The following is a 266,490-nucleotide window of genomic DNA, read 5'->3' as shown; positions in this document are numbered from 1 at the left end:
CCATCTTACAACAAAAACCTGAAAAAAACAAGTGAAATGATTACCTATATGACAAGCTAGAAGCCCTGAACATCAAAGGCAAAGTTAGAAAATGGACTGAGCAGCAGGGGGAGGGAAAGGCAGTTCAGAAGTGGTGAAGAGCTGCCGGACCTGACTCAGGGGGCACCCTCAAGCAATATCCCTTGGAGCGACCATGGCAGGGCTGGCAGTAGTGTTCCAGACTCAATTTCCTCACAGAGAGAAGCAAGCAACACAGCCTACTCACACCTGTGGAACCAGAGAAGAAAGATGCTCTCAGCAGAAGCTAAGTACTTGCTTTATTTTACCGTGCCCCAGCCTCCAAGCCAGCTTCAGTGGCTGTCGATTTCCCTGAGCCTGAGATAGGGCCTGCTGCACGTCCTAAGCCATTCTCCTGGCTGTGGAGAAGGAATAAATTAACAATTGGGGAAAAGATAATCTGCCACTTCCACTAACCTGGGGAGTTCAGGACAGAGGCAGCTCCTGTCCAGGCACAAACGGGCCACTGACTTTGAATACCTTTCACCTCTGCATGGACCTGTGTGGGCCCATTTCAGGAGAATAGGCCCTTGTTGGCAGAGTGCAACTGTTTCAGCTGTGCAGCAGGGAGGTGGGTGTTTGATGTTTGACACCACTTTGCCTATTTAACAGGGTCCTCACCTACTCACATCAGGGGCCTAAGGACTGGTGGCTCCACTCAGGTCACCTAGCCATCCATGACAGAAGTCCAAGGATAAGTGGTATCTTCCAGTCCTTACAACCAAAAGCATTGGGTGCCCATGGCCTGGCTGCAGAACCCACCCACCTGTGCACTCTAGGGAACAGGGACGTGTTTTCCTCACAGACACTTGGAGGATAGTTGTCAGCCCCCTGCTTGTGCAGAGCATGACCCTCTGCTGTAAGCAGATATCTGTGCCTACACGAATCACCCCGTCCCTCTAAGACTGTAAAACAGAGCCTGTACCACACACTTGATGACCAACTACCCAGACACCTAAGCTGAATCCATACAAGAAAAATTACTGGACTCCTAGGCTCATATACCTGGTAACAGCTCTAGCCATCTGGTGACAGGACGTTAGAGCTTCAAAGGTGAAAATAATCAAGCTAGCTCACTCAAGCAGCCTATTGGGGCATATCAAAACAAAACAAAGTAAGAAGCTAGGATACGGTAAGCAAACATAAAATAAACTAATACAATAACTTATAGATGGCTCGGAGACAACAGTCAATATCAAATCACATAAAGAAGCAGACCATGATCATGTCAACAAGCTCTCAAAACACAGAATCAAGGAATCTTCCAGATGAAGGTGTATTCCTGGAATTACCAGATGTAGCATACAAAAGATTAATATACAAAACCCTTCAAGACATCAGGAACGAGGTCAGGCAATATGCAGAACAAGCCAAGGAACACACAGACAAAGCGGTTGAAGAAATTAAAAAGGTTATTCAAGAACATAATGAAAAAATTAACAGGCTGCAAGAATCCACAGAGAGACAGCAATCAGAAATTCAGAAGATTAACAATAAAATCACAAAACTAGACAACTCAATAGAAAGTCAGAGGAGCAGAATTGAGGAAATGGAAGGCAGAATTAGTGAGACTGAAGATAAAACACTTGGCACCAACATATTTGAAGAAAAATCAGCTAAAAGAATTAAAAAAAAATGAAGAAACCCTAAGAATCATGTGGGACTTTATCAGGAGAAATAACCTACAAGTGACTGAAGTACCAGAACAAGGAGGGATAACAGAAAATACAGAGAGAATTGTTGAAGATCTGTTGGCAGAAAACTTCCCTGATATCATGAAAGATGAGAAGGTATCTATCCAAGAAGTTCATCGAACTCCACATAAGGTAGATCTCAAAATTATAATCAAACTTGCCAAAACCAAAGATAAAGACAGAATTTTAAGAGCGGCTAGGGATAAATGAAAAGTCGCCTGCAAAGGAGAGTCAATAAGCATAAGCTCGGACTACTCGGCAGAAACCATGCAGGCAAGAAGGCAATGGGATGATTTATACAAAGCGCTGAGGGAAAAAACTGCCAGCCAAGGATGATATATCCAGCAAAACTGTCTCTCAAATATGAAGGTGAAATTAGGACATTTCCAGATAAACAGAAATTTAGGGAATATGTTAAAAAAACAAACCAAAACTACAAGAAATCCTGAAGGGAGTTATCTACTTAGAGAATCAATAATATCATATATCACCCCAAGACTTGAACAGAGCAACCAGGAGTCAACCCAGATAGGGAAATCACAAAAATAAACCAAGATTAAAAAACACTCAAAACAGGGAAACGATGATGTCATTCCATAAAAAAGGCAACATTAAAACAATAAAGAGGGACTAAAAAATGTAGTCATAGATCTTTCATATGGAGAGGACGTCAAGGCAATATAAAGAAATAAAAGTTAGGATTAAACTTAGAAAAATAGGGGTAAATATTAAGGTAACCATAAAGGAGACTAGCAATCCTACTCATCAAAATAAAATATAAGAAAAAAATAAAGCCTCAGCAAAAACAAAATCAAAAACAATGAATAAGAGGAAAAGACAATATAGAAAGATAAGCTACTCGGCACAAAAGATTAAGTGGGAAAAAGAAACTGTCGACAACACACAAAAAAAGACATCAAAATTACAGCACTAAACTCATACCTATCCATAATTAAGCTGAATGTAAATGGACTAAATGCACCAATAAATAGACACAGAGTGGCAGAATGGATAAGAAAACACGATCAGTCTGTATGCTGCCTACAATAGACACACCTTAGACTTAAGAGACACAAACAAACTAAAACTCAAAGGATGGAAAAAAATAAGCAAACAACCATCAAAAAAGAGCAGGAGTGGCAATATTAATTTCTGACAAAATGGACTTTAAAGTTAAATCCGCCACAAAGGATAAGAAAAGACACTATATAATGGTCAAAGGGACAATACACCAGGAGCATATAACCACATTAAATGTTTATGCACCCAATGACAGGGCTGCAAGATACATAAAACAAACTCTAACAGCATTGAAAAGTGAAATAGACAGCCCCACAATAATAGTAGAGCTAACAGAACCACTTTGGGTAAAGGATAGAATATCCAGAAAGAAGCTCAAGAAAGACACGGAAGGCCTAAATGCCACAATCAACCAACCTGACCTCACAGACATATACAGAACACCCCACCCAACAGCAGCCAAGTATTCTTTCTTTTCCAATGCACATGGAACATCCTCTAAGATAGACCACATATTAGGCCGTAAAGCAAGCCTTAACAGAATCCAAAACACTGAAATATTACAAAGCATCTTCTCTGTCCATAAGGCCATAAAAGCAGAAATCAATAACAGAAAAAGGCAAGGAAAAGAAATCAAACACTTGGAAACTGAACAATACCCTGCTCAAAAATGACTGGTTATAGAAGAAATTAAGGATGGAATAAGGCCATTCATAGAATCCAATGACAATGAAAACACTTCTATCAGAACCTTTGGGACACAGTGAAATCGGTGCTCAGAGGTCAACTTATGTCAAAAAATCCACACATACAAAAAGAAGAGAGGACCAAAATCAAAAAATTATCCCTACAACTTGAACAAAGAGAAAGAGAGCAACAAAAGAAACTTTTGGGTACCAGAGGAGAGCAAATAATAAAGATTAGGCAGAATTAAATGAAATAGAGAACAGAAAAACAATTGAAAGAGTTAACAAGACCAAAAGCTGGTCCTTTGAAAAAATTAACAAAATTGATAAACCACTGGCCAAAAGAAAAACAGGAGAGGAACCAAATAACCTTAATAAGAAATGAGATGGGTGATATCACAACAGGCCCAAATGAAATTAAAAGAATCATATCAGAATACTATGAAAAATTGTACTCTAACAAATTTGAAAACCTAGAAGAAATGGACGAATTTCTAGAAACACGCTACCTGCCTAAACTAACACAAACAGAGGTAGAACAACTAAATAAACCAATAACAAAAGAAGAGATTGAAAAGGTGATTAAAAAAACTCCAAACAAACAAACAAAAAAAAGCCCTGGCCTGGACAGCTTCACTAGGGAGTTCTACCAAACTTTCAGAGAAAAGTTAACACCAATACTACTAAAGGTATTTTAGAGCATAGAAAAGGATGGAATACTCCCAAACTCATTCTATGAAGTCAGTAATGTCCCTGATACCAAAACCACATAAAGACACCACAAAAAAAGAAAATTACAGGGTTTGGGGACCATGGTTTCAGGGGACATCTAGGTCAATTGGCATAATAAAGTGTATTAAGAAAATATTCTGCATCCCACTTTGGAGAGTGGCACCTGGGGTCTTAAACACTAGCAAGCAGTCATCTAAGATGCCTCAATTGGTCTTGACCCAACTGGAGCAAAGGAGAATGAAGGACACCAAAGACACCAGGTAATTATGAGCCCAAGAGACAGAAAAGGCCACATAAATCAGAGACTACATCAGCCTGAGGCCAGAAGAACTATATGGTGCCCAGCTACAACCGATGACTGCCCTGACAGGGAACACAACAGAGAACCCCTGAGAGAGCAGAAGAGCAGTGGGATGCAGACCCCAAATTCTCATAAAAAGACCAGACTTAATGGTCTGAAGGACCCCAGAGGTCATGGTCCCCAGACCTTCTGTTAGCCCAAGACAGGAACTATTCCCAAAGCCAACTCTTCAGACAAGAATTGAAAATTACACTGGTTAGGAGTGAGCTTCTTTGCTCAAGTAGACACATGAGACTATGTGGGCAACTCCTGTATGGAGGGCAGATGAGAAGGCAGAGAGGGACGGAAGCTGGCTGAATGGACATGGGGAATACAGGGTGGGGAGGAGGAATGTGCTGTCTCATCAGGGGGAGAGCAACTAGGAGTATATGGCAAGGTGTATATAAATTTTTGTATGAGAGATTGACTTGATTTGTAAACTTTCACTTAAAGCATAATAAAATTTTTTTTAAAAAAGACATTAAAGTAGTTGAGTAGAGCTGGTACAGAGAGTGCAAAAATAGGGGTAGAGGTGAGGGGTGGGATTGGCACAGGTAAGGATGGCAAAAAAGCCTGAGGCTTAAGACTTTGTAACGTGACAAAACTGTGGGAACCATACTGAGAAAATCAAAGTGCATCCTGAGGGTAATAAAAAAAATAGAGGACCATTAAAAGGCTTTAAAATAAAAAGACAGCATCAGAATTTTGTTGTATAAGACCAGTCCAGCTGCATTTCGGACACTTAATAAGAGGGGGCATGGAATTAGACTGGAGGTGAGGAAGGGTGTCAGAGAGAAACTGATCTACAGAAGGAAATGATAGTGGCTTGAATTAGTAGTGCATGTGGAGTTGCACAGAGGAGTGGAGAGGGTTGAGAGATATTTAGGAGGTAGTACTGTCATGACTGGAGCCCTGGTGGCTCAGTGGTTAAGAGCTACGGCTAGCTATGGCTGCCCAAAAGGTCGGCAGTTTGAATCTACCAGCCACTTCCTGGAAACCCTATGGGGCAGTTCTACTCTGTCCTGTAGGGTCACTATGAGTCAGAGTTGACTCAACAGCAATGGGTATGGTTTGGCTTGGCTCAGCTCGGCTCGGTCTTATTTTTTGACTGTCAAGGCTAAGTGACTGACTAGATGAAGAGGTGGTGAAGGGATGAGTCAAGGATGGTGGCCAGATTTCTGCCATGGGCCACTGCAGGGTACCAGTAAATGAAATAAAAGATATTGAAAATCAATCAGGTTTGAAGGTAAGATAAGAAGTTCACTCTGGGGTATGTTGCATATTCAAAATCAGATTTCCAGTGGACTATAAATATACAATGTTGGTACTCAAGAAAGATAGGCCATTACATATCGATTATACTGAAGTCACAGAGAGCCTAGTGCGTATACAGGGTAGAAAGAGAAGAGGACATAGGATGGAACACTAAAGACCACTGACATTTAACAACTAGACAGATGTAAGGAGGTGGCAAAGAAAACTGAAAAGGAATGAGCAGAGAGGTGGGAGAGAAACCAACAAAGTCAGGGCCACAGCAGCAGTTCAAGAGTGAAGAAGCAGTCAAAGGAGCAGGTAAAACAAGGACAAAAAAGGTTATTGTATTTTTGGACAACTTCACCATTATTGACCTTGTTAAGAGCAGTTTCATTTGCATAATGGGAAAAAAAAATCAACTCCAGGATGCTGAGGAGTGAGTGGGAAATAGGTAAATGGAGACAGTGAGTATAAATAACTTTTTAAAAATGTGACTATAAAAAGCAAGAGATGATAAGGTGGAAGCCGACAAGAAAAGCAGGGTTGAAAAAAGGAATTATTTAATATGAGAAAGACTTAACTATATTTAAATATTAAAATGTAGAAATAGATGCAGGCACCATCCGGAGCAAGGGAGAAGGAAGAAAACCAAAGACATAAGGGAAAGATTCGTCCAAAGGACTGATGGACCACAACTACCACAGCCTCCACCAGACTGAGTCCAGTACAACTAGATGGTGCCTGGCTACTACTACCGACTGCTCTGACAGGGATCACAAAAGAGGATCCCAGAGAAAAAAGTAGAATAAAATTCTAACTCACAGGAAAAAAAAAAAAAAGACCAGACTTACCAATTTGACAGAGACTGGAGAAAACCTAAGAAGATGGCTCCCAGACTCCCTTTTAACTCGTTTCTGAAGTCATTCCTGAGGTTCACCCTTCAGACAAAGATGAGACAGAACCAAAAACAAAATAAGACTAAATGGGCACACTAGCCTAGGGGCAAGGACAAGAAGGCAGGAGGGGACAAGAAACCTGGTAATGGGGAGCCTAAGGTGGAGAATGGGAGGGTGTTGACATGACATGGGGTTGGCAATGAATGTCACAAAACAATATGTGTATTAACTGTTTAAAGCTACTTTTCTCTGTAAACCTTCATCTAAACCCAACCAAACCCATTGCCATTGAGTCGATTCCGACTTATAGCACCCTTATAGGACAAAGTAGAACTGCCCTATAGAGTTTCCAAGGAGCGCCTGGTGGATTCCAATTGCCAACCTTTTGGTGAGCAGCCACAGCACTAAACCACGACCGCCACCAGGGTTTCACCTAAAGTACAATTAAAACAAATAAATAAAATAAAAAGAAATAGATGCAGGCAGTTTGTAGTTTTATATTATAATCATGGCACTTCACTTATATTCTCCCTTCTTCTTCACAGGAGGTCTAGGAGGGAAGACATGCTAGAATGCTAAGTATTTTAAGTCAGACCTGCTTCACTGCAGACTTGACTTATCAATATCTTTTCACACAGGGTACCACTAACACCTTCTTTAAAGTCTGCCCTCCTACCAGGTCTTTTCTCCACTTAGGGCCACACAATCTAAAATTACCTATTTTCTTGTCATCTTTAAAATGGTCTATATTCTTCTAAAATAATTCTTTCAAAACTATAAGTAGTTGCCAACATAAAAAATCCAGTGGAGACATGGAAATGGTTGCCCCTTTCTCTACACTTCTCTGGGATTGCTTGTTTGTTATTGTTGTTTTAAGAGTTTTTAGAAAAGCTGTAGTTTCAAAAACGGAAAAGGGAAGAACCTGTAAGAGCATAAATGCACAGGAGTGTTGACCCTAGCGCTGACTCAGGAAGGACATCCCGCCTGCCCACTGGGCAATTACTCAGAGATATCACCCCCTTTCTGCCTAAATCTTTCACCTTACTTTATGAAACTGCTTGATATTTCACCCAATTCATTTAGCAAATGACTCTGGGAAGGGTAGGGAGCTTTTGGCACCCCTGGGTGGTGTAAACAGTTAACACACTCAGCTGTTAACCAAATGGTTAGTGGTTCGAGTCCACCCAGAGGTGCCTCAGAACTAAGGCTTGGTGATCTACTTCCAAAAAAATCAGCCACTGAAAACCCTACAGAACACAGCTGTCCTCTGACACACATAGGGTCACCATAAGTCAGAATCAACTTGCTGGCACCTGGTACCTGAAGGGGGCTTTCAACTATACATGCATCATACTAGAATCATTTGTACAATCCGACTGCTTATCCCCCACAACCTAGCTCTGACCTATGACACTGAGTCGGGAGCTTTGATGGGGTGCGGCTGGTAAGAGGACTCACATCCAAGGAAAATTTAGGCCTAAAGTGAGGAACAGGGTGGGCTGGGTCAGGTACTACAGTGGAGGGCTAAGGGTGGCATGTAAGTCCTACATGACTGAAGTCTTGGAAAAAGGAGAACGGTTCACATGAAAAGTGTTCAGAAGCTGAAAAGATATCAAAGGTCAGTATCATTTTTAATGTGTGCCTCGTGTTTAACCCATTCCAGCAGAAGTAGAGAAAACTCTTTTCCTTCCTCTGAAGTATTTCTAAAATCCAGAACCTAAGTTAGTGGTACAGTTCAGCCACATCATTCATTCAGCATTTGCAGGGTCCTGTGCTACACACTACAGATAATCATAGCTAAATTAGATACGATCCTTTACTGCCAGTGGGGATAAAAATAATAACCCAATGGGCCTAGCTTTTAACAATGGATTATCTAATACAATAACAAAAGCATAAACAGCAAAAGACCAAATAAATAAATGAGACATCCTAAAAATTAAACACTTTTGTTCATCAAAAGACTTTACCATTGTATATCAGTGTTCATTGCAGCACTGTTCACAGAAACCAAAAGGTGGAAGCTACCTAAATACTCATCAACAGACGAATGGATAAACAAAATGTAGTACATACAATGGAATACTATTCAGCCGGTGTTGTTGTTGTTGTTAGGTGCCATCGAGTCGGTTCCGACTCATAGCGACCCTATGCGCAACAGAACGAAACACTGCCTGGTCCTGAGCCATCCTTACAATCGTTGTTTTGCTTGAGCTCATTGTTGCAGCCACTGTGTCAATCCACCTCGTTGAGGGTCTTGCTCTTTTCTGCTGACCCTGTACTTTGCCAAGCATGATCTCCTTCTCCAGGGATTGATCCCTCCTGACAACATGGCCAAAGTATGTAATATGCAGTCTCGCCATTCTTTCTTCCAAGGAGCATTCTGGTCGTACTTCTTCTAAGACGGATTTGTTCACTCTTTTGGCAGTCCATGGTATACTCAGTATTCTTCACCAACACCACAATTCAAAGGCATCAACTCTTCTTCGGTCTTCCTTATTCATTGTCCAGCTTTCACATGCATATGATGTGATTAAAAATATCATGGCTTGGGTCAGGCGCACCTTAGTCTTCAAGGTGACCTCTTTGCTCTTCAACACTTTAAAGAGGTCCTTTGCAGCAGATTTGCCCAATGCAATGCGTCTTTTGATTTCTTGACTGCTGCTTCCATGGCTGTTGATTGTGGATTCAAGTGAAATGAAATCTTTGACAACTTCAATCTTTTCTCCACTTATCATTATGTTGCTCATTGGTCCAGTTATGAGGATTTTTGTTTTCTTTATGTTGAGGTGTAACCCGTACTGAAGGCTATGGTCTTTGATCTTCATTAGTAAGTGCTTCAAGTCCTCTTCACTTTTAGCAAGCAAGGTTGTGTCATCTGCATAACACAGGTTGTTAATGAGTCTTCCTCCAATCCTGATGCCCCGTTCTTCTTCATAGAGTCCAGCTTCTCGCATTATTTGCTCAGCATACAGATTGAATAGGTATGGTGAAAGAATACAACCCTGATGCACACCTTTCCTGACTTTAAACCAATCAGTGTCCCCTTGTTCCGTCTGAACAACTGCCTCTTGATCTATGTAAAGGTTCCTCAAGAGCACAATTAAGTGTTCTGGAATTCCCGTTCTTTGCAATGTTACCCATAATTTATTATGATGCACAAAATCGAATGCCTTTGCATAGTGAATAAAACACAGGGAAACATCCTTCTGGTATTCTCTGCTTTCAGCCAGGATCCATCTGATATCAGCAATGATATCCCTGGCTCCATGTCCTCTCCTGAAACGGGCCTGAATTTCTGGCAGTCCCCTGTCGATATACTGCTGCAGCCATTTTTTAATGATCTTCAGCAGAATTTTGCTTGCATGTGATATTAATGATATCGTTCTATAATTTCCACATTTAGTTGGGTCACCTTTCTTGGGAATAGGCATAAATATGGATCTCTTCCAGTCAGTTGGCCAGGAAGCTGTCCTCCATATTTCTTGGCATAGACAAATGAGCACCTCCAGCACTGCCTCCATTTGTGGAAACATCTCAATTGATATTCCATCAATTCCTGGAGCCTTGTTTTTTGCCAATGCCTTCAGAGCAGCTTGGACTTCTTCCTTCAGTACCATCAGTTCCTGATCATATGCTACCTCTTGAAATGGTTGAACATTGCCTAATTCTTTTTGGTATAATGACTCTGTGTATTCCTCCCATCTTCTTTTGATGCTTCCTGTGTCATTTAATATTTTCCCCACAGAATCCTTCAGTATTGCAACTCAAGGCTTGAATTTTTTCTTCAATTTTTTCAGCTTGAGAAACGCCGTGCGTGTTCTTCACTTTTGGTTTTCCTTCTCCAGCTCTTTGCACATGTCATTATAATACTTTACTTTGTCTTCTCAAGAGGCCCTTTGAAATCTTCTGTTCAGTTCTTTTACTTCATCAATTCTTCCTTTTGCTTTAGCTGCTCGACACTCAAGAGCAAGTTTCAGAGTCTCCTCTGACATCCATCTTGATCTTTTCTTTCTTTCCTGTCTTTTCAATGACTTCTTGCTTTCTTCATGGATGATGTCCTTGATGTCATTCCACAACTCATCTGGCCTTCGGTCACTAGTGTTCGATGCGTCAAATCTATTCTTCAGATGGTCTCTAAATTCAGGTGGGATATACTCAAGGTCATATTTTGGCTCTTGTGGACTTGCTCTGATTTCCTTCAGTTTCAGCTTGAACTTGCATATGAGCAATTAATGGTCTGTTCCACAGTCAGCCCCTGGCCTTGTTCTGACTGATGATATTGAGTTTTTCCATCGTCTCTTTCAACAGATGTAGTCGATTTGATTCCTGTGTGTTCCATCTGGTGAGGTCCATGTGTATAATCGCCGTTTATGTTGGTAAAAGAAGGTATTTGCAATGAAGAAGTCGTTGGTTTTGCAAAATTCTATCATTTGATCTCTGGAATTTTTTCTATCACCAAGGCTATATTTTCCAGCTACTGATCCTTCTTCTTTGTTTCCAGCTTTCACATCCCAATCACCAGTAACTATCAATGCATCTTGATTGCATGTTCGATCAATTTCAGACTGCGGCAGCTGATAAAAATCTTCTATTTCTTCATCTTTGGCCCTAGTGGTTGGTGTATAAATTTGAATGTTACTCGTATTAACTGGTCTTCCTTGCAGGCGTATGGATATTATCCTATCCCTGACAGCTTTGTACTTCAGGATAGATCTTGAAATGTTCTTCTTGACGATGAATGCAACAGCATTCCTCTTCAAGCTGTCATTCCCAGCATAGTAGACTATATGATTGTCCACGTGTCTGTCAGTTCCCCCACTTGTCTGTCAGTTTGTCATACTGTGGGGGCTTGCATGTTTCTGTGATGCTGGAAGCTATGTCACCGGTATTCACATACCAGCAGGATCACCCGTGGAAGACAGGTTTCAGCCGAGCTTCCAGACTAAGACAGACTAGGAAGAAGGACCCAGCAGTCTACTTCTGAAAAGCATTAGCCGGTGAAAACCTTATTAATAGCAGTGGCACATCGACTGATATAATGCTGGAAGATGACCCCCCGGGTTGGAAGGCACTCAAGAGATGACTGGGGAAGAGCTGCCTCCTCAAAGTTGAGTTGGCCTTAATGATGTGGATGGAGTTAAGCTTTCGGGACCTTCATTTGCTGATGTTGCATGACTCAAAATGAGAAGAAACAGCTGTAAACATCCATTAATAATCAGAACCTGGAATGTACGAAGTATGAATCTAGGAAAATTGGAAATCATCAAAAATCGATATCCTAGGCATTAGTGAGCTGAAATGGACTGGTGTTGGCCATTTTGAATAGGACAGTCATACATTCTACTATGCTGGGAATGACAACAATTCAGCCAGTAGGAGAAATGAAATCTTGATACTTGCTACAGTATGGATGGAGCTTGAAGACATTATGCTGAGTGAAATGAGTCAATCTCAAAAGGACAAATATTGTATGACCTCGCTTATATAAAAAGACAATAAAAGGCAAATGTATAGAGACCAAAGTTTATTCGTGGCTACCAGGGGCAGGAGGGAGTGGGGGAAAATGGGGGCTAACACTGACAAAAAATCTCACTGATTAAGAGTAGGATCACACAGCCAATTATTGTAACTGCTGTAAATAAGTTGTACACCTGTCAAAAGTTGAATTGGCAAAAGTTGTGTGATAGACACATTTACAACGATGACAAAAAAAAAAAAAAAAGTAGCTGCTGAGGCCGCTTATGTACAACCAAACGGCTCATGGGATTTGGTTTCTTGGTTTGGAGGTTTAGGGTGATGGTTTCATGGAACATCCCAGTTAATTGGCCTAATAACATGTTTAGTGCTTCTGTTCTACCTCCTAGTTTGTGGCATAATGCCTGGGGTCTTAAAAGCTTGCAAATGGCCATCCAAGGCACAAAAACTGGCCTTTATTCACCTGGAGTAACAGAGGAAGAAGGAGAGTCAGAAAAGAAGGAGGATATGGAATGTGTGGCTAATTCCCTCCATGAACAACTGCCTCCTTTGCCATGAGACCAGAGAACTGGATAGTGCCCGGCTACCAATACTAAACATTTTGATCAAATTTTCTATAGAAGAATCCTGATCAAAGGAAGCAAATGCAAACCAGAATTTCAAATTCTCATGGACTCCAGAACTTTCTGGAGCCACAGAGGCTGAGATAATCTTTAAAATTTAAACTAAAAATATTCCCTAAAGTCTTCTTAAAACCAAAGAATAGTTTAGCTTAACTAGTAAAAATTGGCTGCCTTGAGTATTATGTCCTTTTAAAAACTATCTATATGGGATCAGAGTGACAACAGCAACTCAAAAGATTAGATATGAACCATAGGGAGCACTGAGTTTATGTTAATGGGTGAGAAACAACTCAGAAAGGAGGGTGAGAATGGTTGCACAACTTGAAGAATGTAATCAATGTCACTAAATTGTGCATGTACAAATTGTTGAATTGGTGTATGTTTTGTTGTGTATATTCTCAACAACAGCAACAAAAATAAATTAAAAAAAAAAAGATATAAAAAGGGCTATGAGATGGCCACAGCTACCACCACCCGGTTTCCAGGGGTGCTCTTCCAACCACATAATTAGGCTGGCTAGGTAAGAATGAAAAGTTTTCACTTAGTTCAGTCGGCTAACTTTAATTTTTCATTTAGGAACTACTGAAAAAACACGAAAGAATAAAAAAAGAAATTTTTCCAGCGAACCATAACTAAATCCTAAGCAGAGAATTCTCACTGGATACTGTGTGCCTGGGTCTGAATACCCTTGGACAAGAGGTGTGGCTCCTTGGGCCCCTTAAGCTGCTCCCGACAGGTTTGGCCTGATTTACTTTTCACTCCCTCTCACTCGACCCTCAGGCAACACTGGTGCAAGCTGGGCAGGATCTCACCGCTGGACCTCTTTCTGCCCTCTAGGTTCCTTTGCTAAACTTCAAGCAGGTCTGAGCACATCCCACAGCTGCTTCCTTTGCCCTACATAGAGATCACTCTAACTCTGAGATCCTGAAAGTTCCTCTGCCCCCTGAGTGAGTCCTATGCCTTATGCCTGGCCTTTGTCAAGGAGAGTTCTACCCTTTCAGATATCTCAACATTTTTCACCAAGGACAACATCTGGGCCAAGCTCCAAGGGCACATGCAAGAGCAATAGAAACAGCCTCTCTCATGGATTGAATTGTGCCCCCAAAAACACATGCATCAACTTGGCTAGGCCATGATTCCCAGTGTTGTGTGATTGTCCACCATTTTGTCATCTGATATGATTTTCCTATGTGTTATAATCCTATCTCTATGATGTTAATGAGATGAGAGTAACCGCAGTTACGTTAATGAGGCAGGGCTCAATCTACAAGATTAGGTTGTGTCTTAAGCCAATCTCCTTTGAGATATAAAAGAGAGAATAGAGCAGAGAGATACGGGGACCTCATACCACCAAGAACAAGAGCCAGGAGAATATTGCAACTTTTGGACTCAGGGTCCCTGTGTTGAGAAGCTCCTCAGCTGGGGAAGGGGGTTGACAAGGACCTCCCCGCAGAGCCGACAGAGGGAAAAATCCTTTCGCTAGAGCTGGTACCCTGACTTTGGACTTCTAGCCTCCTAGACTGTGAAAGAATAAGTTTCTGTTTGTTAAAGCCATCCACTTGTGGTATTTCTGTTACAGCAGCACTAGATAACTAAGGCAGCCTCTTTTCCTGTTTCATACTCCCTTACCCATCTCTTATAATCCCAGCGGGAGTACAAAACTTTAAAACAATACCAGTCCATTTCAGCTCACTAATGCCTAGGATATCAATCTTTATGTGTTCCATTTCATTTTTGACAATTTCCAATTTTCCTAGATTCATACTTCATACATTCCATGTTTCAATTATTAATGGATGTTTACAGCTGTTTCTTCTCATTCTGAGTCATGGCCATCAGTAGATGAAGGTTCTGAAAGCTTGGCTCCATCCATGTCATTAAGGTCAACTCTAGTTTGAGGGGGCAGCTCTTCCCCAGTCGTATTTTGCGTGCCTTCCAACCTGAGGGGCTCATCTTCCAGCACTATATCCGACAATGTTCCACTGCTATTCTTAAGGTTTTCACTGGCTAAGTCTTTTCAGAAGTAGACTTCGGGCTCCTTCTTCCTAGTCTGTCTTAGTCTAGAAGCTTAACTGAAACCTGTCCGCCATGGGTGACCCTGCTGGTACTTGAATACCGGTAGCTCCCAGCATCACAGCAACATGCTAGCCCCCACAGTACAACAAACTGGCATAGTGGAAGTTAGAATGAAGAGGCCTAAATATGATACTCTGAGAAACTGCAACCTCTCTTCATCTATAACATGGAAATCATATCACCTAAACTACTTGAGGAGTCTGTGGTGAGGAGCAAATGAGATAATGGCTGTGAAACTATTATGTAAATTGGGGAAACCCTATGCAATATTCAATCTGTATACTGAGCAAATAATCTAAGAACCTGGACTGTATGAAGAATAACGGGGCATCAATATTGGAGGAAGACTCATTAACAACCTTCGATATGCAGATGACACAACCTTCCTTGCTGAAAGTGAAGAGAACTTGAAGCACTTACTGATGAAGATCAAAGATCACAGCCTTCAGTACGGATTACACCTCAACATAAAGAAAACAAAAATCCTTACAACTGGACCAATAATCAACATCAAGATAAATGGAGAAAAGATTGAAATTGTCAAGGATTTCATTTTACTTGGATCCACAATCAACAGCCATGGAAGCAGCAGTCAAGCAATCAAAAGACTCATTGTATTGGGCAAATCTGCTCCAAAAGACCTTTTAAAAGTGCTGAAAAGCAAAGATGTCACCTTGAAGACTAAGAATTTCTCTGTACCTCAATTTCCTCATCTAAAAATGGCAACTACAATAGCACCTAATCCCTAGAGATGTATGAGGGTTAGCTGAATTAATAACTGTAAAGTGCTCAATACACGTTAACTATTGTAACTATTACGTGGGCATCATCTCCATTTTATAGATGTAGCAACTGAGTCTTAGAGAGCTTAAGTCACTTGCCCAAGGTCACACAATTAATAAACAGCAAAGCACGGATTTAAATCCAGGTCTGATCTGGCTAGCTCCATCAAAAGGCACCTAGAAACCTAAGACACCCGTGTGCTGGAAGCCTCTATATATGTCTCTCTCTCTCTCTCTGATCAAAGAACTACAATAGGACAGAGAATGGTTCCCAGGGTCACCCTGGAGAAGTGGGAATGGGCAGGGCCCAAAGCCAACCCTAAGAATGTAGAGTCAGGAAAAAGTTCACTCTCCCTCTCGTCAATGACTTTACACAAGTGACATAAAGCTAAAAGGAACATCAAAGGCAGTCTTGAAGGGGAAAAGAAGTCACAAAAGGGCAACTCGAAGCCTGAGAACAAGTGAAAACAGGGAGAGGAAGTTCAACCCACGTTGCTTTGGTGCCTTGGTGTGGTACTGGGGACTCGAGTTTAGCGTGGGAGGGAGCCTCAGAAAATGCTTTTGGCACCAGTTGGTCTGAGCGTTTCTTGTGTATCTTTCTCCCTACCCCACTCTTAGCCTCTTTCCAGCATCCTGGTCTGAATAGCGTGAAGTAATTGTGGTTCCCTAGAAACAACTCTGCAGGGCCTTAAATAGCCCTGCTCTCTCACTGCTAATATTCTTCTGGACAGCTAACAAATTCCACTTCCAGCCCCCCAGGGAGCATGCACTCATTCTCATCTCTAGGAGTGCTTGAGTGCATGCTTAGTTTCTTGAGGAACGAGAGACAATGAGTGACCATCCCACACAATACCTATCACAGTGTCTCCTAAGGAGCCTGGTTTCCTACCTCCCCACGGTCGCTGTGCTCCTGAAAGGAAGAGTCAGAAAGTAGCAAGGGGCTAGATCCCTGCCCCACTCTCCTGTACCAGACGCTCCAGCAGCTGACCTTACCTGTCTGGTTCTGAGAGTTCCCAAAGGTTTACTAATGGGACAAATTTGGGTACTGAGAGAATTGGGCCCAGAATGCCTTGTGCAAGAAAATATAGGTCATTGGCTCCTGAGGAGTAACTGTGTTTCATTTATCTTTGAAAACGCAGCACCTGGCATTTGGTAGGTACTTGACAAATACTAGTGAAACTGAATTGTTTTTAAAGGTAGAATGCCTAAATACCGGCCAGAAATAAGTCACTAATCTGACCAGTTTCCTGCTTGACAACTTGTCTCTAATCTTTGCACAACAGGATGATACCTCTGCCATAGAAGCTCTCAAGTCCTCTGGGTCCTACTCATAAAACCTAAGATAGTGACGGCTAAACAATCAATGCCTACTTTCTGTAAACTGACCTCAGAATGACTGTTCAGGAAGGTCTGGGTGTTTCATCCTCTGCCTCCCCAGACCTCTCCCATATTACACACCCTTTCAAGAGTCAAACACACAGGTGGATTTCAGTCTGGATTAAGGAAATGTTTAACATTTATTTAGCCCTCTGACAACACAAGTTACCGGTTGTTGTTGTTAAGTGCCGCTGAGTCAGTTCTGACTCACAGCAACCCTTCCTACAACAGAACGAAATACTGGCTGGTCCTGCACCATCCTCACAATCGTTGCTATGCTTGAGCCCATTGTTGCAGCCACTGTGTCAATGCATCTCGTTGAGTTACCAGTACATTGGCAAAAAAACTGAGGCATAAAGAGAGCAACCCAGCTCCTGTATCACTTCCTCTCAGCACTCAACCAACACTCATTAACCCCACACTCTGCCCCACAAGCACACACCCACACACTCATGCACATCCACAGCATCCACCCCAAATCCTTAGGTGGCAGTGACGTATAGGACATTAAGGACACCACATAGGTTCTCATGGTGTGTGTTATAACACCACCCACCCCGCCCTTCCCGAATATGGATGCACACATCTGTCTCTCTGTTCACTGTGTGCTGTGAATGCCGAGATCTAGAGCGTGCACATGTGTCTCTCTGCGTGCTGTGTTCTCTGGAGGAAGAGAAAACATGAGAGACAGAGAACTGATGGCTATGAAAAGGATTTCCTGCTGTTTGTTTCAGGGAATCGCAGGCAGGAAACAGCCAGGAAAGTTATCTAACCTATCATAGCCTTCTCGGGAAACTCAGGGCTAGGGTGTGGAGGAGATGCCTAGAACTCACAGGCATATGTGACATAACAAGGAGCATTCAGGCCTCAGCCACACCTGCCCCTGCCTCCCTACTACTTATCAGAGAATCTGAACTTGAGAGCAAGAAGGAACATAAGAGATTATCTCACCCAAGTCCAACAATTCACAGATAAGAAAACTCAGGGCCAGAGTGGGTGAGCGGTTTTCTCACAGTAACAGAAAGTTAGTAGCTTAGCAGACACAGAACCAAGCCTCCTCACTCCCAGCCCATGGCCCTCCTCACCGCCTCTGGATCTCCCTGAGACCAGAGTATGTGAATATCGCCCAGACTGAATTGCATAAAACTCTCCATTGCCCTCGCTCAAGGTAGGGGTGTAACTGGATCAGTCCTCCAAACTTGCTAATGGATAAGATGGAGGGAAAAGGGCTCCTATTTCCTCCTGCTTATTGGCATGGCCTGGCTCAGGGCCCTCAAAAGATCAACCCTCCATCTCAGAAAAGATGCTGATTCATGCAGACCGCTGCTGTGGGTGAGGGGATTTCCACTTTACATTCCAGGCTGCAACTCCACTGTCCCCTTCATCCACTGACCGCAGCATGTCCCCACTCCTGAACAGACCAAGGTGGAAGCAGTTTGACTTCACATAAACCTTCACCTCCACATTGAGTGTGGCAGGCAGGGCAAGTGCTGCCAGGCCTAAGGGGAGCCCCAGTGTGACTGCTCCTGTCCCAGTGCTCCTGCCCCACCAGGCACCAAACCACACACGCTACTCTCCCCACCCCCAGGTCTCTGCCCCCACCCAGGTGGTAAGCCGCCCCAGGGGACAGGCAGAGTAGTGGAAGTGGCAGGTGGTAAAACATCCTGGAGGGGGAGGAGGTGGGGAGGGAGTGGGCAGGGAGGGAGTAAAAGGGTAGAGAAGCAAATGAAGGGTGAAAGGAAAATGTGAATGTGAGATACTGCCTCAAACGCCTGCTCTAGCAAAGATGCCAGCATGAGTTCAGCCGTCATCGCACCTCCCACACCACCCTCCACCAGCTCAGAAAAGAGAGCGTCAACTACACTGTTGGCTTCACAGAGGAATAAGGCTCAAGCTGTGGGTGACTGGAGAAGCTGGGATTCCACTGCCTTCCAAAACCCACCCAGACACCCAGCCCCACCTCAGGGAGTCTCAAATATCAGTGTTTGAGAAATTCTGCTTTTAAGGCAAGGCTAGAGATCACAATTTTTAACAAACATCCCAGATAATCTAATGCAGACGGTCAGATGTCCACTCTGTGAGAAACCCTACCTTATCTCTCTCCCCAGTCTTCCTACTGTTGACATGGGAGTCCTCCCATCACACTTTCCATACCTGAAACTGAATCTTATCTATGTCTTTTCGTAAGACAAAAAAGAAGAAGAAGAATGTGAACTACACTGGACTGCTCAGTGGTTAAGAGCACACGCTATAAAGTCTCCCAGGCAACCTGGCTTCAAATCCTGACTCCAGCATACGAGCTGCAAGACCCCTGACAAATGCCTGTACCTTAGTTCTCTCATCTATAAAATGGAGCTAAAAACAGTGCCCACCTTGCACACTGTTGTGAGGATCAAATGAGATAATCTAGTTAAAGTGCTCAGTGCACTGCCTGGCGTGTAATTGGCACACAAAAATTGACGGCTAGTGTCTTAGTTATCTATTGCTGCTATAACTGAAATATCATAAGTGGATGGTTTTAACAAACAGAAATTTATTCTGTCACATTCTAGTAGGCGAGAAGTACAAATTCAGGGCACCAACTCTAGGGGAAGGCTTTCTCTTTCTGTCAACTCTGGAGGAAGGTCCTTGTCACCAATCTTCCCTTGGTCTAGGAGAGTCTCTGCACAGGGACCCCAGATCCAAAGGATGCGCTCTGCTCCCGGCACTACTTTTTTGGTGGTATAAGGTCCTCCTGTCTCTCTGCTGGCTTCTGTCTTTCATATCTCAAAAGGTATTGACTCAGGATACAACCTAATCTTGTAGATTGAGTCCTGCCTCATTAACATAACTGCCTCTAATCCTACCTCACTAACATCACAGAGGTAGGACTCACAACACAGGAAAATCACATCAGATGACAAAATGGTAGACAATCACACAATACAGTGGAAATCATGGCCTAGCCAAGCTGATACACATTTTGGGGGGACACAATTCAATCCACAACTGCTAGTAATTGTACTACTATTTACATAGCAATAATGTTTAATGTGTATAAGGAACTCATTACTCCTAAGAGACTGAACAGGCCAAGTGATTTCTAAGCTACAGCATACCTTCCAAAGAGATTTCTAGATCTAGTAGCCTAACTTTTAGCTTAATCCTTCTGGGTTATTATTCCCCTTTGCCCTCGTAGCCTCATCTCCTCTTCTGACCCGTGGACATGTTCTCAACAGAACTTTACGTTTACACTGTGCTTTTATGGTTTACAATGAATGTTAAATTGTTTTATAGCACGTGTTTTAATATGTCTGCCCTTTCCTATTATTTCTCCAAAAGTTCTTCCTTTAGACACTTCTCCTCCCCTTTCCTCCTCTCCCTGATGGATTCATAGCCCCCATTTTCTAAAAGTCTATAGGCAGTTAACATGTGACCCCCAGGCTAAGCATATCTATCCGGATAAAACTCTGAAAAATCACTCTGATCAACAGAGAAGATTGATCCAGAGTAGAACACAGCCATGTACCACAAGATGGAGAAGACCAGCCACAGCCACACAGCACTGAAACATTGACAGAAGCAGAGACTCTTTGCGCTCCCTTGCTCCCTGCTCTCCACTCCGGCCTCAACCACTCCCTCGCTCTAGCCCCAGCTTTGCTCTAGAACTTCATCTGTGTGCCTCCCACAGCCCATCCATTATGCCCATCTGGATGGTCCATAGGCACCTCATCTACACATATCCAAAATTGAGTTTAGCACTAGCAAGTGGCCATCTAAGATACATCAATTGGTCTCAACCACCTGGAGCAAGGAAGAATGAAGAACACCAAAGACACAAGGTAATTATAAGCCTAAAAGGCAGAAAGGACCACATAAACCAGAGATAACATCAGCCTGAGACCAGAAAGACTAGATGGTACCCAGCCACAAACGATGGCTGCCCTTGACAGGGAGCACAGCAGAGAACCCCTGAGGGAGCAAGAGAGCAGTGGGATGCAGACCCCAAATTCTCGTAAAAAGACCAGACTTAATGGTCAGGCTGGGACTAGAAGGACCCTGGAGACCATGGTTCCCAGACCTTCTGTTAACCCAAGACAGGAACCATTCCCAAAGCCAACTCTTCAGACAGGGGTTGGACTGGAATTTGGGAGGGAAAATGAAACTGATGAAGAACCAGCTTCTTGGATCAAGTAGACACATGAGACTATATTGGGATCTCCTGTCTGGAGGGGAGATGAGATGGGCAGAGGGTGCCAGAAGCTACCTGAACGGACACGAGGAGAGAGAGTGGAGGGAAGAACTGTGCTACCTCATTAGAGGGAGCACAATTAGGAATGTATAGCAAGGTGTATGTAAATTTTTGTATGAGAGACTGACCTGATTTGTAAACTTTCACTTAAAGCACAATAAAAAATAATTAAAAAAAAAAATTGAGTTTAGCATCTCAGTCCCTATCCAGCCTATCCCTTATCCATGCCTTATCTCAAGGATAATGGCATCTGATCCACTCAAGAGCCCAAACTAGACACAGATCTAAGTCATCTTCAAGTCACCTTCAGAGCCACCCCTCTCCTCCAGTCACTCACCGGACCTGCCATCTCTTCCTCAATGGCTCCCACTTGTTCCCTGTTCCCCATGCCCTGGAGCCCTGGTGGCTTAGTGGTTAGGACCTCGGCTGCCAGCCCAAAGGTCAGCAATTCAAAAGTACCAGCTACTCTCTGGAAATACTATGGGGGAGTTCTCTTCTGTCCTATAAGACCGCTATGAGTCAGAATCGACTCTAAAGCTATGGATTTGGGTTTTTGTTTTTTTGGTTTCTCCTACTACTGTTGAGATCTCAGTCTCTCATCTGGATTATCCACAGCCACAGTTCTCCCAACAGACTGGCTGCCAGAGTGTGTGTCCTAAAACAGATTTGACCAGGCTACTTCCTGCTTAAAAGGCTTCGATGGTTCCTTGCTCACCAGTGTCCAAACTCCTTAGGCTGGTAGTCAAGACTTTCACAGTCTGGCAGGAGCCTCCTTCTCCTGCTACTAAAAAGATCCCCCAAATAAGATGAGAATATCCACCCATTCCATACTAGCCTAAAAGGCCCATCAACTGAGAGTATTGTCCTCAAAAGGTACATGATGCCTGAGAGACAGTGCTCTTGCATATGGACATTAGCCAAATTGATTTTATCTGATGGTATGGATCCTTGGGCCCTGAAGGGATGAACCAGATTTCAATGAGGAAGAGGAAAGAAAAAGCAAGGCCAGAGGAGTCAAGCTGTAGGGCTCGAGTTCCCCTAGTCAAATCTCCTCCTTTTGCAGAAGGCAAAGTTAGACCTAAAGAAGCACATCAACTCATTCAAAGTCAGAGTTCATCACCCAGACCAGAACCTGGGTCCCTTGGCCTACAATTCTGCTGCTTCTGCCAACAGGGCTAGAAGACTCATCCAAGCACAACTGAGAAATTCTTGAAATCTTTCCACTCCTTTCCCTGGACCCCTACCCCACCCCACAAGCCTGAGGATTCCAAGATGACTTGGAAGAACAGAACCGGAAGGCGCAAACTTTGGCACCAGTTCAGAGTGGAACTCCTGAGGCCAAACACAAGGGCCTTTGACTTTAGAAAAGAATAGGCCCATTGTCTTGGTGGGTGGAACCAAACTATAGTGGGAGCTAAGAAATCAGTTTCTTTGTGCACAGGGATCAGGACTTGGCCCTAAAATATTAGGGAGTGGAGGGAGGAGGGGAGAAAGTAACACATACTTTAAGAAAACAAAGGCAATTACAAGAGTTCTTACCAACCCATATTTGATTTTTTTCCTCAATTAGCTCTACTTGGCCTTCTATGTCTCCTAGGGTCTAGGAAAGCCAGGAAAAGGCGTGGCTCTCTGGAGGGTAGAGAAGATAGGAAGACACGTAAATGGCTCATTTATGAGGCGGTTAGTAGAGAAAGGAGTCGCTCTACCGTTTGGGGGTCTTTTTCTAATTGCCAGTGAAAAGAGTTTAAAAAAAAAAGAGCGACGCACCCAGCCGTCAACAAAGGAAACAAATCCTCCTACAAAATGCAGGGGACTTGTGTGGAGATCAGGGCCTTGCCACCTCATTACTGCAAGAAACACTAGGAGCAAAAAGCATAAAAGGTTGAGCCTTAAACAACAAAGGCTTCACAAGCACTTGTTCCCAGACACCAAGTACGCAGCTACTTGATATGATTCAGGGTTGCCAAAATGTCTCAATCCCCCTACCCCCATAAGAGCTCTCTGACCAGATTCCTTAATGCCTAGAGGCTCATTCTTTGGGTTTGATCCACTGAAGCAAAGAGTCATTCAGATGGAAGGATGGTCCCATGCTTACCCTCAGGACAAGGTCTTTCATTCCTGCCTCTGCACAGTTGCTCCTCTACCTGGGACATCCTTCCCCTCCCCTGCCCTTAGCAAATCCATCTTTGGACTCAAATGGCATGTTCTCTCAGAAATATTCCAGGAGCCCCCATAGGCAAATGAGGGGTTCCCTCCTTGTGCTCCCACAGTACATTGACCATACCTCTATCTATGATGTCACAATGTAGTGATTTTTAATTTTTTATTTTTGAAAATAAAAATATAATATAAAAAAGAGAATAGCTTTCACTCATATTCCACCCATAATCTAGACTTGATCATTGTTTAACACTGGCATATTTCTTTCGGTCTCTTTTTTCTGTATGGCAAACTGTAACCATATATATATATTTTTTGTCTATGTATCCTCATTCCTCCCAGAGCCTACGCAGCCCCTGACATAACAGCTTCATAAATGTTTGGCTGATAAACAAAGAAAAATGTTTCATGAGGACCCTGAAAACATGAGTTAGGGTGGAGTTACTACTAAGGGAAGAAAGGACATGGTTGGGGAGTACTATATTACTATTCTATTGATACCATGAGGAGCCTTGGTGGTGCAGTGGTAAAAGTGCTCAGCTGGTAAACCAAAAGGTCAGCAGTTTGAACCCACCAGTCACTCCATGGGAGAAAGATGTGGCAGTCTGCTTCCATAAAAATTACAGCCTTGCAGACCCTCTGGAGCAGCTCTACTCTGCCCTTTAGGGTCGCTATGAGTTGGAAACGACTCGACGGGAGTGGGTTTTTTGAGTTGATTCATGCTGTAACAAATTACACAAACTTGAGGCTTAAAACAACACAAATTAATCATCTTACAGTCCTGGAGGTCAGCAGTCCAAAATGTATTTCACTGGACTAAAATCAAGGTGTGGCAGGGCAACGTTCCTTCTGGAGGCTCCAGGGGAGAATCTGTTTCCTTGCCTCTTCCAGCTGCTAAAGCGAGCCTGCATTCCTTGGCTTGTGGCCCCCTTCCATCTTCAAAGCCAGCAAAGACTGGCCAATAGAGTCTTTCTCACGCTGTATCACTCTGACCCTGACTCTCCTGCTTCCCTTTTTCCTTTATAAGGACCTGTGATTATCCCGGATAATTCAGGATAATCTCCCCATCTCGAAATCCTTAATCACATCTGTGAAGTCCCTTTTGCCACGTACAGTAACATATTCAAAGGTTCCAGGAATTTCTTAAGAGGCCATTATTTTGTCTACCACGGGTACCTTTTATAAACTTTACCCACAACAAAATTTGCTTTGTCTTCCTTCTGTGTCTTTCATGTTTCTGTCCGACACAGAAGCGGGAGCACAAACTTTGAGGCGAAACGCACAAACTCTCTGCCAGGAGCTATGTAAACAGAAAAATTCCAAACTCACCAAGGTGGGGTAACTCACTCCCTCCTAGCCAAGTAACCTATCCTTTACATTTCAAAGGACTTCAAGCTGAAGCTGATCTTATCTGTAAGCAGTCATTAACTCCCTACTTTTCCTTTGTTCTGTATGTATATAGACCCCTCTCTCACTTGAATGGTCCGAGTGCTTTGTATTTTTACTTGGGATTTTTTTTTTTTACTGCCCAGCTCCAGTTGTATTATTCCTCAATAAAACTTTTCTTTCACACCTTAGAGAGTACGAGATATTCTGTGACAGCCTCCTAGACGGCTCTGCACCTGTCATTTCACCTCTCTCCCTCAGTCTCTTCTTTCTCACTTACAAGGTTAACTCTTAGTGCTTTAGGAAACGACAGTAAAAGAGTAAATTAAGATATGTATGGCATTAAACACAGTGCCTGGCATGTGGTAAGCCCTCAGGAAATATTTCTTTCAATTATTTCCTTTTGCCATCCCATTTTCTCTCCCCCTTGCCCATTTTCTCCTTCATTTTCTTTCTCTTCAGTGATTTAAAAAAAATTTTAGTCGTTGAGTCTAACCTACCACCTAACAAAGAAGGTCCTACTACCTACCTCTTGTGATTTCTGCTTACACGCTTGTTGTGATTGAGTCTGCTATCCACTCAAGACAGACCACCATAGTTATAGGAAGAAAATCCATTGCCATCAAGGCGATTCAGACTCAGGACAGGGTAGAACTTCCCCAGAGGGTTTCCAAGAAGCGGCTGGTGGTTAGCAGCCGAGCTCTTAACCACTGTGCTACCAGGGCTCCACTTATATGAAGAGGTCTGTTTAAAAAAAAAAAAAAAATCCTTTCACGTTCATATAAAATTTATACACACTTCCTGTTAACTTATACATACTAGTCCCAGTTCTGTCCCTTAAATTTATACATTCATTTCCTTATTTCATCCTTCTTCAGTCTTTCTCTTAACATGTTATAAATAAGGAGAGTACAGAGACAAAAATAATGCCCGGACCACAATGGGAAATTCCTTTAACAAGATGAATGCTTTCTGCAAGATACCACTAAAGCCTGTTTCTAGGCTTGGCTTTCAGCAAATCCATTTAACTCTCAGACACGTTCCCAAATCCCCAGGGGATAATACCTGTGACAGAAGCAACATACCCTCTGGGTATTCCTGCCCAAAGGTTAAGGCATTTTCACAGATGGTTTTTCGTTGTTCATGAGTTACTGCTCTTCAATCCCACCCTGGAAGTTACGCGTCCCCTTACCATTATCTCCAGCTGGCCTGCCAGGACCTTGCCTGGAAAATGCCTCTGCACCCTGGATGACCAGAGTGGTATTTCTGCCTATTCCCGTAATTACACCAGCTCTCACTTACTCAGCACTCACAATGTGCCAGACACTATCTTATGCACTTTACACATATCTACTGTCTTCATAGAAAATCCTGTGTGTTATCACCACCATTTTTAGAGACACAGAGAGGTTAAGTAACTTCCTCAAAGCTGCACAACTCCATAACTTAACCTCATCCCCTACCCACGTAAATTTTGATAACCAAATCTGGGCAAAGAGCACCCTAAGCTTTCTGAATTAAATCCACCTTCCAGAATTATTTTTGCCCCCTCCACATTCAGGATTCTACAAACAGCCAGCATTTTGCTTTCTGTCCTGTGGTGTTCCATAACACCACATCAAAACCATACAGCCCTTCAGCTCTGTTTGATGAGCCTCAATCTCTTTTAGGAAGAAACATGAAATGTTATTTTTACTGACATTTCAAATATTTGCATAGGCATTCTCTGGCCATAAAAGAGGTGCATTCGCTAAAGAAAGCATAATGAGAAGGAAGTAAGAAGAGGGTGTTTCCCTGGAAAGGTCACAAAGGGGAGGAGGTTCCAAATGTAGAGACAGTCATAAAACACACCCAGATTAGTGGCCTTTGAACAAAGGCAGCCCTGCCTGTCTGTTTCCATCCATACCTGTTGACAACTGACTTCTTTCTGGGCCTGCCCCTCCCGGACTTGCCTTCTTCCGCCAATAAGAAACACCGGGAACTGGACCCAGACCACAGCACTGTGACCTGAGCTTTGAGGGTGGGGGAAACAGGAAAGGGAGGAGAATGTCCGACGCATAGGGAACCTGACTCACCTATGTATTTAATACCTGGGCAGGGAATGGATTAGCCATGGCTTGCTATGCAGGACTCACGGTTTACGGAGTTTTGCTGAGGAGTTGTACTTGCTCCATGCCCTCTGAATGAGGGCAAAGAAATGGGTGTGGACAGCATCACAGCTTTCTCCCCTTTAGAAATCCATTGGCCTTGTCTTCTCCCTCTATTGGATTATATTCCTCCATCCATAGGTCACTTATTCATATAGCTGGGTTCTAGAAAAAAAAATCTGAGTTAAATTTCTTAAAGCCCAAAACACTCAATTCAGTTCAACAGTGTGTGTCATCTTAAGTGATGACCAGACACAAGCATTTTTAAAAGGCTCTGCAGGGACTTTTGATGAACACCTTTACAACACGCACAATCCCTCTGAGGACCACTGAGCTACTTCTGACGACGGAGGCTACTATGTGTTGGGGACCGTTATGTCTGCACCTCAGCTAACCCTCAAACAACGCTTTGTAGCAGGTGCCTTTATCTTTACTTTGCAAATGAGGAAACAAACTCCAAGAAGTCAATTAACTTGTCCCTTATCTCAGAACTGGTAAAAGGTGGAACCAAGATTCAGAGTCACGTATTTCGAAATCTAAAGTTCGTGTTTTCACTCCATACTATTCTACCTACCAGAATTCAAAGAAAAGAAGGACGATCGCTTCTAATAGAAATAATCATACAAGGCTTCAGTGAAGAGACAGGATCTGAACTGGGCCTTAAAATGAAGAACAATGCAGAGGACTGAGCAAGGAGAAGCATTTTATAGAAAAAGAAAAAGAATTAGGATAACTATAAAAACCAAAACCAAACCCATTGCCATGGAGTCCATTCTGACTCATAATGACCCTATAGGACAGAGTAGAACTGCCCCATAGAGTTTCCAAGGAGTGGCTGGTGGATTCAAACTGAGGACCTTTAGGTTAGCAGCTGAACACTTAACCACTGAACACTTAACCACCAGGGCGCCTAGGATAACTTCAGAAGTGCAAAAATCAGATGTGGGTTCAGATGCCACAAGGTAGATCAAGGGAGTTTTGGGCCCATGCTATGGAGGTTTTGAAACACTGCCTAAGGAATATGAACTTGCTACTGATGACAGGAGTCACTAAAAAGCTTCAAGAAGGTTAGAAGCCTCCAACATTAGTGGCACGAATCAAGAAACAGAAAATAACAGATGTTGGAGAGGCTGCGGGGAGATTGGAACTCATATGCACTGCTGATGGGAATGCAAAATGGTACAACAATTTTGGAAAATGATATGGCGCTTCCTTAAAAAGCTAGAAGTAGAAATACAATATGATCCAGCAATCTCACTGCTAGGAATATATCCCAGAGAAATAACACACAAATAGACACATGCACACCCATGTTCACTGCCACATTATTCACAATAGCAAAAAGATGGAAATAACTTAAGTGCCCATCAACAGATAAATGGAGGCAAATATTGTATGACGTCACTATGGTAAAAAACTCATGAAAAGGCTTACACATAAAAAGAAACAATCTTCGATGGTTACAAAGGAGTGGAGGGGTAGGGAGGGAAAAACACTAAATAGACAATAGATACGTGGTAATTTTGGTGAAGGGTAAGACAGTACACAATACTGGGGAAGCCAGCACAACCTGTACAAGGCAAGGTCATGCAACCTTCACAGTCACATCCAAACTCCCTGAGGGCCCATATTACTTAGCTGAGGGCTGGCAACCATGGTCTCGGGGGACATCTAGCTCAACTGGCATAATATAGTTTATAAGGAAAACGTTCTACACCCTACTTTGGTGAGTAGCATCTGGGATCTTAAAAGCTTGTGAGCGGCCATCTAAGATGCTCCACTGGTCCCACCCCTTCTGGAGCAAGGGACAATGAAGAAAACCAAAGATACAAGAAAAAGATGAGTCCTACAGACTAATGGACCACAACTACTATAGCCTCTACCAGACTGAGTCCAGCACAACTAGTTGGTGCCTGCTTACCACCACTGACTGCTCTAACAGGGATCACAATAGAGGGTCCCAGACAGAGCTGGAGAAAAATGTAGAACAAAATTCTAACTGACAAAAAAGAAAAAAAAAGACCAGACTTACTGTTCTAACATAGACTGCAGACACCCCAAGAATATGGCCCCCAGACACCCCTTTAACTCAGAACTGAAGTCACTCCTGAAGTTCACCCTTCAGCCAAAGGTTAGACAGGCCGATAAAACAAAATGAGACTGAATGGGCACACCAACCCAGGGGCAAGGACATGAAGGCATGCGGGGACAGGGAAGCTGGTAATAGGGAACCCAAGGTTGAGAAGGGGGGAGTGCTGACATATCATGGGGTTGGCAATCAATGTCACAAAACAAAATGTGTATTAATTGTTTAATGAAAAACTAATTTGCTCTGTAAACCTTCATCTAAAGCACAATAAAAAAATAAACAATAAATTTTTTTTTAAAAATGTCAGAAACTTGACAAAACAGCTTTTCCAGGAAGGTTACTCTGAAAAAGTGTTAGGCAAGATGACTTAGGGAAGTGGTTTTCAACTCTGGCCACTCATTAGAATTACTTGGGAGATTTCTGTTCTTTAAAAACTTTTCATTTTGAAATAATTTCAGATTTTCACAAAGTTTCTAAAAATAGTCAAAGTTCCCATTTATCCATTACTCAACTTTCCTAAATATCACCATCTTACATAGCCATAGTACAATTACCAAACTAAGAAATTGTCATTGATCTATTGCAATTAATTAATCTACAGACCTTATCCAAATTTCCACAATCATTCCACTAATGTCCTTTTTCTGGACCAGGATCCAATCTAGAGTCACACATTGCATTTAGTTATTTTGTCTCTTCAGGCTGGGAGAGTTCTTCTTTTACGTTTATCACCTCAGCACTTTTGAAGAGCTGGTCAGTTATTTTGTAGAATGACCCTCAGTTTGAGCTTTTCTGATGTTTCCTCATTATTAGAATCAAGTTACCCATTTTTGGCAAGAATTCCACAGAAATGATGTTGTGCCTTCTCAGTCCATCACTTCAGGAGACCCATGATGTTGGTATCTCTCATTACTGGTGATGTTAACTGAGCATTTGACTAAGGCTTCTCCACCGTAAAATAACTATTTTACTTGGAAGCATTTTTAAACTATCGATGCCTGTACCACACCATAAACCAAAAGAAAAACCAAACCCAGTGCCATCGAGTCAATTCCGACTCATAGCAACCCTATAGGACAGAGTAGAACTGCCCCACAGAGTTTCCAAGGAGCGCCTGGCAGATTTGAACTGCCGCTCCTTTGGTTAGCAGCCATAGCAGTTAACCAGTACGCCACCATAGGCCAATTAAATCAGACTCTCTGGGGTTCAGGCACAGGCATCAGGCACAGGCACCTCCTTCAGGTGATCCTAATCAACACCCAGGATTGACACTGAAGATTAGAATCCTGGAAATCACCAAAGGACTAATGGACCACAAGTACTGCAGCCTCCACCAGACTGAGTCCAGCACAACTAGGTGGTGCCTGGCTACCACCACTGACTGCTCTGACAGGGATCACAATAGAGAGTTCTGAAAAAGCTGGAGAAAAACGTAGAACAAAATTCTAACTCAAAAGAAAAAAAAAAAGACCAGACTCGCTGGTCTGATAGAGACTGGAGAAACCCTGAGAGTATGGCCCCCACACTCCCTAGTAACTCAGTACTGAAGTCACTCCTGAGAGTCACACTTCAGCCAAAGGCTAGAGAGGCCCATAAAACAAAACAAGACTAAATGGGGACACCAGCTCAGGGGAAGGATGAGAAGTCAGGAGGGAACAGGAAAGCTGGTAAAGGAGAACCCAAGGTAGAGAGGGGGAAAGTGTTGACATGTCGTGGGGAGGCAAACAATGTCACAAAGCAATATGTATATTAAGTGTTTAATGAGAAACTAATTTGCTCTATAAACCTTCATTTAAAATACAATTTAAAAAAAAGCAAAAATAAAAAATGAGCAAAGGATGTGAACAGACACTTCCCAAAAAGACACCACAGATAAATAGATCTCGACTTTGGCATGGACTCACTGCAGGGGTAAGGGAAGGCCAGGAATACCCTGATTAGGAAAGTGATACACGAGTACGCTGCTGTCCAATAAAAAGAGAAAGCAGGATGATGAGTAAAATGTCCTGGTCTATTTTCTCTCTGGACCTCGGGGCAACTTTTACTGCACACACCATATAATTTTACTATCATAAGCCTGACATAAGCTCCTAATTGCCACTGGCAGGGAGGGAATTATGGATCATGTGACATAAGTATCCGACCATATTTGTAAGCAAAGGTGTACACCTCTGGGTGTAGCTGAATGAGTAATCCACAGAATCTGTAACCGAGGTGACCTGCCTTAAACAACCCTGCCTTCCCACTTCCCTTGGTCCTTAATTTCTCCTGAAGTAAGAGGGTAAAGACTGTTGTAAATTTCACAAAATAGGAAAATGTGCACATCTCCTGTTACCAACCTGCTGAAGCAATAACATACTGTGCTCAACTTCCTTAGAATTATTATCTTAGGGTTTCCATAAAAGGATGTAATAACTCCTTGCTTGTAGGGGTCACCCAGTAACATGCAAAAGGAAACACCAGTTTAACTAAAACCCAGCAGCAGGAAGGACCCTGACAAGAACCCCTAAGGTATTCCATGATTATCAGGGTCTGGTGCCGCTGGTGCCGGAGAGAAGGTAGCTCTAACACTCCAGGAGCACCAAAAAAAAAAAAAAAAAAAATTAACTATCACAGAGAAAATTAACCCTCAAGCCTCTCCGTAGGATCTCAGTGAGGGGGCTGGCACATAATTAAATGCTAATACATGGATGAAATAAGTGGATGAAATAAGTTACAGAGAGTGAGCCAACGGGGTCAGCAATAGCTGAGAAAGGTTTCGTGAAAGAGGCAGAATTCAAGTTAGGCGTTCAAAAGGTCTCCTTACGGAAAAAGCAACAAGGAGACACGTAAGCAAAAGGAACCAGGTGTTAGGCAGTATAGTAGATGCTAGGGTCGCTTTTAAGTTTTTTTTTTTTTTTTTTAATTATTGTGGTGAAATTATACACAGCAAAACATACACTAATTCAACAATTTTTACCTATACAATTCGGTGACATACATTACATACTTCAAGTTGTGTAACCATTCTTGCTACCCTTTTCCAAATTAATCCACCACCATTGACACAAACTCACACTGCCCTTAAGCAAAACTCCCTCTTTCCCCTTCCTTCCCATCCCTGGTAACTGCTATTAATTTTTGGTCTCCATCTATCTGCTTATTTCACATAAAGGAGATCGTACAGCGTTTGTCCGTTTGCGGCTGACTTATCCCACTCAGCGTAGTGTTTTCAGGGTTCATCTATGTCGTGGCATCAGGACTTCATTTCTCCTTATGGTTGAGCGACATTCCATGGTGGGTGTACATATACATACATATACCACCTTTTGTTTATCTAGTCATCTGTAGATGGGACATTTCAGTTGTTTCCACCTTTCGGCTATTACAAAAAGTGCTGCAATGTACATTGGTGTACAGGTTGTAGACGCTTGTTTTGAAGGGGTTATCAGGAGTGGGAGCAGGTTTGCGTATGTTATTTTATTTATTCCTCTCAACCACCGTATGGGGTAGGAAGCAGCAGGATGCTGACCCTCAGCAAGGTGAAGTTACACGCCAAGGTTGGAATGAATCCGGGACTACAAGCTAGGTGTGTCTACCTCCAAAGCCAATGCTATTACCACTACTACAGAGAGAGGGACTGAACACAGCACCATTGTCCCTTGGTATCAGCGAGGAATTGGTTCCAGAACCCCTGCGGATACCAAAATCCAGAAGGCTCAGTCCCCTGTATAAAATGGCATAGTGTTTGCATATAACCTATGTACACCCTCTCGTATACTTTAAATCATCCCTAGATTACTTGTAATACCTAATACAATGTAAATGCTATGCAAATAGTTGTTATACAGTACTGTATTGTTTAGGGAGTAATGACAAGACGTCAGCCGAACAATGCTGGAGAGAGACTGAGGTTCTGTGAAATGGCGGGAGGCTACTGCAGGATATGACTACACATCATTTCTCCACATGGATTCAGCGTGGTGTTCCACGCAGCAAATTTTAAAATTCTTTTTAGAACTTTTTTTCCTGAATATTTTCAAGCAGTGGTTGGTTGAATCTGTGGTTGTGGAACCTGAGGATGCAGACGGCCGATTGCAAGTTTAAGGAACAGAGAGAGCGCAAAGGAATTGGAAACTTAAGAAACAGGGAAGTTAGTCAGAAGATTAGATAGGAACCTTGGGGGTCAGTGAGTTCATCTTAGCGGGGGAGGAACAACTCAGAAAAGGAGGGTGAGAATGGTTGCACAACTCGGAGAATGGAATCAATGTCACAGAATCGTAGAAAGTGTTGAATTGGTATAAGTTTTGCTGTGTATATCCTCAACAACAACAGCAAAATAAATAAAATTTAGGGGGAACAAGAAAATTAGGTGAGCTTGCCAAAGTGGAACCATATGTTTTAGGACATGAAAACTAGTCAGAGACATTTGAACTCGATCTTAAGTTATGAAGAATCACTGACGGTTTTGAGTAGGGAAGTGATCAATAAAAGTTTCACCTTAACCAAGGAGCAAAGGGGCTGGTGAAAACGAAAATTCTGAGTTCCTAAGCTAAACAGATGCCACTAACAACAGTAAAGGGGCCACAGGATACAGTGGATCGAGCACTGGGTTTACATGCAAGCTCTCTGGACCCAATTCTCCAACCACAAGTCAGGTGAAGTGAGGAGAATTATCTCTAAATGACTTCTAAAGCCTTGTTTCTCAAAGTGTGGTCCACCAACCAGAAGCGAAAATACAGAATCTCAGGCCTCGTCAGAAAAAATCAGAATCTGTATTTCAACAGTAAACCCTGGAAGGCGTAGTGGTTAAGTGCTATGGCTGCTAACCAAGAGGCCGGCAGTTCGAATCCGCCAGGCGCTCCTTGGAAACTATGGGGCAGTTCCACTCTGACCTACAGGGTCGCTATGAGTCGGAATCGACGCCACGGCAGTGGGTTTGGTTTGGTATTTCAACAAGATCCTTTGGTGATCTGTAAGCACATTAAAGCTTGAGGAGCACATCTCTAAAGTGTCTTCCAGATCTAAATTCAATGATTCCACATTCACCTCAACTCTGTCACTTCACAGGAAAGCAAACAAACAAAAACACACCCTTTACCTACTCCTCTCTTTTGTGCCCTCTTCCGAATCCTAACAGCTACTACACCCAGACTTGCCCACATCCAAGTGAAGGTCTTAGGAAACATCAGTGAGGCAGCGCTGCCACCTTGTGGCCGTGATCAGTAACGGCACCTAATTCTCACTAGCAAGGGTGGGCGTCGGCAGAGAGGGTGAAGTCCAAGTCATGGATTGGATAAGAGAATCACAGGCACCCACAAGGACCAGAAGTAACTGTCAGAGAGAGCGCAGCCTGCATCACAGAACAATGTCACAATTAAGTCAAAGAGCAGTTTTTATAACAGAAAACCTGGTCCTGAGTCAAGCTCTGCCCTTGTAACCTTGAAGATCACCGTGACAGGTATTTTCAGGCATCCAGCTCTTGCCTGAACTCCGGGGCCTGTAAACTTGTGATTTTCCAAGGAAACATACTTTACTCCGTGACAGTTCTTTGTCATTCTGAGCCAAAACGTGTCTAATGCATACTCATCATAGTCCTACTCTCTGCGGGCCCCAAAAGAAAGGCTAAGGCCTTTCCATACAAGCGACCTTCAAATATTTGTAAGCAATCAACATGCCCCCATATCTTCCTTCAGCCATTTCTCAGATGACATCATCTGAAGCTCCCGCACTCCCCTGTCACTTCCAGAAGGGCAAGTGAAACGTGGCGACCACAGTGGGAACTTGGAATTCCGGGAGTGTTCTGGCTAGAGCAGCTGAGCCACAGGACTCTCCAGTTCCCCATGCTGGACACTCCAGAAAACCAAACCCATTACAACTGAGTCAATTCTGACTCACAGCAACCCCACAGGACAAAGTAGAACTGACCCACAGGGCTTCTAAGGCCGTCATCTTTACAGAAGTGGATTGCCACGTCTTTCTCCCCAGGAGCGGCTGGTCTGTCCAAATCACCGACCTTCTGGTTAGCAGGTGAGTGCTTTAAGCACTGCAACACCAGGGCTCCTCACCTGTACTTAGGAAGCCAAATACCACATCAGCTGATTTGGGGATACTGACTCCTCCTACTTGTGCTGCTGCTCAGTCATCCCATATCTTGTGTAGGTTTTTACTTTTTCTTCAGTGTTTTTTGTTGTCTTTTTTTAAGAAATATTCATCGGCGCCTAGTAGGTGTACTACACAATGAAGAGATAAAAATGAATACGACCTGGCTTCTGCTCTCATACATCTCCAGGCTATGGAGAGAAACCAATTCAAAGCCAGGCAATTTCAATGGAGTGAGAAATGCCCTGACACAGGTAAACACAGAGACTTTTTTTTGCCCACCTCATCGATCCCCTGTGAAAATTTTCAACTCTTTGTTTTCTGGGCTCAGTTTCCCTTGTTTCAAACCCAAAGTAAAACAAGGGAATGCAAATATCCCAGGCAGCCCTTTTTGCAGTCACGGCTGGGCCAGGCACGTCCCTCTGGCTAGCCCAAGGTGTACGCTGGTTTCCACTCCATCCTGTCGTCCCTTCCCTGCTGTAAGAGCTCACCACACCTGCACGAGCAGCAGCAGCGAGGCAGCTGCACGCTGATAGAAATCTAGCAAGTCAAGAAACTTGTTTTTTTAGACCTGTGGCTTTGAGGTTAGCTGACTGTATGATGTTGGGCAAATCAAAACTTCCCTACACTTGACTTTCTCCTTCTGTAAACTGGTACATACGGTTAGATTAGACCTGCATGGGTCTGTGTGCATAGTGACAGCTCCTCAGAGACGGCATCACAACAGTTCTTTGTGTTTCCAGTATCTACAAAGTGCCTGGCAGGTATTAGGCATTCAAATGTGCACCGAATGTGTGTATGAATGAATGAGTATTATTAGAGCAAGATGAATCAAGGGATCAATCACCAAAGGTCAGCAATTCGAATCCACCAGCCGCTCCTTGGAAACCCTATGGGGCAGTTCTATTCTGTCCTATAAGGTTGCTATGAGTTGGAATCAACTTGATGGCAACGAGTTTTTGTTTTTTAACCAAGTACAGTGGTCCCTGGATGGCACAAATGATTTGTGCTCGACTACTACCCTAAAGGTTGGCAATTCTAACCCATCCAGCAGCACGGCAGAAGAAAAGTCTAGTGATCTGCTCCCATAAAGAGTACAGCCCAGGAAACTCTATGGGGCAGCTCTACTCTGTAACACATGGGTTATCATCAGTCTAAACTGACTTGATGGCAATGGGTGGTGGTGGCGGTAGGCCAAGTACAACGCAGAGAAGAGAAATCACATAACTGGTAGGATGATGTTTTCTCCCCACCTTCCCCCTTACCACCTTCCTGGAGGAGCCTTTGGTAAATCAGACTCTGTTCACATAAATAATGCTTTCAAGATGGGATATAAGAACTTGTCAACATCATCAAGAGAAAGGGCTGTTTGTCTTGGAGATGTTTTATTTCAACAGACCTGAAGGACCCAAAGTCCCCTCCAGTGACACAAAGGACCCTACCTCAAGTCCATCGGGGAAAAAAAATATGGAAGGAGGCGGGGCCAAGATGGCAGAATAGTCAGAAGCTTCCTGTGGCCCCTCTTACAATAAAAACCTGAAAAAACAAGTGAATTGATTATATATGGCAGTCTAGGAGCCCTGAACATCAAAGACAAAAGTCGAGGAATCAGACTGAGCACCAGGGGGAAAGAGAGCACTTCAGAAGCATGAAGAAGTGGCAAGTCTGACCTAGCCAGCATCCTGCAGGCTAGAACATTTGGCGCATGTGGGCTGAGGCAAGCAGTAGCATTCAGGACACCTTTTTACCACGTTGGGAGAAACCAAGAAGCAAAGACTCTGCACAAACCTCTGGAGCCAGGGGGAAGCGGCGCTGGGCTGCTGAAGTTAAGTGCAAGGGTCTAACCTACTGCACAGGATCAAAATAACACTTCACCCTGTGGCAAGTGCCTCTCTTCCCCTCACCCTTCCCTTTCCCTCTCTGCTCTGGTACCAGTCCGGTAGTGTTCAGCTGTAGCCATGCCCCCTAGGCCAGAAGTGGGACCCCTCATGCCCAAGCCAATCTCCCAGCTTTGGAGAAGGAACAAGTAAACAAATGCACAAACAAAAAAGGAAACTGCCAGCTCCCCTAAGCTGGAACCATGCCCAAAACAGTCTTACAGCTTTAAAAAATTGTCACATTCAACACATGATTTCAGGGGATGTCAGCACAACACTAAACCTAAAGCTAAGAAGTTTCCTGAATACAACCACACTTTGAGGGTAAGAGTAGCAGAGATGGGGTTCTGGGGACTATGGTTTCAGGGAACATCTAGGTCATTTAACAAAACAAAGGTAATTAAGGAAATGTTCTTCATCCCATTTTGGTGAGTGGTGTCTGGGGACTTAAAAGTTAGCAAGTGGCCATCTAAGATACATCATTTGGTCCCAACCTAGCTGGAGCAAAGGAGAATGAAGAAACACCAAAGACACAATGAAAATATTAGCCCAAAAGGTCACATAAACCAGAGACTCCATCAGCCTGAGACCAGAAGAGTTAGAAGGTGCCCAGCTACCACCAATGACTGTACTGACAGGGAATACAACAGAGAGTCCCTGATGGGAGCGGGCGAAAACTGGGGTGCAGAACTCAAATTCCAGTAAAAAGACCAGACTTAATGGCCTGACTGAGATTGGAGGGACCCTAAAAGACATGGCCCCCGGACTCTCTGTTAGCCCAGAACTGAAACCATTCCCAAATCCAACTCTTCAGACAAAGATTAGACTGGATTGTAAGACATAAAATGATACTCGTGAAGACAGTGCTTTTTAGCTCAAGTAGATGCATGAGACTAAATGGGCAGCACCTGTCTGGAGGCGAAATGAGAAGGCAAAAAGGGACAGAAGCTAGTTGAATGGACAAAGGAAATCCAGGGTGGAAAGGAAGAGTGTGCTGTCACATTATAGGGAGAGCAACTAGGGTCACATAACAACGCATGTATAAATTTTTGTATGAGAAACTAACTTGAACTGTAACCTTTCACTTAAAACACAATTAAAAAAAATTGTCACACGCCCTAAGCCAGGGACTCAGGGCAAGCACTTTCCCTTTGCCTAGGCACAAGCATAAGGGGTCCATGGACTTCAAATGCCTTTCAGCCCTGCCTAGGCTTGTGTGGGCCCATTCAACAGCATAGGTGCTTATTAGCATAGTACAGCAGGGTATATACCTGAAGCCTATTTTCAACTGCAACAGCTAAGGGGGAGTGGCAGATTAATGACATTTGACCCTGCCCTGCCCATTAAGCAGAGTCCTCACCCACCCGCATCAGGGGCCTGAGGATTGGTGGCTTCACCCACTACAACTAGCCACCCACCACAGGGGTCCAGGAATAAGTCATGCCTACCAGTCCTTACAGCCAAAAGCACTGGGTGCTCAAAGTCTGGCTGCAAAACCTACCCACCTACACACTCTGGGGGACAGGGACATGCCTTCTACCTACTCACTAAGGGACAGCCATCAGCCCCCTACCATGCTCAGCACATAACCCCCCTACTGCAGCCAGATGCCTGTGTCTGTGCCTGCTCCAATCACCCTACGATAGGTGACAGCCTGCACCACACAACTCAGTGACTGGCGGCCTAGACACCTGAGCTGAATCCACACAAGAAAAGTAAATGGACTCCCAGGCTCACATATCTAGTAACAGCTCTAACCACCTGGTGACAGGACGTGAGAGCTTCAAAGATGCCTGTAATAAAAGTAGCTCACATACCCAGCCTATATCATATCAAAACAAAACAAATTGAGAAATTAGGACACAGTAAGCAAACATACAATAAATAAATATAATAACTTATTGATGGCTTGGAGACAACAGTCAACACCAAATCACATAAAGAGGCAGACTATGATGGCTCCAGCAAGCAACCCAAACAAAGAACCAGAAAACCTCCCAAAGAAAGATAAATTCCTGGAATTACCAAACTAATATACACAGATCTTCAAGAGATCAGGAAGGAGATCAGGCAAAACTCAGAGCAAGCCAAGGAACATACAAAGTAATAGAGGAATATAGAAAAGCTATTTAAGAGTAAAATGACAAATTTAACAGGCTGCTAGAATTCATAGAGAGACAACAAATAGAGATCCAAAAGATTAACAATAAAATTTCAGAATTAGACAACTCAGTACAAAGTTATAGGAGCAAAATTGAGGAAATGTAAGTCAGAATTAGTGAGATTGAAGACAAAGCACTGGACATCAATTTATTTGAGAAAAAATCAGACAAAAGAATTAAAAAAAATGAAGAAACCCTAAGAGTTATACAGGACCCTACCAAGAGGAATAACCTACAAGTGATTGGAGTACTAGAACATGGGGGAATAACAGAAAATACAGAGAACTGTTCAAGATTTGCTGACATAAAACTTCCCTGATATGGTGAAAGACAAGAGGATAACTATCCAAGAAGCTCATCAAACCCCACACAGGAATAGCCCAAAAGAAAGTTACTAAGACGTATTATAATCAAACTTGCCAAAACCAAAGATAAAGAGAATTTTAAGAGTGGCTAGGGATAAGCCGGAAAGCCTGGTGGCGTAGTGGTTAAGTGCTACGGCTGCTAACCAAGAGGCTGGCGGTTCAAATCCACCAGGCACTCCTTGGATACTCTATCAGACAGTTCTACTCTGTCCTATAGGGTCACTATGAGTCAGAATCAACTCGATGGCAGTGGGTTTGGTGTTTTGGTTTAGGGATAAGCCAAAAGCCACCTACAAAGGAGAGTCAATAAGACTAAGCTCTGACTACTCAGCAGAAACCAGGCAGGCAAGAAGGCAATGGGATGACATATATAAAGCCTTGAAGGAAAAAAAACTCCCAGGCAAGAATTATATATCCAGGAAAACTGCCTCTCAAATAAGAAGGTGAAATTAGGGCATTTCCAGACAAACAGAAGTTAAGGGAATTTGTAAAAACCAAACCAAAATTACAAGATCTACTAAAGGAAGCCCTTCAACTAGAGAATCAATAACATCAGATAACAACCCAAGACTAGAACACAGGACAGAATAATCAAATAACCCTAATAGGGAAGTCACAAAAAAAAGTCAAAGTTAAAACACTGAAAATAGGGAAACAAAGACGTCAAGACGTAAAAGATGACAACATTCAAAAAAAAAAAGAGGTACTAGATAGTGTTGTCACAGAACTTTCATATGGAGAAGTTAAGACGACATCAAGAAATAAAAGATTGGTTTAAACTTAGAAAAATATAAGTAAATTTTAAGGTAACCTCAAAGGAACCTAATGAATCTACCAATAAAAAAGAAGAAAAACATAAAGACTTAGCAAATACAAAATCAACAACAATGAAAAGAGAATACATAAAGAACAATGACTCAGCGCAGAAAATTAAGTGGAACAAAGAAACTGTCAACACCACAAAAAAATAAAAATGACAGCACTAAGCTCATTTAAAAAAAAAAACTGATACCTATCAATAATTACACTGAATGTGAATGGACTACATGCACCAATAAAGGGAGAGTGGCAGAATGAATAAAAAAACTGTCTACATGCTGCCTACAAGAGACACGCCTTAGACTCAAAGACACAACTAAAACTCAAAGGATGGAAAAATATATCAAGCAAACAACAATCAAAAAATAGCAGGAGTGGCAATATTAATTTCCGACAAGGAAGGACACTATATAATGATTGAAGGGTCAATAAGCCAGTAGGACATAACCATAATAAATATTCACGCACCCAATGACAAGGCTCCAAAATACATGAAACAAACTCAACCAGCACTGAAAAGAGAAATAGACAGCTCCACGATAATAGTGGGAGACTTTAACACACAACTTTCAGTGAAGGATAGAACAACTAGAAAGTAGCTCAATAAAGACACAGAAGATCTAAATGCCACAATCAACCAACTTGATCTCATAGACACATACAGAACACTCCACCCAACAGCAGCCAAGTATACTTTCTTTTTCAAAACACGTGGAACATCCTCCAGAATAGACCACATATTGGGCCACAAAGCAGCCCTTAACAGAATTCAAAACATCGAAATATTACAAAGCATCTTTTCAGACCATAAAGCCATAAAAGTAGAAACCAATAACAGAAAAAGCAAGGGAAAAAGATTTAATACATGGAAACTGAACGACACCTTGCCCAAAAACTACTGGGTTATAGAAGAAATCAAGAAAGGAATAAAGAAATTCATAGAATCAAATGAGAATGAAAACACACCCTACGAGAACCTTTGCAACACAGCAAAAGCAGTGCTCTGAGTTCGATTTATAGCAATAAACGCACACATCCAAAAAGGAGAAAGGGCCAAAGTCAAAATATTAACCCTGCAACTTGAACAAATAGACAGCAGCAAAAGAAGCTCTCAGGCACCAGAAGAAAGGAAACGGTAAAAATTAGAGCAGAAATAAATGAAACAGAGAATTGAAAAACAACTGAAAGAGTCAACAAGACCACAAGCTGGTTCATTGAAAAGATCAACAAAATGAATAAACCACTGGTCAAACTGACAAAAGAAAAACACGGAAGGAAGCAAATAACCCAAATAAAAAATGACATGGGCAATACCACAACCAAGCCAACTGAAATTAAAAGAATCATAACAGATTATACTCCAACCAATTTGGAAACCTAGAGGAAACGGACAAATTTCTAGAAAACCTACAAGAAATGAACAAATTTCTAGAAACACACTACCTAACACAAACTGAGGTAGAAAAACTAAATAAACCTAGAACAAAAGAAGAGATGGAAGAAGTAATAAAAAAAATTAAAAAAAAACTCCCAACAACAACAAAAAAAAGCCCTGACAGCTTCACTGGAGAATTCTACCAAACTTTCAGAGAAGAGTTAACACCAGTACTACTAAAGGTATTTCAGAGCACAGAAAAGGATGGAATACTACCGAACTCATTCTATGAAGCCAGCATAACCCTGATACCAAAACCAGGTAAAGACACTACAGAAGAAGAAAATTACAGACCAATAACCCTCACGAACATAGACACAAAAATCTTCAACAAAATTCTAACCAATAGAATTCAACAACATATCCAAAAAAAACTCATCATGACCAGGTGGGATTCATACTAGGTATGGATGGTTCAAACTAGAAAAGCGATCAATGTAATCCATCACATAAATAAAAGCACCACATGATTTTATCAGTCTCTGCAGAAAAAGCATTTGACAAAATCCAACACCTATTCATGATAAAAACTCTCAGCAAGGAGGTCCTAGCCAGAGCAATTAGGCTAGGTAAAGAAATAAAGGGCATCCAGATTGGCAAGGAAGAAGTAAAAGCTATCCCTATTTGCAGATGACATGATCTTATACACAGAAAACTCTAAGAAATCCTGCAGAAAACTACTGAAACCAATAGAAGAGTTCGGCAGAATATCAGAATACAAGATAAACATACAAAAATCAGTTGGATTCCTCTACACCAACAAAAAGAGCATCGAAGAGGAAATCACCAAATCAATACCATTTACAGTAGCCCCCAAGAAGATAAAATACTTAGGAATAAATCTTACTAGAGATGTAAAAGACTTATACAAAGAAAACTACAAGACACTACTGCAAGAAACCAAAAGAGGCCTACGTAAGTGGAAAAACATACCATGCTCATGGATAGGAAGACTTTACATTGTAAAAATGTCTATTCTACCAAAATCCATCTATAGATACAATGCAATTCTGACCCAAATTCCAACAACATCCTTTAATGAGATGGAGAAACAAATCACCAGCTTCATATGGAATGGAAAGAGGCCCCAGATAAGTAAAGAATTACTGAAAAAGAACAAAGTGGGAGGCTTCACTCTACCTGATTTTAGAACCTATTATACTGCCACCCAGAAAAACCCAGTGCCATCGAGTCAATTCCGACTCATAGCGACCCTATAGGACAGAGTAGAACTGATACTGCCACAGTAGTCAAAACAGCCTGGTACTGGTACAACAACAGATACATAGACCAGTGGAACAGAACTGAGAATCCAGATATCAATCCATCCGCATATGAGCAGCTGATATTTGACAAAGGCTCCAAAACAGTTAAATGGGAAAAGACAGCCTTTTTAACAAATGGTACTGGCATAAATGGATAGCCAACTGCAAAAAAAATGAAACAAGGGAGGCGGAGCCAAGATGGCAGAATAGACAGATGCTTCCTCTTTACAACAAAGACCCAAAAAACAAGTGAAACGAGTATATTTGTGACAAGCTGGGAGCCCTGAGCATCAAAGGTAAGCTTAGACAACGAACTGAGGGGCAGGGGGAAGAAGAGGCCGTTCAGAAGTAGAGAGGAGTTCCCGGACCTGAATCACGGGGAGCCCTCAGGCACCATTCCTGGAGCGGCAGCGGCTGCTGCACCAACAGGCTGGTCCTAGCGTTTGGCCGCAGTTTCCTCAGGGACAAGCGGCCAGCCACACAGCTTACTCACACCTCTGGAACCCGAGGAGAACCACGCTCTCGGCGAATGCTAAGTACTTGCGTATATTTTACCGCACCCTCCCCCACCCCCAAGCCGGCTTCAGCGGCTGAATCCCTGGGCCTGAGATAGACCCTGGTGAGCACCTAGAGACAGCCTCTGGGCCTTGGGGAAAGAAAAAATTTGCAATTGGGGGAAAAAGGTAATTTGCTAGCTCCAGTAACTGGGGGAGCTCAGGACAGAAGCAGCTCCTGTCTAGGCATAAACCGTCCGTGGACCTTGAGCACCTTTTCCTTCTGCATGGACTTGTGTGTACCTATTTTGGGAGAATAGGCCCTTGTTGGCAAACTCCAACCATTTCAGCTGTGCGGTGGAGAGGTGGGTGTTTGACGTTTGACACTGCTTTGCCTATTAAACACAGTTCTCACCGACCCACATCAGGGACCTGAGGACTGGTAGCTCCACTCAGGTCACCCAGCCACCCATGACAGGGGTCCAAAGATAATTGGTACCTCCCAGTCCTTACAACCAAAAACTGTGGGTGTCCATGGTCTCTCTGCGGAACCCACCCATCAGCACACTCTGGGGAACAGAGACATGTTTTCCTCAGAGACACTTGGGGGTCGGTTCTCAGCCCCCTGCCTTGTTCAGAGCATGACCCCCTGCTGCAATCAGATACCGGTATATACCCCAATCACCCCTGCCCCTCTAGGACTGTAGGACACAGCCTGTACCACACACTTGATATCAGCTACCTAGAAACCTGAGCTGAATTCATATGAAAAAACTGAATAGACTCCTAGACTGATATACCTGATAATAGTTCTAGCCAGCTGGCCACATGACACCAGAGCTCCAATGGTGAAAATAATCAAACTAGCTCACTCAAGCAACCCATAGGGGTATACCAAAGCAAAACAAAGCAAACAGCTAAGACACAGTAAACAAGCATAAACTAAATACAATAACTTATAGATGGCTTGGAGACAACAGTCAATATCAAGTCACATAAAGAAACAGACCATGATCACCTCAACAGGCTCTCAAAACAAAGAATCCAGGGATTTTCTAGATGGAGGTGCATTCCTGGAATTACCAGATGCAGAATACAAAAGTCTAATATACAGAGCCCTTCAAGACATCAGGAAGGAAATGAGGCAATACGCAGAACAAGCCAAGGAACACACAGATAAAGAACTGAAGAAATTGGAAAGATTATTCAGGAACATAATGAAAAGTTTAATAAGCTGGAAAAATCCATAGATGGACAGCAATCAGACATTCAGAAGATTAACAATAAAATTACAGAATTAGATAACTCAATAGAAAGTCAAAGGAGCAGAACTGAGCAAGTAAAAGCTAGAATTTTGGAACTCAAAGATAAATCACTTGGCACTAATAAGAAAAATCAGATAAAAGAATTTTTTAAAAATGAAGAAACCTTAAGAATCATGTGGGACTCTATCAAGAGAAATAACGTACAAGTGATTGAAGTACCAGAACAGGAAGGGATAACAGAAAATACAGAGAGAATTGTTGAAGATTTGTTGGCAGAAAACTTCCCTGATATTGTGAAAGATGAGAAGATACTTACCCAAGATGCTCATGGAACTCCACATAAGGTAGATCTTAAAAGAAAGTCACCAAGATATATTATAATCAAGCTTGCCAAAACCAAAGATAAAGAGACAATTATAAGAGCAGCAAGGGATAAAACAAAAGTCACCTACAAGGGAGAGCCAATAAAAGTAAGCTCGGACTACTCAGCAGAAACCATGCAGGCAAGAAAGCAATGGGAGGACATATTTAAAAAATTGAAGGAAAAAAATTGCCTGCCAAGAACCAGATATCCAACAAAACTCTCTTAAATATGAAGGTGAAATTAAGACATTTCCAGATAAACACAAGTTGAGAGAATTCATAAAAACCAAACCCAAGCTACAAGAAATACTAAAGGGAGTTCTTTGGCTAGAAAATCAATAATATCAGGTATCGACCCAAGACTAGAACACTGGGCAGAGCAACCAGAAGTCAACCCAGACAGGGAAATCGGAAAAAAAAAAAAAAAAACAAGACTAACAACAACAAAAAAAAAAGTCAACACAGGGTAATGGTGATGTTATTGTATAAAAGAAGACAACATTAAAATAATAAAGAAGGACTAAGAAATGTAATCATACACCTTCCGTATGGAGAGGAAGATACGGCAATACAAAGAAATAAAAGTTAGTTATAAATTTAGAAAAATAGAGGTAAATAATAAGGTAACCACAAAGGAGATAAACTATCCTACTCATCAAAATAAAATACAGGGAAAAAATACACACTCAGCAGAAACAAAATCAACAACAACAAATATGAGGAAAGGACAATATAAAAAGAAAATCTACTCAGCACATAAACTCAAGTGGGAAAAAGAAGCTGACAACACACAAAAAAAGACATCAAAATGATAGCACTAAATTCATACCTATCCATAATTACCCTGAATGTAAATGGACTAAATGCACCAATAAAGAGACAGAGAGTGGCAGAATGGATTAAAAAACAAGGTCAGTCTATATGCTACCTATGAGAGACACACCTTAGACTTAGAGACACAAACAAACTAAAACTCGAAGGATGGAAAAAAATATATCAAGCAAACAACAATCAAAAAAGAGCAGGAGTGGCAATAGTAATTTCTGACAAAATGGACTTTAAAGTTAAATCCATCAGAAAGGATAAGGAAGGACACTATATAATGATTAAAGGGACAATACACCAAGAAGATATAACCATCTTAAATATTTATGCACCCAATGACAGGGCTGCAAGATACATAAAACAAACTCTATCAGCATTGAAAAGTGAGATAGACAGCTCCACAATAATAGTAGGAGACTTCAACACACCACTTTCGGTGAAGGACAGGACATCCGGAAAGAAGCTCAATAAAGACACGGAAGATCTAAATGCCACAATCAACCAACTTGACCTCGTAGACATATACAGAACACTCCACCCAACAGCAACCAAGTATACTTTCTTTTCTAGTGCACATGGAACATTCTCTAGAATAGAGCACATATTAGGTCATAAAGCAAGCCTTAGCAGAATCCAAAACATCGAAATATTACAAAGCATCTTCTCTGACCATAAGGCCATAAAAGTGGAAATCAATAACAGGAAAAGCAGGAAAAAGAAATCAAACACTTGGAAACTGAACAACACCCTGCTCAAAAAAGACTGGATTATAGAAGACATTAAGGATGGAATAAAGAAATTCAGAGAATCCAATGAGAATGAAAACACTTCCTATCAGAACCTTTGGGACACAGCAAAAGCAGTGCTCAGAGGCCAGTTTATATCAATAAATGCACACATCCAAAAAGAAGAAAGGGCCAAAATCAAAGAATTATCCCTACAACCTAAACAAATAGAAAGAGAGCAACAAAAGAAACCCACAGGCACCAGAAGAAAACAAATAATAAAAATTAGAGCTGAACTAAATGAAATAGAAAACAGAAAAACAACTGAAAGAATTATCAGGACCAAAAGCTGGTTTTTTGAAAAACTCAACAAAATTGACAAACCACTGGCCAAACTAACAAAAAAAAAAAAAACAGGAGAGGAAGCAAATAACCCGAATAAGAAATGAGATAGGCGATATTACAACAGGCCCAACTGAAATTAAAAGAATCGTATCAGATTATTATGAAAAGCTACACTCAAACAAGTTTGAAAACCTAGAAGAAATGAATGAATTCCTAGAAACACGCTACCTACCTAAACTAACACAGAGATAGAACAACTAAATAGACCCATAACAAAGGAAGAGATTGAAAAGGTAATCAAAAAACTCCCAACAAAAAAAAACCCTGGTCTGGACGGCTTCACTGCAGAGTTCTACCAAACTTTCAGAGAAGAGTTAACACCACTACTACTGAAGGTATTTCAGAGCATAGAAAAGGATGGAATACTACCAAACTCATTCTATGAAGCCACCATATCCCTGATACCAAAATCAGGTAAAGACACCACAAGAAAAGAAAATTATAGACCTATATCCCTCATGAACTTAGATGCAAAAATCTTCAACAAAATTCTAGCCAACAGAATTCAACAACATATCAAAAAAATAATTCACCATGACCAAGTGGGATTCATACCAGGTAGGCAGGGATGGTTCAACATTAGAAAAACAATTAATGTAATCCACCACACAAATAAAACTAAAGACAAGAATCACATGATCTTATCAATTGATGCAGAAAAGGCATTTGACAAAGTTCAACACTCATTCATGATAAAAACTCTCAGCAAAATAGGAAAAGAAGGAAAATTTCTCAACATAATAAAGGGTTGACTCGACAGCACTGGGGGCTTTTTGGGATACAAAACCAACAGCCAACATCACCCTAAATGGAGAAAGCCTGAAAACATTCCCACTGAGATCGGGAACCAGACAAGGACGCCCTTTATCATCACTCTTACTCAACATTGTGCTGGAAGTCCTAGCCAGAGCAACTAGGCTAGATGAAGAAATAAAGGGCATCCAGATTGGCAAGGAAGAAGTAAAAGTATCTCTATTTGCAGATGACATGATCTTATACACAGAAAACCCTAAGGAACCCTCCAGAAAACTACTGAAACTAATAGAAGAGTTCAGCAGAGTATCAGGATTCAAGATAAACATACAAAAATCAGTTGGGTTCCTCTACACCAACAAAAAGAACATCGAAGAGGAAATCACTAAATCAATGCCATTTACAGTAACCCCAAGAAGATAAAATACTTAGGAATAAATCTTACCAGAGATGTAAAAGACTTATACAAAGAAAACTACAGTACACTTCTGCAAGAAACCAAAAGAGACTTACCTAAGTGGAAGAACATACCCTGCTCATGGATAGGAAGACTTAACATTATAAAAATGTCTATTCTACCAAAAGCGATCTATACACTTAATGCAATTCTGATCCAAATCCCAACGACATTCATTAATGAGATGGAGAAACAAATCACCAACTTCATGTGGAAGGGAAGGAGGCCCCGGATAAACAAGGCATTACTGAAAAAGAAGAACAAAGTGGGAGGCCTTACTCTACCTGATTTTAGAACATATTATACTGCCACAGTAGTCAAAACAGCCTGGTACTGGTACAACAACCCATACATGGACCAATGGAACAGAATTGAGAATCCAGACATAAATCTACCCACATATGAGCAGGTGATAGTTGACAAAGGCCCCAAAACAGTTAAATGGAGAAAAGACAGTCTTTTTAACAAATGGAGCCGGCATACCTGGATATCCACCTGCAAAAAAATGAAACAAGACCCATACCTCACTCCATGCACAAAAACTAACTCAAAATGGATAAAAGGCCTAAATATAAAATCTAAAACGATAAAGATCATGGAAGAAAAAATAGGGACAACGTTAGGAGCCCTGATACATGGCATAAACAGTATGGAAAACGTTATAAAGAATGTAGAAGAAAAACTAGATAACTGGGAGCTCCCAAAAATCAAACACCTATGCTCAGCCAAAGACTTCACCAAAAGAGTAAAAAGACTACCTACGGACTGGGAAAAAGTTTTTGGCTATGACATTCTGATCAGCGCCTGATCTCTAAAATCTGCATGATACTGCAAAAACTCAAGTGCAAAAAGAAAAATAACCCAATTAAAAAATGGGCAAAGGATATGGACAGGCACCTCACTAAAGAAGGCATTCAGGTAGCTAACATATATATGAGGAAATGGTCACGATCATTAGCCATTAGAGAAATGTAGATCAAAACTACCGTGAGATTTCATCTCACTCCAAAAAGGCTGCCATTAATCAAAAAAACACAAAAAATAAATGTTGGAGAGGCTGTGGAGAGATTGGAACACTTATACACTGCTGGTGGGAATATCAAAGGGTACAACCACTTTGGAAATCGATTTGGGGCTTCCTTAGAAAGCTAGAAATAGAACTACCATACAATCCAGCAATCCCACTCCTTGGAATATATCCTAGAGAAATAAGAGCCTTTACACGAACAGATACATGCAAACCCATGTTCATTGCAGCACTGTTTACAATAGCAAAAAGATGGAAACAACCAAGGTGCCCATCAACGGATGAATGGATAAATAAATTATGGTATATTCACACAATGGAATACTACGCATCGATAAAGAACAGTGAGGAATCCGTGAAACATTTCATAACATGGAGGAACCTGGAAGGCATTATGCTGAGCGAAATTAATCAGTGGCAAAAGCACAAATATTGCATAAGACCACTATTATAAGAACTTGAGAAATAGTTTAAACTGAGAAGAAAACATTCTTTTGTGGTTACCACGGGGGGGGGAGGGAGGGAGGGAGGGAGGGTGGGAGAGGGGCATTTACTAATTAGATAGTAGATAAGAACTACTTTAGATGAAGGGAAAGACAGCACACAATACAGGAGAAGTCAGCACAATTGGACTAAACCAAAAGCAAAGAAGTTTCCTGAATAAACTGAAAGCTTTGAAGGCCAGCTTAGCAGGGGCAGGAGTCTGGGGACCATAGTTTCAGGGAATATCTAAGTCAATTGGCATAACAAAATTATTAACAAAATATTCTGCATCCCACTTCGAAGAGTGGCATCTGGGGTCTTAAACACTAGCAAGCAGCCATCTAAGATGCATCAATTGGTCTCAACCCACCTGGATCAAAGGAGAATGAAGAATATCAAGGACACAAGGCAACTACAAGCCCAAGTGACAGAAAGGGCCACATGAACCAGAGACTACATCATCCTGAGACCAGAAGAACTAGATGGTGCCTGGCTACAACCGATGACTGCCCTGACAGGGAACACAACAGAGAACCCCTGAGGGAGCAGGAGAGCAGTGGGATGCAGACCCCAAATTCTCATAAGACCATACTTAATGGTCTGACTGAGACTGGAAGGACCCTGGTGGTCATAGCCCCCAGACCTTCTGTCGGCCCAGGACAGGAACCATTCCCGAAGCCAACTCTTCAGACATGGATTGGACTGGACAATGAGTTGGAGAGGGATGCTGGTGAGGAGTGAGCTTCTTGGATCAGGTGGACACTTGAGACTAAGGCATCTCCTGCCTGGAGGGGAGATGAGAGGCTGGAGGGCGTTAGAAGCTGGCGAAAAGGACACGAAAAGAGTGGAGGGAGAGAGCAGGCTGTCTCATTAGGGGGAGAGTAATTGGGAGTGTATAGCAAGGTGTATTTGGGTTTTTGTGTGAGAGACTGATTTGATTTGTAAACTTTCACTTAAAGCACAATAAAAATTATAAAAGTAAATAAATAAATCATACATTTAGGGACTCATACACACAGGGTAAAAGCAAGGAAATATTTTTTGTAACAAGTAGATCAGTAGTTATTTGTTCGAGAAGGGGTTGTATGAGCAAAGGGAGGAAGGAAGGGCTTCTAGGATGCTCATTAGTCTTCTTTTTTGGCGTAGACGTGGGTGTTTGCTTTATAATTTTTTAGTTTATATATTTATGTTTTGTGTACTTTATTTTGTGTGCTACGTTTACAGTAAAAAAGCGTTTAAAAAGAAAAAAAACTACAATGAGATTCCATCTTCAACAAGGCTGCCATTAATCCAAAAAACACAAAATAATCAATGTTGGAGAGGCTGTGGAGAGATTGGAACACTTATACACTGCTGGTGGGAATGTAAAATGGTACAACCACTTTGGAAATCGATTTGGCGCTTCCTTAGAAAGCTAGAAATAGAACTACCATACGATCCAGCAATCCCACTCCTTGGAATATATCCTAGAGAAATAAGAGCCTTTACATAAACAGATATATGCACACCCATGTTTATTGCAGCTCTGTTTACAATAGCAAAAAGATGGAAGCAACCAAGGTGCCCATCAACAGATGAATGGATAAATAAATTATGGTATATTCACACAATGGAATACTACGCAGTAATAAAGAACAGTGAGGAATCTGTGAACCATTTCATAACATGGAGGAACCTGGAATACATTATGCTGAGTGAAATCAGTCAGCTGCAAAAGGACAAATATTGTATAAGACCACTATTATAAGAACTTGAGAAATAGTTAAAACTGAGAAGAAAACATTCTTTTGTGGTTACAAGAGAGGGGAGTGGGGGAGGGTGGGAGAGGGGCATTCACTAATTAGATAGTAGTTTAAGAATTGCTTTAGGTGAAGGGAAAGACAGCACACAATACAGGGGAGGTCAGCACAACTGGACTAAACCAAAAGCAAAGAAGTTTCCTGAATAAACTGAATGCTTTAAAGGCCAGCTTAGCAGGGGCAGGGGTCTGGGGACCATGGTTTCAGGGGACATCTAAGTCAATTGGCATAATAAAATCTATTAAGAAAACATTCTGCATCCCACGTTGAAGAGTGGTGTCTGGGGTCTTAAACACTAGCAAGCAGCCATCTAAGATGCATCAATTGGTCTCAACCCACCTGGATCAAGGGAGAATGAAGAACACTAAGGATACAAGACGATTACCAGCCCAAGAGACAGAAAGGGCCACATGAACCAGAGACTACATCAGCCTGAGACCAGAAGAGCTACATGGTACCCAGCTACAACCTATGATTCCCCTGACAGGAAGCACAAGAGAGAACCTCGGAAGGAGCAGGAGAGCAGTGGGATGCAGACCCCAAATTCTCATAAAAAGACCAGACTTAATGGTCTGACTGAGACTAGAAGGACCCCAGAGGTCATGGTCCACAGGCCTTCTGTTAGCCCAAGACAGGAACCATTCACAAAGCCAACTCTTCAGACAGGGATTGGACTGGACTATGAGATAGAAAATGATAACTGGTGAAGAATGACCTTCTTGGATGAAGTAGACACATGAGACTATGTGGGCAGCTCCCATCTGGAGAAGAGATGAGCTGGCCAAAAGGACACAAAAATAGAAAGTGGGAGGAAGGAGTGTGCTGTCTCATTAGAGGGAGAGCAACTAGGAGTATATAGCAAGGTGTATATAAGATTTTGTATGAGAGACTAACTTGGTTTGTAAACTTTCACTGAAACCACAATAAAAATAAAAACTCTCAGCAAAATAGGAAGAGAAGGGAAATTCCTCTACATAATAAAGGGCATTTATGCAAAGCCAACAGCCAACATCATCATAAATGGAAAAAGTCTGAAAGCATTCCCCTTGAGAATGGGAACCAGACAAGGATGCCCTTTATCACCACTCTTATTCAACATTGTGCTGAAGGTCCTAGCCAGAGCAATAAGGCAAGAAAAAGAAATAAAGAGCATCCAAATTGGTAAGGAAGAAGTAAAAATATCCCTATTTGCAGATGATATGATCTTATACACAGAAAACACTAAAGAATCCACAGAAGAACTACTGGAACTAATAGAAGATTTCAGCAAAGTATCCGGATACAAGATAAACATACAAAAAATCAATTGGATTCCTCTACACCAACAAAGAGAGCTTTGAAAAGGAAATCACCAAATCACTACCATTTACAGTAGCCCCCAAGAGATAAAATACTAGGAATAAATTCAACCATATGTCTTAGTCATCTAGTGCTGCTATAACAGAAATATCACAAGTGGATGGCTTTAACAAACAGAAATTTATTTCCTTACAGTAAAGTAGACTAAAAGTCCAAACTCAGGGTGTCAGCTCCAAGGGGAGGGTTTCTCTCTCTGTCGGCCTTTTAGTCAATCTTCTCCCAGACTAGGAGCTTCTCTGTGCAGGGACCCTGGTCCAAAGGATGTGCTCTGCTCTTGGCACTACTTTCTCGGTGGTATGAGGTCCTCCGTCTCTGCTTGCTTCCCTTACCTTTTATCTCTTATAAGATAAAAGGTGGTGCAGGCCACACTCCAGGGAAACTCCCTTTACATTGGATTAAGGATGTGACCTTAGTAAGGGTGTTACAATTCCACCTCAATCCTCGTTAACATAAAGCTACAATCACAAAATGGAGGAATCATGGCCTAAGTTGATACCTATTTTGGGGGGACACAAATCAATCCATGACATTCCACCCTTTGGCCCCCAAAAGTTCATGTCCTTGCCACATGTAAAACACATTTACCCCATCATATCATAGCAAAAGTCTTAAATCAGCTCCAAATCCAAAATCCAAAAATTCCTCTTCATCTCTGAAATCTGGAATACAAATTATCCACTTCCAAAGTACAGTGGTAAAACAGGCACAAGCTAGACATTTCCATTTACAAATGGGAGAAACTGGAGAGAAAGAAGGGATAACAGACACCAGGCAAGTCAGAACACATTACATTAGCCCTCAAGGCTTTGAAAATAATCCTCTGTTCTCTGAAACCATTTACACAATACCCCTGCCCTCTAGACTCTAGGTATTGGCCACCCTCTCCAGATTCTAAGTGGAGGCTCCTCAGCCCTGGGCTTCAGCTCCACCTTCCAGGCCCACTGGGATGGCAACTCTGCTCCCTCGGCTTTAGGCACACAATTCTCCTAGTCCATAAGAGTGGCGACTCCACCCTTTGAAACCCCAGAGGTCATGGCCATACCTTTTGAGACTGAGGCAGCTCGGCTTCCTGTGTTCCTTGGCCTCTTGGCCCTCGGACCTCCCACTCACATCTGCCCTGCTCGGGCAAGTGTGTCAAAGTTCCATAGCTCCACCGATAAGTGCCTGGAGGCATTCCACTCTGCCAGAAAGCCTCTTGCACACAGGCACTCAGCTCTCTCGCTCCGTGGGTTGGCACGCCTAGCTACTGCCATTTCTCAGCATCTACTGGCATACCCGACAAACAACCTGTTGTCGAGTCAATTCCAACTCGTAGAGACCGTATAGGGCACAGTAGAACTGCCCCATACAGTTTCCAAGGAATGCCTGGTGGATTTGAACTGCCAACCTTTTGGTTAGCAGCTGTAGCCTTAATCACTACACCACCAAAAAATTGGCATAGCAAAGTTTATTAAGAAAACGCTCTGCATCCTATTTTGGTAAGTGGCATCTGGGTTCTTAAAAGTTTGTGAATGGCCATCTAAGGTGCATCAATTGGTCCCAACCCACTTAGAGCAAAGGAGAATGAAGAACACCAAAGACACAAGGAAAATATTAACCCAAGAGACAAAAGGGGCACATAAACCAGAAACTCTATGAGCCTGAGACCAGAAGAACTAGATAGTGCCCAGCTACCACCAATGACTACCCTGACGGAGAACACAACAGACAGCCCCTGATGAAGCAGGAGAAAAGTGTGGAACAGAACTCAAACTCACATAAAAAGACCAAACTTAATGGTCTGACTGAGACTGGAGGAACACCTGAAGCCATGGCCCCCAGACACTATGTTAACCCAGAACTAAAACTATTGCCAAAGACCACTCTTCAGACACAGATTAGACTGGACTACAAAACATAAAATAATGCTCGTGAAGAGTGTGCTTCTTAATTCAAGCAGATCCGTAAGACCAAAGGGGCAGCTGTTCTCCAGAGGCAGGATGAGAAGGCAGAAAGGGACAGGAGTTGGTTGGATGGACGCGGGAACCCCAGGATGGAAAGGGGGAGTGTGATGTCACATTACAGGGTTTGGAACTAGTGTCACATGACAATATGTGTATAAAATTTGATATGAGAGACTAACAAGCTATAAACTTTCACCTAAAGTTCAATAAAAAATAAATAAATAAGGAAGAAAAAAAACCTTATGAATTGAACTGGCATGGAGCCAGGGCCTGGGGAGAACAGGGGAAGGTCAGAGAGGAGCTCCCTGAGCCTTTGGTGGGCTCTTGTGGACAGCTCAATGGGAAAAGTAAAGAGCCTCCTTCAGGCTCCTTGTGTTTGAGTGATCATTTATCAGTAAGATATTTTCTGGTAATGGACTGTACTTCATACTCTTTCTGACATTTAAGGTCTAGTCAGGGGCTTACAAAAATATCATTCAATTCAGCAAACATTTATTGAGAACTCCCAAAATGTGAGGTCTTACATGAGTTCAGGGAATACAAAGATGAACAACAGACAGGCCTTGCCTTCAAAGTTCCCCGTCCAACTAGCTCCAGAGAGCACCTCTATTACAACATGCCCTTCTCTGCAGTGCCTTCCCCTCTGCTCCCCGTCACCCCATATTCTATGCCACCAGTCCCTGGAGGTGTAGTCCACAGTGAACATCTTTTACTTCTGAAACTTGACTGCTCTTACATTTGAGGTACATACCATCTTCCTGGTTAGACTTGAGGACAAAGGCCGTGTTTAGAATCTCCCAGAAAGAAGCCACATCAGTGGTTTGGATCGGACCAGGCCAAGCCTTTAGCTTAGGACAGTAAGTCTCACTGCTTGGCACAGTGCCTGGCCCTCTGCAGCTGCCTTATAAATTTCGTGGTTACAAAGTCTATAATCAACTCGCTAATGTGCCAATACCTGTTGCCATAGCATCAACTCAGACTCATACGGATTACTTGAAAACTGAGAGGGTAAAAAGGACCAAACAAAAGTCAAAAAGGGTTGGACTCATGCCTTGCCTGTTCCCTCCTCTTAGGTGAAACAAAGTCATACCACCTTTTCTCATTCCTGCCGGGAAGCTTTCAGTTAGGACTTCCTGGTCAACCTTCCCTTCAGCCCCCACAAAAACCACCCAGCACTCAATCCACCTCTCCTCTTTCTCTAAGTACATTTCCTGGAGACTCCGGAATAGGAGTCAAGTCTAGCAACTGCTGCTGTTCAGTAACCCTTCATGTTTCCTACGAGTATCTCTCTTCCTTTGCCTTGGGCTGTGTCCAAACAAGGTCTGGAGCCAGGAGCCCCAGCAACCTGGAAAAGCACATTTCAAGGGTTTCTTCCCTCCTGTGGCTCCTTTTTTTTCAAACCCTCTTGAATCTTAAGCCCTGGGAAGCTTCCAACAACCCAGTTCTCGCTCCTTTAGGCTGGAGCAACTAATCCACAGCCACCTTCCAGATGAACAACAAGAAGGCCTGGTTTTACCCACTGTTCCAGGGGCAGTGTCTTGGGCAACAGAGAATTGCCTCTTCCCCTTGGTTCTGCTCAGTGCAACTTTGCAGGCAACAACACTACTATTGCCTATATTTTGCCAAAGACTAATGGGTTCAGGAGCACAGGAAGACAGAGCATGTCATCCTCTCTTCTGTCAACCCTTAGTAACTACTTTTCTGCTGGATATTAAGCTAGAGAGAGTCACTGAAAGGTATAAGGAAATCCAAACGAGAAAAAAGACTTGGGGAAAAAAATTCTAACACACAAGGGGGGCAGGGGGAGGGACAAGAACAAGGCTTGCTGCCAAGTTATCAGTCACCTTCTTATGTTCTTAAGAATGTTTCGTTTATTTTGTTTGACCAGTTTTACCTCCCAGATTCCCGTAAAACACACGGTCCAAACTGTTACCTAAAAACAAGGCCAGCGTCACCTTAGGTGTTCTCAGCCTCTAATAAGAACACTGGCCTGGGATTAAAGCACAGACTGCCAAGCCAAGTACCCCAGCCTGAATCATCCCCAAAAGTGGGGGAGCCTCTCTAACTGGGAACCTCCATACGCTCATCAAGGCAATCTTCAAGCAACTTGCAGCAGCACCGACGGCCAGAATGAAAGTTCTAATCTTCTTCTTTCTGTTGCTGCCACTAACACTGATGTCCGTGGTCTCTAGCAGTCCAAATCCAGGTAAATAAGATTAATTTTCTATGAAGGGGGAAGTGGTGGGAGAAGAAAATGAAGTAAACAGAAGAGCACGTCTAACTGCAGCCCCTTTTACCTACAGGGATTTGGGGCAAGTTATTAGGCTTTCTGAGTGCCAGTTTCCTCATTGACAAACAAGGAGGAAACTGTTCTTACATCCAAATGGGAATTGTGAGAATTAAATGAGATACCGTATGTGAAAGTGTCTGCAACAGGAGCTGGCCAAAAAAATACTGGCTCAACAAAGGTTTGCTCCCTCGCTCTCTCCCCCAGCCCCTTTTCCAGAGAGTAATGAATTTCCCCAGGCCCATCGTTGTGGCGGCAGTGGGAGGCTGTTAAAGGTAACTGTACATTTGTAGAAGGGTCGCAATGAGTCAGAATCGACTCGACGGCAGTGGGTTTGGTTTTTGGTTGGTTTAAGGAAGCCCTTTATATCCTTTATAGTGCACGGGACACGCCACCAATAACGTTTAATGATAAGGTAAGAAACTAGAAAAATCTTATCACCAGGTAGTATCCAGATTTGAAGGTTTTCCTATACCTAGCCCTGTTCTAACAGCTCTCCTTTGAGGAGGCAGACATTTGATGGGTTCCATATCTGCTCTAGTTTTTGCTACAGTCAATGTGGCCCAGCCCATAGGAGGAAAGCCATGCAGAAGAAAGCTCACCCCCTGTGGGTTTCACCTCAAGAGGACCTTCTCCCCAAACACTACTTTAGGGCGAATATCTTTGTTACAGACTCAGCATCAACTCCATCCTGAAGTCAGGAGAAATTCATCCTACTCTACCCCAGTTTCAAACGTCCCCTTTCCTGTAGAGGAAGCTCTCTAGAAGCTGCTGAGCCCCGTAGCCCTAGGGCCTAGATCACCATTCTGGAAGAGAAGGCTTTTCCATCACTATGGCAGCCACCAAGGGGAGAGTCCTCAGCATGGAGTCAGAGCTCTAGGCCCAACCTGCCTTTCCAGTCCCTCCCCTCCACTCACTAACAAATACTGTACGTGCCACCCAAACTAAACTGTTTGCTGTTCCCTGAACGGGTCCTGTGCTTTCCCACCAGCTCAGCTTTGCTCACACACCCAGCTAGAAAACCACCTCCTGCCCACAGCCTTGATTCCGCCCACAGCCAGATGTGAGTGCTCCCCCCTGTGAACATGCTGAGCCCTAACTTGACTCTTTCTCTCTCTCTCTGCCTTATATGGAAGATGTGGGTATGCCTGCCCTGCCTCCACCTCCTGCCCTTCTAGATTGCAGCCTCCACAGTGGCACAATCTGGCATATTGTTTCCGTGTCCTTCACACTATCCAGCGCCATGTTCGGTAAATATTTGCTGAATGAAAGGATAAATTCTCAGGTTTCTAAGTTCAGAACCTTGCCCTTTTAAGATTCTACACCAGGGTTTGATAACAGCTTTCTTGACGTTTGGGGCTGAATAATTCTTTGTTGTGGGGGCTATTCTGTGCATTGTAAGATGTTTAGTAGCATCCACGGCCTCTATCCACTGGACGACAATAGAAGCCCACTCCCCAGTTGTAATAGCCAGAACTGCCTCCAGAAATTGCCAAATCTCCCCTGGGGAACAAAATCACCCCTGGTTGAGAATCACTGTTCTATACCAATAGTTCTCAAACCTGACTACATATTCAGATTCACCTAGGGCTCTTTTTTAAAAAGAGGGTGGGGCGGGGCCCAGGCATTAGTATTTTTTACAACGTCCCCCGGTTATTCTAATATGCAGACAGAGTTGAAACCACTGCTTTAAACCAGACCTGAAAGGGCATGCTCAAAACCTGGCTTGGTGCCTACTACGAACACTTAATAAGTTTATGTTGAGAACGCTGACCACTTTTAGGTTGATTTGCTCCATTAAAAAATATCTGCAAACCCTAATATTCCGAATCCATAACAAAGACTAATTTTAAAACAATCTTTAAAATTACATGTTTCAAGTGGTTCACTGTTGTTTGTAAGACTGAAAGCTTAAGTTCAATTAGTTGTAGAAAAGTAGTATCATCCTCCTCCAGGTGGAAAAAAAAAGGTATATTGAGTCTAAAGGTATATTGAGATCGTTTCTATGATTAAAGATCAAATCACGTCCAGACGAACTAGATGGTGCCCAGCTACCACCACCGACCACTCTGACAGGGATCACAATAAAAGATCCCGGACAGTGTGGCAGAAAAATGTAGAACAAAATTCACATTCGCAAAAAAAAAAAAAAAAGACCAGACTTACTGGTCTGACAGAGACTGGAGGTACCCCCAAGGCTATGGCCCTGGACACCCTGCTAACTCAGAACTGAAGCCACTCCCGAAACCCACCTTTCAGCCAAAGATTAGACAGCCTATAAAACAAACAATAACACACATGAGGAATGTGCTTCTTAGGTCAATCAAGTTTATGAGACAAAATGGACAACACCTGCCTAAAGGCAAAGATGAGGAAGCAGGAAGGGACAAGAAAACTGGACGAATGGACATGGAGAGCCCAGGAGGAGAAGTGAAAGGGGGAGAGTGCTGACACATTGTGAGGATTGCAACCAATGTCACAAAACAATTGATGTATAAATTTTTAATGAAAAACCAATTTGTGCTGTAAACATTCACCTAAAATACAATAAAACTAGAAAAAAAAATCACAGTTGTAGAAATCAATGTTGTAGAAATTTGAAGACAGGATTTCATAAACACTTTTGTGGTACTAGAATTTTTTTCACAGAAATATTATTTAAATTGAGTGGGTGGCTCACTGGCTTAAAACTGCTTTTACAAGAGATTTCCCTTATGAGGGTATATACAGTCAGTAATGGAATTTTACATATATAAAAGTAATAGTAACCAAATCAGTAATAAATAGTTATAATATCAATCCATTCCTTTGGTTCCTCATTAAACTTTCTAAAGAGTTTTTTGTCCAACATCTCATTTTATTCTTTGGCAGGTAGAGTGGGTAGTAAGGCCCTCTCACATGAACAAGAACACTAAAGCACAGAGATGCTAAGTACTGTTGCCACAGACATACAGTAAGTTAGGAGCAGACTAGGACTAAACACCACATCTTCTCATTCACTGCCCCATACGCTTCCACATTCTGCTGTTTCAGTGGTTGGAGTGTCATAGAAAAAAGGCACCTTGAAGTCAGGGGACCTAGATCCAAATCCTGGCTCAGCCACTCACTTTGCAACCCTGGACAAGTCGCTTAACTGTTTTTGAACCTCAGTTTTATCATCTTAAAATGAATAAAATACCACTTAGCACATAGAATAGTCATGAAGATTAAATGAGCTATAATGGGCACCTTGTAAGGGTTCAGAAACCTGGTGGCGCAGTGGTTAAGAGCCACGACTGCTAACCAAAAGGTCAGCAATTCGAATACACCAGGCGGTCCTTGGAAACTCTATGGGGCAGTTCTACTCTGTCCTATAGGGTCGCTATGAGTCGGAATTGACTCGATGGCAACAGTTTGGTTTTTTTGGTTTAGTAAGGGGTCACTGAATAGACTGAATGGAATTCCTAAAGCAGTTTCTAAAGCAGAAGAGCCATGATTTGGGGAAAGCTCACCAGGCCGCCAGGTGGCGATATCACAAACCACCTAAGACCAGTTGCAGCTGAGCTCAAAACTTGTTTCCCAGCCAATCAGTTTTGCAACCAAAAGGTTAGAGGTTGGTTTGTGTCCACCCAGAGGTGCCTCAGAAGAAAGGCCTGGTGACCTACTTCCAAAAAATCAGCCATTGAAAGCACTGTGGAGCCCAGTTCTACTCTGACACACACGGGGTCGCCGTGAGCCAGAATTGACTCAACAGCAACTGGTGGTAACATTTAGAATGAAAAAACGTCTCCGTGAAGGAATTCAGCTAAATATCTCCAAAACTCCTTCTGGCTTTTGTGGGTTTTCTCTGGAACTAGGAGCAGAGATCAAGAAAGTAAAATGTTAGAAAAGTTCATACGGTAGGGGCTATGCTTTGCAAATTCCTTCAACAGCACTCAAAACAGCACATGAGAATATTTGAAAAATAGCATTTGGGGAAATGATGCAACACCTTCCATGTGTGTGGCAGAAAGGGCACAAGTGTGGGAAATAGGAGAACTAGACTGAACCAGATGGCTTCTAAGGGCCCTCTCCAGACAGCTGGTCCCTCCACTTACTGAGTAAACGTTTACCACCAAGTGCCTACTGTGTGCCAGGAGCCATTGGCTCGGGGTTTAGTTAGGCAGGCAGATTCTAAACAGCAAAGCATGAACTACAACATTTCAATAATAGAGCTACATTCCAGTATGATAGGAACCACATGAGGGTGTAATTAATTCTGACAGAAAATATCAGAGGCTACTATACAGAGGAACCATCATCTGAGCCCAGTTCTAGCTCCAGAATCTTAAGACTATGAACCATTATCCCTGATTGGCATAAAAATATTTTAGATATCACAAAATGGGGATAAGAGAGCATCAGGTGATAAGACAGTCTTGGATAGAGGCCAAAAGAAGAATGTGCTTTGTTCCAGAGGAACAAAGGTAAACACCATCCTCTAAGTGGTGGCGCAGTGGTTAAGCATTCATCTGCTAACCAAAAGGTTGGCAGTTCGAATCCACCAGCCACTCCTTGGAAACCCTATGGGACAGTTCTACTCTGTCCTATGGGGTCACTATGAGTCGGAATCGACTCAGGGACAACGGGTTACAGTTAGTGAACTGTGGATTCAAACACAGCAACTTGGAGATCCACTGAAAACCCAGGTTTATAGAATAATCTGCCCCTTGCTCCCATTTCTTAAACCATAAAATTGTAATGCTGAGAAGCGGAGGCGGTAAGGTTTAGATTAACACCCACCTTTTGTCCTCTCCATTCAAACGTTACTTTTTCTCCAACTACTTCCAGCTAAGCTTGTCTCTAGCCAAGATTTTAACGTCAATTCCTTACCCATTTAAAATACTCCTTTCTTGAGTATCCTAGATCCCTGAAGCAGAAAAGGAGGAGAAATGGAACTATGCTGACTTAGGGAGCACAGTGCTGGGAGGATCATTTATGTGGCCCACTTCCCTTTCCAGTGCCTGAAAGTGACCTGTTTCCTCCCAACAGGGGTCGCCAGAGGCCACAGGGACCAGCGCCAGGCCTCCAGGAGGTCGCTCCAGAAAGACAGCCAAGAATGTGAGTGCAAAGGTCAGTATCTTAGCATCAACAACAGCAACCACACTACCACCGCTCCAGCTTTCTCCCTTGAGCCCCTCTGAGACCAGTGCAGATGTTGTCTCAGCTGAACCCACTCAGTCCCCTCTCCACCAGCCACCCCATTTAGCACCAACCCTTGCTTTCCTCCTGAATCTCAGGCGAGAGCTGGGCTCCTCCAAGGTCCAGGGACAGCCCGCTGAATCTCTGACTGCTCCTTTCCCCTTTCCCTTTTCCCCAAGAACCCAGGGCTGCCTTCCAGAAGGTCTTTACTTTTTCCTTGTTCTCCAAAAGCTTCCTGAATCCAATTCTTGACCTTATTTTATTCACAGGACTCAAATCAGAGTGGCGAAATAGCTTGCCCAAAGTTAAATAGCCACCAAAAGCCAGACACGTCATCCTTTGGTCTCCACAAAGATCCGGATGCCCTCCTCCAAACCTGCCACCAAATCTTTGCTTGTACAGGTCAGGGCAAAACAACTCAGAAATCCTGGTGCTCAGATAACTGGATTTCTCCACCATTCTGTGCTGGCCCCTTTTCCCACCCTACTGCAGCATGAAAGAGGAACTAGAAGGCAAAGAAGACAAGGAAAGCCATGCCCTGCTCCCTACTCTCAAGCATATTAACTCTCTCCTTTAAATACTAACCTTGTAATTTCAGATTGGCTTCTGGGAGCTCCTAAAAGAAAATCCATGACAGTGACAGTGCCTGGGCTGCCAAAGAAACCTTGTCCCTGTGATCATTTCAAGGGCAATGTGAAGAAAATCAGTAAGTTTCAAGAAAATGACCTTCCTTAAACCACAGTCACTCTGTGGAATCACCAGGGATGAAACAAGGGTTGTGGATAAACAGGAGAGGTGAAACGAAGGCCAGGGTAAACACTTATCTTAGCCCTTTCTATACAATGTCAACTTGCAGGAAAATGGAACAGCAAGAAGAGCAGGATACGATTCTCCCGGTACCAGAAAGGTTTAACCAAATTCCTAGATTTTAGAAGCCCCCTACTTGTCAAAGTGGAGGGAGGCAGGGCTGTTAGGGGCCTGGTCATTGATCTCTGAGGATGACATCAGTGTCTTCAAACAGAATTTGGGTCTTCCCTAGTCTTCCCTAGCAGTTTTTAGCTATTACATTCTTGTAATTGGCAATTAATTAACTGAGTGATATCTGATACTGCCAAGTATTGGATAAATCGGGCTCCTCATACACTGTTAATGGAAGTAAAATACAATTTGGCAGTACCTATCAAAGTTTTAAATGTGTGTACCCTTTGACTCAGTCATCTCCCTTCAGGAAATTCCCCCCACAGAATACTAGTACAGATTCTCAAAGATATATGTACAAGAATATTCATTATACCAGTAAATCATGGCCTTTAAAATTTCATGTCAACTTGGCTAGGTCATGATTCCCAGTATTGCATGGTTGTCCTCCATTTTGTGATCTGATATAATTATGTGTTGTAAATCCTAGCCTCTATGCCTGTGCATATGGTCCCATTTGGGAGTGCGTTGTCTGTTATATTAACAAGGCATGCTTAGGTTATCTTAATGAGGATTAGGATGGGAGGCACCACACCTGCTTGGGTCAAACTTTTTATCTTATAAAAGGAGAGAGCAGTCAAAAGGAACCTCAGTACCTCAAAGAAAGAAGAGCTGGAAGCAGAACACATCCTTTAAACTCAGGGTCCCTGTGCTGAGAACCTCCTAGACCAGAGAAAGATTGATGCTAAGACACACAGAGGTCTCCAAGGGACACCAGGCCCACAGATGCTGAAAGGAGACAAGGACCTTCCTCTGGAGCTGACAGAGAAAGCCTTACCCTAGAGCCGATGCCCTGAATTAGGACTTCTAGCCTCCCAAACCGTAAGAGAATAAATTTCTGATTGTTAAAGCCATTCACTTGTGGTATTTCTGTTATAGAAGCACTAGATGACTAAGACAAGCAGTATTTGTATTAACAAATAAGTGGAAATATTAAAGGCCATCAAAAGAAAATCTGACAAATCTGCAGTTGTTAAAAAGAATGTGTTGATTGGAAAGATATCCACAATGTTACATTAAAAAAAAAAAAGATGCAAAGACCTCTATTTCATACTCTTCACAAAAATAAACTTTGGATGGATTAAAATCTAAATTTGAAAAACAAATTTATAAGGGAGTAGAGGAGAATGTTGGGGTATGGACCTTGGGATGGGGAAGAATTTCTTGAACAAAATAATAAAAAGTACAAATCATAAAGAAAAAGATTAATACACTGACTTCACTGAAATTAAAACATTTTGGTCATCAAAAAAATAAAAAGATAAGATACAGAATAAGAGATGACATCTGCAACACATATAACTGACAAAGGATTAGTATTCAGAATGCTACAAATGGGCAGAAGATTTGAATAAACACTTCACAGACAAGGAAATCCAAACAGCTAATAAACATACAAATGGCACTCAACTCTGTTAGTAATCAGGAAAATGCAAATTCAAACCAAAAAGAATTATCACTATAGATCATCAGATTGACAAACAATTAAATTCTGATGATACCAAGTTTTAATATGAAATAGAGCGTAAAAACATTCATGCTTACGGGTGTTGTCTTAGTTATCTAGTGCTGCTATAACAGAAATACCACAAGTGGGTGGCTTGAAGAACAGAAATTTATTTTTTCCCAGTTCAGTAGGCTAGAAGTCTGAATTCAAGCCACTGGTTCTAGGGGAAGGCTCTCTCTCTACCCCTGGGGGAAGGTGTTTGTCCCTTTTCAGCTTCTATTCCTAGGTTCCTGGGCAATCATGTGGCGTGTATCTTCCCCTCTGTTTGTGCTTGTATGTTTGCTTGCTTAATCTGCTCTTTTATATCTCAAAAGAGATTGACTTAAAATACACCCTACACTAATATTGCCTTATTAACATAACAAAGAAAACTCATTCCTGAATGGGATTATAACCACAGGATTCACAACACGTATTTTGGGGGGCCACAATTCAATCCATAACAGGAGTATAAATTGGTAAATCACTTTGAAAAACTGCTGGTAGTTACCTACTAAAATTTAAGCTATGCATACTCTGTGACCATGCATTTGCACTTCTACATATACACTCTAAAGAAAGTACATGCTCATATACCCCAGGAGGCATGTGCAAGAATTTTATAGCAGTATTGCTCATAACTGCCCAAAACTTAAAACTTCCCAAATGTCTATCAACAGTAAAATGAATAAAATAAACTGTGGTATATTAGAAAGTCTGTGAGAATGAGTCAACTTGTAACAACGTAAGTGAGTCTTACGACCATAACACTAAGTAAAAAAACAAGTCACGAGAGAATATCTACAGTATGATTTCACATACTTAAAGTTCAAAAACAGGCTACTTAAGCTAAATTGTTTAGGAATGTCTACGTAGGTGGTAAAAACAATAAAGAAAGAAAAGTGAATGATTATTATACGAGTCAGGGTTATCTCTGTAAGGGGAAGACTGTAGTGATCAGAAAAGGAGGCTGGCAATTCTATTTCTAGGCTGGGGTAGTAGTTTCATGGTGGTTTGCTTTATTACTATTTACTGGACTGCACATGTAAGTTTTTATGGACTTCTAAATATGTGCAATATTTTGCAATAAAAAAATATCTTTAAAGGTATGTAACAAAGCAGTATATAAAGTGTAATCTCAATTTTGGTTTTTTTTTTTTTTGCTTTTTTTTTAAGTAAACACGTTTACATACAAAAAAAGTATAGAAGAATATGTAACAAACTATTCATAATGGTGAACTCTGGGGAATGGAAGTTGGCAGTAGGCATGGGGGAAGTTCATTTTACTGGGTAGATTTTCTTTTTTTCTCCACTGGACAATTTTAAATAATTTTAAAAGCCCTTATACAAATTAATTTTTTTTTTTTTTTAATGTTTTAAAGACTAGCCTCTTCCCTTTATTTTCACCCTAGGGCACCAAAGACACCACAAGAAGCCCAACAAGCACTCCAGGGCCTGCCAGCAATTTCTCCAACGATGTCAGCTAGCAAGCTTTGCTCTGCCTATTTAGGAGCTTTGAGAGCCCACTCACCCAATTAAACACTCTGAGTCGAAACGGCAGCCAGTCCACACAACTTCTCCCACCTCATGCTCCCCCTCCCTCTGCTCACCCCCCAAATCATTCCAGTGTTTAAAAAAAGCATTTTTCCCAAGGTTATTTTGATTATTGCCCTTTCTAGTGACTTATCTTGTCAATCTTTTCCTGTGCCCTCTCCTTACCCAAGCTTGAGCTTAATTACCAGAAAGAAACCAGAAAATCTGGCTTCCCTTGCTGGTCTCACTTGACCGTAAATATAACCAACCACGTAGCAAATGGAGGCCAATAAATATCCTAAAATGTAATCAGTCAAAATTGTTTATTTTAAACAGGGTCTGGCAACTCACATTCGATCCAGATGACCCACTCCACACCCAACCCAGTGTCTACACACATTTCTTCCTACCCAACCCTCCCTTCTCTCTCCACTGCCCAACTTTTAATTCTTTAATTCATTCAACAAAACTTTCTGAGGTAGGAGGTAGGAGAGGCAAAGAAAGCAGGTATAGCAATGAATCAGAAATGGTCTTATTAAAGATAATATAGGCGTAAAAAAAAAAAAACCTGGCCTAGCATAGAAAGCCTTCAGTATTTATTACTATCATCATCATCATTAATGGTGAGTTTCCATTCTAATACAGAAGACATATATGCAGAGCCGTAATTTAGTGCTAGAGAGACAGTATGGAGGATCTCAGAAGCCATCCAAAGGAGCTTTTAGCTGTTAAGAATGGGAGGAGAGGCGAGGCCAGGATGGCAGAGTAGCCAGACGCTTCCAGTGATCCCTCTTACAACAAAGACCTGAAAAAACAATTGAAACGATTATGACAAGCTAGACATCAAAAGCAAAGTTAGAAACATCAAAGGCAAGGTTAGAAAACAGACTGAGCGGCAGTGAGAGGGAGAGATGGTTCAGAAGCAGAGAGGACTTGCCAGACCTAAATGGCTGGGAACCCTCCAGCACCATTCCCGGGAGCGACTGCAGTGAGCTGGTGGTAGCATTTGGCCGCAGTTTCCTCAAGGAGAAACAGCCAGCCGCACAGCCTACTCACACCTCCGGAACCAGAGAAGAACAGTGCTTTTAGCAAAAGCTAAGTACTTGCATATATTTTACCATGCTCCCAGCCTCCAAGCCAGCTTCAGTGGCTGTCGATTTCCCTGGGCCTGAGATAGGGCCTGCTGAGCAGCCTGAGCCATTCTCCCGGCCTTGGAGAAGGAAAAAATTCACAATTGGGGGGAAAGATAATTGCCAGCTCCACTAACCTGGGGACCTCAGGACAGAAGCAGCTCCTGTCCAGGCATAAACGATCCATGGCCTTTGAATACCTTTCCTTCCTGCATGGACCTGTGTGGGCCTATTTCAGGAGAATAGGCTCTTGTGGGCAGACTGCAACTGTTTCAGCTGTGCAGTGGAGAGGTGGGTGTTTGATGTTTGACACTGCTTTACCTATTCAACAGGGTCCTAACCTACCCACATCAGGGACCTATGGACTGGTGGCACCACTCACATCACCCAGCCACTGGTGACAGGGGCCCAAGGATAACTGGTACCTTCCAGTCCTTACAACCAAAAGCATTGGGTGCCCATAGTCCGTCTACAAAACCTACCCACCTGTGCGCTCTAGGGAAAAAGGAATCCACTTTCCTCGCAGACAGTCGGGGGAGAGTTGTCAGCCCCTTGCCTTGTTCAGAGCATGGCCCCCTGCTGCAACCAGATACCTGTACCTACCCCAATCACTTCTGCCCCTCTAAGACTGCAGGACAGAGCCTGTACCACACACTTGATGACCAACTATCTTGACACATGAGCTGAATCCATGTAAGAAAAGTGAATGGACTCCTAGGCTTATACACCTGATAACAGCTCTAGCCATCTGGTGACAGGACGTTAGAGCCTCAAAGGTGAAAATAATCAAGCTAGCTCACTCAAGCAACCTATTTGAGCATATCAAAACAAAACAAAGCGAGAAGCTAGGATACAGTAAGCAAACATAAAATAAACTAATACAATAACTTATAGATAGCTCAGAGACAACAGTCAACATCAAATCACATGAAGAAGCAGATCATGATCGCTTCAACAAGCACTCTAAACAAAGAATCAAGGGATCTTCTGGATGAAAGCAGCTTCCTGGAATTACTGGATGAAGAATATAAAAGATTAATACACAGAACTCTTCAAGACATCAGGAAGGAGATCAGATAATATGCAGAACAAGCCAAGGAGCATGCAGATAAAGCAGCTGAAAAAATCAAAAAGGTTATTCAAGAACATAATGAAAAATTTAATAAGCCGCAAGAATCCACAGAAAGACAGCAATCAGAAATTCAGAAGATTAACAATAAAATTACAGAATTGGACAACTTAATAGAAAGTCAGAGAAGCAGAACTGTGGAAGTGGAATGCAGAATTTGTGACACTGAAGACAAAATACTTAGCACCAATACATCTGAAGAAAAATCAGATAAAACAAATTTTAAAAAATGAAGAAACCTCAGCAAACATAAAGTCAAATACTATGAAAATGAGGAACACACAATTTACAAAGAAAAAGTCTCAGCACAAAAAAGTAAGTGGAAAAATGAAATTGTCAACAACACACATAAAAAGGCATCAAAATGACAACACTAAACACATACTTATCTATAATTACGCTGAAAGTAAATGGAATAAACGCACCAATAAAGAGACAGAAAGTCTCAGACTGGATAAAGAAACATGATCCATCTATATGCTGCCTACAAGAGACACACCTTAGACTTAGAGACACAAACAAACTAAAACTCAAAGGATGGAAAAAAATATATCAAGCAAACAATAAGCAAAAAAGAGCAGGAGTAGCAATATTAATTTCTGACAAAATAGACTTTAAACTTAAATCCACCACAAAGGATAAAGAAGGACACTACATAATGATAAAACGGACAATTGACCGGGAAGATATAACCATATTAAATATTTATGCACCTAATGACAGGGCTGCAAGATACATAAAACAAATTTTAACAGAACTGAAAAGTGAGATAGACACCTCCACAATTATACTAGGAGACTTCAACACACCACTTTCGGAGAAGGACAGGACATCCAGTAAGAAGCTCAATAGAGACACGGAAGATCTAATTACTACAATCGACAAATTTGACCTCATTGACTTATACAGAACTCTCCACCCAAATGCTGCAAAGTATACTTTTTTTTCTAGCACACATGGAACATTCTCTAGAATAGACCACATATTAGGTCATAAAACAAACCTTTGCAGAATCCAAAACATCAAAATATTACAAAGCATCTTCTCAGACCACAAGGCCATAAAAGTGGAAATCAATAACAGAAAAATTAGGGAAAAGAAATCAAATACTTGGAAACTGAACAATACCCTGCTGAAAAAAGACTGGGTTATAGAAGACATTAAGGAGGGAATAAAGAAATTCATAGAATGCAACGAGAATGAAAATACTTCCTATCAAAACCTCTGGGACACAGCAAAAGCAGTGCTCAGAGGCCAATTTATATCGATAAATGCCCACATACAAAAAGAAGAAAGAGCCAAAATCAGAGAACTGTCCCTACAACTTGAACAAATAGAAAGGGAGCAACAAAAGAACCCATCAGGCACCAGAAGAAAACAAATAATAAAAATTAGAGCTGAACTAAATGAATTAAAAAAAAAAATGAATTAGAGAACAGAAAAACAATTGAGAGAATTAACAAAGCCAAAAGCTGGTTGGTTCTTTGAAAAAATTAACAAAATTGATAAACCATTGGCCAGACTGACTAAAGAAATACAGGAAAGGAAACAAATAACCCAAATAAGAAACAAGATGGGCCACAGCACAACAGACCTAACTGAAATTAAAAGACTCAAATCGGATTATTATAAAAATTGTACTCTAACAAATTTGCAAACCTAGAAGAAATGGATGAATTCCTAGAAATAACACAATCAGAAGTAGAACAACTAAACAGACCCATAACAAAAAAAGAGATTGAAACGGTAATCAAAAAACTCCCAACAAAAAAAAGCCCTGGCCGGGATGGCTTTACTGCAGAGTTCTACCAAACTTTCAGAGAAGAATTAACACCACTACTACTAAAGGTATTTCAAAGCATAGAAAATGATGGAATACTACCTAACTCATTCTATGAAGCCATCATCTCCCTGATACCAAAACCAGGTAAAGACATCACAAAAAAAAGAAAATTACAGACCTGTATCCCTCATGAACATAGATGCAAAAATCCTCAACAAAATTCTAGCCAATAGAATTCAACAACATATCAAAAAAATAATTCACCATGACCAAGTGGGATTTACACCAGGTATGCAAGGCTGGTTTAATATTAGAAAAACCATTAATGTAATCCACCATATAAATAAAACAAAAGACAAAAACCACATGATCTTATCAATTGATGCAGAAAAGGCATTTGACAAAGTCCAACACCCATTTATGATACAAACTCTCACCAAAATAGGAATTGACGGAATATTCCTCAACATAATAAAGGGCATCTATACAAAGCCAACAGCCAACATCACTCTAAATGGAGAGAGCCTGACAGCATTTCCCTTAAGAACGGGAACCAGACAAGGATGCCCTTTATCACCGCTCTTATTCAACATTGTGCTAGAGGTCCTAGCCAGGGCAATTAGGCTAGACAAAGAAATAAAGGGCATCCAGATTGGCAAGGAGGAAGTAAAATTATCTCTATTTGCAGATGACATGATCTTATACACAGAAAACCCTAAGGAATCCTCCACAAAACTACTGAAACTAATAGAAGAGTTTGGCAGAGTCTCAGGTTATAAGATAAACATACAAAAATCACTTGGATTCCTCTACATCAACAAAAAGAACACCGAAGAGGAAATCACCAAATCAATACCATTCACAGTAGCCCCCGAGAAGATAAAATACTTAGGAATAAATCTTACCAAGGATGTAAAAGACCTATACAAAGAAAACTACAAAGCTCTACTACAAGAAATTAAAAAGGACACACTTAAGTGGAAAAACATACCTTGCTCATGGATAGGAAGACTTCACATAGTAAAAATGTCTATTCTACCAAAAGCCATCTATACATTTAACGCACTTCCGATCCAAATTCCAATGTCATATCTTAAGGGGATAGAGAAACAAATCACCAATTTCATATGGAAGGGAAAGAAGCCCCGGATAAGCAAAGCACTACTGAAAAAGAAGAAGAAAGTGGGAGGCCTCACCTTACCTGACTTCAGAACCTATTATACAGCCACAGTAGTCAAAACAGCCTGGTATTGGTACAACAACAGACACATAGACCAATGGAACAGAATTGAGAACCCAGACATAGATCCATCCACGTATGAGCAGCTGATATTTGACAAAGGACCAGTGTCAATTAACGGGGGAAAAGATAGCCTTTTTAACAAATGGTGCTGGCATAACTGGATATCCATTTGCAAAAAAATGAAACAGGACCCATACCTCACACCATGCACAAAAACTAACTCCAAGTGGATCAAAGACCTAAACATAAAGACTAAAACGATAAAGATCATGGAAGAAAAAATAGGGACAACGTTAGGAGCCCTAATACAAGGTATAAACAGAATACAAAACATTACCAAAAATGATGAAGAGAAACCCGATAACTGGGAGCTCCTAAAAATCAAACACCTATGCTCATCTAAAGACTTCACCAAAAGAGTAAAAAGACCACCTACAGACTGGGAAAGAATTTTCAGCTATGACATCTCCGACCAGCGCCTGATCTCTAAAATCTACATGATTCTGTCAAAACTCAACCACAAAAAGACGAACAACCCAATCAAGAAGTGGGCAAAGGATATGAACACACATTTCACTAAAGAAGATATTCAGGCAGCTAACAGATACATGAGAAAATGCTCTCGATCATTAGCCATTAGAGAAATGCAAATTAAAACTACGATGAGGTTCCATCTCACACCAGCAAGGCTGGCATTAATCCAAAAAACACAAAATAATAAATGTTGGAGAGGCTGCGGAGAGATTGGAACTCTCATACACTGCTGGTGGGAATGTAAAATGGTACAACCACTTTGGAAATCCATCTGGCGTTATCTTAAACAGTTAGAAATAGAACTACCATACAACCCAGAAATCCCACTCCTAGGAATATACCCTAGAGATACAAGAGCCTTCATACAAACATATATGCACACCCATGTTTATTGCAGCTCTGTTTACAATAGCAAAAAGTTGGAAGCAACCAAGGTGTCCATCAACGGATGAATGGGTAAATAAATTGTGGTATATTCACACAATGGAATACTACGCATCGATAAAGAACAGTGACGAATCTCTGAAACATTTCATAACATGGAGAAACCTGGAAGGCATTATGCTGAGCGAAATTAGTCAGAGGCAAAAGGACAAATATTGTATAAGACCACTATTATAAGATCTTGAGAAATAGTAAACCTGAGAAGAACACATACTTTTGTGGTTACGAGGGGGGGAGGGAGGGAGGGTGGGAGAGGGTTTTTTATTGATTAATCAGTAGATAAGAACTGCTTTAGGTGAAGGGAAAGACAACACTCAATACATGGAAGGTCAGCTCAATTGGACTGGACCAAAAGCAAAGAAGTTTCCGGGATAAAATGAATGCCTCAAAGGTCAGCGGAGCAAGCGCGGGGGTCTGGGGAACATGGTTTGCGGGGACTTCTAAGTCAATTGGCAAAATAATTCTATTATGAAATCATTCTGCATCCCACTTTGAAATGTGGCGTCTGGGGTCTTAAATGCTAACAAGCGGCCATCTAAGATGCAGCAATTGGTCTCAACCCACCTGGAGCAAAGGAAAATGAAGAACACCAAGGCCACACGACAACTAAGAGCCCAAGAGACAGAAAGGGCCACATGAACCAGAGACCTACATCATCCTGAGACCAGAAGAACTAGTTGGTGCCCGGCCACAATCGATGACTGCCCTGACAGGGACCACAGCAGAGGACCCCTGAGGAAGCAGGAGATCAGTGGGATGCAGACCCCAAATACTCATAAAAAGACCAAACTTAATGATCTGACTGGGACTGGAGGAATCCTGGCGGCCATGCTCCCCAGACCTTCTGTTGACACAGGACAGGAACCATCCCCGAAGACAACTCATCAGACATGAAAGGGACTGGTCAGTGGGTGGGAGAGAGACGCTGATGAAGAGTGAGCTAATTATATCAGGTGGACACTTGAGATTGTGTTGGCAACTCTTGTCTGGAGGGGGGATGGGAGGATAGAGAGAGAGGGAAGCAGGCAAAATTGTCAAGAAAGGAGGGACTGAAAGGGCTGACTCAAGAGGGGGAGAGTAGGTCGGAGTAGGGAGTGAGATGTATGTAAACGTATATGTGACAGACCGATTGGATTTGTAAACGTTCACTTGAAGCTTAATAAAAGTTATTAAAAAAAAAAAAAAAGAAGTGGGCAAAGGATATGAACACACACTTCACTAAAGAAGCTATTCAGGCAGCTAACAGATACATGAGAAAATGCTCTCGATCATTAGCCATTAGAGAAATGCAAATTAAAACTACGATGAGATTCCATCTCACGCCAACAAGGCTGGCGTTAATCCAAAAAACACAAAATAATAAATGTTGGAGAGGCTGCGGAGAGATTGGAACTCTCATACACTGCTGGTGGGAATGTAAAATGGTACAACCACTTTGGAAATCTATCTGGCGTTATCTTAAACAGTTAGAAATAGAACTACCATACAACCCAGAAATCCCACTCCTCGGAATATACCCTAGAGAAATAAGAGCCTTCACACAAACAGATATATGTACACCCATGTTTATTGCAGCTCTGTTTACAATAGCAAAAAGTTGGAAGCAACCAAGGTGTCCACCAATGGATGAATGGTTAAATAAATTGTGGTATATTCACACAATGGAATACTACGCATCGATAAAGAACAGTGACGAATCTGTCAAACATTTCATAACATGGAGGAACCTGGAAGGCATTATGCTGAGCGAAATTAGTCAGAAGCAAAAGGACAAATATTGTATAAGACCACTATTACAAGATCTTGAGAAATAGTGTAAACTGAGAAGAACACATACTTCTGTGGTTATAAGGAGGGGAGGGAGGGAGGGTGGGAGAGGGTTTTTTACTGATTAATTAGTAGATAAGAACTACTTTAGGTGAAGGGAAGGACAATACTGAATACATGGAAGGTCAGCTCAACTGGACTGGACCAAAAGCAGTTTCCGGGATAAACTGAATGCTTCAAAGGTCAGCGGAGCAAGGGCGGGGGTTTGGGTACCATGGTTTAAGGGGACTTCTAAGTCAATTGGCAAAATAATTCTATTATGAAAACATTCTGCATCCCACTTTGAAATGTGGCGTCTGGGGTCTTAAATGCTAACAAGCGGCCATCTAAGATGCATCAATTGGTCTCAATCCACCTGGAGCAAAGGAGAATGAAGAACACCAAGGTCACACGATAACTATGAGCCCAAGAGACAGAAAGGGCCACATCAACCAGAGACTTACATCATCCTGAGACCAGAAGAACTAGCTGGTGCCCGGCCACAACCGATGACTGCCCTGACAGGGAGCACAACAGAGAACTCCTGAGGGAGCAGGAGATCAGTGGGATGCAGACCCCAAATTCTCACAAAAAGACCATACTTAATGGTCTGACTGAGACTAGGGGAATCCCGGCGGTCATGGTCCCCAAACCTTCTGTTGGCACAGGACAGGAACCATTCCCGAAGACAACTCATCAGACATGGAAGGGACTGGACAGTGGGTAAGAGAGCGATGCTGATGAAGAGTGAGCTATTTGTATCAGGTGGACACTTGAGACTGTGTTGGCATCTCCTGACTGGACATGGGATGGGAGGGTAGAGAGGGTTGGAAGCTGGAAAAATTGTCACGAAAGGAGAGACTGGAAGGGCTAACTCATTAGGGGGAGAGAAAGTGGGAGTATGGAGTAAGGTGTATATAAACTTATATGTGACAGACTGACTTGATTTATAAACGTTCACTTGAAGCTCAGTAAAAATTTTAAAAAATGCAATAAAATAAGATGTAAAACAAAATGTAAAATATAATAAATAGAAGTATTTAATTAAAAAAAAATGAAGAAACCCTAAGAATTATGTGGGACTCTATCAAGAGAAATAACCTAGGAGTGACTGGAGTACCAGAACGGGGGGGGGGGGAACAGAAAACACAGAGAGAATTGCTGAAGATTTCTTGGCAGAAAACTTCCTGATATCGTGAAAAATTAAAAGATATCTATCCAAGATGCTCATTGAACTCCACATAAGCTAGATCTTAAAAGGAAGTCACCAAGATATATTACAATCAAACTTGCCAAAACCAAAGATAAAGAGAGAATTTTAAGAGCGGCTAGGGATAAATGAAAAGTTACCTACAAAGGACAGTCAATAAGAATAAGCTCAGACTATTCGGCAGAAGCCATGCAGGCAAGAAGGCAATGGGATGACTTATATAAAGCATTAAAGAGAAAAAATTGTGAGCCAATGATCATATATCCAGCAAAATTGTCTCTCAAATATGAAGGCAAAATTAGGACATTTCTAGATAAACAGACATTTAGGGAATTCGTAAAAACCAAACCAAAACTACAAGAAATACTAAAGAGAGATGTCTGGTTAGAAAATCAATAATATCAGATATCAACCCAAAACTAGAACACAGGACAGAGCAACCAGATGTCAACCCAGATAGGGAAATCACAAAAATAAATCAAGATAAAAAAACGCTCAAAACAGGGAAACAGCGATGTCATTATGTAAAAGAAGACAACATTAAAACAATAAAAAGGGACTAAAAAATGTAGTCATAGATCTTTCATATGGCGAGGAAGACAAGACGATATAAAGAAATAAAAATTTGGTTTAAATTTAGAAAAATGGGGTAAATATTAAGGTCACCACAAAGAGACTAACAATCCTATTCATCAAAATGAAATACAAGGAAAAAATACAGACTCAGCAGAAACAAAATAAGAGGAGAAGACATACAGACTGCTCAGCACACAAAATTAAGTGGGAAAAAGAAACTGTCAACAACACAAAAAAAGACATCAAAATGACAGCACTAAACTCATACCTCTCCATAAGTAAGATGAATGTAAATGGACTAAATGCACCAATAAATAGAGAGTGGCAGAATGAATAAGAAAACACAATCAGTCTATATGCTGTCTACAAGAGACACACCTTAGACTTCGAGACACAAACAAACTAAAACTCGAAGGATGGAAAAAAATATATCAAGCAAACAACAATCAAAAAAGAGCAGGAATGGCAATATTAATTTCTGACAAAATAGACTTTAAAGTTAAATCCACCACAAAGGATAAGGAAGGACACTATACAATGATTAAAGGGACAATATAACAAGAAGATATAACCATATTAAATATTTATGCACCCAATGACAGGGCTGCAAGATACATAAAACAAACTCTATCAGCACTGAAAAGTGAGATAGACAGCTCCACAATTATAGTATGGGACTTCAACACACCACTTTCGGTGAAGGGCAGAACATCCAGAAAGAAGCTCAATAAAGACAGGGAAGATCTAAATGCCACAATCAACCAACTTGACCCCATAGACATATACAGAACACTCCACCCAACAGCAGCCAAGTACACTTTCTTTCTAGTGCACATGGAACATTCTCTAGAATAGACCACATATTAGGTCACAAAGCAAGCCTTCACAGAATCCAAAACATCGAAATATTACAAAGCATCTTCTCTGACCATAAGGCTATGAAAGTAGAAATAAACAACAGAAAAAGCAGGAAAAACACTTGGAAACTGAACAATACCCTGGTCAAAAATGAAATTCATAGAATCCAATGAGAATGAAAACACTTCCTATCAGAACCTTTGGGACACAGCAAAAGCAGTGTTCAGAGGTCAGTTTATAACAAAAAATGCAAATAAACAAAAAGAAGAAAGGACCAAAATCAAAGAATTATCCCTACAACTTGAACAAACAGAAAGAGAGCAACACAAGAAACCCTCAAGCACCAGAAGAAAGCAAATAATAAAAATTAGAGCAGAATTAAATGAAATAGAGAACAGAAAAAATTGAAAGAGTTAACAAGACCAAAAGCTGGTTCTTTGAAAAAATTAACAAAATTGATGAACCATTGGCCAAGCTGACAAATGAAAAACAGAGAGGAAGCGAATAACCAAAATAAGAAATGAGATGGGTGATATTACAACAGACCCAACTGAAATTAAAAGAATTATATCAGATTACTAGGAAAAATCGTACTCTAACAACTTCGAAAACCTAGAAGAAATGGATGAATTTCTAGAAACACACTACCGACCTAAACTAACACAAACAAAGGTAGAACAACTAAATAAACCCATAACAAAAGAAGAGATTGAAAGGTAATTTAAAAATTCCCAACAAAAAAAAAGCCCTGGCCCGGATGGCTTCACTGCAGAGTTCTACCAAACTTTCAGAGAAGAGTTAACACCACTACTACTGAAGGTATTTCAGAGTGTAGAAAAGGATGGAATACTCCCAAACTCATTCTATGAAGCCAGCATATCCCTGATACCAAAACCAGGTAAAGACACCACACAAAAAAGAAAATTACAGACCTATATCCTTCATGAACTTAGACGCAAAAATCCTCAATAAAACTCTAGCCGACAGAATTCAACAACACATCAAAAAAATTATTCACCATGACCAGGTGGGATTCATACCAGGTACGCAGGAATGGTTCAACATTAGAAAAACAATTAATGTAATCCCCATCATATAAATAAAACAGAAGACAAGAGCAACATGACCTTATCAATTGATGCAGAAAAGGCATTTGACAAAGTTCAACACCCATTCATGATAAAAACTCTCAGCAAAATAGGAAGAGAAGGAAAGTTCTTCAAGATAATAAAGGGCATTTATACAAAACCAATAGCCAACATCATCCTAAATGGAGAGAATCTGAAAGCATTCCCCTTGAGATCAGAAACCAGACAAGGATGCCCTTTATCACCGCTCTTATTCAACATTGTACTGGAGGTCCTATCCCAGACACAGCAATTAGGCTAAATAAAGAAAGAGTATCCAGATTGGTAAAGAAGAAGTAAAAGAACCTCTATTTGCAGATGACATAATCTTGTACACAGAAAACCCTAAAGAATCCTCAAGAAAACTACTGAAACTAATAGAAGAGTTCAGCAGAGTATCAGGATACAAGAGAAACATACAAAAATCAGTTGGATGCCTCTACACCAACGAAAAAAAATCGAAGAGGAAATCATCAAATCAACACCAGTTACAGCAGCCCCCCAAAGGATAAAATACTTAGGAATAAATCCTACCAGAAATGTAAAAGACCTATACAAAGAAAACTACAAGACACATACCTTGCTCATGGATAGGAAGACTTAACATTGTAAAAATGTCTATTCTACCAGAAGCAATCTATAGACACAATGCAATTCCAATCCAAATTCCAACATTTTTTAATGAGATGGAGAAACAAATCACCAACTTCATACGGAAGGGAAAGAGGCCCTGGATAAGTAAAGCATTACTGAAAAAGAAGAACAAAGTGGGAGGCCTCATTCTACCTGATTTTAGAACCTATTTTTTTTTTATACCACCATAGTAGTCAAAACAGCCTGGTGCTGGTACAAAAACAGATACATAGACCAGCGGAACAGAATTGAGACACCAGATATAAATCCATGCACATATGAGCTGCTGATATTTGACAAAGGCCCCAAAGTCAGTTAAATGGGGAAAAGACAGTCTCTTTAACAAATGGTCTTGGCATAACTGAATATCCATCTGCAAAAAAAATGAAACAAGACCCATACCTCACATCAAGCACAAAAACTAACTCAAAATGGATCAAAGACCTAAGTATAAAATCTAAAATGGTAAAAATCATGGAAGAAAAAATAGGGACAATGCTAGGAGCTCTAATACATGGCATAAACAGTACACAAAACATTACTAACAATGCACAAACACCAGAAAAGAAACTAGATAACTGGGAGCTCCTAAAAATCAAACATCTATGCTCATCCAAAGACTTCACCAAGAGAGTAGGAAGATTACCTACCGATTGGGAAACAGTTTTTAGCTATGACATTTCCCATCAGTGTCTGATCTCTAAAATCTACATGATATTGCAAAAACTCAACTACAAAAAGACAAATAACCCAATTAAAAAATGGGCAAAGGATATGAACAGGTACTTCACTAAAGAAGACATTCAGGTAGCTAACAGATACATGAGGAAATGGTCATGATCATTAGCCGTTAGAGAAATGCAAATCAAAACTACAATGAGATTCCATCTCACTCCAACAAGGCTGGCATTAATCTAAAAAACAAAATAATCAATGTTGGAGAGGCTGTGGAGATACTGGAACACTTAAACACTCCTGGTGGGCATGTAAAATAGTACAACCATTTGGAAATCGATTTGGGGCTTCCTTAAAAAGCTAGGAATAGAACTACCATATTATCCAGCAATTCCACTCCTTGGAATATACCCTAGAGAAATAAGAGCCTTTACACAAACAGATACATGCATACCCATGTTCACTGCAGCACTGTTTACAATAGTAAGAACATGGAAGCAACCACAGTGCCCATCAACAAATGAATGGATAAATAATGGTATATTCACACAATGGACTACACACCGATAAAGAACAATGATGAATCCATGAAACATTTCATAACATGGAGGAATCTGGAAGACATTATGCTGAGTGAAATTAGTCATTTGCAAAAGGACAAATATTGTATGAGACCACTATCATAAGAACCGAGAAATAGTTTAAACAGAGAAGAAAATATTCTTTGATGGTTACGAGAGTGGAGAGGTCAGGTGGGAGAGGGATATTCACTAATTAGTAGACAAGAACTATTTTAGGTGAAGGGAAAGACAACACACAATACAGGAGAGGTCAGCATAACTAGACTAAACCAAAAGCAAAGAAGTTTCCTGAATAAACTGAATGCTTTGAAGGCCAGCATAGCAGGGGCAGGGTTTGGGGACCATGGGTTCAGGGGACATCTGGGTCAATTGGCATAGTAAAATCTATTAAGAAAACATTCTGCATCCCACTTTAGAGAGTAGTGCCTGGGGTCTTAAACACTAGCAAGAGGCCATCTAAGGTGCATCACTTAGTCTCAACCCAACCTGGAGCAAAGAAGAATGAAGAGCACCAAAGACACAAGGTATTTATGAGCCCAAGAGACAGAAAGGGCCACATAAACCAGAGACTACATCAGCCTGAGACCAGAAGAACTAGATGGTGCCTGGCTACAACCGATGACTGCCCTGACAGGGAACACAACAGAGAACCCCCGACAGAGTAGGAAAAGAGTGGGACGCAGACCTCAAATTCTCATAAAAAGACCAGACTTAATGGTCTGACTGAAGACTAGAAGGACCCCAAGAGGTCATGGTCCCCACACCTTCTGTTAACCCAAGACAGGAACCATTCCCAAAGCCAACTCTTCAGACAGGGATTGGACTGGACTATGGGATAGAAAATGATACTGGTGGGGAGTGAGCTTCTTGGATCAAGTAGACACATGAGACTATTTGGGTAGCTCCTGTCTGGAGGGGAGATGAAGTGGTGGAGGGGCTCAGAAGCTGTCCGAATGGACACGTAAATAGAGAGTGGAGAGAAGGCGTGCACTGTCTCATTAGGGGGAGAGCAACTAGGAGTACACAGCAGGATGTGTGTAAATTTTTGTGTGAGATACTGACTTGATTTGTAAACTTTCACTTAAAGCACAATAAAAATTAAAAAAAAAAAAAGAAGGGGAGGAGCATGGGAGTGAAACGATGAGAATGATAATACAGGGAGATTAAACTGGCAACCATTTGTAGGAATGAATAAAGGAGAAATTACTGCTACAGTATAGACGTTGCCTCCCCCTTTGACCCTCTCCTCAAACATCAGATGGGGAGGGGAAAAAAAATGAACACTCATGCAGACCTTGGCTTCTGTCATCCCAGATGAAACACAGGACTAAACTGGGATGCTTGCCATATGAGAAGAAACATTTTAACTGAATGGTGGGTGGGGTTGGGCCCTATCTATGACATAAGAGGGTAAACCCCACCCCGCTGATAGGGGAGTGCTGGGCGCACTGCCTGCTCTTGTTCCTAATCCCTCCCCGCAAAGTAGGAGGCATCGAAGTGGGGGCCAGCAGTGGTCAGCCCACTTGCCAACTGCCTTAGAAAGGAAGACCGGGGATGCCAGGATGCAGGAGTGGAACCCAAAGGGAGGTGCCATCATGAGAAATCAATAAGGGATCTGTGAAGAGGGAGGCCTGGGGGGGGCCAGAAGCATGAAGTCTGGGAGAACAGCATCTCTCGTGAGGGAAATAACAGTGGAGCCAGGTTCGAAGTCAGTATCTAGGCCAGACTGGGAACCTGAGCCATCCCAGAGACTTAAAAACCAGCAAGAACCTGGGCCAGAAAAGACACTCACAATGGAGCCAGGATCTAATAAGACTCAGCAGGAATATGATATTCGGCAGGAGCCTGCTTCACAGCAAAGACCCCTCACCCAGCAGGAGTCATTTGCCCAACATGAAGCTGAATCCCAGCAGGAAACTAGAGCCCAACAAAAATCTTCTTTGCAGCAGGAGCCTGCACCACAGCAATCGCCTTCCACTCATCCGGAAGCTACCTCACAGCAGGAAGGAAAAGAATCTATGACCCAACAGGAACCAGAATTGAGAGCAGGACATGTAGCCCAGCCAGAACCTGGGTCAGTAAAGCCACCTCTAGCTCAAGTGGCAGCTGAATCAACATCTACAACTTGGCCCAGACCAGAACCCAAACAGGGACCTCCTGCCCAGGTTGAATCTACATCCCAAGAAAGATCTGAACAAGAGCCAGACCCTACCACCCAGCAAACCTCTCTAGCACAGACAGCGAAATCCCAGCAGGGATCTTTGACTGAGTGGGGATTTCTAGCAAAACTGCAGGAACAATCCCTACAGCGATCGGCTGCAGAATGGAAGACATTTTTTGAGTGGGCCACAGATTCCGACTCAGAATCAGATCTGGGTTCTCCATCAGAGACAGATTCTCCAGTGATAAGGGAAGAATCTGGGGCCCAAAGAAGGAAGCTGCGCTTCAAAAGGAAACCTGGATATGAAGTGATGTCAGGATATGGTGGGACATCACCAAATGGGAAGAGAACCAAGAGCCAGAATTACAGCTACTACGGGGACACAGGTGAGTTTCAGCCTGGAGGGCCTGCAGCCTCCCAGGGACAGTCACTCATTCATTCAAGAAATACTGAGAAAAAAAAAATACTAATAACTTACAATATGTCAGGTTAGCTCAAGTAATCCTTCAACAACCCTGTGACATAAAGGTTGTTGTTGTTAGTTACCATGAGTAGATTCTGACTCATGGCAACCCCATGTCTTACAGAGTAGAACTGCTCCATAGGGTGTTCTTCTTGGACTTTAGTTCTACAGTCTTGGCTGTAATATTTATATGGAAGCAGATTACCAGGCCTTTCTTCTGTGGTGCCACTGGGTGGGTTCAAACCATCAAACTATTAGGTTAGCAGCTAAACACAAACTCCTTTTGTCAGCTAGGGACCTAAAGGTTAATGTCACCATCTTATAGGGAAGGAAGTTGAGGCATAAAGAAGTAAAGGATCTTGCACAAGGCCATGCAGTTAGCAAGCGGCAAAGCCAAGACTGGAAGCCAAACCCATTGCTGTTGAGTAGATTCCAACTCATAGCAACCCTGTAGGACAGACAATTACCCCATAGGGATTCCAAAGCTGTAAATTTTTTTTTATTATTTTTATTGTGCTTTAAGTGGAAGTTTACAAATCAAGTCAGTCTCTCACATATAAACTTATATACACCTTACTACATACTCCCATTTACTCGCCCCCTAATGAGTCAGCCCGCTCCCTCCTTCCAGTCTCTCCTTTCATGACCGTTTTGCCAGTTTCTGACCCCCTCTACCCTCCCATCTCCCCTCCAGACAGGAGATGCCAACACAGTCTCAAGTGTCCACCTGATAGAAGTAGCTCACTCCTCATCAGCATCTCTCTCCAATCCATTGTGCAGTCCATTCCATGTCTGATGAGTTGTCTTCGGGAATAGTTCCTATCCTGGGCCAACAGAAGGTTTGGGGACCATGACCCCCGGGATTCCTCTAGTCTTGGACCATTAAGTATGGTCTTTTTATGAGAATTTGGGGTCTGCATCCCACTGTTCTCCTGCTCCCTCAGCAAAGCTGTAAATCTTTATGCAAGCAGACTGCCACATCTTCCTCCCACAGAGTGGCTAGTGGGTTCCAACTGCCAGCCTTTTAGTTAGCAGCTGAGTGCTTAACCACTGAGCCACCAGGGCTCCTTGATCTGAAGCCAGGGTTTGAATTGTTCCCTTGTACCAAGCAGCTTCCTACCCAGGGTCTGTAGGAAATCCGATAGAGGTGGGAAAGAGCTCTGGACCAGGGGCTAGGGAACTGGGAGAGGGGTATCCATCCATCTACCCACAAAACTTACTGAGCCTCAGCTCTGTGGAAGACACTGTCCTGGGCACCGGAAACACAGTGCTGAATGTGGTTCTTCCCAGCGTGGAGTTTCCATCCGATTGGGCAGAAAATCGGGGGCATTGACGATCTTGGAGTGTACCACTTCTGCCCTCTGCTGGCAGGAAACACTTGCCCCCCTGCCTGGTCGCCTCCACAGGGAAGCCTTGGAAGCAAGGATGAGGCTGGGAGAGGGAGTGTGAGGTCCGACAACATCACAGGCAAGGTCAGGGATTAATGGCTAGAAAGTTAGGGAGAACGGTATCGGCCTGTGATGAGCCTTCCTAGCTCCCTGCCAGCACTCCCTCACGCCCTCTGACCTTTCTGGGGCTACAATGAAATAGGCAATGGTGCCCTGGGGTGCAGGCTCCAGCTCTGTGGTGCTCCTGTCGCTCTCCTTCTCCCTAGACTCAAAACCCCTGTCGTAGGGGAGGAGGGGCAGGAGTTTTCTCTGTGAAACGAGTTTACTTTTGAAAACATCCCGAGGGGAGGGGAAAAAAAAGAAAAATGAGGCCCCACCCAGGTAGTGAGGTGCTGGTAAAGCCAGTTAGTCTGAAGGGCGGGCAGTGGTGGTCTCTCAGGTCAGAGGCTTGTCCTCCCTCAAGGGCTGAGCTGCTTTCTCAAGAGTTCAGGCCATTCCAGAGCTGGTTGTACGTTTTGGGAGGCCTGGCAAGCAGATGGAATGGAGACAGGAAGGCTGGAGATCTGCTTTTTCTCTTTTTTTTTTAAGGGTGAAGTATTGTTTCCTAGGCCCCCAGAGCCCAATCTTGAAGGGACTCCCGCCCCAAGCCGCCGCGACCAACAACAGCCTCTCAGCCGTCCAAGAGGCGGTTGGCTGAGTGCGCATGCGCAAGCCTCGCGCCTCCTCGGTTTCCCGCCTTTTCTAAGGCACGCGCCGCCCCTTCTACTTCCGTTTCCCTCTGTTGGCGGGCCCGCAGCTTGGAGCTAGTGCGCAGGCGCCGAAAGTTCTCCTCCCCCCCCCCCCACCCCGCTCCCTTCCTTTCTAGGGAGTGTAGGGTGGGGGGACTAGGGAGAGAGCAGAGAAACAGAAGAACCCCAAGACAGAGAGCAGTAAGAGACCTAGGAGGCAAAGGGAGGGGGAGAAGGAGAGGCTTTCTTCTCCAGTGGCGCACAGGCCCAGCCACGCCTCCAGTGCTGGTGCCCCGCCCCGACTTTGAAGTGCTAGAGGCTCTATCTTGGCCCCCCCCTCCGCCCCCAGTCGGAGGCTCAACGGCGCCCAGCTCTCCCCTTCCGGCGGGCAGGCCAGGCTGCCTTCTAGGGGCTCCCTACGTGGGAAGGTGAGTAGGAAGGCGATGCTGAGCGCCAGCACAGGAGAAGATCGGGGCTTTCCTGTCGAGGTGACCCCCTGGGAATCCCCACAAGTCCTGCCCCAGGGACGCTTTTTGCCGCCTCCAGGGTTGCGTTTCTTTTGGTCGCGGGCCCTTTAATGCGAGTGAGGGGGCGGGGCCAGACCTTGGGCTCTAGCGGTTGGGGGCGGAGCCCGACAGTGGAGTGAGGCCAGGACTGCTCACTGGGCGGCACCCAGAGAGGAGCAAGCCCGGGATTGGGTGGTGCGGGGGCCCGGCAGAGGTGGGTAATAAGGATTGGCTTTCGGGGCGGGGCCTGGCGGCTGGAACTGGACCCGCTCTAGGACAGCGGGGACCGCGGAGAATTGATGGAGTCACTCAGGGGAACAGGGAACATCGGGGCCACCGGGGCCCAGGCCTTGAAGAGGGCCAAGGAGGGGACCGGGATCCGCAGCCGGCGGCGGTGGCGCAAAGGCAAGGCCAAAGGTGAGCGCGCGGGGCCCAGCAGCGCCCCAGAAGGAACCTTGGACATCCTGCGGGAAACTGGGGACTGAGTGGACTGACCCACTGCCATGAGAGGGGGGCGGGAACGCATGGACTACCCCATTGCCTCCCTATGGGGGGCGATGATCCCTTATGAGAGGGGTTAATGCGAGAGCGGAGTATGCCACCCAGACACAGAGACTGTGGACCCCCAGCACTGTCTTGGGAGGAGAGTCTCAGGGCTCCCTACTCCTTGTGTGACCGTGGCAGCTCCTGTCCTCAGTGTTTCCCACCTGGGAAATGGCTCAGTGATCTCTAAGCGCTGATTTTCAGGTCTCTGGCACTCTAGAGGAGCCCTGGTGGTGCAGTGGTTAAGAGCTTGGCTGCAGACCAAAACGCCAGCAGTTCAAACCCACCAGCTGCTCCTTGGAAACCCTAGGGGGCAGTTCTACTCTGTCCTGTAAGGTTGCTATGAGTCAGAATCGACTTGATGGTAATGGGTTTGGGTTTTTTTGGTGGCACTCTACAGAGATTAAAGTTAATGGGTTTTCTCAGCTACTGCCCAAAGAGTAAGTTTTTAGGGAGAGTCAAGGGAAGGTAGGAGGAATGGGTACCCCCGTAGTGGAAAATGGGGCAGGACCGGTACAGCTCATCCCAGCCCCATCTTTCTATTCCTCAGTCAGTCCATCCATCCCGGGCCTAGTTCCCTGACCGCCACCCCTTCCATGACTTCCAGGACCCTGGGTTGACTTCGGATCTCAACCTCCATCCCCAGGAGAGGAAATGAGGGCTGTCACTTGGGTTCCCTAGCGTGTCATCATTATTTGAGATCTCAGTCAGACATGCCGAAAGCCAAAGGCAGGGGCAGGCAATAAGTCCAAGCTCATTTATGAGTATGTATAGGCGTTGGGGGAGGAGGGACCTGTGGGAAGTTCCTGTGCAGAAAGAAACATGCACAGGACACTGAAATGGCCCCCATCCCAGGAACCCCAAACTCAATGTCCCCCCTGCCCCAAGTTGTATTATTAACCAAGGGTAGAACTGGAATTGGCTCCAGACATGCACACACACTCAGTCTCAGACAGGCTCCACGTCAGACTGGGGCCTGAGGGCACTCGCTACCACACAGCAAGACCCTGAGCCTCAGGAGCAGGACAGCGTGCCTGGAGGCAGTAAGCTATGGTTAAGAACTTGGGCCTTGGAGACTTGGTTCCTTAGGCTACAAGCTGTGGCACGCAGGTCAATGGGCTCCCTCTTTCCCTGCTTCAACTTTCTGAGCTATAAAATGGACATAGTGATAGAAGTGACAGGAGAACCTGTTAGGAGGTTTGAGTGAGTATAGAGCATTTGGGGTCCCTGGTGGCACAGTGGCTGGCAGTTCGAATCTACCAGCCACTCCTTGGAAACCCTGTGGGGCAGTTCTACTGCATTTGGCGCTGGCACACGGCATGCCCTCAGAAGAAATGGACATTATTATTGCTATTTCTCACTAGACAGTGAGCTCCCTAAGAGTGGGGCTGTGTCTGCCTTGTTAACCACGTCCTTCCAGGACCTGCTATGCTAGGCACATAGGCACTCAACTATTTATTGAATTAATGAATGAATGAATGAACTATAAGACAACGATGATAATAATTGTTCTGCTGGTAGGGCTTCCAGCACAGTGAGCCAATCCTACTCACACACTTACGGACCCACCCGCTCACTCAGGCTCATTCCCCCAAGCTCTGAGTTTACTTCTCATTTCTAGAGGTCAGCCTGGTGCCAAGTACTGGTTGGGTGAATCAGACTCCACCCCTGCCCTGAGGGTGTCCAAGCTGACTGGAGCAGTCCCTGTCATCAGTTTGATCTTGACATTAACCTTGCCAGTAACTGGATAAGGCAAGTGTCGTTATGATCACCCCATTTCCCAGATGATATTGAGGCCAGTGAGGGCAGAGGGATAGCTGCCCCCAGCCTCCTCAGGCCAGACACTGTGTGAACTCAAAACTGCTGTGTCCCAACCTTGATTCTGGGTCCAAAAGGTTCCAATCACACATACGTTCACTGAACACCTAGCACAGTTGAACTGGGTACACAGATATTAATCAATAATCTCACAAATAAGACTATAATTATAAACTGTGATAAATACAACAGAGGAGAGACCCTGAGAAAATGTGAGAGAGAGGCTTCCAATGGATGGGTAGGCATTAACTGCTGAGCCCAGGGCCAGGGGGACAGAGAGGGCTGCAAGGGCAAAGACCTTCAGGCTGGAGGAAGCAGCACATTACCATGGGCAGGAGTTCAGGGAGGGAGGGGAGAGATGGGGTGGCAGAGGGGCCCAGATGGTGCCTGGTTTGGGAGGCCATGTCTTAGGTTTGGGGTTTTATCCTGAGAGCAATAGGGGGCATGGGAGGGCTGGGAATGTGTGATGAGACTTATATTTTAGAAAGATACCCTGGCTGCTGTGTGGAGAACAGATAGAAGGGGACGAAATCAGAAGCCCAGAGACACATAGTTGTTGTCATCATCCAGACAGGGATGATATAGCCTGAGCCGAGGATGGGGCAGTGGAGGTGGGGACAAGTGTCAGGGGCCAAAGTGAACAGGACTAGGTGGTAGATTGGTTGTGGGGAGGAAGGGAGAGGGGGCCAGGGGGACAACCTGGGTTCTGACTGGGGAACTGGGGAAAGGTACGTGTGCATACACACACACACACACACACTCACAAACGTGTATATAAAACAAAAAAAGAACCCAAACCAGTTGCCACTGAGTCGATTCCAACTCATAGCAACCCTATAGGACAGGGTAGAACTGCCCCATAGGGTTTCCAAGGAGCAGCTGGTAGATTCAAACTGCCGACCTTTTTGTTAGTAGCCGAGCTCTTAACCACTGCGCTACCAAGTCTCTGAAACGTGTATATACATGCACACAAATACACACCCACACAAAGTCAACAGGCTGACAGAAACAGAGACACACACATAAAATCACAGAGGAACACGCACACAGGGAAACACACAGGCACAAGCCGAGACGCACATAGGCCATTTCACGCGCATACAGTGTCCCTCAGTCACACAGAGAAACATACAAACCCACAGACTGAGAAAAAAATGTAGCCACACAGGCCGCACATACACTGGCTATGATATGAACCTACATACATACATATATCCATGTGAACCCTGGAGACAGTCAGCTGAGACATGTGACTACCCGGAGAGCACACAGCTGAGACCCACAGAGAGAGGGAGGGACACGTCACAGCTCACACACGAGCACAAGCAGAGACAAGGAGCCCCAGGATGATGGCCTTAAGGTCATGACACCTTTCTGTGTCTAGGTTTTCTCATCTGCCAAAAGGAGATGGTTATGGTCTGTCCCTCCTGGGATGTGAAGAAGAGAGTGGTTACTTCACATAAAGCACACAGAGAACAGTGCCAGGCACACAGTGGTCGCTGTGGCAGTGTTTGCCACGAAGACACAGGGAGAGGCCACACTCTTTTGGCTCCTGCCAGCAACTATCCCCAGACCCCCCTTTCAGAACCCCTTGCCCTCTTCCCAGGCCCAGACCTGGCCCTTCCTCCATCCTCTTCCCCCCGCCCCCGCCCCCACTGCCCTCCTCACCCCTGCCCAGTCCCAAGGGACCAAAATCCAGGCAGGGTCTGGAGGCCTGTTGCTTTTCAGGACAAAGGGCTGGTGCCCTGTCAGTGGAACTCCCCCAGCCCAGCTCCCTTGGCTCAGGCCCCTCTGCCTTACCTCTGCCCCAGCCCTCACCCAGGGCCCCAGTAGGCTTCTCCCTGCCCCAGTGCCCTCTGCCTGGGATTCTTGACAAGCTTCTGGCAAGCTCAGCATCCCTTCCTCCCAGCTCCACCCAGCCCAGCACCCAAGGGAGCCACATGGAACAGAGCAAAGGGCAGAGCCCTGCAGCCAGGAGGGCCTGGGATCCAGTCCCTTCCCCAAGGCTTTGTGCAAGTTACGTATTCCGTCCAAGCTCTCTTTCCTGACATCTCTAATAAAGATGCCTGCCCTGTAGATGGGAAGTAAATGAGACTGGGTGATTTCCCCCATTCGTCCTACAGTAAATATTTACCAAGTACCAGTATGTGCCAGGCACTGCACAAGGACATTGGCTACAGCAGTGAATTAAGCAGACAAAAGTCCCACCCCTCAGGGAGCCTATAGTCTAGTGGGGGAGACAGAGCAAACAAGAGAAACAGTAAATTGTATAGTATGTTAAAAGGTGATAAGTACTACAGGGAAAAATAACTCAATGCACCAACTCCGTGAAGCACAGTGAGCACCACAAAGCATACCACATGCAGACAATGCCGCACACGGCATGCTGCTTACAAAGCACCCAGCCCACCCTGAGCAAGGCAGGAGTGCCAATCACGGTTTCCAGATGAGGAAACCAGCCTCACCCAGGATCACCCAGCGCATGGCGTGGGCCAGATGTCCCGGTGTCACAGCTGCCAAGCTTAGAGCTGCCTCCTGAGGCCTGTCTGTCCATCCGTCTACCTGTTCGTCCGCCCTGGGAAGGTGTAGTCCTCTCCCAGGCTCGCATCTATCCCTCCTGCCCCCACTCTGACTCTTCATGCCCTTCCTTCCTTCATCAAATGTTTTCCGAGCGCCTACTATGTGCCAGGCCCCCATGATGGGCCCCAGGGGCCACCCCCTGCCCTCATGAGGATGACATTGGAGGGGAGACTGGGAGGATTCATCTACAGCCATGCAAATCACACTGAGGCTTCAGGGCTTCCCGTTTGCACCCTGGTCCCTTCCAAGGCTCTGTACCTAATTTTGTACATTTTTTAAATATAATTTTATTTATTTTGCAGTTTCTGTTGAGAATATAGTTTTGTATTCTTAAGCACTCCGCTGCTAACCAAAAGATTGGAGGTTCGAACCCACCAGCTGCTCTTCAGGAGAACGACGTGGCAGGCTGCTTCCGTAAAGATTACAGCCTTGGAAACCCTATGAGGCAGCTTTTCTCAGGGTCGCAACAAGTCGGAATCGACTTGGCACTGGGTTTTTTCCTAGGGAACCCCACCCCACACTGTATAAGTTTCACAAAGCCAAAAAACCTGGTTCTTCCTGGGGGCGGGGGGGAAACAGACAACAAACAGGTAAACAAACAAAATGTATAATTGCAAAATGTGTAAAATGCCAGGAAAGGGAAGATCTAAGTATTACGGCAGAAAATAATGGTGGGGGGCTGGGGGCAGGAGGCATGTATCATAGGTAGAGAGGAGCAGTTAGGGAGTGCCTCTTAGCTGAGGCCTGAAGGGTGAAAACGAGCTGGCCAGGCAAGGATCATGAGAAGAATAACATAGGCGAGTACCTCTCTGAGCCTCAGTTTCCCTATATGTGAGGTGGGGATGACAGTCAGATTGGGATGGGCTGTGAAGGGTAAGTGACAGGTACAGGGTACCCAGTATGGGAACAGCACAGAGTAGGACCTGTGGCTCAGGCCCCCAACCGTGGCCCAGCCTCTGAGCCTGGCACTGCCCTTAATCAGCTTTTGTCCTCCCAGAAGGAACAAGCAGGGCTAGCTATCCTCTCTCTACCGCCAACAGCTGGGGCCGGCTGTGCCAGGGCCAGCCTTGGGAGGCGGGAGGTGAGATCACAAGGCCTTTGGCTCCCTGAATCCACTCTGGGAAGAGGGAGGGCAGCCTGGCTGGGTGAGAGGGGACAGTTTGTTCAGAGCTGGGGCTGGGTCTCCTGTGTCTCAGGGAGGAGGGGACTGGGGCCTAGACTCCAGGGTCCTGAGGAGGAGAAGGCTGGGGCCCTGGACCCCTGGGTCTGAGAGAGGAGGGGCTGGGGCCTGGACTCCTGGGTCTGAGGGAGCAGGGGGCTGGGAGCCTGGGCTCCTGGGTCTGAGGGAGGAGGAAGCCAGGGCCCTGGACCCCTGGGTATGAGGGAGGAAGGGGGTGGGGCCCAGACTCCAGCATCCTGGGGAAGAGGGGGCTGGAGCCTGGACTCCTAGGTCTAAGGGAGGAGGGGGCTGGGGGCCTGGGCTCCTGGGTCTGAGGGAGCAGGGGCTTGGACCTGGACTCCTAGGTCTGAGGGAGGAGGAGGCCAGGGCCCTGGACCCCTGGGTATGAGGGAGCAAGGGGCTGGGGCCCAGACTCCACCATCCTGGGGAAAAGAGGGCTGGAGCCTGGACTCCTAGGTCCGAGGGAGGAGGGGGCTGGGGCCTGAGCTCCTGGGTCTGAGGGAGGAGGGGGCTGGGGGCTAGACGCCCAGGTCTGAGGGAGCAGAGGGCTGGGGCCCAGACTCCAGGGTCCTGGGAAGGAGGGGACCGGGAGCCTGGACTCCTAGGTCTGAGAGAGGAGGGGGCTGGAGGCCTGGACTTCAAGGTTCTAAGGCAGAAGATCCTGGGCAAGGTCTCCCAGTTGAGCTAGAGCTGGGAGCAGGCAGAGGGGTCAGGGAGCTGGGCTCTGTGTTCTGTTTACAGCACGTGGTTCTCCTTGTCCTTTCTGGGTGGGAGGTGGAGAGGTTGGCCACACCCTGGACAGCAAGGCCCCTCCCTTGGTTTATCACCCTGGGCTGTTACTGGCACTAGCCACAGTCCCGCAATCCCAGCCCCTGGAGCTTGGAAGAGGCCTGGGAGGGGTGAGTGCACAGCCAGCTGAGAGACAGGAATGGCCACTGCCATACCCTAAGGCTATCAGGGAGAGGAGAACAGGGAGCCCCAGCAAGGCATTGGGCTTAGAGAGAGAGAGAGATCTGGGCAGACAGTGACAACCCCATCAAGAGTCAGCTTGTTCAGGACTTGAGTGACGGACGGGATCTAAGAAATGGGGTGAAAGGATGGGGAGTCAGGCATGGTTCAGGGCAAGGTTTCCAAGCCAGAGCTAAAGGCCTAGCCTCCAGAGTCCCAGAGAGAGACCGGCATAAGTAACAGCTCTGGGCCCAGAGATCTGGGTTTGAATTTGGCTCTGCCACTTTCGATGCAACCTTTAACTCCTGACTTAATGCCTCTGAGCCTCAGTTAGCTCCCCTCAAAAATGGGAGCTAGGAGTTGTTAACCAAAAGGTCGGCGGTTTGAATCCACCAGCGGTTCCTTGGAAACCCTATGGGGCAGTTCTACTCTGTCGTATAGGGTTGCTATGAGTCGGAACCGACTCAATGGCATCTGACAACAATAACAAATTAGCAAACACTCAGAAAGCTATTAGCACGGGGTCTGAATTAGCACGGGGTCTGGCACACAGAGTAAGTTCAAGGTCGATAGCAGCAGTAAGCAGGACTAGCCTGTGCAATCTAAGACAAGTGGATAGGCCCAAAGGCCAGAGGACCTGCTGGGGGAGGAGTAGGACTGAGTTACTAGGACCCCACAGATGACCAGGGAGGAAGCTAGAGTTTGGCTGGGGTTCCAAATTCAAACTCAAGGGACTAGGAGGGGACAGACAGGACTCACTCCTCAGTTTTAAATAAAGGGTGATTATGAACTCCTGGAGACCAGCTGGGGGCCGAGTCCAAAGTCCTCAGATGCTAGGAGTCTGGATTCCTGGATTCTGGGTCCCTGGAAAGAACAGCAGTGGGCAGACTCCTATGTCATAGGAGAGATGCCGGAGCTAGGGAACCAGATCTTGTGAGCTGAGGAGAATGTCTGAACTCCTAGGTCCAAGAGAGGGGAGGCCAGGGACAGCAAATCCCAACAGGAGAAGGCGGGAACTCCTGGGTCCTGAACAGGAGTGGCCTGGGTCTTAGGGAGAAGGGGGCTGAGGGCTTGAACCTCTGGCACCTGAGGAGGGAGAAGGGGACTGGGACCTGGACTCATAGGTCCTGGGGGAGGAAGGGGACAGGGCCCTATACTCCTAGGTCCTGGAGACAAGAGGGTGACCTCCTGGGTCCGAGGGAGGAGAGAGCTGGGGGTCTGGACTCCTGGGTCTTAGAAGGAGGCTCCTGGACTCCTGGGCTCAGCTGAGCAAGGGGTGATCCGCCCTGCCTAATAGGCCTCCCCACCTGCCCACAGCCTCTCGGCTCACACACGGCATGGACCTGCGCACCATGACACAGTCGCTGGTGACTCTGGCAGAGGACAACATTGCTTTCTTCTCCAGCCAGGGCCCTGGTGAGACAGCACGGCGGCTATTGGGCGTCTTTGCAGGTGTGCGGGAGCAGGCACTAGGGCTGGAGCCAACCCTGGGCCGCCTGCTGGGCATGGCACACCTCTTCGACCTGGACTCAGAGACACCTGCCAACGGGTATCGTAGCCTTGTGCACACAGCCCGCTGCTGCCTGGCGCACCTTCTCCACAAATCACGTTATGTGGCCTCCAACCGCCGCAGCATCTTCTTCCGCTCCGGCCACAACCTGGCTGAACTGGAGGCCTACCTGGCTGCCCTTACTCAGCTCCGTGCTCTGGCCTACTACGCCCAGCGCCTGCTAATCACCAGCCAGCCCGGGAGACTCTTCTTAGAGGGTGACGAGGGTCTCACGGCTGATTTCCTGCGCGAGTATGTTACGCTGCACAAGGGCTGCTTCTATGGCCGATGCCTGGGCTTCCAGGTGAGCCTTCTGGGCCCACGGTGCAGGCACCTGGTGGCCCCTAATGTGGTCAGATAGCACAGTAGGACGAGCACAGTGGTCAGGATGAGTGGAACCAGAAAACAGCAAGTACAGAAAAGGGAAGCTGGGGCTTAGAGGGAGCTACACCAGGGGTCTCAAACTCATGGCCCCTGGGCTGAATCTACCTTGTACACTAAAACCTGCAAAAACCAGAACCTGTGTAAGGTGGAAAACTATCAGAGAACAGACACCCAAATATTTTCCACTAATAGAGAATGATAGAAAAATGGTAAGACTGCACCCTGTCAAAGGTGGAAAACTTGGAGAGACCCAGAAAAGCAAGCCAGTCCTGTTGAATTCTGGCTCTCACAGGTTTCACTGTAGTAAGAAAATTTTTGTTTACATAGCTTTTTTTCCAATCAGTATTCACTCATTTTTTTTATGTTACCTGCCTGGCCCCTGAAGTCATTTGAGTTTGAGACCCCTAGGAGTGTAGTCAGTATTGTTCTCAAAGGTGTGCTCCCACAGTCATCCCCACTGGGGTCCTAAGAAGAAAGGACGGTGCTAGCCCCACTTTATAGAGAAGGGCAAGGAAAGTTCAAGCGAAGGGTGCTCAGAGCTGGGGGACTGGCACTCCCCTCTGCCTGGGCTGGCTGGCCTGTGGCACTGTATTATTAGATGTTGCCGAGAAGCCTATCAGAGTTGGTGACAGTGAGGAAGATGTGGGCCAGGCATCCTGATCCCTAGCTGCAGACTTTCTTCGACCCTCCACCCACCTGAAACCACCCTCAGAGACGCAGTTCATCTCAGCACTGAAAGTGAGGCCAGGCCTGAAAGCCCTCAGACCCATGCCGGAAGTGGTTTGAGGACTCAGAGAATAGGAGGCTTTTGGGCCATAGGCTCAGAGCAGAGACCCAACATGGCCCTGTCTGGGATCAGTGCAGGGTCTGCCAGCCCACAGCATCTCAGGGAACCCCAGCAGGAGTATCTGGAGCTGGGTGTCTGCAGCCTGGAGGTGGGTGATCCCGTGGCTATTCCTGACCCTCTCTGGGCCTCCACCTCTCTCCGCCTGGCCCCCAGCCCAGTGACAGATGAACTTGGCAATCTCTCACCGCCCCCATCCTACCCCACATCTCTGTGCTTGCCTGTGGGCCAGCCTGTCCTCAGCAACCAAGCCCAGGCATTCCTAGGAATCTCTCCTCACCAGGGTTGAACTCACAAACATTATCCAGCCAGTGGGCTCCTCCCTGCGTCCAGCTGTGACCTTGGAGTCCTGGGAGAGTGATCTCAGGGCTACTAAGCCAGCATCCCAGCCACAATGGCCTGGCTCCTCTACCATTCTCTGGCCCAGTGGGGCCCCAGCCAGGGACAGGGCTGTGCCTGGCACTGCTCCCTCAGGGCTCTGCCGTGTTGCAGGACAGCCTTCCCCATCCCTTCGTGTTGTCTGCCTCTCCTCTGAAATGTCAGCCCCCAGGAGGGCAGAGGCCTCCACCAGCTGGATCCCAGTTCCCCGCCCAGTGCCTAGCACACAGTAGGACCTTGGCCAGTATTTGCTGAATGAATGGAAGGACCCTGCTGGCCCCCTGCCTGGGCTGCCTCCATCAGCTGTCCTACGTCAGCCTCCTATGGCTTTTTTTCATCTCCCTGCAGCTTTTCTTAACCATCCCTCCCCTTCTCAGACTGTCTCTCCCCATTCCTTAATTTGCCCATCAGTCCAGCTCTCACTAGCTATCAGCCCCCCTCTCTGGGCCTCAGGTGGTCCCCCCATTTGGCTCTTTCTGCCTCAAGATCTCTGTCCCTGTCTGCCTGCTTCTAACCATCTCCCCTTTGTCTTCATGGATCCCACTGTCTGCCTCACCCCATCTCTGTCCCCTCTCAGCAGCTCTCTGCCATCACCTCACTCCCCAGCTCACAGCCCTCCAGTGGCTCCACCTACACTCAGAATGAAACCCAAGTTCCTCAGCCCAGGGGCCCCGACTGGTGTGAGCCCCCTCCCTGCTCACTCTGCTCCAGCCACACTGGCCCCTTGCTGTTCATGACCCTCACCAAGCATGGGCCACCTCAACACCTTTGTGCTTGCTGTGCCCTCCGAAGGGACACCCTTCCTGCCCTTCATCCACATACCACCTCAAGGCCCCTCCTGGGAGACCCTGTCTAAGTAGCCTGGCCACTAGTCATCACTGTATCCCGTCTACCTGCTGTCTTTTTCTTCAAGGCATTCATCATTACTTGACATGTGTGAATGATGTATGTCTTTATTTGCTCATCCTCTGACTTGCCTTCAAGAACATCAGCTCCATGAAGGCACCTACGACAGGGCCTGGCGCGTAGCGCCAATAAAACACCGTAGCAATCAAATCGAGTCGATTCTGGCTCATAGCAACCTATAGGAGAGAGTAGAATTGCCCCACAGGGTTTCCAAGGAGCAGTTATTGGATTCAAACTGCAGAGCTCTTAACCGCTATACCACCAGGGCTTCTGGCACACAATAGAAGCGGAAGCACACAGCTCCCCCCATCTCTGCCTCTCCTGCTCCACGCCTCTCTGGGGAGCCGGCGGGCAGTGACACAGCCATATCTTCACACAGTTCACGCCCACCATCCGGCCATTCCTGCAGACCATCTCTATCGGGCTGGTGTCCTTCGGGGAGCACTACAAGCGCAACGAGACAGGCCTCAGTGAGTCCACCAGGCCCTGCCCCAGCCTCACCTCCCACCCCTGCAGTCTGACAGGTGCCGTTCCCTGACACCCCTGCCAACCCCCAGGTGTAACTGCCAGCTCCCTCTTCACTGGTGGCCGTTTCGCCATCGACCCAGAGTTGCGCGGGGCTGAGTTTGAGCGGATCACACAGAACCTAGACGTGCACTTCTGGAAAGCCTTCTGGAACATCACTGAGATCGAGGTGCTGTCGGTGAGCACTGGGCCCTGACACGTTACAGACAGGGAGACTGAGGTCCCGAGACCCAGCCATGGCTACAGCAGGTTCTCTGCAAGACTCCAGGCCCAGGGAGAGCACACACATGAGGGAGAAGGCTGGGGACTGGAGGGGAGGAGTGCTGTGAGGGGCACCCCCCTCACAGGCAGCCCTACCCAGCACCCCTTCTGATTTCCACCAGTCTCTGGCCAACATGGCATCGGCCACCGTGAGGGTAAGCCGCCTCCTCAGCCTGCCTCCCAAGACCTTTGAGATGCCACTGGCTACTGACCCCAAGCTCACTGTCACCATCTCGCCCCCACTGGCTCACACGGGTCCCGGGCCCGTCCTCGTCCGGCTCATCTCCTACGACCTTAGAGAAGGACAGGTAGGGCCCCAGCCTCAGGTTCAGGTGCAGACCCAAGGAGGCACAGGCAGCCCCTCCACACCCACTCTGCATGCCCTTCCTGCTTCCCCGCCCCTAATGCTCACACCTGCCCACCCCCATGCTCCCCGCGCCCCATCCTGTCTCTCTGAGCACATCCCCTGGAAGAGGGATAAGGGCCAGGCCCACCTGTCTCACCTCCTCCCTCCTCACCCCCCAGGACAGTGAGGAGCTCAACAGCCTGGTGAAGTCGGAGGGCCCACGGAGCTTGGAGCTGCGGCCACGCCCCCAGCAGGCCCCCCGCTCACGGTCCCTGGTGGTGCACATCCACGGTGGCGGCTTTGTGGCCCAGACCTCCAAGTCCCACGAGCCCTACCTCAAGAGCTGGGCTCAGGAGCTGGGCGCCCCCATCCTCTCCATCGACTACTCCCTGGCCCCCGAGGCCCCTTTCCCCCGTGCACTTGAGGAGTGCTTCTATGCCTACTGCTGGGCCGTCAAGCACTGTGCCCTCCTCGGTAAGCCGCAGTCCCCCACTGCCTGCCACTTCTGCCTCATCCTGCTTCAAACCACTCCTCAGGACGGCAGGAGTGAACTGTCCAGTTCCTCAAGCTTCAGTCTAGCACCTTCTGCTTTCCCTTTTCCCCACCCTTGCTTTCCGTCTTCTGCCACCTAGCCCTCTGCCTCCCATCCTCCCATGCCACCCAGCCCCTCCATCTCTGCCTCAGCCCTTTCCTCCTCCCCACGCCTGCCCCATCCCCCATTTCCTCTACCCCAGTCCTCTGCTTCTTGTTCCGCATTACTCATCAGGCCTTCCAGCTCAACCACTTGAACGTTTTGCCTCTGATTCCCCCCACTCCAGCCCCAACACCCCGTCTCCTTCATCTCGCATCTTCTCAGTATATCCTCTGCCTCCCACCCATCTCCTCTCTCCTCTCCTCCTGTTTCTCCACCCCACCCCCTGCCATCCTGCACCACCAGCCTCCCATCCCAGGCTCCAGCCCACTCTTCCAGCTCCTCTGACCTCACGTTTCACTTACCAACATCTTCACTTACCAATATCATAGGAAGGAAACTGAGGCACAGAGCAGGACAGGACCATGCCCCAGGGCACAGGGACTGCAGCCCAGCCTTTCTGTGCTGGCAGCCTGAACCCCATTCCATCTGCCTGGTGCACCCCCCTCCCCTTTCCCCACCTGCCCTCCTTGCTTCTGCCCTCCAGACTCCCAGGCTTCCCCAGCACTTCCCAATCTGTGAACCTCTCCCGGTCGTAAGTCTTCTAATTTCTCTGACCATTGTCTGCGAAATGGGTCCAAATCCCTGCCTCAGTTTACCAGTCTCTAAAATTGCAGTCTGCTAGACTATGGACCTTTGGGACCCCACGCCCCACTTCTGAGAGCCGGGTTCTCCTAGCCTAGAGCTAAGATTCCTCCCTGCCCTCCCCCACTCCCCTGGTTCCTGGCATTGACTAAGTCCCATCTCCAAACCAGGCTCAACAGGAGAGCGGATATGCCTTGCAGGAGACAGTGCAGGTGGGAATCTCTGCTTCACTGTGTCCCTGCGGGCAGCGGCCTACGGGGTGCGAGTGCCAGATGGCATCATGGCAGCCTACCCAGCCACCATGCTGCAGTCGTCGGCCTCACCCTCCCGCCTCTTGAGCCTCATGGACCCTCTGCTGCCCCTCAGCGTGCTCTCCAAGTGTGTCAGTGCCTACGCTGGTGAGGCCCACGTCCACAGCACTGGGGGCCCAGGGAGTACTTGGATGCCTGGGTCTGAGGGAGGAGGAGCTGGGGGCCTGGACTCCTGGGTCTGAGAGACAAGGGGCTGGGGGCAGAAATCTGAGGCTCCTTGTTCCTACTGAAACAATAGGATATTCTTGGGTCCCTGGGGGCACAGATGTCTTAAGTTCCAGGTACTGAGACTGGATCCAGAAAGAGAGGAGACCAACTCGACCCCCCACATACATTCCATAGGTGCAGAGACAGAGGACCACTCTGACTCGGACCAGAAGGCGCTAGGCATGATGGGGCTGGTGCGGCGGGACACAGCCCTGCTTCTCCGAGACCTCCGCATGGGTGCCTCCTCATGGCTCAACTCCTTCCTGGAGCTGAGTGGGCGCAAGTCCCACAAGACCTCGGTGCCCATAGCAGGTGAGTGATGCCCTCCCCCACACACCCATCCATGGTGAGACAGCCTGGCACACCAGAGTCCTGATCAAGAAAAGGGGCTCCCAGGGCACACAGGGAAGCAGGCATATGTTCCTGGCTCCATCCCATATCCATCCCTCCTGTTGATTTTCCACAACAGTCCACATTCTGGAAACTCCAGGACGTCTGGTCCCCCAGGTCATCTTAGAGTCCCAGGAACCGCAGGATTTGCTTTCCGTGCAGCCTTTCCCAGGAAGGCCCCACACCCTGGGAATTGACTCAGAAGGCTTGCCACATGTCCTGATTTCCAGTTCCTAGAGCTCCACCCACGTCTCTTGGGCCCTCGGGTGAGGGTCGCAGCCCTCCTCAAGTCTTTCCACAGACTTTTAACAGAGGGGCAAGGGGGTAATATCCGCCCCCAGGAACTGATTTAGGAGCTCGGCGTAGAGAGATCAGCAGACTGGGGAGGCCTCAGAAAGTGGAGATGTTTGGCTTTGGATGGGTGGCAGCACCCTCAAGGAGCTGGGAACCTGGATGAGGAACAACTGGGAGGGGAGATGAGTTCAGCAGAAGGCAAGTAACAGTATCTGTGAGCCTTGATCTGCTCCTCCGTGAAATGGGTACAATATGAGGGCTTACCTCATAGAGTTGTTGCAATGATTACACACACTTATCTGTGTCAAGTGCCCAGCATGATACTGGCACACAATTTAAGTGCTCTTAGAAGACGCCGGCATCCCAGACTGGCTGTGTCCTGTGACTCCAGTCAACAGTTCTGTTCCAATGCCGTTGACATCCTTCTGGGTCACAGTGTACTTGTGCAGTTATTCTCATACCTTCTTGGATTCTGCCTTTGTGGGTTTATAAGGACAAGCGAAAGAAACTGAAAAATGTGGGGTTCTGGCCCTTGTGTAAGCCACTTGGGTCTGATAAAATTAATGAAACTGAGGCCAAGGTGGTCACAGCAGGCCAGCCAGATGTGCATCTTCAGCACCATTTTGAGCACCTGCTTGGGCAGTCACTCCAAGGGAAGGGATAAAACTGAAGAACACAGAGCTAAGCATGGGAACAGATCCATGTGGCTACAGGCGAGGGGTGCCTGAAATATCATATGCCCCGAGACTCTATTTTGCTCCCTGTGAACCTCCTTTCCATCCTCTGGGTCTGCTTACTGGTCCACTTGGGCACACTCACACCTTCTGAGTCAAGAATCCATGAAGAGCTGGCAGGGCATCGTGCTGGGGCCAGGGTGGCAACTGGAACAGGGCCCTGGCCTGTAATAAGACATCAAACTGATGTATCATGACCTCCTCAGGAGTCACACTACCTAATTCCACACCTTACCCAACTGAGTCCTCACCACCTCCTATGAGGTAAGGACTACTTGTATCTCCATTGTACAGAGGAGGAAACAGGCTCCCAGAGGCAAACTGACTTGCCCTTAACCTTTCCAGTCTCCCCTCCCCCAACACACCCAACCTGTAGCAGGGAAGACCCTCCTCTACCACATAGCTCCCCGTCCAAGGGGCTGGAGGTACAAGTACAACCCCCTTCAGGTTGCAGCCAGGAGTCTGGGGGAACATCCAGGCCTCCAGAGCACTAGGATGCAGCTCACTGACTAGGGGCACTGCCCTTCCCATGACCTTACTGCCACCCAGCCGATGGGGCAGCCAGACTGGAGTCTGTGGCCACATCCAGCCCCCTGACCCTGACCCTCTCACAGAGCCAGTGCCAGTGCCAATGCGACGCAGCGTGTCGGAGGCAGCACTGGCCCAGCCTGAGGGCCCCCTGGGCGGGGACCCAGTCAAGAGCCTGACGATGCAGGACCTAAGCCTGAGGAGCAGCTCCGAGGCATCGGACACCCCCAAGCTGTCACTGTCGGGGGAGACACTTGGCCCCTCCAAGCCCTCAGATGTCAATTTCTTACTGGGCCCGGAGGATGTGCCTGAAGCAGCTGTGGCCATGGACGAAGTGCGGACCCAGGATCACTGCCGCGGCACTAGCACCGCTTTCCCTGAGGGCTTCCACCCGCGGCGCTCCAGCCAGGGCGCCACGAGGATGCCCCTCGACTCCTCACCTATCGTCAAAAACCCCTTCATGTCTCCACTGCTGGCACCCGACTACATGCTACAAAGCCTGCCGCCAGTGCACATCGTGGTGAGCTCCAGAGGGGCACAGCACAAGGGCGGAGGTCAGGGGGATAGGTGTACCTGGGGGTAAGAGTTGGAGGGGAGGACCCTGCATCTGGTAGCTAGCCTTGACCGAGAGATGTCCCATGAGGAAGGGACAATGTCTGGGAATTGTTTGTTTTGTGCAGTCTTAATGAGCGCCGGGACAAGGGTCCTTGCAGCCGCTGGGCTAGGAGAATTGTAGGGAGGGAGAGAAGTGGGTCTCTTGGGGGAGAGAGGCCGGGCATCGGCCAGCCCTGGAGGGCCTCGTTAAACTCAGTCTTCTCTTTTTCCTACACTTCCATCTATTCCCTCCATTCTCTCCCCAACCTTTCGGCCTCCCCGGTGTCTCCTGTCTTTGTCCACCCCCATGTCCATGTGTTTCCCCCTCCCTGCATCCATCAACCCACCCTATCTGGTCGCCCCTTCGTCCGGTTCTGCCGGGTCTACCTCTTCCACACCCCCAACCCCCCCCCGCGGTCCCGCAGGCGTGCGCGCTGGACCCCATGCTGGACGACTCGGTCATGTTCGCGCGGCGGCTGCGCAGCCTGGGCCAGCCCGTGACGCTGCGCGTGGTGGAGGACCTGCCGCACGGCTTCCTGAGCCTGGCCGCGCTGTGCCGCGAGACGCGGGAAGCTGCGGCGCTGTGCGTGGAGCGCATCCGCCTCGTCCTCACCCCGCCTGGCACCTCCGCGCCCGCACCTCACGGCGGCCTGGAACGCCAGACCGCGCCCGCCACGCCGCCGCGCACGCCACCGGCCTGAGCCGAGCCGCGCGGAGAGATGGGGCCGGGAGGGGCGACACTAAAGGCCTCTAGTTCCAATCTGCGCCGGTCTCTGTGGTAAATGCACCCAGGGACGGGCCACGGGGACCCTTCCTCGAGGGGCTCCCGGGCCCTAAAGCACAGCAGGAAGGGGTGGGCTGTGCCTTAAGTTGGGAAATGGAATTGGGCTCAGGGCGGGGGCTGCAGGCTGGGACTCCGGCCTGGGGGAGGGGGGCGTACACACACCAGTCACCAAGAGCTGGACCTGCACTCCACCATTGCCTTCTGCTGCTGCGACCGCCACGGGGGCGGGCCGTGGTCCTCCCTTGCTGGTCGGTTAGTTTGTTTTTTCGTGCGTTTGTTTTTTGTAAATAAAAGGTATTTAACTAGTTTGTCCTCTCTCAAGCCTGGTAGGGTGTCCACCCACCCCGGGGTCAGCATCGGACTCAAGCTGCGGAGAACGAGAAAGGAGAAACCTGGAATCTAGAGTTCAGAAGGCCGGTGCCTGGAACTTCTGGGTCCCGGGGTGGGGGAGAAGGGAGTCTGCCACCCTGGGTTTCTGAGCAAACACAGACACACCTTATATTCTCAGACTTAAGCCAGGTAGAGTGCCAGAAGACTCTGGGTTCTCACCTCCCCCTTGAGGTCTCTCAGTAAGAGCATATTCCCCTAGTCCGAGTTGAAGGCTAAACCAAAAAAACCAAACCCACTGCCATCGAGCCAATTCCAACTCATAGCGACCCTATGGGACAGGGTAGAACTGCACCATAGAATTTCCAAGGAGCACCTGGTGGATTCAAACTGCCAGCCTCTTGGTTAGCAGCCATAGCACTCAACCACTACACCACCAGCGTTTCCAGTTGAAGGCTACTCCCCTTTAAAAACCCAGCCTAGCACCGACCAGGAAAGGAAAACCTATGTCTTAGGTCCCAAAGGTTCCAGTGACCCCAAACTCCCTACAGAACCAGACCAAAGCTAGCAGGAAACCAGAAACAAACTGATTCCCCAAAAGACAGGAAGCACAAAACCAAACCCATTGCCCTGGAGTCCATTCCGATTCATGGTGACCCCACGTGTTACAGATCTGAACTCCATACAGTTTCCTAGGTTGTAATCTTTAAAGACGCAGATCTCCAGGACTTTCACTGCACCACTACGTGGGTTCAAACCACCAACCTTAGAAGTCCAGCGCAAACCACTTGTGCCACCCAGGGGCCTCTGGAAGCACAAGCCCTGCCTGACTGTGACAGTCACTCAGTCCTTCACCCAACACTCTGAGGCCTCACCCCTTGCAGGCCCTGGGTCTGAAGCGGAGATGATTCATACCCAGAGCCTCCTCTGCAAGGGGCTTCCCATCCTGGGCTATCCTGGGGGTAGAGGGAAACAGACCTAGACACAGCCCCCAGGAGCTCCATCTGTGGTAGCCAAAGAGGGCTTCACAGAGGAGGGGATCAAGCTTGATCTTAATGTCCGGTGAGGACTGGAATGGCAGGGTAGTGGGGGTGGGCAGCCAGACCTCCGTGGGAGGTGAAGGATGGAGCCAGTGGGCATCACAAGCCCTTGGATGTAAAAGGGATGAGAGGTAATTCAAGGAAGCTTCATGCAGGATGTGTGTGTGTTTAAAAATGATGGAACATGTTTTAATGCTGCCAGAAAGGGATGGAAGGGAGAGACAGAAGATGCAGGGACACAACAAGGCAGTTTCCTGAGGGGATGAGTGAGGAGGGGCCTCGCCTCAGAAGCCTTCACTCACTCAACAAGTGACTCTGAGTCGGCCTGAGATGGGAGGAGGGGGCGTTGCCCAGATTGCTCCCTGAAACTCAGATCCACTGGCCCAAGTTCACAGCTCCCAGGACCCATTGCTCATCTCTGCCAAAGTAATCTGCTCCTTCCTGTCATCTCAGAAAGGGTCTCATTGTCAGTCCCCCAGAGCTCCGGGCCTTATCCTGGACATCCCTCCCTCTCATAGCCCATTAGTCCCCATGTTCTGTTCTCTCTGCTCCCTGAATCTCTCCACCCCATCCCTTCCTCCTCTGCCCCGTCCCCTTCACCTGTGCCCTGATCCAGGCTCCATCCTCTCCCACCTGGGTCCCTGCCTTAGCCGCCTCCTGGCCTCCTGGCTTCCAGTACTAGTCCCTGCTCTGACCCTGTCCTCCCCTGCTCTAAAACCTTCAGTGGCTCCCCACTGCCTCTCAGCCACCAGGACAAAGTCCAAGCTCCTTAGCCTGCCCACCTCTTCATCATCTTCCAGCCTTGCAGTTCCCTCCAGTGGCAACACAGACCTGACTGGCCTTCCACTTGGGCGCCTGCACACAGGCCATTCTCCTTCATGCCTCCCTGTCTTTGCTCATGCCAAACACCCTCCCCACACCCTCTCCTCCACCTTGGCCTGGCACTTCCTGCTCCTCCAGATCCAGCCGCAACTGCCCCTCCTCGGGAAACCCTTTTGCGACCACGCCAAACTCAAAAAAGGCTTTTTCCTCTTGGCTTCTCCGCCCTGCACACCCCTGCACATCAAAGTCTGGGTCTGTCCTCCCATCTGACCCAGGGCTCCTAGAGGGCAGGGTCCAGGCCTGACTCATCTCGGTCACCACCATCGCCCAGCACGGGGCCTGGAACAACAGAAGCCTCAGGAAATATTTAACTAAGTAATAGGTGGGTGAGTGAGCAAGTTGAGTGGGTACATGCGGGAATCAGTGAGTAAGGGTATTACGAGGACAGGAAGGATTGAACGCATGGGTGAACAGGGCAGACAGGGACAGATGAGGATCAGGCTTAGGGTGTGAGAAATGGACGGATGAATATCTGAGATTGTGCATCCTGGACTCAGTTTCTCCAACAGTAAAATGGGTTCACCCTAACTACGCTTCCCCCTCCGCTGCGAACCTCACAGAATTCACCGTTCCCCGTCCGAGCTATGGCCAAAATCCCAATACTGGGCGTACTGGGAAGGGCTTACCCGGCCTGGCCCGCATAGCCGGTTCCCTCGCGAGCCTACTCCGGCCTCTGCGGAGCCAGGAGGGCACCGCCAGCGAACCCGGATTCTGACCCCGCAGGTTCCTTGTCTATTGGCCGACTGACAGACTGGCGGAGACTCGGGTCTTCACAAGCCTATCGCTATCCGACTTGGGCTGTGTGGGCCCCGCCTACCAGGGAAAACGCCCTGAGAGGCCTAGGGAGGCAGGAGATGGGAGTGTCTATTGGCTGGATGACAGTGACTGACGTCAAAGGTAGCTTATCGCTGCTAGACTCCGCATGCGTGCCTCCGTGTCAGACCCGCCCCTAAAGAGAAAGAAGGGGAGTTAGCTGAGGACGTGGTCGGTTGCAGAAAGGCGATGAATGGGATTTCTGGACACGCGTACCTGGGCTATTCGCTGGCCTGATCCCTGGGTCCTGGGGGAGGATGGGGACGGAGAGCCCGGACTTCTTGGACCTGAGCGAGGAAGGGTCTGAGGACCCAAGGGAGTAGGAACTGGGGGCCTGGACTTGGGTCCCGAGGGAGGAGGGGGCTGAGGACCTTGAAGCGTTGGATCTAGAGAAGGAGATGCCTGGATTCAACAGTCACTGGCTTGCTCAAGGATGACAGATTAGGGACTCAAGATTTTACAAGGCTAATTACGAGACTGGAGCCAGTCCCACCCCCAGGCTACAGTTCTCGGCCTTAAGACCAGTCTTGGAATAGAGATGGAGAGGGTAGAGGGCTTAGGGGAATCTCTGGCCTAAAAGGGAAGCCAGGGCCAGGGTGCTGTCAGCACCCACACAAGGAGACTTGAGACTCACCTGGAAACAAACAGGAAAAACATAGGTACCGATGAAGAAATAAAAATAATAAAAACAATAATAACAGCGCTCTTGTACTGAGTTTGCTGTGGGCCAGGTTGTGTGCTAAACACTTCACGTAATTATCTCACATCTTCCTCATCACAGCTTTAAAAGATCGGACTATTACTATTATCCCCATTTTACAAGTGAGAAAATTGAGGCCCAGTGTTTTAGTGAGGGTGAATCAAGATACAGATGTAAAGAGATAGGAGAGACACAAAAAACAGATGGAGATAAAAAGATAAAGACAGGCACAGAGAGAAAAGAAGGTGGACAGAGAACAAAAGGAGCAGGGTTGGGGCCTGGACTCCTGAGTCTGAGGGAGGAGGGGGCTGGGGGCTGGATGCCTGGATCTGAGGAGGAGGGGCTGGGGTTCTGGACTCCTGGGTCTGAGGGAGGAGGGGTCTGAGGGCTGGACACCTGGGTCTGAGGGAGGAGGGGGCTGGGGGCTGGATGCCTGGGTCCTGTGGGAGAAGGGGGGTGAGGGCCCAGACTCCTGGGTCTGGGGATGGAGGCCTGGATTCCTGGGTCTGGAGGAGGGGGCTGGGAGTCTAGACTCCTGGGTCTGGGGGAGGAAGGGATTGGGGTTCTGGACTCCTGAGTCTGAGGGAGGAAGGGGCTGGGGGCTGGGCTCCGGGTCCTGTGGGAGAAGGGGGCAGGAGGCTGGGGACTGGACTCCGGGGGCTGGGGAGCAGTGATATGGGGGCCCAGATACCTGGGTCCTGTGGGAAAAGGCAGCTGGGTGCCAGGACTCCTGGGTCCAAGGGAGGAGGGGGCTGGGGGCTGGACTCCTGGATCCTGTGGGTGGAGGGGGCTGGGGACCGAGATTCCTGGGTCTGAGAGAGGATGGGGCTGGGTTCTGGAGGATGAAGGACCAAGGATGGGGACTCCCCGGGTATTTCCTTCCCTGACTCTATGATAGCAGGCTTGTTCAATCCTTCTTACTGTGGGCGTGGGGCATGTAGGGGTCAAAAATAGTGATTAGGAGGGGGCAGGCGTGTCATTACCCTATTAAGAGACGATAAGAAAATGATTCACGGGGGTGCCCTGGCTTAGGAGGGGCCTTTCCCCCACAGCCTCTGTTCTTTGGTCTGGATAGATCAGGCTTTAGGGAGGACTGGACAGGGCAGGGACCTTTCTATCTCTGCACCTCCATCACTCATCCTCTCAATGACTGCCACTGAGGCCCACCGTGGACACACTTGGGCCACCCTAGGGCAGCAACGGCTTTCCTGGAGGGCCTTCATCCCTCTGGTTCTCTCTACTTTCCCCCAAACCTTGAACCAATGCCACCCCAGGCTCTGGTACATCGCAGGGCCTCAGCAAATGCTGGTAGAAGAGATGGACAAACACCCACATCTCTCCTTCGTCCAGTTCTTTCTCTGCCCCATCCCACCATAGCTCTCTGTGTCCCTGTCACATCCCTTAGCCTCTCCCTGGCCTCACCACCTCCTCTCACCTTCCCTTTCACCCTTCTGTTTCTACTGAAGGTGCTGGGCCCACCCATCCTGTCATCCCAATTAGGGAGACACTGAGACTTGTTTCAGAAGAAGCCACCCTCCCTGGGCACTTCAGGGAGTGGCCCTGGGGCTGACAGAGGGTTTCTCAAGACCCCAGACATAAACACATCCCCAGCACCTCAGAGTAAGGAACACCAGCTCACACCAAACACACAAAAACGTGCCCTGACAGAGACACCCACACAATCGGAGAAGCACACACCTAAGAGTACAAACACAGGCACACAGTGTCATCACTAGGGTTGGTGTCACCCAGTGTGGTAACTCATGGCGTCAACCCCGCCATGGACTGCCTCTCTTACCAGACGTGCAGAATCCTTAGTAATGTGTTTTGTACTAATGTTACTTCTGAATTGTAATTCCCACATATCTCTGAATGTAATGGCAATAATAGTGACATAATAGCAAAATTAAAATTGCACCTTTAAATTACAATATCATACGCACAGCCTAAATGTATTTAACTTTAATGTGTCACTTTTTTAAACCATCATTCAAACTTAAACCCTGAAAATGTCATTGAAATCAGATATATATTTGCAAGACAGTGATGTTTCTAAAGAAATTTTTTAAAAAACTGAAATTTTTAAGCCGAATTTAAGATTTACCTTCTATTTCTAAACATGTATCAAGACACCATCTCCCTTCACTTCATGTCTTAAACTGTCAATTTCTCTATTTGGTTATCAAAGAGTTATAAAATCAATAATCATTATACATGTAAGTTTATTATCAATTTTAATCAGAATAATATGTGATGAATATAGTTTAAATTGTTTAAATGTAATATTTCTTAGATTATATGATTACTAACAACAAAATTGTTTTGTAAAATCTACATCGAATTATAACATCATTAGTAACTCAGTGGAAGCCTTTTTTATTTTTCTTCTTCTAATTGTTACTTCATTCTCAAAAAAGTTATTGATATAGGTTCACAGTGCAAATTATCACAATATTGTAGCTAAAACATCAGAAAATTTGACAAAATCAGCAACTAAAAAAACAGTGGCAGCAATGAAAACAACAGCACATGCATGCAGCACGTGCAGACAGAAACCACGTGATTCCAAGCATCTTTATAATTGGGTAATAACGACAGCTCTGACAGGAGCGCGTGAGAAGGTTCAAAAAAGTAAATTAGCATAGAGTTTTAGACTTGTAGGTATATTGATATGTGTATGCTGGGCTTATGAAAAATGTTTTGGTGGTTATAACTACAGGGATATTTTCATAAAAAATAATAAATGTCTGCTGAAACACTGCACAAAAATTTTATAGTCATTTTGGTGTCACCTCCTCCCCGTGACAGCGTCACCCAGTGTGGTCTGTACCCCCTGCATCCTCCTAGTGACACCACTGCACACAATCACAGAATCACCCACATTCACAACACATGCAGGAATATCCCAGTCCACTGGCAAAACAGACACACACCCAGTTATACAATTATATGCTCAACCATCAATAGTTCACACATTCAGTTCCTACCAGAAGGATCATGAGCAGAGACATGGTTTTGTTCACTGTCATGTCCTCAGCAACCAAAACAGCACAGCACCATCGTAAACACTTAACAAAACACTTCGTATGTGCCAGACACAATTCTACGCACTTTACATGAATTCACTCATTTAGTCCTGTCAACAACCCTATTTGCAACAACAACCCATTCTGCAGATGGGAAAGTTGGGGTCCAGAAAAGTACAGTGTCTTGTTCAAAGCTTCACAGCCACTAAGAGGCAGTGTCAGGATCTGAACCCAGGTTTTCTAGCTCCAGCATTCATGCTTTCAACCACCACACAAGCTATCACTCAATAAATAATTGCTGCCTTAATCCAGTCAGAATAACAGATCCACAACACACAACTGAGAACACACCCCAACACAGCTGCACAGTGTGGAGAATCACAAGAGGACAATAAAGGCATAAAAATAGAAAAGACCCCCCTTAACATCTCCCAGAACATAGAAAACAACACGAAGAGAGACACTGTGACAATTCTCACGCAGACACACAGCATCTAGGGAGCCACACAACACACCCAAACCTAGACACAGTGGCACACCCAGAGCTCCCTCAGTCTCTCCTATTCCCTCCCAGCCCTTCTAGGCTGGCCTTCAAGGAAGCGGTAGTCTTAGGATAGGAACCCGGGCCACCTCACTTGTCCGCTCAGCCCGACCGGTTCCTCCAGGGTCACAGATGGCACCACCCGCCTTGTGAAACTCACGTTGGGCAACTGGACCCAGTCCGGGCCTGGACACCTGGGTTCTGGGGGAGGAGGGGACTGGAGGCCTGGACTTCGGGGGGAGTAGAGGGCTGGGAGCTGAGTCCTGAGGGGGTTGGGGGGTGGATGCTCAATTCCTGGGTGCCAGAGGAGAGGAGGGGAATTAGTGCCTTGAATCCTGTGCCTGAGGGAAGAGACGATAGGGACCAAGATTTTCAGATCCTGAAGAGGGAGGGCTGGGGGCCTGGACTCCTGGCTTCTGGGAACGAATGGGCTGGGAATCTGGATTCCTGTGTCTTTGAGGGCAGGGTTGCCAGATTTAGCCAACAAAAATACAGGACTTTCAATTCAATTTGAATTTCAGATAAACAATGAATACTTTTCCAGTGTATGCATATCTCATGCAATATTTGGGACACATTGTTAGTGGCCGTCAAGTCGGCTCCGACTCGTGGAGACCTGATGTACAACAGAACAAAACATTAACTGGTCCCGCACCATCTTCATGATCTTCGTATGTGTGAGTCCGTTGTTGTGGCCATTAGTGTCACTCCACCTCACTGAGGGTTTTCCTCATTTTCAGTCGCACTCTACCAAACAATGTCTTTTTTTAGGGCTTGGTCTTTCCTGATGATGTGTCCAAAGTAAGCGAGCTGAAGTCTCATCACCCTCTCTCCTAAGGAGCATTCTGGTTGTATTTCTTCTAAGACTGATTTGTTCATTCTTCTGGCAGTCCACCGTATATTCAATATTCTTTGCCAACACTAAAGTCTGAACACATCAATTCTTCTATCTTCCTTTTTGGTATACGTATTTGGGACACACCCATTGCCATCAAGTCAATTTCGCCTCATAGCAATCCTATAGGCCAGAATAGAACTGCCCCCATAAAGTTTCCACGGGGTGGCTGGTGGATTCAAACTGCCAGCCTTTGGGTTACCAGCCAAGCTCTTAACCACTACGCCACCAGGGCTCCATTTGTGACATAGTAAAAAGTATTTGTTGTTTATCTGAAGTTTAAATTTAACTGGCATCCTAGATTTTATCTGGCAATCCTATTTGAGGGGGATGGAGTCAGATGCCTGGTGACTGTACCAGTCGCTCCTCAGCACCCCCAGGCCTCTCTTCTTCCTGCTTGATGCCCTTCCCCCACCCCCAAGCAAGCCACCTCACAGCTTCCCCAGTCCCGATTTCCTCATCTACATGAGTTGCTGCATCTAATTGGGGCCCCCAGGCTGTGTCAGGAAGGGGAGAGTAAACTTGAGGGCAACTCCGGTTGACATCCTGGGAGCTCTAGGGTCCTCGGGCTGAGTCACCCTGAGTCACCCCCAGCACATAGGCCAGTTGGTTGAGGGGATGGGGCCCTGTGGCTGCCTCCACAGGGCAGACCTGGAGATGGAGAGAGAATGATAGAGATGAGGAGAGATGCTGAGGCATGAGACAGAGAACCCAGGATGAAGACACAGTGACAGGAAGATTGGGAGGAGAGACCCGCAGAGACGGGGAGACAGAGACTCAGAGTTTTGGAAACAGATTTGCAGAGATGAGGCAAGAGAGAGAGAGATTTACAGCTGAAGAGACAAAGATGCAGAGACAGGGAGACCAACCAAAAAACCAAACCCATTGCCATCAATTCCAACTCATAGCGACCCTATAGGACAGAGTAGAACTGCCTGATAGGGTTTCCAAGGAGTGGCTGGTGGATTCGAACTGCCAACCTTTTGGTTAGCAGCCATAGCTCTTAACCATTATGCCACCAGGATTTCCGACAGGGAGACAGAGACCCAGAAATGGAAAGACTCAACAACAGAAATACAGATATGTGCCTCATTCAGACTCCTGGACCAAAGATGGAGACCCGCAGGCAAGAGGCTGGGCACTGACCACAGGTCTTTGGCAAGGAGAACAAGCCATCTGGGTGGTGCTGGGAGACCAAGGCTTGGGTCCTGGTGTGTGTGGGGGCTGGGGAGAAGCTGGGATCCCAGGCCAGCAGGGTGTTCAACCTGCCATCGCCCCATACCTATACCCAGTGCAGTGATGACGCCACCTTCTTTGTAGGTGACACCCCACTTTTCCGGTGCCTCCTACATTTTTGGGATGACACCCGTGCAGAGAACCCCACCCGACTCTAATGCCACTTCCCTCACTGAGTCATCTCTAAGCCTGCCAGGCCTGTCTAGGGGGAGGCTTGGGTGACTTAGGCATCCAAGCCCCCAGCTGCTTTACCCTCAGGAACCCAGCAGTCTGGAATCCAGGACCCTTGCCCCATGCAGGAATGCAGCTACCCTAACAAGACCCAGGAGTCTGGGCTCCCACACCCTCCTCCCACAGACCCAGGAGCCCATCCCCAGCTCCCCCTGCCCCCGATCCAGGAATCCAGCCCCCCAATTCTCTCCTCTGTTAAAAACTAAGGAGTACCAGCCCATATCCACCTTCTTCAGGAACTGCGGCTTCTCAGTTCCCAGCCTCCTCCCTTCCCAATTTAGAGGTGGAGTGAGGTGTGTTTATTTACTTTGGTTCCAGGTTGAGTCATCCCCCCAAAAAACACACTACCCCCCACATGCCTCCTGGTCATGAATGAGAGAAAAATACCCCCTCTCCCCCAGGGCAGTGGGGGACATCATTAAATATGCTAGGGGAAGCTCTTAAAGGGGTACCCCACACCTCCACTCTCCTGCACCCCCGCCTCTCATCCTTTCTCTTGGCTCTACCTCCTCTCCCCCTTTCCCTTCCCTCTAAGCCTCTGCTCTGGCCACTTCCACCTGCCTCTCCATCTCTCAAGCCTTGAGTCTCTTGTCTCTGGGTCTGTCTCCCCCTTTCTTGTTATTTTACCCCAGATCATTCTGCCTCTCTGTCTCTTGGCATCTCTTTTGCCATGTCTGTTCCTCACTCTCCCAGTCTCTCTGAATCACCTCATCTCTCTCTCTCTTTCTCTCTCTCTCACGCTCCCATCTCACCATTTCTGTCTGCCCTCTGCCCCTATATCTCCCGTTCCCTCCTCATCTTTCTGTCTGTCCTGATCTTTGAGTCTCTGCACTTCCACCCAGGCGACCACCCCCCTTCTCTCCCCATCTCTGTCTCTATGTCTGCCCACCCCCGTTCGGTTTACACCCCCCATTTTCTCACCTTTGGACTCCCCATTATTTCCTCAGTCCTGAGGCAGCAGGGGAAGGTTGGTGGAGGGGAAAGGTGGGGGATGGTGAGGGAGAGGAAATCCCAGTGGTGGGAAGAGGGTCAGCCAGACTGGCTGGGCTCCCTGGGCATTGCTGTCAGAGCTCCGCCCAGGGCCACGTGGCCTGCCTGAATATAAGCAGCTCCTGGCCCGAGACTGAGAACTCAATACCCTTTCACCCACACCTCTGCCGCCTTCATCACCTCCGCAGCCCTGCAGGTAGGAGCACCCCACCCGCAGCCCTCTGCTCTGAGGCCAGGTGCCTCTGCTCTGTTCTCTCCCCATCCCACCCCACTCACATCTCTTCATCTCCCTTCACATCTCTGATGGTCTGTCTCTCTGGGCATCTCTGTCCTTCTTGATGCTCCCTGTATCCCTACTACTTTTCTCAGCCTCAGTGGTGCTGGGTTGAGTTTGGAAGCTTTGGGGCCCAGCACCCCTCTACTAATTCCCTTGGCCTGGGCCATCAGACACAGGGCATTTCTCTTCACCTCTCTGAGCCTCAGTGTTCCATTTGCAAAAGGGGCTTGCGGCGGAGTCAGTGCTGCACAGGTGTGTCACCAGAGGCATCTCTGTGGATACCTGCTCTGCTCTCTCTCTCCCCTTGTCTCCGACTCTGCCTGTCTGTCTCTTGGTCTCTCCCTCCAGCCCCGCCTCTGGTACGTGGACGGGCCTCTGGGTCTGTCGGGCAGCTGTAAAGAGTGGGCGAGGTTCTCGCCCCCACCCCATTCCCTATTCCCTGTCTCTCCGGGCCTGCAGGTTGACTTGGCCTCTTTCTCCCCAGCTCTCCGCCCCCTGAGAGCCTAGCATCTAGCCCCCCACCCCAGTCCCTTGCCCTCCCCTCCCCTAGTCTCCAGCGTCCATTGGACAGACTCCGCAGCTATTTATCGCCGCAGCCACCTCGGCAGTCCCCAACACCACCTCCTCAGAGCCCACAAGATGCAGTTTGAGCTGCACGACAACGTGAAGGGTAAAGGTGGGATCGCTGGACGAACAGCAACCCTCCCAGTGCCCGGGACCTGGCCGCCTCCCTCCCCTGGGCATCCTCGCTGCGAAGACAGACGGCATCTGCTTCCACTTTAGAGGCCCCCGAATTTGGGAACCCAGCATCCTAGGTCCAGACCTGGAGGAGGCAGCGGCACGTCCCGGCCCCGCCCAGAACGGGCACCCGCCCTGCCCCGGATGTGCAGGAGCCCCCCACCCCAGCCCCACCAAATGTGCAGGAGACAGCCCCAATAGAGACGGGGGGGGGGGTGTCACCGGGGGCGGTGCAGTGGTGTTCTCTAAGTGGGCGGCCTGGAGGGCCCGCCCAGGCTGCCCGGCAGAGGGTGGGGTGGAAGGAGTACGGGGCGCAGGAGGCGCTGCGAGGCTGCCCGCTGACCCCAGCCCCCCACCTCCGCAGCTATGTCCTACCCTGTGACCAGCCAGCCCCAGTGCGCCAGCGGCTACCAGACCCAGGTCAGCGACTGGCACACGGGTCTCACTGACTGCTGCAATGACATGCCTGTCTGTGAGTGCCTACCCTCTCCAGGCCGGGGGGGGGGGGGCAAGCTCCCCTCCAGCCTCCTCCGACGTCTTACTGCCCCTGCCTCCTTTCCTTGAATCCTGATTTCCCACCCTCGAACCTTTACCACTTCCTCGGACCCTCAACACTCAACGCCTTCCAAATTTCCACTTTTCCTCTAACCCGAACCCTCAACTTCCCTCGTGTGACCCCCAACATCCCCCTCAAACCCTTAATTTCCAGTCGCCCTCCCGGACCCCTATTTTCCTCAGGGACGCTCGCTTCTCTTCCTTCGACGCTGCTCCCCTGGGGCAAAACTTCCCCCCTTGGACCCCTCAACTTCGCCCCTTCCGGGGAGGAGCCGGTGGGAGGTGCCCCGTGAGGCCAGCCCCTGACCGCCCTGCTCCCGCCAGGTCTGTGTGGCACATTCGCGCCGATGTGCCTGGCCTGCCGCATTTCGGACGACTTCGGCGAGTGCTGCTGCACGCCCTACCTGCCCGGAGGCCTGTACTCCCTCCGCACCGGCATGCGCGAGCGCTACCACATCCGGGTGCGCGCAGGACCGAGCCCCTCGGGAGGAAGGGGTGGGGGCCAGGACCCCTGGGTCTGAGGGAGGAGGGGACTGGGGCCAGGACCCCTGGGTCTGAGGAAGGAGGGGCTGGGGTAAGAACTCCTGGGTCTGAGAGAGGAGAGGGCTGGGGGTGAGGACTCCTGGGTCTGAGGGAGGAGGGGGCTGGGGGGCTGGACTCCTGGATCTGGACTCCTGGGACCTAAGGCAGGGCTCCTAACCTGTCTCTTCCACCCCGCAGGGCTCCGTGGGGCACGACTGGGCTGCCCTTACCTTTTGTCTGCCCTGCGCCCTCTGCCAGATGGCGCGGGAACTGAAGATCCGCCAGTGAAGATGTTGCCCACCCTCCCCATCCATGTCCACCAGTCCCACCTGGCCTTCTCTGCCCCCTCCTGGCAGGGCCTGCCCTCTGCCCGGGCCCACACCCAGAAATTCACCCACAATAAAAACCTGAAAACCAGCTCCGCCTACATCCTTTTTATCCCAGGGAAGGAATCCAGGTGGAGAGGAAGGCTTGGTGAGGGAGATGGGGACACAGGAAAGATGCCTAGGTGAAGAAGGAGGAGTTCAGGGGTCAGACCTTTAACCCAACTGTCTCTCCCTCTCTAAACCCAAAAAAACTGAACCATTTGCTGACGAATCAATTCTGACTCATAGCAGCCCTATAGGACAGAGAGCACTGCCCCACAGGGTTTCCAAGTCTGTAAATCTTTACAGAAGCAGACTGCCACATCTTTCTCCCACAGAGTGGCTGTTGGGTTTGAAATACAGAGCTTTCAATTAGCAGCCAAGCACTTTGACCACTGCACCACCAGGGCTCAGAGTAAAAGCACTAACCCTCAGTGCAGTCAGGACCCTTGCCAAGGACCCTGAAAATAGGCAAAGCCATAACATAGAGTCTTGGCAGAGCCTAGGCACTGAAGTTCAAAGGATACGTTTAGAACTCCCGGCTCATTCAATACCTATGAGCTCTTGGCTTACACACAGTTGTAACAGGCTTGGGGACTTTGTTTCCAAAGCAGAGAAATGTCAGATTTAAAGCTCTCTGAAGCTCAAAGGGATCTTTAGGGCAATTTGTTCAATCCACCCTCTTTACTGCAAAGGCAACTAACAGATTAGAAAGTGTTCAGGCCTCAACACTGGACAGACCTGGGATCCAACCCTGACCCTTGCCACTTACTAGCTGTTATTTTAGTGAATTAATAAAGCTTTCTGAGCCTATTTTCTTCCCCCTAAGTTTCCTATTTAGTCTTTTTGAATTGCTGTTGTCACTTTGATCCCCTATAGATAGTTCTCAGAGAACACAGTGCTCAAGGCAGACATTCTTTATTAGTTAAGGTAAACTCTTGTTTGGTTTAAAGAAGATATTTTTGGCTTAAGGCTTAAAGGTTATCTTAGGGCAATAGTGTCAGGGGTACATCCAGCCTCCATAGTTGCAGAAAGACTGGATTTCAAGAGAATTTGAAATTCTGTCTGCAGTTTTCCCCTTTTGATCAGGATTCTTCTATAGAATCTTTGATCAAAATGTTCAGTAACAGTAGCTGGGCACCGTCTAGTTCTTCTGGCCTCATGACAAAGGAGGCAGTTACTCAACGAGACAATTAACCACACATTCCATACACTCCTCCAATTCCTGACTCTACTTCCTCTGTCGCTCCAAATGAATAGAGACGAATTGCTTTATATTGAGTGACTTGCTTCCAAGCTTTTAAGATCCTGAGCACTATGCGATGAACTAGGAGGTGGAACAGATGCACTTAACACATAATTAGGCTAATTAGCCAGTATGTCCCATGAAACCACGACCCTATATCGCCAAACCAAGAAACCAAATCCCATGAGATGTCTCATCATTCATAAGCAGCTTCAGCAGCTGCTCTTTTTCTTGTTATTGTAAATATATCTACCACACAACATTTGCCAGTTCAGCTTTTTACAGGTGTACAACTTATTCCATAGGGTTTTCAATGGCTGCTTTTTTGTAAGTATCAGTAAATGTCCGCTCTTTCTTCTGAGGTGCCTCTGGGCCGACTCAAACCTCCAACCTTTCAGTTAACAGCCAAGCACACTAACCCTTTGCACCGCCCAAGGACGTCCTCCTGAGGAAGAAGTCCTTTATTTAGCACAGGTTAACTTAAGTGGCTGAGAGCTGTCCCAGCACAGAGCAGACATTAGGGGCAGGGTGTCCAAAAATTGCCAGTTTCTGCTGGAGAGCGGAGGGGTGTTAAAAAGGCAGAATTACCAACTGGGGAGCAAACCTACAGTAGAGAGGGAGTCCTGAGGCCAGAGGAAAGTCTACCCTGCTTGACCAGAGAGGAGCTGAGGTTCTTCTTCAAGACCCCTCCATGTAAACTATGGCCCTTTGGGGAGGCCTTTTCCTAGCAGCCACTCTGCCTTCCTCTGCAGAGCACTTGCACCATGCCTGGACCTTTTCTCTGGGACCCAGAGCCACCCTCCCTTTGACTCCTGAACCTGCTCTACAGATGCTCCCGTGCCAGATGCCCCCAGAGCACGCGTCCCTCCTCCCTGCATGCATCCTCTCAGCTGTCACTTCTCTCTGGTACCCATGGACCTGAAGACAACAGGCTCGTGGTGGTGGCGGGGGGGCGGAGTGTAGAGAAACCCTGGCCTCAGGGGGCAAGAGGCCTGAGTTCTAGCTCGTTCCAGGCCACCAACCCACCGATGACCTTAGGGAAAGTGGGGGGAGGTTATCAAGGGTCTGCAGCACCCCAGGCATTATCCCGGGTGCTTGGCATGAGTCATTTAATCCTCCCAGCACCATCCCTGGGAGGTACAGGCTCATCTTTCCATTTCACAGATTCAGAAGCTAAGGCCTGTGGAGGTGAAGTCTCTTGTCCAAGAACTCAGGACTGATTAAGAGAGGAGCCTGGATTCTGACACCAGCCTGTCTGACTCTCCATTGTCCCACATCAACTCCAAAATCACTTCCCTTCTCTCAGCCAGCATCTCCCTTCCATATCAGGAGGAACAACATCACCTGTGGTCACTCGTTCTCTCCACCTATAGTGAGCCCCACACTGTTGTAGGTGCTGGTGACATAGCAGTGGACAAGGTCCCAGGCCTCAAGGAACTGACAAGTTAGCAGGGAGCCCAATAGATAGATAAATGATGTGGTAGGTTGAAGGTGACAAGAAAAACAAGGCAGGGAAGTGCTGGGAGGATGGTCCCTGGAGAAGAACATCATGCTTGGTAAAGTAGAGCATCAGTGAGAAAGAGGAAGACCCTCAACAAGATGGACTGACACAGTGGCTGCAACAATGGGCTCAAACATAGCAACAATTGTGAAGATGGAACAGGACTGGGCAGCATTGCGTTCTGTTGTACATAGGGTCTCCAAGAGTTGGAACCAACTTGACGGCACCTAACAAGGATAACAGGAGGGGAAGACCTCTTTCATAAGATGACACATGAGCAGAAGTGAAGGAGTGAGCTATAGGGGCACCTGGGGGAAAAGCATTTTAAGCTGAGGGAACAGCAAGTGTAAAGACCCTGGGAGTGTGTTTAGCATTTCAGAGAAACAATGAGACCTGTGTGGTTAGAGTGGAGAGTGAGGGGGAGAAGTGAAGAGGCAGTTCAGAAGGGGAACAAGAGGCAGATCATGCAGGACCTTGGGCCAAGGTGAGGACTCTGACTGTTACTCTGTGGGGGACAGAATCACAGGACGGTTCTGAGCAGAGGAGGGCTGTGATCTGACTAAGATATTCACAGGGTCCCCCTTGCTGCTTGTGAGGAAGAGACTAAACAGCCAAGGGTATGGGCGGGGAGCACACTGAGGAGATCTGTGCATTAGTTCAGGTTGGAGAGGTGAGTGCCTAGACCAGGGCAGGGGCAGTGGGGTGGGACAGTGGGGAGAAGTGGTGGGATTTTGGGTCTATTCTGAAGGTAGAATCAACAGAATTTGCTGACAGATAGGACATTGGGTGAGAAAGTGACTGAGCAACTGGAAGGATGGAGCTTGCTTTATCCTGAAATAGGTAAGACTGTGAGAAGAGCAGGTTTGGGGCGAATCAGGAGTTAGGTTTCCACACATTAAAAATATCCTGGATATGGGCCGCTCTGTGGCCTGGGTTTTAGCACTGGCCTCTGAGGTGGGAGAGCTCTCTCATCTGAGTCCCGCTCATTCCCCTCACGCCAGCCTGGGGGCACCCTGGGATTTTGTCCTCTCCTGATGGAGGGCAGAGGCCTGAGGAGGGGTGCCTGACTCCCAGAGCGATTTCTAGTCAGGTGGGAAAGGGTCTCAGGCTCCCCCCACCTCCGCCCTGCCTCACTTGGTGCACTTTCCATCCAGGAGGAAGTAGCCGTGGAGGCAGCTCTCGCATTTGTCTCCATAGCTGTTATTCTGGCAGTTCATACACAGGGCCTCATCTTCGCTGGGGCCCTCTGCCACGCAGTTTTCAATCTGGTGAGGGAAGGACAAGGTGATCACAAATAGGCAGGGACCAGCACGTTCCTCCCTCAGACCCCGGAGTCCAGCCCGCAGCCCCCTCTTTCCTCAGACCCAAGAGTCCAGGCCCCCAGCGCCCCCTCCCTTAGACACAGGAGTTCAACCCCCTGTCTCCTCCTCTCAGACACAGAATTCCAGGTCCTCAGTCCCCTCCTCCCTCAAATCCAAAAGTCTAGGCTCCCAGCTTCCTTCTCCTTCAGATCTAAAACCCTGGACCTCCCCTCCCCAGCCACTTCCTCCCTCAGACCCAGAAGTCCAGGCTTTCAGTTTCTCACCTTCTCTGGGTTCAGTAAATACTTCTCTGGCTCCCCCTTGGCCAATTCAAGCTCCTTCCTTCCTGGAAACAGGGAAGTGGCTGTTTTCACAACAGAAGGCCTGTCAGGGCTGGCAGGTCCTGCCCTCCCAGAGCTGAACCCACAAACAGCAGGAATCCAGGCCTCCAGTTTGTTCCTCTGTTAAGACCCAGGAGTATCAGCCCATATGCACCTCCTTCAAGAACTACAGCTTCTCAGTTCCCAGCCAACCCCCTTCCCAATTTAGAGGTGGAGTGAGGTGTGTTTATTTACTTTGGTTCCAGGTTGAGTCATCCCCCCAAAAGCACACTACCCCCCACATGCCTCCTGGTCATGAATGAGAGAAAAATACCCCCTCTCCCCCAGGGCAGTGGGGGACATCATTAAATATGCTAGGGGAAGCTCTTAAAGGGGTACCCCACACCTCCACTCTCCTGCACCCCCACCTCTCATCCTTTCTCTTGGCTCTACCTCCTCTCCCCCTTTCCCTTCCCTCTAAGCCTCTGCTCTGGCCACTTCCACCTGCCTCTCCATCTCTCAAGCCTTGAGTCTCTTGTCTCTGGGTCTGTCTCCCCCTTTCTTGTTATTTCACCCCAGATCATCCTGCCTGTCTCTTGACATCTCTTTTGCCATGTCTGTTCCTCACTCTCTCAGTCTCTCTGAATCACCTCATCTCTCTCTTGCTCCCATCTCACCATTTCTCTGTCTCTCCTGTCTCTATGTCTCCCGTTCCCTCCCCATCTCTCTGTCTGTCCTTATCTTTGTGTCTCTGCACTTCGACCGAGCTGACCAACCCCCTTCTCTCCCCATCTTCCTATCTGTATTTCTGCCCACCCCCCTTCCTGTGTCCACCCCCATTTCCTCACCCTTGAATCCCCCCATCCTCAGTCCTGGGAGGTGAGGCAGGAAGGGAAAGTTGGAGAAGCGGGAAAGATGGGGGATAGAGTTGTTGTTAGGTGCCATCAAGTAGGTTCCAACTCACAGCAACCCTATGTACAACAGAACGAAATACTCCCCAGTCCTGCACTATCCTCATGATAGTTGTTATGCTTAAACCCATTGTTGCAGCCACTATATCAATCCATCTCTGAGGGTCTTCCTCTTTTTCACTGACCCTCTGCTTTACCAAGCATGATGTCCTTCTCCAGGCAATGACCCCTACTGATAACATGTCCAAAGTATGTAAGATGTAATCTCACCATCCTTGTTTCTAAGGAGCACTCTGGCTGTACTTCTTCCAAGACAGATTTGTTTGTTCTTTTGGCAGTCCATGGTATATTCAATATTCTTTGCCAACACCACAATTCAAAGGTGTCGATCCTTCTTTGGTCTTCCTTATTCATAGTCCAGCTTTCACACGCATATGAGGGGGCAATTGAAAACACCTTGGCTTGGGTCAGGTGCACCTTAGTCCTCAAGGTGACATCTTTATTTTTCAACACTTTAAAGAGGTCTTTTGCATCAGATTTACCCAGTGCAATGCGTCTTTGGATTTCCTGACTGCTGCTTCCATGAGCATTGATTGTGGATCCAAGTAAAATGAAATCCTTGACCATTTCAATATATTCCTGGTTTATCATGATGTTGCTTATTGGTCCAGTTGTGAGGATTTTTGTTTTATATTGAGATGTAATCCATACTCAAGGCTGTGGTCTTTGATCTTCATCAGGAAGTGCTTCAAGTCATCTTCGCTTTCAATAAACAAGGTTGTACCTTCTGCATAATGCAGGCTGTTAATGAGCCTTCCTCCAATCCTGATGCAACATTCTTCCTCATACACTCCAGCTTCTCGGGTTATCTGCTCAGCATACAGACTGAATAGGTGTGGTGCAAGGATACAACCCTGACAAACACCTTTACTGACTTTAAACCATGCAGTATCCCCTTGTTCTGTCGGAAAAACTGCCTCTTGATCTATGTAGTTTCCTCATGACCACAATTAAGTGTTCTGGAATTTCCATTCTTCGCAATGTTATCCATAATACGTTATGATCCACACAGTCAAATGCCTTTGCATAGTCAATAAAACACAGACAAACATCTTTCTGGGATTCTCTCCTTTCAGCCAGTATCCATCTGACATCAGCAATGATACCCCTGGTTCCACGTCCTCTTCTAAATCCAGCTGGAATTTCTTGCAGTTCCCTGTTGATACACTGCTGCGGCCACTTTTGAATGATCTTCAACAAAATTCTACTTGCGTGTGATATTAATATTGTTTGATAATTTCTGCATTCGATTGGATCACCTTTCTTAGGTATGGGCATAAATATGGATCGCACATGTCTGTCAGTTTGTCTTACTGCAGGGGTTTGCATGTTGCTGTGATGCTGGAAGCCACGCCACCAGTATTCAAATATCAGCAGGGTCACCTGTAGCAGACAGGTTTCAGCTGAGCTTCCAGATTAAGACAGACTAACTAGGAAGAAGGACCCAGCTGTCTACTTGTGAAAAGAATTAGCCAGTGAATACCCAGAACATTGTCTGATATAGCGCCGGGAGATGCGCACCTCAAGTTGGAAAGCACTCAAAATATAACTGAGGAAAAGCTGCCTCCTTAGAGTTGACCTTAATAACGTGGATGGAGTCAAGCTTTCAGGCCCTTCTTTTGCTAATGTGGCATTACTCAAAATGAGAAGAAACAGCTGCAAACATCCATTAATAATTGGAGTGTGAATCTAGGAAAATTGGAAATGGTCAAAAATAAAATGGAATGTATAAACATCAATATCCTAGGCATTAGTGAGCTGAAATGGACTGGTATTGGCCACTTCGAATTGGACAATTATATGGTCTACTATGCTGGGAATGACAACTTGAAGAGGAATACCATTGCATTCATCATCAAAAAGAACATTTCAAAATCTATCCTGAAGTACAACCCTGTCAGTGGTAGGATAATATTCATATGCCTACAAAGAAGATCAGTTAATACAACTATTATTCCAATTTAAACACCAACCACTAAAGCCAAAGACGAAGAAATTTAAGATTTTTACCAACTTCTGCAGCCTGAAATTGATCAAACATGCAATCAGGATACATTGATAATTACTGGTGATTGGAATGCAAAAGTTGGAAACAAGGATCGGTAGTTGGAAAATATAGCCTTGGTGATAGAAACAATCCCAGAGATTGCATGATAGAATTTTGCAGGACCAACAACTTCTTCATTAAAAATACCTTTTTTCACCAACATGAACGGCAACTACACATGTGGACCTCGCCAGATGGAATACACAGGAATCAAATCGGCCACATCTGTGGAAAGAGGCAATGGAAAAGCTCGATATCATCAGTCAGAACAAGGCCAGGGGCCAACTGAGGAACAGACCATCAATTGTTCATATGCAAGTTCAAGTAGAAACTGAAGAAAATTAGAACAAGTCCACAAGAGCCAAAGTACGACCTTGAGTATCTTCCATCTGAACTTAGAGACTATTTCAAGAATAGATTTGACACGCTGAACGCTAATGACCGAAGACCAGAGGAGCTGTGGAATGGCATCAAGGACATCATACGTGAAGAAAGCAAGAGGTCAATAAAAAGACAGGAAAAAAACAAAGACCAAGATGGATGTCAGAAGAGACTCTGAAACTTGCTCTTGAATGTAGAATAAATAGCTAAAGCAAACGGAAGAAATAATGAAGTAAAAGAGCTGAACAGAAGATTTCAAAGGGCAGCTCCAGAAGACAAAGTATTATAATGACATGTGCAAAGACCTGGAGATAGAAAACCAAAATAGAAGAACACAGTCAGCATTTCTCAAACTAAAAAGAACTGAAGAAAAAATTCAAGGCTCAAGTTGCAATATTGAAGGATTCTACAGGGAAAATATTAAATGATGCAGAAAGTATCAAAAGAAGATGGAAGGAATACACCGAGTCACTATACCAAAAAGAACTGGTCAACATTCAACCATTTCAGGAGATAGCATATGATAAGGAGTCGATGGTATTGAAGCAAGAAGTCCAAGCTGCACTGAAGGCATTGGCAAAAAACAAAGTTCCAGGAATTGATGCAATACCAACTGAGATGTTTCAACAAACCGATGCAGCGCTGTCAGTGCTCACTTGTCTATGCCAAGGAATTAGGAAGACGGCTACCTGGCCAATGACTGGTGGGTGGAGAGGGAGGGGAAATCCCTGGGGGGGGGGGGAGAGGAAGAGTGTCAGCCACTGGGGCTGGGCTCCTGGGCATCTCAGTCAGAGCCCCGCCCAGGGTCCAGTGGCCTTTCTGAATATAAGCAACTCCTGGCTCAAGACCGAGAACTCAGTACACTTGTCGCACACACCCGTCACCATTATCGCCATCACAGCCCCACAGGTACATGAGGCCAGGTGCCTCTGCTCTGTTTTCTCCCCATCCCACCCCACTCACATCTTTTCATCTCCCTTCATATCTCTGAAGGTCTGTCTCTCTGGGCATCTCTGTCTTTCTTGATGCTCCCTGTATCCCTATCCCTTTTCTCAGCCTCAGTGGTGCTGGGTTGAGTTTGGAAGTTTTGGGGCCCAGCACCCCTCTACTAATTCCCTTGGTGTGGGTCATCGGATTGTAGGGCATTTCTCTTCACCTCTCTGAGCCTCAGTGTTCCATCTTTGAAATGGGCTTGCGGCAGAGTCAGTGCTGCGCAGGTGTGTCACCAGAGGCATCGCTATGGGTACCTGCTCTGATCTTTCTCTCCCCTTGTCTCTGACTCTGGCTGCCTGTCTCTTAGTCTCTCCCTCCAGCCCTGCCTCTGGTATGTGGAAGGGCCTCTGGGTCTGTCAGGCAGCTGTAAAGAGCTGGGAAGGTTCTTCCCCCCACCCCACCACCACCCCCGGCCCCATGCCATTCCTTATTCCCTGTCTCTCCTGGCCTGCAGGTTGACTTGGTCTCTTTCTCCCCAGCTCTCTGCCCCCTGTAAGCCCAGCACCTAGCCACTCCTCCACCCCAGTCCCTTGCCCTCCTCTCCCCTAGTCTCCAGGGTCAGTTGGACAGTCTCCGCAGCTATTCATTCCCGCGGCCACCTCGGCCGTCCCCAACGCCACCTCCTCAGAGCCCACAAGATGCAGTTTGAGCTGCACGATAAGGTGAAGGGCAAAGGAGGAATCGCTGGACGAACAGCAACCCTCCCAGTCCCCGGGACCTGGCCGCCTCTCTCCCCTGGGCATCCTGGCTGCGAAGACAGGCGGCATCTGCTTCCACTCTAGAGGCCCCCGAATTTGGGTTGGGAACCCAGCATCCTAGGTCCAGACCTGGAGGAGGCAGCGGCACGTCCCGGCCCCGCCCAGAACGGGCACCCGCCCTGCCCTGGATGTGCAGGAGCCCCCCACCCCAGCCCCACAAAATGTGCAGGAGGCAGCCGCAACAGAGACAGAGAGGGGTGTCGATGCTGGAAGCACAGTGGCGTCCTGCAGGCCCCGCTCAGAGTGAGTGCCCCGCAGAGGGTAGGGTGGAAGGAGTGCAGAGCCCAGCAGGCGCTACGAGGCTACCCGTTGACCCCAGGTCCCCGCCTCCGTAGCCATGTCTTACCCTGTGACCAGCCAGCCCCCGTGCGCCAGCAGCTGCTACCAGACCCCGCGCAGCTACTGGCACACCGATCTCACCGACTGCTGCAGCGACGTGCCTGTCTGTGAGTGCCCCTTCCCTCTCCAGGCCGGGGGCGGCGGCAAGCTCCCCCTTCGCCCTCTCCGACGCCCAATTCTCCCTACCTCCCTTCCTTGAACTCTGATTTCCCATCCTCGAATCTTTACCCCTTCCTAGGACCCTGTTGAGGGTTCCAACACTCATACCTTCCAACTCTCCACTCCTCTTCGAATCCGAACCCTCAACTATCCTCGTGTGACCCCTTACTTCCCCGTCAAACCTTCAATTTCCAGTTTCTAACCGGGCCCTTAATTCCCTCAGGGACACTTGCTTCTCTTCTTCAGACACCACTCCCCATGGGACCCAACTTCCCTACTTGGACCCCTGAACTTCGCCGCTTCCGGGAGGAGCCGGTGGGAGGTGCCCTGTGAGGCCCGCCCCTGACCGCCCCGCGCCAGCCTGGTCTGTGTGGCACTTTCACGCCACTGTGCCTCGGCTGCCGCATCTCCGAAGAAGACTTCTGCGAGTGCTGCTGCGCACCCTAACTGCTCGGAGGCCTGCACTCCCTCTGCACCGGCCTGCGCGAGCGCTACCACATCCAGGTGCGCTCCGGACCGAGGTCCTCGGGAGGAGGGGGCTCGGGGCTGAATCACTAGGTCTGAGGGAGAAGGGGGCTGGTGTATGGGCTCCTGGATTGGAGGGAGGAAGGGGCTGGAGTTGGACTCCTGGGACCCAAGGCAGGGCTCCTGACCTCTCTCTTCCACCCCCCAAGGCGCCGGTCGGAACACTGGGCGACCCTCACCTGTTGTCTGCCCTGCACCCTCTGCCAGATGGCGCTGGAACTGAAGATCTGCCAGTGAAGATGTTGTCCACCCTCCCCATCCATATCCACCAGTCCCACCTGGCCTTCTCTGCCCACTCCTGGCAGGGCCTGCCATGTGCCCCTGGCCTGCAGCCAGAAATACACCCACAATAAAAACCTGAAAACCAACTCCGCTACACCCTTTTCATTCCAGGAAAGGAATCCAGGTGGAGAGGGAGGTTTGGTGAGGGAGATGCGGACACAGGAAAAATCCCTAGGTGAAGAAGGAGTTCAGGGATCAGACCTTTGATCCTGTCTCTCTCTCCAAACCCAGGTGTTGTCTCCTAAACCAAAAAACCAAACCAATTGCTGATGAGTCTAATTCTGACTCATAGCAACCTTACAGGAAAGAGAGCACTGCCCCCACAGGGTTTCCAAGGCTGTAAATCTTTACCGAAGCAGACTGCCACATCCTGCAGAGCAGCTGTTGGGTTCGAACCAACAGCCTTTCAATTGGCAACCAAGCACTTTGACCACTGTGCCACCACCAGGGCTCAAAGTAAAGCCACTAAGCCTTAGCAGCAGCCAGGACCCCTGCCAGGGATCCTGAAAATAAGCAAAGAAATGTCTGTCAGGTTTAAATCTCTCTGAAGCTAAAAGGGATCTTTAGGGTAATTCGGTCAACCCACCCTCTTTAATGAAAAGGCAACTAGCAGATTAGAAAGTATTCAGGCCTCAGAATTAGGCACACCCGGGGTCCAATCCTGACCCTTGCCACTTACTAGCTGTGTTATTTTAGTGAACTAATAACACTTTCTGAGCTCATTTCGTCATCTGTGAGAATAGCAATCCTTAAGACGTCATATGAATACATGAGAGCAAGAAGCCGAACAGATGGAAAGGGCAAAATATGATCTCCAAAAACTATTGGTAATATTAACAACCTCCATGATGCAGATGACACAACCTTCCTTGCTGAAAGTGAAGACAACTTGAAGCACTTATTGATGAAGATCAAAGACCATGGCCTTCAGTATGGATTACACCTCAACATAAAGAAAACAAAAATCCTCACAACTGGACCGATAAGCAACATCATGATAAATGGAGAAAAGATTGAAGTTGTCAAGGATTTCATTTTACTTGGATCCACATTCAAAGCCCATGGAAGTGTTGTTGTTGTTGTTAGGTGCTATTGAGTTGGTTCCGACTCATAGCGACCCTGTGCACAACAGAACGAAACACTGCCCGGTCCTGCGCCATCCTCACAATCTTTGTTATGCTTGAGCTCATCGTTGCAGCTGCTGTGTCAATCCACCTCATCGAGGGTCTTCCTCTTTTCTGCTGACTCTGTACTCTGCCAAGAATGATGTCCTTCTCCAGGGACTGATCCCTCCTGACAACATGTCCAAAGTATGTAAGACGCAGTTTCGCCATCCTTGCCTCTAAGGAGCATTCTGGCCGCACTTCTTCCAAGACAGATTTGTTCGTTCTTTTGGCAGTCCATGGTATATTGAATATTCTTCGCCAGCACCACAGTTCAAAGGTGTCAACTCTTCTTCGGTCTTTCTTATTCATTGTCCAGCTTTCACATGCATATGATATGATTGAAAATACCATGGCTTGGGTCAGGCGCACCTTAGTCTTCAAGGTGACATCTTTGCTCTTCAACACTTTGAAGAGGTCCTTTGCAGCAGATTTACCCAATGCAATGCGTCTTTTGATTTCTTGACTGCTGCTTCCATGGCTGTTGATTGTGGATCCAACTAAGATGAAATCCTTGACAACTTCAATCTTTTCTCTGTTTATCATGATGTTGCTCATTGGTCCAGTTGTGAGGATTTTTGTTTTCTTTATGTTGAGGTGTAATCCATACTGAAGGCTGTGGTCTTTGATCTTCATTAGTAAGTGCTTCAAGTCCTCTTCACTTTCAGCAAGCAAGGTTTTGTCATCTGCATAACGCAGGTTGTTAAGTAGCCTTCCTCCAATCCTGATGCCCCGTTCTTCATAGTGTCCAGCTTCTTGGATTATTTGTTCAGCATACAGATTAAATAGGTATGGTGAAAGAATACAACCCTGACGCACACCTTTCCTGGCTTTAAACCAATCAGTATCCCCTTGTTCTGTCCGAACAACTGCCTCTTGATCTATGTAAAGGTTCCTCATGAGCACAATTAAGTGTTCTGGAATTCCCATTCTTCGCAGTGTTATCCATAGTTTGTTATGATCCACACAGTCGAATGCCTTTGCATAGTCATTGAAACACAGGTAAACATCCTTCTGGTATTCTCTGCTTTCAGCCAGGATCCGTCTGACATCAGCAATGATATCCCTGGTTCCACGTCCTCTTCTGAACCCAGCATGAATTTCTGGCAGTTCCCTGTCCATATACCGCTGCAGCCATTTTTTAATGATCTTCAGCAGAATTTTGCTTGCATATGATATTGTTCTATAATTTCCACATTCAGTTGGATCACCTTTCTTGGGAATAGGCATAAATATGGCTCTCTTCCAGTCAGTTGGCCAGGAAGCTGTCTTCCATGTTTCTTGGCATAGACGAGTGAGCACCTCCAGCACTGCATCTGTTTGTTGAAACATCTCAATTGATATTCCATCAATTCTTGGAGCCTTGTTTTTCGCCAGTGCCTTCAGAGCAGCTTGGACTTCTTCCTTCAGCACCATTGGTTCCTGATCATATGTCACCTCTTGAAATGGTTGAACATCGACTAATTCTTTTTGGTATAATGACTCTCTGTATTCCTTCCATGTTCTTTTGATGCTTCCTGCATCATTTAATATTTTCCCCACGGAATCCTTCACTATTGCAACTCGAGGCTTGAATTTTTTCTTCAGTTCTTTCAGTTTGAGAAACGCCGAGCATATTCTTCCCTTTTGGTTTTCCATCTCCAGCTCTTTGCACATGTCATTATAATACTTTATTTTGTCTTCTCGAAAGGCCCTTTGAAATCTTCTGTTCAGTTCTTTTACTTCATCAATTCTTCCTTTTGCTTTTAGCTGCTCGACGCTCAAGAGCAAGTTTCAGAGTCTCCCCTGACATCCACCTTGGTCTTTTCTTTCTTTCCTGTCTTTTCAGTGACCTCTTGCTTTCTTCATGGATGATGTCCTCGATGTCATTCCACAACTCGTCTGGTCTTCGGTCACTAGTGTTCAATGTGTCGAATCTGTTCTTCAGATGGTCTCTAAATTCAGGTGGGATATATTCAAGGTCGTATTTTGGCTCTCGTGGACTTGCTCTTATTTTCTTCAGTTTCAGCTTGAACTTGCATATGAGCAATTCATGGTCTGTTCCACAGTTGGCCCCTGGCCTTGTTCTGACTGATGATATTGAGCTTTTCCACCGTCTCTCTCCACAGATGTAGTCAATTTGATTTCTCTGTGTTCCATCTGGCGAGGTCCATGTGTATAGTCGCCGTTTATGTTGGTGAAAGAAGGCATTTGCAGTGAAGAAGTCGTTGGTCTTGCAAAATTCTATCATTGGATCTCCGGCATTGTTTCTATTACCAAGGCCATATTTTCTAACTACTGATCCTTCTTTGTTTCCAACTTTTGCATTCAAATCTCCAGTAATTATCAATGCATCTTGATTGCATGTTTGATCAATTTCAGACTGCAGCAGCTGATAAAAATCTTCTATTTCTTCATCTTTGGCCCTAGTGATTGGTGCGTAAATTTGAATCATAGTCGTATTGACTGGTCTTCCTTGTAGGCGTATGGATATTATCCTATCACTGACAGCATTGTACTTCAGGATAGATCTTGAAATGTTCTTTTTGATGATGAATGCAACACCATTCCCCTTCGAATTGTCATTCCCAGCATAGTAGACTATATGATTGTCCAATTCAAAATGGCCAATACCAGTCCATTTCAGCTCAATAATGGCTAGGATATCGATGTTTACGTGTTCCATTTCATTTTTGACTATTTCCAATTTTCCTAGATTCATACTTCGTACATTCCAGGTTCCGATTATTAATGGATGTTTGCAGCTGTTTTTTCTCATTTTGAGTCATGCCACATCAGCAAATGAAGGTCCCGAAAGCTTTACTCCATCCACGTCATTAAGTTCGGCTCTACTTTGAGGAGGCAGCTCTTTCCCAGTCTTCTTTTGAGTGCCTTCCAACCTGCGGGGCTCATCCTCCAGCACCATATCAGACAATGTTCCGCTGCTATTCATAAGGTTTTCACTGGCTAATGCTTTTCAGAAGTAGACTGCTGGGCCCTTCTTCCTAGTCAGTCTTAGTCTGGAAGCTCAGCTGAAACCTGTCCTCCATTGGTGACCCTGCTGGTATCTGAATACCAGTGGCATAGCTTCCAGCATCACAGCAACACACAAGCCCCCACAGTAGGACATGCCCATGGAAGTAGCAGTCAAGAAATCAAAAGACGCATTGCATCAGGCAAATCTGCTGCAACGACCTCTTTAAAGTGTTGAAAAGCAAAGATGTCACCTTGAAGACTAAGGCACACCTGACCCAAGCCATGTTGTTTTCAGTCACCTCCTATGCATGTGACAACTGGACGATGAATAAGGAAGACCAAAGAAGAATTGACAGCTTTGAATTGTGGTGTTGGAGAAGGATATTGAATATACCATGGACTTCCAAAAGAACGAGCGAATCTGTCTTGAAGGAAGTACAACCAGAATGCTCCTTAGGAGCAAGGATGGTGAGATTACGTCTCACATACTTTGGGCATGTTATCAGGAGGGATCAGTTCCTGGAGAAGGACATCATGCTTGGTAAAGTAGACGGACAGCAAAAAAGAGGAAGACGGTCAATGAGATGGATTGACACCGTGGCTGCAACAATGAGCTTAAGCATAACAATTGTGAAGATGACGCAGGACTGGACAATGTTTTGTTTTGTTGTACACAGGGTCGCTATGAGTTGGAACATACCCGACGGCAATGAACAACAACATATTGGTAGCATTATTTGCTGTATTTTTTTCTGTTTCTCTCAACTGTGTATACAACCATTGAGTGACATCTTCACTTGAAGTATCTAATACCAGTACCAGTTGCAGTCAAGTTGATTTCAACAAATGGCAGCCCCATGTGTGTCAGAGTAGAACTGTGCTCCACAGGGTTTTCAACGACTGACTTTTTTCCAAGTAGATCACCAGGCCTTCCTTCCAAGGAGCCTCTAAGTGAATTTGAACCTTCAACGTTTTGGATAGTGGCCGAGCACCTTAACCATTTGTACCACCCAGGGACTCTGAAATATCTAGTACACATCTCAGATTTTTAACATATCAAACCTAGCTCCTGATTTGCCCCAAATCTGCTCTTCCCGCAGTCTTCCTTATCTCAGGAAAGAGCAAGCTCCAACCTTCCAATTGCTCAGTCACTTTCTCTCTAACCCAACATCCAACCTGTTAGCAAATTCTGTTGGTTTTACCTTCAGAATAGATTAAAAATCTTATCACTTCTCTCCCTCCCCCCACCCAACGCATTGCCCCTGCCCTGGTCTAGCCACCTACCTCTCCAAACTGAACTAATGCACTGATCTCCTCAGCATCCTCCCCACCCCTACCCCTGGCCCTTTAGACTCTTCCCCATAAGCATCAAGGGGGACCTTGTGAACATCTTATTTAGATCACAGTCCTCCTCTGCTCAGAACCGTCCTGTGATTCTATCCCCCACAGAGTAACAGCCAGAGTCCTCACCTTGTCCCAAGGCCCTGCACGATCTATCTCTGGTTTCCTTTCTGAACTGCCTTTTCCCTGTCACTCTCCTCTCCCACCACACAGATCTCTTCATTGTTTCTATAAAATGCTAGACACACTCCCACCTCAGGGTCTTTACACTTGCTGTTCCCTCAGCTTAAAATGTTTTTCCCCCAGGTGTCCTTCACTTCTGCTCATGTGTCATCTTATGAAAGAGGCCTTCCCTTCCTGTTGTTGTTAGGTGCTGTCAAGTCAGTTCTGATTCATAGTGACCCTACACACAACGGAATGCAATGCTGCCCAGTCCTGTTCCATCTTCACAACTGTTGCTATGTTTGAGCCCATTGTTGCAGCCACTGTGTCAGTCCATCTTGTTGAGGGTCTTCCTCTTTCTCACTGATGCTCTACTTTACCAAGCATGATGTTCTTCTCCAGGGACCATCCTCCCAGCACTTCCCTGCCTTGTTTTTCTTGTCACCTTCAACCTACCACATCATTTACCTATCTATTGGGCTCCCTGCTAGCTTGCCAGTTCCTCGAGGGCTGGGACCTTGTTCGCTGCTATGTCACCAGCACCTACAACAGTGTGGGGCTCACTATAGGTGGAGAGAACGAGTGACCACAGGTGATGTTGTTCCTCCTGATATGGAAGGGAGATGCTGGCTGAGAGAAGGGAAGTGATTTTGGAGTTGATGTGGGACAATGGAGAGTCAAACAGGCTGGTGTCAGAATCCAGGCTCCTCTCTTAATCAGTCCTGAGTTCTTGGACAAGAGACTTCACCTCCACAGGCCTTAGCTTCTGAATCTGTGAAATGGAAAGATGAGCCTGTACCTCCCAGGGATGATGCCGGGTGCAGTGGCTCGTGCCAAGCACCCAGGATAGTGCCTGGGGTGCTGGGGACCCCTGATAACCTCCCTCCTCTTTCCCTAAGGTCCCCAGTGCGTTGGTGGCCTGGAATGAGCTAGAACTAAGGCATGGGCTAGAACTCAGGCCTCTTGCCCCCTGAGGCCAGGCTTTCTCTACACCCTGCCCCCCCATCCCCCGCCACGAGCCTGTTGTCTTCAGGGCCATGGATACCAGAGAGAAGTGACAGCTGAGAGGATGCATGCAGGGAGGAGGGACGCGTGCTCTGGGGGCATCTGGTGCAGGAGCATCTGCAAAGCAGGTTCAGGAGCCAAAGGAGGGTGGCTCTGGGTCCCAGAGAAAAGTTCCAGGCATGGTGCAAATGCTCTGCAGAGGAAGGCAGAGTGGCTGCTGGGAAAAGGCCTCCCACAAGGGTCATAGCTTTACACGGAGGGGGTCTGGAAGAAGAACCTCAGCTCCTATCTGGCCAAGCAGGATAGTCTGGCCTCATGACTCCGCTACTGCTTGTTCATGCCACAGTTGCTAATTTCGCCTTATCCCGGAGCAGAAATTGACCATTTTTGGATACCCTGCCCCTAATGTCTGCTCTGTGCTGGGATGGCTCTCAGCTACTTGAGTTGACCTGTGCTAAGTAAAGGGTTTCTTCCTCAGGAGGGGAACCCTGGGTGGTGCAAACGGTTAACGTGCTTGGCTGCTAACTGAAAGTTTGGAGGTTTGAGTAGGCCCAGGGCACCTCAGAAGAAAGACCTGACATCTGCTGATACTTGCAAAAAAATCAGCCATTGAAAACCCTATGGAATAAATGGTACACCTGTAAAGAGCCGAATTGGCAAATGTTGTGTGAAAGACATATGAACAATAACAACAAAAACAGCAACTGCTGAGGCTCCTTATGTATGAGCGTACACTTCATGGGATTTGGTTTCCTGGTTGGGAGGTATAGGATCTTGGTTTCACGGGACATTCAGCTAATTGGCCTAACATGTTTAGTGCTTCTGTTCTACAGCCTAGTTCCTTACGTAGTGCCCAGGGTCTTAAAGTCTTGCAAATGGCCATTCAAGATACAATTGGTCCCTATTCTCCTGGAGCAACAGAGGAAGGTGAGTAAGCAATAGGAGGAGGATACACAATTCGCCGGTAATTGCCTCCATGAACAACTACTGCCTCCTTTGCCTCAGACCAGAATTGGGTGGTGCCTGGCCCCCATTACTGAACATTTTGATCAAAGATTCTATAGAATTCTGATCAAGAGGGGAAAACTGCAGACAAAATTTCAAATTCTCTTGGAATTCAGAGTTTCTGGAGCCATAGAGGCTAGATGAACCCCTGAAACTACTGCCCTGAGAGGATCTTTAAACCTTAAACCAAAAATATCCTCTTAAGTCATCTTTAAACCAAGCAATACTTTACCTTAACTAGTAAAGAATGTCTTTCTTGAGCATCGTGCTCTTTTATGAACTACCCATATGGGATCAAACTGACAACTAGAAAGGTTAGATAGGAAACTTAGGGGGCAGTGAGTTTATGTCAGTGGGGGAAGAACAACTCAGAAAAGGGGGGTAAGAATGGTTGCATAACTTGAAGAACGTAATCAATGTCACTGGATTGTACGTGTAGAAATGCTTGAACTGGCGTATGTTCTGCTGTGTGTATTCTCAACAAAATAAATGTAAAAAACAAAAAGAAAGGAAACCCTATGGAGCACAGTTCTACTCTGACACACATGGAGTTGCCATGAGTTAGAGCTGACTCTACAGCAACGGGTTTCCCCCCTCAGGAGGCAGAGTAGGCAGGCACATGGGTTTTAGAGTTAGCCAGCCTGGGCTCAAGCAGCAGCTGTCATCCAACAGCTACATGACGTCTATGAATTTGTTTTCTCATCTGCAAAATGGTGATCACACAGTACTTACAATGGCTTTTAGAAAGATAAAATGAACCCACAGCAGTAACACGCCAAGCAAACCAGATTCAGTAAATGGAAGCTCACAATCCTGTCTTAAGAGGTCAGGTACTACAGTCAGCTCATAAAATTCATATGTGGCCAAGTAGTCCTCGACAACTGGTGCCTGGGACTAAGGTAATCCGTTTTCTCTGGGACAAACGGGGTCTCTCCCTGCAGCAGGTACCCGGGAAAAGGTCAAAGGCCTCACTGCCACCTCTCTCCTTGTCTGGTCCCTTCTGGGGAATAGGAACTTCTATGGTGGCACCATCCTCTCCCCTGCCCTGAGGGGGCAGTGAGGAGGCAGGCCCAGGCCAAGTAGCTTGGAGACGGCACAGGCCAAGGGCATTTATCCAGATTCATCCAGTGCTCCAGTGCTGGCTCAGATAGACAAGACAACCCCCCCCCCCCCGCTCCCTTTCCGGCATCCAGACTGGGACGTCTGGGTCTTCCCCACACTCTTTATTTGTTGATCCCACACTCGCCTCCTCTCCAGGCCAGCCGTCCAGCCTCTGACAAGCACACTTGAAGAGGCTTCCCTTTGGGTGGGGCCTGAGGTCCGCAGCTGAGGGGAGATGCAGGACCCAGGATGGAGTCTTAGAAAAGAGTCGTCTTGAGTTCAACATGGCTAGGTTTTTGGTTTCGTCTTTTTTGGGAATGTCCTCAAGGAGTGGGAGAGCTCAGCAGTCCGAGAAGGAGGCTGGGGTGGGGGAAAGCCTCTGGGGAGAGGCCAGGAGTCTTTGAGGCAGCACTGAGAAGACAGATGTTGATGACTCCAGCATTTCTATTTCCAACCCTGGCGCTCCCACCCCTGCCTGGGGCAGCATCTCTGGCAGTGCCTTTGACTCCTCTAAGACTCCCACCCTCTCTGGTCAGGCACCTGTTGTTTCAGCTTCTCTGGGTGACCCTGGCCCCTGGGCTGCAATACCACCACCACTACACATGATCCCTCCAGCCTGGGGGTGGCAGCAGCAGCTTCCTGCTCCTGCTCACCTCTAGGCAGCCTCTCTGTCCCGCCTCCCTTCAGCCCCTTCCCTCACCAGTGCTACCAATCCCCTGCATTCAATTCCTTCTCTTTAAATACTCTAAGCGATTTGTTTGCCTGGTTGGATCTGACTGAAGGGTTGCTGAAAGGATATCTCCTCACTAAAACTGGACTCTTAATCTTCCCCTCAAACCCCAGTGGTCCTCATCTCAATAAATAACCCAACCGTACAGCCACATTTCAGGCCACAAAGTTAGGGGTCATCTGGATTCCTCCCTTCCCTCAAACCTGCCATCCACGCCATCCTTATGTCCTACCGTCGTGCATGAATGCATACCCTATATCCATTCCTGACTCCTTCACTCCTGCCACCTGATCAGGCTGTTCCCTGGCTGCCACTTTTGCCCCCTACCATCCACTTCCCACACCAAAGCAGAGTGCCCTCTTAAACAGATATGTTGGATCCTGTCACTCCTACTCATAAAACTGTCCAACGGCTCCCAATGCCCTGAGAATAAAGCCCAAAACCCTTCTGGGGCCCACTAAGCCCCTGCCTGTCACCAACCTCATCTCCTCACAGTCAGGTCACACTGGTCAGCTTTCTGGTCCTTCCAATAAAATAAGCTGGTTTCCACCTCAGGACCTTTGCCCTTGCTGTGCCCCCTGCCAGGAACCTGCTTCCCAAAGCTCTTCTCAAGGCTGGTTCCTACTCAGTATTTAACTTCTCTGAATGCCCAATGACGTTAGCCCCGTGGCCCCTGACTGCAACACCCCATTGCTGTTCCCAGCGCTCCTCCTTCTCTGAAATGAGCTTACTCGACCATCTCTGCATGTGTTGATTGTCACCAGAACCTAAGTTCCATGCAATCAGGAATCCTGGCTGACTTGGTTCCTGCTTTACCCCATGTCTGTAACAGTGCCTGGCACATAATAGGTGCTCAATAAATAATTGTTGAATGCGGAACGATAGACGCCCTGTCTGGGAACCCCCAGGGGGAAGGAAACCCGAAGTCTCTGAGGAGAGAGTGTCCAGGGTCCCCAGGCAGAAGGGCCCGAAGTGTAGGCTGGCCCCATCAGGGGGATGGGCTGCTGTGGCTGAGACCCCACAGTGGGTCAGAGGGACATGCTGGTGAGGTTGTCCTGGCTCAACAGTCCCTTCCGGCCTCCACCAGTCCCATGCCCACTGCCGCCAGCGCCTCCGCTGCCTCCGCAGTACTCGTGCAGCCTGTGCCTCAGTGTGACAAGGGCTGAGCCGAGGCAGGCACCATTGGGTGCGTGGGGCCCGCCAGGCAGCTGGAGCAGCAGCGTGGCCACACCTGCCATGCCATCTTCAGTGGGCTCCAGGGTAATGGGCCCAGCTCGCAGGCCGGCAGTAGTGGTGGGCACGGCTGGTGGGCAGCAGCTCCCTCCCACAGGTCCCCAGGGCCCACCAGCCCCCGTCAGCAACAGAGGTGCCAGGAAGGGCTCTGAGCGGCAGAAGGTGGGTGGTGGGAGTCCAGCCGGCTTCCAGGCAGGGGTTGGGGCGGCAGGGTCTGGTGGGAAGCAGACTGTAACCTTGGCAAAGGGGCGGCTAGCCATCTTGGTCATCTCCTGCAGGTGCCGGCGCTGCTCCTGCCGCTGGTCCAGGGCCTGCTTGGCCTTCCAGAGGAGCACACAGAGCGAGAGGAAGAGGAAGAAGCAGGAGAAGAAGACAGAGAAGAAAACAAATAAGTCGATGTGGGCCTGGTCTTGCCGGAAGAAGAGCAGACCCTGTGAGTCGGCCGAGCCATTGGCACCAGGCCCACTTGGGTCTCCCACACCCAGCAGGAGCAGGTAGAAGCGGCTGGACTTGAGGGCGTGATGCTCATGAGGGTAGGTGATAACCAGCCGGTCCCGCACACCACGTACCACCAGCACTGCTGATGGCTCTGTCACCGTCACGTAGGTGATTAGGCCACGTGGCCACACCTCCCGCACCCGTGGCTCTGCTGGGGTGCCTGGCCCACTCCCAGCCCCCGGTCCTCCTGGATCCCCGGCCCCTCGTGGTCCGCCATCAGCAGGGGGTGGTGGGGGTGGTGGGGGTGGGGGCGGCTGGATGTGCACAGTGTGGACGCCAGTGTCAGGGGCCACACGGACCACAAAGGTGTCATAGGAGGTGGAGACATAGAGGTCCACGGCACCGAAGGTCACGTCCAGTGTGAGGCGGATGTCCACATTGGTGAACTTGGGCTGCACACCAAAGAGGACGGTGCGGCCGGGGCCCAGGGCCCGGCGCTTGGGCTCATGGAAGCAGTTGGTCTGTGACGTGGGGTCCAGGCAGCACTCCTGCTCCACCGAGATGAGGCGGTAGCACTGCTGGCCACCCAGTGGGCTCCCGTGGAAAGACTCCCGGCACTTGGCGCACTGTGGACAGGGCAGGGATGGAGGCACCATCAGGGCCCAGCTGGGAGCCAGGCTGGCCCCATGCAGGACTGACAGTCTGGGCCTGTTGGTAAGTAGCCATTGCCCTGGGCCCCTCAGTGCCCCAGTTACTTCCTTGTGACCCCCCCAGACCTCCCTGCCTTGGTGTGGACACCCCCAGGACCCTACAGTCCAGCAATACTGTCCCTGATGTCACCCCAGTTGACATAGCACCCTGACACCAAGGCCGCTGAAACTTGGAGGCACAGCCAGTAGTTGAACCCTGGCTCTCCCTCCTCACTAGCTGCGTGGCCTTGGACTAGGGACTGAAGCATGCTCTCCTTCCCCTGTCCACAGGTACTGACCACAACTCACTCACAGGATTGCAGATATCACACGCACAGCACTGCGTACAGGCTCTGCCAGCCTCCCCTGACCCCCTTGCTCTTGCCTGGCTGTGTCCAGCAGGCTCCCGCCTCATGGGCTGACCCCTCTGCCTGGTGTGCTCTTCCCCCACACGTCTGTTTGCTCACACCCTCACTTCCATCCAGGCTTAACTTGGGTGTCACCTTCACAGACCCCTTCCTTGGTGACTGTATCAAACACTCCAGTCCCCAACACTTCTGACCCCCCTTTTCTCCAGGACAGAACATTTTGTCTGTTTTGTTCCCTGGTGTGTCTCCAGTGCCTAGCGCAGTGCCTGGCATATACTGGGTGCTCAATAAATGTGTTGAATGAATGAATGACAGGTATAATGATGGCTGTAGCCCAGCAGAAACAGCTTGGGCTCTGGGATTAGACCAGGGTTCAACCAAGGCTACAAAACCTGACTGGCTGCCTGGCACGGGCAGGTCATCTCCTGTCTCTGAGCCTCGTTTTCTTCTTACTATCAGCGCATTAACGTGTTCGTGCCTCATCACAGCTCGAGCACAGCCTCAACAAGTCTTCCGGAGCCTTCCATGTCAACATTGTCTCCACTGTATCCACAGCACAGCTCCCAGCTCAGTGCTGCCTGGCACGTAGCAGGCACTCCCCACATAATAGTTACTGCTGCTGCTATTATTATTAGAAGCTTGAGAAACTGCTGCATCAGAGCTGCCAACACAGCCGCCAGAGAAGGTGGTCTGACTTCATCTCTGGGACTCTGTTTTGATAAAGGCCGAGGGGCCTTGTGATTACGCATCAAGAAAGCAAAAATTCTGGTCTACGATGGAAATTAACATTTAGGGGTCAGTAAAAAAAAAAAAAAATTTTTTTTAAGGCCTGGTTGCACAGTGGCTAAGGCGCTGGGCTGCTAACCAAAAGGTCATGGTTTGATCCCACCAGCCGCCCCACCAGAGAACAATGTGGCAGTCTACTTCTGTAAAGATCTGCAGGCTTGGAAACCCTGTGGGGCAATTCTACTAGGTCCTACAGAGTCAGTATGAGTCGGAATCGACTCAACGGCAATGGGTTTAATGGAGCCCTGGTGGCGCAGTGCTTAAGTGCTCAGCTGCTAACCAAAAGGTCGGCAGTTCAAACCCACCAGCCGCTCCATGGGAGAAGATGCAGCAGTCTGCTTCCATAAAGGTTTAGAGCCTTGGAAACCCTGTGGGGCAGTTCTACCCTGTCGTATAGGGTCGCTATGAGTCAGAATCAATTCAATGGCAACGGGTTTGGTTTGGTTTTTAAAGCTTGTCAAACTCCGTCACCATTTTGGGTGGAGTTGCATCTTTGCACATATGATATTTCTGCAGATAGGTGGGGGAGACAGAGGGGAGCAAGGGATTTTCTCTTTCCTCTAGAACTGGAAAGCAAAGGTGGGTAGGTAGCAGAGATATGTTCCAGGGAGGGAGCAGGAGCTATGCCTTCCATGCGAGGCAAGCCTACAACACGGCAACCAGCCAGGTGGTGAGGACAGGTGCTCGAGGAGCCCCCTTGCACAGCAGAAGGGAAACTGACCTAGGGGACTTTGAATCGGGGCATGAGAACCAATGACATGAGATCCCCTGTTAGCCCCAAAGTCCTCAAATAGGGGCTGCCACTTGGGGGGAGAACCTGTCTGAGAAAGTGGCCAACACAGAGGAAAGCAAAGTCAAGATGAGGGCGAGACAGAATCCCATGCCATTGTGTGAACACCTGGATCCTCCAGACCTCAGTTTTGAGAGCCAGTAAATTGCCTTTTTTGCCGAAGCTACTAAGAATTTTCTGGCATTTACAACTTTCAAGTTGTAACTACCGGTGATAGGGTTTCTTTCCCTCTAATCTGAGAGCCCCCTGAAGGCAAAGACTCATATATGGGTCCCAGCATCACTGTCCAGGGCCTAAAACTGACTGGGGCTCAGAATCAGTCTACCAAACTGTACTTGATCCCAAGACCACAGACATCAGAACCATGTCGTAGGACCTGTCTGGGCCCGGCTACCTCATCCCATCTCTGACCTCTTGGGGTGGGGGGCCCTCGGGCCATGACTCGCTTCTCCAGCCCCACCTGGTACTTGTAGCAGTCTCGGCGGTCACTGGGGGAGCTGCCCTGGCAGGTGCCCGTCTCTGTGTTGTTCTGACACGGGCAGCCTGTCCCGTCCTGCTCATTACATGTGTCCGCGTGGCCATTACACTGGCACCTGGAAGAAGAAGTGGATGATGGCTACAGACCTCCCACGACTTGAAGGGACCCAGGCTGGATGCTGCAACTTGAGCTGGAATCTGTGCCACCGCCTCAGAGGAAAATGAGGCTCACAGAGGTTGAGCCATTTGCCCAAGGCCAGGGAGCCATCAGGTGGCAGGGTCCAGGATGTGAGCCCAGGTTAAACCGACTCCACAGTTCACTGAATGTTCAGAAGGAAGAGGGTGGCGGGGAGTTACCTCAAGACTCTTCCCTCAGCAGTCCCCTCTCCCTCCTTGCCCATCAGTCTCAATATGGGCTGCTCTGTGGCCTGGGCTTTGACACTGGCCTCTGAGGTAAGAGATCTCTCTCATCGGAGTCCTGCTCATTCCCCCCACGCCAGCCTGGGGACTCCCTGGGATTTTGTCCTCTCCTGACTGAGGGCAGAGGCCTGAGGAGGGGTGCCTGACTCCCAGAGCGATTTCTAGTCAGGAGGGCGAGGGTCCCGGCCCCCTCCCCTCTTACTTGGTGCACTTTCCATCCAGGAGGAAGTAGCCGTGGAGGCAGCTCTCGCATTTGTCCCCATAGCTGTTATTCTGGCAGTTCACACACACGGCCTCATCTTCGCTGGGGCCCTCTGCCACCCAGTTTTCAATCTGGTCAAGGAAAGACAAGGTGATCACAAATAGGCAGGGACCAGCACGTTCCTCCCTCAGACCCCGGAGTCCAGCCGCCAGCCCCCTCCTCCCTCAGACCCTGGAGTCCTGGCCCCTAGCCCCTTCCACCCTCCGACCCAAGAGTCCTAGCCCCCAGCCCCTCTTCTCTAAGGCCCTGGAGTCTGGGCCCCAAAATCCTCCTCCCTCAAACCCAAAAGTCCAGGCCTCAGCTTCCTTCTCCCTCAGACCCAAAAGTCTGGGCCCTCAGCCCCCTCCTCCCTTAGACCTAGGAGTCCAGGCCCCAGCCCCTCCTCCCTCAGATACAAAAGTCTGAACTGCCAGCCCTTTCTTCTTTCAGACCTAGGAGTCCAGGCCCCCAGTGTCTCACCTCCTCTGGATCCAGTGAATACTTCTCTGGCTCCCTCCTGGCCATTTCAAGTTCCTTCTTGGAGACGCAGACATGGCTGTTGCTACGACAGAAGGCGTGGCAGGGCCGGCAGGTCCCGCCCCCCACAGCTGAACCCACAAACAGTGGGAGGCACTGCTCACAGTGGCTGCCCTGCGGACCCAGCACAGGGAGGTCAGAGGAGCCGGAGAGTCATGGGAGGGTGCAAGGGCGGAGAGGAGCAGGTTCTGCAAGCACCAGGGGAGGCAGTGGGGCTTGGCCACCTGGTATCAGCCTCCACCCTCACGTGCACGATTCCAGTGACAGGGCACTCACTGCCCCCAGCCCAAAGTCCTGAGATCAAAGTCCTTCCCTACACTACCCCAAATCCTCCTGCACATGACTGCCCTCCCTGGCCCGGCGCCAGCTCTGTCCCTGTACTGGGGCAGGCTCCCTGTGATATGAACCCAGATGATATCCTCAAAGTCTTCTCACACCTCCCTGGCATGGAGATTTGCCACCTCTTCCCACCCCTCACATATCAGGGCTGGAAACTGAGACCAAAGATGCCTGAGCACAGGCCAAAGGCAAGGAAGGGCCTGGGTTGAGGGGCCAGGGGTTGGGGCACTGGTCGGGCCCACCTTGGTGTGGTTGCGGCAGAGTAGGCAGTGGTCGCGTGCCCCTACACCAGCACACTCGCTGTGGCGGTTGCAGCGGCACTCTGTGGAGCAGTTGCGGCCCACAAAGCCAAAGTGGCAGCGGCAGTGGTCGGGCTCCACGCACGAGCCGTTCACACAGCCCTGGGCACACACGGGGCGGCAGAGCCCTGTCATGCTGCAGGGAGGAAGGGGGGTGAGGGTCAGCCACGGCAGCTCCCTCCTGTGCCCAGCACATGGCCCACTGTGTGGCCCACCCTCCTCACGGCACGCTGGCCTAGCCCACCACCCATCGCTCTCTTCTCCTACAAGTCAAGCATCTCTGGTCTATTCCACCACTGTTACCCTCTGGGGTCCAGACTCCCCACTCCAGGGTCTGGCCCACATCCCCTCTCCTCTCAGGGGTCCCCTAGTTAACGTACTCCTCCCCAGTCTAGCCCAGCATCCCTTGTCTCCTGGATCTAGCCCACCCCCTTCACACCTTGGATTCCTTTTCCCGCCCCGGCTTCAGTCTACGTCTCATCCTTTACCGCTCCGCATGGATTTTCCCTCCTCACAGCCCTCGGTCAGCCTGGCCCCCCCGGCACCCTCTGTGGTGCCGCCTGCGGCCTCACTTGTCCATGGTGTAGCCTGTCTTGCAGCTGCACTCGTAGCCGTGAGGCCGGTCATGACAGTTCTGCGTCTCGTTGCAGTCATGGTGCCCGTTTGCACACTCGTCCTCAGGGGGGCAGGACAGGAAGGCCCAGGAGGCCCCAGGACGCCCACACGTCAGCCCTGGTACCAGGGATATAGGGCTTTACCTGAAACGGGGCCTCTGAACTTTGCCCCACCCACCCGGAGTCTCCATTCCTACTTCCTCTGAGCCCAGCTCTGACACAGCCCCCAGAGCCCCCTATGTTCTCTGCATCAGACCCCAGCTAGGGGCCAGCTCCCTCTCACCCCATCCAAACCCCTCTCACCTTCACGGGGGCCACTGAGTCCACCCTCCATGCACCGGCCGCCACCATCCTGGCCCCCCCAGGCACACCAGCCACAGTGGGGGCGCCGTAGGCACAGGGCACATTGGGTTGCCTGAGCACAGCCCAGGGAGCAGCTCTCGGGGCCCCGGAGCAGCCGCCCGCAGCCTCCGGCCATACATCGCAGGGGCAAGTAGGAGGGGCTCAGGCACTGCACCAGGGAGGGGAGAATGGAGGGCAGGAGAGAGGCAGGGAAAGAGGGTCAGGCAACACATTCTGGACATCTTCCCAGACTACACCCTCTTCTCCAAGATCTCGCCCCCCAGCCTCAGCCGAGTGGACCAAGGTGAGCACTCGCTGGGAGCATCACATTCTCTTGTTCCAGCATGTGTAACTGGAAGTCAAGATTGGTAGTCAGGCAAGGAAGGCCCTTTAAGAGTAGAAGATCACCAAAAGTATCCCCTGGAGTCTTCTTCAAACCAACCAATAGTTTAACTAGTAAAGAATGTCTGCTTTGAGCATTGTACTCTTTTAAGATCTATCTATATGGGATCAAATTGACAACAGCAACTCAAAAGATGAGATAGGAGCCTTAGGTGGAGTGAGTTTATGTAATGGGGGAGGAACAAGTCAGAAAAGGAGAATGAGTATGGTTGCACGACTCAAAGAATGTAATCAATGTCACTGAACTGTGCTCATAGAAACTGCTTAATTGGTGTATGTTGCTTTGTATATCCTCAACAACAACAAAAATAAATTATAAAAAGAAAAAAAAGAAGATCACATAGGTCTGGGCTGGAGAGCCTGTCTGAGTGCTGGACACCACGAGCAAATGAAGAGTATGTGCAGGGGCAGGCCAAGAGCAGATGCAGAGAGAGGCAGAGACAAGAACCACGCTCCCCAGACAGATGGATGGATGGATGGAGATGCAGCTGTCCAGGCTCTGTCTCCAGTCCCTTGTGAGGCCTGCCTGTACTTTCTACCCCTGCGTTCCATGAGGTACCACCATACTGGTGTGCTGAGTGCCCTTCGCCTAACTGGCGAAGGGAATTTCTGTTTTTTACAACCAAAAAATCCCTGAGGGAGACAGAAGCTAGTATCAGGAGTGGGGTTGCCCGTCATAGCCACTTAAAAAAATGTGGACCTGGCTGTTGGGACCCAGGGTGGGAAGTTGAAGAGTCCTTGGCTAGGGGCCCTGCAGCAACTCTTGAGTCACCACTTACTAGTCCTGGGACTTGGACAACATGCACAATGAGGTCCAGACTCCCAGGGAATTGCCTGGCAAAGAAGAGCATTTTTTTTTGCTGCTTGGGCCTTAAGTACAAGAGGAAAGAGATTAATCTGGGCTGTCTGTCTGAAAGCACTTAGAAAAAAGCAGTGCAACCACGGATCCTGAAATAGAAACCCTGATTGCTGTGGCTGGAGTGCCGAGCCCACTGAGGGCTGGGGCCAGCAACGAGCTGAGACTTGCTGAATTGCCAGTGCAAATTCTCTGCCAAGCTGGATGTCTAGATCTAAATTTAGTGCACCGATTGGCAGACAGTGAGACAATCTGGGAGGGGGCAGAGAAGCTGGAGAACAGACCATAGTCCTGTATGGCACTTTCTGCTGTGTCCTCCCTAGTGGGCCAACGTGATGACGTCCAACCCTCTAAACTGCATCTTCTGTGCTCCTAGAAGAGATGTATGAAGTTAAGTCCTGAAAGCAGGACCCTAGCTTATCCACTGTCTCACCCACAGAGCCTAGCAAAGTGCCCAGATAAGGCAGGCACTCAATAAAGAATTTGTTGAAGAAAGAAATGAAGGAAGGAAGGTAGAAAGGATGATAGGGAAGAAGTCAGGAAGGAAGTTAGTAATTAGGAAGGAAGGAAGCATACCAGGGAAGAGGACACTCTGCTGCCTGCCCCAGACTCTGAGACCAAAGCCATTAAAAAGAACGATACCAGCTCCTTAAAATCTGACAGCCCTTAAGCCAAACTCTAACAGGTCTGGCCTACACATCTGTCATGTTTGGCCTGCACAGTGGTGTTTCTAAAAAATCTCAGCGATCTGAATGGGCTTCTTAGTTCAGCCAGATGTAAGAGACCAGATGAGCAGCTCCTGTCCAAAAGCAGGATGAGAAAGCAGGAAGGGACAGGAACTGGTCAAATGGACATAGGAAACCTATAGGGGAAAGGGGGAGTGTGCTGTCACATTATGGGGATTGCAACCAATGTCACAAAACAATATGTGTATAAATTTTTGTATGAAAAATTAACTTGAGCTGTAAACTTTCACCTAAAGTACAATTAAAAAAAAAAAAAAAAAGACTGAACAGAAAAAAAAAATCTGAGTCAATACCATTACTAAATGTTTTGATCAAGGAATCGGTAGATGAATACTGATCAAAAGGGAGGAAATGGGGTGTAGTCAGACCTAACTGAGTCTTCTACAATTAGAGGAAGAGTGGACATGAGTGGGAATCAGAGACTCAGCACTCTGGTCTAGTGACAGCAGCGGGGGGAAACTGTGTTGACTCCCACTGGGATGGGCTGGATGCCTTTGTGTTTGCCACTGGGACAGCTAAATCATGCTAGGTGGGCTTTATGGAAACATAAGAATATGTGCTGGGCAGTCAAGAGGCAGACTGTAACAGACACATATGGTGCCAATCCAGGCCACACCCACTTCTACAAGAATCATCTCTCCTCCTTTAAAAGATCATCTATATGAGACCAAACAATCAATAATTACTTTAAAACAAAGATGAGAATGTAAGGCTGCAGGGAAACAAGATTAACAGACAGGAAACAATGAGAACAGAAATATTAAGAATGTTCACACATTGTGAAGAACGTAACCAATGTCACGGAGCAATTTGTGTAGAAATTGTTGAATGGGAACCTAAACTGCTATGTAAACCTTCACCAAAAACACAATAAAATATTATTAAAAAAAAACAAGGAATCATCCTTCCACCCCAAAGCCACAGATGAAGGGGTGGGCTTGAACTGCTATGAGTGAACCATGTGATCCTACCCTTCCCTGGCCACATCTCATGGAACCATGGCTGAATTCATGAGCTGAGCCAGAGCCTTTCCTTTAGAATGTGAACTAACCAATGAACACAGAGATGACCATGGTCTCTGAAACCAGAAAGTCATATATATAGACTCAGAGTCAAGTGCTGCCATTTGAGGCCATGCATGTTGATGAAGCCGAAAGAAATAGGAGGAAGATGTGTGGAGACTAGCTGAGATTAGAGTCCGTATGGTCTGAGAGTGACAGAGCAGCAGGACTTCCTATTCTCAGATCCCATCAAATGTCCCCAGTTCCTTACTATAAAACAGCTCAAGTGGGTCTATTTCTCACAACCAAAAGATTCCAAAAGCAGAGACAGAAAGAGACGGAGGAGGAAGTGGAAAAGGTTTAGGGGGTGGAGGAGAGATGATATTAAGAGTTATGGAAGAGGATGAGGAGGAGAGATCATGACCAAGAGTTGGAGACATGCAGGGCTGGGAAGTCTGGGAAGGGGACACAGAGTATGGTGAGAAGACACAAGAGGTAGAGTCACAGGCCAGGAGGGAAGAAAGGCTAACAAGAGATGCTGGGCTGAGAGAAGACAAGAGTGAGGAGAGAGAAGGCATAACTGTGGGACTAGAGCTAGAAAGATGGAGGAAGAAGTAGGACAGAGGAGGAGGTCATGGAAGACAAGTTAGTGCTGAGGGCAGAGAGGATGGAGACTTGGCCCTGCTCCAGCCCCAGCCTGCTTTGGGTGCAGTACCTGCTGGAGGCTGCTGCTCCAGACGCAGTGCTGCCAGCCCCCGTCCGCACCCTTGGAGTCCAGGCAGGAAGTACAGTTGGGCAGGAGGTGACAAGGGGTTGGACAGGGCAGTGGGGGTGATGACTCCACTGGCATGGGAGACACGTTCAGCAGGGAGTGGCTGAAGCATGTCCAGTCATATGTGGGCTGCACTGAGAGGATGCGGCGGGTCTCCCCTGGGGAATTGTGGGAAGAGGGATTAGTACCCAGTCCAGGCCCCAGCCCCCTCCTCCCTCAGACCCATGAAACCAGACCTCCAGCCCCCTCCTCCCTCAGACCCACGAAACCAGACCTCCAGCCCCCTCCTCCCTCAGACCCGGGAGTCCAGGCCCTAGCCCCTCCTCCCTCTGACCAAGGAGTCCAGGCCCCCCTCCTCCCTCAGACCTGGGCATCCAGGACCCCAGTGCCCATCCTTCCCTCAAACCAAGCCCCTGAAGCCCTCCCTTCCTTAGGATCCAGGCGTCCAGGCCCCCAAGCTAGCAGTCACCTGTCCTCTTGAACTGCCGTGTCCACATGCACTTGCCCTCCCGCGTGCACTGCTCACAGTCGGCAGCCCCACACGCAGCCTCAGAGCAGTTCCCCGCCCAGAAGACCTCTCGCTGGTTGATTCGACAGTCATTCTCCGAGGTGCAGGATCCATTGCGCCCGATGCAGGCGCCCTCAGGGCAGTTGGTACACCACTTACAGCGTGGGGCAGATGCCTGGTATGAGAAAACAGGCTCTGTGGGGCCCTCAGGGTCCCCAACACCCCTCCTGACCCAGCTCTTCCCACCCAATCATACCTGAAGAGCTGGGTGGTGCCTGAGACCCTGGGGTGGAGAGAGATGGGGGACAGGGCCCTCCCTGCTCCTCTACCTGCCACCCCTCTGGCCAGCACACTCACCTCTCCATCACCAGGCTGCAGGGTTCGGGGATGGCGGGCAAGGCACTCACTGCAGGTCCGGAGGCGTCGACACTCCTCGGGGGAGCGAGGCATTGGGGAGCAGGGAGGACCCCCACAGCCCAACCTGGGGAACATCAGGCCTGGACTCACACCCAGTCAGGCCCCATCCCCTCCTCCTCCCGCCCTCCCTTCTTCCTGGTGCCTCCTGGAAAGCATCCTGCAGGTCCCCTGCCACACATCCTAGAACTGGACTCTGCACACCCTCCCCAACCTGCTCCTCTCCCACCCCCAGTTAGTGATGGGCCCACATCCTTCCATCACCTGGTCCAGAGACGCTGCACAATACCCCACATCCTCCTGCCCCTCCGGCCACTGAGGCCTTCTGCCTCCTGAGTTTCTCTTGACCGCCCTTTCCGCCCCACCCTGCCCCTGCCCTGCTCAAGCCTTCCATGCTCCCCAGTGTCCACAGTGGAGGTCCACAGTCCCTTACCCAGACCCTGGGAGGACCACGTGTCAGAATTTGTCAGATTTTAGACAGGCAAAGTGGCAGGTACCCCGAGCATTACAGAACACCTCAGCAGGTCTGGGGACACAGCCCTGTGTTCAGGCCTGTTTATAGTTCCGTACTAAGTAGCATGACATAATGACGGGATGCAAAAAGCCCATAAATAGCCCCCCTTTGGTTCAGGATGACAGTGCAGCCAAGACAGCCTTCACCAAACCTAGGAAAGCACTTCCAGCTTGCAGAACCATCTGGATACCTGACCTACAGATAAGGGGCTGTTGACCTGGATGGAGCCAGCTCCTTTCTGAGCTGACCATGCTCCTCCAGTCTCTCTTCCCCCAACACAGATCGGCTCTCAGATACACCAGGCACAGCCCACTTAAGAACCTTTGCTGGCTTAAACTCTACTGGTCATTTAAGGCCCAGTCCAGCCCCCAGCTCCTCCAGGAAGCACTCCGGGATGACATCCCAGCCCACAAACAACACTCCCACCCAGAGCCCCTCCAGTCCACCCTTGCCTTCGATGATCCATCAACAGACAGTATATCCTGGGGGCAGGGACTGGGTCCTATCTGTTGCCCCCTCCCAGTCCGGCCCAGCACCCCCTTGGGGGGCACCAGATCTGCCCTCTGATGGGCTTCCAGTGGCTGCAGTTACCTGTGGGCCTGGTCCCCAGACAAGCAGGCCCCATGGCACCAGGTGCAGGCCCCAGACTGGTTACAAGCTTCGGACGAGGGCAGCAGGCGGCAAGGGTCAGGGGGCAGGGTCAGAGCTAGCAGACGGCCCAGGGCCACGCCCCCAAAGCCCCCAGAGATGTAAAGGCGGCTGCCCACTGCTGCCACGGCGTGGGCTATGGACTCCTCCATCGGGGGCCCCACAGAGGCCAGGCCTGGGGAAAAGGATGGGTGTTCAGAGAGACAGAGAGCAGAAGACAAAGGGAAGGGACACACAAAAAATGATCACAGGGACACCATGAGAAGAGAAAAACAGAGTCCAAGGAATGCGGGGCAGGTACAGACAGACAGAAGACAGATGGAGACAGGAAGAGCAAGAGACTCAGACAGGGACTCCAAGAAAAAAGAGGGGGAGAAAAAGATACAGGAAAATTGAGAAAAAAGTTGGACAAAAAGATACAGAGTAATGAATAAGACTAAGAAAGGGAATTAGAGGCAAAGGGTCAAAGAGAGAAGCAAAAAGAAAAAGAGACAGGCCCGGCAACATACTCAGTTGCTCACAATGTTAAGTGAAATAAAAAGGAAGATATAAATACAAACCTAATTTTAATCTACAAACAGCAAGGACTGGGAGGAAACACCCCCACAGATAATATGGTCATCTCGAGAGAACAGGGTAGTGCTACAGCTCTTAACCAAGAGGTCGGCAGTTTGAATCCACCAGGTGCTCCTTGGAAACTCTATGGGGCAGTTCTACTCTGTCCTACAGGGTCGCTATGAGTCGGAATCAACTCGACGGCAGTGGGTTTGGTTTTTTTGGTTCTATTTATAAATTATGTGCAATCTATTATTTCTTTTATAAAGAGAATAAAAAAATAAACTTTCCTAAGAAAATTTGAAAAAAAAGGAAGGAGGAACTCTCCACAGGTGTTTAGGTAACATGGAAGGAATGGAAGGACTTGGGGGAAACAAGGTCTTAGCCGGTGGGTCTGAGGAGGCCTAAGTGACTCCCAGGGAAAGAAGGTCCCAGAACCTGGCTGGGGCTCCTCCTGGGTGTCCCCAGGCCTCCCAGGGACAGTGACAAGGACTCACGGGTGAGGTCAGGCAGGATCCAGGCATTGCAGTTGACCTGGTAGAGTAGAACGTCACTGCTGAACTCGCCGGGGTCCGAGCGCCCCCCCAGGACCACCATGGTGTCCCCTAGCAGGGCTGCAGCATGGAAAAGTCGTGGGCGGGGCTGTTGGGGAGACACGTGTCAGGACAGCCAGTCAGAGCCCATAGCTCTCCATTCCGCATGCTCCCTCTCAGCCACTCGCTACCCCTGGGTCTCCCTATCTCTCTTCACCAGCCCACTCAATCCAAGCCTTCCTCAAATCTCGCCTCCTCCAGGAAGCCTCCCTTATCCCCCAGAAGACCCCACAGAGCTGTCTCCTTTCTCCAGAGTCCCAGAGCTGCTCCCTGGGCACGCAGCATGGGCTGCTTGAGAAGAACGGTCCACGGGGCTGATGTGAGTCCCATCTTGCCCACTGGGCTGCAGGCTCCTCGGGGGCAAGGCCCTGGGGATCTTATTTCCACTTCCCTCTCGGTCCAGCCAAGAGGGGCTTGAAAATCTGTTTGTGGACTGAAAACACAATATCTCTAGCCAGCACATGCGGGGTTCCGTGGTTGCCCGCACGTTGTCCTGCCCTTGGCCTTGTGAGGCAGGAAGCACAAGGAGCCTTAGCCCCACTTTTTAAAATGGGGAGGCCCAGAAAGGGGACGGAACCTGCCAGGCCACACCAAGAGTGGGGGCAGAGCGGAGGCTAAAACCCATGCCTCTGACCTCCTGGTCTGGGAGGCTTCCCTCCAAGTCAGGGATGGAAGAAATGGAGACTGGGGGTGTCACAGTTCAGTTTAGCCAACTGGAAAGGAGAGGAAGTAGGAATCCAGGATTGAACTAACCCCAGGGCACTGGGAAAGGACCCCTTGCCTCCCACACTCATCTGTCCGGACCTCTTTTCCTGACCTTTGCCCCCTGAGAAGGGGCCAGCAGGCTCCAGGTGCGGTCAGGGCAGTGCAGGGAGTAAAGCTCCGGAGAAGGGGCGGCCAGCTCCACATGGAAGCGGAAGCCACCAAACACATACAGGGAGTCCGTGACCTCATGGTAGACGGCAGAATGACCATAGAGACCTGGGGGCAGAGGGACCAGAGATGGGGGAGGAGCGACAACCAGGAATGTCCCCACCCACCCTGACCTTCTCAGGCTCCCCTTCTGGGGGCTACACCACTACCCGGCCAACCCAGAGACCTGGGAGTCCTCATGTCTCCCTCTCCCCTCTCTTCAAAGACAGTCACCAGATATTCTGGGAAAAAGAGAGGAATCAATTGTTGGGAAGTTATAACAGACTCTTAGGACAGAGACACGGTGACCAGAATGTTCCAGGAGTCTGTGATTAAAGAGTGTAGAAGGTGCAATAGAGAAAGGAGAGGCCGTGATTTTAGAACCTAGGGGAGGCAAACAGTGCCTGAGCTGTTACTGGGGCAGGAGGTGAGCAGCTTATCACAGAGTCTGGGAAGGGTAAGCAGAGAAACCAAATGTCTCAAAAGATAATGCCCTGAGAATCTGGGAGGGGGCTGGGGGAGACAGAGAGAACAAGGAGGGTGGGCAGTGACCACAGAGTATGGGAGTGGCTAGAGAGCCTACGTGAAGCCCTCAAGGACCAGGAGGTCAAAGACACTGTACCCTCCCTGGCCCCAGTCCCACCTGTAGGGGGTGTCCCGCTCTGGGCTCCAGACACCCAGGTGCCAGTTGCCAGCTGGTACTCAAGCAGCTGCTGGTTGAAGCCATTTTCGGGGGAGTAACCGCCCACCAGAAGCAGAGACAGACCACGGCGGGCAGTAAGGGTGTGACCTGCAACTGCTGGCAGCTCCACGGTGTGAGGAGCCTGAGGGAGACGGTGGCGGTCACCAGGGAGCCAGAAGTCAGGGGTCAACTTGTGGGTAGAAGTGAGACCCATAGCTCCCCACACTCCTCTCTGACTGCTATGGTGGTAGTGAGCTCCTCGGGACAAGTCAAATCCCAAGACCTTTGACCAGCCATGGTTCTGGCAGGTGCGTGGCACACGTTTAGTTATTTCTGCCTGCTCTTCAGGTCAGAGCAGCTTGGGGTTTCTCTGGGAAGCCCTCGCTTCTCACTCTCATCCCAGGTGGCTGTGTGGGGCTGGCTGCACCCTGCTCCAGGTGTGTCCAGGCCTGGCCAACGAAAGCACCACATCCCCTTGGCCAGGGCTGGTTCAAGACTACAACGCGATGCAAAATGGACCAATGAAATTCAATTCTGGGGCTTCTGCTTTGTCCTCCTGCAGCCAAGTTGGCAAGAGCTACCGTGGCCGCCTTTGCCAGGGCCCGACAGTGGAGGTGGGGGCAGGGACAATGCTTACTTTCTCCTGACGCCACTGCAGGGTGGTGAGGTTGAGGACCCAGAAGTCACGGGTGACACCCCCAGCTGTGAGCCCCCCCAGCAGGTACATGGCACCACGGCCGGCAGGAACATAGGCAGCCGCATGGAAGTATCGGGGGGAAGGGCCTGGGCCCCCATCCTCGGCTCCCGCCAGCATCTGTGTCCACCGTCGCTCACTCACTGAGTACCTTGGGCCGAGATGCAGGGAGTGACCTCAAAAGCAGCCTCTTTGTACAGAATTCCCAGCATCCCCTAGGGTGACTCTCCCTCACAGGTGTCCAGCATCCTCCAGGGTGACTCCCCCTGACAGAAGTATGCCAGCAGCATGCCTTTGAGATGACCTTCATATAACAACCATCTTAGCATCCCCTGGGGCAACAGCATAATTAAGCACCCCATTCCCTGGGGTGAGCCTCCTATGAAGTGTCTCAGCATCCCTCACCTACAGAGGTTTTCCTGTACCCCAGGTGACCCTTGTGTGACAGACATCTCGGCATCCCGTGAGGTGACCTTCTCTCTCATTCAGGTATCCCAACTCCCCAGGGGAGTTCTCACCTGTACAGGTTTCCCAGCAGCCCCTGGGGCAGGCCCAGGCCCCCGAACATCCACAGGGTAGCATCAGGTCCCTCCACCAGGGTGTGCCCCAAGCGGTGCAGGAAGCGGCTAGCAGTGTCCTGGGCAGGCGGGAGGTCAAGTGTCAGCCTAATGTCATGACAAAGTGTCATGCCTGGGAGCAGAGGTGGGACAATGGCCCAGAAGGTGGACTGTGTGATACATCCCTGGAGAGTGGGCATCCACAACTCACAGCAGACAGGCGGCTGTCCATGAGGGTCTCCCAGACGAGCTGCCCACCATCCAGCTTCGTGGCACAGTCAGGGCCCCCAAAGCCCTCAGCACAGATGCACACGCCCAGGCTCTGGGGACAGCAGAGGGAGGCTCAGGGGAGCCCTGATCACCACCGCATCCCACCTGGCTGCCCTGTCCCACCATACCTGGTTGCAAGTCCCTGCCCCATTGTGGGCATTGCAGTTCTCGGGACACAGAGCCATGCGGCAGTGTGGGCCAGCCCAACCCTGGGGGCATCGGCAAAGCCCAGCGCCTGCAGCCTCATCCTGGGGCACGCACTCCTGGGGGACAGGACAGCTCCCAGGGCCCCCAGACCCACAGCGGGCAGAGCCCACTGAGGCATTGAAGCCCCAGGACGAGGAGCCGTTGGCTTCCCAGTGCAGCACGAGCAGCCCTGTCAGGGAAGAGGCTGGAGTGAAGTCCCGTTCCGGGCACTGCTCGACTCCAGGTTTCCAGAAAAGCCAGCATAATGGGGCAGGGAAGCGAGATACTCTGATCATTTATAATCAATGCCAGGCTTAACAGTTCTCCCTCGGGCTCCTTCCCTTGTCCAGCCCAACAAGTTCCCTCGATTTTACAGCTTAAATCTTCCCCATCCATCCACTGCTTGCGACCTCCTCTGCTGCCATCCAAGCCAGCCTCCTGTCTTGTTAAGACACCTGTGCATCTCCCCCCTGGTCTTCTCAGCCCCCCTACACTCTGCTCCTCACAGCAGCCCAGCTGATCCTGTGAAACAGAGATCTGGTCCTGTCACTGCCAAGCTCCAAACCCTTCCATAGCTCCCCAATGCTCTCTTACATAAAAATGAGCCTCCCACCTGGGGTGGGGCAGGTGGCAGGAATTAATCATATGATGTGTAAACTAGGAGGGCAGTGGTAGAATTCTCGCCTTCCATGCATGTGGCTATGATGTTAACCACGTTTCAGCTGAGCTTCCAAACCAAGACAGACTAGGAAGAAAGGCCTAGCAATCTATTCCCAAAAATCAGCCAACGAAAACACTATGTATCAGAACAGTCCAATTCACAAGCGATCATGGGGTTGGCACAGACTGGGCGGCATTTCATTCCTCTGTGCATAGGATTCCTAAGAGTCGGGGCTGACTTGATGGCAGCTACAGACCCTCTGACCACACCACTTCCCACTTCCTGTGCCCTCTGCACTCCAGCTGCCTGCTTTTCCTCAGAGCTAGGCATCTGCTCGTCCCTCTGCCTGGAGCAGTCGCAGGTCCCCACCATGCCTCCTCAGGCCTCCAGCCAAATTCATTGTTGTTGTTAGGTGCCATTGAGTTTGCTCCAACTCATAGCAACCCCATGTACAAAAGAACAAAACACTGCCCGGTCCTGTGCCATCCTCACAATTGTTATGCTTGAGCCCATTGTTAGAGCCGCTGTGTCAATCCATCTCGTTGAGGGTCTTCCTTTTTTTCGCTGACCCTCTACCAAGCATGATGTCCCTCTCCTGTCAAATCGCACCTCTGCAAAGAAGCCCTCCCCAGCTCCACAGAGGAGGCCTGGTGCCCACTCCTCTCTGCTCTCTCTCGGCTCTTAGCAAAGGCATAAACTCTTTTGTGTGTACAGTACTCTGTTCTGTGCCGTTTTGCCTCCCCACAGGACTGGGAGCTCACGCAGGCAGGGCCTGTGTCCCTTCCTCACTGCTGTCTCCCCAGCAACTCATTCAGGCCCACTTCACCATAAACGCTCAGTAACATTTATTGACTGAAGCGAAATCGAGGGCACCCTAGTCCTAGTTGCTCACTTGAGGGGTCTACGGGTTCCGTGCAATCCACACCTTTCTCTCCCAGCTTTGGAGCCACTCCTATTCACAATACAAAGAAAATCATTTCCAAACTCAGGCCCTTTAACTTCCGTGGGTAAGAAATTAGTTGTACCGCATCTCCGTTACACTAAGCAGAGTTTCTCAAGCTCTCAGTGCTGCTGACGTTTCAGGCCCTGTGATTCTCTGTTGTAGGGGGCTGAGCCACGCACTGTGGGGTGTTTAGCATCATCTCTGGCCTCCACCCACTGGATGCCAGTAGAACCCCCCCACCCAATGACAATCAAAATGTCTCCAGACATTGCCAAATGTCGTGAGGGGCAAAATCACTCCTGGTTGAGAACAATAGGGCCAAGGAGCTACTACGGAGCCCTCACATCAGCCCCATTCCACATGCCCCTCTTAAAGACATGACCTACTAGACCCTTCTCTCCAGAGAGGCAACCCAGCCAACATACTCCTATTTTCCTCTCAACTGAGGAAACTGGGGCCCAGCAATGGCAAGGGACAGTGTCACCCAACAAGCCAGTGGCAGAGTTGGGCTGGAACCCAGGTCTTGGAGCCCAACTCAGGCAAGGAATATAAAACCCAGGACGAAGAGGTCCCACACCCCCATACCAGACAGGGCTTGCACAGTGAGGGGCCTGTCCCGCCGCTGGCCACAGAAGGCAGCAATGAGGCTGCGGTCCGACTGGACGACACCAGTGTCTAGGAAGCGAGGGAATCCATCAAAGGCTAGGACGTAACTCAGCTGGAGGGGTACAGAGTCAAAGATTAGGGGACCATGAGGGTGAAAAAGAGGGGTGCTTGGGATTTGGGAGGAGGAGGAGTTCAGGTGGAGAGTGCAATCTGGGTCTGGAAAACGAGCTGTTTGAGGATCCAGGCCAGGGCTGTCAAATTGTGGCATGCAGGCCACCATTCCCCATTCTGTGTTCAGAGCAGACATGGCTTATCAATCAGGACTCTCACATCGAGCCTCGTTCACAACACACAGCTCCAGGCAGCCACCACCAATTGATCAGAGTTGGCATACGAGATAAAAGCTATTTACAATGCCTGGTCTAGGGAAGGGGAACTGAGGCCCTGGAGAACGGGGGACTGAAGTTCATGAAATAGGAGGTAATCCGAGAAGTGCGAGGGTCTATGGGCTTAAACGAAGGACTAGGGGTCTGGAGGATAAAAAAAATAGGGGTGTGGGGGTCAAGGTCTATCTGGGGACCCAGACTGGGTTGGGGAGACATGGTTTTGGTACCTGGAGCTGAACCCTAGCCCCCTCAGTGCTTACCGTGCATGGGGTGCTACTGTCAGGGGAGAAGGTGAGGGTGAGTGGGGGACAGAGGGTCCCAGGGGCACATGGCTGGAGCACCTCGGTGGCTGACACGACCCACACACAGTAGGACAGTCCTGGCCCAGCTCTCGTCGCCCCACTGCCTGGAGGCAGCAGCCCCCCGACCCGGCGTGAGCCCAGTGCCACCGAGGACACATTGGTGAGGAGGGCACGGCCCCCACACTCCCGGAAGCAGGAGCCACTGGCCCTGGGGAGACAGAGGAGAGCCAGCATCAGACATCCCTGGCCCATCACTCTGAGTTCCCAACTCCAACTCACCCTGTTCCCAACTCCACCCCGGCTGGTCGCCTGGCTCACCGGGGGTCCCCATAGTAGCCAGGGGAGCAGAGCTGACAGTGGGCACCCTCAGTGTGGTCCTGGCAGAAGCAGAGCCCGCTGAGGTTGTCGCAGTGGCCCCGGCGTGGGTCCCCGTGCCCGTTGCACTGGCAGGGCCGGCAGCCACCTGAGCCCGTGGCATTGCCGAAGCTGCCGGGCCGGCACCGTTCGCAGTGCTCCCCCCACGTCCAGTCTGTGGAGGCCCCAGCAAATGGGATGAAGAGTCAGGGGTACGGAGTCCGGACCAGCTGGCTCAGCCAATCCCTGACCTCCACTTGGCTGCCTCAAAGTGGGGAAGCCAGGGCCCAGATGGATGGCAAGATCAAGTCCTAAGATGGGGAATGAGCCCCAGCTAGAGACAAGTGGCACTGAAACCCATTTGGGACAAGGAGCAGGGGAATAGGGCAGGGGGACCCAGAGATGGACTAGGGGAAAATGAAGTCTACCCTCAGAGGGAGGAACTGGAACCCCAAGAAAGGAGGAAGCTCTGGAGAGGCCTGTGGTGGAGGCTGGGCCAGGTGTGGGTGTCTGGGGTGAAGGGGTCCTCACCCTGGCACTCATCACAGAAGCCAGGCCCCCGCTTATGGCAGTGGCTGTGGAAGTTGCAGCCACAGTCCCGGGAGCAGCGGGGCGCAGGGGGACCCGGGGCAGGTGTGGGTGGTGGCAGGTCAGACGTCCAGCCTAGGTCACACATGCAGGTGAAGTCGGGGGGGCCGCTGCACACACCATGCCCACAGTCCTCCAGGCACCTAAGGGGCCAGGGTTAGGTTGGGCGAAGTGCTGGGCAGGCCTAAAGCCCCCACCATCTCCACCACAAACCATCACAAGCCTGTCTCCTTGGTCCTGGACTATGTGGGTGGCCCTGTCGCCAAGGTAACCTCTCACAAGTGGTAACTCATATCTCTGTAGTAACCACATGTCAGCACAGGTGCTTTTTTCTCTGTGAAAATCACTTCTCAACTTGGTTTTCCTCCATCTCCACGGCAACGCTGATGACTATAGCCCACGGTCTAAGGGTAACCCGTCTCAACGTTCACTAACTAGTGTTACGTTGGGGAGCTGGTCTCCACGGACACCCTGTCACTCTAATGAGGGCCTAGTCTGCAAGGTAAATCACTAGGCTAACTGGGGATGCTGGGTCCACAGGAAGGAACCAAGCACCCCATGCGTTGTCCCTCCAGCTCTAGACACCTAGCGGTGGGGTGGCATCACCATGGCAACCCTGCCCACTCACGTGCGGTTGCAGTGCGTGCTGCCGTCGCCCTGGTAGCCTCGCTGGCAGTGGCACTCATAGCTGAGGGGTGTGTTCAGGCAGGTCGCCCGCGGGTGGCACCGTGCAAGGCCCAAGCGACACTCGTCCACGTCTGGGCAGCGAGCATATGCCCAGCGGGCTGGGAGGGCCACGGGCAGCCCCAGGCCCTCCCCTACCCATAGGGAGCAGTTACCCCCACCCAGGGGCCCTGAGAAGTCCCCCTGCAGGCACCTGGGGGTGGGAGATTGGAGATAGGAGAGGGGGTGGGAAGGGGGGCAGTAAAGAAGCAAGAGACAGAGACGAGGAGACAGCGAGACAGAGAGAAGGCCAAAGACAGTGAGATACAGAGATGTGAGCACGAGAGGGACAGAGGAGGAGAAATAGGACAGAAACAAACACCAAGAGAAATCACAGACAGACCACAGAGGGACAGAGAGGGATACAGTGAGAGGAGAAGGAGAGACAGGATAAGAAAGGCACGCAGAGGGGAAACATGTCACAGACACAGAAAAATTAGAGAGAGAGAAGGGAGAGGAAGATGGAGAGAGGAGGGGAGGGGGAATAAAAGAGAGATGGTGGTGAGGAAAATGGGGGACGGGCGAAGGGGCAGACAAAGAGGACGTTAGATTCTGAGTGGAAGCTGGCGGCCCCACGCTACCTGCCCTGGCCCACCCGCCACCTGGCAGCCCTGCGCACCGGCCCAGTGTGGGGTTGTCCTCATTGCCGCACCAGCCACATTCATGGCTCTGCAGACACTCGTGGCAGGTCAGGAAGCGGTCACAGCTCCGGCACCGCGGCTCTGAGTGCACGCTGCAGGGTGGCAGTGTAGGGGCTGTCAATGCCTGGCCCCTCCGCCAGCCTGGCCCTTCCCCCTCGGCCCCTGCCATGCGGGCCCCACCTGTCGTCCCAGCCGCGGCAGCCCCCGTGTGGGTACCGGGCCAGGTAGGCAGCAAAGAGGAAGCAGGTGTGGGTGGACTGGCACCAGGCACACTGGCTTGAGTTAGCCAGGCAGTCCTCACAGGTCAGGCGCCTGGGGATGGAGGTCTGGGGTCACTGGCAGTCCCCAGCCTACACCCCCACATGCATCTTCTCCCTGGGCCCCAATGGGCTCACTGGCTGCACAGTGGGGGACACTCTTCTGGGTTCTTCAGGGCACCCCGGCCCCGGCCCCGCCGGCTGCATGCTGCGTCCCCTTTGCGGCTGGTGCTCTGATGCCACTCGCAGAAGGGGTCCTGCGGGGTAGAAGGAGTCAGTGTCACCCCACAGACCACCCCTTCTAAGTGCACCTACCTCACAAACTGCCAGCCACTCTGGATGCTCCCCTCCAGCCAAGGACACCTGTGGTTTGTGCCTACCTAGCACCCACCCCTTCTTTTCACAACAGCACCCTTTCTGTGTGGTCTGAGTGGGGCTGGCTCAATCCTTGGGATCCAGAGATGGGCAAGGTGTCACCACCACCACCACCCCGCAATCTCAGTGATTGGTCCAGGAGTCCATACAAGACCCAACCAAAGCCAATGATATGTGACTTTGGGACTTCTGCTGGACAAGGGGTGGGGGCGGGAGAGGTGAGAGAAAGGTACTCTCTCTCCGCTCAGGACTCGGTAGCTGAGTAGGGCGGATGCGAGTCTGGAGCCCTTGTGGCTCCTTTGCCACTTGCAAGGAATGATCACCCCAGGGAGGAAGCAGACGTGGCTCAAGGGAGACGGACGCCTGACAACATCATTTGAACCCCTAGAGCTGGCCAGGCCTAAAGACCTACTCTTAGGGCTCGCTGGCTATTTGAGCCAATCAAGAAGGGTTGAGTTGGGCTTTCTGCCCTTGAAGCCACAAAAGTCCTAGCTCCCAGGGGCCCGTCTCTCCAGCCCCATCTCTTCCGCTCCCCACCTGGCTCTTGCCCCCAAAAGCCTCTCAGCTGTCCAGGCCAGCTCTGGGGTGCTCCTCTTTCTCTGTCTGCCCGCCCCATCAGCTTCTGTCCTGACACCTCCCCTCTCTGGTTTGGCAAGCACCTGGGTGCAGGCGTGACAGTCACGATGCTCCTCACAGAGTGGGCAGAGGGTGGGCACCAGCACCAGCAGGGATCCACCAGTCCCATCGTCACCACAGTGGGCCCCACCCTGGCGCAGGTGGCAGGTGGCACTGGCCAGGCACCAGCCACAGCCTTGGTCTGCCAAGCAGCCCAGGCAGGAGGAATATGAGGTGCAGGCCGCCGAGCGGTAGGGCTCCAGGAAGAAGAAGGAGATCTCCTGGTGGGGAAGGGTCATATAAGGGTCAGGGGTCCACACTCCTAGTCAAGGGTCAGGAATCGGGGTTTAGGTTTGGGGTAGGGGTCAGGGTTTGGGGCTAAAGACTGAGGGTAGGGCTGGAAGACGAGATTGAGAACACAGGCACACAGAAAGTGAGATTTAGGGAATCAGCAGACAAAAAGGGATTAGGATTTGGGAGAATCTAGAGATTAGAGGTCAAAGAATGGAGGGCAGAAGTCAGGGTCAACTGGGACAGGGCAGAAGGAGTCAGAAAATATGGACGGGATAAGAACATGAGGTCAGGAGTCAGAGGTTGGGATCTAGAAAGACAAAGGTGAGGTCTAGGATTCAGAAACTAAGAGTCTAGGAGGTCACAGGTCAGGGCCTAAGGAGTTAAGAGTTGAGAGTGTGGGGGTTCAGAGAGGCCAGGGTATCTGAGGCCAGGCCCTAAGGGTCAGAGGCCAGGGCCAGAGCACTCACACTACCGCCTGGTACGCCAGTCCGGTCCCACAGCAAGGTGAGCTCGCTGTGTCCAGGGCCTGCGGAGCCATTGAGCTGGCCCCGAATCTCCACTGCATACTTGTGGCCCCGACCAGGCAAGGGAAAGAGGCGAGCCGAGCCTGGGCGCTGCAGCCGCCTCATCTCCTTCTCCTGCTGAGCCACCCAGTGCCCCACCTCCTCCTGGGAAGAAGAGAAGGGCCTCTGAGTCCCTTAGAGCCCAAGAACCTTCAAGCACTCCCCAATTCCCCGTGACCCATTTCCTCCACAGGAGAAGGTGACTTGGTAATTCAGACCTTCTCTGCCTTCTTCAAATTTCTCCCCAAATTCTATCCACAATTTAAAACCCACTATTTTGGCTCCGGAAACCCTGGTGGCATAGTGGTTAAGTGCTACGGCTGCTAACCAAAAGGTCGGCAGTTTGAATCCACCAGGTGCTCCTTGGAAACTCTATGGGGCAGTTCTACTCTGTCTTATGTTGTTGTTAGGTGCTGTCAAGTTGGTTCCGACTCATAGTGACCCTATGCACAACAGAACGAAACACTGCTCAGTCCTGTGCCATCCTTACAATCGTTGTTATGCTTGAGCTCATTGTTGCAGCCACTGTGTCAATTCACCTCGTTGAGGGTCTTCCTCTTTTCCACTGACCATATACTCTGACAAGCATGATGTCCTTCTCCAGGGACCGAACCCTCCTGACAACACGTCCAAAGTATGTAAGACGCAGTCTCGCCATCCTTGCTTCTAAGGAGCATTCTGGTCGCACTTCTTCTAAGACAGATTTGTTCATTCTTTTGGCAGTCCATGGTACGTTCAATATTCTTCGCCAGCACCACAATTCAAAGGCGTCAACTCTTCTTCCGTCTTCCTTATTCATTGTCTAGCTTTCACATGCATATGATGTGATTGAAAATGCCATGGATTGGGTCAGGCGCACCTTAGTCTTCAAGGTGACATCTTTGCTCTTCAACACTTTGAAGAGGTCCTTTGCAGCAGATGTGCCCAATGCAATGCGTCTTTTGATTTGTTGACTGCTGCTTCCATGGCTGTTGATTGTGGATCCAACTAAAATGAAATCCTTGACAACTTCAAACTTTTCTCCGTTTATCATGATGTTGCTCATTGGTCCAGTTGTGAGGATTTTTGTTTTCTTTATGTTGAGGTGTAATCCATACTGAAGGCTGTGGTCTTTGATCTTCACTAGTAAGTGCTTCAAGTCCTCTTCACTTTCAGCAAGCAAGGTTGTGTCATCTGCATAACGTAGGTTGTTAAGGAGTCTTCCTCCAATCCTGATGCCCCACTCTTCTTCATATAGTCCAGCTTCTCAGATTATTTGTTCAGCATACAGATTAAATAGGTATGGTGAAAGAATACAACCCTGACACACACCTTTCCTGACTTTAAACCAATCAGTATCCCCTTGTTCTCTCCGAACAACTGCCTCTCGATCTATGTAAAGGTTCCTGATGAGCACAATTAGGTGTTCTGGAATTCCCATTCTTCGCAGTGTTAGCCATAGTTTGTTATGATCCACACAGTCGAATGCCTTTGCATAGTCAATGAAACACAGGTAAACATCCTTCTGGTATTCTCTGCTTTTAGCCAGGATCCATAGGACATCAGCAATGATATCCCTGTTTCCACGTCCTCTTCTGAAGCCGGCCTGAATCCTGGCAGTTCGCTGTCGATATACTGCTGCAGCCGTTTTTGAATGATCTTCAGCAGAATTTTGCTTGCGTGTGATGTTAATGATATTGTTCTATAATTTCCACATTCAGTTGGATCACCTTTCTTGGGAATAGGCATAAATATGGATCTCTTCCAGTCAGTTGGCCAGGAAGCTCTCTTCCATATTTCTTGGCATAGACGAGTGAACACCTCCAGCACTGCATCTGTTTGTTGAAACATCTCAATTGATATTCCATCAATTCCTGAAGCCTTGTTTTTCGCCAATGCCTTCAGAGCAGCTTGGACTTCTTCCTTCAGTACCATCGGTTCCTGATCATATGCCACCTCTTGAAATGGTTGAACATCGACTAATTCTTTTTGGTATAATGACTCTGTATATACCTTCCATCTTCTTTTGATGCTTCCTGCTTTGTTTAATATTTTCCCCATAGAACCTTTCACTATTGTAACTCGAGGCTTGAATTTTTTTCTTCAGTTCTTTCAGCTTGAGAAACGCTGAGCATGTTCTTCCCGTTTGGTTTTCCAACTCCGGCTCTTTGCACATGTCATTATAATACTTTACTTTGTCTTCTAGAGAGGCCATTTGAAGTCTTCTGTTCAGTTCTTTTACTTCATCAATTCTTCCTTTTGCTTTAGCTGCTCGACGCTCAAGAGCAAGTTTCAGAGTCTCCTCTGACATCCATCTTGGTCTTTTCTTTCTTTCCTGTCTTTTCAGTGACCTCTTGCTTTCTTCATGGATGATGTCCTTGATGTCATTCCACAACTCGTCTGGTCTTCGGTCACTAGTGTTCAATGCGTCAAATCTATTCTCCAGATGGTCTCTAAATTCAGGTGAGATATACTCAAGGTGGTATTTTGGCTCTCGTGGACTTGCTCTGATTTTCTTCAGTTTCAGCTTGAACTTGCATACGAGCAATTGATGGTCTGTTCCACAGTCGGCCCCTGGCCTTGTTCTGACTGATGATATTGAGCTTTTCCATCGTCTCTTTCCACAGATGTAGTCAATTTGATTTCTGTGTGTTCCATCTGGCGAGGTCCATGTGTATAGTCACCGTTTATGTTGGTGAAAGAAGGCATTTGCAGTGAAGAAGTCGTTGGTCTTGCAAAAGTCTATCATTCTATCTCTGGCATTGTTTCTATCACCAAGAGCATATTTTCCAACTACTGATCCTTCTTCTTTGTTTCCAACTTTCGCGTTCCAATCGCCAGTAATTATCAATGCATCTTGATTGCATGTTTGATCAATTTCAGACTGCAGCAGCTGATAAAAATCTATTTCTTCATCTTTGGCCCTAGTGGTTGGCGCATAAATTTGAATAATAGTCGTATTAAGTGGTCTTCCTTGTAGGCGTATGGATATTATCCTATCATTGACAGTGTTGTACTTCAGGATAGATCTTGAAATGCTCTTTTTGACGATGAATGCAACACCATTTCTCTTCGAATTGTCATTATGGTCCTATTCAAAATGGCCAATACCAGTCCATTTCAGCTCACTAATGCCTAAGGTATCGATGTTCATGTGTTCCATTTCGTTTTTGACTATTTCCAATTTTCCTAGATTCATACTTCGTACATTCCAGGTTCTGATTATTAATGGATGTTTGCAGCTGTTTCTTCTCATTTTGAGTCATGTCACATCAGCAAATGAAGGTTCCGAAAGCTTTACTCCATCCACGTCATTAAGGTCGACTCTTCTTTGAGGAGGCAGCTCTTCCCCAGTCATCTTTTGAGTGCCTTCCAACCTGGGGTGCTCATCTTCTAGCACCATATCAGACAATGTTCCGCTGCTATTCATAAGGTTTTCACTGGCTAATGCTTTTCAGAAGTAGACTGCCAGGTCCTTCTTCCTAGTCTGTCTTAGTCCGGAAGTTCAGCTGAAACCTGTCCTCCACAGGTGACTCTGCTGCTATCTGAATACCGGTGGCGTAGCTTCCAGCATCACAGCAAAACACAAGCTATAGGGTCATTATAAGTCAGAATTGACTCAACTGCACAGGTTTGGATTTTTTTTTTTTTTTTTGGTTATTTTGGCTCCAGCGCCCTCTATTCTCCAGTAGGGGTATACCCTGGGCCTCTAACTTCCCCCCAACTCTCCCTAAGAACCCCCAAATCACCCCCCAACTCCCCACATTTACCATGAACACCCCCTTCAATGTCCCAGGTGCCCTCACCATGTTCTCAGTGTCAGGGCCACGGGCCATCCGAGCCAGGACATGGAGACGCTGGGCCCGGGCCCACACAGCCACGTCCTCGGCTCCCGGCCCACCTGGTCCCCCTGGCAGAAGTGGGTGAATGAAGCCACGGTAGACCAGCGACACGTCTGTCTCTGGGCTGGGTGTCAGGGTGATCGTGGTACTGCGGACGATGGAGACCTGCAGCAGCCGGGGATAGGGGTGGTGTGAGGATCTCTGGACTGCCCCCAGAATCCCCACGTCCCCCAGGACACATCAGAGCCAGAAAAGACTGGTCAGTCTAACCTCCTTCCCTATTTTACCGAATAAGAGGCTGAGGCCCAGGGGGCAGGGCCGTTGGGGAAGCAGAGTCAGAACTGAAATTCAGACAACACAACAGGGTCCCAAAGCCCACCGCTACCTCAGCCTCTCCTCCACTCCTTCTCATTAAAACTCCAGGGTCTTTCAGTATCCTCCTCCCCAACTCCCCGCCTCCCACCTAAGCCCTCACAAGTTCAGACCCACCATTCGAAGTGACACGTATACAATGTGATTTACTGTACTAGCAAAAGAACAAACGACTCAAGTATCCATCAATGAGAGACTGTTTAAGTAAACTACAGCCCTATGGTGTTAAGAATATAAACAGAATATTCTGCAGCTGTAAAGAATGAGGAAGCACAGATGGGGGAAGACAGATGCCAGGCCACATGAAGATCACAAAGGAAACAAGGAACAGAAACTGAAGAGACAAGGACCTTCCCCCAGAGCCAAAAGAGAGAGAGAGAGACAGAAGACAGCCTTCCCCTAGAGCTGGTGCCCTCCATTTAGACTTCTGGCAACCTAAACAGTGAAAAAATAAATTTGTTTGTTAAAGCCAAAAAAATAAAGGAGGGTGATTCCAAAGCTCTGTGATAAGAAGTTCACGAGGACATGTTAAGTGAAAAAAAGGAAGTGGTAGTATGGCGTAGATAGTATACTTACTTTTCTGTGAGAAAAATAATGAAATGTTGCATTTACTTGTATCTGAATAACAAGACTGGATCTTCTAGGGACACTGAGGGTGATCTTGAGTTGGAGGGATGTGGGGCTCAGATAGTTCTGGGCCACCAAGGGGATGGGACATGGGGTAGATGGAGAGACTTATCACTCAATAACTTTTTATATCGTTGTGATTTCTGAACCACATGGGTATTTTCCAAAACCAAAACCAAATCAACACCACTGTCATTGAGTTGATTCCAACTCATGGCGACCCTACTCACAGGGTTTCCAAGGCTGCAATCTTTATGGAAGCAGGCTGCCACAGTCTTTTTCCCACAGAGTGGCTGGTGGGTTCAAACCACCAGCCTTCCAGTTAGCAGCCAAGTGCTTTAACCACTGTGCCACCAGGGCTCCCGTGGATATATTACCAATTTTAAAAATCAGTAAGGAGTCACTGTGGAAAACATTTTGGCAGTTTCTCAATAAGTTAAACACAGAATTAGCATAGGACCCAGCAATTCCACTCTTCGGTATACACCCAAAAGAACTGAAAACAGGTATTCAAACAAAAATGTGTACACAATTGTTTGTGGCAGCATTATTCACAATAGTAAAAGGGTAGAAACAATCCAAATGCCCATCAGCTGATGAATGGATAAACAAAATATGGTGTATCCATACAATGGAATATTATTCAGCCCTCAAGAAAGAATGAAATACTGATACATGCTAGGACACGGATGAGCCCTGAAGACATGGTGCTAACTGAGAGAAGCCAGACACAAAGGCCACGTGTAATTCCATTTATATGAAATACTCAGAGTTCTTTGAAATAATGAATTCCATAGAGATAGAAAACAGGTTAGTGGGTGCCAGGGGCTGGGGAAGAGGGGAATACAGCGTGACTGCTTAAATGGGTACAGGGTTTCCTTTTGGGGCGACAGATCGTGGTGATGGTTGAACAACACTGTGAAGGTACTAAAAGTCACCAGTGGTCAATGTTATACGCATTCTTTTTTTTTTGTTACGTGTATTTCACCACAATTAAAAAGATTTATCTTACTGGACTGGTTGAGACGGAGGGCACTCCCCGAGACTACTGCCCTAAGATACTCTTCAAACCTTAAACCAAACCCAACCCTTGAGGTCACCCTGTAGCTAAGTAACAAACTGGTTCAAAAAATAATGAATATCACCTGTAAGTATTATGCTTCTTTATAAAAATCACCTCTACAAACTGCTGTGTAAACCTTCATCAAAAACCCAGTATCATTTAAAAAAAAAAAAAAAAATCACCTATATGAGACCAAAGAGTCAATAATTACTTTAAAACAAAGATGAAAATGTAAGGGAGAAGGGAAGTTAGATGAACGAAAATGGCACAACCAGAATGGAAACAATGAGGATGCTCACGCATTGTGAAGACTATGACCAATGTCACTGAACAATTTGTGCAGAAATTGTTGAATGGGAACTTAAACTGCTGTGTAAACCTTCACCAAAAACACAGTAAAATATTATTTAAAAAAAAGTTTTTCCTTAATCAATATAAGGAAAATCAGACCCTCAAATGTAAAGACTTATAGGGTAAACATAAGAGTGATAAAGAGCAATTTGAAAAACAAAACCTCCAGGCCCAGGCCCTTTACTGTTCCACCCTGGGGCCAATTCCCTGGCTCCCCACCTTGTCCGGCTGGGAGGCATTGGGCGGCTGCTGGAAGGTGAGCAGGTGCAGGCCAGGCAGGAAGCTCTGGGTGATGCAGGCCTCCAGGGACGTGACGAAGACAGGCACAGGCCCCCACCAGCCCACAGTGCCTGAGATCTGCTCCCCACGGCAGCGGGCTTGTTCTGAGAATGTGTTGGGGGGGTGGTCAGTGCCAGGTGCTGTGCCACTCCCCCCTCAACACTGCTGGACACTCACCAGGTCGCGGAAGGCAGCTTTCATTGTGCACGCACCACCCTAGGGTGCCAGGCCCCCGGGGAGGGGCTGTGAAGCTGCTGAAGGCCAGGCACGCCTGGCAGTCACCCAGGAGGCGGCCTAGGCCCAGGCAGCTGGCCGCTGGACACTGCAGGGAGGGGAGAGAACAGGGGTCACTACTCACCACAGCTCAAGGGATCAGGGAGGGACTGTAGACACAAGGGTCCTGAGACAGAACGGAGCAGAAATTGAAGGATGAAGAGCTGAAGGTGGGGTTGGAATGTGGGAGATCAAGAGGACAGGACTGGGGGTATCCAGGGACAGGGTCGCAAGTTCAAAAGGATCTCAGGGGGCCAACAGTCAGGTATGAGGATCTTAGATGTGAAAATAAGTCTCTCAGTTGGGGGAAGGTCCTTCTCTACTTGGGTAGAGTCTCTGCACTAGGGGACAGAGGGTTTGGGGAAGTCACTCACAGCCCCTGAGGGGGTCCCAGGAGGGGGTGCAGCTTGGCAGGCGCCCTGACACCAACTGCATTCAGGGTCTCGGGAGCAGACGCTGTGGTCCGTGTACATGGAGCAATAGTCCAGGTGGTACTGTAGGGAGACGGGAGGGTGGGAGGGGCCACTCAGACCTGGGCCTGCCTCCCCAGCCCCACTCACTTTAATTTTCCCAGGGAACTCTGACTGCTCAGCACCTTAAGGACCCCACCCACGCCTCCCCCAGCCTCAGGAACCACTATCCCTCCCCATTGGCCCCAGGTACCCTCTATCTCCTCTTCCCTCAGTCCCAGGGACCCCCATTCCTCTTTCCTTGGACCGGGGGACCTGCCTCCTTCCTCTCATGGTTCCAGGGACATCCCCCATAACTCCTTCCATCATTTGAAGGAACCATGCTGCCTCCTCCCCCAGCCACCCTCTCCCTATCACCCCAGTGCTCACGTCCGGGGCCGGTGCCTGGAACACGAAGGGGGGCACCTTGTAGGCCATCAAGTCCCCACGGGGCCGGCCGCTATAGCCCCCTGCCACCAACAGGACACTGCCACCAAGCACAGCAGCCACATGTGAGTACCGGCCACTAGGAGGCGCTGCTCGGCCTAGGAGAATAAAAAAAAAAAGACACCTAAAAACATCAGACCTTTCAGGCCGGGACCACAACCTCCCCTGCCAGGGGCTGAGCTTAACTCTCCTAACCCTCAGCCCAGCCTTCCGGCTCCTGCTTCAACCCCACCTGCCTGAGGAAACCCTCCCAGGCTGCCTATACTAGCTCTAGTTCTCTCCCTTCTCTGGGCTCCCACACACTGCCCAAATAATCAAGCAGACCATAATCTTTGGGGTCAGAAAGATTTGGGTTCACCATCTAAGATACAACCATTGATATCTTCTTGTCAGGAGCAAAAGAGTAGGAAGATAACCAAAATCTCAGAGAAGAAAGAAGTCTACAAGAATGATGGCCTACACAAGCTTCAACTTCATCTACCCTGAGAACAGAACTAGATGGTGCTCAGCCACCACCACTGACTGTCCTGACCAGGAACACAAGATAGTCCTGGATAGAATCCTGGATAGAATGGGAGAAAAATGTAGAGCAAAACTCAGATTCTTAAAAAAAAAAACAGACTAACTGGACCGTTGAGACCAGAGGACTCCCTGAGACTATCATCCTGAGATACTCTTCAAACTTTGAACAGAAATTATCCTGAGATCACCTTTTAGTTAAATAGCAAAGTGACGCACAAAATAAAGCATATTACCTGTAAGATCAGTGCTCTACTAAAAAACCATCTGTATGAAATCTAAAGGTAGACATTTACTCTAAAGCAAAAAGACAAAGATACAGGGGCAGGGAAACTAGAGTACTGGAAACGGAACAACCAGAACACAATTAAAGAGAATGTTGACATATTGTGGAAAATGTAACAACCTGAGTGGGAATTGTCAAGTGGGAACCTAACATGCTGTGTAAACTTTCACCAAAAACACAATAAAATATTATTTTAAAAGAGAAAGACTTAGGTTCAAATCCTGGATCTACCACTTATTAGCTGTGTGGCCTTGGGCAGGCAACTCAACTACTCTGAGCCTCAGTTCCTCCTCTATAAAATGGAACCATCATCACACACTTGTGGAGCTGTGAGGGCTGAAGAAGCTTCTAAGTCACAGACAGGCTGCCTGGCGCTCACCTGTTTTTGTCTGTCTAGCACCAGCCTCCCTATTAGTGACCGCCCCTGCTTTTCCTCTGGAAAACCACTCTCTCCTACTCCCAATCTATGAGGCTCAAGTCAAGCTGTTCCTGCCTCTTGCAGAAATGAAGGCTTAGCCAATCAGAGTCTCAGTCACTAGCTCAAGGCCATGTACAGAACCCAATTCTGGGCAATAAGAGTCTATCCTGAAACTTTTGTGACAATTCTTGGGAGAAAAGCGCTCTCTTCCCCAAGAGCTGCTGGTGACCATCTACAAAAGGCAAACCTCTAGAGACTGAAGTGAACTTAGTCAAGAACTGGAGAGAGGTATACAGCTGATGCCTTCAGGTGAACACCTGGATCCAGCCCAGCCTGAAGCCAGTACCCTGGAGTTTTCACATATGGGCGAGCCAAGAAATTCACCTTTTTGCTTAAGCCAGTTGAGTTGGGTTTCAGTCACTTACAACCAAGAATGCTGTCAGAGAACAATGACTCCCCTACCCTTTTGTTGTTGTTGTTGTTAGGTGCTGTCCAGTCGGTTCTGACTCATAGCAACCCTACGTACAACAGAACAAAACACTGCCTGGTCCTGTGCCATCCTCACAATTGTTGCTAGGTTTGAGCCCATTGTTGGATTGTGGCAGCCACTTTGTCAATCCATCTCGTTGAGGATCTCCCTTTTTTTAGCTGACCCTCAACCTTATCAAGCATCATGTCCTTCTCTAGGGACTGCTGCCTCCCGATAACATGTCCAAAGTACTCTCCACCCTCTTACTGACTGTAGACGCTATAAGGGCATGAGACTTGGCCCAGTGAATCACAGACTGGGAAGGAGGAAGACATCTTCAGAAACCTCACACTTTGGCCCAGTGAGGGGGCCTAGTGGAGGGACAGGGAGAGGATCCCTGGAACAGGGGGCTCAAAAGCCAGGACCAGGCTTTATTCCTAACAGTCAAAAAGGGCTTCTCTGGGGCCCTTCCTCCTGCCTCCTCCCTAAGTGTTTGAAGTTCCTTTCTTACGCCTGTCCTCTGTCTCCTTTTTGGTGGGAGGGAACGGGAGAGCCACTCAGATGGGCCTCTGGGAAGTCCATGGCCCCCTGAAATGATACGTCTGCTTGTATGTACAAGTGTCTTTCTGAGGAAAGGGCCTGTGCCTTTCACCCGATTCTCAAAGCAGTCTCTGATACAAAGAGTTAGGGTGCTTTCTCCACACCCCCTCCCTGGACAGTGCTCTTGCCCTGTGGCAGGACCCTCACTGCCATGAGGCAGACAACGTGAGAGCCTGGCTGGCCTCATGCATCATCTCAATTTACTCACAGGACAGCCCAACGGCTTAAGTGTTATTATAATCCCCATTTTATAGATGGGAAGACTGACTGAGGACCAGAGAGATTTGCTGCTGTTGTTGTTAGGTGCCATCGAGTCAATCCTGACTTATAGCAACTGTATGTACAACAGAACAAAACACTGCCCAGTCCTTTGCCATCCTCACAAGTGTTGCTGTTTGAGCCCATTGTTGCAGCCACTGTGTCAATCCACCTCACTGAGGGTTTTCCTCTTTTCACTGACCCTGTACTTGATGTCCTTCTCCAGGGACTGTTCCCTCCTGATAATATGTCCAAAGGAAGTGAGACAAAGTCTTGCTAGAGAGGTTGCTTGGCCCCAGCCATCCTCGTTCTGCCACTATCCTCACTGTGTGACCTTGGACAGGTCACTTCTTCTTAGGCAGTTCCCTGGGGTAGCTGGAAACTGACAAAACCTGGGTAGGAGCCTAGATCTGATGCTGCTATAACAGCCTCCCAGCTCTATGCCAACAGTGTCCTAGTGCTGCCTCTAGCCTGGGTTTGCCTCCCAAGGCCCACTCCGACAGGATGTCTGGCTCACTTGGAAGTGAGTCTCAGGAACCCCTCAGGGAAGCAGAGGGGGCCACTCACCCTCGGGGGTGCCTGGGGGTGCAAGCTCAGCCCCTGACACCCACTGATGGCAGCCAAGGTGGTAGAAGAAGATGCCGTCTTCATAGCACTTTTCCTCCTGGTAATGGGTGTGCACGTTGCCTCCTGGGAAAGGAGGAAAGAAAGGGGTACAGCCGGCAAGCCTGGGATGGGGTGGGAACACCCACACAGGGAGCCTCAGCTCAGTGTCAGGTTTAGGCCCTCGACAGGCAGGCAGGCAAGTGGGATCGGGGGGCTCCTCACCATAGACCACCATGTAGTTGCCCAATACGCTGGCTGTGTGGAAGGCTCGCTCTCGAGGGCCCTGAAGTCCATCTCGGCCCTTAAGAGTAGTCCACACACGCCGATCCACATGGAAGAGCTCGGTGGAATTCACCCGCACAGAGAACCTGTGGGAGCGGGCAGGGCAGAGGCTCAGGCAGGAAGGGCCTCTCTCCTTCCTCTGGGCTCTCAGAATTTGTGAGATCGCCCGGGGCTGAGTCTGGGTCTACGGCCCCCTCTGAACTAGAAGTTCTCCAAGTGCAAGCCTAGGTCTTACTCATCTCTGGGTTACCTTCATAATCTAGCAAGGGCTGGACACCAAGCAGACAGGGGTTTGAATAGATGGATGTGTGGGCATGTATGGGGACGTACCTGACCAAAACATGGAATAAAAGATCAGAGAACGAAACAGAAATAATGAGAATGCTCACACATTGTGAAGAACATAACCAATGTCACTGAACAATCTGCATAGAAATTGTTGAAGGGGAACCTAAGGTTCTGTGTAAACCATCACTGAAAACCCAATAAAATTTTTTAAAAAATAACTACAGAATAAGTGAATGGGTAAATGAATAAATGAACAAATGAGTGAGTGAATGAAGCAATGAGTAGATGAATGAATGGAGTGAATGAAGGGGTGAGTGACCACAGAAGTCTGTTAGTGGGTAAAGACCAGAGGGAGACTGTCAGGCCCACAGTGTTGGGCCAAGACCAGCCCTGTGGGATGGGGATTGTAGGGCAGGTCACTCACCGGGCAGTGGAGGGCCGGTGTCCCCCGTGGACCAGCAGGGCACGGGACGGGGCATGGAACACCATGGAGTGGCCGGTGGCAGCAGGGGGCCGCCCGCCCGTGGGGATCACCGGCTCCCAGTGGCCCCCACCAGCACTGTCAAGGCGGAACCGGAAGAGGCCGGAGGAGAAGAGGTCGTGCTGGGTGCGGCCACCAGACACATAGAGCCAGGTATTGTCCACCAGGGCAGCCGCGTGGCCTGCTAGACCTGGGGGCCCTGAGGAGCTGGAGGCAGGCGGTGCCAAGAGCTCCCAGCGGCCTCCACCCAGAGGATTAAAGGCCCATACATCACTGGTGAGGGAGCCATCAGCCAGCTCACCACCCATCAGCACCAGGGACCCGGCCCAGGCCACGGCCACGTGGGAGTGACGAGCAGCCTGTGAGGAAAAGACAAGGAAATAGGATGGAGAGAGAGGCAGATGGCGACACAGAGAAAGAGAGTGACAGAGAGCATCAGAAACAGAGAGGACACACGGAGACACACAGAAATCGAGACAGGGTCAGAAATATACAAAGGGAAAGGAAACAGAGATATGCAAACAAAGACAAAGAAAGTGAGACAAAAAGAAGGAGAAGCAGGAAGCCAGAAATACGAGGAATGACAGAGAGAAAAGTAGAGAGAGAAAAACAGAAAGAGTTACAGGCCCAGAGAAACTGAGATACAGAGACCAAAAGCCAGAGAGACAGAAACAGAGATGGACTGAGAGAGACACGAGACACAGGAAAAAGAGACGCAGAAAGTGAGATAAAAGAAGAGGAGGGAAAAAAGAAAATCAGAGAGAGGAAAGGTGGAGACCAGGAGAAGTGGGTGTCACTGCACCAAGCTGCATGTGGGGCGGTAGAGTCTACTCTTGGGGCCCTGGCTGGGTCTGGCAGTCAGAGTGGACAGCAGGGCAGGGGTGGGGTCCATACCGGGGCAGGACTGAGATCCCAGCGCTCCCAGGTGTTGGCGGAGAAGTTGTATAGGACAAGGTCGCCCAGGGCGTTGTTGAGGTCCTGGCCTGTGGAGGGTGGACAGTCTCAAGCCTCGACCACAGGCTGCCAGGCCTCTGTACCCCAGATGCAGCCCATCTGCTCACCTCCAAAAACAGCCAGCAGCCCCGGAGGGGACAGGAAGGCGCCAGCTGCCCCAATACGGGCAGAGAAGGCGGGGTCCCCAGCACTCACGTTGTGCCACCAGCCAGCCCCCTGGTTTTCCCACAGGTGAAGGTCACAGGCACGTCCCAGGAAGCCAGGCTCACAGCGACACGGTCCCAGAGGCTGGGGGGAAGGGGACACAAAGACAGGGAGAGAGAAAGGGAGGCAGAGAGACAGAAGGAGAGCGATGGGGAGGAGAGAGACAGACAAAAACAGAGCCAGATTAAGACCGACAGGGGCAGAAAGGGAGAGAAGGAGAGAAACAGACAGGCAGGAAGAAAATGGAAAAGAGAGAGAGGCAAAAGGGGAAATATAGAGACAGGAAGGAGACAGGCAGACAGACAGACAAATGAAGAAACAGGGGAAAGAGATACAACCAGAGGGAGGCAGAGAGGTGGAGATAAGAAGATAGACCCGGAGACCAACAGAAAAAAGGAGAGAGAAAAAAAGAAAGATACACAAAGAAAAATGGGAACAGATGGACAGAAGATAGGTTGGAGAGGAAAGATGGTCAGTAGTCCACATTCAGCCCCGGGTGGAATAGCTCAGACCTGGGGTGGATAGGGCTCAAGTGATCCAGGCCCACAACTAGATTTGGACAGCTCCAATACAAGGTCAGGGGTCAAATGTTAGAAGTCATGGCAGGTCAGACAGAGGGGCTGAGGTGAAGGATGGAGTTGTGTGTGGCAAGAGGAAGGAAGGGGCAGTTCACAGGTGAGAGGCAGGGGTATACAGGAGGAGGACAGGAAGGGGTTCAGGCAGGGGAGAGCCACAGGTGAAGGTGAGGTGAGATTGGAGTAACACAGGGGATAGGATTTGGAAGGAAAGGGTAGCACCGTGGGTGAAAGCAGGGTCTCTGGTGGGCGTGGTGTTACGGGAGCCGGAGGGGTGGCGGGGACAGTTCAGGCAGGGGGCAGGGTCCTGGTCCTGAGAGGGGTGTGGACATGGGGGGGGGCTGACGGGGGGCCAGATCTAGGAGATGGGAGCAGGGGCACTCGGTTGGGGACAGGCTCACCGAGGCACAGGTGCCGTGGCTGCCACAGTAGGCTGAGCACTCTTGCAGGCCGCAGTCCGGGCCACCCCAGCCCGGCTCACAGGCACACACACCTGGGGGCTGGCACTGCCCGTGGCTCCGGCAGTCCCCCAGGCACAGAGAGAAGCGGAAGGAGGCGTTGAAGCCCAGCAGGTTGTAGTTGGCATCGCTGAAGAGGTGCAGCAGCATCTGCCGGCACAAGGTGGGGAGGGCTCTGGGGGCTGGGTGGGGCAGAAGCTCTCCCCCACACCCCTCCACCTGGATCCTCCAGCCCCACTCCTCACGGCCCCCATCCCCACCAACCTTGCCCGAGGAAGCCTCGATGGGCGGAGGCCGGGTGCTCCCGCTCAGACTGGCAAGCAGGGGCCCGCGAGGGGAGTCACCGTCATACACAAACAGGTAGTCGTACGTGCACTCCGTGTCCAGGAAAAGGAAGTCCAGCAGGATCCGGTGCCGGGGGCTTGGGGCTGGGCAGCCAGAACAGAGGTGCTAGCTCAAACATGGACCTTCTCCCCAGGCCTCCACGCAGCCCACCCACAGACACCCAGCCCTGCTCTGGGTGCATGCTGAGGGACTGAAGGTGAGTCAGACCCAGGCTCATAGCCCAGAGAGGTCAGAGCTGTGTCAGCAAGAGGGGCAGGAGCCCAGGGGAGTTATAGACCAGTCCTGAACGGAACCCCTGAGGGCACATGAACAGACTCCTGCTCAGTGGGAAAACTAAGGGCAGAGGGAGCAGACTCCACCCCATGGTCCCCTACCGAGCGGGAACGGGCTTCCTGATGCTCCTTTCCATTTATGCCTGAGCCTCAGGCGTGCCCAGGCCTGAGGGTCAGGGGCTAGGCCCTAGCAGAGAGGCATACTCCCCATACAGAAACGGGCTTGTGAGGGTCCCCTGTTTCAGGCCAAACAACTCTGGGGGAAGAGTCCTGTTTGTCCCCCTAGACAAAGGCCTAACCTTGGAGCTCATGGCTCCCCTCTGCCCAGAGTCTCATCACTCTGTTTACTGCAGCAGTTAAGGATGTGGATTCTGAAGCCAGGCTGCCTAGGCTCAAATCTTGGTCCTGCCACTTACTTGCTACTAGCTGTGAGACCTTGGTCAAATCACCTAACCTCTCTGGATTTGTTTCCTCATCTGTAAAACAGGGGTAGAGTAGTATTGCTGTGGGTTAAAAATTCTTGGCCACGCCTTTCATTGAGAAATGAGACCTAACTTATCTGCCACTTGTATCTGGGATGGCCTTAGTGACTTGCTTGGCCAGTAAAGAGCAGTGGATGTGCCATTCTGGGACTTCCAAGGCTAGGTCATAAGAAGCCTTGCAGCTTTCCCCTGGGTCTCACGGGAAGCTCCTTCTCAGTACACAGCTGTCATGCTGTGAAAAGCCAAAGCCACATGGAGAGGCCATGTGTACACACTCCTGCTGACAGCCCAGCTGAGCTTCCAGCTGACAGACAGCATCACCTGCCAGTCGTGGGAGTGAGCTTTTGTGGACGTCTGGCCCAGGTGAGCCTTCAGATGACTGCCGCTCCAGCTGACATCTGGCTGTGTGGAGGTGTGGGAAGTGATAATACACATAAAGTGCTTACAACACGGCCTGGCACATCAGAAGTGCCACTACTCCTCGCGCTGCCACTATTCTTACTCCGTGCTGGATCCTGGTTCCAGAACATTCTCTCACCCCACATCCCACACAGAGGGGCTCAGTGGGACCGCTGCAGGCAGCTCAGGGGAGCCCTCTAGGCTAGGGGAACGAGGACCCTTGGGTTCCAGCTCTGCCTCCAACCTGCTGGAGGACCCTGGGCCAGCCCCTCCCCCACGGCCTTCAGTGGACTTATTCGGATATTGGAGGTGCTCAACCACCACTCTCTAGGGGTGTGACCTTGAATAAGCTCCATGGGCTCTCTGAGCCTCGGTTTCCTTGACTGTACAACGAGGCTAACTCTCCATACCCACCAAGACTGGTGTGATGATTCAATGAGATGATGACTATAACCTAACAGTCTGGAGCCAGGGTACTCGAGGAATGCTCCTGCCCAGCCCAGGCATCATCCTCTAGGACTGCTGACCCAGCCTCCTGGCCTCCAGTCTTGCCTTAAAATGGCTCCCTGAGGGATCTTCCCAAGTCAACATCTGACCCTGTCCCTCCTGTTTAAAACCTCCCCGTGGCTCCCGCAGACCTCCAGAAGAAGGTCCACCTCCCTAACCTGGCATTTGAAGCTTGCCCTTGCCTCACATTACTGAACTGCTTGCAGCTCCGCAGGAAGCTGGGCCTTTGTGCAAGCTTCTCCCTGTCTTAAGTACATTCTCTCTTCCCACCAGCAGGCTTCCCCACCTCCTCCAGGAAGCCTTCTCTGATACCCGCTGGCTGGGTTAGGACCCCTCCTCAGGGTTCCCACACCCCATCACACCCTCATTCCTCTGGGCCAGGACCATCTGTGTCCAGACCTGACCTCCCCTACAGCCTGGGAGGTGCCCAGGGCAGGGCCTAGGCCTAACTCATCTTGGGGTCCCTCCCTGGCATTGCTCAGCACAAGGCCTGGCCCTGAGCAAGGGCTCGGGAACTGCTAGGTGGCCGAATGAGGAAATGCACACAAGAAAGAATACCGAAGTCAGCAGCTCTCCCTTGGGCTCAGACCACAGCCACCGAGAAAACAGCACACAGACCCCACTCGCAGCCTGGGGAATGCAGAATCACCATTCAGCCCCACCAGGCAACCAGGCCTCCTGGAACCTCACTACCCTCCACCAGACTATAAAGCTCTGTTCTCAGAATCGCAACAACTACATCTTTGTCAAGTGCCTGCTGGAGGCTGGCTCGCCATCTGCCTTCCCCAAGTTCCTTCCCAAGTTCAACGTCTCCTGTTTCTACCCAACCCCACCAAGCCCCATCCCAACCAGCCAGAGATCTGACCCCAAAATATTCCTGTTCAAAAGCACTCTGGATGCCTCTAATCTATAAGAATGTTACCAGGATTATGTACAATAAAGTCTGAGCATAGTGCAAAAGTCGGTGGGGGTTGTTTACTTTTTAACAGATGGGGCAGTATGTTGGTTCTCAGAGGTGACAGGCATTGGAAAGGACAGGAGATCAAGTGGGGTCTGCAAGTCTCCTGGACACCTCCCTCATCCCCACATCCAGCCAGCTGGTCCCCAAGCCTCATTGATGAAACTTCACAAACATCTCTCTGTACTGCCCCTCCTCTCATCCCTCTCAGCCCCTGCCCCAGTTCAGAACCCATTCTCTCCTTCGAGACCATCACACACAGTCTCCGGTCTGCCCCACACCCAGGCTGACAGAGATGCCCCACTCCTGCTCAAAATCCTTCCATGGCTCCCCAGCAACCCCAAGAGGAAAGCCAAGCTACTCAGTGTGACATTCAAGGCCCTTCTTCCCCTGCTTCTGCTCCCTCCTCACCTTCCAGCCAACAGCCCAGCCAGATCAGACAAACTTAGAGACAGATCCTGAGGCATACCAGACCCTCTCGTGTCTTCATAGACACCATTCCCTTTTCCTACCCAGTAAACTCCTATGCATGCTTCAGAACCCTGCTCCAGTGACTGCTCCTCTGTGACCTGCAGCAGAGTTGTTTCCCTCCCCTAGACCCTTCTACCCAGCCCTTGCACCTCCCTCTGCCTCAGTCCTGAGCATACTGGGGGCTGTGACTGTGTGTGTCTAGTCCTCTCTCATCAGGCTGCGGCTCCTCAAGGCCAGAGAATGATTTATCCACCCTCTCCCCATTTCCCATCCTCTTCTCATGCTCAGCCTGAAAGGAATGGCCCCCAAGCTGGGGAGAGTTAGACATACTCTTTTGCCCATAAATCACACAGCAGCCAGAGAGATCTTCTAAAACATACATCAGATCATGTACTTCCCCTGCTCAAAACACTTCCATGGCTCCCCCTGCCCTGGATAGAGACCCGGCTCTGCAGCCTACCAAGAGGTCCCTGTATGATCCAGGCCTTGTCCCACCTCCAGCCTTTGCCCTGGCCTCCTCTGTCTGGGCCATCCCTCCCTCTTCCTGGAGTCTAGCCCCTACATCTGCTGTTCCACAGGGCCTTCCTCGACTTCTCCAGCCACTGCCTTGGCACTTCTCTTCACGGCTCCCTATTATCCTCAAGATACAGTTCAAAATCACAAGGTCCTACACCCTCCAACTCCCCCTGACCCCTCAAGTCTCTGGCTCGCTGTGTGTCCTCTTACAGTCTGTGTTCTAGCACAGTGGATTTACAGCTCCTTGAAAGCATCACACTCTTCCTTCTAGGCCTCTGCAAGGGCAATTCTTCTTGCCTGGAAAGCCCTTCTGTGCCCTCCTACACATGCTTCCGGTCTCAGCTCAGATATATACCAGGCTAGTGCAGAGCCTCCTCCCAGGCTTCCCCACCTCCTAGTGGTGGATTTGTCTCTCCCACTGGACTGGGAGCCCATGAGGGCAGGGCTGAGGCTGCTGAAGTCAGCACCACGTCCCTAGCACTGCCCAGCACAAGGCTGGGCACAGAGTGTCAATCAGTGAACAGTTTGTGGATGAAAACATAAATAAATGAGAAAGAGGTGCTAAGGAATGTGTTAGATCTTGCGGAGACAGCTATAAACAAGACAGACAGTCCCCTCTCCCAGCCAGATAAAATGTGCCAGGCTCTCTCTGCACTCATGGCCTTTGTACAGGCTGTTTCTTCTTCCCAGGATGCCCTTCCTCCTTCTTCTTCTCCTGGACAAACCAAAAGAAACCAAACTCATTGCCATCACGTCAATTCTGACTCTTCGTAACCCTACAGGACAGAGCAGAACTGCCCCAAAGGCTTTTCAAGGCTGTAATCTTTATGGAAACAGACTACCACATTTTTCTACCATGGAGCAGTTGGTGAGTTCAAAGCGCCAACCTTTCAGTTAGCAGCCGAGCACTTAACCACTGTGTCACCAGGGCTCTTGAGTAAAACCCGAACCAAACCCTTGCCATCGAGTTGATTCCTCCTCACAGTGACCCTACAGGACAGGGTAAAACTGCCCCATGAGGTTTCCAAGGAGCAGCTGCTGGGTTTGAACTGGTGACCTTTTGGTTAGCAGCTAAGCTTTTAACCACAGTGCCACAAGGGCTCTGGGTTCTTGGATAGTTCCTATTAACCCTTTAGGCCTCAGGTCCGATGTCTGCTCCCCCATGAAGCCTCTACTCCCACCATCCTCCAGGTCAGGCACTTCCTCTGGGCTCCCACAGACCCCTGGGCTCCCACCATTACCATCCTGATCACTTTGCTCTGTCACTATCTGTTGATGTATTTGTCTTCCCACTGGGCCCCGAGCCCTAAGGCCTCAGGGACTGCTGAGGCTGTCTTGGTGTTTGCTAGGTCCCAGCAGCAAACACAACATTTGGCACATAAATGTCTGAAAAGGTACTTTCACTGCAATACTTTAGAAATAACAAAAATAATAATCCTAATCCCATTTATTGAGCATTTACTATATGCCCCACTACTCATCTTTCAGTTTGTCATACTGTGGCGGCTTGCGTGTTGCTGTGATACTGGAAGCTTTGCCACTGGTATTTCAAACACTAGCAGGGTAGCCCTTGGTGGACAGCTTTCAGCAGAGCTTCCAGACCAAGTCAGACTGGGAAGAAGGACCTGGCGATCTACTTCTGAAAAAAATTGGTCAGTGGAAACCTCACGGATAGCAGTGGAACATTGTCCGATACAGTGCCGGAAGATGAGCCCCTCAGGTTGGAAGGCACTCAAGATACATAGTGGCCGCAACAATATGGTCGAACATAGCAACGATTGCAAGGATGGTGAAGGATCAGGCTGCGTTTCATTCTGTTGCACAGAGGGTCCTATGAGTCGGAACCAACTCGACGGCACCTAACAACATACTATGTGCCAGGCATGTTAAAATACTTGGTCTCATTTAATCCCAACAACCTATGAGGTGGATACTATTATCTCCATTGGGGGAGGGAGTCTGATATTCAGAGAAAGGATGCTGCTTGCCCGATGTCACAGTGGTAATAAGTAGAGCCCAAGTTCAACGTCAGTGGTTGGTCTCAGAGCCTGAGTTTCTAGCTATCACTCAGAAGAGCCCTCACTGCTGCTCCTGAATTGTAACTGTCCACCAGACTTCATGGCCTTTCAGGGCAGGGCTTAGGTTGGCTGTAACCCTGGTGTTCAGCCTTTTACAGCAAAAGACCTGGCCCAGAACCCCATTCTAGGAATGTGAGTAGGTGAATGAGTGCATGAATGAAGAATGAGTTAGAAAATGAGTGAGTGACCCAGGAGGCCCCACTCACCCTCGATGAGCCACTCGCAGTTGCCATTGACGCTGTAGTTGCCCGCACCATCCGTCACGAAGCCTGGCGCCTCCCGCAGCACCTGCCGCTGCCCTTTGCAGTCCCCTGCCCTGGCACCGGGTGATAGCGGGCCCAGCACCGCCAAGGCCAAGGCCAGCATTCCGGTCAGGGCCTGGCCCAGGGCCATGGCCCGCCTTCTGCACCGACCCTTAGAGACAGGATGGATCCGAAAAACCCAGCGAGGACCCCCCCACCACCTGGGGGTGAGCGGCCTCTATAGAGGAAGCATGCCCTTGTAGACCGGGGAGGTCCAGGAGACGCAGTCCCTGCAAAGGGAATGGCTTCTGTCGACAGGTTATAGAAGCCGAGGGGTGCGCTCTGTAGACTCACGGAAGGTCCTGTAAATGGAGCCGCTATGCACGGAACTGGCCCCTAGGGACCGTGAGAGACTCCTAAAAACACGGGCCCCCATGGACTGGGAGAACCCCCCTAAACGGTGTTCAGCAGCTACAGACGCAGGACCCACGGGCCGAAACGGCCTTTATATATGGGTGGGCACCCTAAGGGACTAGGGCTTTATAGCTCGGCGAGGGCCTTCATACACGGAGCCGGGAGGGCGGTGCGGGCCCGAACCCGCCAGGCCCCGACGGTCCCGGAGAGGCCCCTCCAGCCGTGGGCGGGGTGCGAGAGGGTGCCGGGTGCTGAGCCCGTCTTTAGGGGCGCGGGTCCTGGACCCCATATACGCGCTCGTTTGCTCACCCACCCGCGCCTCCCTCCTGGAGCCGGATAGGCCAGGTCAGAGAGATGAGGGGACGCTCGGGCCAGAGCGGTCGAGAGAAGACGACCCGCTGGGATGGCAAAGGGGCGGGGTGTGAGCGGCCGCGGTGGGAGGGCCGATGGAGAGGAGGCGAGAAGCCTCGGAGCGGCAGGTCAGAGCGGCCCTGGGAGGACTGCGGAACGCCCAACCCCACCCTTCTGCGAAGGGAGACTTCCGGCAACTTCCCCGCCCATTTGTTTCCAGCCGCATGCGCAGCAGTGACGGCCTCAGCCTTAAAAGAGATCATGCATGCGCAGTGGGGGAATCGTAACCCAAACTCTGGGGTGTGTGTGGCTTAGCAAAGTATGTGCCACTGGAGGGCGCCTTTACCTCTGACTACCAAACTAAAGGAAACCTGTTGCGGTCGAGTTGATTCCCACTCAAAGCGACCCTATAGGACAGAATAGAACTGCCCCCATAGAGTTTCTCAAGGAGCGCCTGGGGGATTCGAACTCCCAACCTTTCGGTTAGCAGCCATAGCTCTTAACCACTGACTAGGGAAACCAAAACCAAACCAAACCCTTTGCCATCAAGTTGATTCCGACTCAGCGACCCTCTACGACAGAGTAGAACTGCCCCATAGAGTTTCCAAGGAGAGCCTGGCAGATTTGAACTGGACGAACTTTTAGGTTAGTAGCTGTAGCACTTAACCATCATGCCACCAGGGTTTCCCCGACTAGGGAAGGAAAGGTAAAAATAAAAAGGAGGTACAATAGAGGGCTCTGCAGGATGGTTTATATCTTCATTGTTCCCAGTTTCCGGATCAACATAAAAGTCAGGTTATGCACGCCCTTTGCCTTGTGCCTCAGAAACCCTGGTGTTGTAGCGGTTAAGAGCTACAGCTACAGTCTGCAGTTCGAATCCACCAGGTGCTCCTTGGAAACCCTATGGGACAGTTCTACTCTGCCCTATAAGGTTGCTATTAGTCGGAATCAACTGGACGGCAACGGGTTTGCCTCCTGTTTCAGGAGCCCTCGTGGCGCAGTGGTTAAGCACTCAGCTGCTAACCGAAAGGTGGGCGGTTCAAACTCACCAGCTGCTCTCCGGGAGAAAAATCAGGCAGTCCCCTGTAAAGATTACAGCCTTGGAAACCCTGTGGAGCAGGTCTACTCTGTCCTATAGAGTCGCTAAGAGATCGAATGGACTCTAGGGGAATGCGTTTGGTTTTGGTTTGCCTCCGGACAAGTCCGGGACCTGGAAAGCTCTTGCTCAGCCCCTCCTCTGAGCAACAAGAAGATGTGAAAAGGGCCACCTTAGGGATAAAAGCTCAACGAATCCTCTTTATTTTGGCAAGGGGGGGGTCTTTCTGCCTGAGACCTGAGGGAAGGCCCCCGGGATGGAGCGAAGGTCGGGGCAGACAGAGAACGGTCGAGGTCACAGAGATCCGAGTAAGTGTTGTCAGAGCAGAGACCAGCTTCACAATATCCGTCCCGGAAGCAGTGGCTCGGTGTCGCGGAGTCCTGGAGAGTCATGGGCAGGGTCCTGGTGCTCATCGCAAGGGTCCCGGGGTCCGGTGGGGTCAGAGGTCTCGGAGGGGGGCGGGGGGCCGGAGGTCGCGGAACAGCGGGAGCCCAGAATCCGGCGCCGCTCGAGGCGGGGGCTGAGGGAGGGGACGGGGAGAGCGGCTCCCGCGGGACCGTTTGGCACAAGGGTGGCGGGGGTGGGGAGACAGGACGCAGCGCACCCTCACCTGGGCACGAGGGGGTAGGGAAGGTCGGGAAGGCCTGGAATGGCCAAGCCCTGGGGCTGGATAAGACAGGCATACGGGCCCGGCGCGCGGCCCACGGGGAAGGGAAGGACAAGTGTGGTCAGACCGGGGGAGCGGTGCCCCCGGCCGTGTGCATGCTGAAGTATTCGGTGAAGCCAGCGTGCGGCGCCGCCGTCTGGGGCATGAGCGGCTGGTAGGGCGCAGTTGGGCCATCCCAGCCCCGGTCGGCCGACTTAGGGAGCCGGGCGGGAGAGGGCGGGGAGGCCGCGCCCGGCTCGGCCGTGGTCACCACGCGGCCCCTCGGGGCCACCGCCGCCGCCACAGCCGTCTCCTCCACCTGCTTCCCGGCCTGGGAGGGGGGTGAGGGTAAGAGGCCGCCCGGGACTCTCGGGGGGCAGATGCGGCCCCGAAATCCCGCCCCTTCCCCCGAAAAGCCCCTCCACCCCAGGTGCCGGTGCACATGTCAGTCGGGAAAGGAATGAGTGGCGGAGCGCCTAGGCAGCGGGGCCAGGTACTCAAGGGGCGGTGTCGGGGCACGCCGGGCGAAACCCCGCGGCGGCCGGGGAGGGCGGGGAGAGCCGCGGAAGGCGGGCGGTGGGGGCACGGCGCGTGGCGTCAGCGGGGGCGTGCGCAACATCGCCAGGACCCAGTCCGGCAGGGTGGGCGCGGGCGCCGGTAGGCGGTCCCGGCGCGGCATTGGGGCGCGGGACATGCGAAAGGCAGGGGGCGGGCTCAGGCGCCCGGGCGCTGGGGGCGGTGGCGGGGCTGGGAGCGGGGTCAAGTACTCCAGGGGCGGCGCCAGCAGCTCCTCGGGCGCCGGGGGCGCGGGGCTTACGGAGGAGGCGGGCGGGGGGATGGAGAAGAGCTCCGTGAAGTTGGGCACCGAATCGCTGATGAAAGTCACGTTCCCATAGACGTGCTGCGGGAAGGCCTTCGCCCCGGACTGGCTCCCGCCCGGGCCTGAAACACCGGCTGAGGCGATCTGCGACGTGCGCACGTGGTACGGGAAGTTCTTGTTGGCCGCCGACGGGCGTGTCATGATCTGAGGTAAGGGGCCAGGTGCAGGTTGGAGAAGCACTATCCAGGCCCCAGGCTGCACCCATAAACGTGAGCTCCTAAGGACTCCCCTCCACCTGACATCTCCTCCCTACAGTCCCTCAGACTGAATTAGGTGCCTCCTTTGCACTCTTATGGTGCCCTGGGCTTCCTCCCTGGGCTCTGGCCTTTCCGCATCACAGCTCCTATTTCTCTGCCTATGCTTTCTCCACCAGGGCCCTAATCACTGATTGGTTGTCACTGACTGGTGAAGCATCAGTGTCCTGTGCTGTCCAATATGATAGCCACTAGCCACATGTGACTGTTTAAATTTAAATTAATTAAAATTAACTAAAATTTCACTTTCTCAGTCACACTAGCCACATTTTAAGTGCTCAAAAGCCACATGTGGTCAGTAGCTACTGTACTGGACAGCACAGATTATAGAATATTTCCATAAACACAATGTTCAATTGGACAGCAACTGATAAGACTCTAGAATGTTAGCTCCACTGTTCCCTGCTGAATCCCACCTTCTAGAACAGTGCCTGACACATAGTAAGCCCTCAATAAATATTGGTTGAATGTAGGGGTATCTCCCAGATTAGTCTGGGAGGCCACGAGGGCAGTATCTGTGTGTGATTCCATCTCTGCCCCCTAAGAAGCCCAGCACAGCCCCTCTGAGGTTGTGCTAAGTGAACAAGGAGATGAACCCAATGAGCAGTGGGATGCCAGAGGTGGAGTTGTGCTGAGCTAATGTGAGCATTTTTAGGAAGGGAACTGGCTGAAAGTGAAATAAGGCAGAAAGGACATCTGGCATTCTGAGCCTGCAGCCCACCTCCCAGCTCCACAGCTCGCTGAGTGTGGGATCTGGGGCACGTTGATTAAACTCTGTGAGACTCACTGGGGAAAAGGGATTGTGTGCCTATTCGAAAAGATGAGGAAAGGTGGAAATGAAAACCACTGGTGCAGAGCCTGGCACATGGTGGTTTCTCAGTGTTTCTCCTGTTTCTGTCCCTTTCTGACTTTCTGCAGAGCTGCGAGACAACAGTGCCAGGGAAGGTGAGCGAGTCTGTACCTAAATCAGGCTCTAGGGGTGGAGGATGGGCAACCTGACCCCCTCCCCTCCCTCAGCGGCTAAGTACATTCCCTATACTGAGCACATTGCAGACCCCTGGGAACAGGGACTGGGGCCCTCAGAGATGCCTACTTATTTCCCTGTCTGCCTCCCTCTTATGTGAGACCTTGTGGTATGCTGCTGAAGGATAGGGCTCAAAAATCCCCATCCTGCCACCAAAGGCCATGGGGCCCTGGCAGGTTACTTCCCCTCTCTGGTCCTTAGCATCCCCTCACTATATAAAAAATATATATATATATATAGTGGGTGTAATAACTGTTATCTACCTTGTCTTAGGGGCTGTTCTAACAAAGATGAGAGATCAGAAGCAGTAAGTGGTTGATGAATGAATGAATGTAAGAACTGTAGTCCAGAAAGTCCGATGAGATGGGAGCCTGGGTAAACACTAGGTTGGTGCTCATCCCCTCCTGACTCCCAGGTCTACACCGCCATTCAGATCTAGGCCTTCTTGAACCCCAGGAGCAAGTCAGTTGGCCCTAAGCATGCCCAACCCCAGTTGCTCCTTCCTGAACAAAGGCCTGTGATGGAAGGGCAGAGATGGGGAGAATGTGGGGGGAAGGGTAGAGACCAAGGGACTTGGGGAAAGCAGTAGGGATGTAGAAGGGAAATGTGAGAGTCAGGGGACACAGGATCTGGAATAGAATGGGGAAAAGAGAGTGAAGAAGGAAGGGAGACTTGGAGAAAGGCCAGGACACAGGTGGGGGAGAGAAGAATAGAAGAGGGTAGACTCTGGGGGACTGAGTAGAACCCAGCGGGCTTTCAATAGTGTCTGTTGAATAACTAAAGGGATGAAGTGAGGGAAATGGATCAAGAGCTCAGATGGGAAGGTTCAGGAAAACCAGGGGTGGGAGCCTCACACACCCTCTGCCCATGAGTTTCCCACCCCCACCAGATGGCCATCCTCACCAGGAACACGCCGTGGGCATACAAGTGGATCCCTAGCTGGATGCCATTGACAATCTTCTCCCGGGCCCACTTGGGGATCCCAAAGTTGGCGATCAGGGCCATGACGGGAACTGCAAAGAACCTGAGGGATATTGGGTTAATAGAAACACGGCCCCTGTCCTCCACCTACGCCATGGCCCCACCTCCCTGTCATGCACACACAAGTTCCAAGTGGGTCTCAAACTAGAGGGGGGTCAGTATGACCTTCAGAATCCAGAGGTTAAAAACGGGCAGGAATCCCACTCGCCTGGAAAATTCTAGGAGGCAAGAACTGGGTTGAATTTACCTTGATTGCGCCCCACCCCAAATCCCTGTCTCTAAGCATTTTACATATATAAACTCATTTAATTCTCACAGCAACTCTATGAGGCAGGTACGGTTTCCATTCCCATTAGACAGGTGAGGAAACTGAGACAGAGAGAAGTCAAATGACTTGGCTGTGGTGACACTGTTTATGAGCTTTAAAACTGGGCTCTGAACCCAGTTCTGGCTTAGGAATCCACCTACTTTACCATTAAGTTATAATGAAGGATAATAACTACAACTGGGTTTTATTGAACATTTACTGTGTGCCAGACAGTAAACTCTCCTGTATTGCCCCATGCATGCTCAAGATAATCTCTTGCAGTAGATACTACGGACAACCCTGCTTTATGGGGAAGCAGAGGCACAAAGAGGGAAAGTAGTTTTTTCAAGGCCACAAAGTGAGTAAGTGACAGACCCTGGTAATGGCCCATAGCTGCCTGTCTTGAAAGCCCATCTGCCTCGCTGAGGAGTGTCTGAGTTGGAGACAGCATCTTCTGGGGAGTGCTGGGCGGCAAGGACAGGTTGGGGGCCCACCACATCTCACCAGAGGGTGTAGGCAGCAAAGAAGGGCACGTAAAAGGGCTGCTTCTCCGGGAAGTGGCGCAGGGAGATGAGCACAGCGTAGCAGAACCACACGTAGGCTGCCACCTGCAGCCCGATGAGCCCGTAGCCTGCTGGTGACTCATATGTGTACAATACCTGGCCAGGGTCGAAGAACTGGTCCCAAGGGAAAGAGCTCATCACAGCCCTGGCCTCCTACCCTCCTCACAGGGGCCCTGGATCCCACCCCTGGACACCCAAGGATCAGAAGTACTGGGTTAGGACAGAAGCATGATGAGAGCAAGAGATGGAAGCATATACAGATAGAGAAAGGAAGTGAAAAAGGAAGATAATACATCAGCTGTGTGTGCCCATCCACTGCCACTGAATTTGATCGCAACTCAGCGACCCTATAGGACAGAGTAGAACTGCCCCCCTAGGGTTTGCAAGGCTGTAACCTTTACAGAAATAGACTGCCACATCTTTCTCCTGAGCAGCGGCTAGTAAGTTCAAACCACCGACCTTTCAGTTAGCAGCCAAGTGCTTAACCACTGCACCACCAGGGCTCCTTTGCATGTGCCCAACACAACCTAAACACCTACCAGGTGTGTGCTTCTTCATTAACATCAGTTCTGTGAGATAGGTTTTATCACCCCATCTCACGGAGGCTAAGAAGGAAACCCCTTGGCCAAAGTCATCAAGGGGATGGAAGGCTGTATAGGAGCCCCTATAGGGGGTAAGATCCTCCTTTTACAGAAGAGTGAACAGGCTGGGGGGCAGGGCGAGGCATTGCCCAAGGGCAGCCAGGTAGGAAGTGGGAGAGCCAGAGTGGAATCCAGGTCTGTGTGACTCCTGAACTCCTAGTCACGACATCGCATATAAATGTGACAGACAGTGAGAGACACAGGGAGGAGAAGGAAAGCTACTCAGAGATGGTAAAGAGGAGAGGAACACACTTTGACAGATGGGAAGGCGGAAAGCCGAAGAGAGAGAGAAAGAGAGGGAGCTGCAGTTGTGCCACGTGGGGAAGGGATAGCAGACAGGTCGAGGTGGTGGAGGCCAAAAGCTTTGAGGGATGGGGGAGGGTGGGGTGAAACTCACTTCAGCCTCGTAGATGAGCAGTACCACGTGGGTGAGGGTGTACAGGGTCATGTAGACAGACAGCTTCACAGAGCCTGAGTGGCTGATGCGGCCCCTGGCAGCAGGCCATGAGGGGAGACAGTGGGGCAAGGGCAGTCAGGGAGGAGGGGGTGGCCACCCCCACACCCGCCCCTCCCCCCATCCTGCTCCCCAGCCCAGCCACCCTCAGAGCGGTCCCTCCCACCCCAGCCCGGGCACCGTGTCACCGTGAATCCCTTCCCCAGAAGGATAAGCATCAGCAGGAAGATGAGGAAGCTGGAGGAGAAGAGCAGCTTGGCTGGGAGAAGGAAGGAGAGTGGGGCTCAGAGACAGGGCTCGGAAAGGAGGCCCCCAGCTGAGGCTCCACCTTCCCTTGGCCCCACTTCATCCTCACCCAAGATCTTCAGACTCTCGTTGCCAATGCCGTCTGTGGCATACTGGCCCCAGTAGATGCAGAAAAACAGGAGGCTGAGGACTGGAGGGAGGACAGGCAAAGGGAAGAAAGGACAGAACCCAGCTGAAGCGCTACATGGTCAGAACCCCTTCTCCATTCCCATCAGAACTCTAGACCTTTTATTCCCACTGACTTCCTAGGAGACTCTGGTCTGGGTCCCCAGTATCCTCCTCTTCCAGGACCCAGGAGTCTAGGCCCACAGCCCCCTCCTCCCTCAGACCCAGGAGTCCAGGCCCCCAGCCCTCTCCTCCCTCAGACCCAAGAGCGCTGGCCCCCAGCCCTTCCTCCCACAGAACTCCAAAGATGGGATGCTCACCTTCCACTCCTGCCGCTACCATGAACATTTTATAAGTTGTGTGGAGCAACTGACGACCTTTCAGCAAATCTAAGAAGAGGGGGAGGGAAAGGCTGTTCCTCAACAGGAAGGGAGAGCAGCTTATGTCCCCCTACCTGTTCCCCATATCTCCTAATGCCCTTTCCCAGCCATGTTCTGGACTCACATCCAAAGTAACAGGAGAGGAAGAAGATGAGGGTGAAAATGAGAAGGAAAGTCACATCTGTCTCCAGAATCCCTGCAGATGTGGTAAAAAGAGAAGATAGTTAATTCAGGCTGGGGGTCCCTCAGCAGGCACACAGCTCTGGGCTCCCAAAAAGACCCTGGCTTCTAGGTCCCCTTGTTCTCACCAAACTCATCAGCTGAGAAGTGCCGTGTCCAGAAGGACTTGCCATTGGTGAGAACCATCTCGTACTCCAGCTGCAGCCCATCTCCCTGTGGGGAGTGTGGAGGCCTAAGGGGGACCCTGGGAAGGTAGGGGGTCAACAGGAAGGCAAAGAGGAGGAGGCCACCCCAGGCTCTTACCCCACACTTGCTGAGCGCAATGTACCACCACCTTTCACGAACAGAGCGGAAGCTGCGGCCACTAGAGCAGGTCAGGTAGCGAGTTCCCTCTTCCGACACCACCTGGAGAGGAACAAGAAGGCTGAAGCATGTCCTCACTACCTCCCAGGCCCTAGACCTTCAGCACCTGCCCACATCCCAGGCTTGGTCCCCACCTGACAGCCTGACCAGGCGTACTGGGTGGTGAGGTTGATGACCTGGTTGTTCTCCGGCCTAATCACCGACTCCTTGGCTAGGCAGTCCTGGGGAGGCAGGGACAGGGTTACTTCCCAGCCAGCCAAGACCTCCTGCCCCCTCCTCCTCATAGCCCTCACCTTGTCCCCTGCCTTGTACACAGCTGGCCACTGGGATGGGTCGTCGAAATAGAGGAGGATGTTCTGACAGCATTTAGCCTGCAGACCCAGAGATTTCAGGGTTGGGGGAGCGTGGGGAGCCGGGGTAGTCCTCACCTTGATAGGCCAAGGGCACATCTAGCCTCAGCATGGAGAGTGGCTGGGGGAAAGTCACCTCGGGGTATCGGAAACGAAAGTCCAGTCGGCCATAATCCGAGAGGAAGCAAAATCTTGTCAGGAACACCCAGTCCTGGAAAAGGGGCCAGTCAGATCTTCTTCCAAGTCTCTTCACGTCAGACTTCTCTCCCCTACCCCAACACTTGGCGTTCCAAGTATCACAGGGAGACCAAGTCACCTCCAAAATTCTGCCCTGACCCCTTCACCTTGGATCCAGGATTTCTGTCCCCAGGCCCCCAAGTTTCCTCCCCTCTCCTCAAACACTCCACCTCCCACTTCCCAGGTGCCTTGAGAAAGACCCTGGAAAGCCAGATCCCCAGCCTGGTCACCTTCTGTCCCGGACACCATCCACAGGCTTCCCCCCAGTTATTCACACACTCCCCCCGCCCCGCCCCACGGTGGTCCCAGAAACCACCAAGTGTTGGGGAATCTTCCAAACGGCCCCGCCTGGTCCTGAGCAGGAGTGTGAAGAACTCGGGGCTCTCTGCAGAGTGAAAAGTGCTGTCCCTTCAGCACCACCTTGGCAGCCGTCACCCCTCCCAAACTCCGTCTTTTCCAACCGCCCCCCCCGCCCCGCCCAGCTCTGACCTCAGCGTCCCTCCTACAACCCCCGAGTCTAGCCTCGACCCCAAGGGTCTCCTCAAACCAAACCCTGATCCAGCCCCCTACCCCCCCCCCTCCACCCCGCCATCCTCCCTTGACCCCCAGGGTTCGGCCAGAAGAGTCGGCAGGGGGCGGGGCGGCGCCTTCTCCGCTCCCCTCCCTCGGGTCGGGGCCCGGCGCGCTCACCTCCTTGGAGCTGAGGTTGCCCCGCACATACTTGGCCCGGGCGCGGGGGGGCAGCTGTAGCAGGAGGAGCAGCAGCGGCGGCAGCATGCGGCGCAGCGCGGGCGCGCGCGGGGGCTCCATTCCGCCCTCTCTGGCCCGGGCCCCGGCTCCGCTCCGGCTCCGGCCCGGCGACGGCGGCGAGAGCGCGCGGGCCGACCAGCGCGCGCCCCCGATTAAAGGGGCCGCCGGGCGCCGCGCTCCCCGCCCCCTCCTCCAGGACCCGCCGGCCTGGCCCTTTCCCTCTCCCGGCGGGAGAGGACGCCCCTTTCCCAGCCTCTGCCACCCTGCCCCAGTCCCAGCCCTCCTCTCCGAGAGTCTCGCTGATACCTCCGTCTTCCCGCGTCCTAAACTGAACTCAACCTTGCCCCTCCTGACCACCATCTCCCTGACCGCCCACAAGCCCCAGATTCGAGCTCTGTCCTCACCTCCCGCTAGTTTAACCACCCCGATGATTGCAACCCCCAGTTCCGTGCCCATCCCTGAGCTGCCACTTCCAGGACAGATGCACCCGGTGAGGGGTCCACGGAGACACAGAGTCACAGAGGGGGCAAGCCACTTTTTCTGGGTCACACAGCACTGAGATGGCAGAGAGCTCTCAGCTACAACTACCACACCCCATTGCCTAGCCCTTTCCTGTCCCTGATACCAGGGTGTGACACCAAGTCGCTGTGAAAGAGAGAAGTGGCACTGTGAGAAGCCCAGGAGCATGGATTCGGAAATAAGTTGCCTGAGTTCAAATCTCCACGTTTCCACCTTCTCACCATATGACCTTGGCCCAGACACTCAGCTCTGTGATCTCCTGGCCCAGTTCCTCCATGCCAGTACAGAAGCAGTCTTTCAGTTCCTGCCCTATGGATCCTCTCATTTCCCAGTGGGCAATGGGGAGCCCTGGAAAGCCTTTACAGAGTATAGTCCAAGCCTCTCAGCTTGATTTTCCTGACCAAACCCCAATAAACATCTCTAGCTTCATCCTTCCCCCTTCACTGCTGCTCAAAATATCATTAAAAAATATATATATTTCTAAGCCATGGGGCAAGCAGAAAATATAAGCGAGTAAAACACTCTCATTGGAGAGCTTGGGCCCCATGAAAACGGGGCTGCGCTGCTTGGCTAGGGCCACTTGTTGCCACTTTGGATTGTAGATCTGCTGCCTGAGCTGTTTTTTTTTTTTTTTTTTTTTTTGAGAGAACCAGAAATACAATATTTAAAAAAGCAAACTGTCTGGTAACAGTAGGCAACTGATTAAACTTTTTTAAATATGTTGTTTTTGTTGTCAGGTGCCCTCGAGTCAGTTCCGACTCATAGCGACCCTATGCACAACAGAAGGAAACACTGTCCGGTCCTGAGCCATCCTTACAGTGCTTGCTATGCTTGAGCTCATTGTTGCAGCCACTGGGTCAGTCCACCTCGTTGAGGGTCTTCCTCTTTTCTGCTGACCCTGTACTCTGCCAAGCATGATGTCCTTCTCCAGGGACTGATCCCTCCTGATGACATGTCCAAAGCATGTAAGACGCAGTCTCGCCATCCTTGCTTCTAAGGAGTATTCTGGTTGTACTTCTAAGACAGATTTGTTTGTTCTTTTGGCAGTCCATGGTATATTCAATATTCTCCAACACCACAATTCAAAGATGTCAACTCTTCTTCGGTCTTCCTTATTCATTGTCCAGCTTTCACATGCATATGACGCGACCGAAAATACCATGGCTTGGGTCAGGCGCACCTTGGTCTTCAGGGTGACATCTTTGCTCTTCAACACTTTAAAGAGCTCCTTTGGGTGAGTGGTTTGCTGCGGATTTACCCAAACGCAATGCATCTTTTGATTTCTTGACTGCTGCTTCCATGGCTGTTGATTGTGGATCCAACTAAAATGAAATCCTTGACAACTTCAATCTTTTTTCCATTTATCATGATGTTGCTCATTGGTCCAGTTATGAGGATTTTTGTTTTCTTTATGTTGAGGTACAATCCATATTGAAGGCTGTGGTCTTTGATCTTCATTAGTAAGTGCTTCAGGTCCTCTTCACTTTCAGCAAGCAAGGTTGTCTCATCTGCATAATGCAGGTTGTTAATGAGTCTTCCTCCAACTCTGATGCCCCGTTTTTCTTCATACAGTCCAGCTTCTCGGATTATTTGCTCAGCATACAGATTGAATAGACATGGTGAAAGAATACAACTCTGACGCACACCTTTCCTGACTTTAAACCAATCAGTGTCCCCTTGTTCTCTCCAAACAATTGCCTCTTGATCTATGTAAAGGTTCCTCATGAGCACAATTAAGTGTTCTGGAATTCCCATTCTTCACAATGTTATCCATAATTTGTTATGATCCACACAGTCAAATGCCTTTGCATAGTCAATGAAACACAGGTAAACATCCTTCTGGTATTCTCTGCTTTCAGCCAGGATCCATCTGACATCAGCAATGATATCCCTGGTTCCACGTCCTCTTCTGAAGCCAGCCTGAATTTCTGGCAGTTCCTTGTCAATATACTGCTGCAGCCATTTTTGAATGATCTTCAGCAAAATTTTGTTTGCGTGTGATATTAATTATATTGTTCTATAATTTCCACATTCAGTTGGATCACCTTTCTTGGGAATAGGCATAAATATGGATCTCTTCCAGTCAGTTGGCCAGGAAGCTGTCTTCCATGTTTCTTGGCATAGACGAGTGAGCACCTCCAGCGCTGCATCTGTTTGTTGAAACATCTCAATTGATATTCCATCAATTCCTGGAGCCTTGTTTTTTGCCAATGCCTTCAGAGCAGCTTGGACTTCTTCCTTCATTACCATTGGTTCCTGATCATATGCCACCTCTTGAAATGGTTGAACATCGACTAATTCTTTTTGGTATGATGACTCTGTGTATTCCTTCCATCTTCTTTTGATGCTTCCTGCGTCGTTTAATATTTTCCCCATAGAATCTTTCACTATTGTAACTCGAGGCTTGAATTTTTTCTTCAGTTCTTTCAGCTTGAGAAACGCCAAGCATGTTCTTCCCTTTTGGTTTTCCATCTCCAGCTCTTTGCACATGTCATTATAATACTTTACTTTGTCTTCTCGAGAGCCATTTGAAATCTTCTTTTCAATTCTTTTACTTCATCAATTCTTCCTTTTGCTTTAGTTGCTCAACGTTCGAGAGCAAGTTTTAGAGTCTCCTCTGACATCCATCTTGGTCTTTTCTTTCTTTTCAGTGACCTCTTGCTTTCTTCATGGATGATGTCCTTGATGTCATTCCACAACTCGTCTGGTCTTCGGTCACTGGTGTTCAATGCATCAAATCTATTAAAATTCAGGTGGGATATACTCAAGGTCATATTTTGGCTCTCGTGCACTTGCTCTGGTTTTCTTCAGTTTCAGCTTGAACTTGCAAATGAGCAATTGATGGTCTGTTCCACAGTCAGCCCCTGGCCTTGTTGTGAATGATGATATTGAGCTTTTCCATCGTCTCTTTCCACAGATGTAGTCAGTTTGATTTCTGTGTGTTCCATCTGGCGAGGTCCATGTGTATAGTCACCATTTATGTTGGTGAAATAAGGTTTTTGTAATGAAGTCGTTGGTCTCACAAAATTCTATCATTCGATCTCCAGCATTGTTTTTATCACCAAGGCCATATTTTCTAACTACTGATCCTTCTTCTTTGTTTCCAACTTTCGCGTTCCAATCGCCAGTAATTATCAATGCACCTTGATTGCATGTTCGATCAATTTCAGACTCCAGCAGCTGATAAAAATCTTCTGTTTATTCATCTTTGGCCCTAGTGGTTGGTGTGTAAATTTGAATAATAGTCGTATTAACTGATCTTCCTTGTAGGCATATGGATACTATCCTATCACTGACAGCGTTGTACTTCAGGATAGATCTTGAAACTTTCTTTTTGACGATGATGCAACACCATTCCTATTTGAGTTGTTATTCCCAGCATAGTAGACTATATGATTGTCCGATTCAAAATGGCCAATACCAGTCCATTTCAGCTCACTAATGCCTAGGACATCGATGTTTATGGGTTCCATTTCGTTTTAAAATATACTGTGGCCCAAAGAAATCTGTGGGCCAGATTCAGTCTGTGGGTTTTTCTCCTTTTCCATTCCTGCCCAGATCCTGCACACTCTGTTCCCGATGCCCCACCAGACCATGAGCCCCTCAGAAGGGCAGGGCTCAGATGTGACTCACTCTAAGTCCTAGCATAGCCTAGATTTATGGGAAGAGCCAGAAGGGTCCCACATGTACTATTTGCTGTCCTCCAGGCCTTACAGGGAGCCCTGGTGGTGGAGGTTAAGAGCTCAGCTGCTAACTGAAAGGCGGGCAATTTGAATCCACCATCTGCTCCTTGGAAAGCCTACGGGGCAGTTCTCCTCTCTCCTATAGGATTGCTATGTGTTGGAATTGACTCGACACCAGCGGACTTTGGTTTTTAGGCCTTTTTACATATTCTGGAAACCCTGGTGGTGTAGTGGTTAAGTGCTACGGCTGCTAACCAAAGGGCCAGCAGTTCAAATCTGCCAGGTGCTCCTTGGAAACTGTATGGGGCAGCTCTACTCTGTCCTATAGAGTTGCTATGAGTCAGAATCGACTCGACGGCACTGGGTTTGGTTTGGTTACATATACTGTTCCCCTTGCCCGAAATGTTCTTTTCCTATTCTACTAGCAAAAAAAGCTCCTACAAATCATCAAAAACACATCATCTGTGTCAGCTCCTGCGACGACCTCACCCATCCCTGGGGCAGGGTCATCACTCCCTTCCTCAGGGTGCCCCAGGCCCTGCACCTCTCTCTCTTCCAGGTACAATCACCAGGGTTTCTGTGCTCATCACTGGACTCAGAATCTCATGAGGGCAGGGCCTAGGTCTGACTCATTCTGGGGCCCCAGCATCGCCAGAGTTCAGAGACTGGTACATAGGTGGCCTAAATGCATATGTGTGTGTCAAACTGACTGAAGCCCTAGGTCCTTCCCCACCTCACTCCCATAGCCCCATGGGCACTAGCAAAGTTCCAAGTGACAGCACCTTCCCTTCCCTTTTGAACCCAGAACTCAAGAGCTGGGGAAAGCTGCTTCTCTTGTTCCCTGCCAGCCACTCACTGAAAATCAAGAAGGCCATGAAAAAGGTACTTTATTGAGATGATTGGGAGTTTGGGATTGCTGCCCCTAGCCCTTAGCCTCAATCCTCTCAGTACAGTCTCATGGGTGGAAAGGACCAGGCCTCGGGACTGCTTTGGGCTACCACCCAGGAGAGGCTGGGCAGTGAGGCAGGGGGGCTGGGGCTCCAGTCTAGGGCTGAGGTTCTGGGCAACAAAGGAGATGGTGGCCGAGGCAGGGGCTGCAGAGGGCCAATCCCCCAGGGCCGGGGAGTGGGCGGCGTAGCTACCAGCCAGATGCTTTTCAGCAGGTCAAAGGCTGTTGGGGGACCCCAGGCTGCCCCGGAAGGTGAAGGTAATGAGGGCAAGGGGGGTGGCCAGGGGGCCCTTGGTGGTGTCAGGCTTGCCCTGTGTGCAGTGGGAGTGCTGGAGGTGTGAGCCATGGTGAAGGTGAGCTCCTTTGCCCCCCGTCGCCTCCTTTGCCGCCCCTCTACTGGGGCCTGCTCAGGGCTGTTGATCCAGGAGGGTGTCATCCTTCGTCTCTCAGGGTCCCTGGGCTTGGTTCCTGGCACAGAGAAAAGAAGCATGGGGGACAGCTGAGCTAGAGCAGGTGAGTGGAAAGGAAGAGCAGAGGGCAGGAGGTGGGTTCACCTGGCAAGGGTGGCTGGCAAGCACGAAGCACCAGGGCAAGGTCGGGCACACAACCATGGCAGGCTTGTAAGGTGCCCACGATGGTGTCCCTGGCCTCTTGCACCAGGTTCCTCCTGGAGAAGGTCTGTGGCAGAATCAGCTGGCACTGCAGCTCCTGCAGCAGCTGACCCACGCCGGGGAGCTCTGGGGCACTGGGCGGGCCTGGGCCCGAGCCTCCAGGCAACTGGTTCTCCTTGCCCCTTGACTGCGGGGCTAGTGCCTGGGCACTGCCCAGGCTTGGGGAGGGCCTGGTAGGAAGTGAGGGGGTATCTGGCTCCAAGACCCTACTGCTAAGCAGTCGTGCCACGTTCAGTGATTTAACCTCGTGGTTGAAGAGACCCCAGTGCTCCCGGCTCAGCCGGCCTTGGGTTATGACCACGAGCTTGGGAGCAGCAGGGGCCATAGGATTCCGGAGAGCCACGGGTGGCTTCCGATGGGTCACAGCTGCCTCCCGGCTGGCCACTAGAGGATCCTGATGGGCCATTGGTCGGCGGCTGCCCACCAGGGCCTCATTACGCTCCCGCCTTGTCTTCCGACGGCGGACACGACGAGGTTTCTCAGGCTGCTGTAAAGGCTGGGGAGCTGGCCCCTGAGGGTCCATGGTGTCCTGGTAGGTAAAGACAAGGAAGTCATCAGCATGCAGATAAACCAAGGACCTAAAACTGAGGAGTGAGAAGGGAAGATGATTCGGGGTAAGGAGAAGGTACTATTTACACGGACAAGAGAAAGAGAGCAGACAGAGAGCAAAAGGGAGGTACAGGGACACAGTTGGGAGGAATGGGGATTAAGGGAGAGGCTGAAGACACAAGGCCTGGGTTATTGGGCAAATACGAGCAATTAGGACTAGAGAAGACAAAGTCAAAACAAAATATGGCGCGAGGGGAAGCATGAACGAACATGGGATTTACGAAGGAGGAGTCCAGGAAACAGAGCCGGAAAATGGAGGATTAAAAAAGGCTTGGAGACCAGGGAAGGAACGAGGGGGTAAAGAGAGGCCAAGGGACTCATGGATAAGGGGAAGAATGTCAGAGAAGAGAAAAGGTTGTTGGTAATGGGAACATGTGGAAATAAGAAAAAGACTGGGGATAGGGAAGGGATCATGACACAGGAGAGGGATTTGTGGGCCCGGGAAGGGATTGTGGGCAGAAGAGAAACCGGGCGAGGTTCAAGAGAATGCAGAAGGTGGAAAGGGATAGTAGAGAAGAAGAACATAGAGAGCAGCCAAGCGGAGATGTTGCAGTTTGAGAAAACGTGGGGAGGGCAGAAAGGGGCACAGGAGCGATCAGAACAGAGGCCTGGTCATAAGGAGGAGACTAGGGTAGGACACAGGCAGGGTGGGGGAGTTGAGGTAGGGAAGTGGTGAGGGCGGAGGGGGAGAGTACGGAGGGGGAGAGGTATGGTTGGTGGTGGCAGGATGGGGAGGTGCACCTCTACTTCTCCTGCCTCAACGAACCCAGCCTCCTCCCACCCCACGTGGATGAAGGCGCAATGGCTTCTTTTCTCCCGTGACCCGAGCTCGCCAAGCCGCCTTGTATTCTTCCGGGCTTCACACCACTGGGCCTCAAGGGCACCATACGCATGCGCAGCTACCCTGTCCGAAAGAGGCGCGAGGCCCGGGGCGAGGCCGGGGGCCCAGAGTGCCGGTTATAGCCCCGCCCCTCCCAGCCTCACTTTCAGAAACCTCTCTCATTTGTCTTTAGGCATCTCCCGTCCACCAATTGGCTGTGAGGTCCATTTGGCCCACCCCCTCCTGAAAAACTGATTGGTTTAGACAGCCTTTGGCCGGTTTTGTGTCTGGAGTTGGAAATGAGGCGAGGTGAAAGGGTTCAAAGAAGTCATGGTAACCGTGTGCCCAGTCAGTCCCCAAGCAGTAGCCACATTCCGAGGGCTTGGCCCCAGTTCAGAATTCATCCCTAGAGAGTCAATTTAGTATCCTAGGTTCTGGAGCCAGACTGTCTAGGTTCAAACGTCCGAACTGGCACATTTGAGCTGTATGATCTTGGAAAAAATTTTAACCACCCAGAGCCTCAGTTCCTTAACTGTAAAATGGGGTTGATGATAGTACCTCCCTCATAAGGGTTGTTATAAGGATTATATGAGCCAGTACGTCTAACTTGAAATCGTGCCTTCTGAATAAATGAATACCTCTAAGTTTTGCTTCTCAGTAAGCTTTGCTTCAGGAACTGCCCCTCTACCTTTCCAACTTTTCTGGGTACACCTTTCCCCTCAGACTTTAAAATCAAGTCATTCCAGGGTATTACTCATTCCCTAATAAGCTATATTACCTGTGTGTCTTTTCTGCTTGTCAGTCTTCATTACCTTTCAAAGTCTAGCTCAGATACTACTTCTTCGAGGAAGCTACATCCCCACCCCAACCCCTTGACCTATTCATTTAATATTCACTCAGCAGGTACTGCCCCCTGTTCCAGGAACCAAGGGACCGAAATCTCTGCCCTCATAGGGGTCAGATTTTAATGGATTGAGGCAGAACATACAATAAATAAATTCATCTCTATGTTCCAGCATCACCCTGCCTAGAAGAAATGAATAGATTTGAAGGTTCTATCCGGGAGTGACACAGCAAGAAAATGACCAGGATGTTAAGAGGGGTGTGAAGACCCCCACCAGGTCCCTGAGAACAGGGAAACTAGGAAGACACTGAAGTCTAAGATTAATTTGAGATGGGGGCGACCCTAGGGGACCTTGGCTGTGGATCTGGGTTTCAGAGCCCAGTCAGGCCCAACTGACGTTGTCGGTTAGCCTGTGGATTTAGGAAGGGGAGCGAGGCCACAGATCTGCAAGATGAGCTGCGGGAGGGACGCCAGGCTGAACCTGGGCCCCGCAGGCGTCTCTAATTTCCTTTCTCTTTCTGCACCTCCTTCTTAGCTCTGTGCAGGGCCTGTAGTGCCTTGAATGAAAAGACAAGGAGTTCAGATTTTATGCCACAAAAAGTTGGTGTTTTTGAGCAGGGGAGACTCAGGAGCAGATAGGCTCACTAAAGTCCTGGCTCTGCTTTATACCATCTCCTTAGAACTGAACCTCTAATCTTTCATTTGCCATGTTCTTTTTCCATACCAGCAGAAAATGGGAGCGTCCTCTCATACCCACCCCCTCCACGGATACAAGAATGGAGTCGTCCACTCGCTTTCCTCCCCCCACCACATGAATGGGGAACACCCCCTCACTGTAGGTGGTCCCTTCCGCACTCTCCCCCCCACCCCGCAAATGGTTCCTTCCACCAATGGACGGGCGATAGATTTTTCCCGCCCACTCTCAGCTTCCCAGGCGTCTCGCCCTTCCGCAGGAGGCCAGTGAGGTGGTTTCTCCCTCCAACCCCCTGCCACAGGTGCTGGATGGTCTCGCCCCCTCCCCCCTCCCGTGCCCGGTTGCGCTAGCCGCCGCTGTCGCGGGTGAGCGAGTGGCCCGGGCTGAAAGCGCCAGCGCCAGGCGAGCTCACTGCAGGGCCGCCGTAGGGGAAGCGAGGGTTCTCAATTCCACCCCTCCTCCTAAACGAAGTTCCCGCCCCTGTAGAAGAGGCGGGGTCCTGGGTCTGCCAGAGCCCTCCGCGTGACTACTGGAGTCGGCACAGTCCATTGTTGCCTGAGGAGTGGGGGTGGGCGTGGCGCTGCCACCTCCTTCGGGAGCGCTCCCGGGCGTACCTCTCTCGCTCAGTCTGCGGGAGCCGCGGCGCCGAGATGAGTGCAGATGAGAACCCAGCCAGCAAGCCCACACCGGTGCAGGACGTGCAGGGCGACGGGCGCTGGATGTCCCTGGTGAGTGACCTCGCCCTGCGATACTCAGGAGTCCGGGGTGGGGGGCCCCAGGAGGGCGGCTGGTTCGTGCAGGTCTCACTACACGATTAGGAAACTGAGGACAGGTGGGGGTGGTGCTGCCTAAAGCAGCGGGGCGGGGCGGGGCGGGTCCAGGAGCGCTTGTGCCATGGACACTCCCTCGTGCGTCCCTGCAGCACCATCGGTTTGTGGCCGACAGCAAAGATAAGGAACCCGAAGTCGTCTTCATCGGAGACTCTTTGGTCCAGCTAATGCACCAGTGCGAGGTGAGGCCTGTCCACCTTCTGCCCCACCCATGCCTTGTGGCCACACTGACACACCTGGACCCAAGCCAGGCGGGGTGTAGGGTGCCCGAAATTGCCTCAGGTAGCGCCGGACACCGAGAATCTCGGTGTAAGGTGGAACATTTTACTCAGAAGGTAATGTGTACTCTGGCTTTGTCAGGCTGGGTTGTTTATAGTGAGACTTAGAATAAGATTTCCTGGAAGAAGATTGCCTACGGTGAGGCTCTTTATTGTTTGCTTAAAATAGTACACAGCCCTAATGAGTTTGCACCAAGCTCAAAAAGCACCAAGCTAGGCTTAATTATAGTGGCTTTCCACAAAGCGAAGTTCACCTGTAATAGCTCTCCACAAAGCGGGGCTCAACCGTACTATCTTTCCACTAAGCCAGATTCAACCTGGGTTGAACTGTAACGCTCTTGGTTCAATGCATGGTTCAAGCAGAATGGGTTTCCACAAGGTTAGTCTTGCCTCTAAGGGGTTTGGCGACAGCGAGACTATAATAATCCAAAGAAACCAAACCCGTTGCCATTGATAGCGATTCTCTAGGACGGAATAGAACTGCCCCATAGTTTCCAAGGAGCACCTGGTGGATTCGAACTGTCCACCTTTTAGGTTAGCAACCATAGCTCTTAACCACTATGCCATCAGGGTTTCTGAGTCTCTTGTAGGTTTCTATAAAGGGAGGTTCGGCCATAATGGTGTTTGTTCAAGATGAGATTTATCCAGATTGCTCCATAAAGCAGGGCTCTCTCATAATAGCATTTGGTTAACACCTGGACAGAGGTTAGTAGTCCATGTTGACAGTGCTCTGTGTCCACACCACTTCATGCCCACAGATCTGGCGGGAGCTCTTCTCTCCTCTGCATGCACTAAACTTTGGCATTGGCGGTGACAGCACACAGCACGTGCTGTGGCGGCTGGAGAATGGGGAGCTTGAACACATTCGGCCCAAGGTGAGTGGGGCTTGGGTAGGGGGCTAGAGCATCCTTAGCCTGCCCCCTCACTGCGGCCTCATGTCCCCTTCACGCCCCCTTTTTCCACAGATTGTGGTGGTCTGGGTGGGCACCAACAACCACGGGCACACAGCAGAGCAGGTGACTGGCGGCATCAAGGCCATCGTGCAGCTGGTGAACCAGCGGCAGCCCCAGGCCCGGGTCGTAGTGCTGGTGAGAGGCTGGGAGGGTGGAAAAGGAAGAACAGAAATGGTTTGGGACCCCCTCAGATGTAATCATAGCTGGCGTGGTTCCAGGCAGCATGTCACAGAGCACTAGCTTTCAGGCAAAATCTCATGGTAAAGCTAGCCACACCCATCAGAGCGCTGTGCTTGATGACAGGTTCAGGGACCAATTAGTCCCTTTTGCCCAAGGGACTGCCAGAGACTCTGGGAGTGCTAAAAAAAATACCACTTGAATAACTGAAAGTTCTCACACTTTCCTGGGATGAATCTATACTCCATCACTTCTAGCAGGCACGCTTTTCTCCTCTGAAGGAGGATGGTCATCTCACCTAGATGTCAACATTTTTATGAGTGGTACTTGCAAAGAAGTGGGCACCTAGGAGGTTCTTGCTGAATGGAGGCTGGGAGACATGGTATCGGGAAGAATCTGTACTGGCCCCCCTACCACCCTAGGGTAGTCTGCAGCTGGGAACTTCCTGGTGGGAGGTGGGGAAGAGTTGGCAGAGAGAGCAGGATACCCAGATGCTAGTAGGACGTCTCCTTGGAACTCTTATGCCCCCTCCTCAGGGCCTGCTCCCACGGGGCCAGCACCCCAACCCCCTTCGGGAGAAGAACCTACAGGTGAACGAGCTGGTGCGGGCTGCGTTGGTTGGCCACCCACGTGCCCACTTCCTGGATGCCGACCCTGGGTTTGTGCACTCGGACGGTACCATAAGCCACCATGACATGTATGATTATCTGCACCTGAGCCGCCTGGGCTACACACCTGTCTGCCGGGCCCTGCACTCCCTGCTTCTGCGCCTGCTGGCCCAAGACCAGGGCCAGAGCGTTCCCCTGGCGGAGCCCACACCCTAACCAGCCTGCCTTCCCACACATTAAATTCTTGCTCTGCAGTCTCCCGCCTTCTGCTTTGTAGCTGAGCCCATCTAGGTACTGTCTGATCTTCAACCCTGCCGTGACCCTGCAGCTCTGCCTAGGGCAGGCATCACTAATCCATCAAGGGACTCTAGTTCTTGCAGTCAGATGTATTTTCATTTATCACCTGCTCCAGCGAGGTACTACCAATCAGTAACACGCAAGGTGAAGCCAGTTTGCCAGCACTGCCCTAACAGGATCAAGTTCAAACAGGGATCCTGAAAACATAGTGACCCAATAGTCAAAAGCTGTCCACCCTAAGCTGTCCCTTGCTATTGCATATGGCTGGAACCTAAGCTCTGGTCCCAGGTTAGATGCCACTTCCTTCAGAGGCTTCCTGACCCTCCCACCCCAAGTAGTCATCACTCCACACAGGGTGTGTCTCCCCAAGTAGGAGACGCAAATAGGCAGTCCTCCACTGTGAGTGGGGAGGGTGTAACCCAGTAGAACCGCCTTCTGGCGTAGTTGCAGTGCTGGCTCAGGCCACACGGGGGCAGTAGGGGTCACTCAGCACAGTACTCTGATGAATTGGCCTCCCCTTCCATCGTGCTACCTCTGGTCTAGGATCTCTGAGAGCCCTTCTTTAGTGGAAGACTCTCAGGCCGATAAAGGTAAGCTGCCTCCTCTGGCTGAAGTCCTTGTGTAGTACGAACAGTTAACATGCTAACTCAAATGTTGAGAGATTAAAGTCCAGTGAGAAGCACTAGGAAGAAAGGTCTGACAATCTACTTCCCAAAAATCAACCACTGAAAACTCTCTGGAGTACAGTTCCACTCTGACACACACAGACAGGATCACCATGAGTTGGGACTGACTTGGTGGCAGCTAGTGGCCTTCCTTGGCATGTCTCAGGTCTTCCCCAACCTAATTCACATTGGGTGGCTCAGAAAGGAGCAGAGTAGGCAGCGTGGAACTCTCCCTGAGCATTTTTTGGGATCAGAGGTCCCAGTGAGTCAGGGTCACCGACCCACAAGCCCCCCTGACATTGGGGGGATAGGCACAGGGATCCCGGAATTGCTGCAGCCACGTGTACCTTCTCACCCTGCACCTCATGGGAAGTGTAGCACCCCACAGCCATCTGGGGATAGGGCTGGCACAAGCACCCCTTCTTCCCCTTTAAAGTGGGTCACCACACAGGTGTGTTAAACAGCTTTAATCTCGGTCATTTCAGCTTCAGCACAGTAAGAAATATTGCACATGATCAACATGTTTTGTTCTGGGGTGGGGGCGAGGGTAGGGGGAATCACCTTCTTAGAAAGTACAACCCAAGTTGGGAAGGCAGAGGGGGTGGGGAGAGAACCCTCCCCATGCCTGTGGCAAAGTGCAGGAGCCCCCACCCCCAAACTAACCTGAGTCCAGCCCCTCTGGGGAAAAAAGGGGTGCATGAACTCCCCCCTACTCCACAGGTCCCTTCCTGTGGCCCAAGGCCCACACTACCCTCCAGCTTGCAGCCCTCACACGAGCCATTTTGCATAAAGTACAAGTGAAAAAGGTCTGAAGGTAACACACTCCAGGTTATGTACAGGGGCTCGGTGCAGGGACGGGGCCCCTGCCTCCCCTCAACTGCCCCCATCACAGGGAGGGAGCTGTGGGGGGAGGGGGTATATACAAGAGGAGCAGGCCTCATTCCGCCCCAAGCTGGAAAGGACGAAATGGCTTTATTGGCCGGGGCGGGGGGGGGGTGGGGACGGGGACGTAACCATCCTGCGCCCCCATTCCTGCCACCTACATACTGTCCATGTCCTGAAAGGGGCACTGTGGGTCCTGGGATCTTCTCAGGGGCCCCTCACCTGCCTGTGGCAGCTGCGGAAGAGCCAGAGGATGGAGGGGAGGCCTGGGGGGCCCCCTCCCAGCCAGGCTGTCCGGGCCCCAGCTCTGGGGGTGGAGGCAGTGGTGGCGCAGCCGGGGCCGAGCCAGAGTCCGAGCCAGGTGAGTTGGGGTCAGGGCCCACAGCAGGGCTGGGCGTGGGAGCAGGGGCAGCAGCGGTGCCAGTGGAGGGCGGTCCGGGGAGGGGGGCCTCGGCCCCTGGGGGCTGCTCCGTGGGAGTAGCCGCCTGCATGATCTTCTGGCGCACCTCACGGATCTTCAGCTGCAGACAGACCTTAGAGGGGAAGATGTCTGCGTAGCGGGCCTGGAAGGCTGCTGTGGCCTGGGCTGGGGACAGAAAGGCACGGGGGTTGGGGAAGGCAGGACGAGGTGTGCAGGCAGGGCCCAGCCAGTTGCTCCCTCTGCCTCCGCCTGGCTGGCCGGTTCTGAGACAGGCTCACCTGAGGGGAAAAAGCCATGGTCCTGGAAAAGCTGCATGACCAGGGCCCGGCGCTGGTCCAGGGTACGCCGCAGTGACGAGTACGGCACCTTCTCGTACTCCAGCTCCCCAAGCACATCCTCAGCATCCGTACCTGGGAGCAGCGCACACACACAGGCAGGGTGATGCTACAGCAGCACCCTGAACACCCAAGCCCTCCCTGAAGCCCACTTTGAAGAGAGACAAAAAGAGGGGACCTGCTAAAGGTCACACAGAACTTGAGCAACAGCTGGCCTCCAAACCTGCTGTTCTCCCGCTCTCACAGCCACCCATCCCACCTCACTCCCTTTGACCCTATTCCCGCCCCTCTGGTAGGCCCTAGGTCCCCACAGCTCTGCCTGCTTAGCGCCTATACCTGTACGGTCAAAGGTGAAGATGTCTCCCTCACACTTGGCACTCTTGGGGGTGTTGGGCTCAGAGCTGCAGCTGGAGCGTCTTCTCATCTTGCGCTTGGGCGAGGTGGGGTCCTCGGGTGCCGAGTCCAGGTCTGGCCAAACAGAGGCAGGCTCAGAAGAGGCGGTCCCTGTCCGTTCCCCCACCTCACCTGGATGACCAGCGCTTGCGTACCGGTGGAGTTCTTTCTCTTCTTGCGGTAGGATCCCAAGATGGCCCGGGGGGAGGTGGCCAGAGACTGCAGGGTGGGAGAGGGCAGCACCTCCTCAGGCCGAAATTCAGGCAGCTCAGCAAAGCGCTCTTCAAAGTCCACCTCTGACAGGACCCTGCTGGAGAGCCCACAGGGTCACCTCCCCTGCCCCAGCCTGCAGCTGCCCACTCTTCCACCAACCCCCCCGAGTCTGTCAAGGCACCCGGGGCCATGCTCACTTGTCCACAGAGTCAAAGGTCTTCTTCAGGGGCGGGGGCCGCACCTTCACCTTCTTGCCGGTACTAGCCACCTCCTTGCGCTCAGGGGTATCCCCAGCCGCCCTCCCGCTGTTGCCCTCACTGCTGCCGATGATGCCACAAGAGACTGGAGCCGGCGCTGGGCTGGGAGGGGTGGGAGGCTCCCCACGACTCTCCAGGCCCAGCCCGGGGACGCGCCACTCTGAGGATGAGCTGGGGAATTTGCTGGCCTGAGGTAAGGACGGGCAGGGAGACAGAGGACACGAGATTCAGACAGACCAGGACAAGCAGGTGGGTGAGGACAGAGCCCGGAAGCAGAAATGGATGCTAAGTCAGCCAGACACAGACTCATGAAAAAGGTCCAGTCACACAGACTTGGGAAGGCCCAGACAAGGACGTCAGGAAAGCGGACAACCCAGACAAGCAAGAGGAACACCACGGAAAAGGCTTTTAACTCCAGAGACAAACAAGGGCACATCCAGACAGCTGAGAAGGGAAAAGGAGCTGAACAAAAATGCAAAGACATCAGACAGAGAAGCAGAGCCAACCCCAAGTGGAAGCTCCCCACCAACTGCCTGCCAAGTCCTCACCGTGGCCTCAGGACCCTTGGTGCTGGTCCGCTCCTCAACAGGCAAGGGCAGCGGGGGGCTGCTCCGGGCTGTTGAAGCCCAGGTCTCGGGGGGTGGTGGAGGGGCTGGAGTTGTAGGCTGCCCCTCAAGCTCAGACTCAGGGGCAGTTGGCTCGCGGGCTGGGCCAGGATCCAGTGGCTGCCGGGTCGCAGGACCAGGCCGCCCAGGGGCACCTGCCTCAAAGGAACCCACGGGAATGCTGGCGATGGCCGCCTTCACTTTCTGAGGGGCCTTGGGGGTTGGCCGCTGGGCCTTGGGGGCCACTAAGCTGTAGGTCATGGAGCCTGCTGGTGGAAACAAAAGCATTCGCTGAGCCAGGCCTGACTAGAGCCCACCCCTTGGGTCCCCCAATTCATCCTGCCCTGGGTTGGCCTGATACCCACCTGTGGCACTAGGAAAGGGGCTGGTGGGGGCTGGGGTGGCAGTGGCAGGGGCCGGAAGGCCCTTGGGCAAGATGGCAGCAGCAGGGGTGGTGGTGCTGGTGGCCACAGTGTAGACCAGGCCTGGGGGGGCCTGGGAGGGCTGGGCCAGGGGTGCTGAGGAGGTGGGTGCAGGGCTGCCAGGGTAAAATGCTGTGATGACGGGCCCTCCAGGGGTGGCACAGGCAGGAGGCAGCTGGGGGCTGGGCACAGGTGACACGCCCACCTGGCCGGGAGCCAGCAGTGGGGTTTGGCCTGCTTAGAGGGAGAGAAAAGGAAAGGGAGAGCACCAAGAGTCAGAGCCTGGACTGCCCCCGCCCCACCCTGGGTTCCCCACCCTGCCTACCAGGCTACCCCTCACCTGAGAGTAGGGGCTGCACGAAGGCAGGGCCACTGGGCCCCAGCGAGGTGAAGCCTAGGGCTACAGAGCTCGTGGGCCCGTATGAGGTGACCGTTCCAGCCTGGCTGGATGCAGGGCTGGTACCCAGGGGCAGTGCGTGCCCGCCTGCTGACTGAACGTAGGTGATCCTGCCGCATGGAGGATAAAGGGGGACGAGTGAGGAGAGCCAACCCACCCACCCCTTCTCTGGACTGGCTTCTGGGGAAAACAAACTCAACTGTGATTACCTGGTAGAGGAGGGCAGGAGGACCTTCTGGGGCTGAGAGGTGGGTCCAGGTAATGTGGCTGGGCTCAGGGGTGGCACCAGGCCACTGGGTGTGCTCACTGGCACTGGAGTCAGCTGGATGATCTGTGGGCAAGAGCACCCACAGGTAGGAGTGAGCTGGGTCCCTGGGATGGGACGGGGGAAAGGGCTGAGACTACGTGGGTGGCTCAAAGCAAGGACATGAAAGGCGGAATTTGGGATAAAAACAGTGGAAGAAACAAAGAAAAAAAAGAAAACAGTGAAAGGGGTGGGGGGAGGGTAGAGAGAGAGAACAAATACAGGCACCGAAAACAGAATTGAGAAGAAAAACAGCATGCACCGAAACACGGAGGAAGACCGAGTCCCAGAGACAGAAATGGAAAAGGAAGAGACTAAAAAAAAGACACAGATTGATAAAGACCAATGGTTAGAAATGCAGAAGCCACACAGACATACCCCCCAGAATGGGGAGGAGTAAAAGGTGGGAGACACAGCCAAGGTGTCCTCACCTTACTGGGCGGCTGGGCACCATTCTGCACAGGTACCGAGAAGGGCGGGCTCACCAAGGGCAGTGGCTGGGCGGCACCTCCACCCCGCACGGACACACTAGGGGCCGCCAGGGGCACTAGTACCTTCCCAGGCAGCAGCTGGGCTGAGCCACCCGGGGGTGGGGCCTGCACCGGAGACACCGACTGGGCTGCAAGTTAAGAGACAAGCAAGAAAAGGTTATAAGGGAGTGGAACAGAACTTACCATTTTCCTTGTACTGCCTAGCTCGGGTCTCACCTTTGGGGGGTGGAGCAGAAGGTACAGACTGCAGGATGGGGATGCCAGGAGTGGGTGCAGTGGCAGCCAGGACCTTGCCGTTGGTGGAGGTGCCCGGTGGGAGCGTGAAACGGATGCTGGTGGTGGGTGCAGGGGCGCTGGGAGCTGCTACCTTGGTCCCAGGGGCTGCTGCTGGGGCAGGTGCCACCTGAAGCTGCTGGGGCAATGTGGGCAGAATATACTGCACCTGGGTGATTCCCCCAGCCTTGCCCAGGGCACCTGGCTGCAAGATACCCAGGGGCACTGGCCCATTGGGGCCACTCCCAGCACCTGTTCCAGAGCCTGAAGTGGCCCCACTGCCAGGGGCTCCTTGGGCAATGAACTGGACAGCAGGGGGTGCGGGGGCCCCATAGCCTGGGGTGCCCACCAGCAGGTTGGTAACAGTGGCAGGTGCCTTTCCCACAGTGCCCAGCAGGGGCCCAGCCACCAAGTGTGGGGCTGGTGAGGTGGCTGCTGCCGACTTCTTGTCCGAATACACTAAGCTGACACCCAACGGGGAGCCCCCGGGAGCCCGGGACCCAGTGCCCGTCTCAGTCCTGGCACCTGCCGTGTCATTTGGAGATGCTTCAGCCCGGCTGGAGGTGGGGAAGGGCTTAGAGGCAATGGGCACAGGAGTGCTGCTGACAGGCCGCACCACGTTGGTGACCATGGTGGCGGCTGGGCGGGACAGGGGGGCTGCTGGGGCCCCGTAGGCCAGCGATGGAGCAGGGGCCGAGGGCATGCGGGCTCTGCTGCCCTCCCGGTCCTCCTTATTTGGGGGCAGGACCAGTGTCTGCAGAATGTTTCCTCCCCCACTGGGAGGTGCCGAAATAACTGAGGGGCCTGGTGGCTCCAGGCTCCCCACACTTTCAGGTCTCTTCCGTCGGAAGGTGGCAGGATCCGTTGGAAGGAACCGGGTGGGCTTGGAAGGTGTCACTGGTCCCCCAGCCCCAGGGGGCGGGGGCCGTAGGGGGCCTGCTGTGCTGCCTTGCCCTGACTCCTGGGCCTTGAAGGTTCCTGAGCCCAGGGAGAAGGAGGTGGCTGCAGAGGTTGAGGCAGAGGCAGGCGAAGATGAGGAGGAGGACGGGGTGGGGCCGTAGCCCTTGCCAAAGGCTACAGGTGGATCCGGGGGCCCGGGGGGCTCAGGGTCCAGGGGCGGACGGCAGTGTGTGAAGGAGGAATGGATCACAGGTGAGAACACCTTCCGGCCAAAGCCCTGGGTGGAAGAAAGGAGTCACACCATGTCAGGGGAGCCCAGGCACTTAGGTAGCCACACCCCACGCACCTGTCAGCCAGGCCAGCCCAAGTCTGCACTTCTGCCAGCTGAAGGCCTCAGTTCACCCTGGCTGGGACCCAGCTCCCCAAGAGGCAAGTAGCTTGCCCTCTCTGGGCCTGAATCTCCCCCACAGGAGAAGCAGCTCTTCCCCCTGCTGGGAGTGTTTGACTGGACAATACCACATGGCCAGGCCCTCACCTTGCTGCCCTCGGGGTCCTCCCCAGAGCTGTCTCCACTTTCGCTGTCAGTCACCCGCTCCTTGCACTTCAGATCAATGTCAGTGGTGCTGAAGCCATCGTCAGCTGAGGGAGCAGAGGGAACCATGTCAGCAAAGGGGCTGGGTACAGGGCTGCCCTGGAGGAACTGTCTGGAGGCAGCGCTCTGGCCTCAGCTCCGCCCCAGGTGGCAGGGAGTGTTGTCTGGAAACCCTATTCCTCAGCCCAAACCCCCGACCTAAAAGGAGTAAGAGTTTTTAACACTGTGCCTAATGGCCTAGTCATGCCTGTGTCCTCCGGGTTTCCTGCTTGGGTTTATTTGAGAGAGCCTAAACTCAGCACATATCCAATTGTGAACAAATGTCAAAGGGAAGAAAAAAGAAGCCTGGGGACCTAAATCAAATCTCCACCCACCCTCCCAGCCTCAGCCAAGGTCCCTGGACAGGATTTGAGGCCCTGTTCTGCTCACCAATGACATCATCATCCCCTTCTTCCTCACAGATGACCATGCGCTCCTCGTCACTGGTCATGTCCTCACTGGCAACCCGCTGGGAACGAGAGGCTCGAGTGGGCAGCAGGGGGGGCCGTCCACTGGCCGCCAGGGCACCCCCCTCGCCAGGAGCTGTGAAGGGGCCTGGAGCCCCATACTGGGTGCTGGGCTTTGGGCCAGAGTAGGACACTGGGCCGGATACCATCTGCAGGGCAGGTGGCAGGGAGGGCTCAGCCACGGCTGCCGCCTTGGGCAGCCCTACCTGTACCCCCCCAGGGGGCCTGCACCCCAGACCTGAGTCAGTTCCTGCAGTGCCTGGCTGTCTGCTTCTCCGCCATCCAGGCTATGGACCCCACTGTGGGAGAAGGCGCGGGGTCGGGCTGAGCCAGGACCCCCAACTGTGTGCAGCCGTTCTGCCCCACAGGATCCACTCCCTGGAGCCTTGGGGTCCGAGCTCAAAAGTGTCTGGGCTGCCACAGACAGGAGTTCCGATGACACTGTAGAGTGAAGGGTAGGGGGAGCAATCAGTCAGGAGCCCCTCACCAGCACCCGGAGTGACCGAGCCACCCACAGATACTTCTAGTGCTAGACAGAAGCAGAATGGCATTTCTGGGCCACCTGGAGGCAAAGAGACTCCGCCTGCCAGCCCAGCATCTCCTCCTTGCTGGGTCCTGCCTTCTGGGTTGGCTAGAATCGAGCCCATTCCTCAATGGGAAGCAGCTCTTCCAGGATTCCAAGAGCCTAGAAATAGGTCACGTGGCCCTGGATATCTAACCACTAACCTATCACTCTCAGTTCCCTCATCTCAGAAATGCAGTAACACCCCCACCCTCATCAAGCAGTGGGGCCATATCCACAAGATCGCTTCAGAAAAGCATCCCGAAACAGTGCCAAACACACAAGACACTCGATAAATAGAAACAGCCTATTACATGTTTCATCAGGTACAATGGTTCCAACTAGAGCCTTGAAAACAAAACCTGCTGAAGTTTAAATCCTGGCTCAGCTACTTTCTAGTTCTGTGACTTTAAGCAAGTGTCTTTACCTCTCTAAGCCTCTGTAGCCTTAACTAAAAAATCGGATAAATTTCAAGTACTAGAAATTATCCTTTTTTTACTGCCTAGAATATAGTAAAAGTGCTCAATAAATTGACAGCTACTGATGAGACTGCCATTTGGGAATTTTATCTGTCTGGACCTCCCAGACTCCTTTGTGTAAAAAAATTGTCAGTTTCTTTGTGGTAAGAGTCCTCAGATAAAAGGAACTGGGCACAGAAGCGCTGCCAGGGCATGGGGTGAGCAAGTCAAGGAGTAGCTGGTAGCTCTTGGGGAGGCAGTAGGCAGGGTGCAAGCGCCAACGGTCTGGCTGACTAACCTCCAGGGGCAGCAGCAGTGCCTGTCTCTGACATGCTCCGCTCCCGGGTCTCCTTGTGCCCTCCAGCCAGCCCTAGGCTAGTGGGCTTGGCCTCTGAACTGGACTTCTTTCGGTCCTTGTTGCACCACTTCCAGTCTGGGTGGGCCTTGAAGTGGGCCTCCTTCACCTGGCAGGAGAGGGCAGGGTGACCTCTCACGCTCTCCACCAGAGGAAGCCAGGGTGGCCCTGGTAGGAGGGGGCATTACCTGGAAGGCCAGGTCATGGTACTTCTGCTTCTCCTTAGGCCCCAGGGCATACCACCATTCGCCCAGGATCTTGCTGACAGTCCGGTTGTCCTGGTTTGGGTGACGCTGGTGGACCAGGGCCCGGTGTCGCTTGCTGAAGATCATAAAGGCATTCATGGGCCGCCGGATATGGTCCTTCTCCCGCTGTGGTAGACAGAGCCCCAAGAGGGGATGGTTAGGGCCAAGGAGAGAGCCTTGGAGGGATGCACAAGGTGAGGAGAGACAGGTAGAGAGATGTGGCACCTTGTTGGGGCTGCGTCCATCCTTCTCAGAAGATGAGTCCCGTTCTTTGGGCAGAGCACTGAGGGACTGGGTCCGGCGTTTTCCAGGTGGCAGAGGCAACTGGATCTCAGGGGACATGATGGAGAGAAAGCTGTGGTGGGGGAGGCAGAAACAGTGAGGACTGTGTCTCTGGCCGCCCTGCCCCTCCAAGTTCCAGGCCTCAGTGCACTCACGCATCGTCATGGTCACTCTCCGTCTCACTGTCCAGCCGGGATTCTCCTGGGGGGCCAGAGGCCTCCTCCTCAGTAGCGGGAGGGGGACCCTTGCCAGGTTCCACCACCCCCAGTGTGTGTAGGGGTCCGGGCCCTGGGCTCTCAGGGCATGTGGCTGCAGGGGGCCGCCCAGGGTCAGCACTTCCTGTCCCACCAGGTGTCTGCTCATGAGCAACAGCTGCCGACTCAGCAGGTTCTAGGGATGGAGAGGTGGATCAGAGGGCCCCTTGGCCACCTAGACCCCACCCACATGCCTTCCCACAGCCCCCTACTCCTCACCTTTGCTCTGGTTGGAGGCCACTGGGTGGCTGGCGGGTTGCTGGGCCTCGCTTGGCTGTACGGAGGGGTCAGGCTGGCTGGGGGCCAGGAAGGGGACTAAGGAGTGCCAGGGGAACACGGCCACAGAGCGAGGTTCCACATTTGTCCACACTGTGGGAAGGAGCCAGGTGAGCTGGTCAGCAGGGGATCCTGGCCCTGACCCCCAACTCAAGCTCTTCTCCACCCTAGTGGAGCTAGCACCAGCCCTTCTTTACACCTCCCCCCTGATCTCAAAGCCACTTAAACACATCCATGCGACATCACTCAGGAAAAACTCCTCCCTTAAACGTTTCTAGGTTTATAAAAAAGAAAACAGAAACAGGGAAGGGAAATAGTACTCACACCCCATCCCCACCACCAGGAACCAGCCTAGAGAAACGACCAGCTCCTGCCACAAACCAGGTCATGCTTGGCTGCCACCCCATACTCCCAAGGCCCCAAGACCTCAGCTAGGCTGGGGACCCCCCCCCGCAACAACCATGCCACAATTCCAGCACCCTCTCTCCCAGGCTGTGTCAGCCCCTCACCTTGGACCCGCGCCCCCTTTCCCTTTCCGAGGCAAACGGCCTTATCTCCCCTCCTGAATCTCTCCACCTATTATCCATGAGGCATGGGATCTCAGGTTTTTCCTCTTTCCTCCCTTCACCTACCACAGACCCCAAGGAGTCAGACCTGCCCTTCCTGGGCTGAACACAGGTGGCTCCAGCATCCCCCACCGAAGAGAAACCACCACCCCTGAAGAGGCCTCCCAGCCTCCCTCCTGCTAAACCTCTGAGCTTATTTTCAGTCCAACCCCCATCCTGCCCCCTTGCCCAGAAAAAGGAGGGTGTGGTAAACTCCTCGGAAGACAAGGCACAGACAATGGGAAAGTAGAGAATCATTAGAAGTATGCCCAAGAAAAGAGTAAGCACCAGGTATTTCCTTAAGGATATACACAGGAAGGTTCTCACCTTCAGCCCCAGCAGCTGGGTGGTAGAAGGGAAAGCCCTGGACTGGGACCCACCCCTGGCTGGGCTCCTGGGGCAGTCTTAGCTAGGAATGGGCTTCCCCTCTCACTGCCTGGCTCCTGGGGGAAGTGGAACCAGCAGAGAAGGCCCCTGCTAAGGGGAGAACGAAGAAGAGATGAGGGAAACGCCCTAGCCCTGGTCTCCATCACTCCAGGCCTCCCCCTGCTCCAGATCAACCTGACCTGGGGTGACCCCCCACCCATGCCTTCAAGAACTTGGACTGGGGGAGCTCTATGTTAGGCACTGGCCTCGAGACCTGATTCTCTGAGGGGCTCACACACAAAAAAGTAGATACCAAGGAAGCAAACTGGTAAGGAATAAGAAAAACAATCATGGAAAACACTCATGACCCTATGATGACCCCGCCTCCTACTCCTGGGGCACTGAGGGCCCAAAAGCCTGTCAGGCCCTCCAACCACATAACATTGTCAGGGACCTGAACCTCCTCCTCTTTTCACAAAGATCTCTCTTATCAAGGCCTCCTCATTTTCTAAGAGGATGGGGAAGAAGGAGCTCAGCACCCAGCAGACAATACAGGGGCCGTTCTTTGGACCTACCCCCTCCTGACCTTCTCCCTGGTGAATCACCCTCCAGGTTCCTCCAGTCTCTCTCTCCTCCTCTCTGCAAAGCACACCCCAAACACTCCGACCCATCACTCTGTTCCGAGCAAATCGTGCCTCACTTCCCCAGCCCTGTCCTTAGCCCCACTTCTCAATCACAGCCCCCACCCTGCTCCATTTCACGCCTAGCAGATCCTATGCTGCTCCTATTCCCATCCAGGCCCTGAAAGCCAATTACTCTGCAGCTCACACCTCCACTTACAAGAGACCTGTTATAGCTCATCAACTACACCCAGATACTCCCCATTCCTCACTCCGCTCCCACCTGCTGTCACTAACCACTGAGCCAGCCTCTGTAACTTTCCCCCTGGCTCTGCCTCTACCATTCTTATACTGATCTCCCATCACCGTTACTCCGCACTTATCACCCTGACACCTTGACCGCTGCAGTTCCAGGGCGCAGGCAATACTGACCGAACATGCCGAGGCCACGGGAGGCCGCGCCGGACGCAGGCACCACGGGCCTGTGGGCCGAGTACATGGTCCGGGGCGGGGGGCCCCGACCGGGGCTCGCGCCTCCTCAGCGGCCGCCGCCGCTCCTCCTGCCGTCCGCTCCTCCGCCGTCGCCGCTTGGGCCGGGGGGGAGCGGGAGGCCGTCGCCGCATGCCCCCCCCCGCCGCCCCCCTCCGGCCGCCCCACGCGGGGGGTCTCCGCCGGGCGCGCTTGCGCACAGCGCCGCTGGCCTCCCCACCGCCCGGGGGGCGGGGGAGGTCAGCGCGAGCCGGCCCCGCCCCGCCCCCCGGCGCGCGCGGGGGCCGTCACGGGGCGCGCGGCACGGGGGCCATTGGCACCGCCCCCTCCCTCTCCCTCCTCCCGCGCGGAGCCGGACGGGCGGGGCGCGGCGCGCGTGCGCGGGGGCGGCCCCCACCCTTCCCCGCTCGCTGGCTCGCTCGCTCGTTCCCTCCCTCCCTCGCAGCCCCGGCGGGTAACGGCTCCGGCCCCGCGCGCCCCGGCTGTAGGCGCCGCCGCCCCGCCTTTCCGGGCCCTGGGCCCGCGGCTCAGCGCCGGGTCGACCTCCGGCTCCGGGCGGGCAGACAGACCAGCGTGCGTGCGTCTGTGCGCTCCGAGCGAACCCCGCGCCGAACCACCGCCGCCTCCCCGCCCCGCCACTACTACGCGCTCCCCTCCCCCCGCGCGCCTCCCCCCGCCCCTTCCCCGCTTCCCCCGCGGCCTTCCGCGCAAGGCCAGCCCCCCGCGCGTGAGCCCATTGGCTGTCGCCGCCGCGCGCGGGTCAGGCCCCGCCGCGCCCGCCCCCATTGGCCGCCCCGGGGGAACGTCAGTCATATGCAAATAAGGGCGGGGCGGGGCGGACCCCGGTTGGCCCCGAGCCGGCCGAGGGCGGGACCGAGGGAGGAGGGTGGTAGGGAGGGCGCACTGCAGTAAAGGCACCGAGCCAGGGGGGCGGTTCGGGGCTCCGTGCTGCGGAGGCCCTGAGGTTGTGTGTGGTGGTGTGTGTCCAGCTCGTGCAAGGAACACGCTCACGCGCGGCTCGGTCCGCCTCCCTCACACCCGCCGAGGCGAGCACCGCCCCGCAAGCCAGATAACAGCATATAGGGCTAGGGGAGCGACCCCTGATCCCTCACCAACTCCCACACCAGCACAAACACCTAGTCCTCATAGACAGACTTTCATGCCACACCCATTACTCTCACACACCTCCAAGTTCGCATATACCTTCGGTCTTACACCTGCACTGCTACACACAAAATCACACACGATGCTCACACGTGTACTACCTCACACTCACCGTCATACACACTCTTCTCACCGGCCCTCTTCACATCACCCACTTCATACATACCTTACCTACAGGCCCCACCAACACATATACTCATCATACATCCATGAGCTCACGTGAATCATCAAACAAACACACACATCAAACAGGCAGAATTATCTCACACATATCACAGCGAATGCCATTCCACCAAGCACACACATCCCACACACCTCCCACACAATCACACACACACTCTTCCATCTTCACACTCTCATACAGCCTTCCTGACACATAGTATCCCCCCATCCCCAACACACAAATACACCATCATACTGACTTGACCCCACATACTATAAACTTACCCGCACAAGCCCTATCTACTTCGGTACCCAGACACATCAGGTATATGGAGCCCCATGGCCATCCACTGTCATTCAGCTACCCAGGGTGACACTCATCAGCCACCTGGAATCCTCCACCTAGCAACAAAGGGGCCCACCAAGCACCACCATGGCTGGTACCACGACTCTAGGCTGGGAGTCAACACTCCCCTCTCCCCCCTGAAAAGGGCCTCGATAAAGAAAAGAAACTAACCCTTACTTGGGGCTGCTATATGCTGGATGCTAGTGTTCACTGAATCTCACATTCACCTAGGGAGGTACGTTTTGTTATGCCCATTGTTCAGACGAAAAAATGAGCCTCTGAAGGACTGAATACGTTGTGCATGATCATGCAGCCAGGACTTACCAGCCCAGTATTCCAACTCAAGTGCTCTTTGCATTATTCAGTACTTAACCTCAGGATGGGCACATGCAGAGACTCCCAAACAGAGGACCTTAGACAGCGATACAGAGACTGATAACTACAGAAAAGTCAGGGGCACAGAGAGAGACACAGACAAGAGTTTGGGGCCCAGGAGGCACAGAAGCAGAGGCCCTAGGTATGGGTCCCAGGAAGGCACTCAGTAGAGGCAGAGGCCTAGGGTCATACCTGGGCTGGTAAAGTTGAACAAGTTCAGATGGACCAAGACTGGGGCTCCTACTAAGGTGGGGTCAAGGGCAGGAGCAGATAACCCCAATTTGCCCCGTTCAATTATGGAGCTGAGGGCAAGAGGGGTGCCAAAAGAACCAGGTAACCTGAACGCTGATGGGGAAAGGGAGGCCTGTAGCCTACTGACCTCCAGAGACTGCGGGGCCAGACACTTGGCTGTGAGCCTGGAGGGGGCACCCGAGGGACTATTAGGTGACTGCCCCCTCCTCCCTGTGCAGCCCCAGACTCAGACCCTCCATTACCTCACTGCCCCAGGGACTGCAATGTGAGGCAGAAATGGAGGCTGAAATCAATGTAGCCTGCTATCTCCCCACCACTACCCCCTCCTCTCCCCACCGGTGAGTCACCTACTGGCAAGTTAACCCCTTCCCCACTGCAATGCAGTCCAGGGACAGAGCTCAGAGGGGCCCTGTCCTCAGCTCCCCCATTCCCGTTGGGTGAGAAAAAGAACCAGGCCTGGCAAAGCAGGGAGAGGGCCTCACACATCTGGGAGAGTTGCACATCTGGTAGAAGACACAGTGCCCATGGAGGAGGGATGGGAAGAGGCCCCTTCCAGGGCAGAGTACAGCCAAGTGGGGGCCCAGCCTGGCAGGGAGGGGCGAGAATCCGGGCGGGAAAGGGCCCCCCTGCCCTGGGCGCTGGGCCAGCCCTATACTTAGCTTCCATTGTTCGGGATGGAGGAACCCTGGCTGAGGGTGATTAGGAAGGGACTGTCTCTCTCCAGTCATCCCCCACCCTAACTGGGGCCTCCAGAGTTGGAAAAGATTGAGGGGGTTCCCCAAACCAAGGCCCCGCCCCACGGGGGCGAGGGGGTCAAAGCGGTCTTTCACTCAAAGCAGGTACTGGGTAGGACTGCAGCAGAGGCCACCCCCAGCACCCTCACCAACTCCACAAAAGGCCTGGCCCAAAACATCCCCCACCGCACTGCACCACTCCACCCTGGCCTGGGGACACGGAGCCCAGACGGAGACACCGACAGCCACCCTGGCAGCGCAGGCTGAGACCTGCCCAGAGGGGCCCAGGGTGCGCAACCAGAGATGCTGACAGACTGAGGGACAGGCAGACACACTGAACTCACGGACCGTTTACTGAGCCCAGGAAGCACCGCGCCCTGCCACCCGGGGCTCCCCACCCCGCTCTCCAGGCCCGGGTCCCCCCCTTAGCGCACCACCCCACCCTGGTGTCCCCAGCTCCCCTCACCCGCCCTCCACATACATACATACACACCCACCCACCCACCCACACCAGGCGGCGTCGGCTACGAACAGGGTTGCCTGGGGAACGAGCCCAGGATTGGGCTTGGCGCTGTTCCGGAGGGATGGGGGCTAAAAATAGCACCAGGGTGAGTCAGTGTGAGTGGGGCTGGGGTAGGCAAGGAGGACCAGGAGGAAAAGAGAGGCAGGGAAGAGGTGTGGGGGAGGGTCCTCAGGAATAGGGAGATAGGCGGGATGCGGACAGAGGACCGGGATGTGAACTTGGAGGTTGGAAAGTGCGGGTGGTCGGGAAGGGGAGGATCGTACAGGCGGCGGGCTGGTCGGCGCGGGCTGAGGGAGGTGCCCAGGCCCTCGCAGAGGAGGGGGCGCAGCCATGCGCTCCCCTCCCCTCCCCTCGCTCACGAGATTTTCCACTCGCCGCCTGGCCTCCAGCCAGACCCTGGCGGGCCCCACAAAGCCGCTTTGTGCTGGGAGGGCGGGCGGGCGCCCGGCCGGCCTGACACCCACGCGGGCCGCGGCGGGTCGCGGGCCAGCTGGCACCCGGGCTGTCTGCGGGGGGGAGGGTGGCACCCAGCGCCAAGGCGCAGCCGCGCAGGGGTTAATTGCGCAGGAACCGGAGCAGGTCTCGGCCAATCGGCAGTCGGCAAAAGCCACGGAGGCCAATGGGAAGGTCGAAGGTCTGACTCTGGGTGCCTAACCCCATGGGCGCGGGAATCTGCACTTCTAGGTGCCGGAGGGGGCTGGGTGCGGCCCTCACGGGGTACCTATTCCGAACTACAAACCCCCGGTACACCCAATCTTCCCGACTGCTACCCAAGAAATAGGCTCAGAGTGGGGTAGGGTCTAGCAATCCGGAGATGGCACGATCAGGATTCGAATCCAGGTCTGCCCGGCTTCACAGTCAGCTCTCCGCCGACATGGGGGGCACGGGTCCCTAGCCCGGGCCCCAGTGGGAAGCGGGAACAGGGAACGGGGAGCGGGAGAAGGAGGCGGCGCGGCGGGCTAGGGTCCAGCAGCCTGCGGTGCAGCCGCTGCCGCCGGTGGTAATGGGAGCCAGACGCCGTCGCCGCCGCTAATGCGCCTCCCTCCCGGCGGCTAATGGAGCCATTAATGCTGAGGGGGTGCCTGGCCGCACCCCCGCCTGCCCCGCTGCGCATGCGTGCACCGCCCGCCCCACCGCCCGCCGCCGCCAGGAGGCAGCGCAACCTCTCGAAGCGTCAGGTGTTGGGGGCTGCCAAGCTGAGGGAGCTGGGGTCTCTTCCACAAAGTCACTAAGACTCACCCCTGCAAACTCACCAACGCTTCCCTCTCCGCAGTCACCCTCTTCTTCCCAGCCTGGGTCTCCACTGCCCAGAGGGATCTTTCTGACACCCAGATCCAACCTTTTCCCCTCCCACGCTCTAAGCCCTTTCTTGGCTCCCCACTGACCCCAGATTAGAGCCTCAGCTTTTCAGCCGCCTGGCCTGGATGGGCCTGTCCTCTGTGGCACTCTTCAGCCAAGCCTAGGCTTCAGCCTCAGTTCCAGCTTCAATCAGCCACTCAAAGTTCACACACTTTCACCCCTCCTGGCCTTTGCTCACGTGGCTGCCTCCACCTGGATGGCTCTTCCCTTTCCTTCACTACCCTGAAATCACCTACTCATTCCTGACACCAGCTCATATGTCATCTCCACTGAGAAGCCTACCTGAACCTCCCTCACCAACCCCCCTGGTAGCCAGAGTCTTGTCTGTCCTCTGGCCTCCCTAGACTCAGTATCTCCCCCGATCACCCTTGCCTATGCCTGCATCCAGCCCTGCCTTCCCCACCCCCCTGCCCCAGGATTGCTCAGTCTTGGGCCTGGCAGCAGGGGCCTGAAGATGGAGGGAGCTGACTTCTGGCAGTGGAGATGGAGTTCATTGAGACAAAATGGAAATTTTGGCGGGCAGGATCTGGATTTAGGAGTCAGGAGACTCTGGCTCAAATCGCTTCAGCCCCTCTTGGGGCCTATTTCTTCACCTGCCCAAGAATAGCTGGTGGGTACTGCCTGGTCTCTGGGGCCCTACCCCTTGGGGTAGACTATCTCCAGAACTCAGTTAAGTGGAGCTGGGACCAAATGTATCTTCTGAAGAGTGGGAGGAAGGTAGGATGATCTGAGTCTATGCCCTCTAGCAGGTGGGTGGGCACAGGAGCTGCTTTCCTGCCGCTCCCCGACGCCGGATCTCCTGGCCTGGGTTATACAGCCCCCGCCTTCCTGCCTGTCTTGGGAACAGGTGGTTGGATGGTAGATGGGTCTGCAGGATGGCTCCTGACACCCCTTAGCAGGTTTTGGGAACAGCAGTGGGTAGCTAATTTGTCAAGGAGCAAGAGGGGGCCCCTACAACTCTTCAGACAGGGATTGGACTGGAATATGGGATGGAAAATGTTACTGGTGAAGAATGGGCTTCTTGGATCAAGTAGACACATAAGACTGTGTTGGCATCTCCTGTCTGGAGGGGAGATGAGAGGACGGGGGGCCAGAAGCTACCCAAATGGACAAGAGGAGAAAGAGTGGAGGGAGGGAGTGTGCTGTCTCACTATGGGGAGAGCAATTAGGAGTGTATAGCAAGGTGTGTATAAATTTTTGCATGAGACTGACTTGATTTGTAAACTTTCACTTAAAGCACGAAGAAAATTTGTTAACAAAAAAAAAAAAGAGGGGGCCCCTAGGGCCTGGACAACCTCCCAACACTCTCCAAGAAGGGAGTAGGGGACCTGGTGCTTAGCAGTTGTCCATTGCCTTAAAGGAACTGAGCACCTGAGATATACAGGGTGAAGGCGAGATAGGGGCAGCAGGTATGTCTAAAGAGTTGGAGAGGGAGGCCTAGAGGAGAGGCCAAGAATGGCCCAGAGACACAGGATCCCAAGACTGGGGGCCAAAAAAGAAAGAGGGTGGGCTAAAAGCTCAGACAAGGTTTGAAGCCTAGGGTGGGACATACCCAGAAAGGTATGGAGAGCCAGACTCTGAGAGGGAGAGACAAGGGTCCAGAGAGACAGACAGGCCCAGAAATAGAGACCTAGAGAGAGACAGATGGAGGGAACTAGGGGAGAGACAAATAGACATACAGTGGCCAAACAGAGATAGACAGACAGAGGCGCCTAGGAGAAGGGGCAACGCCTGTCAGTAGGCGAGAAGCTGGGAGCTGGGAGGGAAACTGTGCCAGGAATGGGGCTGAGACATCTGGCCTCCTGGGCAGGGGCTGCAGGCCCTGAGGCGGGTTCCTTTCCTGGGGAGCAGGCTGGAAGAGTCAGAGGGAGGCGGCTACAGCAGCTGGCCGCCCGGCCATGCGCAGAATGTTGAGAATGCCAGCCGCCTGCCCCGGCATGTCCCCCAGCGGAAGCAAATGCCTGGTGGGGGGCAAGAGCAGGCAAGCTTCCCTGGGCCGCCCCCTCACACCTGCTGCCCCCTGAGTGAAGGTCAGCCCCTGGCATGGGTGGGCAGAAGGGGCCAGAACTGTGGCTTCACTATGCCCCAGGCATGGTGCGCCCTATCTACGTCTCAGAGGGAGAAGGCCCCAAGGAGCCTGCTTCCCAAGTGTGTAGGGAGGCCCTGGGAAGAGAACAAAAGGGCCAGCTGTCTGGGAACCTGAGGGGTACCTGGATACTTCAGCGGGGTGTTGTCAGGGAGGTGCTGCTCAGAACCGTCAGGACAAGCACTGGACAAGTTCTGACGACCAGGCGGCCTCCAGCGAGGGGCCTCCCTTTCCTGAACCTCAGTTCTTCCCTTGGACAACGGAGCCAGCAATCCTAACTTCACAGCACCGGCAGGATTTGATAAGAAGGCCCTAAGCCTGGGGCTGGATACATGGTAAATGCCCAATGAAGAGTGGTTATTATTATCATCATTATTATTGAGTGCTGTTAAGAGCCTGGGCTCTGAGGTCAGACAGCGTGGGTTCAAATCCTGGCTCTATCACTTCCTAGCTAGGTGATAATAAGCAAGTCACTTAACCTCTCTGGGCTACAGTGTCCTCCACTGCCAAAATGAACTAGTTATCATGGGACATTGTGAGGATTCAGTTAGCAAATGCTCAGACGGCACTTACTGAATGTGCCAGACACATGCGTCACGAGTGCTCAATAAGCTATTATTACTGGAACTCTTGGTAGTAAGGGTCCTGCAATCTGGAGGTCAGGAGACCTGTTTCAAGGCCCAGTCCTGTCCTTCCCTGACTGGGCAACCTGCATCAGGACTCTTCTTCTGTCAGGGCCTTACTTTTTCTCATCTGGAAGATGGTGGCAAGATTCCTGCTGGGCCTGCCCTGTTAAGCCAACCCTCCCTGACACAGCAGTGAGGGTCACGTGGGACAGTGCTATGAGGGCAATGTCAGGGGCTTGGGGCATGCAGGGCTGGGGGTGGAGGGTGGTTAGAGTCCCTCTGTTTCAGTTTCTTCATCTGTCTAAGGACAGGAATTCCTGCTGTGCCCACCTCTGTGGAATTTTGCTCGTATCAACTATAATAACAAGTATAAAAAATATTGCAGGGGGGCAAAAAAACACACCTCATCTCACTCAGTGCATGAGCATGAGGGACGAGCACAACCCGTGTCCTCTCCTGGGTCTGGGGACAGGTCTGGACTGGGAGCTACGTGAGGACAGGGCCCAGGCTCCTTCTTGAATTGATGCCTGCCCCCACCCATGGCACTGCCAGCTTCTGCCCAGAGGCACACACCAGCCCCCTTCCTCCCTGGTCTCCCTGGTCTCAGCAACTCAAACCTACCCTCCACAGTGAAGCCAAAGGGGTTTATTCTGGTCAAAACCTTCTGTGGCTCCCTAGTGCTCCTAGGATAAAGTTCAAATATCTTACGAGGACCCTACATGATTTGGCTCTTGCTCACCAATACAGTCCCACATCCTCACACTCGCTCACCTTCTAGAACCCTTCACTTTGCAAATTCAGCTTCCTCCAAATACCTGCTTCTGACTCAAGACCTTTGCATAAACTGTTCCCTCTGCCTGGAAGATCTTCCTACCTGCCCTGCCTGGCTCACTCCAGCTCACTCTGCAGGTCTGTTGATAGGCTTCTGGCCTCTCCTCCAGGAAGCCCTCCTTGACTTCCCAGGCTGGATTGGTTACCTCTTCGGGGCTCCCACAGCCTCCTGAGCCTCCCCATCCCAGCTGTGACCACTCTGCTTTGACCACTCTGGACTGTCACTGTCTGAGGACACGTACGTCTATTCCAGTGGACGGTGAACCCTGTGAGGGCAGGGCTGGGCTGTGTCCTCATCACCATTCAGCACAGGGTAAGGCACAGAGGAGGCCACCAGTTAACAAAGGCAAGCAGACAGACAGACACATAGACAGACAGACAAACAGGAAAAGATGCTAAGGAAGGGGCTGGCGCCACGTCTGTCGCCCTCTCTTTGAGTTGCTCCTACAAGGCCCAGCCTGGCCTGGGCCTGACTCTCCAGCACATTCTCAAACATGCCACTCTCCCCACCCCGGCCTCACCCGCTCCAGCCACACTGGCTTCCTTGACCCTCTCCCAGGCTCTGGTCCTTTCAAGCCTGGATCCTTCTTATCTGCCTCTTCCCAGGAACCTGTGGTTGGTGGTTCTTACTTATCCATCAACTCTTAGCTTGTACGCTCCATCCCAAGGGCAGCCAGACTAGATCTGCGCCCTGAGGCATACTCAGCACAATCTCCTGCTCTCCTCCATGGCACTGACTATGCCTGTGAGGTTTACTGTGTGCAGTGGTGCAGACGAGGGTTCAAGTCCTGGTCCTGCCTTCTCTCAACAGAGGACCTCCTGGAGGCTCAGCTTTCCCTCCAGTAAGCCAGCACTATGGCAGAGGGGTCAAGAGTCAGATTGCCTGGGTCTGAAAGCTGGCTCTATGTTTCCTAGCCATGTGACCCTGGGCAAATTACTACTCCGGTCCCCTGTGTCAACTACACGAGGTCTAATGACAGCATCTGCCTATTGGGGCTGTTGTGAAGACTAAATGAGCTAATATTTGAAAAGGGCTTCAAACAGGGCCAGGTCTACTGTGAGTACTATGTTATGGGGTGCGAGTGAGGATCTGAAGGAGCCCTGTTGGCGTAGTGGTTAAGAGCTCAGCTGCTAACCAAAAGATCGGCAGTTCAAATCCACTAGCCACTCCGAGGGAGAAAGACGTGGCAGTCTTCTTCTGTAATGACTGCAGCCTGGGAACCCTATGGGGCAGTTCTACTCTGTCCTATAGGGTCACAATGAGTCAGAATTGACTCGATGGTAATGGGCTTGGTTTGGGTTGGTGAGGATTTGGCAAGAAGCTCACATGCCATGCTCTTCACAGTGATGCCCACCTGTCCCCTGATGCATGGGCCTGTCATTATGGTTATCATTCTCTGTTCCCCCGTCAGCTCCCTGGGACTGGGTAAAGGTCTGATGACTGCCAGCCCTCGAGGGGGTAGACTGCACTTCCCAGCAGGAGGCCTCTGGAAACCGTGCACTGGGCCTTCAAAGTCTCAGAATCCAGTCCCTTGCCTACCACTGGAATTCACGAGGTGCCATCTGTGCAGAGAGGCCAGCCTCCCTCTTGCACCCCTCCTGAGGTGGGGAGCTCACCAGTTCAAGGGAGCCCTTGCCCAGCCCATCCACCAACACCCCTTACCTGTCCCAGGCCGGCCCATGATGACTTCCTTCTTGGGGGCAGGATGGCTGGTGTAGCTGCTGGGCACCAAGACAGGCAACAGGGCAGCAGGTGAGGGGTGGAAGGCCACAGGCTGGAAGGGCGAAGAAGCCAGGCCAAAGGTGGGCATCGGCTGGGCTACGGCAGTCGGTGCAGCTGGAGGCACGGTGATGGGCACAGGGGCCTGTAGGGGTGGGGGCAGGCCAGGCTTCCCACTGGCTGCCCCGGCAGGTGCTGGGGTCTCACGGCACCCCCGCCCAGGTCCCCCAGTCCGGGTTTCACTGGCAATGCCTGCCTCCCCAGGAAATTTGGAGGGCAGTGGTACATCAGGGTTGCGGACAATGACGGGGGAGTCCCGCTGTACCGCAGGCACTCTGCGCACAGAGGGCCCTGGATCTGAGGTCAGGCCAGCAGGTGGGGGCAGCAGCAGCAATGGCGAGGGCTGACGGGAGCGGGAGAAGGGCACAGCAGGTGACACAGCCCGAAAGCCGGCTGGCGTGGAGGGTGTAGGGGTGTGGGACACCGAGTCCACACCAGAGTCTAGGCTGTCATTCTTGGGGAAGTCTGGGGCAGCTCCTCCACCCCCGGTGCCAGGGGCCCCCAGCGCCCCTGGGTGGGGCAGCAGCTCTGGCTTCCGCCGCCCAGGGCTGATGGGCACAGTAAAGGTCAGGTTGGTCTGGAAGGTGGGCAGGATGCCGGAGGAATGGCGCTCCCGTGGGGCAGGTGGTGGCGGATGGGGGCCCAGGTCTGGTGGCGTCAGCACACCAGCCTTAGGGGTGCTGGCGCTCAGATGGCGACTGCGAACGGCAGTGCGTTGGATGACCGGGGAGGCGTTGATGGGGCTGAAGTTAGCGGGGCGGAAGCCGAAGAGCGGCGAGGGTGAGGGTGACGGGGCAGGTGAGAATGGTGACTGCGTAGAGACGGGGGAGAAGGAGGGTGTGCCTGAGCGCGAGCTGCCCAGTGACACCAGCATCACAGCCGCCTCACACTCATCGAACTCAAAGCGGGACAGATCAGCAGGGGCCACCAGGCGTGGTCGTGAGTCTCCCCGGGCTGCGACGCTGCTGGCCTCACTGTCCCTCGACGTCTCATCACCCCAGTCAAACTCAGTGCTGCCCTCCCGGGCTGCCACGCCAGCTGGCCGCCCAGCCCCGCCTGGCCCACTGTCTGCCAGGCCCTCCATCTCCTTGGTTCGCATGGACAAGTGGCGTGAGCAGTAGCCTCGCCGCTGTGACTCCTTCATGCAGCCATCTCGAGAGCACAGCCTACGCCACTGCTTGCCATTGAACTTCTTGCGGATTCCATTGGGTGTACAGACCACGTCACCCTTCTTGTACTTCTGCTGGGCAGCTGTCAATGGTGTGCGAGCCCGGGCCGCTGGTGCTGCCCCCTTCTCTAGGGAGGCCACACTACTGCTCCGACTGCCACCCTGGCTCCCCTCCTGGCAGGGCGAGGGCTGCTCTCCAGGGCGGCCTGGGCCTGTGAAGGCTGGAGACTTGGGGGGTGGTGAGAGGAGCTGGGGCGGAGGCAGTGGGAGCAAGGCTGGGGTGCCTAAGGCTGGCAGATGCTTCTCTTCACCCTCTTCACAAGCCCCCAGGTTGCTGCCAAAGCTGATCTTGGATACCTCAGCATCCTCGGGTTGCTTGGGATCCAGGGCAGCAGGGCAAGACGGCAGGGTGACCCCGGGCTCAGCCTGCTCCTCCTCAGGGCCTGTGGTGGGCTTCCTCGGCAGGGCCTCCGGTTCCCAGGGGGGCCGCAGCAGGCGCAGGCTGGAGCGGGCCACCCACACAGCCTCCTCAGGTTCGCGGTGTGGGGGCTGCGGTAGGGTAGGTGGAGGGCCTGGCTGGGAGCTGGGGCCAGGGCTGAGGCGGACCTTGTAGGCAGCTGGCTTGGTGGCCACCTCCACTACTACCCCCTCACGGTAGGTAGCCACGCCAGGCTCCACACTGGTACAAACAGCCGTGCCCACTGCCAGCGCACCTGGTGGTGGCGTGGCATCTAGAACCACATCTACACCACCGCCTGGCACCCCCTCGTAGAAAGTCAGGGCCCGGTCACCAGGGAACTGCACGCCCAGGTCCTGGCTTCGGCGCACCTGGCGCACCACCGCCGGCTGGAAGAGGCCATCGCCACGCCGAGCCAGTACCCGCTGGGACCGCAGCTGCCGCAGGTCATAGCTGCCAGTGCTGGCCCTGGGGGGCCAGGGCCCAGGCCCACAGGCCTCCATAGGCTCATCCTCCAGGTCAGCTGAGTGCTCACTGGCTGTGTCTGTAGAAGAGGAGCGAGTGGAGGTGGGTGGTCGTGGAGGCAAACCCAGGGTGCTAGCCTCCTCGGGTGTCCGCGCCCGCTCGTCAGGCGCCCCAGCAACCCCGCCGCTGCCAGCCCCATGTTCCTCCACGTACTTCTTCTTAGGCGCTCGAGACTTGAACGTGGCTGTCTTGCGGCTGAGTGAGGGCTCCCAGCGGCCTGCCTCTCCTTCTCCCTTGGGGTCCTCGGCTGCGCCTGGGGTCGGGTCATCAGGGTGCAGCTCCAGGGGTGGCCCTTCTAGCCCAGGGCCCCGCTCAGCTGTCTCCTCCTCCTCACCCTCTTCAGCTTCTTCTGGCCCTGGCTGCTGCTGCTGTTGCGCCTCGTCTTCCTCCTCCTCTGGCTTGTCGCCTTCCCCAGCCCCTCGCCGCCTCAGGGCTTTGGCCCTGGTGGCTGGTGGGGACCTGCCGCCGCCACTGCCAGGACCCAGAAGGCCAGTGCATGTCTTCTTCATTGGCTTCATCTTTTGCCCACACCCTCAGACACCTGTGGCAGGGGAAGGTAGACAGGGGTCATCAGGAGCAACTCAGGAACTCCCAGATCTAGTGGCCCCCAAGATTTCCCACTTGCTGAGGCCATTGCCTCAACTCTATGGTCCCCAAGGCCTCCTCTCTGACCACCCTTAACTCATGTGGGTCCCTGGTCAGCACCCAGACACAAACTGGCACCCATGCCCCCTGAGCACAGATACCCTGGCTGCTTGGGGAACCCTCACAGACACCTGCTCCTTCCGCAGAGGACAAGGCAGGTGTATGTACGCAGGCTGTAATGCCTCACGGGGATACGAGAAGCTGTAAGTTCACACCCACGGAGCACGCACTGTGTGCCAGGCCCTGTGCTAAAACGGGCCTTTTTTAACCCATTTCATCCTCACAACAGACCCAAGAGGCGAGTGCTACTATTACCCCATTTAATCCTTGAGAAAACTAAGGCACAAAGAGGTTAAGCAACTCAACTTGCACAGGATCATCTGGCTAGGAAATGGTAGAGCCAGAGCCTGAACTCAGGCAATTTGGTTTCAGGGTCTGTGCTCCTAACCATTTCAGTGTGCCGCCTGTCACATGATCCAGAGGGCCCGCGTACTCGCACGGTCACTGTCCAGAGGGCACTCACACTCAAACACACACGTATGCACACATGCACACAGACACAGACACAGAAAGGGAGGTGACCAGGCTGTGATGGGAGCTCCTCCCCCCACCCCCACCCCTCTGGGCAGCCTGGCATGGCCAGGCATTGTGGGAAGGAGTGCACAGCTGAGAATCCCCAGGGACGGCTGCCCACTCTGCTCTGCACCCCAGGCCTGCCAGTTACAGCCATCTCCCCAGATCCTGGCAGGGAGCAGGCAGTGGCACGTCTGGGGCAAGAGCTCATACCTAGCACTGCCACAGGGCCGTGCACGAGCACATGCACACACACAAACACACACAGGCACACACACATCATCACACAGTGGGACACAGAGCTATACCCCAGGGTTTCACTGTGCCACTGGATGGGAGCCTGACCCTCCCTCAACAGCACCCGCTGTGATACCCAGTGAGCCCAGCCCCCACTTCTGGCCTGCATGCATCCCCGCCCTGGCTGGGCTGGCTCTGGCAAGGTGGCTGAGCCGGCTGCCTCCCCACCGGGCCCCAAATATGCCCTCTGACTCCAGGTAGGGGTAAGTGGGAGAAGGTCAAAGAAAGCAGGACAGGCCCAGCAGGCCAACCTCACCTACTTCCTGAACAGTCATTACTGCCCGCCCCCTTTCAAGCTGCCCTTCGAAAAGAAAAGGGAAAAAACTTTACTCTGAAGTCACTGACAGGGCCCGAGAGGCCAAAAGGGGGGCCCTAGGAGGGTTGGGGGACCCAGGACCATAGGCCAAACGCAATCAGAGGCACCCCTTACAGTCTTCAGGCTCCCCCAGGACATCTGACCTCCTGCTCTCCCACTTGGGGCCTGCTCCTTCTGTAGACTCTGCAGTCCCAGGCCTGCCCCTCCCCCGGGCCAATCCTGGGGTCCTCACAGGCAGAGCCTGGAAGGCCTGGGGCTTCCTACACTGGGGCTGCCACCCAAGTCCCAAGACTTGGACAGATGCCACCACCTTCTCGCCACTGATCCGCTGGGCCACCCTCCTGAGGGCTGAGATCTGGCCCTAGTCCTGCCCATTCCCAAACACAAACCTTCACATACTCCACCCAGGGCCTACAACCACACTGCCCGGTACTCTTAAACCCTGCTGCCCGGTCTGGGCTCTTCACCCCAGAAGCCAAGCCTTATCCTTTCCCCTGGGGTCCCTGTTCCCTTCCTGCCCACCCCTCCCTGGATAACTCCCACCCAGAGCTCTGTGGATCCTCGCCTCCCTTAGAATCTGAGCAATAACTCCCTAACCCCAGGCAGCCCAGACTCTGGCTCTGCGGGGTCTCATGCTCTCTGCTCCCATGCACCAGTTTCTCTGCCACTCTTTCTTCCATCCTGTCACCACCTCTACCTTGCTCCTAACAGGCCCTAAGCCCCCTCGTCTGTCACCCCCTCGTCACCCTCATCTGTTTCTGTCAGCTCTTCCTCCCAGTCACTCTCCTGTCTGCCATCTCCGGACTTGTCACTCACTCTACCCATCACATCACCTCTCCTTGTCACCCCCTCCAACTCTGGCCCCTCCCTCTCCCTGTCACCCTGATCTAGTCCTGTCACCCCTCCATTCCTGTTACCCGTTGTCTGCCCACCACAGCCTCCCCCAGTCACCCCTTTTCTGTCACCACCCCCCTCACCACTTCCTCCACTCCATCTCCCGTTCCCACCATTCCGCCCACCCCTTTCCCCCTGTACTCCCTCCCCGTCCCTGCCACCTGTCCCCTCCCGGCCCCCAGTCCCCCGAAACCCCCTTGCCCAAGTCAGCCCTGGCCCCGCCCCTCACCTCGGGCTCGGCGGGGTTTCGGGGCGGGGGGCCGTAGCCCCGGCTCGGTCCGGTCCGGTCCCTCCCCGCCCCCCCTCCGGCTCTCCCTCTCGATTCTCCCTTTTTTTTTTACTCCAACACACAAAATGGTGAATGGACCTGCAACAGCTGGAGCAGCCAGCCAATCAGTGGCCACAACCCCGCTGACCGGCGCCGGCCTAGACCAATAGATATTCGCATCCTGGTCGGCTCCGCCCCTCAAAGAAGAGCGACTTTCACTGTGACCAATCGCGCTCACCCGGCAGCGCTAGAGGGTGGGGCTAAAGCCCAAGACCTGCCTCCCTCCGGGACCGACACCAACCTGAGCCTACGACCGCCTGATCTGCCTAGGACCCTGCCCCACAACAAGTGATGGACACCAGCTTTGACCAATTGCAAGCCGTCTTCGGGGCGACTGACGAATACAGTACCCAATCGCCCTACAGCCTAGGCCGGAACCCAGCCTCCGTGAGGGACAGTAACCAATGAAATCCAGGAAGGGGGGGCTAAGGGATAAACTACCCAATGAGCTGGCTGAGGAGGCGTGGCCCGGGCGTTTGTTGACCGGCTAGTCGCAATTCCTGCTGGGAATCGAAGTCTTCTTACGGCTCTGGCCCATAGTTGATAATACATGGCAGACTACAACTCCCATGTGACAGAGTGCTGGACTACCAAAGAGCCCGGGCGAGGAGAAAAAGTCGGAAAGGGCAGTTCCTCGAGAGTCTCACTGGACACCAGGAGCATCTGAGACCCAGGGCCCCGACTCACCCGGATTCGCAGCTCTGGCGTCGCCGGTGGCTCCTCTCAGCGGCGGCGGTAGCGGCACGAGGAGGAGGTTCGAGGAGCAGCCAACCGCCACCCGCGAGCCCCGCAACCAATCAGTAGCGGCCGGGGCGGTGCAATGACCTCACCGGGTTCTACTCTCTTACCCCTCCCCCACGTGGTTGTTGCTGCCGGTAGCCCGGAGTAGGGAAGTTTGGGTTGAGGGGGAGGGGAAGAGAACGAGTGATGTCACCTTTCCCCAGCATGATTGGCTGTCAGGTGCCGGGACTAGGACCAATCAACGGTTTCGGAAAGTCTGGCGCGGCCCCGCGGAAAGCTCTGTTGCCACCGGGAGGGGAGAGCGCGCGCGCGTGTGGGGTGGCGCGCGGTGCACTGTAGGCAACGCGCGCGGCCTGGAGTTTTGGGGGCCCTGGGAAACCCTGATGGCGTAGCGGTTAAGTACTATGGCTGCTAACCGAAAGATCGGCAGTTCGAATCCACCAGGCTCTCCTTGGAAACTATGGGGCAGTTCTACTGTGGCCTGTAGGGTCGTTATGAGTCGGAATTGACTCAGAGGCAATGGGTTTGGGTTTTTTGGGGGGAGGGGGGACAATGTCACCTCTTCCCAGACTTTGACATTTAGGGCGGTGCATTTTTCTTATATAACTCTAGCCATGCAGGAGGCATGAGATGGGAAAGGTTAGGGCCCCCTTGGGGCTTCACACTGCACTCCCTGGAGAGCTACCTTTTGTGGGTGTTCACACCTGGCAGGAAGCATGTTTTTCAAGGTCCCTTGGGCCCCCCTTCCCACACCGGAAGTGAGAAGAGGTATATGCCTTGTCGACGGTACATCCCTGCTGCCCAGATGTGGAGTTAGTCACATGTGGTGTGAACCTTTCTATGGAGCATCCAGAGTCTCCACATTGGATTGTCCCTAGACAGAGGTTAATGGTGAGCGTTCTACATTGGCGGCAAGGAAGGTTTCTACTGCCTGTGATGGATTCCCAGTATCCACATGGAATTCACACCAGTTATGAAGAAAATACACCCAGCCTACAGCAGGTCCACATAACATTCACACTAAGCAGAAGAGTGTGTGCCATGCTATATGGTTAGTTCGCACAGGGCATGGCAGAAATAGAAGTTGTCCAATGGGGTTCACTAAGTATGAAGGAGATTCACGTTATTCACAAAGGGTTTGGGTTGAGAGTGGGGGGAACTGTACTATCTACAAGGAGTTCACACTGAAGGAATCTTACACTTATTACGTACACTATTATTACTTCTTGTACTAACATACTCATTATATTTTAATCTCAAACTAAAAGAGAGTTCACACTTCAATATAGGAGGAGGAGCCTGTGTTGGAAATTTTACACATTTTATACTGGGCACATTGGGTAGATGATGAGTCTGAGGAAAATTCACACTGATGAAGAGCGTTCACATTGCCCCCTTTAGGCAACACCTTGGGAGTGGTTCATGCTGACACAAAAGGGGCTCACAGCAGCCACAGAAAGTTCCCCATGTGTGGAGGTGTGCAGTGTCCGTGTTCACTTCATCATGGATGGGATGGAGATTACACTGTCACAGAGAGCTCATATGGCGCAGGAGTTCACATTGCCCATGGGTGCTTACATGGTGTTTGGGGGAGATTTCCATTGATCAGGTGGGGTTTTGTGTTCCACATTCAGAATGTTCATGTCAGGTGTGAAGGAGGATTAGACTGCCAGTGGGGTGGTCTATACTCTATCCAAAGGAACCCACCTTGCCTGCCTGGGGAGCATTCTGCTGTACTGAAAGGAGGTCTCCACAGTCAAGGTGGAATTGCCTCTGGCTGTGGTGCACCCTGGCTATGGAAACCCTAGTGGCATAGTGGTTAAGTGCTACGGCTGCTAACCAAAGGGTCAGCAGTTCGAATCCGCCAGGTGCCCCTTGGAAACTCTATGGGGCAGTTCTGCTCTGTCCTATAGGGTGGCTATGAGTCAGAATTGACTCAGTGGCAGTGGGATGGTATACTTAAAGGAGCCCTGGTGGTGCCGTAGTTAATGCGCTCGGCTGCTAATTGAAAGGTTTGCAGTTCACCCACCAACTGCCCTGCAGGAGAACGATGTGGCAGTCTGCTTCCGTGAAGATTTACAGCCTTGGAAACACTTTGGGGCAGTTCTACTCTGTCCTATAGGGTTGCTATGAGTCAGAATCGACTCGTCAACAGTTGGTATGGTGTACCTGTGATGTCCACAGAATGTACATATGATGTCTACAGAGAGATGCCCACTGCTTATGCAACTTACACCATGCCTGAAGGAGATCTGTTCTTGGGAGTTCACACTGTCCAAGGCCTATTTCCCTGGTCATAGAGAAAAGGTTACACTTTCCGCGACCCAGATTACAATGCGCAAACGGAGCTGTATCCAGGCCCTGGGAGAATTACATAAAATGTAGTTAACGGTTATACAATTCATTGAAATTACACTGTCATGTGGAGTGGAGGGTGATGTTGCAGAAGGCAAGATAGCACGGGCTTAGCCAGGCTCCCTGAGATCAAATCCCAGTTCTGCTTCTTCCTAGCTGTGTGACCTTGGGTAAATAACCCCTCTGCGCCTTGGTTTCTACCTCTATAAAAAAGGGATAATAAATGCAGCCTGCTGCATAGGGTTGTTGTGAGGATGAAATGAGTTAACGTGCAAAGCATTTAGAACAGTGTCTGGAGCAGAGTAAGTCTTCAAAACTGTTAGCTATTGTTGTGATTATTATTATTCCGAAGGAGTTTACCACTGTGTGATGAGTTTATGCTGTCACAATCTTATTGGTAACCTTATCCGTGGGGCTTATACTTTGTGTGTGCTGTGATGGTGGTGGTGGTGATGGGAGGTCCCTTTGGGAAGAGTTCCAGAGCTCAGCATATCTGTGGGGCATTTATCAATTCATCAGGAGGCATTATGGTCTAGTGCTTGAGTGCAGTTGAGGTCCCAGGTACATTGCTTTCTATCTGTGTGGCCTTGGGTCTATAACCTCTCGGGCTCACTCTCCTCATCTGAGAAATGGGGATAATTAGAGAATCTACCTCATAAAGTTGATATGAAGATGAGATTAACCCAGATCCTTGCATGTAATAATGTTCAATAAACATGACTTTTATGTACCCTGTCCTGGGCTGGGTCCTGGGAGTTCCCAACCATTCAGAAATTCACCATTTCTTCCCCTTTATCCCGGGCCTCATTGTCCGTGATGGGTTATACCACCCTTGAGGGAATCACAGTGTCCATGGTATGTGTGTGTATGTTAGAAAAGGGCTGGGGAACTTTTTATTAAGAATCAAGACTTTCTGAAAGAGTTTTATATACTTTTATGAAGGTTTCAAAGTCCCAGAGGGTTGAAATGGAACATGAGGTTTCTCCCTATCTATGGGAATAATAATAAACAAGAGAAAAGATTGAAGTCATCAAGGATTTCATTTTACTTAAATCCCAATCCACACCTATGGAAGCAGCAGTCAAGAAATCAAACGAGGCATTGCATTGGGCAAATCTGCTGTAATAGACCTTTTTAAAGTGTTGAAAAACAAAGTTGTCACCTTGAAAACTAAAGTGTGCCTGACCCAAGCCACGGTGTTTCCAATTGCCTTATATGCATGTGAAAGCTGGACAATGAATAAGGAAGACCAAAGAAGAACGGACACCTTTGAATTATGGTATTGGCAAAGAATATTGAATATACTATGGACTACCAAGCACTGGGTGGGTTTTTTTATTATCAAAAGAACAAACAAATCTGTCTTGCAAGAAGTACAGCCAGAATGCTCTCCTTAGAAAGCAAGGATGGCGAGACTACGTCTCACATACTTTGGAAATGTTATCAGGAGGCATCAGTCCCTGGAGAAGGGCATCGTGCTTGGTAGAAGGTCAGCGAAAAAGAGGAAGACCCCCAGTGAGATGGATTGACACAGTGGCTGCAACAATGGGCTCAGGCATACCTAGAATTGTGAGGATGGCACAGGACTGGGCACTGTTTCGTTCTGTTGTATATGGGGTTGCTGTGAGTTGGAACTGACTCCATGGGACGTAACAGCAACAACAATGTGGGAAAGGGCTACACTTAATGAAACTGACATACCGACACTGGAGTTAATGATACCCTTTGGTGAGTTTACACTGTTCACAGAATGGTCCACCCAGGCAGGCGGCACTGTCCATGTGGGGATGTAATGTTTGTGGGTTATACTGCATGAAGCCACATTGATTATGGGGCTACACTGTTCAGATGAAGGTTCACACTGCTTAGAGGAATCACCCTATTTATATGATTGTATACACTGTGCATATGGGGGTACCCAGATTATGGGAGTTGACCCTGTTGATAGAAGGATTCACACAATGTTAAAAATGTTATACTCTCTGTGAGGTAGATCACAGTAACATATGGGGTACACATTTGTTACATACTGTCTCACCCTCTATGGGACTCACAGCACATACTGCCTATATGGGGTTCATATTATTTTTGTGGGTTGTTTTGTCTACATGGGGCTCACAGGATTTTTGAGGATCTCACTTTCTACCTGAGCCTCACATCTTTTATGAAGGTCTCGGAGTATTTTGGGCTAATACCACTTACGATGGGTTCACTGTTGATAGGGGGCTCACACCGCTTCTAAGAGTCACCTGGTCAGTAAGGGTTTTATTAAGGTCACCCTGCCTATATGGGGGTTCACACCACTCATGTGGGTTTTCCTGTTTATATGAGGTTCACACTGTTTATGAAGGATGCACAGTCTGTCTGGGGCTCACACCATTTATGAGTCACCCTGCCTGTATTGGGGTTCACACTGCTTTTGAGCATTGCAATATCTGAGGTGTACACTGTCCATATGAGAGTCACAGCGTATATGGGGGTCGATGGTGTTTATGGACATTGTACTGTCTGTATGGGTTCATGCTGTTGTGGGGTTCTGCCAGCAATACGTAGGTTCAATTCACTTCAGCAAATACATACTGCCAACCTGTTCTAAGACAGACACTGGTCTAGGCACTAAAATCCCTACTGACATTCAGTAGGACAATCACACCCTTTATGAGGGCTTCCTCTATTTATGGGATTTACCTTGAGGTTCATGCTCTTTAGGGGGTTCCACTGGTGGTAACTGTGCTTGAAGGTTTCTCTGTGTGTATGGATTACATTTATTGAAATTACATTGGCTATATGGGGGCCAACTGTCCAAGATGGGTTTATTAATTTATTATCAATTAAGCACCTATTGTGTGCCAGGTGGGGGCAGTGGTGGCTCAGTGGTAGAATTCTCACTTTCCATGTGGGGGACCCAAGCCCACTTCCTGGCCAATGTTCCTCATGTGCAGCCAGCCACTGTCCATCTGCTTGTGTGTTGCTATGATGCTGAACAGGTTTCAGGGGAGCTTCCAGACTGAGACGGACTAGAAAGAAAGGCCTGGCGATCTACTTTTGAAAACCAGTCCTTTGCCACTGAGTCGATTCCAACCCATAGCAACCCTAGAGGACAGAGTAGAACTGCCCCATAGGGTTTCCAAGGAGTGGCTGGTAGATCTGAACTGCTGACCTTTTGGTTAGCAGCTGTATTACCCACTGCACCAGCAGGGCCAGTGAAAACCTTAGGGATCACCACAATCGGATCCACAACCAATCATAGAGATGGCACAGGTTCAGGCAGCATTTTGTTTTGTTGTGTATGAGGCCACCATGATTTGGGGCTGACTCAACAGCAGCTAACAGCAACAATAATGTGCCAGGCACTGTGCTAGGCTCTGGGAATGCTGTTGGCAACAAACCAGGCAAAAATCCCTGTCCTCCTGGAAGTGGCATTATAAAAGAGGGATTCAGGCAATGAGCAAATAAAGTGTTGAAATAAATGTCAAATGATGATAAGTGCTATGGAGAAAAATAAAAAGAGCTTTGTAACACTTGCCTGAGCAGGGCAGAGGCCAGGGCTGAGAGGATCCTGTCCTCAGGGGACTGAGAAAGAGGCCTGCCTGAGAAGCTGTCCTGATCAAAGAACTGTATCCTGAGTTGTTTCTGTCACTTCCAAGCTGATCCTGATCCTGAATTGTAACCTGTTACTTCCCTAATAAACCCCATAATCGTGAGCACCGTCTGTGAGTTCTGTGTTGCCATTGCAACAAATTACAAACCCAGCAGAGAAGTCAAGAGTGCTGTGGGAGGGATGGGTGGTGTCAGAATTGGTGAAAAGGTTGGAAGATGAAGGTGTTTGACCTCTACCTCCTAGGAATCAGCCATGGGCTGATACTGATCTTGATTATCCTCCTCCCTCACGAAGTTAGATAGGGAGGTCTGAGACCATGTCATTTTTTCAGTGATTTTTGAGTAAAAACCTGTGGGGATGAGGGCACAGCTATGTCTAGAGGAAAGCCTTCCAGGCAGATGGGATAGCATGGGTAAAGTTCCTGAGGAAGGACAATGCCTAGCACATTCAAGAAATAGCAAAGTGGCTGGAGTGTTACCGGAGTGGAAATGAAGGGAAAAGGTGGGAGGAAGGGCCGTGGGAGCCACGGCAAGGAGCTGGCTGTTACTCCTAGGGAGCACAGGGGCCACTGGAGGGTTGTGGCAGCAAAGAGACACGCTCTGACTTAATAGAACTCTCTGGCTACCAGGTGGAACACAGACTGTAGGGGCCAGTGGCAGCAGGGGGACCAGTGAGAAGACCCCAGACTGGGGAGTGATGGTGCTGATGGTGAAGTGTACCTGATTCCGAAATACCTGAACATAGAACTGATGGGAATTCCCATTGGATTAGATGTTGGATGAGAGACAGGAGTCAAGGACAACTCCAAGGTGTTGGGCCCGAACAACCAGATAGATGGATTGCCATTTCTCGAGAGGGGGAAGGCTGAGCAGGGAACAGTCTGGGGGAACTTGGGAGGGCCATTTTTCATTTGCCAAACTCGAAACATCCAAATGGAGACACTGGTGAGGAAGTTCCAGGTGTGAAACTGGAGTTTGGGGAGAGTCCTAGGCTGAAGATACCAATTTGGGTGCTATCAGCATACCCGCCTCCCACTCCTGCACATGCACAGTTGCCCGTGAATTGATTCCGACTCACGTCAACCCCCTGTGTGCACAGCAGAACAGTACTCCACAGAGTTTTCAAAGCTGTGACCTTTTAGAATCAAATCATGCCTTTTGATGACTAGTGGAATGCTTAACCATTGTACCACCCAGGGACTAAGTAATCAGCATAGAGATGATGTATCAACTGGTGGATTGTCAAGGGAACGAGTGTAGACGGAGGAAAGAAGAGGGCTGGGGATTGAGCCCTGGCGTCCTTCAGCATTTCAGATCAGGGAGATGAGGGTGATACTATAACGGAGTTATATTCTCTGTTTGGGGGTGGTCACACTCTTTATGGAGGCTACACTCTCTATATGGAGCGAGGGGGCACACTATTCCTAAGGGAACTACAGTGTTCATAGGGTATTAATGGTTCATTTTTATGCATAGGGTTTATGGGTATGTTGTGACTATGATTTACATTGCCCACAAAATTTCCTTGCCAGGAGTGAGGTGACAAGTTTGTGAAATGTTGTGGCTTCTGTGGGGACAGGCCCTGCCTTTGCCTCTGCCTGACAACAGTAGGATAAATGTTATCTGTGTCAGGGCAGTAAACTGGAATGAGAACTACTAGATCTACGGGAGTAGGGAGTGTCTTCACTGTCTGGGCAGAGTTGTCTCCATGGAGCATTATACCGTTCATCACAGGCACATGCTGGGTCTGCAAGTGGCTACACTCTTCACTGGGCCCCAGGAATTGACATGCCCCAGTTGTATGTCATGGTCTTCAAAGGAATGGCCAGTGATAAGGAACATTTTCTATCACAAGTCCCCCAAACTCCAGTGGGTTGTGGATTGTATTGTGTCCCCCTGGCACCTGTGAAGGAGCCCTGGTGGCACAGTGGTTAAGCACTCAGCTGCTAACAGAAAGGTCGGTGGTTTGAACCCACCAGCTGCTCTGTAGGAGAAAGGTGTGGCAATCTGCGTCCACAAAGATTCCAAAACCAAACCCACTTGAGCATTATGCTCTTTTAAGAACTGTCTACATGGGATCAAAGTGACAACAGCAACTGGAAAAGATTAGATAGGAACCTTGGGGGGCAGTGAGTTATGCTAATGGAGGAGGAACAACCCAGAAAAGGAGGATGTGAATGACTGCACAACTTGGAAGGACGTAACCAATGTCATTGAACTGTACATGTAGAAACAGTCGAATTGGTGTATGTTTTGCTGAGTATATTCTCAACAACAACAAAAAAACTCAAACCCACTGCTGTTGAGTCAATTCTCACACATAGTGACCCAAAGGACATAGTAGAATTGCCCCATAGGGTTTCCAAGGCTGTAATCTTTACAGAAACTGACTGCCACACCTTTCTCCTGTGGAGTGGCTGGTGGGTTTGAACCCTCGACCTTTCAGTTTGTAGCCGAGCACTTAACCACTGTGCTGCCAGGGCTCTTTCCTTTGGAAACCCTATGGGGCAGTTCTACTCTGTCCTATAGGGTCACTATAAGTTGGAACCAACTAGATGGTAATGGGTTTTTGCGTATGGTACCTGTGAATGTGACCTTGTTGGGAAATACGGTCTTTGCAGATGTTATCAGTTAACATAAGGTCATTCTGGAACAGGGTGGGTCCTAACCCTGTTTGATTGGTGTCCTTATAAAAGATGAACAGAGACACAGAGGGAAGATAGCCATGTAAAGACAGAGGCAGAGATTGAGGTGATCTACTATCCAAGGAACACAGAAGATCGCCAACCATCACCAGAAGGTAGGAGAGAAGCATGGAACAGATTCTCCCTCAGAAGGAATCAAGATGACCAATACCCTGATTTCAACTCCTGGCCTCCAGAACCATGAGACAATAAATTCCTGTCCTTATAAACCACCGAACTTGTAGCACTTTGTTCCAACAGCCCTAGGAAACAAATGTAGGGTGTTTCACATAGAAACAGTGGGGCTCCCCATTCTTGGGGGGTGGGTCTCAATGTTCATGAGGCAACTGAACTATCCCAGACGGACCACATTTCTGTGATGGAGTCACAATAAGGGTTACACTGGGTATGGACAGGTTGCCGCGAACTACAGGAGGTCACGCTGCCCAGGGGACATTTTCATCAGGGACTCACATTGTCTGTGGATGGTTCACACTCTGCCATGATGCGTGCCCACCATCCGCGGTTGTGTTTCATGTAACAGTGTGATTGAGCTGCCCAACTGCCAACCGGGTTGGGTGAGATTATGCTATTAACAGGCACCTGGTGGCATAGTGGTTAAATTCTACGGCTGCTAACCAAAAGATTGGCAGTTTGAATCCACCAGCTACTCCTTGGAAACCCTGTGGGTCAGTTCTACTCTGTCCTATAGGGTCGCTATGAGTTCAAATCAACTCTACGGCACCGGGTTTACACTGTCAGTGCAAGGTGTATTGTCTACAACTGGTTGGAGTCTACAGGATGAGGACTGCTCACATTGTCCATTGTGTATATAGTTTACTCTGCTAATAATTATAACTAGCATTTATTGGATACTTATTTCACATCCCCGATTTCTCACAATAACCCTATCCTGTGGGCTCTGTTAATGTTCCCACATTACAGATGAGGAAAGCTGAGTCTCGATGAGGTGAACTCACTTGCCCATGTCAAAGACGGGAAGTAGCAGAACTGTTACAGACCACTGAGACTACTACAGATCTATTATCTATGAAACTTTTCTTTATCGGTAGTAAAGCATAATGACTGTGCAAAGGCATTTGACTGTGTGGATCGTAACAAATTATGGATAACATTGAAAAGAATGGGAATTCCAGAACACTTATTTTGCTCATGTGGAACCTGTACATAGACCAAGAGGCAGTCATCGGAACAGAACAAGGGGATACAGTGTGGTTTAAAATCAGGAAAGGCATGCATCAAGGTTGTATCCTTTCACCATAGTTATTCAATCTGTATGCTGAGCAAATAATCCAAAAAGCTGGACTATATAAAGAATGAGGCATCAAGACTGGCGGAAGACTTATTAACAACTTGAGAAATGCAGATGACAAAACCTTGCTTGCTGAAAGGAAAGAGGACTTGAAGAACTTACTAAGGAAGACCAAAGACTGCAGCCTTCAGGATGGATTACACCTCGACATAAAGAAAACAGAAATCCTCACAATTGGACCAGTAGGCAACATCATGATAAATGGAGAAAAGACTGAAGTCATCAAGGATTTCATTTTACTTGATCCACAATGAATGCCCATGGAAGCAGGAGTCAAGAAGTCAAAGGATGCATTGCAGTGTGCTTTAAAGTGTTAAAAAGCAAAGGTATCACTTTGAGGACTAAGGTGTTCCTGACCCAAGCCATGGTATTTTCAATCGCCTTTTTTTCATATGCAAGCAAAAGCTGGACAATGAATAAGGAAAACCAAAGAAGAACTGACGCCTTTGAATTATGCTGTTAGTGAAGAATACTGAATATACCATGCACTACTGGAAAAACAAACAAATCCGTCTTGAAAGAAGTACAGCTCCTTAGAAGCGAAGATGGCAAAACTTTGTCTCATGTGTCATGTACTTTGGACATGTTATCAGGAGGGACTGGTCCCTGGAGAAGGATATCATGCTTGGTAGAGGATCAGCAAAAAAGAGGAAGACCCTTAAGGAGATGGATTGACACAATGGCTGGAACAATGGGCTCGAGCACAGCTATGATTGTGAGGATGGTGCAGGACTAGGCAGTGTTTTGTTCTGTTGTACACAGAGTGGCTATGATTTGGAACCAACTCAACAGCACCTAGACAACAACAAAGTATATGGCCGGTCCCTGGGTGGCACAAATGGTTTGCACTTGTCTACGACGACAATACTAACTGAAGGGTTAGTGGTTTGAACCACCCTGTGGCTCTGTGGAAGAAAGGTCTGGCAATTGATTCCCTTAAGATTACAACCAAGAAAACCCTATGGAGCAGTTCTACAGCGTAACATGGAGTTGCACGAGTCAGAATCAACTCAAGGGCAATAGATTTGCTTTTGGTTTTTAAAGCATAATGGTTAATAGTGTTGGTTTGGAATTAGATGGATCTGGGTTAGAACACTGGCTCCAGCACTTCCTGGCTGTATGAGTTTGTCAAACTGATTTACCCTCTCAGAGCCTCATTTTCTTAATCTGTAAATGGGGATAAAAACACACAAACAAACCCATTGCCCAACTCATAGTAACCCTATCAATGGGGATAACAATAATAATTCCCCTCACTGGCATTTGTGAGGATTAAATAAAATACCCCCTACAGTGCTTGGCCCAGTGTGCCTGGCACTTCATGAATGCTCAGAACTCAGGAGCTGTTATAACAATGATGATGATGATTATTGCTGGACCACACTGCTCCCAGAGGGGTAGAATATCCGTGGGGGAGCGGCACTGTCCGTAGGCAAGGTTACATAATTCCCCAGGGGGGTGACGCTTCCCTGGAGGCCTGGGTGTCTCCAAGGAGGAGGCCTGAGACTTGCTGAGGCTGTAGTGGGGGCTGGTCTACGTGATGGAGGCTGGGCTTGAAGTCCCAAGAACCCAGACCATCCCTCCCTGTGGCCTGTGTATCTCTCCATGCCTGTCTTCTGGGCTTCAGTCTCTCAGAAGCCCAGAAGACAGGCATGGCACCCCCTCCATCCCTCCCTCCCCCCCCCGCCCCGCATATCCCCCTCCTTTGGTACCTCAGAGTCTTTTTTGAGGCTCGGGCTGTGAACGTCGCTTCTATTTGCCCTTACCCTGCTGCCAGCTCCCAGCCTCCATCAGATCTGTGTGCTCTGATTTCCTGTTTCCAGGAGCCTCAGGCTCCATCCATCCCTCCTGGCCGAGGGAGTGCAGACTTAACACTTCCCTACGCTCTAGCCTTCATCCTTAAGCCCTGCCTTCCTCTGTCCTGGCGACCCCCCAGTGCCCCGTGGGAGCACACTTGTTCAGCCTTTGGTCGCCCCCTCGCATCCTGGCCCCACCTCCGGAACCCCCTGCCCCAGTGGTGGAGGTGGAGGTACCTCCGGCGCCAGCCGTCTCCCCAGGACAGCTGCAGCCTGGGGATGGGGGGGCTCTCGAATGCATTCTTTCTGGTCACTTCCTCCCCAGCTGGGACTGGGGCTATCAGGAAGGCCAAGACCCCATCCCCAGAGGAGCGCGGGCACAGCCGCCTCCCCATTTCCGATGCTGAGAAATGCTTCCCACCCATTCCACCCCACCCCTAAACAGCTGCCCCCACTCAGGCTCAGGGTTGGGGGCCAGGGTGAGGCCAAGCTGGGAAACACAGAGATCTTGATCACCCTCCAAGGTCCTGCCCCACCCCCTGGAGAGAAGATTCTGCCTCATCCCAAAAGGTCCATGCCCCCTCCCCACAAAGTTTCTGACCCCACTTAGAAGGTACCCCCACCTCTTACGAGCCCCCAAAAGAAACTCTGGATCCCGCGTAGGCAGGAGAGGAGGAGGGGCAGCAGGTCGCGAGTTCCGAGGACTTAAGTTATCTGCAGACTTGAAACCTCGGAGAAAGGTCATGACCCCCGGGACCCCATCCCACCCCCGTCCCCTCCTTCCTCCCTCCCCCGCCGCGCGGCCCCTTTAAGCCCACAGCCGGCCTGTCCTCAGTGGCTGCGTGCCGGCTAGTGTGTGTGCGAGTGTGCGCGGGGAGGGGGCGGGCACAGTGTCGCCATGGCGACGCGGCGGTGACGTCGCCGGCCGGGGGGCGTGGGCGTCCCGGCCCCGGAGTGCGATATTAACCCGGGAGGCGGTGGCGGGGAGGGGAGAGGCTCTGAGAGGCGAGGCCGGGTGAGGCGGCGAGGGCGGCCCGACGGGCGCGGGACGGGACGGGGCAGCGCGGGCGCCGGGAGCTGCGGCCCGGAGTCGGGGCGCCTTGCCCCGGGTCCCCCAGCATGAAGACCCCGGCGGACACAGGTGGGGGCGGAGGCAGCACGTGTGGGGGAGACTTGTTGCCCCGGGAGACCGGGCGGAGAAACTTTGGGGGGGCTGAAGGGATCTAGGGGAGCCCAAGTGGTCCCCGGTTCTGGGGGACCCCCAACACGCGAAACCTGTTGCTTTCCGCGGCGCGAGCATGGGGTGTTGCCTGGGACCCCCAATTCCTGGCTGAGTGGTGTGGGTGCTGCGGATTCTGGTCCTCTCTCACTTCCCGGGCACCGCAAGCTGGGCTCTCTCTCACTCCCGGGATCACGGGGGTGGCGGGGTTCCTCCTCCTCGCCACTCTGTCACGTTGCACTCTGGGGGCCGGGACGTGTGCTGTGTCGGGGGGGGGGCTGTTCACGGGGCCTGCTATCCCCAGTCCGTCGCTGCGCGGTCCGGCCCGTGACCTTCACGGCGGCGCGTGCCCCGCACCAGGTTGGTGGGGATACGGGATTCCTCTAGGAAGAGGGCGTGAGTGGGGAGCGTGGGACTCAGGGTCCGGGTTGCGCTGCCCCTCCCCCGCCCGTCTCCGCCGGCTCCGCGCTCCCCCGCCCGCGCGGAGTCGCAAAGTTCCAAAGCGCAGCCCGAACGTTCGAAAAAGGAACTTTTTGTTTCCGACCTTAGAACGCGCGGCTTTAAGGTGGTTCCGGGAGAGACCTGGGTATCCTCCTCCCGCACCGCCGGGGGCCCGGGGTTGAGGAGGGTGGGGAAGGTGGTGTGGGACGCGGAGGCTCCCTCCCTCGCCCCCCTCCCGTATCCAGCGCTTCTCTTTCGGCGGCCCGTCTTTTCTCTCCGCCCCCCTCTTCCCCGCCAACTTGCTCCTCCTTAAGGGGCCAAGGTTCCCCTCCCCCCCTCGGTCGACGGGCGGGGGGCAGTGGGATTAACCCCCCTCCCACTCGGACTTCCCCCCTCCCCTCCCCCGCCGCCACTACGCTCCCGCGGGCTGGACTTTGTGCCGGAGCGCGCGGGGGGGAGGGGTCCCAGCCGCCCCCTGCCCGTCTACCCCGTCGGAATCCGGCCTGGGGCGGGGACGGGGGAGGGGAAGGGGCCGGGCGCCGCTGTTCAAACTTGTTTCCTTCCCCCGGCGGCGGCCGCGACTAGGGCTCCTGTGTGCGGGTGTGTGCCCCGACCGGCCCACCTACCCCCCTGCTCGCGGGTGGGGGCGGCTCTTAAAGGGCTCCAGGCCCGGCTCCGGCGCCTGGGGATTGGCACGGACGAGGGGGCCTGGGGGGTGGAGCAGGGGTGCAGAGTGCTGTAGGGTCAGTCACGTGTGTCCCACTTATTCCCCGGCTCCCACAAGCTCCCGGGCCGCTGGGCCCTGGAGGCAGCAGGAGCCTCCTCTCGCCCGAGGAAGGGGCCGAGGCGCCCAGACAACCCCGCCTCGTTTTTCCCTCCCCGCTACGGGCCTTCGCCTGGTGGGACCGGCTGGGCCACTCCCCCAACCCTGTCTTGGGGCCGAGCCGTCTGTGGGCTCCCAGGCGGGGGGAGAGGGCGGGGTCCTGGAGTGATCTCCCGATGGGTCTGTCGGTCTGTCTGCCTCCTGGACGGCTGCTGTGCGCCCCTGCATCCGAGCTTCCATCCCGGCCCCTCTCTTTTCTGCCGCGGCTGTTTCCCACTTCCTGTTTTCTTCCCGGCTCTGGCGCCATCGAGGGCTGCCTGTAGTGGGGGAGGTGGTGGGGCCCCCCAGGAGGCTGGCGTGTTCTTCCTCTACCACTACGCCTCCCTTCCGACCCCCATGGTCCTTTAAAAAAGTTTAGGCAGTCACGTCAAGTTGAGGGTGCCCGGAAGTTCTGCCCCCCAGATTTCCATAGTCTGGGAGAATCCCTACCCTGTTTCTGAGGAACCCAGGTGTGCCGTTTGGGACCCCAGCCATCCAGGCCCTTCCTGTCTGTCTGCTGCCACCTCCCCACCTTGTCTTCCAATTTTCCTGCACCTTCTCTGTGTAGGCTGCTCTCCTCCTGCCTCACTGTACCCTCACGCCCCAGAGGTCTTGCGCCTCGAAGCTTTCTTGGTGCAGGCCTGGTGTTTTCCTGCGTTAGCACGTGGACCCGTACACAACACACTCACACATGCTCCCCTTGCCCGTGCCTGGCTCCTGGCTCCAAAGCCTGAGGAACAGAGCCCCATTGAGACACCCTGACGTCACCCCCCCCTTCATTCTCTATACCAAAGCCGGGAACAGGCCCTCGTGTATGGTGTGTCCGATGAGCAAAGCTGGTGTTGGGGTGGGTCTGGGAGCGGGGAGGGTCCCTGCCAGGAGTGGGTGCCAGGGTCCCAGCCTTGTGGGGTTGTTTGGGGAGGAGGGTTCACAAGGGGGCCTGGGACAGCTCCCAGAATGCGGCTTGAGGCCTTTCCAGAGCCCCCCCACCTCCTTTCCGAGTTCCCTTTGTGTTGCATGTAGTCTCTCTCACTCTCTCTCTTCTGCAAAGTTTATTTTTAGCCTCCTGCTCCCCCGCTCCCAGGACTGTCGCTGCACACACGTTGCCTGGTTACCGGGACACGGAGGCTGGGGCTGGTGGGATAGGAAGGGTGGCTTTAATTTTGGGGGGAGGGTGAAGTCAGTACACCCCCTCACCCCCAGACTGATGTCTCAGGGGCTTCAATCCCTCTCTTGGGTCTAGAAGCCCATTTTGGGCTTAGGTGGGAGTAGCATGTAGCTTGGGGCTCTGAGGGGGACCAGGAGCTTTTGGGAGGGGGCTGGAAGGCACATGGAGCTGGTGGCTTCATCATCTGTGTTCCCAAAAGGTCTCTGGGCCAAGGGAGGCCCTGGGGCCTAGGTTCCTTAACAGGGTGAGGTTTTGGGGTGAACACCTGGATTCCCAAGACGGGGGGATGCTGGGGTCCCTGGAAGTTGTTGTCAGGGATTGTTACTTCTGAATGGAACAGGGGCTGCTGTTACAGAAACCTGGGTCTGTGACCAGCTGCAGGTCATATCCCTGGAGTCCTGAGGGGCTGGTTTGGGGCTGTGACTTCTGGACAGGAACTAGTCTACCCAGGGCCAGGGTCAGGGCGTGCATCCCTGAGGTGGTTAGAGTAAGGTATGGAGTTGGAGGGGGTAGTCCCTGTGGGAACAGGAACCGCTGTTCCCATGTGTTCCCAAAGGGAAGGGTCGGTCCCCTGTTAGATTCCAGACTGGGGTGGAGTCTTTGCAGGAAGCTTACTGTTGCCTGGAGGCCTGGCTGGTACCTGCTGGAACGGAGGCCAAGGGTGGGTGTCTGACCTGTGCAGCCTGACTGGGACTTGGGACACCAGCTCATCTTTATCTGTCCACCTTGGTCTTCTCTCTGTAGTGGCACCAGGGCCCCTGCCCTGCTTCCCTCCTCCTCTCTCCCTTCCTTCCCTTCCCTCCTCCCACTCCTCCATTACCGGCTGCCTAGTGCTGAATTATTGATGGCCCCTGATTACCCCGGGGTTTGGGAAATGACAACAACCGCAGCCCCCCCACCCCAGGCTGCCCACCCTCTCCAGGGACCAGCCAGCCCACCACCAACCTCTAGCCAAGGTTAATGCTGGGGGTGGGCAGGCAGGCAGGTGGGCAGGAGAGAAGCTGAGGATGAGCAGGCAGAAGGGGGAAGAAGACTCCAACGGGTGCCTGTTCAATGTCAAGGCCTTTGCAGGCAAGGGGGGTGGCTGCAGGCAGGCTGGGCCCGGATGCCTGGGTCTGGGGAGAGCAGTGCAGCACGGAGGGTCCAGGGCTTGGGGGGGTGCTGCTCTCAGACAGTCTGGGTTTCACTCTCCAGGGAAGACAGAAGCCTCTGTGTGTGCAAGCGCTGACCTCATCGTCAACCAGCCACCCCACCCCTCCTGGTCCTTTTAAGAAAAAAAAAAAAAAATTCCTTTCTGGTCCTGGGGTGGGAGTAGGGGCAGGCTCCTGTCAGGTTTTTCGGGGGGACAGTTAAGTTCCTAGGAGGGGACCAGAGGATCTGGGAGGGGGCAACTGGCCCTGAATGGGAGTGGGATGGGTTCTGGGGGGGGCCGCACCCCAACCCGCCTGGCCACGTGTGTCTGTCGGCCACCCCCTTCCTGCCCCTCCCCCCACTGGCAGCCCTGCCCTCCAGCCTGGCTTGGTGCCTGGCCCCCTGGCACTGGCCCCGGGACCCGCCGCCGACGGTTTCCTGTTTCTCCCGGTGTCGCCGGAGCAGGCTCCAGCTTCCCCTCCCCCCAGCTCCTGTCTAGCCCCCCTCACACACAGACACAGACTGTCTTTCTAACCCAGGTCCTGACTTGGTCACAGGGAGATGGATTTCCCCACATCCAGGGCGGGGTGGGAGGTAGACACTGGGGTGGGACCCAGAGCCTGGACTTGGCATCCTGACCTGGGGCCACTCCCCTGCCTCCGTCCCCAGGGTTTGCCTTCCCGGATTGGGCCTACAAGCCGGAGTCGTCACCTGGCTCGAGGCAGATCCAGCTGTGGCACTTTATCCTCGAGCTGTTGAGGAAAGAGGAGTACCAGGGGGTCATCGCCTGGCAGGGGGACTACGGGGAATTCGTCATCAAGGACCCCGACGAGGTGGCTCGGCTCTGGGGCGTCCGCAAGTGCAAACCACAGATGAATTACGATAAGCTGAGCCGGGCCCTGCGGTGAGGAGGGCCAGAGGTCCCTGGACGGGGGTGGACAGTCCCTACCTGTTAGGATGTTGGGGGGGGGGCGCCTCTGACTCATGGGAACAGGCTTTGGGTTTGATTTCTGGTACTGCCAAATTCTAACGGTGGGACCTGGTGCAAGCCCTAAGCTTTTCTTAGCCCATTTGGAATACAGGGGTGTCCTGAGGGTGGAATCCATGGGTGCAGTCTCTTGCCTGGCCCAGACTTGAGAGAAGGTCTCCACACTCTGGAACTTGATTTTTCTCACGTGGCCTATGTGTCACAGGCACCTTTTGTGGGTAGCATCTAAGTGCATGCCAAGGCACGGAGTCTTGGCCTGCAACTGTCCGTGCCAATTGTGTGTTTCTGCACCCACAGCTATTATTACAACAAACGCATTCTGCACAAGACCAAGGGAAAACGGTTCACCTACAAGTTCAACTTCAACAAACTGGTGCTGGTTAATTACCCTTTCATCGATGTGGGCTTGACTGGTGAGTACAGGGGCTGGTGGGCATGAGCTTGGAGGGAGGAGAGGGTCTGTCTGTCTGCCCAGGCTAGGCCAAGGACCTTGACACAGTCTCCCCTCTCCTGCCAGGGGGTGCGGTACCCCAGAGTGCCCCGCCAGTGCCGTCAGGTGGCAGTCACTTCCGCTTCCCTCCCTCAACGCCTTCTGAGGTGCTGTCCCCCACTGAGGACCCCCGTTCACCACCTGCCTGTTCTTCATCCTCGTCTTCCCTTTTCTCGGCTGTGGTAGCCCGCCGCCTGGGCCGTGGCTCGGTCAGTGACTGTAGCGATGGCACATCAGAGCTGGAGGAGCCACTGGGAGAGGACCCCCGGGCTCGACCACCCGGCCCTCCAGAGCTGGGTGCCTTCCGTGGCCCCCCACTGGCCCGCCTACCCCATGACCCCGGTGTCTTCCGTGTCTACCCCCGGCCTCGGGGTGGTCCTGAGCCCCTCAGTCCCTTCCCTGTGTCGCCCCTGGCCGGTCCTGGCTCCCTGCTGCCCCCTCAGCTCTCACCGGCACTGCCCATGACGCCCACCCACCTGGCCTACACACCCTCACCCACCCTGAGCCCTATGTACCCTGGTGGCGGCGGGGGCCCCAGTGGCTCAGGGGGAGGCTCCCACTTTTCCTTCAGCCCCGAGGACATGAAACGGTACCTGCAGGCCCACACCCAAAGTGTCTACAACTACCACCTCAGCCCCCGCGCCTTCCTGCACTACCCTGGGTTGGTGGTACCCCAGCCCCAGCGCCCTGACAAGTGCCCGCTGCCACCCTTGGCACCTGAGACCCCGCCGGTCCCCTCCTCGTCCTCGTCCTCCTCTTCTTCCTCTTCCTCCCCATTCAAGTTTAAGCTTCAGCCGCCCCCACTAGGACGTCGGCAGCGGGCGGCTGGGGAGAAGGCTCCAGCAGGCGCTGACAAGAGCAGTGGCAGTGGCGGCTCTGGCCGTTTGGGTGAGGGGGCGGGGGCATTGGCCCCACCACCACCGCCACCACAGATCAAGGTGGAGCCTATCTCGGAAGGCGAGTCAGAGGAGGTGGAGGTGACTGACATCAGCGATGAGGATGAAGAAGATGGGGAGGTGTTCAAGACGCCCCGTGTCCCGCCTGCACCCCCCAAGCCTGAGCCTGGCGAGGCACCTGGGGCAGCCCAGTGCATGCCCCTCAAGCTGCGCTTTAAACGGCGCTGGAGTGAAGACTGTCGCCTGGAGGGGGGTGGGGGCACTGCTGGTGGCCTGGAGGATGAGGGAGAGGACAAGAAGGTGCGTGGGGAGGGGCCCGGGGAGGCTGGGGGGCCCCTTACCCCAAGACGGGTGAGCTCTGACCTCCAGCACGCCACTGCCCAGCTCTCTCTGGAGCACCGTGATTCCTGAGGGCTGTGGGCTGGGGACTGTGTCCCCTTCATGCTTCTTTTGCTGCCTTAACCCCTCCCACCCCCTCCCCAAATGCCCTGGAGGTGAGGGCAGCTCTAGTCTTTTCCCACCTCCTCCCTGTCCCCTCCTCACATTTTGTATAAAACTTTTTTTTTTTTTTTAATGGTTGGGGAGGGTGGGTGCCCAGGGCTATCTCCTGTCTCTGTGGGTTTCTAAGCTCTGGACAAAGTGGTGGGAGGGAGCGGGGGGAGAAGTTGGGGAGGTAAGGGGGCTGCCTCCATTCTGGGGAATTTTTATTTGAACGAGGCTTTGGCCTCAACACCCAGGAACTTTTTTATTACAATTGCCTAGGAAGTAAAGCCGTCTCCCTTCTGTCCTCTGCCTCTCATGCCTCTCTTCTGCCCCCAGGTGGTCCCAGTCCCAACCCTGCCTTCCCTGCCCTTCCAGGGGCCATGAGTGCCTGGGTTTCTCATACCCCACAAGGTCGCAGCAGGGGAGGGAGGGACAATTTTTATGATGAACCAAAAATTCCGTGGGGGGGGGGTGGAGGGGGGTGGAGGAGGGTGAGGGGTACCACCCATGGGCCACAAATCTCTACAAGTGCCTGCTATCTCTCTCCCATTCTCCACCCCAGCACCAGTCCGATCCCTACACCCCCAGCTGCTCCTAGGACTGGCCCATGGGCAGGTGGGTGCAGGGGGTGGAAAAGGGGGGTGCCCTGAAACCAAACTGGAAACCCCCTCTGCCTCCCAGCTGGGGCCCCTGGGGTGGGGTGGGGGGCTGTGGTCAAGCCTTATTCTGTATTGGGGATGGGGGGGTGGGAGGTAGGGAGGGGCTGCTGGAGAATGTATTCAAAACAATAAAACTTCGGACCTTTTTCATGCAGTGATCTGTCCTGGGTGCTGGGTGTAGGCACCACAGGGCCACAGCTTTGGCTTGATTTTCAAAAGACAGGGCCCTGGACTTCCCTGCACCTGCAGTGGGTCTGTGGCCTGGTCTAAATGGGTCAAATCCGGGCCTGGGAAGTGACCTCCTGACCTCAGAAATGATTCAGGTCTCAGCAGACTCTGGCCCTGTATCTGACTGCTTCTTTATTCCTGGAAAAGTGCTTGGGACTTATCGCCACCACCGAGTTGCTCTCACTGTTCTGGTCACCTGAAATGCCCTGGCTCCAAGTTCCCATACCCTGAGGTCCCTAGTGAGGGCCAGGGAGTGCTTTTGCACTGCCCCCATATCTCGCCTTAGGTCACTTCTAAGCAAATCAGGAAATCCCTGGGAGACAAGTCCTGAAACATCTTGAAATGTTAGACCTTACTACGTACCTTAGTGATCTTTAGGTCACACCGTGGGGAAACGCCCCCAGCCAGCAAGTTGAGGAGGGACTGGTTTGATAACCACAGTTAACCATTCATTGACCTACTTCGTGCCCAGCACCTAGCTAGAAGCTGCAGTGGTTTATCTCCTTCAAGACCCAGCAAGGTAGGGGCAACCAGCTCAGTTAAATGACTTGCCCAAGGCCAAGAGGCGGTAGGAAGCAGAGCCAGGACTTTAAATGAGATCAGCCTCCAAAGCCAGTGTTCTTTCAACAACTCCTTTGAGTTTTCCTCCTTAAAGCCAAGATGGTTGGATCAAGATCAGGGACTTGGGATCACAGGATAAAGTTAGAAACCAAGACTGGAGAGCTTTGTAGGATGAGGGATCAAATAATCCGTGAGAAATCCAGGTTTAAAGTTTCCTTAGAGACAAGCTCAACCTCTTCAGTGCAAGTGAGGTCCTTGAGGAAGAGAAGAGAAGGGGTTTCCCCAAGGCCATGGCATTTAGGGCTTAGGGCTTGTTGGATTGGCTTCACTGCAGTACCACCCGGTGCAAGCCTGAGGGGGATGGAACATTGGCAACTGTCTACCCACTCTCCCTTAAACCTCATCTCATGCAAGCCCAGAGTGGGTGGTCTCAGATAATGGCAGTGAAGAGGATCCAGGGATGGGGTATTGGCAGGAAATCCAGACTCCTATGGCGGGCTGCGGGCAACTGCTCCCTCTCCTGGGTGATGTAAGTCACTCCCTGGGGTGGGGGCCCCTGGGAGCGGCTGTGCTGGGTTATTTCTGGAAGTTGGGCTGAGGCATGTCTCCTAGCAACACAGATGCAGTTGAGAAATTATTGGTGGTGGGTGATGGAGAAAGGGGGGTGTCACTGGAGGAAGGGGGGTAGGACCCTTAGCTCATGAAGAGTGCTTTTCAAACACTGCTAACCAATTCTAAAATGGATTAAAACGTTCTCAGCTCCAGAACTGCTCTCCAGGATCAGACCACAGTCCTATCAGCCTTCTTGTCCCAGATTCTGGATAAGGGGATGTCAGGTAGCATCTGGGCTTGACAACTCCAGTGGCTCCCCCAATCTTGAATGACACATCTAAATCTATTCACAGGCCTGAAATACTAAGTGTCCTGCAAGATACCCTTGGTTCTCTCCATCTCCTCTGAAGTCTTTGGCTACAAGTATAAAGTACTTTATAGATTCTTTACATATTCACTTACCTCATCAGAGACCCTCTTCACATCTAATAGCCCCCAGCACCCCGACAGATCCCTATAGCCCCTTCCTGATGCTTCTCAACCATCCCTCAACCCTTCAGGTCCCTCAGAGATCCCTTAGACACCAGAAGATTCTCCATCTCCCAAAAGCCTTTTACGTCCCCTCAGACTTCTCTGCTTGTCCCCAATAATTGCTCTCAGGTGCCTACAGCCCATCAAAGATCCCTTCTCCTCTTCAAACCCTCAAACCCTCCTGACACCGTTAGGCCCCTCATAGACGCAACCCATCCCTAGCACCTGTCTATGAATGTTTTCAGCCCCTACAAACATCCTTTCAGATGCCCTCAGATCGTCGCCCTCAGACTCCCATGGGCCCCAATAACCTCAGCAGCGGTTGCCTACGCGGAGCCCACTGCGTATGTTCTGGCCGTTAAGTAACCGCCGCTACCCTGCCCCGCTCTGCCGGCCTTGTCGACCTCCGTCCTGTCCAGTGTGGTCTCCAGGCCCTGGCGCTTGGCTCAGATTTTTACTTTCCTGCTCCAAGCTGCCGTCAGAGGGCAGCAGGCGCCGCTTAGCGAGAAACTACAACTCCCAGAAACACCTGCTTCAAGCTATGCGTGATACAGCCTCATGCCGTGAGAAAGAAACGGAGCGTGCCCGCGTTTTGCCTTCTGGATGATGTAGTCCGAAAAGGTTTTAGCGCTAAAGCCAATCTCGCCCCAGGGCGCTGTGTCTGCTGGGAATTGCAGTTAGAAACACACTGAGTGGACGGGATTTTCTTTAGGCCTCAGAAAAGAGCAGAAGAGTTAGTTCTGCTACCTGAGGCTTGGATTAGAGTCCAAAGACTCCATTTCCCATCATTCCACGAGGCAGGAGGAGCCAAGAGCGCTTTCGCTCTAGTTTCAAGTGTTGGGGGTGAGACGCACGCATGCACGCATGCACGCACAGACGAACTCCGTTTCCCAGCGCCCTTTGGGGTTACGCTCCTTCTCGTTTAATTGATGAGGCGACTCAACGAACACCAACCCTAGGCTACAGCTTGCAGCCGGCTTCGCAGTTTTGAGCGCTCCGAACCTCAAACAAAACGCAATGCCGTGCATTCAATTCTGACTCATAGCGACCCTGTAGGACAGATCAGAACTGCCCCCAGGGTTTCCAAGGCTGTTTTTTTTTTTTTTTTACATCTCTTCGGAAGCAGACTGCCCCATCTTTCTACCGCAGAGCAGCTGGTGGATTCCCAACCACTGACCTTTGGGTAGAAGCCGAAGGCTTAATCACTGTGCCACTCGAGCTCCTGTGAGCCCTCCAGGATCCTGTAATTTAGGATGCGGGCGGACGCAAAGAGCTGAGTGGGGGTTCAAGACAAATTCTATTTTCATTTCTTTTAACGCTTGGCTCAGCCTCGTAGTGCGACACATGTTAGAAAAAGATAGACCGTATCCGAAAACTGTGTTCTGAAAGACTGTTTCCCAAATCTTTTAGAGGAGGGACGTTTTTCTTTTTCTGCCTAATGTAAGGACACCTGGAACTTGAGTGCTCGGACTCAATTTTTCAACATCCCCCGATCGACTTCGGCACTTTCTTGGGTCCTGGGGGACAAAAAAGGAGGCGTTGAAACACATTTCAGTATCTCAAGGGGAGTGCCATCTGGCTCAGTGGTAGTCATTGGACTCCATTTCCCGGCAAGCCCCTGCGGTCTCGTTTCACAGAGGGGGGTCAGAATCCGGCCTGGATCCTGGACTATTCTCCAGCGTGCTTCAGGCTCAAAGTGACAACCTTCCGCTTCTCCTCACCCCTCCCCCCGCCAATGGGGAGGCTACCTTGAACTTCAATCCCCAGAAGCCACCACTCCTCGTGTAGCAACTGCGCTGACGCCTTGGTGTCGACTACATTTCCCAACAGGAAGTGCGGCGGAGCGTACAAGGGAGGGGGGACGAGGTTCCAACTCCATTTCCTAGCCTATCTCCGGAACTGCAGTACCCCCTGGGGCTGAGGAACCTCACAGGACTCCATTTCCCGGCTTGCTTTGGGAACTCCTTTACATCCGCAATGCGGTGTGGGCGCGGCCACGACTCCATTTCCCAGTTTGCCCCACGGTTCGATATCTTCAAGTCTACGGACCGACTCAATTTCCCAGTGTGCACCTGGTGCCGGTATTCACTGGTTACCGGACTCCAATTCCCGGCATGCACCAGACACTGCTCATTGACGGAGTGCCTGCGACTACTTTTCTGAAGCACCTCTCGGGGCTCGCCGTTGCCGCAGTGTAATAAGTGTGGGGCCCTGACTATGTTCCAAAGTGCTTCGCGTTCCGCCGTCTGCAGTTCACCGATGGATTGCCCAGGAATTTATTTCCCAGCGTGCAGTGCGACCCGTCGTCCCGCGCCATCTTCCCTGTGGCCTTTGCGAACTCCATTTCCCGGCGTACCACGCGGCTTTCTCTACGGGCCGACGGCGGTGACACCGACGCGCAAAGCAAGCGGACTGCATCTCCCGACGTGCTCCGCGGCGGGCGCTGGGCCGGAGCCCGAGCGGCGCGGCCTGAAGGAGGCCGGAGCACTGAGGAGGCGGCGGCAGCAGCAGCGGCGGCGGGGGCAGCCCGGGGAGCCCGAGCCCCTTGGCCTGGGTCTGCGCTCGGCGCCATGAGCGGTGGCGCGCCTTCGGGGGGCGGCCCTGGGGGCTCGGGCCGGGCGCGGACCAGCTCGTTCGCGGAACCGGGCGGCGGAGGCGGAGGCGGCGGTGGCGGCCCCGGGGGCTCGGCCTCCGGTCCAGGCGGCAGTGGCGGCGGGAAGGCGTCGGTCGGGGCCATGGGTGCGGGCGTGGGGACTTCGAGCTCCGGGGGTGGCCCCAACAGCAGCGGCGGAGGAGGCAGCGGCGGCCCAGGCGCGGGCACCAGCTTCCCGCCGCCCGGAGTGAAGCTGGGCCGTGAGTACTGGCTGCTCCCGTGGGAGGTGGAGATTGGGATTCCCGGGGTCCCTCAAATGTCGATCAGGTTCTTTCATATACCCAGATAAGAGCCTGAGGTCATTGTGCCTCCCAAAACTGGCGTTTGAGCTTTTTACTTTTCAGAGAAATGAATTTTGGGGTCACCATTATTTAGAGTTTACAGTCAGAATTATTAACTTTTAGAGAAGCGGGCTACAGTCCGTGCTCTTCCATTACCAATGTCTCGCGTTTTTGAGTTTTAAAAACAAGTTTGGATATTCGTATCCCTTAAAGAACAGGTTTTGGGGTCACTGTCCCTTGCAAATGGGGGCCTAAGATTATTGTGTTCTAAGAAAACAAGAATAAGATCGCCATCCTCCAAAAAGGGAGATCCGAATTTGTTGTCTCTCAAAGACTGGGGATCTGGATTCAGTATCATTTACAAACGGGGATTTGGGGTTATTGTGTCCCAAAGAACAGGGCAAGGGTTTTCTAAACCTGATAACCAGGTCATCTTCCCTTTTAAAACACCTGGCCGGGCGTCATCACCGGCCCAAAATATGTAGTACTAAACCCCCAATGGTGGAAATTATTGATTATTGCATCTTAGCAATAAGGACAGGTGTCACCAGCCCCCCACAGAACAGGAATTGAGAGTCACCATGCCTTTCAAATCCACTGTTATTTAAAGAACATGGATCGGTGGGTGTTTTTTCACAAAAATGGAATGGGGGGGGGGAAGAGTCCTCCCTAGAATGTGGATTTGAAGTCGTAATTCTCTTAGTAATTTTTCTGGAGTATGGTGCGACTGGCTCTGAAAAAGTGATGTAGGGTCATCTCTCTCCAAAAGAGAATCGCTGTTACTGGGTCCTTAGTTTTCAAAAGAAAAGGGGTCACTATTTTCTAAGAATGGTTCCAAAGTTTGCTGCTCTTCAGAGAATGGGGATTGGGAGTCATAGTTTTTCTTTAAAGAACTGAGGCTGGGAGAGCCCCCTGATGATAGGGATTAAGTTCATCATTCTCACAATTTGGTGCTTGTCTGTCAGGTAGGAGTCTGGGGCCCTGGACTACCCAGATGAGGAGGTCAGGTCAGTGCCTTTTCTAACCCCATAGTAATTGGGTAAGGGGTAACTCCTCCAAAAGTGAGAGTCAGGGTACCACCACTCTATGAGGAGAGGTCGTTCGTTTTTGTCACCAGTTACCAGCTCTACCTGAGAAACTTAGAAATTACTAGCCCCGCAGGCGTTTTCTCAAAATAGGAGTACCTCAGGGTTATCGTTCCGTTAAAAGTCAATAAACCCGGAGTAGATGGATTCAACCAAGAGTGACCAGCCATTTATTGCTTTCTAGAATGGAAGTTGTATTATCAGCTCTTGAACAGTGAAGAGATTTAGGTGTCAACATGCTCCCCTATGGAAAGAGACAGGATTTAGGGTTTCACTGGGAGGGTTCCAGCATCCACCTTGCCTCAAGGAGGGGGAAGGAACAAAGAGGCCCCCTCCCCACAGCCCTGGGATGGGGTGGTGGCCAGAGGGGAAATGTCAGTGGATCATCTGTCCCCATTGTCCCCCAGGTGACAGCGGGAAAGTGACCACAGTGGTAGCCACCCTAGGCCAGGGCCCAGAGCGCTCCCAGGAGGTGGCTTACACAGACATCAAGGTGATTGGCAATGGCTCTTTTGGGGTCGTGTACCAGGCACGGCTGGCCGAGACCGGGGAGCTGGTGGCCATCAAGAAGGTTCTCCAGGACAAGAGGTTCAAGGTACTTAGGGGGGAATGGGAAGAGGAGAGTTGGGCATTGGACGTAACCTGGTGCGAGAGCCCTAGCAAAACAGATGGAGCCTGGGTTCCACAGGAGATCCAATCATGGCCCAGAGGAGAAAGGGGTAAAGAAGGGAACGAGGTGTAGGGAAGACGGGAAATGTTGAATCCTGGAGATACCAGAGCTGACATTTGTTGAGCGTTCATTCTGCGTAAGTGCTTTATGAGGTTCCTGGGTGGTGCAAACGGTTTGCGCTCAGCTACCAACAGAAAGGTTGGTGGTTGAACCCATCTAAGCAGTGCCTCAGAAAGAAAGACCGAACAATCTGCTTCCCTAAAGATCACAGCCAAGAAGATCCTGCAGAGCTTTGTTCTACTCTGTGACACGTGTAACGTATGGTTCATAGGCAAGCTTTTAGCTAATTTACATATTCTCTGAGGGTTGGTACTGTCCTTATTCCCGTTCTAAGCAGGCAGAAACTGAGACTCAGATAAGCGAATTGCATAGGAAGCGTCTACGTTAAGGTTGGAGTCTGGCCTGTCTGATTGCCAGGCCCTGCACCTTAACTTCTAGTTACATTTTTTCCCAGAGGAGAAAGGACACTGGCAGGGCCATGGAGGTCCACTCTGCCCCAGGTGCTTGGCGAGTTGCGCTCACCAAACCCTGCACTTTGCTGCCGGATGCCCTTCTCTCATTCATGTGAAGGTGCCCAATGGGCTAGTGGAGGCCCAGGGCACTAGAAGAAGATGGAGAAGAAGAAAGTAGAGGAATAACTGGTGTGCAAAGGACTGGCATTTTGGAGTCTGGTCTAGTCTGGATGTAGGTTAGGAGGGGAACATGGTCAAGGCCTAGGATTTCTTGGGCAGGGTGTCGATCAGAATTTGCTAAGAGTTGATTCCCTGAATGAGAGATATTTGGAGGCAGGGAGTTCTGAGACCCACAGAGGGGACTAGAGAAAGGGGGAGAATGCAGAGATGGCCTTTTTGGGAGGAAGCTGAGACGTGGATCCCCTTTGGAGAGGTGAGGATTTTAAGTCTGAAGTCTGGAACTTGGGATCCAAATGAGGATTCAAAGACCCAGATGCCTCCAAGGGAGGCAGTAGGGAGTGGTGGGGACCCGAGTGAACTGAACGGTTACTACTTGTTAACTGTTGCTTTATGCCGTGGTAGAGGTTGGCCCTGTATGGCTAGATCTTCTGATTTTTCAAGAGAAGCTGGAAATCTGGGTTTATGTGTGGAAGTCTTTCGACTTTTAAATGTGAGCAATAAATTAAAAGTTTTTAAAAAAGTGGCCAAAGAAAACACCTCTGGTCCAGGTTTGGCCCACAGGCCTCCACCTTGTGTGTGAGGGGAATGAGCTGGGGATGAGGAGTTAGGGGATGCCCCAAAGGGGCCTTAGGACTGGGACAGAGGAAGCAGCTGTCTAGATCTAGTGGCCAGAGTTGGGGAGTGGGGCTGTGGTGAAGTGCTGCTAGGGAAGGGAAGCAGAGAGAGTTGATTGTACTCTGAGGCTCTCTCCCTTTGCCCTCAAGAACCGAGAGCTGCAGATTATGCGTAAGCTGGATCATTGCAATATCGTGAGGCTGAGATACTTCTTCTACTCCGGTGGGGAGAAGGTGAGACCTGGGGGGCGTGCCCTCCACTTGACCCCACCTATTATTCTGCCTTTCTTTCCCATGACAGCCAGTCCTTCCCCCACTACTCCCCACAAACCTTCCCCTCCTCCTCCCTCTCTCTGTTCTCCCGGTGCCTCATACTTCTTCACTCTCTGCAGAAAGATGAGCTTTACCTAAATCTGGTGCTGGAATACGTGCCCGAGACGGTGTACCGGGTGGCCCGCCATTTCACCAAGGCCAAGTTGACCATCCCTATCATCTATGTCAAGGTGGGCAGGCAGGCAGGTTCTGAGGCTCAGGCCCACAAAGCCAGGGGCTCTGGACCATCCTGCCTTCTACAGGTTCCCTTGTCCTCCAAGTTTATGTTGGTCTCTACAGGCTTTGTAGTCCTTGCCCTTACCCCCATTCCCCTCAGAGGCGAAGCTTGCCTAGCACGGACCAGAGTGGCCCAACCCAAGGCTTGGCTGAATCAGGGAGGTGGGTTGACCATGAGTCCAAGGAGGTTGCACAGTACCTGCTTGGGGGCCAAAAATGTAGACAGGGAGACACTGAGGTCACAGTCCAGGCCTTCTGGGGCTTGGCAGAGGGGTGTGGGAAGGAAGGTAGGGTTGGAGAAAGGTTTCGGGCCCACAGAGGCAGGAGTGCATCTTCATCCATGGCTTGTGAGGTCTCATCCCCTGGTACGCCTGGTAGTGTTTGAGTGGATGAATGAATGAATGAGTGTATGAGTGAAGCCTAGGGATGATGAGCTGTGTGGGTGGGTCCAGTTTGCTGGAGGTTTGCCTGGGGGCCAGCTGCTTTTCCTGGTGGCTCTAAGCACCCCACACTTGGGCAAGCTGATGTGGGCCCAGCTGTTGGATCTCACCTCCTGGGCAGGTTGTTCTCTGGGTTGGTGAACATGCCCAGGGGCTGCCTGTGTCAGGTCCAGTGCTCAGCAATGCCAGGGCTTGAGTTGACCCAGATTCAGGCTGTGCCCTTAGTGTGCACTCAGTTTGGTGGGGTAGAAAGGCACCATCACAGGGGACTATAAAATGTTTAGCAATCTCCATACTGGAGGTGAGCCCTGGAAATTGTGGAAACAGGATGTATTCAGCCCTGCCTGGTTTGAAGTTGAGAAGGACCAAGGAGGGCTTCCAGAGGAGACCGGGTGCGTGGCAAGGAAACGGCATTTGGCTGAGGGGGATATGAACAGAGGAGGAGGGGTCCAGAAGCAGCCCAGTGTGTGGTGGAGAAACACACAGAGCAATTATTGCATGCCAGTCCTTGTTGTAGGGTCTGATAGATCCAGCACTATTCAAAACACAAAGGTCCCTGCTCTCTTGGCAGATTCCTTCTGGTCAGTGGGAAGGAGAGTGGCAGGAAAATCCAGCTGGAGAGGGGCTGGGTTGCAGGTGGTTTTGACTGAGCCCTTCCTCTATTCAGTGGGTTTTGGTGAGGGAAACTGAGTGCCTGGCTCCCCAGCCTGCTTTTTAACAAGGCCCTCCTTATTCATTAAGCTTCTGCTGACATGTGTGATTAAAGCAATAGTTCTCAAAATGTGGGTCGGGGACCAGCATCAGCATCTACTTACCCGGAAGTCGTTGCAAATGCACTCTCAGGCCCCACCCTCAATCTGCTGAGTCAGAAACTCCGGGGGTGGGGCCCAGCAGTGCCTATTCTAACAAGCCCTCCAAGTGACTCTGGTGTCCCCTAAAGTTTGAGAAGCAAGGGTTTAAATCAAGGGTTCCCTGAGGCTGTGGGGTGGCAGGAGGGTTTTAGTCAGGGAGAGCAGGCCGGGAAGGTGGAGCAGTGGCGTGTGCTGTGGGGAGAGGTGGGCTGGAGTTCAGCTGTCCCCTGTCTGCCCCAGGTGTACATGTACCAGCTCTTCCGGAGCTTGGCCTACATCCACTCCCAGGGCGTGTGTCACCGCGACATCAAGCCCCAGAACCTGCTGGTGGACCCTGACACTGCTGTTCTAAAGCTCTGCGACTTTGGCAGGTAGGTAGTCCTGACTTAGGGCATGCTGGGTGGCTGAAGGGGTGAGGGGGAACCCCATCCCTTGTCTGTATTTACCCTTGCCCTTCTCTTCCCACAGTGCAAAGCAATTGGTCCGGGGGGAGCCCAACGTCTCCTACATCTGTTCTCGCTACTACCGGGCCCCAGAGCTCATCTTTGGAGCCACTGATTATACCTCGTCCATCGGTCAGAGTCGTGGGCGGGTGGGGGTGTGGGCTGACAGTCATGGCTGGGTTGGTGTGCTTTCTGTGCGTTGTATGCCAGGCTCGGAGATGAGAGCTTAACATCTGTTGTTTTACTCAGTCCTCACAAACTTGGGAGGCTGATGCTGGTATGTCGTTTTACAGATAAGCAATCTAAAGCTTAGAGCGGTGAGGCCACCTGCCCATAGTCACACAGCTGGGTCTTGGCAGGGCTGGGAATTGAAAGCTGACCTGACTTCAGAGTCCACACTGGCTCAGGGTCCTCCCAGTCAGCCCTCTCTTCTCAGCCAGCAAGGAGGGGCTGGCGGTGACCTTGGGGGAAATTGAGAGGGGAAGGCTTTGCCACCAGCTTCCCTCATGACCTGCTCACAGGTCGTTTTATTCCCTTCGGGTGAGGATGACAGTGCCACCTCCTAGGGATGAGGGGGGTGAGTGTGAAAGGGTTTGGGAGAGAACATTCATCAGCAGTGCAAGGAAGCCGGGCTAAGCTCATCCATCCTATGGGCAGGACAGAGGCCAGGAGGTGAGAAAGGTAGCCTGGGACTTACAGCTTCACCTTTCTGTGATCCAGAGACCGTAGGTACCTGTTCTAGGCCTGTTGGCAGGTTTGGGCCAGGTTTAGTCTGTCTGCTGAGGCTAGAGCCAGAGGAGGGCATGTCCGGTCCCCGAGCCAGGAGACAGGAGAGTACAGTGAGGTTGGGCATAGGAGGTTCGAAGTTTAGGCCCCCAGGTTCCTGAGCTGTATGTGACCTCGGGCAGGGTGCTTCCCCTGAGCCTAGATGAGGTTCCTGACACCTCTTAGGCTGGCCATGAGGAACAAAAGCCAAGAGGGGATGGGTGTGGTGGCTGTGCTCACCTAGGCCTGACCCTCCCCATTCCCCTTCAGATGTGTGGTCAGCAGGCTGTGTACTGGCTGAGCTCCTCCTGGGCCAGCCCATCTTTCCTGGGGACAGCGGGGTAGACCAACTGGTGGAGATCATCAAGGTGAGGGTGTGGCCAGGGTGGGCAGGGGGCGGGGTCGAGGAGTAGGGGCCTTGTCTCAGACCCTGCTCTGTCCCTGCAGGTGCTGGGAACACCAACCCGGGAACAGATCCGAGAGATGAACCCCAACTACACAGAGTTCAAGTTCCCTCAGATTAAAGCCCACCCCTGGACAAAGGTAGGGCAGGGCTAAGGGCTCAGGTAGCATGGCTGGGGGTGGGTGGCCCTGAGAGGCCTGCTGGTCTAAGGGGCCTAGCAAAGAATCATGGCTTTGAAGGATTTGAACGGTTTTTTAGGGAACGGGTTAATAACTTTCATCAGGTTTTAAAGTTTTTGAGGACCCACAAGTAAATTCAGAATTCATGCTTTTGTGGTGAGGCAACAGGCTTATAGCAGGGTCGATATGATAAAGTCACGGAACCCAGCCTCGCTGTTCTCTGGATACAAACTGATCTCTCCTCAGTGGTTGTGCCTCAGTTTCCTCATTTTGAAAGTGGGTTTGTGGGAAGCAGGCAGTCATATCTGTAGTGGGCACCTTGGCAGAGTGAGGTACGGGGTTCTGACATTGCCATCTGTTACCCTTGTGACCCCTCGTACCTCCTCCCCCAGGTGTTCAAATCTCGAACGCCACCCGAGGCCATTGCGCTCTGCTCTAGCCTGCTGGAGTACACACCGTCCTCGAGGCTCTCCCCGCTGGAAGCCTGCGCCCACAGCTTCTTTGATGAACTGAGATGTCCCGGAACCCAGCTCCCCAACAACCGCCCGCTTCCCCCACTCTTCAATTTCAGTCCTGGTGGTGAGGGCACAGCATGGGATCCAGAGACTGTAGAGAAGGGCTTGGTGGTGCAGATGGGAGTGGGGAGCTGAGGGTGGGGTGTAGGGAAGGCCTGGGCTCAGGGAGAATTGAAGCTGCTACGACAGCACTCTCCTCTGATCTGCCTTGTGCTGGGCTTATGTAAAGAGGTGCGTGGCTAAAAAAGGTTCAAATAATTGGCCTTGCCAGTAACTGGGTCCCCATCTGGTGCCCCTTCCTAACCCTGAGTCTCCAGATGCCTTGTCCTGAGGCTACCCTGACTGGACGTGTCCATTCCTGTCTCTAGAACTCTCCATCCAACCATCTCTCAATGCCATTCTCATCCCTCCTCACTTGAGGTCCCCGGCGGGCTCTGCCACCCTCACCCCGTCCTCACAAGGTAAGTTGGAGCCATCTGCTGAGGGTTTGTGGGGCTGTTCCCAGGCTGAGTCTCCTGTAGGTATTTTTTAGTTACTTACATTTGGATGGTCTATATTAGTTTTACATACATGTGAAGGTCTTATGTACGTATACATACATCTTACAGTATGCGAGTGACCACTTTTATCAGGTGGTATTGCCTACATCTGTGTCTAAGATGCAACCTGGAAAAACCGAAGAAACGTGTCTGGCCCACACAAAAAGAGTTGGAATTGTGTACATTTAAAAATTGGAACCATTTCCTCTAAAAATCTAGATTTCCTGTTTCTCTTGGGGGAAGAAAATCAGATCTGGCAACAATAGGCCTGCCTTTCCCCATGACAGCAGTCAGCTGAAGCTGAGCTCCAGTCCCCCCCCCCTCCTCTTATGGGTCCTGGCTCTGGGATGTCATTCATTCAATTACCAAGCAGGCCCTTTGGCCCTTTGACATTTAAGTTTGCAACCCTGGACCTAAAGCGACAGCTTTTACCTTTTAGTGTAGCATTTCACATGGAATTCTTACTCTTCGAGGGTCTGAAAGGCAAAGCCTGACTGTCTACCTTTTCCTCCTTCAGCTTTAGGTGAGCCTCGGCTGGGCTCAGACCGGCAGCCGCCCGATGCCACAGCTACCCTCACTAACTCTTCCTGAGGGCCCCACCAGCTACCTTCCCAACTGGGAGCCCCAAGGGGGCCTGGGACGGGGGACCACAGCCCACCATGCTCCTGCCCTGGCTGGGCCCCTAAACTAGGGGGCAGAGATAAACGAATCCCTGTCCTCACCTCCAGTCTCGCCCTCACCAGCTTCACCCCTGCGGTGGGCTTTTTAAGAGGATTTTAACTGGCTGTGGGGAGGGAAGAGAAGGAAGGAAGGACGGGGTTGGGGGCATGAGGACCTCCTACCCCTTGGGCCCCCCTCCTGCCCCCAGGTCTCCACCTCCTCCAACCCCCTCCCCTTCTGTGTCCCTTGTAAATAGAACCAGACCAGCCCCTACCTCCTTTGCTCTTCCCTGGCCCCCAGATGTAAATAGATTGTTATAATTTTTTTCTTAAAGAAAACGTTGATTCGCACCATCCAACCTGCCCCCCTCCCCCAGCTGTGTCTCCCCTCTTGTCATTTGCCCTTAAGGTCTCCTCCCCGCTCTGCCCACCCTGGAGGGCCAGGGGAGTAGGGAGGGCTCCTGATTGTCCTAGTTTCCACTGTAAGGTTTGCCTGTGTACAGACCTCCGTTCAATAAATTATTGGCATGAAAACCTGCTTCCTCTCTGACAGCCTGTTTTTGCTGAGGTGAGGGGTGCCCAGGGGGCTGTCTGGGCCAGGGTGGGTGCTGCATCGCAGGCAGGGGACAGGGTGCAGAGAAACCAGGCTGGACCAGCAAGAGGCCTCTGTCCCAGCCCTGGCTCAGGGGCTCTGCTTCTCTGTGTCTGAGCTTTTACCTCTGCAAAATATGAGGAGGATGCTCTGGGTCAGCCTTAGGCTACAGGAGGCTTGAGAAGAGCCTCCCCCACAAATCTAGCACAGGTCACCTGCTTCCGCCGAGGGAGGGCCTGTGGTCCCCGAGAAAAATGGGAATCAGAGAGCTAGAGGCCACAGTGGTACGTGGCAGCCAAGACTTGAACAAAGGGTTGTCTGTCCCA

The 266,490-nt window shown here is 50.6% G+C and overlaps 10 protein-coding genes and 1 long non-coding RNA gene across 21 annotated transcripts; 6 read left to right on the top strand and 5 right to left on the bottom strand.

Annotated features, from left to right (window-relative positions):
* Positions 1 to 57,060: 57,060 nt before the first annotated feature.
* Positions 57,061 to 66,417, top strand: CXCL17 (C-X-C motif chemokine ligand 17). Its single transcript, XM_003406663.3, has 4 exons — positions 57,061 to 57,136; positions 62,228 to 62,308; positions 62,976 to 63,083; positions 66,254 to 66,417. The coding sequence occupies exons 1-4, from the start codon at positions 57,061 to 57,063 to the stop codon at positions 66,349 to 66,351; spliced, it is 363 nt and encodes a 120-aa protein (XP_003406711.1). The 3' UTR covers positions 66,352 to 66,417.
* An 18,526-nt stretch (positions 66,418 to 84,943) lies between these two features.
* Positions 84,944 to 104,025, top strand: LIPE (lipase E, hormone sensitive type). Of its 2 annotated transcripts, none has more exons than XM_064293747.1 (10): positions 84,944 to 85,271; positions 93,736 to 94,271; positions 96,859 to 96,949; positions 97,037 to 97,182; positions 97,388 to 97,573; positions 97,791 to 98,085; positions 99,058 to 99,285; positions 99,541 to 99,717; positions 101,438 to 101,871; positions 102,371 to 104,025. In XM_064293747.1, the coding sequence occupies exons 2-10, from the start codon at positions 93,756 to 93,758 to the stop codon at positions 102,644 to 102,646; spliced, it is 2,349 nt and encodes a 782-aa protein (XP_064149817.1). In that variant the 5' UTR covers positions 84,944 to 85,271; positions 93,736 to 93,755; the 3' UTR covers positions 102,647 to 104,025. The 2 variants fall into 2 exon arrangements, with proteins under 2 accessions (XP_064149817.1, XP_064149816.1); XM_064293746.1 differs by having other exon boundaries at positions 84,944 to 85,766; positions 102,371 to 104,024.
* A 10,688-nt stretch (positions 104,026 to 114,713) lies between these two features.
* On the top strand, positions 114,714 to 115,919 carry CNFN (cornifelin). Its single transcript, XM_023543088.2, has 3 exons — positions 114,714 to 114,897; positions 115,305 to 115,441; positions 115,701 to 115,919. The coding sequence occupies exons 1-3, from the start codon at positions 114,792 to 114,794 to the stop codon at positions 115,788 to 115,790; spliced, it is 333 nt and encodes a 110-aa protein (XP_023398856.1). The 5' UTR covers positions 114,714 to 114,791; the 3' UTR covers positions 115,791 to 115,919.
* Positions 115,430 to 126,199, bottom strand: LOC135232770 (uncharacterized). The gene is made up of 3 exons (XR_010323337.1): positions 125,992 to 126,199; positions 120,200 to 120,261; positions 115,430 to 119,879 (listed from the first exon to the last, which is right to left on the bottom strand). It is a non-coding gene; the product is annotated as an uncharacterized LOC135232770 (long non-coding RNA).
* Positions 126,200 to 135,528: 9,329 nt separating this feature from the next.
* MEGF8 (multiple EGF like domains 8) lies at positions 135,529 to 183,986 on the bottom strand. Of its 3 annotated transcripts, XM_064293745.1 has the most exons (42): positions 181,658 to 183,986; positions 175,688 to 175,851; positions 175,367 to 175,573; positions 174,294 to 174,474; positions 174,127 to 174,215; positions 173,176 to 173,591; positions 172,404 to 172,549; positions 172,143 to 172,265; positions 168,969 to 169,123; positions 168,504 to 168,623; positions 168,034 to 168,178; positions 167,797 to 167,960; positions 165,129 to 165,329; positions 161,248 to 161,448; positions 160,531 to 160,767; positions 159,635 to 159,753; positions 159,420 to 159,551; positions 159,218 to 159,331; positions 158,504 to 158,752; positions 157,819 to 158,018; positions 157,252 to 157,462; positions 156,892 to 157,141; positions 156,225 to 156,357; positions 153,978 to 154,225; positions 153,791 to 153,901; positions 153,541 to 153,659; positions 152,966 to 153,173; positions 152,290 to 152,470; positions 151,552 to 151,715; positions 150,639 to 150,783; positions 149,530 to 149,761; positions 148,368 to 148,491; positions 147,972 to 148,185; positions 147,446 to 147,660; positions 143,687 to 143,894; positions 143,342 to 143,501; positions 142,713 to 142,905; positions 142,075 to 142,245; positions 141,556 to 141,686; positions 140,917 to 141,049; positions 138,183 to 138,449; positions 135,529 to 137,705 (listed from the first exon to the last, which is right to left on the bottom strand). In XM_064293745.1, exons 1-42 carry the CDS (start codon positions 181,842 to 181,844, stop codon positions 137,181 to 137,183), a joined length of 7,893 nt encoding a protein of 2,630 aa, XP_064149815.1. In that variant the 5' UTR covers positions 181,845 to 183,986; the 3' UTR covers positions 135,529 to 137,180. The 3 variants fall into 3 exon arrangements, with proteins under 3 accessions (XP_064149815.1, XP_064149813.1, XP_064149814.1); XM_064293743.1 differs by having other exon boundaries at positions 135,529 to 138,449; XM_064293744.1 differs by lacking the exon at positions 181,658 to 183,986 and having other exon boundaries at positions 135,529 to 138,449; positions 175,459 to 175,573; positions 175,688 to 175,801.
* A 187-nt stretch (positions 183,987 to 184,173) lies between these two features.
* Positions 184,174 to 192,002, bottom strand: TMEM145 (transmembrane protein 145). The gene is made up of 15 exons (XM_064293494.1): positions 191,815 to 192,002; positions 191,125 to 191,326; positions 190,932 to 191,009; positions 190,773 to 190,859; positions 190,579 to 190,680; positions 190,404 to 190,488; positions 190,220 to 190,291; positions 190,036 to 190,104; positions 189,660 to 189,740; positions 189,485 to 189,563; positions 189,248 to 189,341; positions 188,151 to 188,323; positions 187,262 to 187,382; positions 185,018 to 185,224; positions 184,174 to 184,531 (listed from the first exon to the last, which is right to left on the bottom strand). Exons 1-15 carry the CDS (start codon positions 192,000 to 192,002, stop codon positions 184,283 to 184,285), a joined length of 1,887 nt encoding a protein of 628 aa, XP_064149564.1. The 3' UTR covers positions 184,174 to 184,282.
* A 2,388-nt stretch (positions 192,003 to 194,390) lies between these two features.
* Positions 194,391 to 201,470, bottom strand: PRR19 (proline rich 19). Its single transcript, XM_003406444.4, has 3 exons — positions 201,379 to 201,470; positions 197,681 to 198,326; positions 194,391 to 197,594 (listed from the first exon to the last, which is right to left on the bottom strand). The coding sequence occupies exons 2-3, from the start codon at positions 198,318 to 198,320 to the stop codon at positions 197,122 to 197,124; spliced, it is 1,113 nt and encodes a 370-aa protein (XP_003406492.1). The 5' UTR covers positions 198,321 to 198,326; positions 201,379 to 201,470; the 3' UTR covers positions 194,391 to 197,121.
* PAFAH1B3 (platelet activating factor acetylhydrolase 1b catalytic subunit 3) lies at positions 201,383 to 203,864 on the top strand. Its single transcript, XM_003406400.3, has 5 exons — positions 201,383 to 201,492; positions 201,687 to 201,776; positions 202,631 to 202,747; positions 202,838 to 202,960; positions 203,539 to 203,864. Exons 1-5 carry the CDS (start codon positions 201,415 to 201,417, stop codon positions 203,824 to 203,826), a joined length of 696 nt encoding a protein of 231 aa, XP_003406448.1. The 5' UTR covers positions 201,383 to 201,414; the 3' UTR covers positions 203,827 to 203,864.
* Positions 203,865 to 205,024: 1,160 nt separating this feature from the next.
* CIC (capicua transcriptional repressor) lies at positions 205,025 to 232,331 on the bottom strand. Of its 7 annotated transcripts, none has more exons than XM_064293736.1 (21): positions 232,204 to 232,331; positions 226,197 to 229,004; positions 213,939 to 214,088; positions 213,621 to 213,855; positions 213,409 to 213,538; positions 213,127 to 213,309; positions 212,882 to 213,047; positions 211,802 to 212,004; positions 211,487 to 211,712; positions 211,001 to 211,104; positions 209,509 to 210,742; positions 209,233 to 209,420; positions 208,707 to 208,828; positions 208,441 to 208,607; positions 208,044 to 208,337; positions 207,622 to 207,947; positions 207,014 to 207,261; positions 206,759 to 206,913; positions 206,547 to 206,678; positions 206,154 to 206,285; positions 205,025 to 206,040 (listed from the first exon to the last, which is right to left on the bottom strand). In XM_064293736.1, exons 2-21 carry the CDS (start codon positions 228,979 to 228,981, stop codon positions 205,673 to 205,675), a joined length of 7,548 nt encoding a protein of 2,515 aa, XP_064149806.1. In that variant the 5' UTR covers positions 228,982 to 229,004; positions 232,204 to 232,331; the 3' UTR covers positions 205,025 to 205,672. The 7 variants fall into 7 exon arrangements, with proteins under 7 accessions (XP_064149806.1, XP_064149805.1, XP_064149809.1 ...); XM_064293735.1 differs by lacking the exon at positions 232,204 to 232,331 and adding an exon at positions 231,418 to 232,197; XM_064293739.1 differs by lacking the exon at positions 232,204 to 232,331 and adding an exon at positions 231,418 to 232,197 and having other exon boundaries at positions 206,759 to 206,910.
* A 12,710-nt stretch (positions 232,332 to 245,041) lies between these two features.
* On the top strand, positions 245,042 to 252,166 carry ERF (ETS2 repressor factor). The gene is made up of 4 exons (XM_064293728.1): positions 245,042 to 245,166; positions 249,516 to 249,750; positions 250,132 to 250,247; positions 250,352 to 252,166. The coding sequence occupies exons 1-4, from the start codon at positions 245,145 to 245,147 to the stop codon at positions 251,629 to 251,631; spliced, it is 1,653 nt and encodes a 550-aa protein (XP_064149798.1). The 5' UTR covers positions 245,042 to 245,144; the 3' UTR covers positions 251,632 to 252,166.
* A 4,623-nt stretch (positions 252,167 to 256,789) lies between these two features.
* Positions 256,790 to 266,110, top strand: GSK3A (glycogen synthase kinase 3 alpha). 2 transcript variants are annotated; one of them, XM_064293729.1, is made up of 12 exons: positions 256,790 to 257,087; positions 258,134 to 258,175; positions 258,661 to 258,848; positions 260,380 to 260,463; positions 260,622 to 260,732; positions 262,310 to 262,440; positions 262,538 to 262,644; positions 263,548 to 263,645; positions 263,725 to 263,820; positions 264,252 to 264,438; positions 264,743 to 264,835; positions 265,431 to 266,110. In XM_064293729.1, exons 1-12 carry the CDS (start codon positions 256,805 to 256,807, stop codon positions 265,502 to 265,504), a joined length of 1,494 nt encoding a protein of 497 aa, XP_064149799.1. In that variant the 5' UTR covers positions 256,790 to 256,804; the 3' UTR covers positions 265,505 to 266,110. The 2 variants fall into 2 exon arrangements, with proteins under 2 accessions (XP_064149799.1, XP_064149800.1); XM_064293730.1 differs by lacking the exon at positions 258,134 to 258,175.
* The last annotated feature ends 380 nt before the right edge of the window (positions 266,111 to 266,490 follow it).

The sequence above is a fragment of the Loxodonta africana genome, chromosome 11 (genome assembly GCF_030014295.1).
Source record: "Loxodonta africana isolate mLoxAfr1 chromosome 11, mLoxAfr1.hap2, whole genome shotgun sequence".
NCBI classification, from domain to species: Eukaryota; Metazoa; Chordata; class Mammalia; order Proboscidea; family Elephantidae; genus Loxodonta; species Loxodonta africana.
The sequence above is the reverse complement of the archived record's forward strand: the minus strand, read 5'-3'. Positions and strand labels throughout refer to the sequence as shown.

Coding starts and splice junctions, on each gene's coding strand:
- CIC (XM_064293736.1), bottom strand. CDS start 228,981: ATGAAGCCAATGAAGAAGACATGCACTGGCCTTCTGGGTCCTGGCAGT. Junction 209,421..209,508: donor TTCTGCTCCACCCCCCAAAG/GTGAGACCCGAG, acceptor CTTAACTTGCAG/CCCAGTCGGTGTCTCCGGTG. Junction 207,262..207,621: donor CCAAGGGTCCTGAGGCCACG/GTGAGGACTTGG, acceptor TCCTTACCTCAG/GCCAGCAAATTCCCCAGCTC.
- CXCL17 (XM_003406663.3), top strand. CDS start 57,061: ATGAAAGTTCTAATCTTCTTCTTTCTGTTGCTGCCACTAACACTGATG. Junction 57,137..62,227: donor CTCTAGCAGTCCAAATCCAG/GTAAATAAGATT, acceptor TCCTCCCAACAG/GGGTCGCCAGAGGCCACAGG. Junction 62,309..62,975: donor CCAAGAATGTGAGTGCAAAG/GTCAGTATCTTA, acceptor TTGTAATTTCAG/ATTGGCTTCTGGGAGCTCCT.
- PRR19 (XM_003406444.4), bottom strand. CDS start 198,320: ATGGACCCTCAGGGGCCAGCTCCCCAGCCTTTACAGCAGCCTGAGAAA. Junction 197,595..197,680: donor TTGCCAGCCACCCTTGCCAG/GTGAACCCACCT, acceptor TCTCTGTGCCAG/GAACCAAGCCCAGGGACCCT.
- PAFAH1B3 (XM_003406400.3), top strand. CDS start 201,415: ATGAGTGCAGATGAGAACCCAGCCAGCAAGCCCACACCGGTGCAGGAC. Junction 202,748..202,837: donor TTGAACACATTCGGCCCAAG/GTGAGTGGGGCT, acceptor CTTTTTCCACAG/ATTGTGGTGGTCTGGGTGGG. Junction 202,961..203,538: donor AGGCCCGGGTCGTAGTGCTG/GTGAGAGGCTGG, acceptor CCCCCTCCTCAG/GGCCTGCTCCCACGGGGCCA.
- GSK3A (XM_064293729.1), top strand. CDS start 256,805: ATGAGCGGTGGCGCGCCTTCGGGGGGCGGCCCTGGGGGCTCGGGCCGG. Junction 258,849..260,379: donor TCCAGGACAAGAGGTTCAAG/GTACTTAGGGGG, acceptor TTTGCCCTCAAG/AACCGAGAGCTGCAGATTAT. Junction 264,836..265,430: donor CCTCACCCCGTCCTCACAAG/GTAAGTTGGAGC, acceptor TTCCTCCTTCAG/CTTTAGGTGAGCCTCGGCTG.
- MEGF8 (XM_064293743.1), bottom strand. CDS start 181,844: ATGGCCCTGGGCCAGGCCCTGACCGGAATGCTGGCCTTGGCCTTGGCG. Junction 168,179..168,503: donor CTGGGACCCCCTCAGGGGCT/GTGAGTGACTTC, acceptor CCCTCCCTGCAG/TGTCCAGCGGCCAGCTGCCT. Junction 148,492..149,529: donor TCTGGGGACCAGGCCCACAG/GTAACTGCAGCC, acceptor GATGTTCCCCAG/GTTGGGCTGTGGGGGTCCTC.
- CNFN (XM_023543088.2), top strand. CDS start 114,792: ATGTCCTACCCTGTGACCAGCCAGCCCCAGTGCGCCAGCGGCTACCAG. Junction 114,898..115,304: donor CTGCAATGACATGCCTGTCT/GTGAGTGCCTAC, acceptor TGCTCCCGCCAG/GTCTGTGTGGCACATTCGCG. Junction 115,442..115,700: donor GCGAGCGCTACCACATCCGG/GTGCGCGCAGGA, acceptor TCCACCCCGCAG/GGCTCCGTGGGGCACGACTG.
- LIPE (XM_064293746.1), top strand. CDS start 85,649: ATGGAGTCACTCAGGGGAACAGGGAACATCGGGGCCACCGGGGCCCAG. Junction 98,086..99,057: donor CAAGCACTGTGCCCTCCTCG/GTAAGCCGCAGT, acceptor TCTCCAAACCAG/GCTCAACAGGAGAGCGGATA. Junction 99,718..101,437: donor GACCTCGGTGCCCATAGCAG/GTGAGTGATGCC, acceptor ACCCTCTCACAG/AGCCAGTGCCAGTGCCAATG.
- TMEM145 (XM_064293494.1), bottom strand. CDS start 192,002: ATGCTGCCGCCGCTGCTGCTCCTCCTGCTACAGCTGCCCCCCCGCGCC. Junction 190,489..190,578: donor TTGCGCTCAGCAAGTGTGGG/GTAAGAGCCTGG, acceptor CACTCCCCACAG/GGAGATGGGCTGCAGCTGGA. Junction 190,292..190,403: donor CTTCTCAGCTGATGAGTTTG/GTGAGAACAAGG, acceptor CCACATCTGCAG/GGATTCTGGAGACAGATGTG.
- ERF (XM_064293728.1), top strand. CDS start 245,145: ATGAAGACCCCGGCGGACACAG. Junction 245,167..249,515: donor GAAGACCCCGGCGGACACAG/GTGGGGGCGGAG, acceptor CTCCGTCCCCAG/GGTTTGCCTTCCCGGATTGG. Junction 250,248..250,351: donor CATCGATGTGGGCTTGACTG/GTGAGTACAGGG, acceptor CTCTCCTGCCAG/GGGGTGCGGTACCCCAGAGT.